Source organism: Amblyomma maculatum, chromosome 6, assembly GCF_055883805.1.
Source record: "Amblyomma maculatum isolate TAMU_Amacu chromosome 6, ASM5588380v1, whole genome shotgun sequence".
Taxonomy (NCBI): Eukaryota; Metazoa; Arthropoda; class Arachnida; order Ixodida; family Ixodidae; genus Amblyomma; species Amblyomma maculatum.
In genome coordinates this window covers 103,799,779-104,052,032 of record NC_139349.1, presented here as the reverse complement: position 1 = coordinate 104,052,032, position 252,254 = coordinate 103,799,779, and the positions used below count along the sequence as shown (strand labels likewise).

General features: G+C 46.1%; 1 protein-coding gene, 1 long non-coding RNA gene and 1 pseudogene across 2 annotated transcripts; 1 reads left to right on the top strand and 2 right to left on the bottom strand.

The window, feature by feature from the left end:
- Nucleotides 1-76,624: 76,624 nt before the first annotated feature.
- LOC146186474 (aurora kinase A-B pseudogene) lies at nucleotides 76,625-77,510 on the bottom strand (annotated as a pseudogene).
- Nucleotides 77,511-85,449: 7,939 nt separating this feature from the next.
- Nucleotides 85,450-208,952, bottom strand: LOC146186473 (uncharacterized). The gene is made up of 6 exons (XR_014708112.1): nucleotides 208,621-208,952; nucleotides 202,526-202,700; nucleotides 176,479-176,674; nucleotides 145,945-145,991; nucleotides 121,551-121,634; nucleotides 85,450-86,863 (listed from the first exon to the last, which is right to left on the bottom strand). It is a non-coding gene; the product is annotated as an uncharacterized LOC146186473 (long non-coding RNA).
- LOC146186472 (uncharacterized) lies at nucleotides 206,349-233,892 on the top strand. The gene is made up of 4 exons (XM_084607215.1): nucleotides 206,349-206,516; nucleotides 210,133-210,181; nucleotides 217,571-217,807; nucleotides 233,793-233,892. The coding sequence occupies exons 2-4, from the start codon at nucleotides 210,153-210,155 to the stop codon at nucleotides 233,833-233,835; spliced, it is 309 nt and encodes a 102-aa protein (XP_084463341.1). The 5' UTR covers nucleotides 206,349-206,516; nucleotides 210,133-210,152; the 3' UTR covers nucleotides 233,836-233,892.
- The last annotated feature ends 18,362 nt before the right edge of the window (nucleotides 233,893-252,254 follow it).

The following is a 252,254-nucleotide window of genomic DNA, read 5'->3' as shown; positions in this document are numbered from 1 at the left end:
CGTTCCAGAGGAGTTGTTCTCACTCGGATACTGACGAAGGTGGAGAAGTGAAATCTACAGATATGTTGTTTTTGGTTAAAGGTACGTGAAATGTTAAACGGTACTTCGTGAGAGGTCTAATGGTGTGAATTGAAGGAACCTCGTGTCACATAAAATCAGAATAGGGGTACATGCTTAGGCAGATTAAGTTCAGGACCATGATACCTTTATTTGCAGTCTTTTTGTGTAATGCCAAAATGGCACTGCTACCTTGGCGTTTCCTGTATACCTCGTAGTCTTTCTGAAGCCCAGTTTTCAAGGCAACGACATCATGAGTCGTATAGGAAGCGGAGACTATATCTCTCAGCAATATCTTCAGGCGAATTAAATCGTTTGGTTAAAGATTAACGGATTTTCACAAAATGGTGTTTCATGACACCGCATTTCACAACTAATTGATTATGAATATAAGGCGATGTTGCGGTCGACATACCGAGCCTCGAAGAGGATCATACAACTCTTCACAGCATGCATGGTTCACCATTGAACCATGAACCATGTGCGGGTCATATCACTTTAGCTATACATGAAAAAATTAACCACATTAAGTGGTTCTTGCGGGAATGAATAAAGAAAATGTGCTTTCGAGCTCGGATGCGTCTTTTGCTCTGCGCAGGAGTGGAAACAGTGAAAATCAATTCTTCAATTTGTGTCTTCTATACTACAGACACATACGTGCAACATTGGAACATAGTCGCCGTGCTATGAACTCCATATAAGCCCACACGCACTGCCTGAACTCGTGCAGCGTTCAACGGCAGCAGCAGGCAGCAGCAGCATGCACATCATCGGTCAGCTGCGCTTCGTCGTCACCACGTGGTGCTGGAATAACCTACGGCTGGCGCGCCATTTCCGCTTCGGAAACCTCGCACGGTTGTTGCGGAAGTGAGCACTTCCAGAGGCGCCGCTGTTTATGGTTTTCGGAAATGACATGGTGTGGATGGAGGCGGCCGCAGCGGCGATTGAGGGTGAAAAGAACCGCTTTTTGGTCCTCGCGGCCGGCTAGCCCCCGCCGCAAGTTCCGGGAAGCGAAACGCGTCAGTGAGTCCAGCAGCATTTCGGCCCAGGGCGGCAGCAACGCGCCGCCGTGCCTATAGGCCCTATATACAGCGGCCGTTCGGCCCTCCTCCTCTATTATATATGTCCACTTCGAAAGAGAAACACAGCAACAACAGCCGAGCTCGACAGCCTGAGCTCTAGCGCATATGTATACGCACGGCGGGGAGCTTGGTCAAGCGTGCGGAGCTTCCGAAACTGAGCAGTCATTGTAGTTTTCGACTTCCCTACAGGAGCTCGAAAGCCCAGCCTTCAACGGAACGAGCGACAAAACAAACACTCTATACACTCCCCCCTCACCCACTCTTCGCTCATTCCGTACGCGAGCATTCATAACCTCTCACCGTCGTACTTGACCACTTCTAGGTGTGTACTTGCGTTTCATTACCAGCCCTGAAGTTGCTGCACAAGAGATCAGCCGCACGTTGCTGCTCGTTTTGTACTGTTACACAGATGGACTAGAGCGCGGCATATCCGGACATTGCATGCGTGTCCATGCGTATATATGTAATTAAAAAATGTTGCACACCGTTCTGGAAACTCGACTTGTATTTGTTTTGATGCGTTCGCTCGGCCAACGTGAGTGCGTGCACCGGCATGAGCGCCGCCCCTGTCTCCAGCGTCCGCTCCCGAGCTTGCGTGGTTGAAGGCAGTTTGCTGTATACCCGTTTATTTCAAGTGTTACATGGTTTCGCCCGTTGCCATGGACGGGCTACCCTCGTCTACACGCCTACTTTCGTTGTTGTCCGCGCTAGATGCGTGTGACCGATTTGGCGGTTTCTGACGGTTTGTCTCTCTAAGCCGCGCGGTGCGCTCTTATATGTCTCGACTCATTTGTCTGCCTCTCACTCTGGTGGGCGATGTTGCGTTGAAAATTATACTTGTCTTACGCTCAGGAAATACTTCACGCCTGCTAGAAAGTGTACTGTGCTTCTGAGGTCTGTTCGACAGATGTTAGGGCGGTTTTGTAGGTCCTTTCATTTTCCCTTTTTTTTTTTTTTATGGCGAGGGGAGGGGGAGGGGGGGGGGGGGGGGGGAGTCTTTATAAACAGCTTGGTGACTCAAAAATTTGTCAAAAGGGCCATACTAAAGGACGCTGCAAAGAAAAAGCTTGTTTACGGGGTTCAACGTCACAAAGCGACTCAGGCTGTTCAGGCTATGGGATACGCTGTAGTGGAGGGCTCCGGAATTTCAGACCACCTGGGGTTCTTTAACGCTCACTGCGATCTGATATAGCACACGAACGCTTTGCTTTTCACCTCCATCGAAAAGCGGCTGCCGCGGCCGGGATTGGGTCCCGCACTTTAGGGCAAGGCAGTCGACCGCCCTAAAGACTGCACCACCGAAGCGGGGCACTAAAGAAGTGAAACATTTGAAATGAAATTGCCACATGCAATCCTCTCTGTACAGTCAGTCGCGTAACTTGAGAGAAATTTTTGAACCTCTATTGCATTCTTACTTTTTTTTTTCTTTTTACCATATTGTGTTCACCGGTTTTGCCTCTTTTGACTGCGTTTGTCTGTACTAATAATATTGTTCATATGTTTATACATGCATCTAATAGGAGGTCCTGATAGAGCCTTGAGCTCTGGGATCTCCTGTATGATTTATGAGTAAACAAAATTTCTTTCTTCTTTCTTTCTTAAACCAGTTCCAGTTCGAGTTTTATCTCCAATTAAAACGCACTGATTTTGCCTACGTGTGGTTCTCGGCACATGCCATCACCGCACTCGTTAATACACTGCTAGTGCAATGAAACAATCAGTTCAGTGTGTCCTACATCAGAAATTTTTTTAACTGGCTATCTTGTGGATGACCTCGGAGACTGCGCTGAGTCTGAGGGTTGAAGCACATTCGCAACGCATTTGATTCGAAGCTTAGCAAGGTTCGATTAAGCGATGTGGGCATACCTGCAGGGTCCCAGGAATGGATCAGCGGATTCAATGTCCTCCTTTTTTCTTTTTTTCTGAATATCTGTGCTGTACAGAACACATTTCAACTTCATGCAAATGAAGTGAAGGTGATCGTCGCCACCGGAGTCAACATCGAACGACGCTCACTAGAGAAGAAGCAGAAAGCAGGTCATACACAGGTGTGCGTCGATGGACATGGCCTGCACTAATCTTAATTATTAATTCCTTCCTGAACCGGCTGTGAACTCAAGGCGACTGCCAACTGACATGAAGTCCGTGGCGAAACCATCGCTGGTGGTAATCCTATGCCCTCGTTCTGTAAAATAAGGGGAAAGTCTGCGTTCTTGAATAAAATCTCTCTCTCTCTCTCTCGGTAGATTGTTTTTTTTTTTTTTTTATTTAAGTTATATATGAATGATATGTCCGTACAGAAAATCATAGGAAAGGATCGGATTGCTCTTTCGCCACAAATTGTACTGCATGCATAGTTCGCTTTATTCATTATTGACTCTTTCAGGCAGATCCTTTATGCGCTCCAGTGCTATGAGAAATCCGTGATAAACAAGCCTAATTCGTTCAAGCGTCAGTCTGTGCAAAAACGCCGAGTGCCTTGGTGGTGTGCGTTGAACACGCCAAAGTAAATTTACCAACAAGCTAAATAGCCACTTGCAAGAATCACCAGTCCTAGCAGCAAAATATCTGTTAATGTTCTATGCCCTATCTATAAATAGTGCTTTGTTACTGTTGGGGTGACATCCGTGTCTCATCGTGTCTTTCACTTGGTCCTGTTTCTATATAATGTGTTGCGTTATACTTCGCGATTACAATCTTTAAAGGCGCGCTGTTTTCGTTGAGATTCTTGTCAATCGTGACAATCGGGGTCAGTTAAACTGACGCTGCCCATGAGCATAAAACATGCGAAACAGGTGAGACTCTACATTAAAAGCCGTTCCTTTTCAACCGCACTTACGATGGCCGAGAGTTCTTTTCTTTTTTTTTTTTTTCAATTGCACTTATCATTTGGAAGGTCTTACCAGTCAGTCGTTGTCCACCACTATACATTGCAAGTGTCTCTCCCAGCCTGCCCCTAAACCATTAGAGCACCCTTGTGTCTGCATCATTTTCCTTGCAAGTATCGAGCCCGGAGGCCGGTCCGAGCGATGGCCCTGCGAGTTTGGCTCGATGTGTGCGCGTAAAGGAGGTTTGGGAGAGCGCAGGACACAGCATTGTGTAGCCCGTATGGAGCTTTTTGTTTCCTTCAGTCGGACGCGAGCGGTGATACTTTTTCCTTGGGGTGCACAGCCAAAACTTCCTCGACCAGGACTTTCCTCCTGTCAGCGTGCGAGGCCTCCTGATGCGTGGGAGGAGACTGTCTGGATCCTTGAGCACTGGTGACGTTGTGAGCATGCACGCCCCCACAATTGTGCAAGCATTCCTGGAGGTAACGCCGAGAACGTGCGTGTGTGCGTGCGTCACTTGTGATCCAGGCAGCACTCATCATCGGCCCAACGCTGGTAGTATGTTGGCAAAACTGGCCGAACATAGGATCAGTATATTTCCAACATATTTCCAACATATTTTCAATATTGGACCTATAATATTCGCTGCCTGAGCGAAGGCAAATACTCTGTGCGCGAACATTTGAGCTGAACTAGTTTTACTTATATATCATTGAGCATGAGCACCTCTATCATGGGCGCCACGAACATGACTGAGCTAGTAAACATGTACAGGCTTTAGCAAAAGTTTATAGAGTGACACTGCTTGGCTTTGAGCCGCATTGCATGACTCGTAAAGTATTTTGAGGGCTTCCAATTGCCTAAAAGTATGATTTCCTACCCTGTACTGTCTAAAAGGTAGGACATCCACGAATGCTAAAGGAGCACCACTAAATATTCCGAACAAAACCCTTCGGGAATATACACTTTGGACAAATACTGTAAAAAAATAAATAAATACATAAATAAAGTTTAGGTTATAAGGTTGTACATGTGTATAGTCTGAACGATTTTCTTTCATTTAATGGTACAGTTGTGATAATTAGAATAAAGGAGATGTACATATTATTAGAAACGAGTAGTTACCTAACAAGGTTTCAAGGTACTCTCATTGTCCCGGGTTCGTAACAATGCCGGTCACTCAAGACTCGAACAACACGTTTTCTTCTCCTCCCATTTTTTTTTTTTTTTTTTTTTTTTTGCACCTGGCTACTTTTTATGACATTGTCTTTCAAGAATGTAGCTTATAATTCTCTAGCGAGATCTGCGCTGCCGTGGTGCACGGTGACGTGTTGAGGGCGCTCGACTACTGTGCCCAAGGATGCGGGATCAAATCCCGGTGGCGTCGCTCTTCGATGGAGGCGGAAAGCGAAAAAGGCGCCCGTGTGCTGTGCGATTTTAGTGCACGTTAAAGAACCCCAGGTGGTCGAGATTTCGGGAGTTCTCCACTACGGCGTCTTTCATAGCCCGGGGCACTTTGGGACGTTAAACCCCACAAACCACAAGCCAACCATTCTAGCGACATCTATACACGTGCTTTCTGAAATATGGATTACGAGGGAAGGATAGCGCGTATATGGTGGAATCGTCAGCCTCGCAAGGGAAAACTCTTTGGGGCACGGTCGAATCATGACAACCAATTAGAAGTGGTCACGCCACAACATTGCGCCAACGTGCTGATTAATTACAAGAGGTTCGGGATAGACTGTCGACATCGAAATGTGGCTAACACATCTTCAAAAAATGCTTACTAAATACGCGTACACATTCCTCGGTGGCTTGATTTAATGTGACATTACTGCTGATGATGATATTTTGAAGAGAGCTAAATACAAAGGCATGAATGCCACTCAATGACCGTGATGAAGTTAAGGATAAAATGCCTTTTTCTCGAAGTATTTCCCCGCCAAAAAAAAAATGTGAATTACTTTACATGTTAGGAAAACCTTATTGGCGCGTGATGGTGCGCATGTTTTCTAGGCTTATGTACGAGAGCTCAGAAAACAAAACAAAACATCAGTTAGTCTTATTCCGATTAGTTGCTTAGAAAACAACTAAATCCAAGACTCCTTTCTTTCTTCCTTTCTTTCTTTCTTTCTTTCTTTCTTTCTTTCTTTCTTTCTTTCTTTCTTTCTTTCTTTCTTTCTTTCTTTCTTTCTTTCTTTCTTTCTTTCTTTCTTTCTTTCTTTCTTTCTTTCTTTCTTTTGTTAGCTTGGAAAGGAAGCAAGAAAGTAACTGCATGAATCTTTGAGGATGTAGACTCCACCCCATCCACTTCACCGTGGTGATCGCGCTTTCCCTTTTTGTCTTTATGTCACGTGTACGGGTCATTTTATTCCAGGACCGGGAAATATATGTTCCTGTTTAAATCTAACTTTATTAGCAAGAAACGCGTCTCTTGCTATACGAACAATAAGTACAATAGTTGTTTATTAGCGTCGTTGTAACATTCATTATTAGGCCACAAACACTGAATAACTTTTTTTTTTCTTTCTGCCTGTATCGTCTATATGCTGCTCAAACAAATGGCGAACTGGTTTCTAACCGTAGTCATATAGTAGCGATGGCTTCAGGGAGAATACGGGCATTTTTCCTGGGATCACAAAAATTGAACAGCTCATTATGCATCAAAACTCATTTCGCGAGAGGTCATCCCTCCGACAGACCCGCAGCGCTCATCTACGAATCGAGCTGTTCGGGTTCGATCCTCGCCACACAGACCGCATTTTTTTATGGGGACAAAACGCAAGCTCCTGAGGATTGTACGTGGTCAGTGCACGTTAACCGCAGGTGGTCAAAATTTACCGGAGCACTTCGCTACGCTATCCCTTATAACCTGATTCGCTTAAGGACGTCAAAACCTCATAAATTAAACAGCGCACCACTCTTTAAGCAGAACTTTTCAGTTACATATATGTAAAGTAATAGCGTAGGCGAAACGATTGTTGATGACACCCCATCGGAAAGCAGCTCCAACCGCATGCATGCATTATACTTCATCGCCGCGAGCATATTGTTACCGTACAACAGTAATCCATCACCAATAATTTATAGTGCACGGTGTGAGCTCTATTCCAATGAATCATACGCTCGCGGTCAGCGTTGATGCATGGGGCTCTGCTTTACGCCGACCATGCGAAGCCGGCTCTCGACCGAGGGCGAAAGCCAGTGTGTCAAAGGCTCTACTCGTTCAAGGTCCTCCCTTCCGCGCTTTCCCAAGGAGCCCGCTTGCGTTCCTTCCTTCGGTCAGCCAGTCCTGATTTGCCTTTTTTTTTTTTTTTTTTTTTCCTAGTTTTACTCGGCGTCCATGCCACGAATGAGGTAGCGAGCGACCTTCACCAGCTGCGCGCACGGGCAGCATGCAGCTCGCAACCGCCTTTAGACAAGCGCGGGTCTGAGGGCTGCATACAGGGGCGTTCGTGCACTCTCCAGTTCGGCCACACTTGGGGCACAACACGCGCTGCACACCAGCCGTTACGAACAAAACGGGACGGCTGCCTGACCCAGTGGCGGAACCGCTGGATTTCTCTGCGCGTTGCACAGCGCATGCTGCCGCTGCAGGCGCGTTTCAGGAAGGGTGAGGAGAAAGACAGGGAGGGCATGACGAGCACGTGCTCCCATGCACGGCGCTGCTGCAGCAACGATCGCGCGCGGAGAAAGTGTGGCGCTTGTGCTCGAACCCGGTAATTTCATTGCCGTTGCATGTTGGACGACGACGTCGACGACGCGGCGAAGGAGCCCGCACACCGCTGTTGCATGTTACCGAGGGGCGCCGCGAGCGCAGTTGTTGTTTCTTTTTCTTCTTGGCTGTTGCCGCCGACGCGGTCGGATCGGCGGTGGTCAGGCGGCTATCGCTTCATTAGCATACGCGTACACTTGATTGCGTAACGTGAACTTCATGACTTCCTTGTGCCAGATTTTTTTTTTTTTTTTTTTTTCCTTTGCGCGCCGAAGAGCATTGAGGATGCATGCTTCTCTCTCCCGTTCCGAAGCCGTGCCGCGAGATGACGGAGTGTATACAAGCGGAGATATTACGACAGGAGCTGTGTAAGTTAACTCATTGGGCATAAATCAGAGGTTGTGACGGAAATACTATTTAGGCAGAAAGATTTATGGAATGAGCGTGTTGAAGAAGTGTAAATATCTTTGCCTTGCGGGAGGGCTCGTGAGCCTCAATTTGCGGAGTCGACAGGACACGAAATATAGGGAAACCTCTGTCGTTTATGCATATAACGCAGACATTTCACCGGCACGCACGGATTTTCCGCGACGCATGCACTTGTTAACAACCTTACCTTCGGTGCGTCGCCTTTTTATTTTGCTGACCTCAAGCTTGTACGCTTTTGTTCTCGTTTTCATATTTTATATAAGAATTTTTCGCGATTTATCGAACATTTTTTTTTTTTTCGTTTCGTAATTTGACTGTTCATGAACGATAGTGTCAGATCTTGGCTTCCAGTGCTCAATTTCGTGAAATAATATCGTTATTTACATATCTTTTAAGAAGATGGGTACAATGAATAAGAATTCTCTCCAAACAAAATTGTTAAATAATAAAGTTCTGCAGAGCATAAAAAAGGCTACAATCCGTCATTGAAATGGCTTACTTTTGACATTCTTGAAACGTAAACTTGACGGTGGACCCATCCACCACGGTTAGCTGTTCTTTCTCACTGTCGTCTTATGTATAAATAAATTAGCCCCAGTAAAAGGGAGGATTGTACTAAATGATGTCGTATACGGTATGGTATGGTATGGTATGGTATGGTATGGTATGGTATGGTATGGTATGGTATGGTATGGTATGGTATGGTATGGCATGATATGGTATGGTATTTTATGGCATGGCATGGCATGGTATGGTATGGTATGGTATGGTATGGTATGGTATGGTATGGTATGGTATGGTATGGTATGGTATGGTATAGGTATGGTATGGTATGGTATTGCATGGTATGGTAAGGTATGATATGGCATGGCATGACATGGTATGGTATGGTATGGTATGGTATGTCATGGTATGGTATGGTATGGTATGATATATGATATATGGTAACGTTCCCTATGGTATCGGTATGCATTAGAGCTAGTATACTACGATTCACTATGGTTGTTGTTGTTGTGTCTCTAGGAAAAAGGAAAAGAAAATGCACGGGCCTGCTACTGGCTCTGTAGCTGAGCCACCTCTGCTGCCACGTGCAGACAGAAGAGAAAATCGAGAAGAAAGAAAAGGAAGAGGGAAAGAAAGACGCGCGCCGCAACAAGAGCCGTCGTCCACCACCAAAACGGTGGCGAGTGCAATGACGGCCTACAACAGATAAAAATCCTGTGGCAGGCTAGTCCCCGCCGCAAGCGGCGGTGACCTACCTGTCCCAGCCCCATCAGGGGAGTACGTTTAACGCACCCTGCCTATAATATAGGACATGGGGAACAGCTTAGTAGAGGGGTCAGCTTTATTTTCAACTACACGCAATGCCCAACGTTTGTTTACATTTCATAATGTGTTTCGCAAGGACATTTTGCTTCAGAATGCTCAGTCTTTATCATTGCCTTGCAAATCAAGTTCATCTGTGTTACCCATATCCAAAGCATAAAAAAACAAAAAGGCCCTGGCGTTGTTGCAACTGCATGGATGGATGGATTTAAGAGCGCCCCTTTTGAAACAGGGGTAGCAGCTGCTATAATGCTCGTTTTTTTCTTCTTCATATATCTTGAATATTGTTTAAGACCGGTTAACTATAACGTCATTCCATTTATTTAAACTCAACGTTCGCGGCCGCGCTCCCAATAGGGGGGTCCAATGCGCATTTCTATACGCACTCAAGAGCGGCCCCAAGAAAGGCTGGGCAGTGCGTCGCACGTTTGCGACTTGGCTTGATCACACATCTTTGTTGTCAAGCGAATATTAAACGCCCTTCCATCATGTCGTTTACTCGCATCTGCGATAATCAGTGACCCGAATCACGGATAGTACTTCATTATCGCACCACTGCTATTGATCACGTGTAACCGCCATAACTACTAGTAATTTTCTATCTATTAGTTTGGCTATTATGACAAAATTACTGGTCCAGCTCAAAAAAGAGAAAAAAGAACACTGACGCAGGTTCACTATATATAACACTGTTTAGTATTATAATAATATTTTGTTCATAAAACAGTTTTTGTTACTCTTAAAAGCACTTCAAGTACGTGGTTCTCACTGCTCATTTGGCCATGAAAGCAACGCAAATTGTTTAGAGTAAATATCATAAGGCTTTTTTACCAAGAAAAGTATCTGTAGGGATTCTTGAAGTTTATATTCGAGAGCAAAGACGAAGGCCACTGTTTATGGTCACAGCACAAATACAGCATGTCATTCGATCATCTGCAGAACAGGGCACAAAACAGAATGAGCATCAATATTAAAATAACACCCATTTTGAATCCTTGATGACATGCGCCCGCTAAGAATGAAGTAGGTTTTCGTCTGCCGATAGCACCCTGCATTGAGCCATGAACGCGCCAGTGAGGTTCAGGCCTGAAAATCAAAAGAAAAGGAGAAGCCGCACGCCCGTGTACACTTCTATAAAATGCACGTTACGCATCGATAACGCGAACAGATAAGTTTTCCCTCAGCGATCGAAGGGGCGCCGAATGCGAAACAAATAGACGCGATGGCAGCCCGCTGCATAGTGTGCTCGTGTGTGTCTTTACCCCACAGCCAACAGAGTTTGAAAAGAAGGAAGCAAGAGATGAAAACATGACAAAGACGGAACAAAGAGCGCGCGGGCAAGCGAGCGGCGCACCAAAACCGAATTGCAAAGAAATTATATCTCAATGGCAGCCGGTGCTGCTTGAGCAGCAGCGGTCCTCTTTATGATTTATAGACTCGGCCCGAATGAGGAATGAGGGACGCGCTCGATCCCCATAATCCCTTTATTCGCTTTTTGTCTCCCCATCGTGAGCGCGCGCGGGCTCCCTGCTCCCCTTTCGGCGGCGGCGGCGGCGCTCCGTCCTCCCGATTTGAGGATATCTCTCCCTGGCCGTCCGCCGCACGCCAACTCCTCCCCCGCGCTCAGGGAAAAGCGCGGGGCTGCTGCTGCGATCGTCGGCGCCATCCTTTCCCCCTATTTTTCCCCCATCGGGAAGCGACGACGGGCTCGTCTGATCCCCTCACGTGTGCACTGCCTTCCCTATTTCCCCCGCTGTTCCTTTCTTTGCCTCAGTTCCTTCATCCACTTTTCTCGTTTTTCTGCTCTGTTTTCTTGCGATTACGCCAGAGATTCAGCTTGAAACTGCTCACGTTTTTATACACCGTCTGGATGTATAGGAAAATGTTATGTGCGTTTCTGCTTATAGCCTTTCGAACATCCCTCTGGGAGAATGGGTTTAGCTGCTGTCAGTTTCCATGACGGAGACATATATGCTATAGAGCGACGCAACTTATAGGGCGTGAATTTCGACTCTTGTTAGTCTCCGCGTTCATGTATCCCAAGTTCCACTTATGCCTTGAACGTTTGTTCGATTTTGGCTCTTCAGTTTATGCTAGAAGTGTATAAACACCGTGAGTAATGTGCGGCCCTCTTAATGAAGTTAGTAACCACCGAAAACACCTTCCTTTTTTCTTCACATCGCTTTTTCCCGCCTGCATGCTATATCAACAAATTTCGGTTGAAAAAAAATGTATATTAGCATGCTCGCGCTTTTATTCCATTGGCAGCAAAAACACTTCGCCTATTGAAGCAATATATTGTTATCCAAATAACGCTATAATATAGCTAACTAATGAAGCATGAAATCACGAAGTGTTCCTTTTTTCTCGAAGGAGTTGAAATTTTGTAGTTTAAGAAAGGTTAGGTTTGGCAACGTAAACAAAATATCAACCTTTCGTGCACCCACCCTGACATTTCTCCCTGCCGCTCACATCTTTGATTTCCTCTATACCGCTTCCTCACTATCCCTTTATTTCCGCCGCCCCAGTTCAGCTGCTTCAGATATCAGATAGCAGATACCGCGGGGCTGGCAAATATATTTTCCTTCCTTTTGTATATATATAGTAAAATAATCACATACTACTACTTTCGCACACAAGTCGCTCGGAAAAGTTGCCAACACACTGAAGCGAGCGTGCACTGTGGCACTTCGCCAACGGTCACGTGATCTATATATGCAATGATTTGCTCTGAGGGTACAATAAATAAATAAAAATAAATACGTATGCACTCATATGTGTCTAGAGCGCAGCACGTTCTCTTCGCAGCTTCCGTGAATGCGCCAGATATCGATGGTGAAGCTAACTTCAGGGTCGCACAATCGAAAGTGAATTAACAGCTTGCATGGCAAAATAACCGAAGTGGCGCCACGTGTCCGCAAAGCTTCGCACTAAAGCTGAGAGCTACAGTACTATTGCCAGTTTCACATTGTCGTCATTTAACAGATTATGTGCTGAACATTCGATGAAACGTTTCCTCGTATGCACAAATTGCATACGCCGGAAGTTGCTTTAGTCATGCATGGCTGTAAGGACAGTTACACAGCCTCCGCAAGATGTATCTGGCCGCCTGGCTCCCTTCCGGGTCACGTGTACACAGTGAGCTGTCGTATAGTTTCACTCAAAGGTGAGAAAGGCAAACTATTCGCGTCTGGCCCCTCATCTACCTCTCATGCGCGCATTGTTGGATTACGGGCCGCACAGTAACTGATAAATATGAAAAAAAAAAAAAGAGCTCTATGCGATGCGAATGTTCATGATGTATACATGTTCATGTATGGATGTTCAGGTATACTGTGCATCAAGCTTATCGAAACGTTGCCGAAGCCGGGTGGAGACGGGGTGCCAGCTCGTGAGCAAAGCAATTTATTTCTTGTATTCTTGACAGCGATTGGCCAAACGCACGCACCAAAGCATTTAAACATGGCATTTAAGTAACGCACAGCTTTCTTTGAGTTTCTCTCTGTTAGCTACGCGGCGTTTTTTTTTTTTTTTTTTTTTTTTTCTACTCGTACATTCATTTCAAAGAAGGGTTTTCCTTGACTGCTTGTCGAGAATCCAAGATGAAGGCGCGCTTCTTAGCCACTTCTCAAGTTTCGAGATACTCGATTCTCAGGTCGGCTGCTCGCAAGTTAGAGCACCAAAGCACCAAAGGTGTGATCGTTCACACCAGCTTCCGACCCCTCTGTCTCGTGTAGTCGCGGGCCGCATTTCGAAAAGTTCTCACGAAAGGACCATAAGCAAAGAACCTCCCCCCCCCCCCCCTCCCCTCCCGCTCCCCCCTTTTTTTCCAAACTAAAAAAAATCAAGATGACGTCGCTTCGTACTTGACCGACGAGGTCGAAAATCGCAACGTCCACACGCTCTTTTACAGAGTATCCGAACAGCTGCCGCCTTTCCATCTTCACGCCGTCTTTCCTTGGCGCTCTCTTCCCGCATCTTTATTTTTGCCGCGAATTCTGAGCCGGGACGCATATCTTCCCTTAATCGATAGAGCCACAAAGTTTAAAACAAGCCATCCTCCGCTCGATCGAGGCCTGCAGAGTCCAGGAAAAATAAAGACGCGAACGCTTCTTTCCGAGCAATTGCACGCCGTTCCGGTTACTTCTCGCGCGGTTACTTCTCAGCGCTATAGGTCCTCGCGAAAGAACGTGCATGCACAGAGTCGCCCAGCCGAAGTGGGTGCATCCCGCATCCTCGCGCGCGCGCGCTAAACGCGAGCTCTGAGGAAAGAGGGAGCAGCGGTCGGAAGCGCACCGATTAAAGAATCACCTGCCCTATAAGCCTTATGGGAGCCTTGCGGAATGCATCTAGACAGGCCGTTATGATGGACGAGTTGCGTAGGGACGATCCGTCAAGGGCAGTGACACGCGAGTGCGCGACTCTGCGCTGCCGGTTGCGTTCGCTGCCTCGCACGACTGATTGGAGCGGGGATAGAAAGGGGAGATGCGAGCGGCGGTTGCGTCTCTATCAGGACGCGGTTGCAGAGACACCGCTATGTTGTTGCGCAGCCGGGGATGGGAACTGGTTTCGTTCTGTGAGGATTAGCGTAGCAAAACAGTCCTCGGCGGCGGATTGCGGATACTCTGCGGGCAACAGTCGCGGCCATCGTTTTCCATCTTGGAGACAGCCTGAACAATTACTGTTTTTTAATGGGAGCGATAATTCAGTGCCCTGGATAGCGGAGATTCGTATCGACCCTTACGTCTCTCTCACCATCTCCCCCCGCCGTGATGCTCTTCTTTTTCGACAGATTAAACGGAAGCCCCGCTCAATCTAATGGGGAAAGGGTCGCGTTCATTCACAGAAGGCGAGACAGGAGCTTTCCTCCTCTCTCTGCGTTGGAAGGCGACGATCAAGGACAGTCGAAGCACATTGCGTGGTCATTTTTCAAACCGCGTTATATGTGGGTTTTTTTTTACGCGCCTTTATAAGGCGGCGTGGTGCTGACCGGTTATTTTGGGAACTAAACTGCACCTGAAATACACTCCGGAGGTGTTAAAACACACATTCGTTCTTCAGTGCTCGCATTTCTGTATGTTCTAATAATAATAGGTTCACGGGAAAAGAAAGGCGCGGTATCTGCCGCACTTGTTCAGTGGACACCTGAACCGCGCCGTAAGGGAAGTGGTGAGGGGTGACAGTTCCTGGCCCTACGGGGCTGGGACGGTATAGGTCAACACCGCATGCGGCGGGGGCTAGCCAGTCACCGAAAGTTATCTGTTGTAGGCCGTCATTGCACCCGCCACTGCTGCGGTGGTTGACGACGGCTGTTGTTTTGGCGCGCGTCTTTCTCTCTCTCTTCTTTTTCCTTTCTTCTCTATTTTCTCTTCTGTCCACGGTGCTGTGCGATGTCAGCGCACGTTAAAGATCCCCAGGTGGTCGAAATTACTCCGTAGCCCTCCACTACGGCTCCTCTTTCTCTCTTTCCACTTTCACTCCCATCTTCCTCCCTTCCCTTACGGCGCGGTTGCGGTGCCCACAGAAATCAAGTGAGACAGTTACCGCGCCTTTCCCTTCCTATAAGTAAATCATCTGTCCACGCGAGACAGCGGAGGCGGCTTAGCTACAGAGCCATGCAGTAGCAGGCCCGTGTATTTTCTTTTCCTTCTTCCTACAGCCAGAACAACAACAACAGGGAAGAGAGGAATCTGGGTGTGAAAGTGGAAAGAGGGAAATAGGTGCCATAGTGGAGGTCTGCGGAGTAATTTCGACCATCTGGCCCACCCTCCTCCCTTCCCTTACGGCGCGGTTCGGGTGTCCACAGAGCAAGTGTGACAGTTACTGCGCCTTTCCCTTCCTGTGAACCAATTTAACTTAACTTTTTATATTTAACGTGCACTGATATCGCACTGCACACGGACGCCACTATCGAAACGCAGCCGCCGACGGTCTAGATCGAACCGAACTCCGGCACAGTAGTTGGGCATCTTAAACACTCTACCACCGCGGCGGGGTATACTGTGTGTTTCAAGAGCATATATGTGAAGTATACAAAACATTAGAGGAGCCTTGTGTGGGCATCTTACCATCCCGCGGTGCTTGCAAGCCGATCAATTTTTCAGACGTTATTTTCAGTCGAAGATGAGAGGCTTACTGTGTTCTCTCGCACAATGAAAAGACCAGTGACCGCGGCTGAGGGCGATGAGACCCATGGACAGCTCTTGGCCAGTGAATATAAATAACGAGGAGAGTTATTGGATATATATGTTGGGCTCAATGGGTCTCCGAAACCGTCTCTCTAAAGCATAAAGATCACAAAGAAAGACCGAACTATTCAACACCCAAAGTATTCCGAGGCTTCTCGGAATGCTGGCTATATGGGAACCTAGTTGAGAAGTGCGCTGTCATGCGAATTCTTAATTATTTTTTCTTTTCTTTCTTTTGTGGTCTAAGTTGACCAGCTGATGAAGGCTGTAGTATATATAAGCAAGGCTGTAGAAGTTAGGCTGCAGAAGGCAGTAGAAGATAGTATATATAAACAAGGCTTGCTTACACGACCATCGAAAGTGGTAATTATATATTTCATCGTATACAACCTTTATTGTGAAGGAGATACCTAATAGATTTTAAGCCAAGCTAGTTCAGTCGTAAGGAAGGAAGGAAGGAAGGAAGGAAGGAAGGAAGGAAGGAAGGAAGGAAGGAAGGAAGGAAGGAAGGAAGGAAGGAAGGAAGGAAGGAAGGAAGGAAGGAAGGAAGGAAGGAAGGAAGGAAGGAAGGAAGGAAGGAAGGAAGGAAGGAAGGAAGGAAGGAAGGAAGGAAGGAAGGAAGGAAGGAAGGAAGGAAGGAAGGAAGGAAGGAAGGAAGGAAGGAAGGAAGGAAGGAAGGAAGGAAGGAAGGAAGGAAGGAAGGAAGGAAGGAAGGAAGGAAGGAAGGAAGGAAGGAAGGAAGGAAGGAAGGAAGGAAGGAAGGAAGGAAGGAAGGAAGGAAGGAAGGAAGGAAGGAAGGAAGGAAGGAAGGAAGGAAGGAAGGAAGGAAGGAAGGAAGGAAGGAAGGAAGGAAGGAAGGAAGGAAGGAAGGAAGGAAGGAAGGAAGGAAGGAAGGAAGGAAGGAAGGAAGGAAGGAAGGAAGGAAGGAAGGAAGGAAGGAAGGAAGGAAGGAAGGAAGGAAGGAAGGAAGGAAGGAAGGAAGGAAGGAAGGAAGGAAGGAAGGAAGGAAGGAAGGAAGGAAGGAAGGAAGGAAGGAAGGAAGGAAGGAAGGAAGGAAGGAAGGAAGGAAGGAAGGAAGGAAGGAAGGAAGGAAGGAAGGAAGGAAGGACTTTATTTAGCTCTATGTTATTTTTCGGCGGTTTTGGGGCGTCTTCAAAGGTGTTTCCTTGTTGCATCCCCAGGTGTCTACTCCACCTCGTCCACCTCAAACCAATGGTCGGTTGCCCCCAGTCCAGAGCTCCGCTCGCTATATACCAGACCTTGTTCGTCTTCGCAGCGGTCCCTGACAGCAGTCTCCCATTGCTCCGCACTAAGGTTTTCTTATTTTGGGGACCACGTCTAATGTTTTGACAGGTCCATGTGATGTGATAGTGTGCGGTTTTTGTCGCATCATGGACATGTGTCCGCATATATCGTAGGGTGCATTTTGTTTAATATGTGTAGGCTTGTGTACGAACCTGTCAGTTATTGTCTCCAAATGACAGCATCCTCTCTGTTGAGAGAAATGTGCGGCGGGGTATATCGCATTCTTCTGCATCTATAGTTTTCTAGTATGCCCAAGTATTCCTTGGGTGCTAGCGAAAGTTCCGTATAGTCTCGTCGGATGCTCGGAAAGTAGCGTATGTTTGAGTTATCCTATAGGCCCCTTGGTTCCCTGCCACCCTCATGTGACCCGGTGCCCACATAGTTTTGTGGGTGGTCTTGTTGTTTTCTTCTTCGTGGTTTGGTTGATTGAACGTCCGTTATTGAATAGGAAGGCTCATGACCATGTTTCGAGGTAAAGGGGAGTAGGCAGAATCTTCATTGTTTGCACAGGTCGTCACTCAAATAATATTGCTTTGACCAGACCACTAAGGGAGCATGCTTGGCAAATATTCATTTTTCGTAGTTTTTAATTTTGTCGCTCACTTCGAGGAGTATACAGAGCGCGTGACAACCTATCCTGTCATTCATGTAATTTCGGCAGGCTGTTTGAGAGTCCGTGAGTATTGTCAGCGACCGGCCGGTTCTATGGCCCTCTGCCACCGCTAGATGAACGGTTACTTTATCGGCCTCTGCTACTATACAGTGGCGCATAGACTTGCTAATCTCATCGCGTAGAGACGAATCGGCTACTGTGGCCTCTGCAATTTTGGTGTCTCCTCCTCTCGTGGACGCGTCTCCATACACGGTCGTGTCTTGAGGAGGTCTTGAGGAGGGTATGTCTTCTTAAAGAATTCGGCCCTTGCTTATCTCTTCTACCCCGGTGGAGGTTGGGGTCCATGTTTCCCGGGATTGGCGCGTACCTTCAGGGACTTGTGAAGTTCGTTGAGGATCGTTTCCGTCCTCGTCCTTTCACGCATCTGCTCGCGGTATCAGAGTACTCTGTAAGAGCGCTCTTCCAGTCGTTGTCTGCAGCGACCTGAGTTTTGGCGACTCAATCTGAGCCTCACGTAGTTCCTCGAAGGTGTTTTGCAATCCAAGGGCCATCAGCTTTTCTGTAGACGTGTTGTGCGGTAGTCGGAGCACTTATATGCTTTGCGTACAACAGGGCACCCACTTGTTGCATTTCGCTCTTGTAGAGACACTGGTAGGGCAGGCTGTACATTCGGCTAACTACCAGGTTTCTGATTAGTTTTAGTGCGACCTGTTCGCACATGCCATGCCGCCTGTGAGTGATGCGAGTGAACATGCGTGCGACTTATAGCGTTCTTGCTTTCAGCAGGGTAAAAGTGTCGTTGGTTGGATTGAACCCACATGCCCAATACTATTATTGTTGTCTTTTCCGGTATCGGAGAGTCTACATCGACCCCCCCCCCCCCCCTCATAAAAAAAATATAACTCCCTAGACGTCAAAAAAATTCCAAACATAAGGCCCACAAGGCAAGCAACGGTTCTGCTAACTGATCGCATATTCAGAGAGGTGCACCGGTGATAATACGTGTTGAATATGCGCGTTTATCTCTCTGCTGATCACATGGACGATCCTTCTCGTCAGCCATATCAACCATACACGTTATAGTGTACAGCGCAAGTCGCTTCTATGTTACACACCTTCCGCTGTACTTTTCTGTTTATCGGCTTTCGGAGACGCATGTGAAATTCCATATACGCGATGTATGAATAAGGAACTGGCCTGCGGCAAGAATACTAATCATCGCTACGGTATAGGAAGGCGCTGTCCAAGGACGCAGCGTTTCGTTGTGGGCCGGTGTCTTCGAAGTGGGACAAGACTCTCCGCTTCATGCGGCGCGCGCCGGCACACCTTGATTAATTGAGCACAGGTACCCGCGCTTCCATCTTTCCAGGCCTGGAGTGTACCTAGCTGGGCTTGCACATCTCGCATCTCTGCAGTTAACAGGATATCTTGTGTTGCAACGGCTTCTATGCTTTTTTTTTTTTTTTTTCTGTATAGTGCAAAGTCTACACTTCACTAATCTGGCGGACGCAAAACTCAAGAAACAATGGTGCACGGTAACAAGCAGGTGACTTTCCTGTTCCTCTCACTGGCCACAGAGTTCGCCGCTAGAATATACTGAATTAATTGCAAAAAGACGCAACCTTTGGGCCGTAACCTGGTTGTATGCGTTTCTATCGTTTTCTTTTTTTTTTTTTTAACAGAAAAAAAGGTTCTGCTGCGTAGCACACAACTTTGTCTATTGCACACCGGGCTGACTTTTTGGCCACACAGTGTGGTCGTGAAGTAGGTGAAGAACATTATATCGCCCTGATAAGAACATATATCTTTCATGAATTGCTGAGAGCACCGATATGCACGACTTAGAAGCGACCTCATCTTTTAATTACATGAGCAAAACTTTACCTGGGAGGCCGCCTGTAAAGAGCTGTGAGAATTTTGCGCGGTCCGCAAGCATCAGATACTTCCCGCGGTTAAAAACAAGGATTGTTGTGCCTTAAGATTTTGTCATGTGCGGTTTCCCGCTATATAGAGGGACGAGCAGGATGGCGGCATATGCCTCAGGCAGACCTTGACGCACATCTAATTACGGACTAATTTAAAGAAGCTATTGCAATGTGTATTTAAACCTGAGGATCCGTCACCTGACAAGTTCTTGCGTACACATTCGAACCGTAGAAGCAATTACACCAATTTCAGCCACCTACATCAGTCACAGTGCTGGGGCTGCTGTTTCCTGTGTATATAATATGGTTTTTGTGGCAATATACGAAGGAAACAGGGACACTTAAGCTCTGCCTTTTATAGAGGTATGAGGGGATAGCAACAATATGACTCCCTTCTGTGGCTCCATGTACTTGCGCTTACTCGTTTACGTCTATGTATCGCCTAATTACCAATTCTTAATTTGCGCCCCCTGAAGTCAAAGGCACTTAAGCCTATTTACATATTATTTTTATGAATGCGAAAGCTATTGACACTTAATCCATTAGTCACATAAGCGTTATACACCCTAATCCAGCTCAATCCACCCTAACCCAACATATCACCCTTAATCGGGCACAATCAGCCCTAATTCAAATTTATCTACCCTAATCGAACGTAATCAATCAAATATCAATCTTAATCAAATATAATCCGTTGTAATCCAAAGTAAATACCCTAATGTAACTTATTCGGCCATAATCGAACCAATCGCCCTTAATCAAGCGTGATCCCTTTTAATGCAAATCAATCTACCCTAATCTAATTTATTCCAGCCTCCTCTCATCCGCGGATCCTTGTTGCGGTTCCTCGTTCACGCATACACAGTCTCTGCTCACTTAATTACCAAATGCCTAACTTGTGCCCCTAAAGTTGACATTTAGGACTATACTGCGTGCTATGGTACTTTACGTGCTATGGGGTCAAGTGGATGCAGATAGCACAGAACCGGGTTAATTGGAGAAATATGGGAGAGGCCTTCGCCCTGCAATGGGTATAGTCAGGCTGGTGATGACTATGATGACGCCGTGCTATGCATACGAAAGAAATTCACCCTTAATCAAAATTAACAACCTTTAATGAACCATGAATAATCTTATTCTAGATTAATTCACACTGATAAATGAGCTTAATCAGTGTAATCTGTCTTATACCAATTAATCCCAGCTAACCCGACTTATTGCATACTAATCCACTGTAATCGCCCTTAATCAAGCATAATCCGTCATATACCAAATTAATCCAACCTAACCTATTTTATTTTACCCTAATCCAACGTAATCACCCTTAATCAAGCACAATTCGTCCACACCAAATTAATCCCCCGAATCACCGCAAATCGCCCTAAACCAACTTAATCACCCTAAATCCCACGTATCCCAGTCTCTACAATTTAAGCCACCCTAGTCTAATTTAATTCAACACCATGAGGCTTAATCAAACGTAATTAACCATAATTCCCTCTTCATCTATTGAAATCTAACCTTATCTGTCCTAATCATCCTTAACTGACCTGTAATGCAACTTCATCCGCATTTAAACCAACTTATCACGTTGCTTCTGTGCGCGACATACGACGCTAGGGCCGCATACGCACCATGAAGGCCTGCAGTCGGCTTCACCGACTGAAGGAGATGTATATGCTTCGCGTAAAACAAAACAAAACGAAAACAAACAGTAGAGATTTAGCTATAGTGAAAAGCCCGTCCTGGAAAACCGGCTCGACAGTTCGACTTTCATCGCGAGCCCTCTTCGTTTTTATCCTTTAGCTTTAAATCGCTTTTGATGAACGGTTTGAACCATCGTTTTATATACAGTTTATATTTATATCCATAACGCTGGTTTCAACCCCGATCCGCTGATCGCTTCAGACGACCAGTTGCATCCTAACGGATGATTCCTGTCAGGTGAATGATTAACCTCAGTATATTGTAATTATTAAAATGGGCTAATAGTAGTAACAATGCAGTTCGTCCCTGAAAGGATTAGATTTTCATCTAAAAGGACAAAATTTTTAAAATGCGGAATGAAAGGTAAACAATAATATAGAGTGGAACATTGAGATAGATGGTCGAACATCTTGCCAAAAGGCAGCAGAAGCAAAGAAAGAAAGAAAGTAAAAGCGAAAGAAATAAAGAAAGAAAGAAAGAAAGAAGAAAGAAAGTTGCGTCTTTTTGCAAGAAAGAAAGAAAGAAAGAAAGAAAGAAAGATTATTTTCGTGACAAATGAGCAACTGAACGACAGATTCTTTTTGAGCAATGCTTCAATCAGCATGGTAAATGTTTCGGAATACAAATCTTACCCCAAGCAGGCATACTGTAATTCCTGTCATCACTGGATTCGTGGTTCTTAACTGGCTATCTTTTAGTTTTATCACGACAAAGAAAGTGAAAGGGCTATATTATATAGGTTTTCGTGCCTGAAAACTCTGAGACTACACCTATACAACTTGAGCTTCAGTGAGTAATAATAGGTGGCATTCGTGTCCTAAGATTTTGCTTGCGCATCTAAGTCGGTGCTGGTACACAGTGCCGATCAAGAAATAACTGAGGGAAGAGTTCGGAAGCAAGCCGTTTCCTTGTGCTGGTGGTGTCGCAAAAGCATGTGTTGAGCCTGAGGTATGCGCACGCTACAGCTATCAATACGGTACAAAGGAGCCTACTGCGCATCTAGCTTAAGTGCCGTACTCCTCAGCGTTTTTGTTTTTTGTTCAATGCCGAACTTTATGTTTACTTTGTAACCTTATGGTTATACGCATGGTTGAATGCGAATTAGATACCCCCCCCCCCCCCCCCCCACACACACACACACACTTGCCGGATCCCCCTGAACAATATAGCAAACTTGAATATTTCTTGACCAGATTCGCAAAGTTTCAGTTTCTTGCCTCTATGAAACGATTAAACCGAAACAACAGTAAACATCGACGGGGCTGCGCTTAGTTGTGTTTTTATTTTAAACTCACTATAGTGACTATACACACAGCCAACAACACTATATGCACGAGCCGGTGTGCAAGAAACTGTTTCTACGCTTTGGCTGATCTGACTTAATTTTCACTGAAAAGATGTTCCTTTTACTACGAGACGTAACCCTGCATAATAGGGCGGCCACTTTGTTCTTCAAAACCCTCTGAAATATTCCTGTAAGCCTGAACGCAAAAACCATTCCGGAATGGAATTTGTTGCAGAAGTTGAAGAACGTTCCTTTCGATCCTCTTCTCTATTTCTTCCTTACACAAGCACACGCACATAAAAAAGGAGTTTAATAGGCAAAAAATGGACAGATGTCAAGGGTATCTTGTAAAGTGGGAGTGTGTGAGGCAGGCAAATACGAAATGAATACGCGGTTTTCGCGGCCATATTCGAAGCCTCCAGAAAGACACTGAGTTCGCGAAAGTCGCCTTTCTCCGATCAAAGCCCTCTCTTCCCACCTTTCGGTCAATAACTTCAGAACTGAGCGATTACTCTAAAACGAATAATGCAAGAAAAGAAAAAAAAAAAGACTTCCCAGTCGTATATTTTTAACACTGAAATACGAACTCCGACAAAAAAATAAAAAAAAAATCTAAGCCACCACTCATTCCTGAAATGTCAGCCACTTATCTTGAGCCTGACTACACGCACGAAGGAACTTATCGCCCGAAAACTTCCCGAGAAAAAGGAGCACTCTCGGCGACAACATTAATAAGCGTCGTACCGAACGGCGCCCAACTCACTGCCTTTCTCTGCAAGCGCACTAATTCAGGCAGCAAACGGGTGCGGAACAAAGCGGCAGAACTCTTTAAGCAGTACAAGCAGGCTAGAAGAAAGAAGACGAGGATAATAAAAAAAAAAAAAAATGTGAGCCTCGAAACCTCAGTCTGAGCAGCCAGCGTCTCTCAAGCGAGAACAACAAGACAGAAGAGAGACAAGACAAGGGAAGCCCCCACACATAGAATGGGACTTTCTCTCTTTCGAGCTCTGCAAAGCCAAGAGCTCCGGGTCTTGCTTGTCTCGTAGCGGTGGCGGCGGCGGCGGCGCGAAGGAGTCTGAATCGTGAGACGGCTCCACTCATCGCCGGGCAATATGTCTCCCGTCCAAGACGACGCGAGAGAAACTTCTCACTCACTCGCGCGTGCATCGCCAAATACTCGTAGCAGCACCAGCAGCTTGCGAGCTAAAGCAAAGGCAAAAAGTGCAAAACCAAAAAACAACAGAAACAAAAAACGCGGAAAAACAAAGCTGTAGAGCTAGGCAGTCCTTCTAGCTGTGGCGGCAGCAGCGGCGGTTGAAGAAGCAGCGGAACTCTCGCGTCGGCTTGGCGCGGCGGTGAGGTTCTTCCGCCTTGGGGCGCAACAAAAGAAAACAGCCTCGCGCCCGCGGAGGGTCCGGGATGAGGAGGGATGCAGCGGGGCGCGCAGAGGGACGAGAGATGCTGGAGGAGGGTAGCGAACGGGGCGAGATTTATACCCCAAGGAAGCGCAAAGATGTAACGCCGTAATCTGTGGACCGCATAACAAGAAGCTACTTAACAACAAGTGCTCCTCCTCGTCTGCACCCCCCCCCCCCCCCCCCTCCTCAAGCTACCGGGCTCTGCACCCTTACCCTCCACGCTGTCGCATACAAGCTCGGGGTCGTGTTACAGGGTCGATTTTTCTGGGGAGGTCCTAAATAAAAGCCTGCTGCCCCCCCCCCCCCCCCCCCCCCTCCCCTGGCGCGCCATGGCTTCGTTTGGTATCCCACTCCCCTTCGCCTTTCTTACTGATTTCGGTTTCGCATTTGTATCTTTTGTCTTCCTCGTTCTTTCGTCTCATTTCCTCTCTGGACTATCGCCTGTTTTGCTTCTTTTTTTTTTTTTCTCTGTGTCTTTTCGTTAGCCGAGTCGACGCCTAGATCGCTCGTTGTGTAGTAGTACCTCCCTCGTTTGGCGGTGCCTAAAAAAAAAAAAAACACGCGAGCAGATACTGACGCGACCGAGCGAACGAGTGCGGAAGATAATAGAAAAAGAATGAGAGAGAAGAAAAAAAAGGGAAAGAAAATCAACTAGGCGAGAGAGGAGTCGGCGTCGGAGCAAGATACGCGCTCCGCTCTAGCGAGGCTGGCGGGAGAAGGCGGAAATATTAATGAAGACATCGCTCACTCCAGTTTCCGAGGCCTCCCAGCCCCTAGTTCGTGTGATAGGTGAACAGAGTGTACGATGCTCCGCAAGCCGATGCCTGTCCTCGAGGTGCCTGTTCGGTGTACCGTCGGTTGCACCAGGCCCGAAGCGGAAAGCCCCGCTGTCCGCGATGCGACCGAGACCGACCGGAACTTGTTTGAAACACTGTATACAGATACGCCGCGCACGAGTTTTGTTTTTTTTTTTAATATTCGGTAGCGTCGTTCGCCCAACAACCGAGGAAGATTGCGCTCTCTCGCAGCGTGTTAAGTAAATGCCACATTATTGTGCGGTATGCCTTTTTTTTGTTCTCGCACTGTTTTCCTTGCATATTAGGCTGGAACTGGAGCGCCACATTAAGACTAGCAGCTTCTGTGGGTTTATGTAGCCGGTTAGGGCGTCCGCCTCGGCTGCGGGAGGTGGTTCGTTCGAAACCCGCCGTCGGACACCCATCGGTAAAAATGGGTACAAGCGTCCCACGGTCCTGGCGCCCGACTCTCACAGGGGTGTGCGCTTGGAAAAGGCTCCGCAAACCCCGCTGCGCTCCTTCTGGGGCAAAATAGTTTCAAACACTTCAGCCTGTAAATGTGGTTCGTGTTACCGTGTTTCACGGGGTTCAAAACTGAAAACGAGTCGTGTCCTGCACACGGGAAAACTCAGAAAAGCCTTGAAGTTTCAAGTGCGAAACGCTCTAAGCCAGCGTGTCGAAAGACGTATAGGTTCACTGGCATTGATGAACTTCACCTCTCAGAGATCACTGCAGTCCCTGGCAAGTCCGCAAAATTAGGTACAAGCGTCCCGGGCGCCGGGCCGGGGGCGCTTGTATCCAATTTTACCGGTGGGTGCCCGGCGGCGGGTTTCCATTAAGGCTAGCAGCTTCTGTGGGTTTATGTCCAAGTATCGAATTAGTTACGAAAGGCACCACGCCTCTTCCATTCTTTACACGTCTTTATACGGATGTGTCCGTAGCAATGCTCCATTTGCGGTGTTCTCTTCTTATTTAATACGGGGAGCAGACATGGCAGACCGGATATAGAGTGCATTTACTTCTCTGCACGAACGCTTTTGCGCGATTCGAACGCCTAGCTGGCTGTGAGGTAGTTATTTTGTTCATTATGAGAACCACGCAAAAGGAACAAATGACCAAGGAAAGGGAAGACGACATGGGTGTTGCTCTGATCACCTCCAACGTGTGAGTGCTGCTAGATCTTTTTTTTTTTTTTTTTTTTTTTTTGCTTGGCCGTTTTTGGACAAGGCCACATTGATGATTCAAGGCATGGTTTAATTTGTCGGGTGCCTCTGGCTACACTGTTGATACTGATCCAGAATATATATAGTTACGTTTATTTTATGCTGTAACTTTCAACAACACTAACTTCGTCAACCCGCTCTTCTCTTTCGCTTGTTCGTTTGGCTTGATGAATGCTTACTTTTTCGGAAACTATGCAGACTAATATCAACCGCATAAAACAGAAAGAGAGAGAGACAGAGAGCGCAAGAAAGAAATTATGTTTCAGTTGGCTACCCACCGCTACAGCAGAGGGACAGGATGTAGAAGGGAAAGAGGAAAGGGATGAGGGCCAAAATCACAATCTGTTACACAGGCATGCATGACGCCCACAGGTAATGAAACAGTATTCGTGAGTCTTGAACACTACCGACTGCTTTGGAGACAGCCTGAGGAACTTCCATTCCGTCACAGGGCGAGGATCGAAGTGATGCATATGACAACACTCAGCTTTTTGTTATGTCTTTCGTCGCTAAAAATATATGGCGTTCGAAGTGTACATTTTCGATTGTCTCCTCACATATATACACATGTGTAACAGACGGTTGTTTATAAAGAGGTGATATTATGAACAAGGAATTAACGACTTGCAACGGACAAACTTTCTTGCCGCCCCGTGACCCCTTGCGGCTACTCGTGCGCGGGTCTGCTCGCCTAACTTCGGACAAGTTGACGATATATTTATATATATATCAGTCAAACCAGTTATGTTTTCCAATTCGTCAAAATTGATGTGAGGGTTTTCATTCTCCTTCCTACAGTTACCGACTTCTAACTTCGCCCATCACGCACACAGTGGTGACAAAGACGGACAGGGCGAGCATGAACTTTCAAACACAGATCGAATACCAGCTGCTGACACAAGTGCGATCTGACGCCTCCTTCGCGCTCACGTAGAGTTCAGTTCCTATTCATTCACTGTGTCTGAGCCCCTTAGAACGCTGCACATTTCTGTAGAGCGAAATAGCTGGGTTTCTGTCCTGCTTGTGGACAATCCCGCACGTATAATAAAGGGAATGAAAAAAGAAATGATGACGACGCGCCGAACCTTACAGAGGACATGATTTCAAACCTCTTTGACAAGCTTCCTATGAGAATACGGATAATAACTGTATACGTATTACCGCCTGTTAAATTGAATGCTGCCGAGACAAGCGCAGGTACGTGACCGCGATAATCTCTTCATGGTTGGTTTCCCTGGCTTGGTAGCCAGTCATTGTGATGGGCTTTGCTATCCGCTTTTATCTCAGGTGGCGGAGTTCCACAACGCTGCAGGGTTTACTATATATCTTGACACACGAGTTGAATCAGGAAGTCCTGATGTTTCTGAAGGGATAATCCTTATCAGCCAGTGAAGCTGCTCGGAAGACATCACCGATTTTTCGAAGGGCAGCGGGTATTGATTGGTGCGAGCTCTGGTCTATATTTTGTGTGCGTATCATCGTTTCGTGATTATCGTTTTTATTTTTTTGCCCAATTCGACAGCACTGAGATTAAACAGCTGCGAGAAAAACGTTAATGATATCCCTGGAATCCTCGAAGTCACAAGAATAGGCGATAAAGGTTACTCGTATATAATTCGTCAAACTTGATTTTTCATTCAGTAAATACCACGAATTTGGTACAACTCCCAGGTAGTGGCGTTAAGCCTATAGGCGCTTATATGGCTCCAATGAGCAGTCATCTCTTTCTTAAACGACATGCATGATAGCGGCATATTGTAGTGTTTAAAGCCATGCGCCACATGGTGGCTAACTTTATCTCGGAAACCTGATAAAATTTTAATGTAATGTATATTTGTTATAAGGTGGCCGCTAGCATTTTTGCTTTATTCCTCTGCTTTATTCCTGAGATAGTTCCACTCTTACTAATGATACTGTGGCATCCTACAGTATGCTGGATGCCTAACGCTACCCTCATTATTGTTATAACTGATGCCGTCAGGCACGGTCATATTGAGTGATGAAATAGATATGCAGACGTCAAATTAGGAAACAAATTACTAAACGGAGGGTATGTGTGTCAGGGAGAGGGGGAAAAAGACAACTAAGGAAGGTGTTCTGCCCTTTTGGGCCACTAGTTAAGTGGGAAAGATGCCTTGTGGCTCGTTGTATGTGGTGCTGCGCGCGACCCTATGTCGAAAAATGAGAAGACGGGAGCCGGAAGGGGGGGGGGGGGGGGGGGGAGTGCTACTGGACCCGTCATCACCCCATCAATCCACATTGCTTCCATTCAGTATACCGCTCTGATCGCGCGTTGACTACGAGAAACAGTGTTAGAGAAGAAATAGACACAGGCAAGGTCTACGCATTTGTCCTAATGAGAGCAGCCTGTTTAGCGGGGAGGCCACAACAAATGAAGACCGCGCATAATTCCGCCCCTTGTCGGTGTCGTACGCCGGGCTCCACTCCGACTAATGAGGGGAATCGGACAGAGAGTTCGCGTGGGCCGGCGGTTGCGGCGGAATGACGTCTCCTTGCGCAGCTATAGCTACGCTGTAGCACCGCTCACGCATGCACGCCTACACGTGCGTTCCACGTAGGGGTCAACGCGCCCCCTGTCGGACACCGGTGCCGAATTCACAAACAGAGAGCCGCCCGCGCCTCTCTTTTAGCGAGATGGACAAGGGTGTGGGTGCACCCTGTTTTGACATCCATACATGCGCAACCGGACCTCATTAGAGGGTCAGACCGGGAATTCCTGGTCTATACCTATATGCGCGCTGCCTGCCATTTTGACAGCGTGGTTTCGCCTTCCCTAAATTGTGTGCAGGGAGCAGCGCAGCAAAGGTGAGACATGGTAGGGAGGAGGCTGTCAGGAAGGAAACAGCAGATGTCTCACTCAGTGAGCATGAGCATGCATGCGTATATAAGGAGGTTTTTGAAAGTGTGAGGAGAATAAAGTGTGGAGAGAGAAAGAACAGCAGGTTCGTTCTCCCTAGAACGAAGGAATCGCGCCACCATGATTTTTGCAGTTTCGGCCTATCACGCACAATGACATCAGGGAGAGCTTTGCGGCTTTCTTTGGTTGGTTCGGAACTCGCAGTTGCATTACAGCGTGCATAGTTTCACCTTTGGCCCGCCCTCTTTGCACCGTGGAACACTTGATACAGTATGTGATCGGTGACAAAACTTCAACGTGATACATTTCCACGGACTCCTGGGGTTGGTGCCTTCAACCGAAACTTTCCGCTTATGGGCCACCGTTATAAAAATTTGTGTGAAAGATTTTTGTTGTATTTCTTGCAATCTACTCGGTGTACTGAGAACTTAGTGCATATCTCTAATTGCGAAGGCTGAACGCTATAACCACCGGGCAGCAGGAGGATATAACTGTCATGCATGTGTTTTGAAGCCGTATACAATGTTTCCGTGTTAAAAACCTCGCATATCCATATCCTTTCACGTACACCATGCAGGGAGTTTTCATGTTTCCAAAGACGGATCCATACTCTCAGAATGTAGCTCGCCTGCATCACGGCCGGTCTCCTGCATAAAGCGTTCAGTCTTGAGATGAAGGGAGGGTCACAGACGCGTCAGCATGCTCTGCGTCAGGAACTCCGGTCCCTTCGTCTGGGCCCAGCGTCTGCAGAGCAACGAGCTCGAAGCCATGCAGTCAGCTTTCCTATTGTTCGTTTGTGCCTCCATGTTCGTCTTCAGTTCATTTCGGACGAGGGTTCCCAGTGGGGGCATACAACGTACAGAGGCGTCGCTTCGGGGATGGCTTGATCTCTGCGGCGCCTGCGTCCCGAGTGAGTGCTGCACAAAAGAGCGCGCGCTTCAGCAGTGTGCACCGACGATGGCGGTTGCCGGACGAGCTGCAGAACCAACGAGCCCCTAAAGTGCGTCCTTCATTAGTAGCTCGCCTCGAACGCAAGAGAAAGAGAACTTGAAAAGGGCAGCACCGCGAGATGGAAAAGGCGAGGGGCGGAAGAGGAGGATGGGAGGTGGCGAAGCGGCAACGTCTCACCGTTTCCCGCTGGCTGGAAAAGAACAGTGTGTGGTGCTGTTCTTTTGTGCCTGAGGATGAGGAGAAGGATGGGGCACAGAAGAGGAGGAAGGAGGTGACGGGAATGTAGAGAAAGGAGAGGGAGAGGTTTGACTCTCCGGCCACAGCGCTCGCGGTGCCTATGCAAATGAAGGGAATCAGTTAAGCTTCGAACCTTGCGATTGTCATTAGGCCGTGTTGCCGGATATGAATATGTATAAAGCGCGCCGGGCCGGCTCGCGCGTGTGCCGGCTTCGGAGGCGAGTCTGCTGGGCCGCAACAGCAGCAGCAGCAGCGCTCCACACCAGCAGCGTGCAATGTCTGGTGCCCGGTCCCTGGAGGCAGCGGTTGTTCTCGGACGGCTGGGGGCAGGTCCCGACAGGGACCCGGACTCCATGCGTACGGTGGGGCATGCCTCCCCAAAAAACTATGCGGTATGCATGCAGAGTTAGAGCTGCATGAGTGCCGTGAGTTTTGCTTTGTTCGAGTCATGCTTGGGACTTTGGGTTCCAGGCGGCGGGGGTACTACGAGTAAAAGTACATACCCCATGCAGCCCACGCGCGATGCAAAGGGGATCGAGTGTGCATATTTTTCCCTCTGCGGGATACCGTCAGGCGCGCTGTTTCTAGAAAAAGGTACACTGCCTGGCTCAAACAGAACGTTGTGCTTAACTATAACTGGAGTCAACAGCGCATTTGCTGTCATCGCAGCATGCACATAAATGGGGCCGATAAATGGTAACGTAGCGTAACTCTCAGAAGAAGACTGCGTTATCTAAAAAATGGTGATGGGACCCGTAATTTGCGAAAATTTCAAACATTGAGAGCACTGAAGAAAAACAGGCACGGTGCAATTTTTGAATACAGAACTTTATTTTCCATCCCGTTTCCAGTGCATAACGATCGAAGCGTGCGAAACCTGGCACAGTATATGCTGTATATTACTGCCCTTGTGTACCTTGATGATATGAACTATATATGACTGCACGAACTTTACCTCCTACGCCTAAAGAATCTTGTAAAGTGTAACATAACTAGCGGAATAGGGATGCTTAAAGTCATGACGGAAGCTTCAAATTTGTCGTGATTTGTATGTGTATGGTTTCCTTCGACTTTCTGGCTGTGTTACCGTTAAATTTAGTGTCGTGTTTGTCCATATATTTAGCGTCTGAATATTCAATTTCTACAAAGTGTTTAGGTTAGTGTGACTAAATGCATTATTACTGGACTGGCGACCACGCCAGCACTAACGCGGAAGTTTTATATAGCCAAATATGCTCACCCCTCTTTTCAACCAATTTCTAGTATCCGTTGTTCCTATTAAGCTTGGGACAGCTGCGTGCTGCACTTAATGCAGCCACCAACGATTTTAACGACATTTATTTAGGTCGTGCACGAGATTTTATATAAGTTGTCAGGATTGTTGGTTTCATAAATAAGTTTTTATCTAATGATCCCGTCTAAATGCGGTGGACCCTTCTATTTCTCTTCTTTCATGTTCCTCTTCATTTTTTTTTTTTTCTGTTTCAGTAAACATCACCCCCCCTCCAAGCGTTCCAACTTACAGCCGCCCAAAACCAAGAGTAGTGCGTCCTCTATACACGCCACTGTCGCTACCGACCTACCTCTTCCACATAAATATATACCAGCACAACAAATCAGAGGTTCCGGCCGAGATGACCTCACTCGCAGATCGGCGGAATCACTTATGAGTCGACTCACTCGGGCTCACTCATGCTCACATGCAGATAATGATTTGAGTCATGAGCGAATACGGACTCGCATTCAGATCTTGCCGTGAGTGAGTACGGACACGAATTCGCATCATGATCTCAGTCCTGAGCCTGGACTCAGGTTGGTATGATGATATATCTGTGTTTTCATCACGATCGAATGTGAGCCATTCTTTGCTCATTTGCTGACAGTGGAAGGGAGGAAAGATTTTTGGCTGCGAGGAAGAACTCTTGAGAGCGCGGTGGATTAGGATCCCTGTCTATAACGGAAATAGAGAATTCTGGGGAACGTCTTGCTGCGCGTGGTCTCCGACATATTTTCTTCATTTTTCAGCGATTAATGATGCCACAGGTATACAACTTAAGGCTGAGAGAGGCCTGATATTAAAGTATGGTATTAAACTTTGTGCTTGATAACAAAGTAAAAATCACTCGTCCTGCGCTTCACTCGCATCATGAAAAGCGATCCAAACTGCTTGAAGGAAAAAAAAAAGTAGGCTCTCTATCTAAAGATAGCTGCCTTGGTGAAGGCTATCTGTGTCAGTGTGAGTCCAAATGAGTGAGTCCGGTATAGTGAGTGCACCGAGGGTAGTCATGAGGCGAGGGAGTCGCGGGTCAAAGTAAGTGAGTGAGCCCGGGTGAGTCGCGAGCCGAAGTGAGTCTTGAATCGCTGCAAGTGATTGATTACTACGGCAAGTCATGAGTTAAAGGGAGCCCAGTTGTGAGTCTAAATGCTGAGTTTACGAGTTCGGCGAGACCGAACACAGGTTATTCTAAGTTTGAGTTATCCCACAGACTGACTAAATCTTTCATAGAGAGCCTATTGATCAAACGTGATTTTGATGGGGTATGCCCTCACTATACGATGAATTTACCCCTTCTTGAAGTACTACCTTCAAGGCGCAAGGGTATTACAACAAGGGGAAGAAGATGGCTATACGACAACAAAGAAAACCGAAAGAGGTCTGAGGGGGAGCCTCACGTCGCACGCCAACGTTTCGACAAAATGAGTAGTCTTGGCCCACACGAAGACAAGTCCTCTTGTCGAAATGTTGGCTTGCAGACTGAGGCTGTCCCACGTCATCTTTTGTTCTGTTGTCTTTAAAACCTGCGAGTATTAGCGCACCATCAACACCACATTTACCCCGGGTGACAATGCCGAAGTTGCGTACCGAATTTCAGTCATCTAATATATGGGCGAAGTGCCCATCTCTTATTCTGGTCAATAAAAGCATGCTTAATGACTATTGGCAGAAGCTCACTTTTCACCTAACTTCTGACTCATAATCGGAAGTCCTGGGCAATTTGTCGGAAAGAGCTCTGGAATGTATTTTTCTATTTCAGACCCTGTATAACATCACAAAAAACAATCCATGTATTTGCAAATCTTCCTTCGCCAGGCTTTTAGATTTATGCAGTTAACTTTCAAAAACGCACCTCACGATTTCGTATATTTTTATGGCAGTCTCATTTATTTGTTTCGAGCGAAGAGAAAATTTCAGGAGCAAACTTTTGCTATCTATCAATTGCTTATGCCACTAATATCAATATGGCCATAAAAGTTATCTTACAACGTTTGGCAGTGCTCTCAGAATCATCTTCAAAAATGCAGCCCATCGGTTTCGTTTTTATGGCAACTTTAATTACTCGTTGCAAGCGCAAGAAAAAAAAAATCTAAACATTTTTTGACCGCTCAAATGAAGCTTAGACCATTTTTGGCACAGCAGTATCTTACAATATCTCAAAGCTTCCTCGGGTCCAAGAATCCTGGACATCACGCTGCATCTATAAAGTACACCACCGGAACACCTTTCCCCGCAACACTTCTAAAAAACAGCCTGAGAGATTACGGTCTCGTGGAGCGCTTAAAGGTCAACTCCGGTGGTTTTTTCATCATTTTGCGTTTTTGGTTGAATTACATTCCTCGGTACGCCCTGACTCCAACACGAAAAACCGTTTTTCGAAATTCCAATTACAAGTATTTTTAAAAAGGAAAAACAGCAAATCGAAACCGAAACTATTTTCACAGCCAGAAATGAAGTCCCAGTTGACGAATTAGTGACGTCACACTCAGTATTAGAAAAACACTCGTACGTGCGTTGGATGGTGAAAATAAAGTATGGAAATCATGACGCACTGCATAAAATGTCTGAGGTAATTCAATATAAGCCTCACAATTTCATAATTACGTGGGAAGTGGACAGTAACGCCGGTATACTGTTTGTGACGTCTGAAACTCAGTGTTGTCCGCAGAACTATAGTCTCAACTTAGGCCATGAAAACGGCATATTTTATAGTCGTGTTGCGCATGAACAGATTATTGTACAGCGCCCAAATTTTGTAGAATGCGTCAGGACGGAAAGGAGAACCTACAGTAAAATTTTTAGAAGAATATTCGAATGTCAAAAAACCTCCGGAGTTGCCCTTTAAAGCCACCTCTCGCTCTTAGGAATGTGCGTGCGGTTTTAAATGCCCAGGCTGCGCGTAATAGCATGCTACAACAAGAGGAAGCGCGCAGCGTGCGTCAATGTGGCGCCTGGCATATACAACAAAAGACACCACGGTATGCCACCCTTATAATAAAGTGCATCTCGACACGGGAGCGACGCGTGGCCACCCCTGCGCGCCTGTACAAGCGTCGGCATGAACGCGCGTGGACAACGCCGTCAAAGAAAAAAGGAAGCGACGGCGACTTGCCCCCGTAATAAGTCGGCTGATTATACACTGCGCGCGTGCCATATACGTTGGGCGGCCATTAACGACACCTTTGTCATTCGCGCTGCCAGGTCTGGGTAAGCGCTAAGTGCGCTTTGTATGCGGCTATTCTCATGTGCGAAAAAAAATATATATACGAGAGAGAATGGAAGAGGTAAAGTGTTTCCAGCAACTTTGTAGGAACACCGGTCGCGTCAGAGAATGTGTCTTTTGCTTTGTGCTTCGAGCGGATGTTTTGGTCTCTGAGCGGAGAAAATGAGTGCGCCGACACTTTGAAGAGCAAGAAAAAAAATTATCTGTAATTTAGCAGTAAAGCAGCTGCGCATTTTTGTCGCTTTCGCCTTCTATGCACCTACCTCAGCTCTCAAAGGTACACGTGTTTGCTGAGAGTTGGACGGTTGCGATTTAAGAAAGATACACGAGTGAATTTGTATAATACTTAATACTTAAAAGAATAGAGACATCAGATTTCAATTGTGTGTCCTTCCTTTATAACGATGGGGAGATGCGCTGCTCATTGGCAAACGTCTAAAACCATGCGGTTTGCTACAATAAAATGCAAAGTAAGTGATTTATTACAATTTTTTTCTCTCTGTTACTGTTTCAGCCTTGGTTTACACATACGAACAATGGCTGTACAAATATATGGGCAGTCTGAGCATTAAAGTCACTTGAGAAGTAGAAACCTCAGTATGGTCGGATATTTCGTTTTATTTCACACCAAACCTTGCGCAAGCTTGCCCAGAGTACGATGTCAAAACATGAAGAGGCAGCGATTATATTGCGGTGTTTTGATGATCCATGCGCGGGAACTTAAATCGTATACATCGAATGCACGTCCGGCTCTTGAAACGAATAAATCGAACCGAACTCTGTGGGACATTTTTGTTATAATTTATTTATTTTGTGTACCAGGGGAATTCCATTTCCTGACCCATGCAGATTGTCTTATACACAAAATTCTAAAGAAAGATATTGTGTGCAAGATATTTGGTGCTCATATCCCTTTTGTACATTACACGATATATAAACACTACATAAAGTATATTGCTTGAAACCGTTTTGACCCCATGCTTTTGTGGAAAAAAAAAAAAAAAAGGTTAAACATTGGTGAAATACTTTCATACAAAGATCTCAGATGTGATATGTAGCGACACCTGTATTTTCTATGCATAAGAAAGGTGTAATAAACTCCATTTAATTTCGGTTTTCAATACTCCAGAGCACTTAGTGGCTAGAAGGTTTGATTTGGTTTATCGGGTTGAATGTCCCAAAGCGACTCAGGCTACGAAAGACTCCGTACTGGAGGGCTCTCGAAATTCCGACCACCTGGGGTTCTTTAACGTGCACTGACATCGCACAGCACACGGGCGCCTTGCTTTTCGCCTCCATCAAAAAGCGGCCGCCGAGGCCGGGATTCGATCTTGCAACCTTGGGCGCCGTATAGTCGAGCGCCCTAACCACTGCACCCCACTCCGACGGTGCAGTGGCCGCTAGGAGGGAACTATAGTGCTTCTATCTCTGACCTTATTAATTGGCAGCTGATTTTTTTTTTTTTTTCATAAAGCTGACGCTTAACTGTATTGGATAACATTTAACTGTAGAGATATGTTTACAAGTGTACTCGTTTGCATATAATTCACATATCTTTTCGATGGAGGTGGAAAGCAAGGCGCCCGTGTGTTGTGCGATGTCAGTGCACGTTAAAGAACCCCAGGTGGTCGGAATTTCCGGAGTCCTCCACTGCGGCGTCTCTCATTGTCAGAGTCGCTTTGAGACGTTAAACCCTACAAAACCAAAACCAAACATATCTAATTTTCCTCAATACTGCACTGCTACCACAGAGCCTCAGAAGCCACCTTGATATCCCAAAAAGCCGCGTTCAAAAAATTGTAGGGTTTGCGAGACTGCGTTGCAGTTGAACACGCGGTGTGCTGGCTTTTTCGCAATAGCTAAGACGTTTTTTTTCCCGGACGTGGCTGTAAAAGAACTAGAGGGTAACGGGAAAAACTGCTTATTCTAAGGGCCTTATGAGATCTCATAAGATGCTTTCTCGATGAACGCGTGACAAGGATGTAATGAGACCTCCAGGAGGTAACGCGATGGTCTGTGACGACCGCCTTTAAAAGAAGACACAAGAACTTCGGGTGATGAGTTTGACAACATAAATTGGAGGCAACAATAGAGCAAAGGATGCCTTTGCTCGAGGAGAAAAATGAATCGCAACACTTCTTGAAGCAGAAGAGGGGCAGGCTGGGCCCTCCTTCGCCTATTCTCAGTTTCTTTGTAAGAAATAGGCCAGAATTCAACATGTCTTCATCGCACTGGAACAATGCAGTATTCTGGAATGTGCTGCAACGTACACTTAAGACCTTATCTAACACCGCATAGTATAATATTTTTGCCGGTGGTGGAAGCAGTAATTCCATATACGATACGATATTCATTCTTGGCTTGCAAGCATTGTGATGTAGTGCAAAGGATATCCGCCATTCAGGTCCCGGTATTCGATCTGTATATCAATAATTTCTGGAGAGAGGGGCGAAAATCCACGATATGATGACCTAGACTGCAGCGAAGAAACTGTAGTCCTCTTTGGAAAACTAAAACAAATAAAGAAATTAGAGTATTCACTGTACGTGCACCTAACAGTGGTGCGGTTTTGTGAAGTGCATGTGTATATTATATTATATTATATTATATTATATTATATTATATTATATTATATTATATTATATTATATTATATTATATTATATTATATTATATTATATTATATTATATTATATTATATTATATTATATTATATTATATTACACTATATTATATTATATTATATTATATTATACTGAACTACACTGTTTAATGTTGAGTAGCTTTGTTTTGTATTGCAGTATGCTTTGTTATATTTATTGTATCGTCTCGCTTCTCAGGCAATAAAGATTTTAAAATGTGGAGCAATGGCTATAGGTCATTTTGTACTCACTTCCCACGAGGAATTCCTGAATTCGAATCTGGTCTGCGGTGAGCATTTATATTTTTTTTTTCGCTCGACTTCGCCAGATGCAAGCCACAACATTCCTGGTTGCATTTAACCATGTTATAGTGAACTAGAATATATAGTGAAGCGGACAGGGACCTCAATGTATCTCCCCAAAACGGAACCCATTTCGAGTTAATTTCAAGAGAGTGCAGTCGGAGCTCCGCCAAAAACATGGAGCGCCAGGGCACTTGATCAGCTGCCGTTTTGCTCTCAAGACGCTCTCGGGGCACTTAATGCGTAGCTAAAAACAAATATTTCGTAGTTTTATGCGTCAGGCCTACAGCTCAACACAAGTTAAGTTACCGAGTCTATTTGCACACGAACTCCGAAATGCCATACCAACACGAGTACACGAATTCAAGGGTGACCGACAGCAGCGCCGCCGCTTCGCGTCCCATTTTCGAGGACAACTGCCCCATGGGAAATCTCTTCCGTCCGCTGCACTGTAGATACTAGTTCACTGTATCAATGTGAAGTAGTGCGTATCGCATTAAAATTCTGGCTCACGTTTTCTGAAATACCCTGTATATAACACATAAAGCCGAAATTATCGGCAGCCGAATCCAGCATCCAGTGTTGCCTGGATGTCGTACACATATATAGATTGCATGTTGCTGAATTGTGCTATTTCAAGCAGCTCTTCTTTCCTTTTTTTTTTTTTTTTTTTTTCCAGCGTGCTGCATTTCTCGTATCCCTGTGACAAGAATAATTCCCTTTCATCATTCCTGCAGTGGCTGCTGGCGGCTTGCTTCGACTTTCTTGGCTGGCCAAAAGTTTTGCCACTCGCACTGCAGACTTGTGCGGCTATGACTCATCCCAAGTTGGGAATGTATAAGATGAAAAATAAAAAGGAAAAATCAGCAACAGCGCCACCGCCCGCCCCCCAGGCACGACTGAAAGGGGCGTTGCGTTTCCCCAGGCATCGCAGGCAACAGCAGCGCGCGATTTGAATATTCAGATCAGCGCCGCCTTTTCCCCGTAGCCAGAATGCAGGCAGCAGCGAACAGCAGAGCTGCGGACCCTGCAGGCTGGCTGAATAGTGATGAGTGACAGAAGAAGAGTTAATGGAGGGGACGAGCGCGCCTGTTTGCTTTTGTGACGAAACTCCAGAAGGCCTCCACCACCACCATGAGCAGCCATCACCGTCGTCCCATAAATGCGCACGCGCCGAAGTCAGGGAGAACGAGTCGAAGTGGAAGGGAGAGCGACGCCACCACGTCGTCAAACTGCCGCCGCCGAGAGATAAATGGTGAAGACCGGGTTGTGAACAACACCGCGAGCCACGTGCGGCCTCTGGTATTGACGGAATAAAGAAATCTTTGATCACTTTAGTCTTAAATAGAATGCTATTTTTACTGACGTCTTCTGCGCTGTGCATTATTCTTATCGATTAATCGGGCTGAATCGCCCACAGGCTCAAACGAACTTCCAAATATTTCGCTTTCTCGAGCACAAGACTGAAGTTTCCTATAAAGTGGATGGGATAGCTTGAGTGTTTTATGACCGCCTGTCCTATGCCCTATGCCTGTAATCAGAGCCACCATCTAGAGAACTGTACCACTCCAAGCTCTCAACCTGCGCCTTTGTTTCTAAGCGAATTGATGCTGTGTGAGTGCATTCTACCGCATTACAAAAAAGGGTCACAAATAAAAAAAATGAAAATGCGACGTCATCGTTTTGAATCCTCTGTCGTGAAAAGTGGGTATAAAGAAAACTAAGGTATAAGGATAAACTGCAGGTAACGAGCCTCGGATATAATCAAATGTTCAAAAATTTAATATAAAAATGAACTTCCCGGATATAACGATACAATTTCATATAACGAAGTTCCGGGATGTAATGCAAGACCCTGATATATAACTCGATAACGACCTCTGAATTTCGCATGCATAATCTACCTGCTGATCTAAAGATGTCATAAGTACAATCCTAACTCATACGTCGTCTCATAAATTGCAATCATCACCGGTGATGTCATCTTCTAATACAGTTTAATACAGCCGGTCTAATGCATGTCCACGTTAAGACGTTAAGACTAGCAATCTACTGTCCATAAGGTCACCTATTGCCAGACCATCATGGTCTACTTACTATCCAAACCATATATGATCACAGAAAGCACGCTCTAGAGAGAGCCTATGCGCATGGATCATGTTCTTGGCGCAACGGACACGGGATGTTTTGGTTACCACGTAGCATGCCGACGTTGATAAGAACGCAGTGTAATCAACTATGCAGATGTAACAGGAAACTGCCAGGCCTGTGGCCGAACCCAAGGAGTACCAGTGCAAGAAGTGCCAGGGCAAGGAGTGCCAGTGCAAGGAGTGCCAGCTAACTGCCGCCCTTCATTTGCTCCGGGTACTCGACACTATCCGCGCCATCCGAAGAGCGCATGCGCGAACTGGGGCGCCTCTCTAACAACCTACTGAGTTTTCGTTACATTGCCGTTCTGTAAATTTTTGTTCAAATATAAAAATCAGTAAACCCATATGCACTTCATTTTCAGCTGCACTGTGAAAAATAAATGCCTACAATATACACATTCCAATATGTATTCATGCAACCACATTTAACCTAAATGGCTATTCATACTGGTACGAATGTACACTTGGAAAATTCCCAGAAAGCCATTAAATCATGCTCTACTTTTTCTGGAGCCAGTTCAAATAGCGTGCCAGAAGAGCAAATGAGAAAATCTGTCAACGTGCACTCTAGGATCACGAACTAACATTCTATTCGGAAGAAAACATTACAAAACAGCGTAATCTGAACAATGAAAATTAAGCTGACGCTTATACCGGATGTGTCCGTTAAATTCAAAATAAAAAGATAGCTCAAAAGTGAAAAATTAACTGTATAGCTATTGGTGAAGCACGGGAGGGTGTTTTTTTTAGAGGGTCCTATTTTTTTAAATAGCGAAGTTTTTCGAATTTATTTTAGCCCTGAGCCTTTATCGGGTGCTACTCGAGTCGTTGAGTAGTTGTTTCGATTACATCACTAACTAAGAAATTGAATTTATTTATTTATACCTCAGATGCCCCTGTTGGGGCATTACATGAGGGGTGGTGGGCCGTTGCATTATGTCGATGATTATTCAGCAAGCTCGCGTCCTCAATTTTATAGTCGAGGGGAAAAAAAAAAAAGTCTTAAACATTGTACGCGAGTTACAAGACCAACAGATGTCAGAATGATAGTTGGCTTCACACCGTAACACAGCGGCAGCGCACGCGTTCGGCGTACGTTGATTCTTCCGCCTCTGCGCTTTGAGGCTGGAATGCGAGCGAAACGACGACGCGCATTGGGTAGCGGTCGACACAGCGACTGTCACCGAGGCCATATTCGCGGCGAAATTGACAACGAATAGCAGCACGCCCGTATCAAGGCAAAAGCCTTTAATGAATCATGCTCGCGGCCACGATCGTGTCCGTCCGTCCGTTCGTAACGCTTTTTGTTATGTGAGACCTGGGCATGGTCTTACTGATTGGTTTCCGATTGAGAAAGGAGTGAGACAAGGCTGCATATTGTCGCCCTGCCTATTTAGCCTATATGCTGAGTGCATCATGAGGAAGGCCTGTCTGGACGAGTCTTCAGCTGGAGTGAAGATTGCTGGAAAACGTATCAACAACCTTAGATATGCGGATGATACCACTTTAATGGCAGAAAGTGAAGTGGAACTCAAGAGACTTCTGATGCGCGTACAAGAAGAGAATGAGAAGTTTGGGCTTAAACTGAACAATAAAAATACAAAGATCATGGCATCTTGCCCTATCAAATCCTGGAGCATCAAGGGACAAGAAGTGGAAGCTGTGACAGATTTTCTCTTCTTGGGCTCCAAGATTACCCTGGAAGGAGACTGCAGCCATGAAATTAGGAGACGCCTGCTTCTGGGAAAGAGAGCCATGGCTAGCCTTGACCACTTAGTAAAGAGCAGAAACATTACACTGCCAACCAAGATCCCTATAACTCGCGCTATAATCTTTCCAGTTGTGATGTATGGATGCGAGAGTTAGACTGTGAAGAAGGCTGACCGCCGAAGAATTGGCGCGTTTGAATTGTGGTGCTAGCGGAGACTCTTAGGAATTCCTTGGACTGCTAGAAGATCGAATCAGTTGATATTGTCGACCATAAACCCTGACTGCTCATTGGAGGGTCAAATTCTAAAGTTAAAGCTCAGCTACTTTGGTCATCTGATGAGAAGAGAGGAGTCGCTGGAGAAAGGTTTGATGTTGGGAAGGGTTGAGGATCACCGAAGCGGGATAGGCAGCGAACGCGATGGTTAGATGGCATCCTCGAAGCGCTGCAGATGAAGTTATGTGATGTTAGGAAGATAGTGAGAGACCGGAAAGCATGGCGTGATATGGTCCATACGGTCACGAAGAGTCGGACACGAGTGAACGACTGAACTGAACTGAATAAAGGTAGGAGAAAACGAATAATTGCATCAGGTAGATGAGGAAAAAATGAACCTAGAAGCCAAGTTTGATGATTGTAGAATAATTAGTTAATAATTTATAGCCAAAAATGGCAAAATTGCGACGAAATAGTGCGGACATCGATTATAGCCACGGGAACGGTGTGGCATCACATCCACCGGAAGTCACCTCAGGCCATGTCTAATAACCGGAACTGACGTACTGATGACGTCATCAGGTGATTCATGCATTTACGAAGAACAGACGCGTGCGCTGGAGTCCATATTAAGCTGACTTTTCTATTCAGCTGTTTTCCGATCAGGATTCGTACCGCTTCTGGTGCGATCCATGCCCTTTGCGTAAATATCTTGCTGTCCAGTGGCTCGAACTGCTTTTTGAGTGCTTCTGCTTTCTTTTGCCTCCTTTCCTCGTTGTATATGGGGTGGATGTGTGGAGGAAGAGGGGAGATGGTTAGCTTATCTCGGTAAATCTGCGGGACGCTCGACTTTTGTTGCATCCCACTGTCTCTCTGCAGGCTAACGGTCTGAAAAGTATTGTTGAGGGAGCGATAATCACTACAGTGGCGCTAGCCCTTCGCATTTCTACGGTGTCGTGTACAAGGGCGTCCATTGACTAGGTGAAGGTCAGATAATGCCGAGCTCCATAGCACGTGCTCGAACTCATTGCGGGCGATGTGGCATTGGTTTGGACGAAGGGGTGTACCGGTGTAAGTGGGCCAGTGGCAATACGAAATGTGATGGTGCCCTCGTGCTTGACGGGCAGTAAGAAGTTGGAGGAACGATCAAAAAAGTGTATTCACACAAGAGAATCTCAATGCCTACTTGTGTGATGGTATAGTCGCAGGTAGATCTCGAAGAGAAAGGCCCTGAACAGAGAGGTTCGTCTCGATGTCCTCGAGACACTTGCTGTGCATGCTCACCATGCAGAAGATTGCAATGGCACATGCAGGAAATCAGCTCCAAGGATCGGGTAGCGCATATCTGCGACGAGGAACCCCTTCGGAATACACGTTGGATGCCCAAGTACAGTGTGAAAGCATGCATGCTCTCCGCACGTGGCGGTGGAGGTGATGTTTGTGGCTTGATGGGCCAGGACGACAAGAGGTGATGTAATGCTGCGAGAAGGTTCACCTCTACTCTGGTGTCTACAGAAACGGAGTCTCGAGTTGTGGTCGCAAATGAAAAATCAGCGGCTGGTCTCTGTGGGGACCATTTGCCGCTTCTGATGGTGTCCGGGGAGGTTCACTAAAGGGCCGAGATGATTATTATAAATAGCTTCTATTGATACAAAAGTGAGAGGGCAGAGCTTGCCTATAAGGGCCATACTGGACTATACGTGACATACACCGTCGCGCTGCTTCGCCGAAGATTCGGTGGTAGCAGCGCTCGCTGTGAGCGAGGTAACTTTGGCGACGGGAAGGCAAGTGAAAGTATCAAGTCGACAGTGAGGTGATATGGTCGGATAGACATGTAATCTGGGCGTTGAACTCATCCCGGTGGATCTGCAGCTCCAATCGGGAAGGAATATGGGATGGCGGAGTGAGGAGGGTGTGAGACTGCGCCCAAGAACACCGTATAACGGGACATATCCATGATGGAGTCCACGAGCTTGGCGAGCTTTTCCAATTCAACCCATTGGCGGGCACGAGCACCATTCGGAACAACGACGGCAACCGTTGAAGGAACAGTTCATGCAGGAAGGCTTCATCGAAGGTAGGAGCCTTGGGGAGCTGCTAGAGCTGCCGTAACAATTGTGTAAGTTCGCGGTCCTCCAGCTTTTCGGGGATATAAGCGCAGGCGGCAATCTCAGATGGTAGCGACGCAGCGACGTGATGAAACTACTTAATCTTGGAGGTGATGCGCACAATAGTGAACGGGCTGATCACTTGGGCGAGCCAGATCTGAGGACCACCCGTCAATAACTGGAGAAGGCAACGGGACAGCGCAGAGACGGCGCTGGAAAGACCGTCACCGGACATGGGGGAGGCGTCGTCGGCTGGTCATAGTGCATGCGAGTGTTCGAGCTGACATCAGGGTCGCCAGTTTGTCACATCACCGAGAATGATGCCGGCAGCCAGCACGAGGATGGCAATGGATTATTTATTGGTTGAAGTGCCATGGAATGATCTGATGTCTTGAGCCAGCCAAAATTGAACAGCGCGAGACACCGGCGCAACGCGGGGGCCTAATTCGGCTGCACATCGGTGTCATCATCAATGACTGGTGCTGCTCGCCGCTGGGGGAGACCGTTGTGACTCTGCAGGTATCCGGTGGCGCTGGGGATCGAACCTGCACATTCATAATGCGAGGCACCCGCCAGGTCAGGATATATCTTGTGCCAATTGTAAAATGCGTATGCACCCGGCGGCACTGGAAATCGAACCGGACTCTCCCGGATGCGGGGCATCTATCTGATTGGGCAGGATAAATTTAGTAGCCATCGGAAAACAGGTGGGCACTAGGTGGCGCAGGGGATCCAACAGGTGGCGCAGGGGATCCAAGAAATGCAAGAAAGCAAACTGGTTATCTGAAGAGGCTTTGCAAATAGCTGAGGAAAGGAGGATGGCAATTAGTTATGGGGGAAAGAGAAAGATACAAGGTTCTCAATGCGGATTTTCAGAAAATAGCAAGGAGAGATAAGAATGGCTTCCTGAACATACAGTGCCAAGCAGTTGAGGACAACCGCCAATTAAGGAACACAAGAGCTATGTATAAGACAATCAAAGATATCAAAGGAAGCTTCTGTGCTAAGCTGGGCGTGATAAAGGACAAACGAGGCAAGGACCTCACTGAAGCCTCAGAGATAAAGAAGAGGTGGCAGGAATACACAGAAGAGCTGTACAAGAAGGACCCGAATGTGCAAACCCAACATAAGACGGTTGTGATTACTAATCTCGAGCCGGGCATCCTGAAGAGTGAAGTTGAATGGGTCTTAGCCAGCCTTGCTAAGAACAAAGCTAGCGGAATTGATGGCATTCCAGCTGAGTTGCTTCAAAACCTCAACCATGACGCTGTTAACATTCTGCATACATTATGTCAGAAGATTTGGACAACCCTGCAGTGGCCACAGGATTGGAGGAGGTCAGTTTACATCCCCATTCCAAAGAAAGGCAGTGCCAAAGATTGTTCCAACTACCGCACGATCGCGCTTATTTCGCATGCTAGCAAGGTGATGTTGAAAGTCCTCCAAGGTAGGCTGCAGCAGTATGTGGATCGGGAGCTTCCGGACGTGCAAGCTGGGTTTCGCAAGGGCAGAGGAACTAGAGACCAAATTTCCAACCTTCGCTGGATCATAGAAAAAGCAAGAGAGTTCCAGAAACCCATCTACTTCTGCTTTATTGATTATGCGAAAGCGTTTGACTGCGTAGATCACAGCAGATTGTGGCAAGCTCTCCAAGAGATGGGAGTTCCAATTCACCTCATCTGTCTCCTCAGGAACCTGTATGAAGGGCAAGAGGCCACAGTTAGAACTGGGCATGGTCTTACTGGTTGGTTTTCGATTGAGAAAGGAGTGAGGCAAGGCTGCATACTGTCGCCCTGCCTATTTAACCTATATGCAGAATGCATCATGAGAAAGGCCGGTCTGGACGAGTCTTCAGCTGGAGTGAAGATTGCTGGAAAACGTATCAACAATCTTAGATATGCGGATGATACGTACCACTTTAATTGCAGAAAGTGAAGTGGAACTCAAGAGACTTCTGATGCGCGTACAAGAAGAGAGTGAGAAGTTTGGGCTTAAACTGAACATTAAAAAGACAAAGATCATGGCGTCTTGCCCTATCAAGTCCTGGAGCATCAAGGGACAAGAAGTGGAAGCTGTGACAGATTTTCTCTTCTTGGGCTCCAAGATTACCTCGGAAGGAGACTGCAGCCATGAAATTAGGAGACGCCTGCTTCTGGGAAAGAGAGCAATGGTTAGCCTTGAACGCCTAGTAAAGAGCAGAGACATTAGTCTGCCAACCAAGATCCGTATAACTCGTGCTATGGTCTTTCCAGTTGTGATGTATGGATGCGAGAGTTGGACTGTGAAAAAGGCTGACCGCCGAAGAATTGACGCGTTTGAATTGTGGTGCTGGCGAAGACTCTTGAGAATTCCTTGGACTGCCAGAAGATCAAATCAGTCGATATTGTCGACCATAAACCCTAACTGCTCATTGGAGGGTCTAATTCTAAAATTAAAGCTCAGCTACTTTGGTCATCTGATGAGAAGAGAGGAGTCGCTGGAGAAAGATTTGATGTTGGGAAAGGTTGAGGGTCGCCGGAGAAGGGGGAGGCAGCGAACGCGATGGTTAGATGGCATCCTCGAGGCACTGCAGATGAAGTTATGTGATGTTAGGAAGATAGTGAGAGACTGGAAAGTGTGGCGTGACATGGTCCATAGGGTCACGAAGAGTCGGACACGACTGAACGACTGAACTGAACTGAAGTGAAGCCTGAGCGTCTGATTAAACACAGAGACCTTTACGTGCCCTGCAGGCGAGGGGTTGTTTATAAAATTCCACTTTCATCTGGAAAGCACTACGTCGGCAAGACTGGCTGATGTTAAACGTATGTCTTCTGGAGCACTATAAAAAAGTTGACAGCATTGCTGCAGACTGCCATCTAGCTGCGCACTGCAGAAGATGTGATGCGGAACCAACTTGCCATCCCGTTTGAAAAGACAATCATAATGTATCGAGATCGTAACGAGCTGACAAGGGAGATAACAGAAGCACTGGAGATAGCTCAGACAGGGGATAAATGTGTCAACACTGCACTGTACTGCCAAGCAAGGAGCTTGAATTCTTGGCGTAGCACGTGGCTGTCTGACAGTAATTGTGTGTTTTCTCATTCATTGCTGATCCCGAAGTGTATATATGTGAGCATTTCTGCAATAAACGCTCATCTGAAAGTTATTGCTTGTCCTGTCTTGTCGTCGTCCCCGTTTTTGTTCCCGCGCTATGCTCTTTGATTTACAATGAGTGGCCTATACTGAAATCAGATGAGAGCTCATGAGTTGTATAGCTTAGTCTGCAATATTTCTTTGTTTTCTGAAGTTTATTAATTAATAAAACTCATTAGCTAATTTTTTAATTGCTGGTTTCAGCAACAAAGAGTATTAACGGAGCGTGGTTTCAGCAACAAATCTCTCCAGCGAAAAGCGATTTTGTTCTCCAGGATGAATCTTGGGCTGCTGAAGGGGTACAGCTGCATGTGGCACACTTTTTATTGTGCGACTTATCATTTAAGGCCAGTGGGAAAACTAGTTTATATAAACAGTAGCTTGGTGCAAATATTTCAGTCTGCTATTTCAAAGCAATTATTGGCACTTCTTTCTTTGAACCAAAATTCGAAGAGGAAATTGGTCTTTCCTAATGATTGTAATCAATAAAGTCAGCGCAACAAATAAAATACTGCAGGTTATGTATACCACTACCCTAAAAGCCTTAAGTTATTCTTAATGAGCTTGGTCTTATTTAGCAGGTCTATCCAGCAATTTACACCTAACAGGCATCATTTTAATAATTAGTAATGTGCATTGTGACAAGCTGGCTGTCTGTTGCATAATTTTAGGATATGAGGAATGTTTCAAATGGGCATTTTTGAGAGGCAGTTTTGAGTCTGGCGTGGTGCAGTGATTACGACGCTCGACTATGCGCAAGAATGCGGGATCGAATCCGAGTCTAGGCGGCCGCTTTTATTCAGAGGCGAAAAGCAAGGCGCCCATGGGCTGTGCGATGTTTAGTGCACTATAAATAACCCCAGGGGGTCGAAATTTCTGCAGTCCTCCACTATGGTGTCTCATAGCCTGAGTCGCTTTGGAACATCAAGCCCCACAGACCAAACCAAACCAGTTTTGAGTCTGAGTAGGAATTGCTGATGTGCTGTTTCAATTTATTGTGTATTAGTAGGTCAGTTTGATATAAGCAACACATTCTCTTTGAAGCAATTTTGACATTCTTTTGTGACTGTGACAGTCTCTTATGATAGCTATTGCTAATATCCTTTTATAGTGCTTCAGGAAGATCTAACATCTGTTTCATTTAGTTGCCATAGAGTGGACAGTTGACCAGTTTTAACTATGGCTCCGACAAGTATTCAATACATATGCGGGATCTTAATGGACAAATAATGAGCACAATTGCTAGAAGCAGCCAAGGCAGAAGGCTAGGCAGTGTATGAGCTGGTACTTCCATTCTTCTCTGCCAAAAAAACCTCTTTTAGTTGTGATATTTATTGCACATGTCTGGTTAAATTATTGTTGTAAAGCAACTTCCATAGACATATCCTGATAGCTCTTGTATGCTATTCCTTGTATCAGTTGTCATCATTATTGCTAAAGGTGCTGAAAGACACACCAGGCTCTACAAGCCTTCAATACCTCAACCTCCTATAAAGGTTTCAAGTTCAACACACTCAACTCTGATGTAAATACACTGTCTCATATGAATGTGTGATAAGTTATAACCAAAACAGAACAAAAGTAGCTGCTTTCTTTTTGAGTATTTTTCTCATCTTTAGTCAATCTCCTTTTCACAACTTGTGATGCGGGCAATTGCTTTTTTGTTTAGAAAGTTGAATGCTTGAACTGAATAATGAGAAATAAAGTCGCATCTTCTTAGCCACACTTGTGTTCAGTTTGTTTTTTCGGAAACCATGCATGACCACTGCATGAGTACTTCCATCTTATGTAATCCAGTGTTCAGGTTAGTGGTTATAGCAACAAAGCAGAGGAGGTTGTTAAATGTGCAGTATTTTTTTACTGTTACAGCCTTCTGTAGGCGTTGCATATTGCTAAAAGTAGTGGCTGTTACTGTTTACAGAGTTAGTATATGTTGATATAGGTAGCTGCTATTACTACCTCTAAGGTAGTGTATTTTGCTAAAGGTAGTTCCTCTTACTACCTCCTATAGGTAGTAGATTTTGCTGAAGGTGGATACCCTTACTACCTGCAGTGGTAGAGTACTAGTAAAGGTAGTTGTTCTCACTACCTTCTATAGGTAGTAAATTTTGCTAAAGGTAGCTACTCTCACTACCTGCAGTGGTAGTGAATACTAGTAAAGGTAGTTGCTCTTACTACCTTCTATAGGTAGTAAAGTTTACTAAATGTAGTTGCTGGTACTACATCTAGAAGTAGTAAAATTTGCTGGAGGTAGTTCTGATTACTACCTTCTAGAGGTAGTATATGCTACTACCTAGCAGATACTAACCTGCACTTACTAACTAGTTAGTAACATATGTGACAAGCAGTTACTACCCTAAAAGTTAGTAACCACAACTACCTTTTTTTTAAGAGTGCACGTCAGGATAAGTTTCGTTTGCTCATTGTATACTAGTGGGTACAGACATGAACTGGGGACAGAACTCGGCACACCCCTTAAATCGAGGTGCTCGCCAGGCCAGTATAAACCTCGCACCCATTGGAAAATTCTTGGATATATACCCGGATTCCCTGGATCGAGCCCATCATCTCCAGAATGCGACGCAGATGTTCAACCACAATGCCAGCGCTTCGGTAGCTTCGAGTGCCTGTTCAAAAGCTAACGGTGACGCGATTTGAAAGCGCCATCACCATTTCCAAGTCATGATGCGTCTGGGAAGCTGAAAGCGGCCAGCACAGGAGATGGTTTGTATACTTACAATATTTGAGAAAACCGGCGGTAACCGGCAACCATCCGGCTGGGACAGTCGAATCCACCACCTCTCGAACCCGAGGCCGGTGTGAACAAAATAGGAAAACATTGCCCACTGTCTATGTACAAAAACTAAAAGATACGAATAGAGTTCCACGTGACATCACAGCTAGAAACTTTTCAATTCATCAAAGGTAATGTGAAGATCTATCAGTCTCCTTCGAGCTATTCCCTTCGATTGTTCAATATCCCGTACCACACGCGCAACTGGGAAGTGCTGTCGCCTCCGCGAAGGAATGCGCTTTTCGATTCGAATAGCTCATTCATTCGCGAAGGCGGCATCGTTCTTACAACCTCGACTTGTGGGTTCGGCGCGCGTACGCGAAGATGTGCTTATGTCCGATTGTGTGAATCATGTACGCTGCGCCCGGGAGTTGACACGACGAAGAATGTTGGTATATTCCGAGGCGCAACACACGGAGACGCGCCCCAAACCGTCTCGTTTACACCGCTATATAGCTTTGTGCAGCTGTAATAAATGAGAGGCTTCAAACCCCTTACGGCGCAGCATCATACTTCACGCGCTGATAGGAGACAAGCCTGCCTCCGATGTTGCTACAAGGCGGAAAGGGGCTTCTCCTCGACGATGCGAGCTCAATGCACAGAGTCTGCATCTTCTTCGCCGAACCTACAGCAGCGCAAACCAATGCGAGTTATATATGTATCCGTCAATTTGAAAAGCAACCAAGTTGTCGACTGAGACGGCTGCTTTTCGACGACATACAAATGCAGGCGTCGACGCACCGAGTTTCAGGAGCACTGCAAACGTCATTACTTCGTCTTTTTCTTCTTTGATGACGTGGTCCATAGCCGCTTCAAAGACTTTATTATTTAAAAATGAAGTAACTTTGAGCCGAAACTGAACCCCTTCCTTTACTTTTCTGTAGTACAGAAAAAAAAAAAAATCTGATTCCATCCGCTGGTGTTCATCGGCGCATTTTGAAGAATTGGTAAGTGCATATTGGTGTGACTGGTTCATTACGATCACTGTTCCTTTAAGGTAAACACTTCACAGAAGATTGGAGAGTACCGACGTAAAGCATTGGTCCCGTGCTATGCAGAGGCAGTGTGCTTGCCCCCATTGGACACGCAAGGTATAGGTAAAGTATATGCTCACATGCTGAAGCTTGCCTCTTTGCTTATAACTATTTGTGATTTTTAGCTCACGGTACTTGCCAAAAAAGTTGAGCCTTTATGGGGTGCGCTTCTCAGACACCTCAGTTGGAGTTCTGAGGGTCGAAATGGTCGATTAATGTCTTCCAGCAACAATTTCCCCGTTCTTTAGGTAGTAGGGGTGTATTGATGTACGCTCATACAGATCTGCGCCCCGCCGCAGACTTATACAGTGGTTAGGGCGCTCGACTATACTGTTCCCAAGGATGCGGGATCCGATCCCGGCCTCGGCGGCCGCTTTGCGATGTCAGTGCACGTTTAAGAACCCCAGGTGGTCGGAAATTCCGAAGCCCTATACGGCGTCTCTCATAACCAGAGTCGCCTTGGGACGTTATACCTCTAAAACCAAACTCTACTGAACTACGACGATCTGGGAATTCAAAAGAAGTTCGTCACAGGTCGGCTTCTTTTTCCGGCCGGAGTCTGTATACAGTTGGAGCAGCCAAAAACGGCCCCGTTGATTAAGTGGGTGCAGACGCGATTATACGCGACGCAGGCTGATGGCGATGGGGAAGGCTGCAGTCGATGGTTCGCCAGCATGGCCAACTGATGTTTCAGGACTCCTGAATGTGACGTTGGTGCGAGTCATTTATTCACACATTCGCTTAAACGCAGCAGGCCTTATACTGCATATTTTTTACCTCTCTGTGAGCACACCTAGCTATTTGCACGTGTGGCGAGGAGTATGTTAAATGACTAATAGCCTATTTGTGTACTTGCTGGAACAAGTGGTCATGACACGTCCCGTCCTCCTTTCCGCTATCCTCACTTTCCTCCGGCAGAAACTGAAATTGCTTTACACCTGCGTCAGCACGAATGGGAAATCAAATCCCGCTTCGACCGTCGTCTTCAATGTTTTCTGTCGACGTTACTGGTTCTTTTGCAGCAAGTGGCGCGTTTGGCTCGCACACTTGTGGCCATCAGTATTGTTCCGAACTCTCCCCTCGACGACACGGAAAAGGGGGGATGCCGATCTTGGTGGTGCAGAGCGTGTACAAGACGATGAGAAGAGCAGACCGAATCTTACAGACCTGTGGTGCTGGCGGGCGGGCTGTCTCTCCAAGAGGGGAAGGCGAAGAAGGTCATCGAATGTTTGGTAGAAGGGGGGGGGGGGGGGGGGGGGGGGGCGAGCCAGTCCCAGCGGCGGCGACGCGTCCGCCATCGTCGACCATCTCGGTTTCTGCCGCGCGGCGACCGATGCAAGCCGCGTCGAAAACAATGACCACCTTTTCGCGGAGTTCCAGGCGGGCTCCCAATGGCTAAATCGTGATTTTTCTTTCTTCCGCGTTATTGTAGGCTCCCCCTCCGCCGTCGCCACACGAAGCAGCAACAACAACATCAAGAGGAAACAAGTTAGGCCCGAAAAAAGAATAAGAACGCACACCGGCGGCGCCGAAAGCTGGCCCTTGGGGATGGACGAACCGAAAAAAAAAAAAAGGGCCAAAAGCAAGACACAAGAAGCAGAGCGGCTGCAGTGTGTCTGTGTGTGCGCGCGTGGAGGCGGTCGGACGACGGCTGAGTTAGGTAGAAGGAACGCGGCGGCGTAGCGCGTGTTGTGCCGGCACAGGGCTGCATGGGTCCCTCGCCAGCAGGAAACGGCGCACGGCGTGGGACATTTGGCTTAATGTCTTTCTGAAGGAAGGCGAAGGACGGGAAGAAAGGCTTGCAGCGCGGTGTGTGTGCGCGTAGAACTTGCATCCCCCCAGCCGCCCCCCTCCCCCAACCGTCGACTCCAGCCTCCCCTTCGCGGCGCCGTCTTCGGCTTCTGGCGCGTCGGAAGGTGGGACGAGGGCGGCCAACGTCGCTCCCCCACACCCCCCTTCTGACTGTCGACGCCGGTGCACACGCGGCGTGCTCTGCCGGCCCTTCGCTGGCTCGCCGACGTGCGCACACGGCGCTACAGAAAAAAAAAAAAGAAAAAAAAAGGGGCCCCTGGCGTCCGCCCATGCAGGTCCCCGAGAGTGTACGTGCATGTGGCAGCTCTTGCCCGCCTGATACGAGGCGGTCGAACCAGGACCACCGCTTGTGTGTGTGTGTGTGTGTGTGTGTGTGTGTGTGTGTGTGTGTGTGTGTGTGTGTGTGTGTGTGTGTGTGTGTGTGTGTGTGTGTGTGTGTGTGTGTGTGTGTGTGTGTGTGTGTGTGTGTGTGTGTGTGTGTGTGTGTGTGTGTGTGTGTGTGTGTGTGTGTGTGTGTGTGTGTGCGCCTTGCGAGCGCGTCTGTGTGTGATCTGTCGGCTGGCTTGGTCAGCCAGGAGGATGTTCCTGAGTTCTAGTGCAGCTCTACCATAACTGAAGAGGCAGGACGCGGCAGGCGATAGACCCAATACGCCTTTGGGACGGAGAAGAGAGGGGCATAAGGACAGGGTTCGATGCGAACTCCGTCCGAGAGGTGTGCTGGGGAATGGAGCGGCGCTATATTATTTGCTGCCTTAATTTCGTCCTCGGCGTAACCTTTGATGTTCCCCTTTTTGCAGGATATATGGCTGGCTATGGAGGAGAGCCGGTCGGTTGCAAGCGACGCCGCCAAGCGGCAGGCCATTGGATTCGACACCGCTACGGTCCGAATTTCAGCTGTTTGTTCTTAGTACTTTCCTGGCTGGTGTGCGTTCGGAAGCCGTGTTTGAGGACGATCAGCAGCACGAGCCGCCGATAAAACCACTATGTTGGATGAGAGCGGGATTCTATGCTCCATTAGCTCGCAGAGGCGACTGTAACCTCCAGTCTGCAACATGCCGGACTAGGAGTAACCAGCTCTCATTTCATATGAGCGATCGTGCAGCCTTAACATAGAATCTCTCCGATCAGAGTGTTTTGTCGATGTAATTTTATAGATAAGTACAATCTTGCGCTTGCGTGCTGCAGTTGCTCCATTCGATAAAAGCCGGAAGTCCAGCTTATATGCTCACGTTAGGCGGACTAAAAGGAGAACGACGAAATAGAGCGAACGTTTTAGTTTCTTGTATTGTGGTTTGTGGTTATGCATACAGCTGCGTTCACAAGTGGCATTCTTGAACTCTCGTGGTCAAGGTCGAAGTTATCATCCGCGCTGAAAAATTCACAAAGTGTGTTATAGAAACATTGTCAATGTGGAAGTTTTTTATTAAAAAGCATCCTGGAACCGAGCGTCGCCATCGCCACGAGTACCCATGAAAATAACCCAATAGTCATCGCTCATCTGCTGCCGAATCTCCAGACAATACAGGGACAAATCATATATACACTCATTCCAGCTGGGGCCAGATGAGAGCGTTGTGTGTTTTCTCTGCGAGTCCCCTCCTCGCATCGTGATATGCTACTCTTGACTCTTTGTTTGTCTGCATACCATAACTTCGCAACCGTTCAAGGCGGCTTGCACTTGCAGGAGGGGTGTTTCAAACGATAAATGCGCGACAAACTACTAAACATGAAGTGGAATAAAGCGTTTGTTTTCGCCCAGGAAGAGAACGTCTGTCGAATACCCCGCATTATCGCGTAAAGGTCACAAATATCAAAATACAAGCGGAACGTTTTCCAGACTGCATAATTTTTATCCAGGTGATGAAACCAACAGACATTAAATTCACATGTTTGGAATGTTCTCTTTCCTAGGATCGCATCACTTTGCGACATATATGAAGCGGTGATGGACATGCCTCCGTAGGCGCATGAACCATATATGTGCCTGCCGCTGAAAGCAGGACAAGTATTGACGATGCCGGCGGCTCACTGCATTTGCGATGTCATTGGTGAAACTGAAGCATGTGCATTTTCGATGCTCTTTTATTATAGAAAACAGCCAAAAGTGATGTGCATGGTGTTGATTCCTGATGTGGCGGAGGCGAAGCTTAATGGCATCAATCATTCTTTTTACGACGGCATGCGAAGAATATTGCTGCGGGATGTGAAAAGCATTGCTGCCTGGTGGAGACCTACAGCCTCCTCCCCTTCTGGCTATAACACGGGCACCGCATGCTTCCGACTTGGCCACGCAATAAAACTATCTGGCACGTCATGCAAAGCACCAGCTCCACGCGTCCTTCCGCGCATGTACCGCTTTGCTTCCAATTCGCCTGAAGACATGGAAGCAGTGTTGTTTTGAAAGCAGTGACCGTGTTATAGCTAGAAGTGGATGACACTGTACATGCGCCGAAATGTTTTACCTTTTAAAACTTCGTATTACAGCATATTACAAACTTTTATTCTATTCTATCGTCGAATGAAATGTCACAGCTCTATAGGCAAAGGTTATTGCAAACCCTTCATTATAGGACATGATGTTGCGGTAAGAAAACCCAATCAATCCAATCCGTGAATGGATACAGAATATTTTCCACTACCTATAAATGTCCCGACTATCACACAGTGGCGTTTAGATTCAGATAAAGAACACGTTCTTGGTAAAATTTCACTCAGTGCACGTGGCGAAGGAGTCATTCAGAAGTGCAAACGCAGCAAGAGCCATTTTATTTGAAGAATAAAAAACTCGTGTTAATGACATTCTAGTGGAAATCATGAAGAAATGGGCATGGGCAGGGCATATATAGTGCGAAGAGAGGATAACCGATGGCCAATAGAGGTAAAAAAAATTGGATTCCAAGGAGGGAAGCGTAGCAGGGGAAAGCAGAAAGTGAGTTGCACAGATGACGTTAAGAAATTCGCAGGAGTCAAGTGGATGCAGCTATCACAGGGCCAAGTTAGTTGGAGTAATATTGGAGAGACCTTCGCCCTGCAGTCGGTATAATCCGGTAGATGATGATGATGATTTATAGTCCTCCATTACACACTTTTTAGCTGCTATATACACTTTCGACAATAAAGTCTTTTACTTCTACTCAATAAAGTATTTTACTACTACTACTACACTTTCGAGAGATCAGACCTATGTAATTTATTGAAAATGCTCGTCGTCACTATCTAACATCAAAGAATGACCGAGTCTGCATGATCTCAGAGCAGACCTGTCGTATGCTAAAGTGGACAAATGAGTACTGCGAACCGAACCCCGAGCACAAAGGCGCGTCTCCTGAAGCGTCAGTCAACATCATCGGCTCGTTTCTCCACTGACCTCAAAATCATTTTTGCTGCAGCATGGCGCGCGGCTTGATATTTGAGCACGCTCTAGTAAGAGCAGCTCGTGGGCAGAAGAAGGCATGCAGTCCCGGGAATACGGTTACGAGGAAGATACGCAACGTTTTCCTGCCGTCCGAAAACGAGCAACGAACGACAAACACGCAGCCAAACACAAAAGATGCAAGACACGCCGCACAGCTCTGCGCATACTACTCCTCAAGGGGGGAGGTATAAATAAACGAAGGAAATGCGAACTCGAACCGAGAATAATCGTGAGCTGGACCCACGGCGTATTTTTTTTCTCTTGTCTCGTTTCAGCTCGCCGTCATCGTGACTGAAGCTCGAAATGCCTGAGTTCTTTCCCCTCCGCCACACGAAGGCATCGCTCCACCAGGCCCTATGCTGGACGCGTTGACGGAAAAGGCATGCGTTGGCCACACGGGCTCCTTCGAGCAGATATATACTCGCTGGCATCCCCGGCGTCTCTCTGGACGCCCGTTGTCTGTTGCGTGGTTAGGTTTTACTTCGCTGCTGTTGGCCTCAGAGTACGAAAAGGGACAAGCAGACAGGAACTCAATCTTTTGCGCGGAGTAAGTGGCCGGCCACGAAAATTTATAGCATTTTGTCGTTAAACGCCACGTAACAGCTGAAGCCATCAACCCGCAATCGTTTGTTGTATAGTTGCAAAGTCAACTTCTTGCCGGGCTGGCATCGTACAGTTCATGCATTCAGGTGAACGTCGCTGTATATTTCTTTTTTATTTTTTTGAGAAGACCGTTGGAACAATCGAAAATTGCTAAATTTTCTTCTAAATACAGACCAAGGTTTCAGCAGACAGCCAATGCAAAGCCACCAGATCCCTGACGCGAAGCGGGCAAGCGAAAGTGTCGAGCAGGAAGAAAAATATGTGAATATGTAATGCTAAGGGGATTCTGATAAGTGCAAGACAGAAAGGGAGGATATAAGATTACGCGAGTAGCTTTTGTATGCAGTGAGCATTGTATATAGCTTCACACCGCGATAATGTATACTGACGAACGCAACAGTGTTCGTAACGGTGCTCGAGGATTCAGAAGAAAATCACGCTAAAAGATAGATGTTAGCACTAACATTTCTATGATGTGCGTGTTGTTTAGAAATGGGAGAATGCACAACAAAACAAATAAAGAAAAACATGACCCTCAAACCAGGAGCGATAACTTGGCGCAATGTGAGCGTCGATCATAAATGCACGCTGAGAACCATGCAGTACGTAATTGGCCACGAAGTAGATATAGTTTGATCAGCCCAAAACCTTGTAGACTATTATATTGTTACGAAGCGGCAAGCTGATGAAGACAGGAGACAGAACATGACCGATGACGATGGCAGATGACGTTTAATGAATATTCGCGGGCCTAGCGCGAGCGCTCCTGCCCGCGCCACTGCCCGCTTCTTCTTCCTTGTCGTCCGTAACATGACCCGGGGCCACCGAGCGATCGTCCCGATCGTGGACGAGGAAGTTTAGCGATGTTAATGATTTTATGGCATGATGATGGGCGTGTCTGGATGCTTGAAGAAGAAGAGGAAGAAGAATAGAACGGCTTGCCGGTACGATGTCTGATGCGTGGGTGATCCGCCTCCCTTGGAGCTGTCAGCCATCCGTCACCAGAGGCCATGGGACCGATGGCTCGAGGTCACGTCGGGCAGCTTGGACGGGGGTTGCGTGTTCGTGTCCATCGGTTCCTTCGGGTCATTCGGGTCTTTTGGGTCTTTCGGGTCCTTCGTCTTGGTTCTGATTGGTATGTCTGTTCTCCTTGTCTTCAGGTCCGGGCTGGGGGCTGGGCGGTGGTAGTTGTTCAGGTCTGGGCTTGAAGGGCTGGGGCGAAGCTGCTCGGCGATGTCTCTGGGCCCTCGGTGATGGTCCCGGCTTGAAGATGGCTTCGATGCTCCAAGGCGAGGATGGGGATGCCGTACGCCGCACCTCCAACCAAATGTTACGAAGCGGCAAGTTGATGAAGACAGGAGACAGAACATGACCGATGACGATGGCAGATGACGTTTAATGAATATTCGCGGGCCTAGCGCGAGCGCTCCTGCCCGCGCCACTGCCCGCTTCTTCTTCCTTGTCGTCCGTTACAATATATTATGCACTGTGGTCAAGCAGAAGTGTGTATCCATTAAACCCACTATAGTAAATCCTGGGCGAACTTGTTACACAGTACGAATGAGCTGGAATCCCATGTACTGCATGGTGCATTGAGCCGCAAACTTCACCACCGAGTGTTATGAGATCCGCTAGCTGGTCGTATACCATACTGCTCTCCATTCAAACAAGTAGCTAGTCGATCTTCACTATGCCACTATGCGAATATTAGAGATTGTCCTCCCCTTCCTGTTCCAGTTAAACCTCTAGCCACAACCTCAAATAAGTATTGTCGCGAACTCTTGTAATCTTCGTTTGCCTCTGCTAGCAAATTCTGGCATGCGGCCTTATCAACTTTTGCCTGTATATACTGTACAAAAATATCCTACGTGCTTTGTTTGTTTATCCTCGGTCTGTCTGAGACACGGCTTTATCGTTTTCCTTTTCGCGAAGCTGGGCCGAGATATATCTGGAATGACTGAGGGCGTCTCCTTCCACACTGTTCCAGGTTGGTCGTGCGTCACATTTCGCGTATTTATCCGGAAGATTCTTCGTCGATTTAAAACTGAGCGCTGCCGATTATGCAAAAAAAAAAAAAAAAAAAATCTAAGCTGATGGCGAACAGTCTTAATCTTGGTTCACGTGTTACAATTCCAATTAGTTTCATTCGGTATCATATACACGACAGCCCTGCACGTATACCAGCAGCACAAAGCTGGAATGAGCGTACAGAAGTGCATGGGATCTGTGTTTCCGATCCCACCATAATTATTTGGCGCGAGGCAAAAAATAAATAGACAGACAGGCAGCCTATGGCATTTAGCCAAATAAAAATAGATATGCTTTCAAACCCCTGTAACACATATCATTTGTCACACATTTTTAATAATATAATGTCGTGTTAAGAAATAAGTAGACTGCATTTACCATACGTTTTACCATTCTCTGAGGGCTTCCGCCGTCACCCTAGCGCACCATCACTCACATCATGTTAACCAACCGAAATCTCTGCATTTACACCGAGCATCCACCACCTTTGCCGACCTCAAATCATTCTTCAGCCAGCCAACCAGAGAGGGAGAACAACCTGCCATATAAAGCTGCACTATATGCGCCATGACTATCTCCTTCAAGCCATAAACCAAAGAACTGATTACTTAACCAAATTAGAATGGCGAACATGGGCTATATTTGGAATATGCTCATACTTGAAGTAACTCAAACAGCTGCGATGCAGTGCCGTGTTTACCAGTTTTTCTGTCCAACGATGTTTTTCGCGCTGGTTATGTCAAGTGTGATTGCTTAAGACTTACGTACATCGCCACCTCATGCCCCATCACTATGCCCTTTGAGCGCCTTTGCGGTACACATAAATAATGAACAGCGGATCTAGGTTCTACGCATTTTAGAAAGATATATGATTTACATTTGCTCACCTCAGCATTTGTGTAACCGCTTTTTAAACTAATAGCGCTGAAAAAAAACAAGGAAAATTTTACAATTCTAATAAAATTTTCATTATAATAAAGTACGTGAGGAAATATAAAATTGCTCATGGGGAAAAAAAAATATCGCTTGCGGCTTTTAATCAAGCCGCTGCATTGCCGCAGCACTGCAGGTTGCTCTTGCGATGCATGAAAATTGGCATGCGGCCTTTTTGCGACGAGGGATTTGCCGGTGGGGAGTAATCGTGCTACAACTTAATTGGTATGCACCTATTTCCCCCACTGGGTAGCCCGTTTTCCCTCAAGAACCGCTTGACACTGCGGTTGCATGTGGAACAATATTGAGAATGCCCATGCACTGACTCATGTGGCGGCAAATCATATGACCACAGGGATAAGCGGATCGTATAGGGCATTTTTCTATTTTCAAAGTTGAACATAAGGCCAGAACCTCAGAGAAAAAAATCGGACCAATCGATCGCATTTCTTTTTTTCAAACGTGCATATATCACTTCAGAAACAAAGGACGAAAATTCGTTATAGGGGCACTTAAATGGGGATGGGGGGCTAAAGGGTCAACTTTTGAACCTTTGCACTAATTTCGATAAACTTTTCAGGGATGTCTTATCTTCCTCTTATCTTCCGTCGTCGATATTCGCCCTGTTGTTTCTAAAAAGCACAAGTTTGAGTTTACGTTACGTCATTTCAGAGTTTCAGACAGATGATGATCCAAACTGTCGATTCGTCAGTTTTTCCAAAGAGCACGGAGGCTCTGTGAGTATATATATCCGTGACATCTTTGGATGGCCTATCGTATACGTGCCGTCAGTCACAGTTTGAGTTTTGATTTCCTGGTTATTGCTCTAAAATGCTTTTATGCGGTATATTGAACACTATACTATTTGTACACGAGAGAGAGAATGCGATTTCAATATCGATTCATAACATTAAAAAATAAAACAAGCGAAGCCCAGTTTTTTACACGTGGAAGGGGGAAAAAAGGGAGAAGAAGGAAAGGATGAGAGGAGTAGGTAGGCAGTTTTGCACGGTTCTGTTACAGTGGTGGTATACACAAGGATGCGCATTATGCGACGTACTGAACAGACGCACAAAGCGCGGCTAACTCAGTCTGGCTAGAGGTTGTCCAATGCAGAATTTTTTGGCGTATCTTCGACCTCCTAGCAGAACGGAAAAAGATGGTCAGCTATTTTGGTTTAAATATCTTAAAGCGCATGGACCCATGGAGCCAGCACCACAAAAACGTCTCGAGTGTTTGAGGAATGCATGGCCTTAAAATTACGGGCCTTAATATGAATACGAACTAGGCCTCCTGTATCTGGCTTCTTTCTCGAATAATCTGGTGATTTTGCTTAAGACGAGAACAAATTCAACGCTAAAGCATATTCATGAAAAATATCGATATCAGACCGCATGCGAAAATGCGTGCTGAAAAATAGGATGTCAACGTCATCTTCTTGTGTACATATTCTTCATCATCGGTCATCTTGACTTGAGAAGGAAATGATAGAAAATGAGAAAATCCCGCACCTCCACCACTTGTGAGACAGAAGCACAGAGATGACCGATATGATTATGAAGTATACATGTACACAAGAAGACGACGTTCACTTATACATTGCTTGCAATATATGTTCTTGCCAAAGCAGACATTTCGTATTTGTGCGCAGCGGAAGTTTACTTGTGAAATCTCTCGCATCCTACTTCCACCTTAAAAATATGTCATTGGTGCTGTAATGACGACCTATGGAAGCAAATCGGCCTAGGTAAGCATGTAATATTTGGATTTGGTGCTTTCAGACTGAGTGTTATTCTAGATCTGACATAACTTTGCCCAAGCAAAGCCATTTTTGCTTTATTAATTCGAGCTCTGTTTATGAAGATAATGCTTAAAGTGATCACGATGCGAACTGTGCAGTTTAACCTTTAGCACTCTATAGTGCAAGCCAAAGCATTATAATATAGTATACGTGCGAGATCAGTCGATCAAAGCCCCGGTGAACAAAACGAGGGACCGCATTCAAATTTCGACTTCTGGAAGATATTACTTTACGAAAATGATGATGATCGATTAGATGAATCAAAGCAAGCATTACTGCTACTCATGGCTCAGCGAATAGCGAATTTTTGGTTCAGCATCATCATCTGTACTATGCATGGGACAGAAAGCTTCAATCTCGCTTGAGCTGTGTACTGCAGCGCTTTTTGAAGCTAATAGCTCTGCAGATTGCACACGCACTGACCTATGTGGCGGCTTGCATGGCTGCACTGCATGTGCGGCGTCACCAACACAGGCATAAATATGAATATAGATAGATTTCACTAAACGCTTTAATGTACATATACCAGGTGCGCATCCTTGCTTCTCCAGCGACGGTGTTTCTTTATCGTTGCCTTTTTGCATTCAGGTCCTCCAGTGATCTGTTCACACCCGGCATAGTTGATGTCAAAGTCGCGCTGCAAAAGGAATAAATGAAACCACGCTAGAGGTATCAACAGGTATTATGAGGTTGAAGTGAAAAAGAAGGCTCAAGTACATTAGCCCCATTTTGACCCTCACACTCTGTAAGATTTGGCTCATTTTCTATCTGTAATAGGTTTTGCGTGCAGCTTTTCTCCGCGTATACAGAGCCGTTTCGTTATCATAGCTTGACCAAAGGAAAGCTAAATGGCTTCGCTAGTCAACACAGTATAATTTGACATCGTTTCGGTTTGTGGATTAGGCTGATTAAAAAAAAAAACTAAATTTACGTCATGTTTCCGAAAGCAAAGAATGTCAGCACTGAGGACTCCCCGTATAATTAGACCATGGTTTAAATTGCAACTATCTATTACTCATCTCATTTCTAAATGGCGTACTCGAAGTTGAGGGGCGACGGATTTTGGATCTTAATTTCAATCCTGTGTTACATGAAGCGCAAAACGATTGGTGCTGTGTGTATTATGATAAACTCTCCGAAGGAGGTTGATTTCCTCTCTACGAATGTAGCCGTAAAGACACCACAAACCAGTTGCTTCTCGTTTACATGAGACGTGTCGCTTGCATCAGCACTTGATGCACCCATGTTAGGGCTGCAAAAAATAAAATAAAAATAAAATAAAAATAAAATAAGAAGTGTCTTGAAATCATTGAAAAGTGAGGAAATGCATTGTGATCGAAGTTAATTTACGAACGCATTTCACTATTTTTGTTAACCAGTGATGTGGCATGCAATGCATGCACTCAGTTGCCCTTAGACGCTTTCAAAATGCTCGCGAGCCGTCTAATTTTTCTTCACCCTCGTGTAACTATCATCAAGTCTTTTATATCTTGATAACACACGTCTGTAACTTCTACATTTGTACCAGTCTAATGCAGGGGTGCGAGAACAAACGATCTGGTGTCTATTTGCAAACTAGTTACCGCGCCCGCCTATACTTTGACTAATTATTGTGACTTTCGAAATCCTGATTAATTGTTCCAGTCCAGTGCCACTGATTGCAGCCCCTCCATAGGTGCCCCTCCCGCATTGCAGTTCAAATCTTTCGTTCTCAGTGGAGGGCACGGGGAGGGACACCTCAGGACGCCATTTTTGCTCTGTAAACCCGGCCAGTATTGCCGCATTCACACACGCAAGAAAAATAAAATAAAAAAAAATAAAACTCAATGTGCCGTCCATGGGAGAAGGACGCGCATGAACCCGCCTTCTACAGACCTGCATGCATGGGAAGGTCCCATGCCCGCCTCATGCAGCGGCGAGCGTGATGCTGTGTGGTGAGGGCACGTCAGGAACCAAAAACGAAGAGAATAAAAATAACAGAAAAGCCGAGGCGACGGCTGAAAAAGTGGTGCGAACCGTGACGGAGCCACAGTCGGCCCGGCGAGCTAGCTGGCTGTCCAGGCCGCAGCAGCAGCACGCGGCGACCAACCACGCTTGGAAATGAAGGCGGGGAAAAAAAGAAATCGAAAGAAAAATAAAGAAGAGAGGGAAGCAGGTGATGGATGATGACGCAATGTCGAGAGCGCGCGCTCGTGCTGCCGACTCTCTTGACTGCCTGCGGGACCGGCTGGTTGCCTGAGCCCGCCCTTCTGTGGCCTGTCCGTGCAACTTTCACACGTGCCGTGTGGGTAACGAGTGCCGAGTGTAAAAGCCTGTCCACTATACGCGAAGAGATGCGATAGCGTAAAGTGACGGTTTATTTTTAGACGGATAGAGTGTCGAAATGTGACCGTGACAGGAATAACGTCGATGCCTAAAGCCAGACATTTTGTTCAATGTGAACCGCGTGTTTAACGCACGTAAAGCCATGTGTCACCATTTCTAAAAGCGCGATGATGGTATAACACCTTCAATTGCCGACCGAGCACTGATGATTTTCGTCACGCGAGGCTTTAGGATGTGACTTCAGGCAAGCGCGCGAAAGGTGGCACCGCAAGGCATTGCAGTGATCGATTATTCCGTGTGGTGCACAATATTTGGGCATATATATCAGTGACTCGACATCGGTCATGTTTTCGTGTGTGGAAGATGGTAACCATAGCAGTGGCCGCCCTCTGTCACCGTCTCTGAACTTTAACAACACCGCAGCGCTTCCGAGTGAAGGATTAAACGAAGGTAAGTCGGCTTCTTCATGCGAGAGCCATTTGCACTCAGATAAATGAGCGAATCCCTGAACGACAGGTATAATTTCATGTTGCGGACTTCACGGTGGGTTGAAGTGCTGATTGACAAGCGTTAGGCACGCGTCGTCCGTATACCGGTGCATCGTTTTTTCTGCTGAACACCTCAAGTGATCCGCATCTTTGTTGGAATAGGAAGTTTACATGAATTGTTATGCCCACGCTGTGTAATAAGCGTGACCAGTTCGCTGCTTCCCGTTAACCCTCGTTTGTATGAGAATAGGCATCTCACACATGGCCACTTTGGCGCCTGTTCAAAACATGGTAAAGCAAAATGACCACTCTGAAAAGGGTTAATTGCATGGTGTCCATGACACGCTCCTGCTGAGGATTTTAACAGCTAATACTGTAAAAGAAGTTCTACAAAGCATGTGTCAAACTATGCTTAGAAAAACCATCATCAGCCATCCAGTCCCCCATTGCAAGATATACGAAATGACCGCTGGGTGCTTTTATAAAGGATCCCAACCCGTGAAAATATTTGGTCACCGACAAGACAGCTGATGCACCCCTGCAACCGCATCTGTCACTGGAATTTTAAGGCGAGTCTGCTAATGGCTAATACTGCCGGCACCCGTATGTCCGGTCACACTACAGCTGTCAAATAACGTCATGATGACGTCATCAGAAAAACAACAATCCTGTCTCCACCGAGAATAGAACCTCCATCCGCGAGTCTCGGATCCCCAGCCGATCGAGTGCTTTAACCAACTACGCCATGCCCGGTTTTTTCTTTTTTTTTTTCTTTATTGCATGGAAGTACTTCAAGCCCGATTTAACCTGGTCGTGAAAAGCATATCATATATACATCTGCTAGTCTACCATGCAGATGATAGTAGCGATGGCAGTGATGCTGCAATTAGTGATAATAGTCACGATGAGTAGCGATGATAATGACGGTGCATTTAGTTGATAATGATAACGAACGGGATGCACCCTGTGCAGCAGAAACGCTCAGGCTTTCGAATTTCTGCTGTGTAGACTCTCGTGGAATTTTTACAATGATTTTATTTCCTTTATACCTGACAATCCACTAGCGACAAAACATTGTGCGCGAAGATGGATATGTCACTGGCTTTTATACACTGCTCTCTTTCATGAAAGAGTACTTACTCGGTGTATCTTGTTGACAGTGCACGCGTAAGGTGAACTAACGCGAAATTTCGCGCTACTGCCACGTATTGCACTCTTTTGGTGGTATGAAAGCATGTGGCATACTATTGCGCATGTACCGTCTGTTGCAGAAGTTTGCGGCCCAACGCGCCGGGCAGAGGAGCAGTATCGCTCCCGAGAGGCGGCGCTGCGCCCGCCGGCGCTGCCTGGTGACGTAGCTATAAAGAGTGAGGAGGCTTGTTCTCTTCTCCTCATCCCGCGGTTGATATCGCACATCTTTGCTCTCAGCCGCGGAATGAGGGGAAGAGAACAAGCCTCCTCACTCTTTATAGCTGCGTCACCAGGCAGCGCCGGCGGGCGCAGCGCCGCCTCTCGGGAGCGGTACTGCTCGTCTGCCCGGCGCGTTGGGCCGCAAACTTCTGCAACAGACGGTACATACATGGTTCAGGGCAGTATTTTCGAAAATGAGTGATTGCCACGCCTGCTGCGCTGCTTTTACACACAGGCAGGTCACAGGAGGAAGAGCATTATATTCGATGCTTACCGGCTTCTTTCGTGTTAACTCAGCCAGTTTAATGAGTGGCTGCACTCACACGGGCACTAAGGTGCCTTGGGCCGCAAGGAGTCATTTGCCGGCTTTGCCGAAAAGGCGCAAATAATCCCTGGGAAGCAATTACGGAAAACGCCTGCCTAGCTGTGTACACAAACGGGCATTCATCTTTAGAAAGCGTGTGTCTGTGCACATTCCGCATTGTATGTAGACTTCAGTGTGCCCAGCGTATAGTGATGTAAATGTTGTTACGGCTGGGGGTAATGAGCCATATATAGTGAATCAAAGTAAGGAACACGAAACGAAAGCCTCGCAGTGCGTGTATATATATGATCTTCGCATGAAAACGCATTATCTAATAACGAAGTGAACTGCCTTCTTTCTTTGTAAAGAAATGCTTCTTCCGCCATGACAACTTTTTTTTTTTAATATTTAAAGCTGTGCAACTTAGAACGCTGTGGGCCAGCCTACTGACGTGCCTGATTATAATCAGTGTAAAATATGAGCAATTCTCTCCGTAGCGCATACTGCTTGGCAGGTACGGACAGCCATAAACGCACAGAACGCCAGAAAAACCAAACGGTTCTCCCTTTTTTTAACGAAGCCGTTCTCGCATGTCTCCTTGTGCTCACATTCGTCACGCGTCAAGGGCAACACTTCGTACACAATGCACAAAGACCAATTTTCCGAGTATGCGCTACAAAACAGCCCTTCCCCCTTCATCCCCTCCACTTAAGTCAATGTCCTCTCCCATTTGCGTGTATCTCTGTGGCCACATAGTTACCGCTCCGCGCGAACAAGACTGGCTTTTTAAACACGAGAGTACTTCCGCACCCAAAACGCTTCAGAAAGCGCTGCGGACAACGATGGTGGCGGCAGCTTCAGCAAGCGGGAGCAAGCACTCTCCAGTGGCGTGTCAATTGTTGATTCGCTCGTCAGGACGCGCGGCGCTGTCATTTTCCTCGCATCGCCACGCGCGTCGTCCAGGCATGCAGCCGGGCCGCACAAAACTGCGAGGCGAAGCGCTGTGAAATTGCCGGAGCCGTCTGAAAACCATCAAGGTCCGCGGCGTTCTCTTCTTCTCAGCGACCGCGCTCTCCGAGGGGCCATCCCAAAAAAAAGGCAAACAAGCGGAGCGTCACACAAAAACAGCGAGACGAGCGGCGGCCGCGGAGCAGCAGGGGTGCTGCCATTCTTGAAAGCACCGCGTGCATTCCCTTTTGTCAGCGATCCGGTCCGGTCAAAGAGAGACAAAGCCCGGTAACCTTAGACTCGGGACACGGAGAAGAACCCTTCTGGTCCCCACCCGCTGTTTCTCTTTGCCTCTTTTGGGGAGCGGTACGGTCGTCCGCCGTGGATGTCTTTACTAGGAGGCACTCGATAGCCCGCTCACTAGCGCGCGCGCGCGCGCGCTCATTGCTCACCAGGGCAATCTCGAGGTTGACATTCAAACTGAAAGCAGCGTGCACAGCATGCCTGCTAACGAAGCGGCATGTTGTGTTGTAAACAAAATAAAGAAAAAGTCGCCGGCGGCGCTCCAAGCAGCACGTGGTTCTCGCCTTTCCATTTTTCTTTTTCTGCGCCCTTCTGCAGCATCTGTAGGGTGTCCTCAGAAACGGAGATGGCTCTGGCTGTGGGGAGTATGAGTTGGGGGAGGAGGGGCAGATAGGGGGGAAATAGGAGGGGGGGGGGGGGGGGGGGGGGGCTAGCTGCGGAGCCCAAAGCTCGAGAGCTCTTTCGGGAGGATCATTTATTTTTCGACGGGACGTCCCGTCCCCTCTCCGCCTTTGGACGTTTTATGGTCCCTTTGACAATCGCGTTCGAACGGCGGCAGCCCGGCCGGCGGCCGCTCTCCAGACCACGTGCGGCCTTCAGTCTCGCCGCAGCCGCGCGCTCCGCGTCCCGTTCCGTGAAATCGGTTCGCTCCTTGCTCGAGCTCGCAGGGAGCCTGCACCCTGTGTTTCTCTGGCGACACAACGGCGCTCATCGGGGCACGCGCACACATTCGCTTTGGAGCCACGCGATGACAGCTTCCACTACAGCCGATAGGTATTTCCTCGGGCGCTACGTGTCGTTCTAGAGGCGCCATTTTCTCTTCCAGGGAGCCCGCCGTCCGAACGAGCAAGCTCGTCTATTTCGCTTTTCTTGCGCTGACCATTCTTCTTCGCTGCTGCCCCCCGCATACTCCATCAGCCGGGCGGACTCCCTTTTGTCTTGCGAAGAGCAAGCACGCGCAGCTCAAGCATCGGCTTATCTCGTGTTCTTGCTGCTGTGAAAGTCCCGGAGGAACCTAGCGAGCGTGTGCGGCTGACAGGACGCGATGTCTTGTTCAACGCGCGCGCGCGCGGCCCGCCTCAGCGTCACCGATAGCGCGCTCCCGCCCCCCGGTATACTGGCTCCGCAGTCCAGTTCCCGTTGTTGCTGGCGCCGCCACCGCTATACTGCCGCTTGTGTTGCTGCTTCTACCATAGTCAGGCGTGAGTGATCACTCGGTGGATATAGCCATCAAACCCCGGCTGTTCTGCAAAAGGTGCGTATTGGCACGGATTGCTCAGCGTATACTGCATTCCAGCATGTGGTCGCGTATTGCTACTAATTATAACGCTAGCTGGTATAAGGTTTATTTATCGGCATTACTCTTCGCTGTTTGCAAATAATTTTGTACACATTGCACAAATCAGTGGAGCAGTCTCGACATGCATGTATGTGCTTACCGGGTTTTATGGTCACTTATAATTTCGTCTCGTGCACACTGCTGTAATTACGCCATTTCCACTTTATCAGCTTCCATTTCCAGCTGCTTTTACTTTATCTTTAAAGCATTAGTGACTTTAAGCAGAAGCCTTTCTTTATGTTTGATGCGATTTATGGTACCTCAAGATGCTGTCTTGTAGACACTTTACGGACCACGTCAAGTTGTGGTGCTGGCTGCATCAAGTCTACGGGGCAGGCGTCAATTAAAAATAAATCAGAGGGGCAGGCACCTTGGTATGAGCAAAAAGGACAGTGAGAGATGGCACGATAGTCGTGTACTTTTTGCGCCCTGTTTTCTTTATTTAGTGCGAAATGAATTCTGTTGCTTGTGTTGTAAAATTGCGTGTGCCAGAAGGGATCCCAACTGAAATACTGGTTGCACGGCGTTGGAAACAATGTGGCTTCTCTGGTGTTGCGTGGAGAAACAAACATCAGCCTACATCTTGACAATGAGCGTCATCAATGCCAACGTTTTCGTGCGCTCAAATATGCGACAATGTACACAGTCTGAACTATAATGGTCGCGTCTTCTGACGGCAACCGAACGCCTGCCAGCCTTGCTCTGAATAACAGAGATTTATCATACCGGAGCCGTACCAGCGTATATTGGTGTATGCCAGTTTGCCGGAAGCCTTCTGTGCCCGTGCACATATGGTGTGTGGAAAAGTGCGTGCGTAGTAGGCATCCGGCAAACCGACATACGTGCATGCTATCGTACATGTTTGACCTTTGCTAATAGCCTCTACTGAGTAAGTCTACTACCTTGGTTACTACGCATAATAACAAGGTCACGGAATCAGTATAGGGCACATTAGCGAACTGCTCACAGTTCAAACTATCAACGTATATAGCCCCCTTCTTTTCTTTTTTGCTTCTCGTTTTCGTTCAGTCGCCCTAGTGGTCGCGGGGAAGGATTATGCGTGTTGAATTGAGCTGGCGGAAAGGTGGCAAGCAGCGGAATGCTATTCAATTCCTTATTCACTGCGTCAGGCATTGTAACGTACCTATATAATATAACGCATGTACTGTATATAAATAATGCTTTTAATATGAAATCATTCCTACACCTCTCGCCGTTAATCATCCGCAGAAAAATATGTCTTGTGTACCTTTTTCATAAAATACTATAGTATCGCAATTCATAGTCCCGTCTTCGTTGGTTTAAACCACCACCATATATTTCATCTAGCCTAAACCACCTCCAAAAAGTGAATATTCCTCATAGTAACACCGTAAGCTATTCATATTAGTTTCTTCCCCAAACTAGCAAAGATTGGAACAACTTACCTGCGTCACTTACAAGCATTACCAGCACTAATAACTTTAAAATTGCCGTCCACGGTTTTAGTTTGTAAACTAATGTAACAAATGATTTACTGCGTGTAGTAACATTGTTTGCTTACTTGCATTGTACTTTGTACTATTTTGCTCGTGCTACCATGTGAAACTCGGGACAATAACAATATAATATTTTCTTGTAAGCAGTGATTTTTCTGTTTGCCGTTTTTTTTTGTTTGTTTTTGTATTTTTATATCTGTATGCTCGATATTGTATTTTTTTATATTTGTAATATAGTTTTTTGTGTAATTTGTCATTTTTTGCCCCTACCCTCTATAATGTACTATGCACCTTGAAGGTATAATAAATAAATAAATAAATAAATAAATAAATAAATAAATAAATAAATAAATAAATAAATAAATAAATAAATAAATAAATAAATAAATAAATAAATAAATAAATAAATAAATAAATAAATAAATAAATAAATAAATAAATAAAGTAAATGTTTTGCATTCGAAGGTGCATATTACACTGTTTTATATATACCCCATATAGCGATCGTGACGTGTCACATTTGCTTTGAAATTCCCCAGAAAGGCTCCAGATTTCCCAGTCGTGCTTACTATGAGCATAAATCTTTCTTCGTAAACGAGCATGCTTCAGCTTGAAATATATCACGCATTATATTATATCGCCACGTTGAGGCTACTATCACACTATGGTTCTGAATGCTTAATGTAAACTTCTGGTTACATGACTGTACACTTCATTTCGATTGTATATTTTCCACAGCGCCCCAAGGTATCTGAAATAAATGAAAATGTATATTTCGTAAAAGAAGAACAGTTCCAGAGTGTTTGAAGTGAATCACCCCACGGACACAACACGATCTATTCCGTGGCCGACGAGCTGTCGCCATCATGGCGGCGCACGCCTGCAGAGGCTCCAAATTTCCCAGTCGTGCAGCGCTATGAGCATAAAACTTTCTCATAAACGAACATGCTTCAGTTTGAATTATATCGCTTAGCGCTTGCCAAGAAGATGTATGCGGAACATGGTTTTCGTAGCTCATCTTCGCTTAGAGCGTTTTGCATCAGGATATACTCGAGGTTCCCGAACATCCCCATTAACGCGTTACTTAGTTTCCCCCAGTGTGGTTTCACTTTCTTTTTTCTTTTTGCTACATAAACTGAAAGCGTGAGGGCACGCCGTCTGAATCGACCAGCAGCAGTGCGCGCGATGGATTAAAAAATGTAAGCAATCACGATCGAATTATTTTTTAAAGTAGTTTGTAAATTGCATGGTGCGTTGCACCATGCAATTACTACCCAACTACCCTGCAAAAAACTAATTACTTCTGCAAAAGAAGGCAATTATTTAAAATTACTTTTAAATTCAGACAACAAATTCTTGAGAGTGCTGGTTGAATGGCTTTGATCCATGGCATTGCACAGTGCAGTGAAAAGATGTCTTTCTTGGTATCGTTGTATCGCTGGCCAGTGAAAAAAAAAAAAAGTACTGCATTCTGATGAGAGTTGAGTGTTTTTTGTCTAGCGAATAGCGGTTAGCCTATTTCAGCTAGTGAATTTTTGCCAAAGGTAATGTTTACAAAAAACAAAAACGCTCTAATATCGCGCCTTTTCTACGCAAAAGCCACTTCAACAAGCTCTTCCAATGAAGAACTTTTGCAAAATTCCCTGCCGCAACGGCATCTTATTCAGGGCAAATAGATTTCGGTTCGAATAATTCGAAAGGCGGCAGCATTTCTGTTCGCTGAGCCTGCTGCAAAGCACCATATATATTTATATTTTCGAGACAGAATTATTTGTTTCAGAGCTCTTCCAGAAATTTCAGGCTTGAAATTACCTATATTGCAACTCCTAACCGGCCCCGCCGGGGTGGTGCAGTGGTAAGACGCCCGACTACTGTGCCGGAGTTCCCGGGATCGAATCCCGGCCTCGGCGGCTGCGTTTCGATGGAGGCGAAACGAAGTGGCGTCCGTGTGCTGTGCGATGTCAGTGCACGTTAAAGATCCCCAGGTGGTCGAAATTACTCCGTAGCCCTCCACTACGGCCCCCTTTCTCTCTATCCACTTTCACTCCCACCTTCATCCCTTCCCTTACGGCGCGGTTCAGGTGTCCACAGAGCAAGTGTGACAGATACTGCGCCTTTCCCTTCCTATGAACCAACCAACCAACTCCTAACCGAGTGAATCTTTATAGTCGGATACAACGCAGGTCTGCATTAATCACCACACACGTTTCCTCCGTCACAGATAGTCCGCAGTTGAATCTTTTTTGGTTATCTAAAAGCAAATCTATAAATCAGACAAAATTATCAGCTGAAGTATTTCGGTTCATTTGGCCCTCCCAAACACTATATATCAAAAACTGATTTGCTTTATTGTTCGCCGGAGCACTAATCAATACGCTCCATATTAGTTAGCACCTTAGTTAGCATATTAGTTAGTTACCCATAGTTAGCAACTGCATTTTTTTTTTACTCTGTCTTCTATCTATAGCATTCAAGGCACATTTTTCCTTATTATTAATTTTTTTTTTTGAAAAGCAGGGTGGCCAGCCTGCTTTAATGTTGGATATGACAACAGAGCTGGCTTGTGTCTTCAGCAGCAGCCGTACTTAGATTGTGGTCTGTGCACTTGCCTTGGCAGCTGCGACTTATTCCGCATTCGAATTACCAAGTTACACAGTAAACTTTACATTTTTCAATGGTTTGGAATGCAGAATTCAGCAGAAAAATACGGTAAGATGTTATGCTATGGTATACCCCAACAATATTTTTACTTCTTTTTTTTTTTTAATTTCTATCACATCACGTTTCAACTTTATTTCTATAAAGACGCCTCAAGGGTTTTATAACAAATAAGCATAAAATTGATGAAAAGCAAGGACGTCACATGTTTCTTATATCCTAGTCAAGCGTGCAAGTTAAAGTGCACTTCCGCGGAGTGCGCTTCGCAGCTTGAAAGAGACTTTACGCTACGCAGTGCTAAACGGGAAAGCGAAGTGCACTCGCATAAGAACTCATTGGTACGAAACTAGCAACTGAAAAACATGTTTTAAAAAAGAAATTGGAACCTCCAAGCGCGAAGTTCAGAGAACTGCTTCTTAAAGTAGTAAAACATTCAAAAAATGCTTAAAATTTGACACCTGGCCATGATTCGTAGACCCCGTAACGAACACCATGAACAATAACAACCGCCCCCTAACTGAAAATGGCGTAGCCGCAGTAGCGCACCACTCATAATGTGGAAGTTGCGTACGCGGTTACATCACGTTTTTGTTATTTGATATTTTGCCCGTCGCTATTATAAAACATTTCATCAAATGAAAATATGTACAAAACACGTAAAATCAACTTGTATACATATCTTATTACATAATGCATTTGTGACGAATAAATTTCTGCCGGCGAGGCTACGCGCTCAGCCCTCGAAGTCTGTTTTACGAACGCACTCCGACCTGAGTGCACACTTTGGCAAGTGAACTTATGTTACGCTGTTTAGCAGTGGTAGAGTGCACTTTTCGTAAGTGACACTCGCCGTAAGTGCACTTTATTTTGCGCGCTTGAGAGGGGTATTAGACGCTTATTCAGGCTATTTAAATTTTTCAGTTAGCGATGATCGGCATATTAATGCCGGATATATGCTGGAAAAAGCCGTTCCAATATTTAGATGCATCTGGAAAGGGAGAGGCTGAGAAAGTAACAGTTGGATTGCATGGACGTGAGCAATAGATATTTTGGCCGAGTGTGTTGTGATGAAAAGAAAGATGCGATATTGCGGAGTCAGTTTTTGGAGATGCGCGAAACACTGACGCTCTTGAATTAATCTGGCAGCTCGGACTACCTCTATATTGATCGTACATCAGGCTTGCTGCAGGTTTTAAACGCCGGATGCGTGTTGAAGGCGAAACAAAAATGGTGTTTAAGGAACTCTGTGTTTAGTTAGCGCACAATATCAAGTTAGCTGCATGTATATGCTCCCCGTTAGGTCATTGATAATGTTGCCACTTAACTTTAGAAAGATCACACGGCTTTTGTGGACTCGCTATACCGATTGTACTAAAAGGCATGGATTGTGGCGACTGGGCGCGGGAACAATCTTGCGTCGGCTTGGATTAAGCGCTTTATGAACCAATTTTCGTACCACTCTTTTATGTTATATAATGTATACAATACGTTGGGTTAGTTAAGCAGAAAAGTATTCTAATATGCTTATATGTTTGTAGTTATAACATGTCATGTTATAAAAGTGCATGCATGTTAAGCAGAAAATATAACGTTGTCCCATTTTCTTTTTATTGCGTAAAATGTTACAAAAATGCATTTATTTCTCTGATCTCCCTGTTTCAATGCCGTCGTTAGCGCCATAAATTTGGCTTAAAATGATCATGATCAATACTCAAGCACGGATAGCGCGGGCCGCATTTTGCAGTACGCAAATAAAAGAGCGCATGTTCAGCGTCAGAAATATAGGCACGAATGGCGCATAGGCCTCCCGGTAGAATTGCTTGGTGCGGTGCTATCCAGCGCAAGTTCTTCAAATGCGTGGGAGCTTTTCAAAGTGTTGTAGAGAGCAATAATTTTCATCGAACATCGAAAGTTCCATGAAACCGGTTGCTTTTTGCGCCTTTTACAATTTCAGCGCTACTATAAGTATCCGCTAATATTTTCTAAAGGCAACCTTGCGTCTCTTAGAGGACCAAAAAAAAAAAAAAAAACAGCAACGATACTCTGCTACCAAACGTATACGCTGCTGGTGCAGAGACTTAACTATTTTGCGTTTCGTCTAAGCATGCGTAAACTTCAAATCTGCTACGTCATCTTGGAGCCTTTTTCTTGTGGGTTGTTGCATAGCTTTGGGATGCTTGGGAGACGTCTCCTACACGCTTGGACAGTCCTCGATAGAACAAAGAATGAAAAAGAAAGAGAAAAGACCCGATGGTCACACAGCTGTCTTTGAGGAATCCGCGCAGCATGAGACACGGGCACCTAGCGTGAAGGTCATCCGTTCGCAGAATGCCACTGAGGGAGGTAGCGGCCAGCGAGAAAACTTCCCCATACTCTTTCCCGGAAAACCGTGCAAAAGCACGGACAAACCGCGCAAGAACGGAGGAAATCCGAGAAGGTAAAATACCAGAGCCGTATGTGGCGTGCGCGCAGAAATTGCCATGCGTTCTGCCCATATCGCTCGGATGGCGTACGCATGGAAAGGTATAACGAGATGAGCATCGAGGGCAAACCAGCCGTAACCGTATTTGCACAGGCTCCCTCTAGGAGAAGTTTTTTTTTTTTTTTTAATCCTACTTTTCACACACTTGAGAGGACTTGAAAGGCACTGCTTTTCTTTCTTCCAAGCGCCATTAAGGATTCTTACGCGCCGAATCCGTGAGTGCAGTATACTATAGTACATGCTGTAACGTTTTTATTCAAGCCCTGAAGTAAACCTGTAAGGTATTTCACGAGCAGAGGAGGAGGACGAAGAAACGGGGGACAAGGGGAAAACGAACGGTGCGATACTTGGAACTTTAGAGCAAGTGTTTGCGAAACAATGAGAAATGAAAAATTAAAAGCAAAATAAGCGATAGCCACTTCGATATCGTCTATCGCTAACGGGGCATCTGAAATGTGACTATTTATAGTTGCCAGTCTTTTCCCCGAGTGATATTCAGGGCCATAGTATAATGTGGCGGTTCCTATAGCGCCCTACAGTGTGCATGACGTCATAGGGGGTATACGTCGTATGTATAAGTGCCCATCGTGCAATGTGTTATGGCGATTTACTGCAACTTCATTCCATTCTGTGCCACTGTTTTGTGCCAGCTGCCGGTTTTTCGACAAAATCCCCTGATTTTATTATCGTTAGCCTTAGAACAAAACTAACAAATACTTACCGTGCGAGGAACTGGGAAGATTGCAGTGCTAACAGCAAAGTCCCGAAGAATTGCAGTTTATGAATTTGAGACAAAAAAAAAAAAACATATATCCGCCGCTCAGGTGCATTGTTCACTCTTTGTTCGCGATGTGGATGCTCTTCTTGCTCGTAGGCTAGAGAATTTCCTTTAGCTATATTCATCGTTACTACGATTCATTCAGAACCTATTTGTCGATAATATAATTGTTATGTCACCAACCGGTGGTCGCGAGAACATTTTAGATATACAGTTTAACCATCATCCAATCTAAAAATGCGTCAGCAAGAAAGTTTCATTTCCATGTCACCCTCAAGAAAAGTTATTGCCGTCGATGGCTTTCTGCTTACAGAATCGAACCTAAACTAGTCAAATGGGGGTGAAGTTTATTGATTCAGTACGCCTCATATGTTGACCGGACTAAATCGACACTGGTTGAAATAAATCGAATTTTCTAATTTGCAAGTGTTAAGTGCATGCAACCGTAAATATACAGAATATAGTTTATGTCCATGATTATGCATTCCTGCATGTGCGATAAATCTAGAGCTGTTCAGTATTATTCATTAGGCATTTATGCATGGGATTTTCATGTTTCAATTTGTATCCAAGAGAAAAACAAAGGCAAAAGTAAATATTTTAAAAATCACTGATACAGATGGACGGGTGCGATCGGAATAAATGCGTGCTAACAAAAATGACATTTATACAGACTTTGCGAACAGTGATTCAGTTGAAATTGTTGATGGTGCACGCTGAGAAGTATGGTCAGTTAAATTGGTTTGGTTTATGGGGTTTAACGTCCCAAAGCGGCTCAGGTTATGAGAGACGCCATATTAGTGGAGGACTCCGGAAATTAAGACAACCTGGGGTTCTTTAACGTGCACTGACATCGCACAGCACACAGGCGCCCATTACCTTTCGCCTCCATCGAAGAGCGGCCGCCACGGCTGACCAGTGAAATTGTAAAGGATGATAAATGCATAGCTGACGTCTGGAACAGTTCACGATGAGCAGAAAACCAAGCAGCGATATATATTGTTACGGGCTACCCAAGGATGGACCAGAACCTCTTCGAGCGAGACGCGATCTTCTGGGCGAAGCTGCAAGAGCTTTTGGATGATGTCCTTAGCATCAGCGCCGACATAGTCAGGGAAGTTCACCACAGCCTTCCTAATTCGGCACCAGGTCTGAATTGCTGTAGCCGACTGAAAAGGTGGATTGCCCACCAGCATCTCGTAGATGAGGATGCCCAGGCACCAGTGGTCCACCTTCTCGTCATAGCTGGACCGCGCGACTATCTCGGGCGCCAAGTAATCCGTTGTTCCACATATCGTTCGTCGCCTGATGATGGAGCATGAACGGACCATCCAAAATCGGCAATCTTGACTTCCCCGTTGCTGCCAAGCAACAAATTTTCCGGCTTTATATCCCTGTGGATGACTTTGTGACTGTGGCATAGCTTCAGAGCTTGGGTCAATTGGTAGACATAAGTTGAGGCCCTCTTGTCCGTAAATCTCCCAGCTTTGTGGAGCTCCTTGAATAAATCTCTTTCTGATGCGTATACTCCAGAATCAGGTAGATGTACTTTGTGTCATGGAACCAGTTGTAGAGAAAGAGAATGTTGGGGTGCCGCAGGTGCGACTGGATTTCAATTTCCCTTATGAGCTGCTTCTCCATGTTTGCTTTGCTTAGCTTGGACTTGGAGAGTTTCTTAAGGGCGACAATGAACTTCGTCTTCTTTTCCCGGGCAAGATACACCTCTCCGAAAGTCCCTTCACCGATATGCCGGCCAATCTCAAAATTTTCCATCGACCAAATTTTTACCCCTTCTTCAGGGCCTTCTTCTGTGCCTTTCTGGTTGCTCGTGCTCGCCTGTTGCTCTGCCATATCACTCGCTTTCACGGGTTGCTCCTTGCGAAGAGCACAGTGAATTGTAACTTTGCCGCTGAAGTAATAAGTCTGCTTGCTGCAGACAGCTGCCGCCAAGAGACCTAGAGGTCGTCGCCGAAGGGGATTCAAATAAGGCAGGGTTCCAACGTCCACTGCGAGCAGCGGCGCGTGCCATCGATTGTAGCGGCTCACCCGTTGGTAGTGGGTCAACCACTCGTCAACGTCCTCGCCTGCCGCTCCTGCGAAAGTCCGAGGCTCCCGATAGTGATGCGAATAACTGTTCGCTGCGCCCGCAGGCCGGTCTTCAGCCTGGATCACCGCGTCACCACGGGCTGCTTGCGGGTCATCGGCCGATTGCATGGCGCTGGTTTGCGGTTCGAGGCCCGCAAGACGACGACTCCGGCGAGGATCCAGTTTTGTCGGTGCTGTGTGTAGGGCCAGGGATCGTTACCCGGCTTCTCCACCACAATGTTACGCCCTTAGCGTCGCGACTGAGACGTTCTAGTCGGTTCAGTACGCTAGGTACACACGGCTAGCGGGAACGACACAAGTGCTACAAGACAAAAGGTCGAACGGGCGCGCCCACTTCTTCTTCCTCTTCCTTCTCTCTTCCTCCGTGCTCTGTTTGAGAACAAGTCCGTAACACTTAATAGGAGGTGGTGTTGGATATCCTGAGCATCTTGTATCAATTCGCGTCAGACTAGAGAATTCTTTGTGCAGTGAGATTAGCAGGATTAGAGAGAGGCAACAACGCTATATAGAGGGCTATAATGTTGCTATGTCGCTGTCTCAAACTTAGGTTTTCTGCCACTTGATATTACGTAGCTATTAAATTAGGTGATAGATATGCGCGACATTGGTGTGGAATATGCGTCTTCATGATGCGCGCGGTGCATATTTGTTATTAAACAGGTCGGGACTTCGATTAGCGGTTCATTACAGAAAATAGATTTCGGCTGTCGGCAAAAGATCGTTAAAGGATAAAGAAATTTCCTCTCATTGGATTGGTGTTACCACACGTATTCATTAATCAGGGATATCTGAGCGAATTTTCGTTAACGCGCGTCACACGACGGAGGCCGCCATATATCGCACGCCATGCTCTTCGAAGAATCTCCCTCGTCTATAGTCAACTCTAAAACACGTTTTTTTTTTTTTTTTTTTTTTTGTCTGCACGCTTTACGACGGAGATGTGTTGTGATGGGCTTTATTGCACACAAAAGACTATCCTTCGCCAAACAGCAGGGAAATGCTTTTGCAGCCTCGAGTACATGGCTGCTTCTGGATTTATCCCGAGTAACTGCGTTTTTCTTTGATTCTGAGGTTGCTTTGAGAACTGGATCAGCATACCAGCGTCGATTGTTGACCCATATATATGGGCCAGGCTGCAATCAGTTAGTGAAGGGTTTAATACTCAGAAACAATATTTAGGGCAACTCACGGCGGTTAATTATCTTATATACCTGCGCCACACGCAATAGCGTAGGTTTTAATGACATTTGCTCAGCGCCATGGAAGACGCGAATTTTAATGCAATTTGCCTATATGGCTCACTGCACCGCAATTTAATGCGTAATCTTGTTAACATTCTGCACGCAGAACACCATACATATTTATAGTGGGAAAAAACATAAAATAAAGAAACAGCAGTTGGTAACTATGGACAGTAATTAGAGGCTTAGAGTGTATATAGAGCCCCACTGACCATTAAACAGCAAATTAAGCCAGCCTTTTGATTTTCGCCTATATCGAACAAGGCGCAGGCAATAAAATACTTGTGCGTATAATTTCGTTTAGTGATGAGCTTTTTGTTTATATAAGCAACGCGATCGGTCTTAACAGCAAACAATTAACCCTTTGTCACGCGGACAAATTCTTTGCTGCGGTAACTGGGTTTTATCTGAGTGTAGAGTAACGACTGGCTATAGCCCTATATACATGGACTCTACAGCACCGGGTCGAGTAAGCGTCGAGTAAGCGAGGTCACCATTACTCGACCCGATTTGTGTCTACATGAACTCGCTTTCTAGCGAGTAAGTATCGCAGCGGCGCGTAGCGTCGAGATTTGAAGTTATTGTGCAAGTTTCTTACTCGTATTTGATTCCGTTGCCTTTTACTATCGAGAGCTTCGATTATTATTTTTTATCGTTGATGAGGGATAAAAAGCATCCAACTTTGCTGACGCTCCTCGCCGTTCCGGTTGCTTTTTGATCCCAGAGTTCGCCATAACTCGACTCCCTGACTCGACAGCGTCTACATGCTTTCAGACAAGCGGGTCAAGTGAGTTAACCTACCCCTTGCAAGCGAGTTAACGCGACCTGCTTCGCGGCTATTTTACTCGACCCGACTGCGTATACATGAACCCGACAACTGGTTTTTTACTCGACAGACTTACTCCCGACTCTGTCGAGTCCATGTATACAGGGCTTATCTGTTAGCAATTTCTTTTTTTTGTTTTGTTTTCTTAGCTGTAAGACGGGGGTCTGAAGACAATACTCAGAATCGTCGCCTTCATCTTCGTACGGTCTTGTTCATCTTTGCAATAACACACAATCAATGGGGGAACTCCTTCTGCATTATCGGTCCCAAAGACAGATTTTTCTACCGGCAGTTTTTGCAGGTACTTTCAGCTTGTGTGTTGAGACGTGAGGTCATGTCTATATGCGTCTGTGACATGTCAGCAGTGGACGGTGGTATTTTGCGCAAAATATTTCGGTATTACATTGCAGAACAGTGTCCACATTTTGTGCTTATTAGCAGCGTTTATATCGTCATCGTGAAGTATACGTATATGATCACAGCTAATCTATAGGTAAACGCTTTGTACCAAGTCGGAGAGTCGTGGCATTAGCAGACTTGAGGTAATTCTCATTTACTGCCTTATCTTGTAAGCGTGTCGGACAGGATATACTCTAGCAGAGGCATTATGACCTGTTTGACATCGACTTATGTTTGTATCTGCTGCAAATCGTGATAAAAGCGCGGAAGATACTCAGGAGAGTAATTTAAAGTGCATGCACTTAGAGCCATCTGCAGATGACGGCTTGGAATGTTAAAATGATTTCGAGTATAGTTCCGAGGAACGGCATACGATCGTTCGCATTGGAGTGCATTATGTATTTACCGGTGAGAACGAATTTGCGGCACGTTTTATGCGGGCATTCGATGAACGTACAAGGTGAGAAAAGCAAGACAAATTATCGCGGTGGAATGTTCGAGCCTAGGCGAATTGCATATAAGATAACTTTATGTACGACTGGAAACCTGTGAAAAGAGGCGCACTCTGATGACTTAGAAGATTTGATTGTTAAATATTCATAACGGAGGTGCAGCATGAAAAAGCATAGGACACTCAAACTTTTACACATTATTTCTCTTACCTTTATTGGCTCCGGTTTGTTGATCATTACTTCGCTTGTTTTTGTTACCTTTCCGAGTGTCCGTACGGAGTGAACAATAAGCTGAACATTTTTGAGAGATTAACTGTGCTTGTACTGGCTTCGTATTTTTTCTTGACATTTCTTTACTCTTGTGAACGGTTTATTTAAATGATTGCTGTAGATTGTTTCATCGCTCTGCACGTTAGCAGCATCATCTCTTAGAGGCGTTCCTTCTCTAGCTGACGGTGTTTGTAGATGTCAAAAAGAAGCCGCGCCCGCTTTACTGCACTCGAATAATACATCTCGAGAAAGAAGCAGAAAATCCACCTCCAGCCAAGTCCAGTGACGTCGGCCTACTTTCATGACGTCACATGCATGGTTAGCCCCCTCTTTGTTGATAGCGTGACATCGCAGAGGGCTCGAAAGAGCATCAGATTTATACTGTGACGTCACCACTATTTGTGGACGCTATTAACTGAAGGGTCGTCTCCTTCATGGGAGATTTGCCGCTTAGTTCTTGAGCGAAGTTTAGACTTTAGCATACACGCTTGTTGTGCTGATAGGGCGAGACTACCGCTTTCCTCTTGAAATATGCGAAGCACTTGTACAGGTCTCTTGTTAAGGATTTGTGCAGCCAGTAATTTTGGCTTCGGAAACAATTTACACTTAATCCCATTAACTAGTTGCTCTAACGAGGCACGATTGTATCCGGTGTCAAAAGTTGAAGGATCACAAATTTAGAGAAACTTAATTCATGAATATCCAGGTTGCTTCGCTTCAGATTTCAAAGGGGCGATTCGCGCAGTCATGTTCATAACTATAGGCTGCATTATTACTGGATGTGTGTGCAAACGGAGGTTAGCTTATTTTTTTATATTTCGTTATTTACGCTTTCAACTGACAGTACGCAGCGATTCTCATAAATATATATGAGAGAGACGGGTGATACTTACTACGTGAAAAATAATGTTTCTGTAGCAATTATAGTCGCTTTTCTCCGTGCTGCATCGGCGACTGGGAGAATGTTCAAAATGCGCATATGATAATTACATGAGACCATAGCATGATAACGCATATTGCTACGTACGTTACTAACTGATCACTCCGGACCCACAGCGAATTCAGTTTTACCTTTTCTCAGGACCATATGTCACTCGAATGCCAGGCCCATATATATATGGCAGCGAACGTCGAGAAAAAAACAGCACACGCTTGTTTTTCGAAATGAATCACAATTCCTTTATTTCTTCATGAACCTATAGCTTCATAGCAAATACATGTCACCCATTGCTGGACCACAAGGCACAGTCAGCAGAGGTTGCAGGCAATGATGTGTCGGTGGTATTCCTGCCTAGCAGCGTGCTTTAGGTTCATACTTACCTCTTCAGGAGAAAATTAAGTTCCATCTTCTGAGTGCATGAAAATTTTTGCTTACTTATCATAGTGCGTTTGTAGTACTGTCCCTGCTGGGGAAAAGCAACTGTCTAATTACCCAGGGCCATGTATGTAGTTTCATTTGCAATAACATAGATATCACTGAAGCGTGTTTTCCTCTCTGTTGAGGACAGATAATCATGAAACACAGTTTTCTAAACGCCAAATATATTTTAACTTTTTTTACTTGCCTTATACATAATCTCAACCATGCTCAGATGATTTCATGTTGTCTTTCGAGATTATAATTTCTTTAAGCTTGAGCACGAACGAATGCAAGTAAGTTGTTGACTACAAATCTTATTATCGGCAGGCTGATTGCAACTGATCAATTAATGAAAATGTAACGAAAACCTCGATGGAGACCTTCAGTATGTGCATATAAATTGCGCTTACTGCAGCAAAGCTACGACTTGTAATTATATATGCAGCACCTTTTTAAAAGTGCATGCAGCATTGTCTGAGATACGGCCGCTATTCAATAAAAGTGTTTCTACTGAATAAAATGTAAAACTATAGTTTCTAATTTTGGATTCAGTGCCCACTCAGCGGTAGCATCAAACGAATACGATAAGCGGGCTCACTTTATATAAAACAAGTAAAAAAAAGCTAATTTTGCGTAACACTTGCTGCCCGTTTCCTACTTTCAAAGTAATGTGATCCGAATTCATTACCCCTAGTAATTACGGTAGTTAAAGATACGGCTGATACAACTGCAGTGTAACCGCGATTTAGGGGGAAAAGTTGAACACTCGGCAAGAGAAGGATGTGAGGGCGCTTCTCCTTCATTTAATATGTAACACGAAAAGAAAAAAAAAGCTACAAAGTGAGAATAATTAATGCGCAAAATAAAAGGAGGACATTGTGCATTCCGGAGAGGAGAAAAAAAGTACCTTCCAGACATCTGAAATCTCTGTCGTCCCAATTTTGGTACCTCCTTTGTACTGTACACACAAATGCGACCAACGCGGTGTAATCATGTGGTTTAGAGGGCCCAATTCTTGCACCAATTTCTAAGAGATCGCGTTAAACGAACGTTCCTCGGTCCCACCAGCCTTGAATAGAGTCAACACGGATATCTAGTGCCTTAAAACAGTCTACATAGCTATAGTGTTCCTGTCCACGCTTGAAAAACGCGTAGGCGTTCTCTGGCAGCATATATTATGGCTGCGGTCGCGACACGGCATATATTATGACAATCGTATTATCCTCCGTCGCTTTCCTCTGTGCGGAGGTTGGGGCCACTTCTCTCTGTGGCCTAAATATAACAAAAAATTTGTATATATGATTTTACTGTTGTAATCTGTGGGAACTGTGGTGGCAAACATAGTCGTTTCGAAGATGTTACATTACACATGTTACAAACGCCAAATTCCCTGGCGAGTGTTTATGCATGTTTATGATATTATAAATAGGCTCTTTACAGTGCACGATACATAAATAGTGAGTTTAATAAGGTAATCCAATCGCTTAGAGGGACAGATAATAGCGGGGTGCGAGTACGCATGCGCACGACGCTGCAGGTGCCGCTTTCATTTTGATCATGCGCACTCGCTCCCCACTATTACCCTGCCCTAATAACCGATTGGGCCACCCGGGTATAAACTAGCTAACAAAGCATGGCTACCCCGTGAGTTGAGTTATAGAGTGGAATACCACTTGAACGAACGAAGTTATACGAAGTATTCAGTTTTAAGAAATTTATTAAATTCCCCCACCGAAGCTCCATTGAACGCTAAGCAAAAGCCCTTAGTTTTAACGAAATTAGTTATTGCTCATCTCAGTTCTATACGAACATTTTCCGCGACGTCATATTTTGTCTCTTACGTCATATTGAGCACTTCAACAAGCACAATTCGCACTTTTTGCGGCGAATTTTACGTTCAGAGCCACTTTTCATTACAGCGTGAAGAAAAGTGGCAGTCATTTAGCTTTAAATTGAATTAGCTTGTAGCCAGTCGAATCCATAGCTGGCATTGCACACTTAATTGGCTCGACAGTCATAACCAGCCATAGCGAGAGCAGCATCAACTTTACTGGCATTGAACTTCAAGAAAGGTGTACATATGCATGTTGATTAACCATAATCTGCTGAAGCAGTGAGCTGCTTGGAGAAAATGAAGGCCTTTGCTGGGCCCAGCAGAACATTCTGCCGGACAAGGTTCACGGGAGCTTGCACACAATGATTTAGTTTAAGACCACTGCAGGCCTAATTTCGAAAGGCCTGCAAGAGGTTACTGCATTATTTGCTTGCAAATGAGCGCAGTGACAAATGGTTTGCGATATGATTTGGACACCCGATGTTTCTTGAAGATCAACCTGGCACACACTTACTTCAATTCAGCGAGTTTTCATTTTAACAAACATTTTCCTCAGGTCCCTTGAAATTCGTTCAAGTGAAGTTTCACTGTATATGCTTCAGCGCAGAGTACTAGTTCATAGCTTGTACTCGTCGTTGCCTTGAGAAAGCAGATCGCTGGTTAAACGTCTAATCAACTCGATCACAGACTGTCGAAACATGGTGTGGGCGGAATGCCTTCTGAACATTTTCGACTGCGAAAATGTTTCATATCATAACTATAGGCGTAATCACACCTAATAGGACTATAGTTAACATTTTTTGCTTCCATTTATTCAGTTTCTTACAGAAAGAATTAGCACCCGATTTACTTCGTAAAACGATGTGTAGATTCATTGCTAAACTGCGTATCTTCGTTCATATATTGGTAGTTGTGCAGCGTGGGATTAAATTTGCTATGATCACTTTCAGCGATGAGGACGAAATGCGATAGCATACGCCCTTTCGACTCCGCTTAAGTAGTAATACGGTTCGCAATAAAGGCTTTAGTAATGTCCAAGAATTGCGTTGTATCAGGATTTTCGTAATTCCGACTATTTTGTGTCTCCAATCACCTCTGCGCTGCAAGATGAAATTGGAGGTTTCCCTCCCTCTCTATTTTGTCACCTGTCATTCTTGGCAGGTGGATCTGCCGTTAATTAAGCCGATACTCCATTCCCAAACAAGACATCTTTCTATAGCGATCGTACTTCGGTTTTTGCATCCATTGCTCACGTTGATGAAGACAGCATGCAATGCACAGCGCGTTACGCCACACCGGCAGTTTAGTACTCGGGATGTTGGGTTGCAGCGGTGTTCCATATAGTCACTGCCTCTTGGTGGCATGGTCACTCTAGTTACCCTTCTACTGATTGTTGTCTTGCAGTATCAATTTTATAACACCTAACTGAAGGCTTTGCTTAAAGTTCCTGGACACAGAACATTTTTTCATTCTATTAAATACCACGTTGAAACGAAAAAAGTAAAAGCGCGAAGGGGCGGAGTGAACTGTATATAATAAAGGGGCCTGCGAAGCGGATCGGTTCAGAGGAAGGTTTATTATTTATATCAAGAGAACTTCTGCCTTATATTTTTCTACTATAGAACGTAGTGTCACGGCTACAACCTTAAGCAACATCCACATGTCTTCTTTTCTTTGTTCTCGTAAAAAGTGTAGACATTACTGCATCTGTTGCCGAAGAAGGTCCCTCTATAGCAAGGGCAGACTATCACGCTGGCTGGAGCGTTCTTTTATTTCCGCTGTTTTCAAAGTGTGCCACATCTTCAGCTTCCCTGGAAACGAAATGATGTAAAAGAAAATATTACGCTGGTCTATTCGCTGACTTCACATCACAGACGGCCGTACGTTGCCTTACGCACACACGCACGCACGCATGTCACTCGCTGCCTAAAATAAACGGAGTAAGGGCGGCGCGGTATGATGTCTTGGCTGCGTCGTTTCGTATGTACCACACAAACCTCTCTAGAACCGAATTTGTAGTCTTGGGGCAAACAAATTCGGATCTACAGGGTAGATGTAGAACACTAGAGCTCAACTTGCGCTGATCCAGGTTGCCGCCGCTGATTCTGCTGATCACTACGAGTGGCAGTCGTCTTCTTGCTTCTCTTTGACACGAGACACGCTTCTTCTTCGACATCACACCCTGTACCACCCGTATACCCTCCGGTCTAACTTCGCACACCCCGTGCCTCCCCGTTCCGTGACTTTGATTCGATTTGATTAAGGGACCCGAAGAAGCGTATTGAATAGAACGGGAGGGGCGGGGTAGGGATGCAGGGCTAGGGGAGAAGAAGAAAAGGAGGGCAGGAGAATCTCGCGGACAAGAAGAGACAGCGGGCCCTATACGCGCAGTCCAATCAGTAGCAGCGCGCCTCCGAGGCTGCCGCTCGTAGGACGCGGCAACGCCCAGCGTCACTCAGGGCGATGGTAGGAGGGGGGTGGGGGCCCGCTTTCTTGTCCGAGTCGCCCACGGCAGTTTGTCTTCTCTAATTGGGCCCGGGGAACCCCTCTCTTTTCTTTTACATTTTTTTTTTTTTCTGCGCGCTTCTCTGTCCACTTGATCAGCCAGGCTAGGCTGCCGACTCCGGTCGTCCACTCTTTGTCGCGTGCATGGCTCGCACAGCTCGCACAGCTCGGATGCTCTCCCGCTGCTGTTGCTTTGGGGGTAGTGGGGTGCCTGCAAAGATTGGAACACGCAAAAAAAATAAAAATTTCGCCACAACCATTGTTGCACGCTGCGGCGGCACTCTGTGGAAGTAAAGTTCACTTTCTGGGAATGAACCTCCGTCGCCTCTTACTTTCTTTATCTTTATCGTGTCAACCAGTTTTGTCGCCTTTGCGCGAAAGGGATGACGAACTCGAACCTTCTGGGTTCCGAGTCAGTGTCGGCCATTCAATCACAGGGCTGCCTCCCTCTGTTATTCGTCTTTTGTTTTTATTTTTACTCCTTGTTCACAACTGGTCAACACCTTGAAATTGAAATTGGTAATAAGGCTTACAAGCTGTCGTAAAAGCTGCAGGTGGCGAATCTGATAACCAATGCAATCTTTCGTGCAGATAGTTGTAATTTATAACCAGAGAATTAGTTCTTCGGGTAAGAAAAGGAATAGAGAAATTTAACATAACGGAGGCGTACTGACGTAGACGTAAAGTTACGCATTCCGGTTTACCGAACACCCGCTGCGCACAAGCAGTAGGAAGGGAGGGCCCAGATGTGGCCACTGCTTGTAGGGTGTCTTAACTGCGAGCGCACCTAGGCGTCCGGTAAACAGGTGTACTACGTCTACGCTAGTAAGTCTCCGCTATGTCAAAAGCCTCTACTGCTGCCTGCGCTGGTGCGTGCCTTCGTTATACGTGCGTGTCAAAACGTGGACTGCATCATTGAATACCTGAACAAAAATAGTGGCTGCGTGCGCGACATGACACAAAGTTGTCCACCCCGTCGCTTCCCTTTACCTCTCATCACCGCAAAAAGAAAATTCCCTCTTTAAAAAAGTAATTTCATTCCCACGCTCTATATCCTATATCGTCATTCCTAACGCCGCAGAATGCATTGCGCATTTTACAGGTTTTCAGTCATTTCCCGGATACAAGATTTGCGGCTGCCTGCCACAACTTCCGTTGCTTTTGTATACAGGCGTGAACTTAAGAAGCACTCTGATTAGAGCTGTTAAGGACGAAGGACGTATTTATGGCCTACAACACGGACAAAGCACTCTTTGGAAGATAACGTTTCGCACACAAGCGTCCCTTTTACACGCTGCCTTCGAGCATAAGCAGCTCCTTTTACCAAGCAGGGGTCCCGAAACAACGAAGAAGCTTCATTGCGCGCAAGCCTTATAATAAATGAGCCAGCTGCCGTGACCACAGGTATCAGGAGATGTCGCGCGTAAGGCTCCCTTGTGCCGCTTCCATTTCAGTGCTCACATCGTGACAGGCGTCGTCTAATCAGCCGCGCTTATCTGATAAGCGGACCACCGGCGCTGAACGCGTTTGCCTCCCGAACACTTCCGTTAAGAGTGGCGAAAAAGAAGAGAAAGCCAGCAGTATCTCATTATCCACAAAAGAACACAACAAAACCACTAAACACCAAGACACGCCGGAAAGGTTCACGAAGGAGGGGGGTTACGACCTCCCCATCCGCCAAGAAATGTCAAGAAAGGACCGTGCCGAAGGGAAGGCTACAAAAAAGCGACCCGGCAACGAACGTGACTCGCATCGCTAGCACGCGAGCGCGACACTGAACGACTTGTCGACAGCTCTAGATTGGCGGACACGAAGAGCCATGGCGAGCTATCTCTCAGGGCTCTTATCCCGAGCTCTTTGGGAGGATGCACTTCGTGCGCACAACAGGACGTCCCGCGGTGTCTTTCCACACATATGGGCTGAATGCTCAGGCGATTTTGAAATCTGCGGGCGCGCCATGTGCACCTTTGCCGTCAAATAAAAGAATGAAGCGTATATTTTTGTGCTTTGTGACTAAGTGTGCCAGTAATTATTGCGTATATTTGGCCCCCACCGCATATATATGAGGCAACGGGCTTTTCTTTTTGTATTTTTTTTTTAATGCTGCACCAGGCCGCATCGATTCTGACATCGAAGCCACAAGAAGCTCAGTGGGCTGCCGTTCTAGGATTCAAAACGTTGTTTTTATCCAGTTGGTCGCCAGCGGTCCATTCGGACTGTAATGACGAGGGTAAGCCAGTTGATAGTTCTAGAAATCACGTTGGAGGGGAGAGCCCGAACGACTGTTTAGCCGGCATACCGACCTCGCAAGGGCGACAGTCCCGCATCGAAGATCGCCCTTAATCACGCGGCGACCGGCGTAAACCGAGCAAATTCCTCGCTTTGAAGAGAACAAAAGCGAAGAAAGAAAATGGGAGAATCTTGGTGAATGATTATGGAAGCCAAAGTGCACCCCCCAGGAAAACACGAGCGCGAAGTGGCGTTCGCAAGAAAAGAAGAGGTTCCGCGCGGGGTGGACGGCTGCGCCGGACGGGCGCAAGAAGAGAAGGGGATGTCTGCCGTCGACGGGCGACTATCGGGAAAGCCGGAGCCGCCATGAATCATTTCGCTGACATGGGACCGCCATCTTGGAAACCAGCCGAGAGACGGTACGTAGAGGGAGGGGGAAAAACGCCGGAGGCGGAGAAAGGGCGAGAGAACAGACAAAAAGAAGGGACGGAAACAGAGCTGGGAAGAAGCGGCGGCGGCAGCAGAAGCAGCAGCAGCGAAGCGGGGGAAGAAGCAAAAAAAGAAAAGCGAGAACGCGATCGACGCGCCAAAAAGAACAGAAAAAGCGTCAGGGCCCCAGCAAAAAAGGAGAGAAGAAAGAGCAGAAGCGAAAAGTGGGCGGAAATAGAAGGGACAGGGGTGGAGGCAAAGCGGAGAGATGTACCGGAGGGGGCGAAGGAGGAAGAGACGCTCGGGCGCGCTTCTTTTTGTGCGCGCTCGAATCGGGCTCGCGTGCGTGCGTGAGCAAGCTGTGGAAAGGGGCGTGTGTGGGGTTGTGGAGGAGAGAGGAGTGGGGTGGAGGCAGAAAAAGCCCTCCCCTTTCGTGATCGCGAAACGAAACTTGCGCAGCCGCCGAGTTCATGGAACATACGGGTGCGCCTGAGCTGACGCCGCCAAAGAGCGCCAAAAATGCCCCAGAAAACAAAGAGAAGCAAAGAAGATGAAGGGAGGGTTGAAAAGAGAAAGAGAGAGCGACAGACAAAACCAGTCCGCCTTCGGTATATGCCGCCGCCACTGCTCGCGAATTCGCCGCGTCTCGCTTTTCTTTTCGCCGTGTTTCGTGCTCGGCGATCTCGGGAGTTCTTGCTTTTGTGAAGCCGGCGCCCGGCCGTTTTTAACGTTTTTCCTTCTTGCTTTGGTTGTTTTTTATCGCTTTTCAGTTTCCCGCCGCTGGTTCGGTTCCTTTGGCTTGTTTTAGTTGTCCTCCGCCGCACCCTCACTCCCTGTACCAAACTCTACCCCCTTGAACCTTTCGGTGTTTTCCAATGGTACCCTGGATGTCTTTCATGCTTGTTCTCTTCTTTCCGGTTTTTCTGAAATTAGGATCGTGCGCGGCACGAAAAGCCAGAGAGGGACGGGGTCGGAAAAAGGGAGGATACCAAGAGGCAGGACGAAAAAATAAAAATTAAAAAGGCATCCCCCTTTTCAAAAGGAGGAACTGGTTTCCACGCCAAGTGAGCCGCTGGTGGGCGGCTAGACCGCGGGTTGAAGAGGCACATTTTTCTGACTGGGCATCACGTTCGCGCTTCCAACAGCGTGCCCGCCTGCCTACCCCGTTCTGCTGATGCGCAGTTGGGTGTGGGAGGGAGCATGCGTCTGCAGTGAAGGTGCTTGGTGGATGTGTAGGCAAAACGGCGCGGTGATGTGTTTGCTTCTTTTTTTTTTTTTTTTTTTTTTTGCCGGGGGGGGGGGGGGGGGGCGATTGGGAGGGTCATGCGTTATAGTCACCTTGCAATGGTATCTGATGACTTGCATGGCGCATGACGGATTCGAACAAGGCAGATCATTTTATCTCCCATATTGGAGAAACAGGGAGGGATTGTGATGCACGGCCCTTTTAAGAACATTGTAATTACAGGCTTGCAGGAAGGTGAAGACATCATTACATTTTTTTTAATTCTTAATGGGCGCTTTACATAGATGTCTCGGCAAATAATATTGCTATCTTTCTCGTGCACTATAGCGGAATGTGCGTGGCACCATTTACTCGACGGGCCACAATTTGAAACATTAGGTCGTTCCATGTGCGCAGCCGTCGAAATAAGGAAACATCTTTTATTTCCCACAGCGGATGGTTCCTGCTCGTCCGAGCAGGATGTTGATGATAATGAATAGTTGTCCAATGCAAGAGCACCCGGAGCATTGTATGCGTGGATTTCGGTCTACGGGAGTGCTTTCGAAGCTTGCATAGTTTCTGGCAAGTCACTGTTACGATATGAATGGAACGCATCGCAACCATGCGTTTCAAGGCGCCTCGCCACAACGATGACGCTGAAAAATCTGGCTTCTTTTGCAGTACAGACACTGACATAGCCGTGAAGAACTATGTGTTCGAAGTCATGAACTCTGATTAAGCACGCAAATGTACAAGGTGAAAGCAAGTTATTTTAAGGTAGAAATGTATGGAGGGCAAACATGCCTAGCCCGTATCGATGAAAGTTGCCGACAAGGTAACGAAGAAACGTATTCAACGTGTTTTAATGCGTATAATGACAGCTAGCATGGTACACTAAAAGCGAAAAAAAAAGTAAACAGGGATCCGAAGCCAAAGCGTTTGTAGCAGTGATGTACATTACCATTACTGCAAACGATCGAACAACACCGGATACCGACTTTTCTCCCATCTGAAGCAAAGAAATCTCAGAAGCTGGCAAGCTGCTCCCATTTTAGCTGCAACTCTTTGTGCCTGAATGTGAGAAGAAAACGACGCTCTGTTCTGTCGTTCAAGCTTCCTAAGTATAGACCAGCAAAGAGAACAGAAAGAGCTCATGTGCATGAGCGGCCTAAGATACAGGAGCGCGAAAATAAAGACAGAGGACCGCGTCCTCTCCCAGTCGCGCACGGGTGCGCCATGATGTGAATAAGAGAGAGCAATCCTTCAGTCAGTAGTGCACCGCACCACTTCAGTGCGAATCCGGAATGAAACGGAAGGGCGAAGGCAAAAGAGAAGAAACAAAGCACGCAGAAGGGTTCGCGGGCAATCCGATTGCCTTGTTCACGACACCAGCGGAAATTAAATGGTCCCTGGGTTTCGCTTTACATCGCTTTCGGGTCAACACTAAGAACGCAGAGAAAGTGCGTACGCATATAAAGTTCGAAGAGCAAACTTCAATGTATGGCGTAAAAAGAATAAATACAGAAACGCACCGGTAGAAGAAAGCTAAAAAGAATAAAGCACAAAGTCCCATACGGGACCCACGGCTCCGCCTTGCTCAACAATGCGTTCTCCTTTCTCGCTACATTTGTAAAGCGGGAGTCGGCGCTCGTTTGTCTTCATGAATTGCCTGATTTATCGCCGTATATAGGGCCACGGGAGCGGCTCGCAGCGCGCCAACCCTTTCCCATGCGAGCGCATTTTCGGGGAGGGGCTGTAGTGCCCGGTGGGTCGCGCAGAACGCTCTATCTGTAAGAGCTCTATACTCCTCAGGCTACACAGACACTGGTATCCCCATACCGAAGAAGTGGCCCATTCACGCTTGCCCTTTTATGGAACCGAAGCTCGGCCTATATAGCAAAAACAAGCGACCGAGTGAGAGTTCAGATTTATATATGTAACAAGTACTCAATCTGAGCTCGGAGATACTGCGCAAGTACACTCGAACGTTGCACCATGCACGGAACGGGAAGTGTGGCGGACGAATACGTGTTATAACCCCTCGAGTTATAACCCCCGGCACACACACACGCAGGCAGACTGGCGCGCGGCAGAGGGAAAGCATCCCCCGACTAACCTTTCTTTGCCAGGTCGCGATCCCGATTCCCCCAATCCTGCAGCGGAATAGAGCTTTCACTGAGTCTCCTGAGATTTCGCGATGCATTAGGCGCGCGTGGCTGCGTTTTTTATTCGTATAAGCAACGCTTTGTGCATGAGTGCAGATCTTACTTGAACATTCTGTCTTGATTGACATCGCAGGAAAGAATTTGCGGGGCTAGCGTTTTGATTGCGTTTTTTTTTTAAACGCCAGGAACATTTATGCATCCTCTCTAAATACATCTCTAAATAAACCTTGCACAAAGCAAGAAAAGCTGCGCGCGTTGAGACCGCTCTTCTATCAGCTCGATATTCGTACACAACTGCGTGCTGTTACTATTGCATATATATGGCCTAACGTATCGTGACCTCTAAATTCAACCTACATGTGCCTTAAGGCCCTGATGGAGCTGGGACAGGTAGGTCACCGCCGCTTGCGGCGGGTGCTAGCCTGCCACAGATTTTATCTGTTGTCGTCATTGCACCCGCCACTGCTTTGGTGGTGGACAACGGCTGTTTTTGAGGCGCGCGTCTTTCTCTCCCTCTTCTTTTTCTTTCTTCTGTACTTTCTCTCTTCTGTTTGCACGAGACAGCGGAGGTGGCTCAGCTACAGAGCCAGTAGCAGGTTCGTGCATTTCTTTTCCTTCTTCCTACAGCCACAACAACAACAGCCGCGATTGTTGTCCCAGAACAAGTCACTTACATGCGTGTGACCGTGGCCGCTCACTCAAACGAGACATCGAAAAACGAAAAAAAAAAAAAAAGAAAGAAAACGCGAAATTTAGCGTTAGTGCCAGCCTCTCCCTAACTGCGCAGCCACAACAGAGTGGCGGCATGCAGCTGGCTTCGCTTGCGCTGTGGCGAAAGCCACGCGTTCCGTTTTCCCGCGCTTCCCACACCTCCGCTGTCAAGGCGGAATCTTATTCCGGCAGTTTTATGGCACACAGTAACAATTACGAGCCCATAAATCGTCCGCGGCCGCCCGTGAGGACGTTTCACGCACGCGCGGCGACGCGAACGCTCGTTGGCTCTAATTTATGGTCGCGGCGGCGTTCCCGGCGCTCGCTCTCGCCGTTGCCTCCACCGGCGGTGACGACATGACGACGGACGCCGCCGAGACTGCGCATGGCCGCGTCTCGGACGCATACATTGTACGCACTTGTGGCCACGCGACGTGTTTTAAAGATTGAGTCACGAGTCACGACGTGGCATTGGCGTGCGAAAAGGTGTTTTGTTTTGATGCTTGGCGAGTGTTACGTTTTACGCCGGCGGGCGCTACACGTGATTATCTTTCATTACAGCTTCTCGGCACATTCTCGTCAAGCCGCCGCGGTGGACCGCCAGAAGGGACAAAAGACACTGACTTCGTCACTAAGCGGATACGTGTTTTTACGAGTACCGGTTGACATGTTTAATTCGCGCACTGCCTTGTGCATTTTATACTCGCGATGTTATGTAAATAATCAGACACTTATCATAATATTAGTCCTTGTTATCTCAATTATGTTCATTGGATGATAAGGATATCTCTCCGTATCAGCCTAAATTAACCTTGCAGCTTACCGCGTCTTATAACGTGACTGTATCTATAACAACGACAAAAACAAGGCATAATCTGCAGGACATGCATGACTGAAAAAAAAAAAAAATGTGTGCATTTATTTATTATTAAAGATGAAGATAAGTGAGCTTTTGGCATTTTTTAGTGGGAAAGCACCAGAACTATCAAAACCGTCTAGCGCCTGTATGTCGACAAAAATATGCACGTGATGTCGAATAATCAATATTGTGACGCAGCAGTTCCTTGTGCCCGCAGCGTTCAGGGTGACGTCATACCATTTCGCTTCTCATCTGCATCCACCTGCTAGTCGAGTCGAAAGGTTGTTTGCGATAGGGAATTAAAGCGACGCCATATTTATTTACAATTGCATTCATTGTTTGCCCTTAATTGAAAGTGGAGGTGCCCGCTGGGAGGTGCATGAGACTACGACTTTCCTTTCACCAAAGCCTAAACCAGCTTTAGTCGTTTAAGCCCCATTAAAACTTCCTGTTGGGCGAGTTGGTAGTTCATCTTGATCTTCAAGCCCCGCCACGGTAGCGCAGTGGTTAAGATGTATCGTTTAGTTAGTACCCGGGCTCAACTCGACCGCCAACGGTTGCGTTTCGATGGAGGCGAAACGGAGAGGAGTCAGTGTTAGTGTACGTTAAAGATCCGGAAGTGGCTGAAATTACTCCGTAGCCCTCCACTATGGTACCCTTTTCTTTCTTTCCGCTTTCACGCACACCTTTCTCCTCTCTCTTACTGGTTCAGGTGTCCACAGAGAAAGCGGGACAGATACTGCGTATTTTCGTTCCTGTAAACCAATTTACCACTATACTTTCGCACCTCTTAATCCACTCAAGCGAAGCTAAATCCAGAGCTATTTATTTTTTTAATGAAAATTTCTGTCCTCTAGCGTTGCCCGTACTCTACGAATATACATTGACGGAAGCCGCAGGAACTCCGTTCTCCATACCGCAGCGGCAAGGGGAGCGCGGATCACAGCGGCGGTGCCGGCCGCTGCAGCATCGCTTATCGGGGTCGGAGTAACGTAGTAAAAGAAATTAGTCGCACTCTTTTTCAGAGAAGAATGATTCCACCATCAAGAATGGGAGGGCTGCAGGGAGACCGGGGGTGGGAGGTGGGGGGGGGGGGGGGGGGGGGGGCTTGAAGACTCAAGAGAAAGATACACACATTACACTAGCTGCCGGGAAAGGGAAGAGCACCATTGGCGAGCGAAATAAATCGCACTCCAGAGGGGAGAAAGAATGAGGCGAGAAGGAGAGCGACAAAACGACGGCGATTTTTCATACAAATGGCCCCGCTGCGCGGGAGCGCGGCCGAAAGGGAAAGCCCTTTTCTCTCTCTTCTTGCACCGCGTGTATGGCATATCGGTCGCGCGGTCGGTCGGTCTTCGCGGTTGCCGCGGAACTGTTAACGCCGCAGAAGAGGAGAGTATGTAGCCGCGGCTCTTGAGAGTTATAAATAGGGACCGTTTAAGCAGCGCCAGGAGCCCAGGCCGCCCGGTTCGGTTTATTACGAGTGCGCGCGTGTGTAAGCGTCCCCCTCCCAGTGCTTTGCTTCGCGCGAACTCTCCCTCCGCGATATGGATATGCACGTGCTATTACGCGTGCTCACGTGATAACGGACAAAGTTTGGCCTACGCTTTACCCCCCCCCCCCCCTCCCTCCTTCCCCTTTCGTTTTCGGCGGTGCGAATGTTTACGCACGCATTCCCATACTGTACACACGAGGGTCGCCGTCTTTACGCCGTAAGACGGCGAGCGCTGATGTGAGAAACCACGTGCGTGTATTATAGATGCTTGTTTATGGCGGCGGGGAGTTCGTAATAGCGCGTCCTTTCTCGATGACTCTCCACCAGGCCGTCGTCCCGTAGAGGGCTTCCCCGCGCCGCCGCTATGCAGCAGCAAGTGTGTACATATACTATAAGCTGCCGAGACGACCTTGCCCCGCAATTCCTGGGGTAGCCCCCTTTAGCACTTCGCGCACCAGACGGGCCTGATAATGGTGCCATTAGATTTCCATTCGAGTGCAGTTAAGCCTGCGCTTGAGTGGAACTGAACGAACCGCTCGCTATCAAGACAGGAGAGGGAGCTGGCTCCGGGGAGCGAGTGAGAGAGGGTGTCGGCCTTTTTCTTACCCTCTCGCCTCGGACATTGTCGCTCGGCCGCGCCTGATGAATGAATGTATGTACTTCTCGTTGGGACGAATGTTTCGCCCAGTGCTTATGGCAGAGACGGAGGGATATGTTAACGTTTGCGTTGGAAGTGCTTTTGAATGGTTCCTGCTTGGTAGAAACGGGCAGCTTACAATGAACAACGGCGTTTTATACGAAAGCTGTTCTCAAGAGCCGTATCTTTTCCCGCGTAGTCGTTGAAGTGTTAATCTGGGTACAGCTGTATGCACTTCGCTCGGATGGACCTATAATATTTTGGCGGTACCATCTCCTCCCACCCATGGAAAGAAAAAAATACATACAGAACAAGCTTCCTTTAAAAAAAAAAAGTCACCTCGTACTCTAATAAAGCGCATCGTCCGGCAGGGACTATAGTGGGATACAATACCGGAAAAAAAGCGGCAAGGAGTCGCCTGCTGCGAATGGCGCTAACAGATTCGCCTGAAAGGTCTATACTTAATCTGCTATAGCGGAACAACGACGGACGTGGCAGGTGAAAGGAGGTTCAGCGCACACCTTAATCGGATTACCTGTCGCGTCATGAGAACTGGCCGGCAGCACATGGCTAAAGGACCCTTTTTGAGGGGCTTTCGTTGATTTTTTCTTGACTTGTATCTCACTTGTAAGAAGAATTTCGTATCTGCCCACTGATTTCAGGCCTGGACCATGAGAACAAAATAGCTTTGTACGCCAAGGCACATCCAAGTGGATTTGAGAAAGCCGTCCGTTCCGTCCGTGTCGGACAATATCTATAGAGGTATGAGCTTGTGTTGTGGCTTCCTGACGCCAACACCTGCCACACGCGAGCACGCACAGCTATAGGCCATTTGAATCATAAATGAATACCCACTGGTTAAATGCAATGCCTATCTCACGCAGCGGTTCCTGCGAACAAGCGGAAACTACTGACGTCATCGCGCATGCGCGGTGTCGTCGCTGTGGTCCGCGAACATTTCTTGGCACGGGGCGCCGCACGCACGGGGTGCGCGACCAGAAAAACGGGTGTCGCTCTCCGCGACATCGGCCACACGCGCTCTCCGCGGCAAGAGTCAGAAATGGAACCGCCGTGGTGCTATTATTAAACGCCAGCACCCGAAAGAAAGCGCGTCCGGCCGGGAGCATTTGTCTTTCTAGGCCGCCGTGTGCCGCTGCGTGAGGGGTGTAGCGCTTGTGCAGAGCGGCAAAGTGCGCTAATTGGGGGTATTAATCATTGTTCCGCACCTAGCGGGGTCTCCCCAACCTCCGCCGCTATACACCGGCAGTCGTCGCTGTTGTGTGCCTCTTATATACAGGCGGCATAGTACATTTCGCGTCGCGCCCTCCCCAAGGACGCAAGGAAACAAAGTTTGTCTGGTTTAGAGCGCGTGTTGAGCGCAGCTGGTTATGCCTCAATCGACGCAAGGAATTAGTTTGCCTCTGGACTTAAGAAGGACTCGCTCGGTGCGAACACGCATACATGAGGATCTTCATTGTTGTAATTCATTTGCAGGCTCCATTTATCCCATTCTTAACATTTTAAGAGGCTTGAGGCTTGAGTGGCGACGACGGCCAGCGTTTACACGGTTTTCGACGTTCTGTCGTACAAGATGAAACCAAAGCTCTAGAGAGACGCTCCACGCGTTCATGTAACGAAACAGCTGTTTCTTGTTTGTGATGGCCAGCGCGTGTATTGCGAGAAAAATGTCGAAAAATTACAAGGTACTTTAGCGACTAAAGCAGTGAAAGGCGAAATCATTGTCTACACAACGTCTAGAAACGTCTAAGTTGAGATCATTAATTATACAATAATTAGTAATTAACTACTCATAAATTAAATTACTTAGTCAATAATTAGTAATTGATTATTGGCATATGGCCATATAAGGCATGCCTTTGCGCATACTGTGGTGGTGCTCTGTGATTGGTCGAGACCTTATGACGTCATCCCGTCTCGACCAATCAGAGCCGCCGCAAAAGCGAGGACGCATTTTGTCCACTACAACGATGAGGCATTAAAGGCTTTCGCCTTAATATCCTTCGTCAAGAACAAAGGAACGAGTCTGATTCCCCAGTAGGAGATTTCGCAACCTTTCAGTCCTTGCAAGTCGGTTTAAAACAACATGAACAGGTATAGTGATTGCAGTTGCATTGGCCACCTGTCTTCGCTCGACGGTAAACATGAATGCACAGCGTGTTCTTATAACGCAGGTTTTGCTTGCTTTCTCTAGAATAGCAAAAAATTAAAATGCTAAAGGTTTATTGGCTGTCCATTCTGTAGTCCGCACGCCTGTTAAGGATATCTCGCAAACAAGAATAATCACTGGTTTGCTCAGCGAAAGCATAATTTCAAACTCGTTCTTACAAGGATTAATTTGCGCTCTACAAGAAGCGAGGAGAATCGGCTGCTTATGTTTCCAGACCAGAACGAGTTTTAAAAGTTAAAAGAAAACAACAAGAATGGCTCTGGCAGAGCTGTTTTTATTTATATTCATTACTTTTGATACCTTCGGTGGTAATCGTATCCGCTGCTGACCACATTGGACGGAAAGTATTTTGCATGCTGCAACATTATATAGTTCGTGCTGTACACTCTTCTCCCTTTACTGCGCACGCTGTGAACAAGCGAGTGCCCACCGAGGTAAATTCTCCTCCAAATTGTCACACCGCGCCTTTGAACGCTAAAACAAGGGTTATGGAAGAAATATGCTATCACCGGGAATACCTGACAGCCGTTAAAGTCGGTCGCAAGTGCCGAAGTATTATACGTTTGGTTCCACCCTCGCATAAGCATACTGGAACTAACACGTGTCTCCCACTAACGAAGCCGAGGCAAGCAGAGCCAAGCCCCGAAGAAAAACGCGGTCGATACCGAGTCCACACACTCGGCTGTATACTTCACGCAAGCGCATCCAAACTCAACACGGCTTCCAGCAGCGCGCAGCTCGCTTTGCAACTGGGCCGAGTCTGCGGAGCGCGCTGCGTCCGCGCCGGTCGGTCTCCTCCATTTCATCCCCCTTCCTCCCCCCGCGTCTTCGCAATGGGAGCGGTCCCCGCGAGACGTTAATTAATGGCGCCGACCGCAGTTCCCCATTTGTCTCCCATCGGCAATTCGTCTTTTGCGTGCAACGGTCTTTGGCGGCAGCAGCGGGAGTTCTCTCTTCGCCCGACCGCTGCTGCTGTACTTTGTAGCCGAGCGAGCATCGCGGCCCCCTCCCGCCGCTGAATGCCGCCGCTTTGCTGCTTGCCGCCTGCCATCGTCGGGTCTCGCGAGTCGACGTCTTGCAGCCGCGGATTCGCCTACAGGTCTGCTGCAGTCCTGAACCTATAGGCGTGCTGTTGTTCCCTTGAACTTATAGGTGCGCTGTTCACCTTAACGTCTGGTGCACTCCTATATAGAGCTTGAGTATGCTGTTGCTTGCGTCTAGATGTGGTGTTCTCATGCTGGGCCGTTTGTTCCCCTGAGCATAAACATCGACATCCTCCTCGTCCTTCCACTGTAACATTTACTGGCGACAAAACGCGAGAAAAAATTAACTCTGACGCTGTTCGAAAATTGAGATAGGCTACACAACGCCCTCTCGAGAACGCATACACGACACAAAAAGAAACAGATGCTACAATTACCCACAAAGAATAAACACGTCGCAACATTAGAAGAGCATATACAAAACAAGGGTACAAGCAGACGAGTTGTGGGCATGACGTGCGCTATGTATACATATACGAAAGCAAATCGCCCGGGACATGCTCGATACACATGAGAAAGTGCAAGTCGCCCAAAGGCCGAGATTGTTTGAGACTGACAAATTCGATTTCACCCGAGACACCAAATATATAGGGCCACGCTCCACGGCCAATATTGTGTCCTGCAACCGGGACCTCAATGCCGCTTTTATTACGATTAAGCTTGACACGCTCAGCGCACTTCAGTTGTTCTGCACTTAATAAGACACCGATGCATTTTATACGTATACCGATCGATTGTAACGATCAGGAAAGGGTAAAACATGAAATAATGACAGTTCTGGAATATGGTTGACGCCATTCGAGTAACATCAACCACGCTTTTCGCTCTATCGGTTCTATACCGTTATGAACTACTGCAGTGGTGCCTAGATATCCCCTATATCCCCCTAACCGATATGGCTACCCTATATTCTATATACATCTCATGAATCGTTTAGAAAACAGGATTACAATAAGCAATTTCAAACAAAAAACACCTTAACACGTTACCAACTTCCTAAAAAATTCTTCTTGACAACAATTTTGCATACAGATGCTTCACTGTTTTCGACATCTGTACCCAGAACAGACCAGGTGAGATAAAAAACAAACAAACAAACAAAAAAAAAAACGTACTGTGCGCAGTCCCTGCTCCGATTACCGAACGCGGAGGGGCGATTACTGTGCTAATGACGATGGTGATGATTTTATTATCTTGAATCGGGTGGGCTGCGCGTTGACGCCCGACTGTAAAGTAACAGTAAACAATAAAGGGCGCACTAAGAACAGCGAAACACTTCTCCACATGCAAACGGAAAGGGTCCTGCGCAGCTGAGCCCACATTTTGTGGAGACTCCTTTTTGTCACCCGTGCTTTTAAAACGGGCTTTGTTAGCGTCACTTGCGCCACCTCTCGGAGGAGGGCCGTTAGGTGTGCGGAAATAGAGCGCCTGAACTATAGCGTAGCACAATTCGGGACCTCTCGTGCCTCATATGGTAACAGACCTGAACTTTAATGTGATCGTAGCTGGAGTTCGCATTGTAAACGCCCTCACTGCAGTTCCGAGAGCTGCCGGGCAATCAGGGCCGCAATCACGCAAAGGAAAATAATATAAAGAAAGGTAGGAATTCTCGGTGAAGATTAATAAGGTGCACCCCAAATTCAGGGCAGTGGTATCTTTCTGCTAACTTTCTTTTCTTCTGCTTGGCTGCATTAATAAAATTAGCGACTCCAACTGATCAACTACGCATCCCATGCGGAACCCCTTACGGAAAAACCGGGAGCAAGGTTACGGCATAAGCCGAGATCCCACACACGAGAAAAGCTCTTACGAACATAAGGGGGGGGGGGGGGGGGGCAGTATTAGGACGTAATGGTGTCCGCCGCTTTGCATCGGTGCCGATTTATCACCCCCCTAACAGCGCGCCCGCGCTCGCTGGTGCTTGGTGCCAATGGATGAAACCCGAGGGTCTCGCGTTTGTGCGCATGCGCGCGCTCCCACGGCCTGCCCCGGCCCGGCGGCAGCCGTAGCGTGAATCAAGGGGGCGGGGGACGTGTACGTAGCTCGCGGGCATCGTGCAACTAGGCGCGCTGACTTCGCGGCTCTCTTCGGCGGGTCGTCTGACACCGTGCGTCTGGTACACGCTTCTGCGAAGGGTCCGAGAACAAAGAACAAAATGGAGATGCGCATTAAACACAAACAAGATATACTACACGCACACGATGGCGGCGGCTGCAGCGGCTTATCTGCGAGCGCATCGTCATTGGAGCGCCGCCGTGTAGTCGGCTCTTTGCCGAGGAGCTTCGGAAATGAGCACGCGCGCTCCGGGTATGCGCGCCGGCCTGGCCGGACGCGCGTCCTTCCTCGTTGCTATCTTGGATGCTAGGAGCGCAAGAGAGTTGGGCGGAGAATGAGAGAGAGGCAAAGGGGGGAGCTAGACAGCGCTGCAGGGGTTGAAAACAAGCCGGTTGCAGCTTCGCTGGAAGCAATGGAAAAACCGCCTGATGATCGTAACAACCGAATGTGAAAACTACTATAAACTCCTCGAGAAGGCAGCGAAGGCCGCGTAAGATTTGGTTTAGCGGGAAAACCCTAAACGACGGATCGAAAATCATTTACGAAATAATTCAGTACAGGCACACAGTTCGAAAGCAATGGGTGGCTTTGCTTGGAATAGAATTGGGAGGTGATAATGCCAGCGAATCTTAAAAACATTTGCTATAGCTAAGATGAATTGGAGTAAACAAGCTAAGAAAAAACTGGCTGGTATTCGAAGCGCTTGAACACGTTCTGTGATTGACCCTGTTTTGACAAATATATGTGCGAGTAGTGTAAAGCTTGGAGGGGTCATGTTTCATGGAATTACGCTCCGAAGGTTGCTATTACAAACTATATATAGAAGGAAACGAAGATCGAGGTTAACAAATGCAGCGATAACGAGCTAGGCCGAGCGCCCTTTACGAAGATGGTGCGTGCGACCACTTCCGCAGCTGTATATTACGTGATTTGTACTATCGACAGGGAAGACTTCGGTGCTGTTTCCATCTCCAGCATCGAAACTTGAACCGCGGCGTCAGTTTGAATAAGTAAAAATGAAACCTTTTTTTTTTTTTTTTTCTGCAAAACAATAAGAATGGGAAATGTAGAGCATGCACGCCGTGGTCAACGGTGAGTACAAGCAGCATGGCAACAAGGAAATAAAGGTCAACCAAATTAGGCGGCACAAACACTGTGCTTAGTCGGCTATCCCTTAAGTTACTCTGACCCTAGATGCTAGCATTCAAATCGATATTAAAAACAAAGTTCAGGTAAAAAAACAGATCGTTTTTTTGTTTGTATTCGTAGACAAAAGCACTTTTGGCATCAACATCTACACCACTGCTAAGATGTCATAAAAAATTGTTACGTTAATACTGATTTTCAACCCTAACAAAGGTTGCCCCTTCACGTAAGTTCTTTTTCCTTTCGCCTTGTGAGCGGAGCACGACAGGAGGAAGTTCTTGGCTCCCATCCACGAGGAGACAACTGCGACGCGCGAGCCGCGACGGCAGGGGCACATTAAAATTAGTGCATAATTAGTGGTTTGGAATTACATTCCCGACATATCAGAGACCGCACATATCACCTCTGGTCTAATGACGCTGCGGGCGCCAGTGCCTCCAATTACGAAAGAGATTTCCCGAAAGGCTGGCGAAGTGGGCTACACTGAGCCGGCCTGGTCGCAAGGAGGAAGTGGAGGACTGAACGATTAGGAAGGCGCCGAAACGTCTTATCTGCAATAATAATGCGGCAAAATTTGCGCATCGTCGCCACAGCAAGCGCCACTTTTCCTCAAAGGCTCCGGAAGGAAGAGAGAAAAAGAATCCAAATACGGAAACAAATAAAAATGCCAACATAAAGAAGCTATTTATCATAAATTTAACATAAAATATATATTTGAAACAGTTTATGAAAATTTTTATTTTTATCCGCGCACCTTACAAGATGCTTCTTAGCGGCCGTCCTTCGTATTGGTTTGCAAAGTGGTAGCCTCTGCGTAAGTCCCAGTCAAAAGTATTCAGGTTGGTTTGGTTTGTAGGGTTTTACGCCCCAAAGTGACTCAGGCTTCTAGAGACACCGCAGTGGAGGCCTCCGAAAGTTTCGACCACTTAGGATTCGTTCACCTGCACTGACATCGCACAGCACACGGGCGCCCTGCTTTTCGCCTCCCGATCGAAAAACGGCAGCCGCGATTCGGATTCGATCCCGCATCCTTGGGCACACCACTTCACCACCATGGCGGCTTTATCGCTTCTAAAATGTGTTCCGCTTTGGAAAACGAGGAGCGCTACATGACTGAGATATGAAATTCCATCGGGCTGTGCACCACCAGAGAAACTGTATACAGATGGTCCTGTCAATTGGATATTAGCCTATTTGCCCAAGTTCAGTCAGCAGCAAAAGTTTGCAGGACGTCAGCGCACGGTAAACAAAAAAAAAAAATGATGCCGTCGTGCATGACAACGTATCAGATGCCTGCATTCAGGGGACGTGCATGCTACATTCGCTGGAGTTAATAGTTAGTTATAGCATAACGCGATCAGTGCTCTCCTACCGTAATCCGCTTGCAAGGGGCGTCAATGCGTATGCATCCATCCCAACGTGAGCGCAAGATGGCGCCAGGTGCTGCGGAGCTGCGCGTACGGCTGCCGTGTTGGGACCCATTCGCGCCCGCAATTGCACAGCAACGATGCAAAAATTTGTCGCCAACAACATGCATTCGTTAAACTTTTGCTAGAATCTGCAGGTACTATTTCCCTTCTCAGTAAGACGTGACACCGATATACGGCGCCATAAGCTCTCTCGCCCTTTGCTTCGAATTTTCTGCCTATAGACTGTAGGAAGAAGGAAAAGAAAATGCACGAGCCTGCTACTGGATCTGTAGCTGAGTCACCTCCGCTGCCTCGTGCAGATAGAAGAGAATATAGAGAAGAAAGAAAAGGAAGAGGGAAAGAAAGACGCGCGCCGCAACAACAGCCGTCGTCCACCACCAGCGGTGGCGTGTGCAATGACGGCCTATAACAGATAAAAATTCGGTGCCAGGCTAGCCCCCGCCGCAAGCGGCGGTGACCACCCTGTACCAGCCCCATCAGGGGAGAGCCATCATTCCTATTCAGTTCTTTGTCGAACACTTTACCCCTTTCTAATTGATATGACTTTATAGTGCTTCCATGCTTACTGCAGCGGCACCCGATTTTTCCATCATCCCCTACCACTGCATCACAGATGCATGAATTATATAGTGAACGGTAACCATATCGCGGTCCATTCCCACAATTTGCTTGTTTTCTTTGCTTCTTTTGTTTTTACTTTCAAGGAGTCGAAGCATTCGGTTTCACACGTACTTAAGAAGTTTTTTTTTTTCTTTTTTTTTTTTTTTTAACCGGAATGCAATAGGCATCGTGGCGGCGATGTTTGCGAAACGCGGACAACTTCGCAACGCTCGGTAAACCACGCGGCAGCTGAATCGACTAAGCAGCCGACAAGTAGACCTGCGAGGAATTAGGTAACCATGCGTACGGCACGCGGAAAGAACTTGGGCAACGCGCTTCGCGCCTCTCGGCGCACAACACGGGCAGGCTATTGTTCATTGTGGAAAACGCAACTGGCACCGGATCGCCCGCTGAGGCAGTGAGACCACGCACTCAACAAAAGATATGCAGATGGAAGAAGGAAAAGGAAAAAGCCGGACAGGTTAACCAATAACAAAGGACGCGTTGCTAGTAGCCACTAGTTCTGTGGTCTGTTTGAGCTGCTGTTACATATATTCTGCGTGCTTAATTGTGTGCTTCTGACAGTTTAGCTTGTTCATGCGATAGGCTGTAAAATGTAAACGACACTACTGGCTGCCCTATAGGCCCATGCACTTTCGCAACTCGAACGAAGCTATACTTGAGTTTGCTTTGTTCACCCACTGTTACCATAGTTGCATTGGGCGCCTAATTTATAGATGACATTTCTCTGCTGGAAATTGCATACGCACAGCTCTTTTTTTTTTTCTTAACTATGGCGCACGCTACAGAACTAATAGAATTTTTTTTCGTGCCTGTGCTACCGCGTGCTTTCAAAACTTATCACTCAGTCCTGATGTGCTGAGCGCGGAATTGAAGACGATTTGCGGCCACTAACTGACAAGCGATTATCCTAATACCATGACTGCACGAGAACATAGTACTACGACAGCTTTAACTTTTTTGGACTCGTGGCACGCCCACTTATAGCAGGACCAGAATCATATGGCGAGCTCAAAGATTTGTGCCGAGGCCGAGCACACCCTTCTTACCTGTGTAACGCGTACGTACTACGTAGCGTTCGCGAGGTATTAAACCGGCTCGCGCTCACATAGCATTACGTCATAAGGAACAAATTTCTGAAAGCAGGCGTTTCGAACTCGATCGTGCAGTGTGCATCTTGACGCGTTTCTCAAGGTATACGGGGATCAGGACTTGGGAAGATATATATGACTCCGGCGTCGTCCCAAATTCCACGCTTGGACCGCGGCGCTCGATTCCACCAAAAGGCGGCAGGCTGCATGCCAGCAGGCCATATAGACCCGCCGGGCCAGTACACCTTCCAGAAGAACCGTTGAAGGTCGCGAATGATGCCCGAGGCGACCCCATCGACGGACGCATCTCGAGGGAGGTAAAGAAGCGTCGATGACCCATCGCGCAAGCTCATGGACAGGCAGGAAGGTAAGCCGGTAGGGGTGCCGAAGGAGGCTCCGGGACGTTTTAAAAAAAAATCAACCTTGCGCCAAGGGTTATACGCTGGCTCGCGCGACGCCCGACATAGCGGCGGTGGCGGCGTCCGGACACGTGTTGGAAGCTGAGGGGGGCCGCAGAGAACGGTCCACGGAGTGCAACACGGCGTGATTAATCGATTCCATTACGCCTCACGTCCAGCGGCGCTCTCCTCGCACGAGACTGCATAATGAAGCGAGTTCTCTGCTGCAGCCGTCCGAGAGGCAAGAATGCCGCCCGCTTCGATCCCGGGGGCGGCCTCGTCTCCCCGAGCCCTGCGCGTTCGTGCGACGACTCCGCTGGTCGAGGACGCAATTCTTCTCTCGTCGCATGCGCTTCGCGAAGGCTGTCCGTGAACCCAAGCACCGATGGGATCCTTCTATGCTTCACTTTTTTCTTTTTGTTTCTTCCGTGCGGCGAAGTCAGCCTGAAGACCATCTGCTCGCGTCCCGTTATCGAGGGAGACAGAGATAGAGGAGAAAAAAAAAAAAAAAAAAAGAATACAAGTTTCAGAAACGAGATGGAGGCCAGGGGAGGTCTAGAAGAGAGCTATAGAAAACCGTGAGACGAGTTCACCAACTTTTCAGGCACTTCGTCATAAGGGAAATGGGTCAACAATTAACTGCATCCCCATGCTTCTGGCTAACCACTCCGGAGATAATATCCCCTTTAGGCCACTGTAAGAGCCCATATCATATTGGATGGGAGGGCGAGGGCAATTAAGTCTCTTTGCCAGCAACAGGTTTGCCTCTGAAGCTCACACGTATCCAAAAAGGAACAAGTATCGGCTTTTGCATATAGGCATGTCGCCATTTGTGTATACGATAGCATCCTGTACTGAATCTTTGTAATGATATGAGCCAGACTACCGAAATGGCACGTAAGATTATTTTGCAGTTCGCCTACGACGTTAACTCACTTTTGAAAGAGCCAATAACGCGCAAGTTTTAGCGTTGAGTATAATTGTAGGTTTGAATGCATGCCAGGAATAGGAGTGAAATATCCAGAAGAGGGCACGCAAAGCAGATAGTACTCATCATTTAGGGCTTCGCACATTTCCCATAACAAAACGTACGTAAGAGCTGTTCGCCGTTGATGTTGTATACATTTCAGAAATAACAATCTGTGTGCGTAGCCAATCGTTCAGCGAAATTTCGAAATTGCAAAGAACAAATACCTTTGCAATAAGTCTGAAGCTTGGCTTTGGTTTGGTTTTTGAGGTTTAATTAACGTCCCAAAACGACTCAGGCTATGAGAGACGCCGTAGTGGAAGACTTCGGAAATTTCGACCCCCTGGCGTTCTTTAACGTGCACTGACATCGCACAGCACACGGGCGCCTTGCTTTTCGCCTCCAACGAAAAGCGACCGCCGAGGTCGGGATTCGATCCCGCATCCTTGGGAACAGTATATCGAGCGCCGTAACTACTGCGTCACTCCGGCGGGAAGTTTGAAACCGCTAAACTTTAAGTCAGGTACTAACTAAGACGCAATGTGCACTTTTTCAGCAGACACGCACATCCCCCATTCTCAAAATACACACACAAAAAACGAAAAGCTTACCGATGCACACAGCGCACGCAGACCACGCAGAAGAAAAGGGGATTCAAAAACTCTCAGCCGCCAACGAAATCACGAAGATCGCGAGAGCCAACAGCAGACGAGGTGGGCGGGCGATCGTTGAAACCCTCACAGACGCAAGCATGGAAGCGGTCAACCATAAAGCTGCGGCAAATAATCGAAGAAGGTGCGGCTATATACATCGAGGGCGACGCGAGGCAGTCAAGGTTTCTCTATACTATACAGAGCACGCACACACACTTGAAGATCGATTTTTTTCCATATCGACTCGTTTCTATATGAGTGGGTCGTCATAACGACGTCGCTCCGCAGAAGTCAAACACAGACGCGCCGCGACCCGACTCGACGGAACAACGAATAAAGCGAATCGGGCCCACGCTAGCAGCGTATATCCCGAAACTTCCACCATTCTAGCCGCGTCCTTCCACTCTTGCTCTCCACCCGTTCTCACTGCCCTAGTCAGACCTTTGTTTACAGGAGGATCTAAACAACGCAGGCAAGACAGGTGGCGCAACATTAACCAGAACGGTATTACGCAAAAGAATGAAAACCGTAAAAGTGCACCTACGGATATGGCACGTATTGGGCGTGACAATGTAGCCGGAGAGCGCATCGAATAATCGTAAACCGCGTGGTACGCTGTGAAAATTATTACACTACGTTTTCTTTTTCTTCATATATGCACAATTGCAGAAGACGAGTTTCTTGCATTCATTCTGCTTTCTCGAAAATAGGCGGCCACTTACAAACTCCGGCTGCGTATATGACCAACATATGCGGCGTGACATTCCTATCCGTCCTCCCCTCTTTACTCTTCCAAGCTTCTTACTGTATACAGCCAATAAACAAGCCCCAGCGGTGTAAATATCTGATAATTGAATGGCCGTCCACATTTTGACATATTTGCAACGACGAAATGTTTGCTGGGGTATAATAAGATATGCTAATTCATTCATACTAATAAGGTTAATATAATAGTCTACTGGGGTACGTGTGACCCTTTGCGCAGACAATAAAACTGCTCAATAATACAGAAACAGTCAAGTAAGCCTTTCGAGCAAATATGCAACATCTTTTCAATTCGAGTTCAACTTTTTCTTTGTTTTATTTTTGTTTCAAACTGAACAAGGGTGGAAATCTTCTCCAGCGCTGTGAAGTAAAAAACTGAATGTAAATTTAATTACCAAGAAGAAACGACCGGCCTCAATATAATTTTTCTTCCCAGGTAAAATATTTGTGTTCGACGCCGCTGCAATATCTGCACGCTTTCTGAAAAACAACACGTTCGCCCTGCTTTGTGACAAGCTAGTATCAATCAATTCGGGTGAAATCGAAGAAAGTTTGAAATTATACAACTTTGTTCTGCCGGCGATAGAAGACGCCCTTTCACGGGGACATACTTTGGCAAATGTCCCGTATTTTCAAGACACCTGTTAAGTAGATTTAGTGAAAAGTCATTACCAGATTTGAATTCACCGAAATCTATCTACAAATATAAAAGAACAGAAACCTTTGAAACCCTGTTAATCATTAAAATTAATGCATTTCAAATTTTTGACAGGCAAAAAAGGAGAGATCAATTCCGATTTTGAGCGATATCACATAGAGAGAACAGACGCAATGGCGCAGGTAACAACTACAGAAACCCAACAAGTAACGAGTTGCGAGGAACCAGTTCGGACGGTGCGTGCAATTTCTTCAGCCCCGCGCGTATTACACATATGGTCAGGCTCAAATTAGCGCTTCCCAGCGGTACGACGTCCGACTCACCGCGCGCCGTCCGCCGCCTGCCTGCCTCTTCAGCGCCGAGGGGAGGGACCTCGAACTGACCGGGGAGCTCTTCACGATTTCGTGCCACGGAGACTGCGGAGGGTTCGAACACTGAGTCGTCCGGTGTCCGGCTTTTCGTTAACGAGTGAGACGATCCCCCTCCCTTGCCCCGCTTCTTTCCCTGCTCCCTCGGCCTCTTCTTTGCCGAAAACACGGCAAGCGTGGCTCACTGGAGCCAAGGGTCTCCCGGCCCCTCCTCCCCAATAAAAAGTAAGGACGTGGGGAAGAAGAGTGGAGGGGGAAGAGGGGAGGAGACCACCACGTTTGGCCCGCGGGAGGATCGAGCGTTCCTCGTCGGCGACACACGAACGCACAAACTCGTGCGCGCGCAATCGCTTGTATATATACACACACGATGACGAGCGGGCCCCGGTAGCAGCAACAGCAGCGGCAGTGGGCAGCTGCGGTGGCCGAAACAAGCCGCGCCGTAGAGGCCCAGTCTGTCCACTGTCGCCCGCAGATCGATGCAGCCGCAGATCGGGGTCCCGATAACTTGGTCTAAAGTAGGGCCGTCCCTCGCTCGGTTACCGACCGCTGCCGACCGGTGGTCCTCCTCGCGGTCCTCGCGAAGGCTCCCCGGTCTGTGTGTGCGCGACTCGGACTCCAAAAAGCCACACGCGGGCGAGCTGTATGTAGTGCGCGTCCAGTCGATAAACACCACCCTTGCTTTCCTACGGGGTTATGTGGAGAAAAAAAAAAAAAAGGAAGCAGGCGAGGCTCTTACCGCTTTTGGTTTCTGTTTAGAATGGGACACCCGCATGCGGAAACGCGAGGGCGCAACTTCGACAGGAGACCCGACAACCGTCCATCTCGGCTCAGCATAAAAAGAAAAAAAAAAAGAAAGAAATCAAGAAAAGAAACGTGCATAACGAAGATGCTTCGCTGCGATGAATAATTTCGCACCGCCTATGTACAGCGTAGTTTGTGGCAGCAGTGATGATTGGTGGCTACAGCGCTCGGTATGGGCTAAAAAGGAAAATAACAAAAAAAGAAAAGGGACAGGCAAAATACTGAGGAACAATTAAGGTAACGCTGCCGTGTATACGGGGCGTCGATCTGTTGACGGGACGTCCCATGTTTGCCAGCCGGTGGCGACAAGCGTACGCTTTCGCTGGAAACGTCGATCAGCTACGCTTGCGGCACGAAAAAGAAAATAAAACAGCAAAAATATATCAAATATATCAAATGACTTCAAAGATGAATCGGGATTCGGAACCAAGACCTTCGGGTCGCCAGTCAGGCACGCTATCCATAGACGCTATCCATATACTATAAGCCATGTAAGCACGTTGACATCTCTTTTGAACGAAATGGGACGGAGGGAGGGAGAGAAGGAGGGAGGGGGGGGGGGTGTTGCCTAATTCAAGTATAGCAACGTAGTAATGTCGAGAAATGCGTGTGGAGAGGAACCGAGGCTATCGCAGAATCTGCATGTAAGCTGGAATCTATGTGTTTCCGCAAATTTGTCTGTATAAGGATGAAAGATGGTGGCAGCTATGGGCAAATTTGTTTAATTTGCATGCTAAGAGCTATAGCAACTGTATATGAGGAGCCGACCTGTCAAAACATCTCTAACGTGATAACGGCTCACGAGACGTGACTAGTTTGCAAGTGACAGAAAAATAAAAAAAAACACACACAAATTTCATATTTCATAAGTAACACAGCTATACGAAGACCTTGGAAATGAACGCCCACCTTATGCGTACAAGCCAGACTGTTGCAAGAGTGCTGGAGTAAAGTAAGTAATCAAGGAATAAGCAGCGTCAACGACACCTTTCAATGCCAGCTTCGCGGACGATCGCGCTGCAGATCACCGGTGTAGATCAATAAGCATTAAATCAGCGCATGCATCTGACCGAATCTCATTCTGAGTGTCGCGTTCGTTAAGCGAGGTGATGAAGGAACTCTAGTCAGTGGATGGCGTGACAGTGAATGACGCGCTAAAAAAAAAAAAAAAAAGACGGGAGGGGGTTCTCCGCACGCACATTCATTTATGAAGCTCGAATGCTCAGTTGTTCTGAACGGAGAGTGACGCAATAAAAATAAATAAATAAATAAATAAATAAATAAATAAATAAATAAATAAATAAATAAATAAATAAATAAATAAATAAATAAATAAATAATCGTACAGTTCTCCACGACAGACACCGATTGCAAAGTGGTCCGAAGGTGGTCACGTAAGCATCAGTTGCTGACGCAAAGCGCAAATTAGACGCAAAATGATCGGCCCGAGGATGGCAGCGTGGCGTCACATTGAGAGTTCCGTTACTGACTCTACAACGCCAGCGCCAGACCCTATGCATGCATAAATTACCTGCGCGGCGCAGTGATAACTGTAAAATGAATTCCAGCTCGACGCTCTCTGCGCTTTACATCATCTTCCACGCTGAAAAAATACCTCGTTCTTCTCCTTTAAACATGTTGCAACGGCGTATAGCGTTTCAACGATGACAACGGGCGTGCGCGCGCGCTCTCTGGGTGAGCGATTCCCCGGCGCCCGCACGACCATCGCGTTATACGCTCCATCGATAACTACCCATGCTCACTCACTCACTCTCTGTCTGCGTCGGCCGCGATTGCACTGGATGGGATTCGCAACAGCTTTTTCTTCCCCCGTCGTTTAGTTACGCGGTTCAAACGATCTCCAGCATCTCTTTCGAGTGGCGGAAACCACTCCCCCAAGCCCAAATTTTCTGCAGTCTATACACGCGGTTAATATTCTATTCTGGGCCGCGCGGCTCGGTTCCCGCTGGCAAACGCCTCCGTATAGCTTTTCTCTCCCTCTTTCTTCCTGGTATTTTCTTTCCTTTTTTGTCTCCTTTCACTCGTCCATTCCTAGCAGCGCGCGCAGCTCTCTTTTCGCCTCTTTGTCGCTCGATGAATAATGAATGGCTTCGCGGAGAAGACTTCCGACGAAAGCGAACGTTATGGGACACGACGGCCAGACAGCGGGCCATAAATTTATTGATCGTGGGTGTGTATCTGTCTTCCTTCTCAACGAGAAGGTACCCGGGACGAGCGGGAGAATCGCGAAGCCGTCGGAAGAGGGAAAGGAAAAGAAAAAAAAAAAAGACAAGATTATAAGCCGCGGTGGTACGCGATGGGATTCCGAGCTCAGAAGCGTGATCACAGACGCCAACTGGTGACAGGTATACGAGCTCACGGATCGGTGTAAGCACGATGGACCTCGTCTTTGATTGGACAGCAGGACGTGTTTTAAGCCGAGAACTTACATGAGAACGGTGTGCGGCTAAAGAGGTTAGCAAAATACCTCCTTGTCGCTCGACTACTTTAGTCCAGGTAGCGCCCCGTAAACAATGTGACTAATCATGCCCACATCCATTAATCTCGACACATTTCCGTCCAGCTTCGCCGCGGTGGTGCAGTGGTTAGGGCGCTTGATTACTGTGTCCAAGGATGCGGGATCGAATCCCGGCCGCGGCGGGCGCTCTTTGATGGAGGCGAAAAGCAAGGAGCCCGTGTGCTGTGCAATGTCAGTGCACGTTAAAGAGTGCACGTGATCAGTGAGTGCACGTGAAGAGTAAGTGCACGTGATCGAAATTATTCCGGAGCCTTCCACTAAGGCGGTTTTCATAGCCTGAGTCTCTGTCGGACGTTAGACCCCACAAACCAAACCAAAACAACCAGACGTCAGCCAGTTGGCGACTTCAAACCTATCAAATGTGTATCATCACCGAACCAAGGAAAAATGGACTAAAGAACACAATGGGGGGAGAATAATGTGGGAACTGGTGGCAGCTGTCTGAAAGGACGTTAGTGACAGTCTACGTTACTAATAAGGAGCTTTTGCCGCAAAGCAGTATTGCACCGTAGCAAAGCCAGCTTCGAATGCGCGAGTACAAGTGCATCAACATGACCATGTTGGTTATTTCGGTGGGGAAGTAGAACCTAACGAAACCTGAACCGAACCACACAGATGCGACGAACATTGACATACTCATTGAAATCCATACGATGCGTAATTGAATGATAATGTGTCAAAATATTCGCCCCTGTTGCAGGATAACTTCAGGCGTGTACTCTTTCAAGAGTAACTTCTACTCTTTGTTCCTCTGGAACATAACTGAACGTCGTGATTACTTTAGTTCCTTATTAGATGCTTCTTGAGGCCTCTCGATCAAGGTCACGTGAGATCACCAGCGAAGCTAAATGAGACAGGGCAGTTAAAATAAACAAAGCAAAAATAAATTTCCTCTAGAACGGCGACGCGGGCATTCATCTGTCAAGACAGGTCACTCAAGCACACCTTTTGAGGTGACGTAAACATCATGAAACAAACATGAGGGTTATGCGATAAAAAAGACGCAAGAGAAAAAAAAAAAAGAGAAACAAAAGGAAGCATCGCAGTCCCAGAACGGTAACAATAATTAGAAGAAAAAAAAATAGCGAAGCGCGAACGAGTCGCAGTTGCTGAATATGTATTTCACACATCGTCCCACACACCTGGCACCCAGACCGAGAATCGAGCAAGGTGAAAACGCTCCAGGAAAGGAGGAGCAAGAGAGGGAGGAGGTTGTTATGAAAGCCAGCGGTGCGCACTTGTGCCAGAAGGATCCCGCGCAGCCGGGGAAGAACCAAACGATGGGAAAAAAGAAAGCTGCAAAATGGCCGCAACAAGTTATGCAAAACGAAAGAAAGAAAAAAACAACACAACTATATGCAAAGGCTACGGGATGATGCACATGGCGCACAATTAACGTTCTGCCAAAAGTCAATATAGCCTCAACAAACGCAGTGCAAATTTTAGCGGACAGTCTAACAACAACGCAATAATCTGTGGAAAGTGCAGGGTGTGTGGTAATAAAAGATATGACGCGAAGTCTACTCAAACCATTCCCGTGGAAAAGAAGATTCAGGCGCGCGCTTTCGGGTATCCAGAACGTGTATAATATAGCCTACTGCGCTTGTTGGCTGCGCGCAGAAGTGGGCGAGAGATAGAGTGAGGAAGAAAGACCACACAGGATCGGACAAAAGCCCCCGCGCGCGCGAAAAACACTAGGCGCGAATTGCCGACTTCCTCTCCGCGGCGCTTCGGCAACGGCTGGCGCACGGGCGCATTGGCGCTCAACCCTGAAGCGCATCGAAGCAGCAAGGCCGCCGACGTGGCCGCCGGTTGGTGCAGCTTCCTGCCGCGGGCATGCTTCGGGGGGCGGTCCACACCTCCGGCGCCATTCGACCGCTGGCGAAGCGTTTTTAAAGCCCGGAGGAATTCTCCACGCACGTTCAACTTCTCCGCACTTCCCAGCCGCACGGACACGTTAGACACGCCAATGGAATATGTTGCACGGAGCGCTCTTAGAGTCAGCTTTATCGGTGCTCGGTCAAATGAGATGCGGGCGACTCGAAACTGTAAAAACAGGCCCCCTTCACCTTGAATTCATGGTGGCCATCGGCTCAAGGCTTGAATAAGCATGAACACTACTTTCTCTCCCCCCCCCCCCCCCCACACACACACACACGCACACACAAACCCGCGCGCGCACAGGCACATGTATACGAGCCGCTTGCGTCGTAATACACCGAGCATGTGAGTGTGCCGAAGCACAACAATCAGCCACTGAAAGTTCCACGTTACATAACCATAGAATGTTTACCTAAATATCCCTTCACTATTTCCAGTTAAATATCTGTTCGGTGATAAGTAAAGTCATGCCTCTGTGTAATACAACCTTTTGGTATGGACGAATAAAATTAGGAACATTTCTCCTTGAGACTAAACTTTTTCAATGCTTTTGCACCTCCTTGATATGAAAACTCACTGTCGGCGCAATGGACAGGGGCCATGCATTTTTGACGCCTAAATATGAACCATGGGGAGAGCAAAATCTATTGCAAAAGCTAGATCGTTAGTTTTCAACATTGTGAGCACATTACACTCGAATAATCACCGTGGTGATGATGATGATGGCACTAGAGGGACGCAATAAAAAATGGCAAATGGCTGAGTGATGGTCCTTTTCTTTGGTGGTTTTGATGTCTACAGTTCCAGTGCGCCCAGTAGACGCTCAATTACCGCTTCCTTCTTGCATGAATGGCCGAGAAGAAAACTCTCTCAGAAGCTTGTGCCACCTTCAGAAAGCCGAATTCAGCTGCTACCATCAGACTTATCGTTAATATGTAGCGACGGCTTGTAGGATACGAACAGCTACAGTACAAGTGAAGCAATTTGTCAATGTTACGCAATCAAGCATATCGTATAGATTTTAAGCATAATAGAAATTATGTCTGCCTTCAAATGAATTAATTGCGCACTTGTAGAAAAGCCGATCTAATTCCTGCCTTTTCTTTTTTTTTTTTTTCAGTACCTTTGTTTCTTTGTAATTCGTTATTACGGTCTATTCGCTGTCTGGACAGTTTCGCACGGGAACTTAAGTGCCGATATTAATGTGGCACGACAGTTTGCGGTCAGAATAAGTGAATGAAACTTAATAGTGACGATAATTGCATTATAAAAGCAGCCTGTCCAAACAGCGCCGCGGATGATGTATTGAACTGCACATGGCTGCAACGCCTTTAAAACATATGACTGCAACGCCTTTAAAACAGTTATGCACACTCACACAAAGATCGGCAGAGGAAAGTAGGAGAAATGGTACACGTGTAAAACTTTTAAAACTATACTAAAGCTGATGAAATCGATATGTAACCGCGACTCCGTAAAGAGAGAACACGGGGCTACTAAGTTCAATTGCTCAAACCCAAGTTCTGGTGTTCGTCTAGGGTTGCGCGATCTCTCTCTATTTTTTTTTTTTTTTCGGATCATGAGTCTTTGACAACGCGCACCCATACGCGGCACTTGTTCTCGGCGTCGCAAACCTAGCCTCGCTAGCGACGACGACGACGACGACGGCGACAATGAGCGCAGCTGCCGCCGCCATATCTTCTCCGTCACCCCGGGAGCGCGGCGGGCCCCCGCGCGACGGGGCGCCGATCACGTCGTGATGCCGTCCTTCGGAGGGCGAGCCGTGAACCGAGCTGAGCGGCGGCATTTTCCAAAGAGCCGCCGCTGCAACTCCTCCCACTGGCGTCCTTGGTCCGCCGCTCGTCCAGAAAGCCGAAAAAACAAAAGCTGCCGTTTCAGCGGCGAGCCAGCAGGTTGGCTCAAGGGAACCCTCAGGTGGCTGTCGACTTCGCAAGCGACGGCACCGTTGAGCGAGGCAGCCAGCACCAAGGAGCTGCTCTCAAGCCGACTGTAGGACCTCCACCCTCCCCCTACTCTCTGCCCACCCCCTTAACGCGGTTCTTTTAGCTCTGGAGCCCCGCCTTCAGCTCGCTTTACGCTCGGCACCGCATACTCGCTTCCACTGAGAAAGAAAAAAAAAAAAAAAAACAAAAAAAAATGCATCGCGGAGGCGACGGGAAAACAAGCTTTGCTTCTCCTCAGCTCGCTGAGAAAATTCGAGGAATAATTTGCGGTTACTACAGCGGCGTCGTTTCTGCAGCGGCTGTTTGCAGCGAAACTGGTGGAAAATTGAGATTTCAAATGCGCCGCGGTGTGGCAGGAGCGCGTGTATACCTACTGCGAGGGCGGATCCCCTCAAACGTGCACGGTGTGACTTGTGTGTATGGTCCAGGCGTATACAGGAAGTCAAGGTCGGAGAATAACGGAACGCGCGTGACGCGGTCCGTGATACAACGGCTGTAGTAAAAATTAACAACTCGGCGTGATTTACGAGCGAGCAATGACAGCCACATTGATTATCTGCCAAGTCGGTTAATGGGTGAGGTCGTCGCTGTATAGTATGTTTTTACAGCTGACCTGCAAATGGATTTACAATGAATGTGTTGTGAAGCGCGGGACCATGCACGGCAGCATGACATACGACGCTGACCTGCGAGCAAGATATAGTGACCGACGATATAGTTCGAACGTTTCGATAGAAATAAATATTATTGCTCAGGCCCGTTTGCCGCTTTTAAAGTATTCTGCGCGGACAGTTTGTCATGTGCTCGGTAAGAGGTTGAGCAATTTGTCACCGGCATCAAATGGAACCACGCCTTTATATAAAATCGGCCCCGTGTACTAAGGGGCACAGTCAGTTTGCACCAATATTGGCCCGTCAGAGTATTCCAGTGCGGGCATTAATCACACAGCTAGACCATACACTGGCACAATAATACAGTGCCAATATTGGGTCAATGGTGGAACTGATACAAATGTGCCACGTGCTGATCCTTACACCCTGAGTGCCAAGCGCAAGGAACCCGCATTCAACGGACGGATCGCAGCGGCTTGGTGAAGCCACGCAAGCGAATACCCGTGTTCTGCCAAAATTTTAGCCGGTCGTCCGGTTGGCACTATAGCCGCACCCTCGCAGTTCCGAAAGCGTGCCAGAATAATCGGCTTTGAACATCGCTCTGCATATGCCTTGTACAATGAAGAAAAAAATAAACAAACAAACAAACAAAGCGCCGGAGGGAGCTCGCACCCAGCAGTAGCAGCAGCACGAGCAGACACGGGTAACTTTTCCTCCCCCAAAAACGCGTTGAAACACAGCGGACCTATTTCCAAAGGGTCTTCCCCCCGCCGCCCTGCTCATCTTCTCCACACCCGAAAAACAGGCGGCAAACGAAGCCGAACCAAACTGGCTTCGGAAAAAGCGCCGCTGCCTCCATTCTTCTTCCTGAACAACAAAGCGACGGCGGCGTCATATTTTATTCCGACTCGTAGCTCTGCTGCTGCGCGCCTTTTTCTCCTCTTCCTTCTTCGCACCGGCCCGCGTGAGCGCAAGTGTGCTTCAGTGAGAAGCGCACTCCTCCCCGACTCCTCCATCTTCCACTGAAACACGCGCGTGCTTCCCGAACGCCGTCTCTCTCGCTGACGCTTTGTTTCTCGCCGAGCCGAAAACAGAGCGCGCTCCCTGTTGTCTTGTTTTCGCTCTCGGAGGGGCTTGCTCCGGCGAAGAGACGCGCCCTCCGCGCTTTTTCATTGTCACCGCCGCCGCTGAGGTGTGTGTGTGTGTGTGTGTGTGTGGAGAGCGTGTCAGTTAGGGGGCGCCGAGCATTCATCTTCATTCCGTTTCGCGTCTCCCAGTTACGTCAGCACCGGCTAGACTGCCGACGCCGCCAGAGCAGGAGGCGAGTATGCATGAGAAGGGGAAGCACGCGGTGCATGAGCGCAAGAGAGCGGTTCTAACGAGTCCATAGCGCGACCGGTCACAGTTTTACAGTTCTGACTTTTTAGAACACATCTGTATACAAATGCATGGCTCTAGGTTGAAACCTTGCTGCATGACGAATCAGCTTACATATGTCAATGCATATCCTGAACAAAGTTGATAATTGGATGAGCTGGTGCTGATTCATCTAAACAGTCGTCTTTCGACTGGCTTTAAGACACCTATATCGTGAACCGGTAATGCAGCATAAAATTCACAATGCTTGACTAAGGGACGATGGTATAGAGCAAAACGTTCTTTGTTGAATACTGAATCATCAACCGGAATAATTTCACGTGCGCTTAATTAAAGAAAAATAAAAACCAGTGCTGACCGCGTACAACATCGAGGGATAACACCTCGGCCAAGACTACATCCATCGTTGCATCATAGAGCCCATTACGCTTAAAAAACTGAACTATACCCACAAATTTGGGACAAATTCTGGGAAAAAAAGATCTTGAACATTATTTATGTTATGGTTTTATAACATAAACCATAAGCCTAACCTTATTTACGTTAGGCTTATGGTTTCTTTTTTTTTTATTTATTTCCGAAACGCGGACGTCATTAATTGTCCATGGCAGTCTTAATTCACCGTTATGAGCGCAGGAAAAGCTCTAAAAGCAAATTTTTGTCATTTTGCACGCATCAAAAGATAAGAACGTTTCCGTCAACATGATCATGTAAATGTTTCCTATGAAATTCATGTGCACAGCTGCCTGATAATTAAAAGCGACGTCCAGAAAGCCGAACGTCGTTGAGAACTACATTGCGCTAAAATAGAACTTTATTTTAGAGTGATAGCCCCCAAAGGTTCTCAAAATGTGTGGGATTTCAGTAAAGTGTCATGCGTGTCTCATTGAGCTCAGAAGTTCCAGCGAAATCACGAAACGTGCCACTCAAGCGTTTACTCCGAACGAAACACGTTCCCACTTGCCGTCGACAAAGTCCAATAGCGCCAATGACTCACAACGGCTGCACACGCAGAACATTGGCCAAGTCTCCTTTTGCCTTTAAAAACTTCAGAGCCAAAAACGTTTCCATCCCTCCTGCCCCCTTTCCCCTACAAGCTCTTGAGCGGGAGCCAAAGAAGCGTGCGCAAAAAGGCGTGCATCCTCACGGCCGGCAGGAAAACATCGAACAGCGAGCGTTCTCTCAGAGGGCACAACGCCGCCACCACCACAAACGGTTACAGACATAGCTCGCAGCTGGTGTCCGGCGCAGTCTCTTCGGAAGTCGCGGAGAGCGCGCGTTCAAGGAACCGGCTTCACGCTTCGCAGAGCACCGGCCTCGCGGACGAATCGTCCAGGAACTCGTAATCAAGCGCGGACCAGACTTTCTCCCCCGCCACCCCAGCGAGCCCGTCTGCTCTAACCCGGCGGTTGTCCACGCCGGGGTCGAAAACGGAGCGCGCGCACACCAACAGAACCGCACAGACAGCGCAGAGTGGAGCTCAGCGTTCGAGTCGACGCCCGCCGCAACGTTCGGCCGGCTCGGGAGCCAGCCAACGCGGCGGCAGGAAGGGGGGGGGGGGGGGGGGGGGGGGGACGTGTCAGAAAAGAGCTGCTCCCCCGCGGCCACCGCCGCTACATCGAGGCCCGAGGTCGAAGCCACGCCCGACCCCCGCAATCGCTCTCTTCCCGGCCAACGAACGAACCAGAGGAAGGAAGGGACGGTATACGCTACGAGGGGCACGGCGTGGGAGGAAGCCGCGCGCTCGAACGCTGCGCTCGGCCGTGCTCGAAGGGCGCGGATTTGCGGCCTGTCAGGGCCTTAACCGCCGCTAAAGGCTCCGCAATCCTTGGGCTTACGGACTTACTTCATAAGGCTAAAACCTCCACCCCGCTATCTTTTCCTCTCCAGCAGACGCATGCCGCACGCCTATATTCTCTCCCCCTCTGCCTTTGTTTCCTCCAATATGTAGAAGAAGCGGTGCGGGCGTTGTCGGCCGTGCTGTGTGAACGGGGGAACGGCACCGGCTGCTGCCAGAAAGGGAACGTGCTCCCCGCGTACCGTACCGAAGCACGGCAGCAGCGATCCTATCTGAGCGTTGCGCGCTGTCAGCGTGGGGGATCGCCGCTCCGAATGCACACAGAGTTAATTGGAACGCTCGCGTATAGGCCGCGAAGAAAGCGTATAGCTACGTCCGTTGATACTCGCTGGTGAGATTGGAAGAGAGCCTTTGCCGACCGGGAGGCATGCACGGAAACGGGCCGCGCGACGTGCGCACCGGAACCCCTTCTGCGCACAACTCTCCTCCCTTGTCCCGCGAGTCGAAAGAAGGACGCCTGTTATTATGTATACCGAAGCGCATTCATGAAGCTGTGCGTGCAGATTAGATACCTATCGTCATTGGGGCCGTTTCGAATGCCGCGTGACTGAGCACTGTATAAGGCCCTTTTCACTTTCGTAAGTTCACGCTGTGTTGCACGTCACGTGTGTGGTCGCAGGTGGTCTAACTTGAATCCAGAGGCACGCTATATATGCCACCTCGTATATATAGGTTTGCGATTATGCGATTTTTTACATGGAAGATTAACTGTGGCATGATTGAACACTCACCCCGACTTCAACTGTACGCTGCTCCCCGGAGAAGGAACGGTTCTTGACAGCTCCGGCTTGAGGGATGGGCGTTTGCTACATGGCCTGCAAAGTCAGACGGAGTTAGAATGTCAGATCATTGAATGTTATTAAAAAAAAAAAAAAAAAAAGCACTGGCAAACGCCGTCACGAAAATTTTCTCATAAGTAGACGAACCTATAACAAATGCAGAATACAGATTATGCTCTTTTCTTTGTGGTATGCTGTTTGCTTGTTGCCATAGCTATTAACAAATGTGATGTTTCAAAAGAGTACGTGTATAACACCCTTTTTGAATTATACGGCCGAAGACCCATCAGGTGTCTTTCAGTGTTTGGAGTAGTAATAAGAAGCCAAGAGACACTCCTAAGCCTCATGGAAACGGCCCTGCATTGGAAATGACTCAAAAGGACATTGCACAGAAAACACAAGAAAACCAACTGCACAGTAAGAACTCAGCTGGCAGGCAATGTGGTCAGATGAAACCACCTGCCCGTGTTCATTGCATGCGCTATAATTTTCGCTGCATAAGTGGTTCCGTGAAAGCGGATATGGGTAACAGCCTTGCTTTGGTCATTATATTCCTCAGGCGCTTTTAACACATACTGTTAAGGTGTGTACGGGAACATCCTGTAACTATAATTACCATTATAGGAGCGGAAATGAAGAGGAAATGCAACGACATGGCATTCACGCAAATAAATATGCACTGAATAGCATTATACGTCATTACATGGAGGCCAGGCTGCTCGCCAGTGAGATAAACATAATGGAGGAATAATAAGATAATGCGATGTGGGTGCATGCAATTATAGAGTTCGCTACATGGCTTGCAAAATCAGAGTTCGCATCCTCGTCGCTAACGTCATCCCCACAAATGCATTCCATCTCTGCGATATATCCCCGTCAATCAACTAGCGCCAAAGACCGAACGTTGACGCAGTATGGACAGCATTCCTCAAAGAAGTAGGTCTAAGAGGAGTTGACGAGGAACACGCAAGACTCGCAGGTGCCTTAGGGCAGTTCAGATGCAAGTCGGTGATTTGATGGAAATACATAATATGCACAGATGGATAAACCGTATAAAGCGTTACCAATCTTGAGACAAAAACTTGTGCGCATGCATCCAGGTCACAAGTAAAAAGAAAATCACCATTCCTTTGACCCGCAAAGCTCCGCACCTGAAGCGAGCGTCACCGACGCGTCTCGACTCCCGGCGCGGAGACAAGCGAAGCCCGTTTTTTGAAAGATGGTCGGCCAATCAGCTACGCTCCCCGCAGGGGAGAAGAGTTCCAAGACGGGGCCGCCGACGATGCAAGCGCGGACAAGAAAGCTCCTTTGCGCGTTTTCATATTTTCATTCTTGTCACACCCGCAACGCGGGTCACCCTCCCACCGGCAGTCTGGGATGTTCTCCGACACCGTGCCTTGAAGTGCACGATGCAGCAGTAGCAGCAGCAGCAGCCCGCACCCTGCGCAGGCCGGGCAACCGCGTCCAATGGGACCCCAAGCCGCGCGCATTGAGCGCCAGGATTAGCGGCGGTGGGTGGGTGCACCGCTCTGCCGTTGGGCTATTGATGAGAACACGTACACCCCCCTTTCCGATTTTGTCCGGTCACAAGATGACAAGGCGGATCAGTGCCGCGGGCCGGCGACGGCGATGAGAGACGAGTCGGAAAGGGGGCGCGCGCGCCTGCCTCGCCAACTTGGCCCTCGCTCAGGTCATCTGTTGTGGCGATCACTCTCAGTTCCGGTTGTAAAAGCCGAGCCAACGGACGACGCGCGCCTTAAAATGAAATAAACAAATAAAAAGGCAACTGTTGCACAAACCCGTGAGGTCTCATCGGCGTCCGCTTCATGCATCGTTTATAAAGTTGACAGAACTAACAAGAGGTAGACGCCAGGAGGAGTTCTGTTCTTCATATGATCCTATAGTTTCCTTTCTTTTTGGCATGTTCCATTTCATTAAACTGCATTCTTCCCAGTGTTCTATGCGGCAGTTATCCTTCCGTTTCACGTGAATATTGCAACCGGTTCACATTAGAAAGCATTTCTCAACTTATACAAAAGCGATTGTCTTTCGACGAAATTTTCCTATAACCAATACGCAATGATTCTTGACGAACTCGACCTTCAAGATGTCCCGCTCTTTTTTCTACAGGATTCATCCGCAAAATGGTCCACAATAAAGTCCCAGCCGAACATAGGTGCTGTGACAGATCCGCCATTGCTTCAGCCACACCCTACACGTTCAGCTGCCTCAACGAATATATTAACGGACTTTGTGACTTGTATAAGTCGCGAATATCTCGCTTCTTTTCCAAGTTGGTTCTTCAGATTTACATTAATTTTTCTACCGGCAGAAAGACGTTCCCAGGTGATCGATGGAAAAGGTGGGCCAGCGATTTCGCGCCCGATTATAACGCTTCCTTTATAACAAGATTTCCGCTACCGTATGCAGCTTCGGGAGTGTGCAGGGGGTGGGAAAGAATCTAAAGGATAAGATGGAGGAGAGCTGCAGGGGCTGCGCGAGCGGCGATATGCACGCCACAACACGAAGGCTGCGCGCAAGCAACTCGGCCATGCGTGCCGCGGGATCGGTCACGACCGCGAATGTGATTCGTGTCGCCGCTCAGTCACGCAGGCCGTTTCTTTCGTTCTATTATTTTCCGGCTCGCGGGCGGCGAGCGCGCGTTTCTTTCCGCTTTCCTCGCCACGACGCTCCATGTTACGGCACATATGTCTTGTGGCGCGGCTGCATGCCCCTCGAGTTCGGCCACGCGGAGAACTGGCGTTCATTACTATCTCTCTTTTTTTATTTATTCTTTTTTGTCACGAGCCGCACTTCCCTGCGCGCGACCGAACGGTGTGATCGCGCTGCGACGACCCGAACGCCTCGACCAACGGATGATGGGCGCCGGCGGCCAGGCGTGACACAGCCGCTGCTTCTGCAACCTGCTATGCATGCGCTTCTGCGACCGTATACGTGAGACGCTGCAGAAGCAACAGCAACAGCTAGAGCAAAAAAAAAAAAAAAAAAGTCAGTAAGTTGCTGCGGAAAGAAGAGTACAAGTTCAACGCCAGAGAACCGGGCACAGCAACAGCACAGCAAAGTATAGAGTCACTGTATTAAGTGCGGCATACGTGTACGCGCGTCACACACACACACACACACACACACACACACACACACACACACACACACACACACACACACACACACACACACACACACACACACACACACACACACGCACACACGCACACACACACGCACGCACGCACGCACGCACACGCACACGCGCACACACGCACACGCGCACGCACACACGCGCACGCGCACACGCACGCACGCACGCACACACGCACACGCACACGCGCACACGCACACACGCACACGCACACGCGCACACACACACACACGCACACGCACGCACGCACACACGCACACGCACACGCGCACACACACACACACGCACACGCACACGCACACACGCACACACGCACACACACACGCACACACATACACACACGCACACACATACACACGCACACGCACACACGCACACACGCACACACACACGCACACACATACACACACGCACACACACACACACACACACACATACACACACACACACACACACACACACACACACACACACACACACACACACACACACACACACACACACACACACACACACACACACACACACACACACACACACACACACACACACACACACACACACAGCGTCAAACAGGACGTGTATTGAGGTTTTGATGTGAGAATGTATACATTCTTCAGATTCGAATAAACGAAGTTGAGAGGAGCCACGAATCATTCTTTAAGTCAGAAACATTTTAAATCGGTGGAGGGGTTTCTCGATCAATTAATCCGATGCATTCGATTAATATATGCCGTTGCAGCATTCAGGCAGTATCGCAGTATCATATTTGCGAAGCGTAAAAATGCGCCGAAAACGAAACTGCGGCCAGCGGAAACGATCGACACCGCTAGTACGAAAATTGTTACCTTAGCAAGAAGGGCCTCATGGGACCACACATTCATTTCCCACCCAAGAAGTCGCTGATCTTTGCTTGCATGCGCCTGCGCGAATTTTTTGTAAGTCGCAAGTGCGTCGAGGGCGTCGTCCGCCCTTCCCATGTGTTCCGGCAAACTGCTGCAGCAGACCAAGGGCATTCAACACTTGACCCGCTGTCGGCAGGCGGCAAGCATCGTTTTTACCGGTTTTACAGCCATTTGATGAATTCAACTTAATATAACTCTCGTTTTACGCCCCGCAGTTTGGTAAAAGCGAGAAGTTTCTCGGCAATGCTACCGCTGGTTCGCAATAAATAGCTTTTCGAGTGCCTTCTAAAAGAAGAAAAAAAAAAAAAAAGACCGAACTAGACTTCTTCCTTCTACATTTGTCGATAAAACCGGGACAGATAGCAAATTGGATTCGTTATTTCGGGTTAGACAAAGCATTGGAATCTCGTCTGAGGGGGAATCGGGATATCTTCGTTAAACCGGTTATTTCGTAAAATCGGGTTTCGTTAAATCGAGTTTTGTAAACAAACTAGAACGTAAGCTTTTCGGCGTATTCAGGAGATAAGGCCGGTAAAATATCATATAGTGGACTAAGTGACACGCAATATCAGAGACAAAGTGCAAATAACAGCCCATTTAAGTCTTCAAGAATATAGCTAGCACTCCTTATAGGTGCACTGACGGCACGCGCTTTTGACAAGAAGGTTTAAACCCTTTTTCTATACGCCGATTAGGACTACTGCCAAGTTCCAACTTAGTTTGTACAAAGAACTTGTGTAGTACACAACCGAAACACGCTCCGCGTCGCATAAAGTAAAGGGTCGTCAGCATTTATACTTATTCATATACATTAGTCGGAAATTCTGAGCGCTAAGATGCGTAGCGAAACGTGACAACGAAATTATCGCGAAACATTAATGGAGACAAATGATGCTGCCACCAATTTTCTGGTTCACGACGGCGTTTTTCCCGGACGCCTTCCTTTTCGTCTATGCATGCTTTCTCGCCCGTCGCGAGGAAAAGCGCGGTGGTTTATCGTTCGCTCGCTGGCTACTTGGAATCTCGAGCGCTCCTTGCAAAAAGAAAGAAAGAAAAAAAAATCCTCCTTTTGCGCTGAATAGAAGACACGTTCACATACACGCGAAGAATGGAATCAATGAGACGGGTTTACTCGGCTTGTCAGCGGGAGCGCTTCGATATTATGCACACTGTATACCTGTTTCAATCTGAAAACCGGTTTTCTTCATGAAGGCAGGTTTCTAAGTGGTTGACATCTCGTAGGGTAAACAGAAAAATGAATGATAACTCGCGGAAGCTCATCCCGGGATGCCGGCCGATCAATTTCCGAGACGTTTTGCAAGCAGCGATGTAAACGGTTATGAATACATCTTCCGGCGATATTGATAGGCTGTAAAATAATCTGTCAAGTCAAATAGTGACTGTGACGCTCACTTTGCGTTTGGTGCGCACAGATTATTTGGAGACGCATTGTTCATAATGTTATAGACGTAGACGTTCACCGATCCAGAACATGTTTTGTTGTATACACTATAAATCGGCTATATAACAGCTAATAGAATGAAATATCGCCAACAGCTAAACCGTGGACCTGAAGATGATAAAAGAAGACGTCTACAGTTTGGACACTACTGGGTGACGTATATAGAATGGACAAAGCTGCGGAGGGCAGGGTTAGCTGGGGCGATAACTATATTTGATGACGGCGATGAATTTTATAGGCACGAGAACAGCTCTAGCCAATTAAACGACACGTGGAATTTTGGTCTCCACAAGGGTAGGGTCACTGTCCCCCGTTTTCCATACGTTTCATTCCACAGAAACCGAGCAACAGACCTGGGGAAAGCTCGCATATGCACTGTATAGCATCGGTTGGCAGTGGGCAGAAAGCACATGGTATCGAGTCCCGCACCACTCGCTTGCACGACGGTTGCTGACACCACTGTATATGGGCCACTATACTGCGTTCATACAACGTTATCTCATTCTTCTAGACGGCGTTAACAGTCGAACAAGCTGCATATACAAAATGACTAAGAGGTTTTGTATAACAATGAATCGATCACGCAATGTTCACTAACGAAGAAAGGAAATAAATGAAACACTATAGCTACCGAAGCTATGAAGTTCGACTATGTCAATATAAAAACGACGAAACAAGAATTTAATGCAAATCTAACTCCGTAAGTCAGTGTCATCGCCCTTAGAAGGCACCGAATAGGGCGGACTTGCTCTAAAGTACGTCCAGCCAACGCCCTGCCCCAGGCACAAGACGCACGAAACGCCAAACCGAGCAAAGAAGGAAAACAAAGCCCGTTTAAGCACTGCACTGGGCTTCGTATACAGCGCGCTTCGGGCATCAACTCAAAACTAGCTCACGCGAGAGCCATGCCCTTCGCGCAAGCAAGGCCCGTCCGAGCGCGGTACGTGGTTCATGGTTCCATTCGAGGCTGTCAGTGGAGGAGACCGGAGAACTCTAGCGCGCTCGGCAAAGGGGGCCGCTCGCCTCTCTCACAGCGGCGGCACCTGTCGCCATTTTTCTCCCTGACGGAGAGGCAGCAGCCGCGCGTAGTAACTCCTTTCTCTTTGTTTTGCTCGTGCGCGCCGGCCGGATCGTCCCCTCTCCGTTCCTTCCTGGAACGAACGGGGGGAGGTGGGGGGGGGGGGGGGGGATCCTTTAATGCGTTTTAAATCGACCTGCGTGGACCGAGAGCGCCTTCGATGCCGTCCCTCGAAGCGTGAGAGCAGTCGACAATCGCGGCGCGCACCAGCGATCCACCACTACTCGGCGGCGGTGCGACGGGGTGCGCCCACTTCCTCCCGCTAGAACCCCCATGGGCACACACACAGCAACGCGCTGCAACGCCAGCAATGATAAAGAGAGAGAGAGAGAGAGAGAGAGAGAGAGAGAGAGAGAGAGAGAGAGAGAGAGAGAGAGAGAGAGAGAGAGAGGGGTGGTCAAAAAAAGAAAGACTCGGCAGCGACAGCAGCCCAAAGGCCTTTGCCGCGAGGTAGAAAAAAAAAACAACTTTGTTACGCAGTGCGCAGCGATGAAGCTGCTATATGCTCCTTCTAGTCGGCCTATGCAACGCTTGGAGCAGAGCTGTGGCGTCAGAAGTTACCGCAAGAGCGTTGCGGAGCCCTAAACTGATTGACAGACGCACGCGAACCACCAGCGCGCGTGGTGAGAACTTGCCCTGGCAGAGGGGAAGATATATATGAGGCGATCGGCCTGTGTGTTTTTATCGTGTACACATCGCACAAGTTGATTCCGAACAACCCCGCAGGCGTTTCCCGCGCTACCGTATGAGAACCTCCGCCAGCTCGGCACTGCAGGAAAGGAGGTCAGCCCCACTTAAGACCTCTGGACTGAGTTCAGACTACAACTGCACAGTAAGAACAGAATGATATACCCTGAGACGGCAAGAGCTGTATACAACCAACAGAGGCATACAACGAACAAAGCAGAATGTGATTTCGCACGCGTACTAAAAACATTTGGAATTGTCCAGAATTAGCAGTGCTTTGCGAAGGTTTACGAGCGCCATTGTAATTTGCAGCGACTATAAATCTATGCCTATTTCGCTACACCTGATTCTCAGAATTCTGTAAACGAGTCCCCAAGCAGCGTACCACAGCTTGTTTTGTTTTTGCCGGTAATAACACGTACAGACAAAAGATGTTGTGTCACATGTTTTACATGGGACATGGCGTCCTGTGTATAACTATCAATTTATGCACCGCCGAATTCAGCTGCGCGTCTGATGACTTGCACTAAGCCAATTAACAGCAACGTCCACTTCACTGACTTGGGCAGCAGATTTGCATATACATAGTGGAAGCAAACCAAAATTCAACAGAGTGTATCTATAGTTTCTTCACATACGTGCATGTCTCCTCGAATGTGAACATGAAAACGTGTTATAGCCTTGGCGTTTCGCGTGCGGCGGAAAAAAAAAAAAAAGCTTTTTTTTAACGTCGAAAGACTCGAAGCCATTTTCACTCTTATGAAACTTCAACGGAATATGTGTTTAAAGGCTTATGCGCAAGTGTGACTTGAACCAAAGAATATTTTAAAATAGCTGTTCTGAAAGCTGTTGATATTCATCTGCCATTTCTTTTCCACCTGCGCAAGTCGATGCCAGGTAGAAGCCGTAAGAGGCGTGCATCGACTAATCCCTGTTTCGTATACGTTCAAGTGCAAAGCAACCACCGAAAGCTATAGTGTCACATAGAAATGCGCTGTCCGCACATCACTGTGCTCCCCCAGTCAACTATCTGGGTGTGGTTTTCCTAATTGACAAGTGAAAACACAGTGCCTTCCCGTGGTTAATTTTTCAACCCTATACGCACTCCGCCACGCGACAGCAGCGACGTTTTGACAAGTTAAGAGAGTGGAGCACGGTCAACCAGCAGGTATATAGAGCCCGGTGCCCAACCCTTCGAGGCTGACACATTTTAGAGTGCATGCTCCCTGCCAGCAGATCCCCGTGTTTTGCGTGAACCGACCAAAATATATCGTCGCCTCCGAGCAGCGGAGCGTAAACGGCGGTAAATCCTCAGCCGTCGCCTGGTGCCGGAACTCAAAAATGCATGAGCGACAAGATTAGAAGCACCCTGTTGGCTCCTCTCCCCTTCGCTATCCAGGCCCGTAGAGTGGAAAGTGCGCCAAACACGATCACGCGTGTTTCTGGGTGCATTTTGAAAACGTCCGATGAGGAACGGAGGAAGTGGGAGGGTGAGAAAGACATGCTAAGGGAACGCATGGATGAATTAAATAGTTTTGTCTTTCACAAGCGTGGAAATCTCGTGCGTGTAATGACGCGTTATAAACCGTTTTCGTTACGTCTCTTTAAACGATCCAGTTTTCGGGCTCCTCGACTTGCGCTGGTTAGAGAGGGCGGGAACGGTGCCAGAAGGGAACCATGCATCCGTCGTCTTGTCGGAAGGGAGGGTAAGAAAAACGACTGTGCACCACTCATGCTCTCCTCGAGACTTTCAACGAGGCGACTTGTCTCGGCTGTGCTCAGGGCAAAAATAATTGACGAACTCTTTCTGGTGCGTGAGGTACAGGTATACACCCTGTAGACAGCACCCGTTGATTGATTTTTGCAAAGTGTGCTACACCGAACTATTGCAAAGAGCTCGTTCGTTCCGGCAGTGCTGCCAGCTCTGAGTGAAGAGACGGTGTAATTGTATATGCACGTCGTGTGCACTGAGGGTTTAAGAATAGAGTGGTTAGCTTAGAGGACATGCTTAACCGAATGCCTTTCCTGACGGTTTACTCGGATTTTTTTCCCCGCCACTATGGTGATATCAGGTGTCGCCAGAAAAAAAAAAAAAAAGAAAGAAAGAAATGCTCACACTCAGTCGGCCACTAAAGGAGTGTAACGTGCAAACCCAATGTATAGTTTTCTTCTCAGTAATGTACAAGCAAATTATAAGATTGTTCTGGATGCCAAGCATAGCATCTGCAAAATCTTGAGATGCAGTGTTCACAAACCGCTGATCGCAACTCCGCTTCAACGAATGATCCCATGCACCAGCGCGCCGGTATTTTCAAGGCATTTATAAGCCCAATGAAGCCCCTGTACGCACGCGGAGGAAACATGCACGGCTCTGAACGGCCGGGCTTTCTTTTATAATGGTAACCGTTCGATTCGCTAACATGTGTAGCACACAAAAGCCAGAGTTGTCAAGCGTTTCTAGCGCGAGATTTAGCGTGCCGGATATGTAATAGCGTATACCTACTCTGGTTGGCCGGACCCCGTCCAGCGCACGCGCATTGACATCGGTGGGTGCAATCGCGACCATTGTGTCAGCGTGGGAGGACGCCGGTAAACCGGTATACGTATTCGGCTAGCTAAAACTCCAATGTTTAGTAGTGTTCCGCTGCATTAAAGTAAGGAATCTCAGCGGTCTTGAAACGAAAACGCCCGCTGGTGCCCCGGTATATTTTCGAGGTGTAACCGCAACGCTAAGATAAAGTTTGCGCCATTTCAAAACCTTTAACTACACGGGCGCCTCCGCGCTCCACTTTCACCTTGGTGACTGTGTGGTTACGAGATCGGAACACACATGCACTGCGGGGCGGCGTGCCCGCAGTGTCATCGGAAAATGCCTCTCTATGTGCTCCTCAGCATTCCTCTCCCCTCCGTCCTAAAACTTTCCTCCAACAAAACTCGCGGCCAAGCGTGCTGATAACGCTGGTCACACGAGCGTGAGGCAGCTAACTTCGCACATGCGCTTGTTCTCTCTGAAGAGAAAAAAAAGTGCTGGCTAAGGGTGCGCTCGCGAAAGAAACCGGTGGCGCCGAAAGAACCCACGGCGCAGGACCCGCGACGTCACCCTACGAGGGTGCCCAGGAAGAAGAGAGCCCCGCGGCGGCGCCGGAGACCGATGTTTCTCGGTCTGGGAGGGAGGGAGGGGTGTGTGATAAATGGCGTGCCTGCGTCACTCACGCGGCGGCCATCTTGCTACGCGCGCGCGGACCGGCCGCCGCTGCTACGAGGCATGCCCCGGCTGCTGCTCGCACAAAGGCTTCTTCCCTGCAGCTTAGAACCGCGGCAAAACCGAGGCGACGCGGCCGCCGCCTCTGCTTTTCTGCTGGGCCCTGCTCGAGTTTCTTTCTCTTTTCTTTCGCCAGGGGCGTCTCCGAGCGCATTCTTCGAGCGGGGCACGGCCAGCATGCATGCATGCATGCGTGCGTGCGGGCGTGCATGCCTGCTTGCCACCTCGGCGGCATGCAACGATGGCAAGCAGAGGTGGGCTGGGCAGAGACGCGGCGTGATCCTCGCTGCCACTTTTTGCATGTTTCGGAAGCATCGCCCCCGAAACACATTCGTCCCCTTCCTTCTCTCTATCTTGGCCCCTCCGCAAAATGCAAAATACGAAAAAAGAATATGAAAAAAAAAAAAAAAAATCAAGATTGCACTACGGTGCATACAGGTTGGCACCCTTCTCCTCGCATATCCCTCCCGCCCTCTCGCAACAATGCACGGCTATGCAGCGGCGTGCAACGTTATGCATATGTTGCCGATGATTCAATTTGCTCTGATATTTTGTTTTGTGGCGCTTCTTTGACACTGGCATATATTGTTTTCCCTTTTTTCTTACACGCAGACTTCATGCATATTTCACGTATACGTTAACTATTACTACACAAGGGAGGCGACAGAGGGATATAAGCATGAAATGCGTTATCCGCAAAATGGAGGGGGAGGCAAGGGGCAAATGAAGAACGGGGACACACACACACGCAAAAAGAAGAAAAGAAAAAAACGTGTCACAGGGGTGTCGGAAAGGGAATGAGCAGCGCTTAGCAAAACGTGCTTCTGTGCGTGTTTGTAGGTGGTCGCTCATGTCGAATTCAGAGAGCGACTTGTTCATTAAGGAGATAACAATCCCTTCCCCCTCCCCTAGCCGCCCTCTATACCCACGCGCGTGCCGAGAAGTGACGATTCTCGCGCGCACGTTTTGATAAACTGATGAACTTTCTAGCCTGCGGAAACATTGATGAATGCCTGTGGTTTCAGATAAGGGCCTCGACAACGCCGTGGCTGGGAGAGTTAAGGTCACGGGAACGAGCTTGCAAGGATTCGTTGTTGGTTGGCCTTCGGTAACGGGACTGACGCGCTCTCGTCTCTATCAACATATATTTAGTTAAATAAATCATACAACGAGCAAATTGGGCACCTAATGTCGGCTATTTAACAAAGGTATACATCAGGGTGCATGTAGTACGCGGACTGAACGGCCATAACAGCCCTTTCCCTCTGTGTGTATATTGAGCGCTTAAAGCACAAGACTGATTCGTGAGCGGTGTTTGCAGGTATAGAAATGAAGGAAAATAGTATACAGTTGCTAATGCGACATTATGTATATAGCCCCTAAAGAGAGTCATTTTAAATAACATTAACTCGTAAATAATCGCCTAGTTTGTTTAGCTTTTTTCTTGCACTATAAATTATTGCGGGATATATAAGCCACCAACGACTCCTGCTGCTGTCCACTGGCAGGCTTGAGCCATATCTACTTTGGCATCAAAGGTAGCAATATAAATATATTGCTATATGTCTGATGCTTTGGCTTTAGAAGGCGTGTGCCTCATGCAGTGTGTGCGCGATGCTTTATATAGCTTATATGCTGGTAGAATACCTTTCCAAACGGCAATCAATTCACCATCTCTGTCCTTGTCACATCTCGCCGCAGCTAGACAGCTCGGGCAGCTATGAATTTTCTCCGGGGGTGTTAACAAACGGCTTGTCAGGATAGTCACCCAGCTGACAAGTATCGGGCGTAATAATTTTACAGCCATGCATTGCACAGCTGCACTCATTGAATGTTGCGTCGCACAGGCAGAAAGGGTCGAGCCGCAGGAGGATAGGAGGCGACTGTCAAGGGGAGAGAAATAGGATGCACGCGGGCGGACCGCGTCGAGACTGGGGCCTTCTGAAACTTTCTCTCTGGTTATGTTATGCCTTTATAGTGACCACTGTCAATTACACCAAAAACATGCTTAAATTTTGTACTGCACAACCTAACGGAACTATATATACTCAATGCATATATATATGGCGTTAGCGTAAATTTCAACCACACAGTACCGGAGTATACGAGGCACCAGTGAACAACCTTACGCGTTCCGGGGTTTATTTACAGCGCCACCTCTAAAAGCTCGGCCGCGACCTACACAGCCTACGACCGCGGTAGCTTCTGGCAGCGAAGGCAGCCAAAGGGAGCTGCCGCCGACCGACTGCGTCAGCAGCCACGCCGGCGCGCAACAAACATCTCGAGAAGCGCGGAGGCTTGTGTGCGTGTGTGTAGGACGTCGCGGGGGAAAGGGGGGGGGGGGGGGGATGAATTTGCTCCAAGGCGCCACCACATCTGCAGCCGTCTCAGTCGGCCTGCCGCTCTAGCAGGGTGGAGGAATTAGAAGAGCTGGCACAGAGCACTTGATGCGGTCTCTCCTCGACAGAAACGCACTCTTGGCGGGGACCTCGAGAAAGAGAGGGGTGGTGGTGGTGGTACTGTGTGTGTGTGTGTGTGGGGGGGGGGGGGGAAGATCTGGCATTGGGTGGGTAAAAGTGGGGGAGGGAAGGGGTGGATCGCGCCGGCACCTCGCCTAGCAGGAAGACGTCAGCAGCACCGCGCCAGCAGAAGGAGCCGGTGTGGTGGCAGCGCCGCGCCAGAGGAGCCACGGCTTCGCCGCTGTAGCTGGTGCAGCTCGCTGGCGAGCTTCCTTTGTATTAATTTCTGACATCCCGCGCGCCCGGCGAACAACACCTGGCCCCCTGCGCAAACTAAGCCTCGCCGTTTTTTTTTCTTCGTCTCGCTTCTGCTGTCACGCACTTTGGAACAGGAGGCTCGTTCTCTCTCGAGAACGAGAGAGAGAGAGAGCGTGCATCAGTGCGAGTGGGTGCCTCGCCCGTGAGCCGGGGTGTGTGTAGACAGATACATGCACACACACACACACACATACGACTTCCTGCTCCGCTTCTGTGCGCGCGCGTGTGTGCTCAGTGCCTCCGCCGCTGGGGAAGAAGTGTCACGAACCCCTAGCGACTGGGCCTCTGTTCCTGCGATCTGGTTCGGCCTTTCTCGGTTGATCTAACCTAGTTTGCCCGAGCGAACGGAGCTGGCAGATATGGGGGCGGAGCGTGCAGCTAAAAAAATATAAAGGAATGAAACACTGCCGGTTGTTTTTCGCTGCTGCCGCCCGAGGTCACGTTTGAATATACTTTTGCTTCCACGCGCATTTATATAGTCGAACACGCATGCGCGTTCAAGCTAGCTTTGACACTCGCTGAAGATAGCTCGCCACAGGCTACGCACATCTGGTTTCACCAAGCGCCTCACGCGAAACGATCGTTTGTCTTCTCAAACCGTGAAATAAAGCCCGTAAACGGGCCCACACAAGCCAATATATAACGCGTGCTCCCGCTAATGATGGCTGGGGTGATGAGTTGGTGGGGTTAAAAGCGTTTACACAAGGTGGTTTCAAGTCAGCAGCACTTAAGCGTGACGTATACCTGCCGTGATAAATGCGGTGCGCGCCACCTGTAAACCCGACACTTGTGGCGCCGTGTACATGCACAGATGTCAGCATTGCCGTGTTTACTTTAGACGCATGAACAAGATGAGGCAGGAAGTGGAATCACACATCGAGACCTGCCCCGCCTCACGTGTTCACAGTATGATATATGCGTGCGACAGACAGACAAGCGACACTTACGCGTGTGGGACGTTTACAAGGCCCAAGCAAATCCCTCTTCGGGGTATCCGCGCCATAGTAAAACATAATCCTGTTGACTGCGCCAGTAAAATGACCAGCGTTATAATAGACACCTTTAGGCGACCGTGTTACGTATTGCCATCTCCGTTACCGGAGTTGCGGGATCCCTCCCACCGGCAATGCGTACCCGCTTCATTGGTCCCCACGCGTGCAGCTCGCTTTGAGGGCGCCAGATGGTGCTAGTTGCCCGTCAGCATGCCTACCGCGCCGGGACCAATCAGTGCGGAAGCACTGCCGGTGGGGGGAATTTCGCAACTCCAGTAACGCAGACAGCAACACGAAACTGCTAAAGTTCTAATAACTTTCCATGCACCGAGCCTGTTGGCTGCGCGAGCAAAATTCCGCGCGCACTATGTACAGCACCGCCAGGGGAATAGCTCGAAAGCACCCATGTTTCCTAGACACTGTCGAAATATTTCATCAGTAGGCAGGGATCTTGAGGTACGAACTTCAAAACAACCCACTGACCCATGCAATAGAGGCCATTTTAGCAATTTTATGAGTGATCGGTGCCTTGGCTATATCGCAGCTAGCTTTCTTCGTCATATGTAGGAGAGCGATCGAGCGCAATTTTTTACATATATACTTATTCTGCAAGTACACCTCTCCGTTTATTGAACGTTTGTTATCTAAAGATTTTAGGTACGGGCGTCGTGGAGTCACCACTTTTTGTCATTAGCCTGGATGCTGATGAGCAAATTAGAACCGGTAATGTATACAGGGCAGGATTAGTGGGTCACTCTCGGAGCGGCAAGATGCACTAATGAACCATGCAATTCTGGGACTTCTTTGATCGGAGAAGTATGAGAACCCCCCCCCCCCCCCCCCCCCTTTTCCAAGAAAAAAAAAAAAGCCAAAGTCCGCACCTGATAATGAAACTGCGCAAACGACTTATTCATTTTATTGCTCCTTTTTCGTCAAAGGCAACAAATGACAAATTAGGGACGCTGCTTTATGCAAGGGTAAATAAAATGGATCTTGATGCGATAACAATATCATGCGTTCATATGAGCGGCTCTTTTGTGGGTATGTGTGCGAAAAACTGAAGATGAGTAGAGAGAGGCAGTAAATTAGAAAGGTTTAACTACACATACAGCTTGTACGCATAACAACAATCATTATGCCTCATATTCCAAATATGACTGAAAGAGGCCATTAAGAACAATCTGGATGAGAATATATTATGCGTAATTTTAACGGAGAACAAGCTGCAACTGCCATTCACCAATAAACAGGAAGCGCACCGGAACACGGAATCACAGGTATAGCGAATAACATAATCACGAGAGCAATTACAAATTACTCCCGAGTTGCGGAAGGGAACGCACATCGTGAAGTGTAGCCCCGTCTTCTGAACGCGATGTTTCCAGTAAATAATCACTTTCCTGAACGCGATGCCAGCGATGCCTCCCTCCATTGCGGCTAAGTTGAATAGGGGCCTCGCTTTGTACCGCTGGCGCCACATCGTGGTAGTTTCGCAAACTTTGAGTTCCGGTGGCCGCCGCTAGGCGGAGAGAGAGGGCGTTCGCGCAAGAGGCGGAGCCTCGAGCGGGGCCATATAGCGATCGCTCGACGCGGGCCAATCGGAAGCGTATCCATCAATGTCGACGCATAGACGGCCCCCCGCTATCCATCTCCTTCAACCCCTCAACGTCCGCGTTTTCTTACGTCGCGAGTTTTGTGCTTCCCTCACCCTCCTGCGAGGTTGTTTCGAGCGGCGGACACGGCTGAGAACACGGATCTGCTGTTAACCTTGGTTGCGCTGTATCTGGCTGGAAAAGGGGGGACGAGGGAAGAACGTGAAAATATGCAAAATAAAATGTACCAGCGGTGTTGCTAAGGGGCCTTCCTTCGCCTCCGGAGGAAGGGACCTAAAAGGCAAAAGCGTGAACATCACAATCGTCACGGATCCTCATTGGTTGAGTTCTCCGAGACGACACCGCAGCATACGTCTTTTGTGTTGTGCGGAGAGATTAACGTGGGAGCAGCATAAATTTCCGCTAGGGAACAGAAGGAGGCAAACAAGTGGCGTTGATGTCGGCGCATCACTTGAAGGCGTGACAACACATTGTGTCGATTTCGAAAAAAGGACGCTGGGAGCTTCAGTGCTTCTGAAAATACTACCCTTCATTTTTTTTTTTTTTTTTCGTTCAGTCCTCAAAGGTTCATATTAAATTCGGCGGAATGAGGTGTGGCTTCTATTCAATTTTTGAATAACTTGCCTAAAGTTGCTATCGAGCCTGAAGTTGTCTTTTTAATCTATAGATGTCATTTTGTACAGGTAACAAGGTTCACAATGTTTATTTGCTACTTTGCTGTTTTGAATGCATTGTGAATTTGCTCTTAGTAATTTTATGCAGTCATTTTATCATGGTCCCGGGGGGGAGGGGAGGGGGGAGCAGCTGTTTCCAGACTATGAGAATCCTTTATATGTATTATGCGCGCTTCCCTTTTATAAATATGTGAGCATAAACATAAATATATCTGATTATGTGCCGAATGCGTTTTTGAGCACGCGAAGCACGGTTGGTAAATAAACAAGAGTCTATCATGTGAACAGCGGTTTGACTTCTTAAAATTTTATTAAAAGTTTGGCGGGAATTCACTGGGTTGCTTTCAGCACGGAAGTTACGATGAATTACTGAGTTTTCGAAAATTTAATATGGGAATCCTATGCGGAGAAAAGGTTTTTAGGAGTCGACATTGGCGCTGACCTCGGCATGAACAGTTTATTCGTGCAAGTAAATGAAATCACTGGCAGATAAAAATTATAGTGGACGTTTCGAGAGCTATATAGGTTGACTTATTATAGTTAGGCTGTCACACGAGGCATCACGTGGTCTGAGTGATGATAGCAGTGATGAAACTGCCGCCTAACTGCAGCGGTAGCCATATATGATATATTTATCACAACGCCCATGCACGGTCTCACGCAAGTTGCCCACATGCATCTGATAAACTTATACTTAAGCGACTAACAGCTAGTCGCAAAACACTTCATTTAGTCACCAGGCCGAGCTGATCTCAGCGAGAAAAAGCGAGCCAGGTATGCCAGGGGAGAACTGGGGATGAGAGAGGGGAGGGGGTAAAAAGAAGATTGGAAGGCGACAGGGCAGTAGAAACGGCAGTGTGCGTGGGTGGGCATAAAGCCCAGGGCATTTGAGGCACGAAGGATCATATATAGCGGAAACGGCCGGCACAGTCTTGATGACGTGAAACGAGAATGTTGGTCTGGAGTTTACGAAATGTATACCTGGACAAAAACAGAGACAGACGGTGGTGTGGAGCGCGGGGAACGGGTAATTCCTCCCTGTGATTTTAAGTATATATATAGAACTGCTACATCTATGACTTTCCAGATCAGACGGCCCTAGTCACACAAGAATAGGCTGGACCAGCGGATCTCTGGAGCCCGCGGTTAATTAGTTTCGCGGGATAACTGATGGCACTGCTCATTCCAGCAATCACCGAATACTCAAGTATCTATCTTAATGTGAGTAATCGAGATTTCAGATTGAAATGCGTCATGAGACGGGCCTTTGATGCTATAGAGGTGAAGGCCATTACTGTTTCTGTTTATGTTCCCATATACCGGAACTCTAGCAGATATTGTGAAGGAGTCGCTATACTTGTAGACAGCACTATAGTGACCTCGTGTCCTATCTGGCGTCCAGACGGCCAACACGAAAAACGAGTAACTTAATCCCCAAAGTGCATGCACAAAAGGTCTGTTTTGTTCCCTTTGCTGCATAGCTCCTTCGCGGCAATACCGCAGAAGGATGTCCGGAACTGTATTAGTGAGATGGGACGCCGGAACAAAAGCTCGTCTCTTCCCCATCCCTCTCTATATATAGCCTGTAGCCTATATATAGAGCCACACAAAGCTGTCCGCGAATACAACCATATTAATTCAGTTAAAACAAGAATTCGGCGTACTTTTAGTGGGTCTTTTTATGTTTTTTTATCAGCGTTATGCACGTATCCCAAACAATGTCATAGATGTGCACTTGCTTTTTGTAGCGAGAGCTACATTGGTCACCGTCTCGCCATTTTGCCGTGCCTGTCCGAAGAGCGAAGGAGAAGAGGAGGAGGAGTAGAAGCAGGAAGAAGAAGAAGAAGAGAAAAAGAAAAAGAAGGAAAAGAAGAAGCAAAAGACAGATAACTCGGTATTTGGTAGATGCGAACGACAACAGCAAGTTGCTATAGGACAGAAGGTTCGAGAGGATGTCATACCACTAGAAGTCTTCTGTACACCCGACAGAGAATGGTCAACGACGAGAGGCAAGGGGTGCTCATACATGAAGTGATTCCTCTATGACGTAAATAAAGCTGAAACCATAGTAAACTACTATGTGCAAAAGCCATGTCTTTATTTTCAAGCCAAACCTAAGCGTAGCCATGCCAATTGCTCTCGCGTAAAAGCCCAGCAAAAGTTTTTTTTTTTTTTTTCGTTTTAGAGAAGTATATTTCTATTGTTATTTTTATTGTTTCATGTGGGAAAAGAAGGCAAGGGGAAAGTAAGCGTAGCCGGGGGCGGCAGAAACTTAGGTGGGAGGATGAGGTTACGAAGTTTGCGGCGGTCAAGTGGATGCAGTAGCACACGCCTGGGTTAATTGGAGGAATATGGGACAGACCTTCGCACTGTAGTGGGTATAGTCCGGCTGATGATGATACCATTGTTAAGCGCATATCCTCGGCACCAGACGCGTATAAGGGGTTCCTAGCTCCTCTGAGTACCTCCTTAAAGAGGAATATATAGAGCAGCCAAACTAAAAGCAGCCTTCGGAGCAGCCCTGTAGAGCAGGAAAATGCGCGTTGTGGAGCAGCTACGAGGCAGAACGTGTAAATTCCGTTGCTGCTGTTCAGCACAAGTGGGATACTTTTCGGACAGTAATATGAGAATTTTGAAGCGACTTCCCGCGTAAATACGCAAGGCTTAATTGTGGTGAACCGTCGTGTCTCAAATATCTTTCGAGGTCGAGATTTTCAGCCACACAATTTAATTTTAATAGGCGGTGCGTTTGTCGCCGCTTATCAGAACGGTCCGCATGACAGTGTTCGGATATATGGAAATCTGGCCAATCAGTATTCTAAAAAACATACTATCGTCAGCGCTGCAGATTTGTCACTCGTGGATGCGAGAAGGCATGGTAAGGGGGAAGACAATCTCATTTCAGTCGTGCACCTAATATGTTTACTTAACGAAACACGTTGCGGGGCTAGTTCGTGAAGCATCGTTTCTTAATCTACGTCTCAGTCATTCATTGTGTATAAATGTATACGATTTGTGATCTGCTTCAATAAAATTAGTTTTCAGTATTTGTTGCTGTGTCCTCGTTATTTATGTAGCGCTGAATAACTTAAGAAACCCTGCATACTTATTAGGTTTCCTCGCCGAAAAGGAAGTTTCAGCATAGTCTTTACTTGCCTAAATTTGTGGCGATTGAAACCACCTTATGAAACCACCTGTGCCAGGAACGCCCCTCGCCGCCGCTGTATCAACAATGAGTGGTGGCTCGTCAAAGCGTCGGAAGAACGCAATTAGACGCTCTGGAAACCCTGAGTGCTTTCGGGGTTTCCAGGCAATGCAAGGGCGACCAATTTTACGTGCACCTCGTGACGCGTTTGGAGTGCTGTCTCCCACGCACCGATGTCAGCGAGAAATCTGCTTAGCTATATGTATACGTATTGGTCCCGCAGCATTTCAAGTTACGTGACGAGCCTATATACGCCTCGCATATTAAAGACGGGAAAACGAAACTTCGCCGTCAGATCATGACGCTTTCGAGTCATCGTTTTCGTTTTGTTTGTTATAATGTCGGCTTCCGTGAATCGATCGACAGCAAGTCCGTGCGTCCACGCGCCGCAGCAATGCCGATCTGTTATCCTATAAGAGCAGTTTCCGTACACGCTCCTTCTCGTATGATATTGGAAGAACGCATATAGTAAAGGTATGTGCTTTGCGCAGACCTCCCCCCAGAAGTGACAGGTACTTCTCCCGCAAAAAAATGCGTTGTAATACAAGTTGAGTGTATCAAGTTTACCAATGAAAGCATTTCAACGGAATATAACGCATGGTGTGACGCCTTGGCCACCGAGAGCCTTCTATATAGAGAAAAATGCTCAAAAGCACTTCATGGGTGATGGCCAAGGGGATATTGCTTTTATCGAAGGGCGCGCACTAGACAACTCCTAGAGTGCAATAAAATTTGTCGAATATTCAGAAACAAAAAAAGAAACAATCATGTGGAGGCTTCACAACAAATAAGTACTATTTTACAGAGATGGGGTCACGTGGTGTGATATGCACTAATGGCAAGATTAAACAGCAGTATGGGTCACAGTTTGTTTCCTGCGATTTTAAAAGATAAATTAAGTTCTCCTGCATTGCTGTACTCGATTATTTGGGCTATAGAACATGCGGCAGGATATCTTGGTTTCCATCATATTATCACGACACGCTCTTGTCATTTGTTGCTTATGATCGGAAACGTATTGTTGTGTGGTACGTCTCTCTTTGAAGGGATGCGCAAGGCAGTTGTAAAGAGAACCGCCGCTTGGTATTCACTCCCCACCGTTCGGCGAAAAACGTCTAATTTAATTTATTTACCAACATAGTGCTGAAAAATAAGAGAAGCATGTCGAACTATACAAGTTACTCGATGCTAGCAGGCGACTTCTATAAGACGATCCTGTACACTATATACTACTTCTGCAAATATGGCCGGATTGCTCATCTCGTTTAAAGAAAAATGCACATTGAGCCAATAACATGAGTACTAATGTTAACTAACTCTACAGCGGTGGCTCAATGGTGAGGGTGCTCAAATGCTGATACCAGGAATGCGGGTTCGATTCCGGCTTCGGCGGTCGCTTTTCCACGCGGGCCAAAAACAAGGGACCCGTGTCCAGTGCGGTGTCCGTGCATGCACGTCAAAGAACACAAGACTAGGCATTTCCGGTATCCTCCACTTAGGCCTCAGATGTTAAGTCATTGTGGACCAAACCAAACTGAAATAAGATTAAGTATAAGCTAGATTTCATACATTTAAATATCCCCAAGACATGGCGCTGGCCCTTTGTATACATACTGTGCGTTTCCGCGTCGTACGGATGTGAATATTTCTTCACAGTATGCTATTATTCCTTCTACAGTAAGCAGAAACGCATGAGAAATTGCATGAAGTGGCCAAGAAAGAAAACTGATAGCAATTCAAGATGATAACAATAATCAATATATCAAAACGTGAATAAAGATAAAATAGCGGTCTCAGGTTTCGTCACTGATTCTCGAAAAGCGAGCCGCATGAAACATTAAGAAGTATAGTCCCGTCATTTAGCACGGACTTTATTTACATTAGTAGCCATGTGACAAAAATAATATTGGTCATGTTACTTTGAAATATAGCTGCATAAATTAAATTGCTCCAGGAAAGTTTTACAGAGAGATGTTCAACGCCTTTATGTGTGTTTCAGGCTACTGACAAAGCGCCTGAGCAGTGGCTTCCCCCTCCACTCTCTTGTAAATGCCCTTTTATAAGTATACAGGAATTATGTGCTGCGGGTTCACTGCATTCCAAGTTGAATCCAAAATTTCTATCCGTGTAATATGCTTGTACGCACTTTCTTACGCAATTCGTACTATCGCTTTGCCGCGCCCTCTCCCCCCCCCCCCTTTTTTTTTTTTATTAGAACTGTCTAACCCATCACGAGAATGATGCTGGCACGTCTTTCCCTCTCTGAATGAGCGAACAGAGAAGCCTACTCAAAACCTCGAGCGAGGAGCAATCATAAAGACCAGTACAGACCTCCAATCTCCAAGGAACCCGCGTCCGAAAGGACTTCCCTCAAATTCCAGTCACTCGGGTTTGCCTTTGTGTCAGAGCGGCCCAGAAACGAATCGCGCCACTGCTGTAGCCGCCGTTCGCCACGAGAACGGCCGGCAGATAAGCAACGGAGCCAGAGAGCCGCGACGTCTATAATTACATAATCTTCGTGCACGGTGGAGTGGTTTCCGACCAGCGCACAATGAAGGCCGCCAGGGGGCCAAAAGGCGCGGAGCGCTCCTGCGCGCGATGCCTCACGAACAGCAACGCCCTCTGGCGCTCGCTCTTCTCCCGCTCGCACCGGCCCCTCCAAGCTTCGCCAGCGCGCCCTCTAAAAGAGGGGTGCACGGCGGCCAAAGAGGAGGTCGCACGCAATGAAACGTACCCCGCGCTGACGCCGAAGGCTCCGCTGCAAGGAAAGGCATCCCCGAACAGCGTGGACGAGAAAGGATAAATATATAAATGAAAGCAGGATCGAAGCACGCTGAAGGAAGGAAAAAAAAATATCAACAAACAAAAGCGTTGTAGGGGGGGGGGGGGGGGGGGGTCTTCCACACAAAAGCTTCGACGAGGAGCAGCCCAGAAGGGGGAAGAAGTTCTCTACCATATAATCAAATACATCTCCGACAGGCAGCGGCGGTCGGGCAAGCAGTGCGATGCCGGCAAAGCGGCGCGACGGCTAGGTCGGCCAGGGCTTCGGAGAGCTGGGCATAGCCAGAGGGACGAAAGAAAATTTGAGGGGGGAGGAATTGCGTGTGTGCGTCTAGGGGGGGGGGGGGGCTGCTCTGAACCCCACAATCCAATGGCGCGAGCTGGAAAGTCCCCCTTCCCTCTCCTCCCTTTCTCCCCCGGGGCCCGCTCTTTCGGAACGGCGCCGCGTCGGACAGCACACTGGCGGCGGCTTCGGTTTGGGCGCGCTCACTTGCGTGCGCGATGCGCCGGCGACCGACGCGGCGCCGCCAGCGATAGACCCTGCTTGGGGTCCGGCGCGCGCACGCACGCACACGACGTCTGGCTGGCTGTATGCGGCGGCGGCGTGTCATTGTTCTCCATTCGCCCCCGTGGCATTGTTCTTGGCCCCGCCGCCAAGCGGTGCCCGCGTGCTCTCGCTGCGGCCGCCCGTCGCAATTGACAAAAGCCGGTTCTTCTCACTTGTTTATCCTTTTTTTTTTTTTTTTCTCGTTCTATAGTCACTCTATGCGGAGTTGGGGCTTTCCTGGCCCGCGTTGGTTGGGGCAACAACGCTGAATAGAAGCTCCCACAGACAGGCTTATTACATGACACACGATTGAGAAAGTGCATCGTGGACTTGGAGAAAAAGGCCACAAGTAAACGTTTTCAGTGTGTAGCTACCGTCATAAGTGAACCTTTAAACCACCGGACTTCCTGTTTTTTGGGCTATAAATTGAGAATAGTCCACCGATTAGTGAAAAAACAAACAAGGAGAGCGAGGGCTAGCCTGCCTGATGCATCGACTTCTCTTGGCGATAGTTTTTAGTACTAAATACAGTGATAAAAGATAATACTCTTATATTTAAAATGGCAGATTAAAAATTACGAGCATACATTGAGAGCGGATACACATATAAAGTTATTAGCGTCCTGTCCAGACTGAAGATTGGCATTTGCTAATTCCATAACGCACTCAACGGGAACAGAGGTAGTTAAATAGAATAGAGATTGATGTCTGAAAGTAATGGCAAACTGATGGAGCTTTGAAGGCAGGATGATAGTGAAAGAAGTCCGAATAATTTCTGGAGGGTGCGATTATCGGTCAACGCTGGTCCACACCTACGGTGTTTTTTTAAAGCACATGTGTCAGGCCTCAGGAAACGCCAGTACAACCACAGAGTAAATAAGGAAACGTGAGCACAACCACATAGTAAATATTGCGCCCTGTTCGTGCCGTAAAGAGTATAACGCGCACACGTCCTTTAATATTCTCCACGGAATAGCCGAGATGTCTAAAGGCCGCCGACGAATAACCCTTATTGCTCCAACCTTATAGCTATCGGTTAGAGTTTGTTACGCAAAGACAGTTTGGCTAGTTGCATCTCAAAGTTTGCAAAGGACTTGGGTGCTGTGTGATAATTAGAAGAATAGTAAAAAAAAAAAAAAAGAAAAACACAGCTTTGTCCGGCAAGTAGACAAGTAAAAGGCGGCACTCTCAGGGTAAACTCACCTCTGAAGACTCGAAGACTGGAGCCGCCGGTGTGGTTATGATGGCACCTGCAAAAACAAACATAAAATCACTCTAAGGAAGCTGGCCTTAATTAAATTCTTGAGAGAGCAGACCATGCTCCGGCAAATGCTGCAGTCGCAACAGAATTATATACAACAAATTGCAATGCCTCTGAAAGGCAAGTAACGGCTGCGATTAGGGCGGACAGTGGGGCGTATTTTGTTTTCTGTCGTCCCATCAGGCATACAGTGGTTTAATAAATGTCTGAAATAGATATCTAACGTCTGAGCGCTTCGCTTCAGTGATTGACATTTTCGTGTGTAACGTAACACTTACGACATGCGCATACAATACAGGCAACAAAACCCTTGCCCCTCTGTTCAGAAACTTAGGGCTTCTCCATATGTATGTTAGGGTTTGGACATCTGCGCCATGCTTTACACGCACGTGCATGATCGATTTTATTCCCTGCCATATACGGATCAAAGCTTGGAAACTTGCACCTATAGGATGGTTCGCTATATATATATAGTATACAGAAGTGGGCGGCCCTGGACATACACATGATAAATCTGGACTAAGTAGAATCTCGATAAACGGAAATCGGTTAAACGGAACTACCGCTTAAACGGAACAAACGCCTCGCGATTGGTTGGTTTTGTATTAAGCCAATGTAAAAAAAATCTCGTTAATCGGAACTCAAATTTTGCGACCACCGCGTTAACGGAACCGAAAAACTCGAAACCACAACTAGTTGGACAAGCGCAGGGCCATCGCGGTACGCATCAATGCTCCCCTCCTTCTCCTCCCCGCGTCACCACTCCGGTTTCTGTCTCCGGCGGTTTCCGGTTTGCTCGTACACTGCCCTCCGCATCGCTCGCTCGCGTTCACGGCGGTTGTGTTCAGTTAGGCCTAAGCCCTAGAGCCCTAGAGCTTTTGTTCGGTCCGATGGCAGCGCAAAAACGACTGCACAATGCACTTGCGTTGGAAAGGAAGATGGAGATCATCAACGACTTCGAGAGTGGTGGCTTCACGAAAACGGCGCTAGCGACGAAGTACGCCGTCCCCAAAAGCAGCCTAACAAGAATTCTTCAGGAATTCTTCAGGAATCCTTTTTCACTAGCCAATAAGTGGTAATTCCCACTCTTTTGACATTTTTTTTTTTTTTAAATTTCAGTACTAGTACTACTGGAACAAAAATTCACTGCTTATTTTTCTCTAATAAAGTTTGTTCTCATAGTGTACCGTTCTCCTTATTACCTAGATTTCGCAAATTGAGATCCGCTGAGACTGCCAACTGCGCGCGCGCGCGCCAGCCGCGTAGGGTTCACGCGGAAGCGGATTGCGCAATGCTGAAACTATTCTCTCTTTAAACGAAACTCCTGATAAACGGAACATATTTTCCCGGTCCCTTGAGGTTCCGTTTATCGAGATTCTACTATATGATCTTTACTGTATTATAGGTCGGGAGATGAGTGAGCTCCATGCATGCGTGTGCGCTTGTATAGACATTTTCTGCTGTCCGACTGACTGCCGCTCTGGTGGACTCATGTTGCGCGTGGCAACTTGGAAAATGGTCATAATTTTTTGAGTCAAAGTGTACGACGAAAATGACATCGCCAATAAGGCGTTCTTGCACGGCGGTTTTAGATGCAGGGGATCCACACAAAAGGAAGAAAGGGACCACGTTTTCGGACCAAGTAGAGCCAAAATAAAGCGTTCCGTAGACATCTACATATACCTTCCTCTATACGCTCGCATCAAAGTAAATCTTCCACATATATTGTTCTAATTCGCAGATAATCGTTGTTGATTGTTTATACAATAATGTCCGACAAGGCGTGGTATAGGCACGACGTTATGCAACGATTTTTCTTTTGGTGTGTGTGTGTTCTGTTTGGTTTGTAACGCAGTGGCCGAAGTGCAGAATTTTTACTAACTTTATTTCTTTTTACTTTATTTCAGGAGGAGAGACACTGAGGCGATGTCAGCGCAAGGCCGTCAAATAAAGGAAGCGACTGTTTACTACGAATCATTGGAGATGTCCCAAGCAAAGGCAAGTATACAATGGCTGAGTATTAACGCGACCCTGAATTAACATTTCCGGCAATACGCTAATAATCCCACGCATGTGTAGAGGCGGCCTTTGCGAGACTCCGAGTCATGTTTAAGAGCTTTGCAGGACCCCATAATTTACTTTATATTTAGAGATTTCCTCTCGCAACCGATTAAGATGATCCGTAGCCACCCCTTCACGTTGACGTCGAACTGACTTTGTGAATGCGCCCTGCGCCCAAGGGCAAGCGGATGGGGCGCAGTGGGGCGCACACACGACTTGTTATCTTTATTTTTTGTTGCACGTAGACGTGTGTTGAGTTGAGGGAGCCGACATCAGCGCTGTTAGTGAAACTATAGCTTAAAATATTTTCTTTGGGGGGAATTCGTTCGTGCGAATTTTGTAGACTTAGTAATGCCTTTACATGGTCCCTTTAAGAAAAATATGGGCATGGAATAATAGCCCATTTTGGATTCTCGTTTAGGATGAGTCAATAAATAATGAATTAAAAAAACAACAAATAAGGAGTTTCCTCGCCATTAAAAACGAAGAGCTAACAGCGGAGATGCTGAAGCGGAGATGCGGAGAAACTATATGCTGAAGTAAAATAAGAGGAGCAGCAAGATCAAAACTGCGAAACAAATTGACTTGAATGCAATGAAAACTTAGTTTTTTTTTCCTCAGGGGAGGCTAAGTGACATTTTATTAAGAAAAGAAAAACGGAGCATTATTTTTTTGTGTGCTAGAGAAAAAAAAAAGCAATCTGAAAATTTCTGTTTAAGGGCGCTTCATTGGCGAGGCAGATGTGAGCCTCATAGAAGCAACTTGATGGATAACACCGTGAAGAAGAACAGAAATGTAATGCGGGTGTATTCTGGGCACGAAGGCTGCGTATTATCGGCCGAAAAAGATTGAAATTTCGCTTACTCTGGGGGAAAGAATTCTTGTGGCGCTGAAACCTCGCAACTAAGTCGCCTGGTGTATTTTTGTTAGCCAACTGAGGATACACGTCCCCTCAATTAAACCTCCAGGCGTTTCAAGTTCTTGGATAACAGACAGCGCCAAGCTGAAATTCTTTCGGCATAGCCGCATGCACTGAACTTTTGGTGCAAATAGTATGCGTATAGACAGACATATCCGGCCGAACTTCAAAGTCTATAGACAAGGACACTCAACTGTGGGCCGTCCAGCAGGCCCGGGGCGCACTCTAAAAGCACAAGCCTTACGACCTGTGCATCACACAATGGCCGAACTGGGGTATAGTGCAGAGTAGGGCATAACTCCGGGTCAACGCTTGGCTAACGTAACGACGGTTAAATATTTACCTTCGCGCGCGTCACGACATAGATTTCGCATTTGCCCGCTCATAACACGTGATTTCAATTTTCTCCCGGGTCGTTTCAGCCGCCATGAGTCTGGCGCCAGAGTGGAGACAAGATTCACAAGAGTGAGCTTATGATGGATGTTGGACGGGTCGGACAGCCCTACTTGCGGAAGGCATTTTTAGGCATTCACCGTAAAGAGCATGAGTTTTCCGAGTTTTTACAATCGAAACGTTTTTGCTGGAATGAAAGTGAAGGTCATCCCCGCCGTGAGGCATAAAAGAAACTGTAATAACAAAGCTTTTAGCTCACTTCTGTCTGAAGAACCTGAATGAATAAAAAAAAAAAAAAAAGGCTTAAATAAAGGATATTGCATCACTAATTTTAAATGCCTCACGTGGCCTCAACTGCCGCTACTGACTTCATAGCCGTTCGTTGAAACCAAAACCGAAAGCAAAGAAAAAGGTATGGGGAAACCAGGGGGTATGACGCGATAGAGGTCAGTGGGGATCTGGTTCTTCCGCCTTTAGAAATAGGTGGTGTCCAATCTGAACGAGCCGCAAAGCACGCTGGGTAATTCCGACTTCCGGGTCCATCGGCTAGACGCGAGTCTGCTGCGCTTTGCTTGAAACTCGGTATCGACAATCCTAAATTCAACTTTTCACGCGTTTTAAAAGCGCGAATAAGGTCGTAGAAAAGGTCATAATGATCTGCACACATGTTATGACCCTATTTAACGTTTCGTATTTGAAGAAAACATGGTGAAAGCTCGTTGCGAGTACAGCCATTGCAACGTGTGTCGTGCTTTCGCGCTCAAGTTTACCATGCATCATTCATTCGGCCAGATTTTGTTTGTCGTTAATGTTATCATGCAGTCGCTACATATATATCTCTAAATTATAAGAGAGTAAGAACTTGTTAAAGGTATTTCGCTAGCAGAAGCCGGTTAAATAACGGTAACACGCTGGCCTAGTCAGGCAACGAGACCAACCATCGACAGCTGATTGCACTGGACGTGGTCGTAGTAATCAGACTGCCGGCAGCCGGAGTTTAACGATACCTAGGAGCTGACTGTCGCGCAAGTTGTAGCTGCGACGGCTAGAGCTGAAAGCATGAAAATACTACGCGGACCATGTGCACTTTTTTTGTAGGTTTTACAAAGCTTTATCAGTTTATGCTGCACTGCCCGAAATAGTCAGAGCAGCTAGGGTTTCTTGTCTTGCGGTTTTGCAAGCACGGCCGGTACACCGCGTTTTTTGCTCAGCTAAAATTGTGACATGCGATTCTAACAGTGTATTGTGCTATTCCTCCAGGAGATCTAGATTTACTTACCAGTGCTTCGATACCTTAGAAGTGTGCACAATCATCGCTATTATAAGCTACATGCTCTTGACAGCTCAACTGATTTTGTTTACATATGTGCTTTTTTTTCTTCTGAAAACTGTAGGCGGTAGAATGCCAAAGAACTGCATCGTGGTTAACATCATACTGTCAGTCAACGGAAACATTAGGAGGATCACGAAATAAATAAAAATCTCTCAAGCATTTGACTTTTACTTGAGCTGCATTACGAAAATGCAACTGCATGATATGTATGAGTTGCATTTTTAGCACTGCTGTATTCATTTTGCATGCATCATACCCCAAACTGTATGTAGCCAAAACTGTACGGCCAAAAACTTCTACTAATGTTTGTTGAGGGCCTGGGTCGGCTAGTAACGTAGCTATTCCGGCAGTCAGAGAGACATCCACTTGCCGATCGCTGCAGTGCATGCGAGAAAACCCCACTCATAAACAAAATTAACCAAGCATAGTGTGTGGAACGTTTTACGCCATTCAAATACAACTGCGGAAGCTCTCCATGCTTTAAATTCCCACGCTTGATTCTCCAATACTGATTGCTGCATTATGTCGGCCAAAAAAGGGAGGTATTGAAACAAAAGCTTTGTTTTAAAGGCATCTCTTGAAACCTCCAGAAGCTTCAGAATGTGAAACTATTTCTTCCACTCAAAGCTAGGAGCCGGTAACTATATTGCTGTTCTGTACTTTGTGCTTGGGGTCTGGTTGGACAGAAAAACTAGATTGTGTACATTTTAGATGTTTCCAGTACGCACACAAGCTGTTAATGCATACATACTGAAATATGGTAATGTATTACTTTTGCCCTATATGCAATGTGTTCAAGGTAACGGAGTCAAGGCCAGGCATAAAGTCTGGTTCTTCATAATGAAAGCATCAACTGAAAGCAAGGTATCAACCCTTCGCACAGCTTTGCTATACGGGCACCATGAAAAACGGCCAGGCACAAGAAAATAGCCAAAAATAAAAGTAACTAGTCTTTATAATACAGCCAAGAAAGAGCAAATATTCTTGGAAATGGGAAACCGTTCCCGTACTATAATTACACCTCCTATTACTTTCTCCAGCAAAACTTTTGCAGCACGTTTCTTACGGCATATGTGATTAATCGGCCTCCAATCAAGGCTCATGCTGAGTAAGGAATAGTAAATTGTGACAAAATGCCTAGTACAGGCTGTAGAAATGAGCTTCAATAGACCTGCGGGCAAGTAACAGCAAGCTGTAAGAAAATGCATAGTATTGAGCACAGAAGGCTTGCCCCAGCAAGATTCATACTTATTATCCTTACAGACATAAAAGCCGCTAGTTAGGCCAGCCCCTGCCCACCTTGCAGAATTTTGCACTTGAGATAGCCAATGACCCCTAGCGTCTTGTTTTCCATCTGAAGGCCACACAGCAAATGAAAATAACACATAAACTTCACGTGTGCAGCACCTTGAATTACATCACAAGTAGCTTATGTATATAGATAGTCACTTATTTTTGGAAGGAACTTTTAGCAGCACATCGGCCATTATAAAACTGCTTTGCGGAAAAGCAAAATTTGGCTTTTTACCATGTATCCCAGCTATCAGCTTTCTATGTGCCATACAATGAAAGACAAAAATAGCTGGACAGTGTTAGTGCTGTCCTGAAGTGAAGAGTTTTATGACTCTGGACGCAGAGCAAAATACTGTTAATTTTTATCCCTGAAACAGTCTTCAACTGTTTCTCTTTCCACAGAGGACAAGAATAAACACCGCAGCACATAGTAGGTCTGCACAAGAAACTACCCACCTTGCTAGTATTTCTCCGCAATTATGTGCGTGCTCACGCTGATTGCTTGGCTAGTGAAACCATGTTTCGTCGTCTGGAGTTAAATCAGCAAATCATTGCTTGCACAACAATGTATGCACAAGAATGTATAAATCTTACAACTGCTAACGGTGACACGCTGGCTTAGTCAGGCAACGAGACCAACCGTCGACAGCTGATTGCACTGGCCGCAGTTGTAGAAACTTGCATTTAGCAGAAATGGCCGAGGAGAAAATTGCTCAGTACATATAATATATCACGCTGTACATGACGGAGGCCAAACAACACAATTTGCGAACCTTTTGTGAAGTTGTGGAACGACCTATCTTGGAAGAAGGCAGCAGAGCAGGTAACAACACAAAGCGTAAGAGACACACACACGCACACAAGGACAACGCTGCACTGACAACTATATTAACTAGAAACCGCACATCTTCTTCCTGCACTTCACGACTGCAGCCAACTTCTTCCTTGCCTTTAACATCCTGCCGGTTTGCGCAAAAATTCTAATTCCTTCTTCAACAAAACCACTGATGGCATACTGACACATTGGTCTCCCAAGTCACAGATTGCATATGCTTCATAAATCTCCCTTGCTAACTTGTCCTTCATCCTTTTCATAACCTTAATATTGTGAAGGTCAGCCGGAGATTTTTGGTCTTGCATTGTGGAAAGAAATATATTGGACAGACAGGAAGATGTCTCAATGACAGGATTAGAGAGCACGCTATGGCAATATCGGACAAGTCTGGCACTAACCTCGCTGTGAACTGTAAAGACTGCGTTGGTTGTAGAGACCAAAAATGTCCGGCTGACCTTCACAATGTTAAGGTAATGAAAAGGATGAAGGACAAGTTAGCAAGGGAGATTTATGAAGCATATGCAATCTGTGACTTGGGAGACCAATGTGTCAGCATGCCATCGGTGGTTTTGTTGAAGAAGGAAGTAGAATTTTTGCGCAAACCGGCAGGATGTTAAAAAGAAGGAAGAAGTTGGCTGTAGACGTGAAGTACAGGAAGATGTGCGGTTTCTAGTTAATATAGTTGTCAGTGCAGCGTTGTCCTTGTGTGCGTGTGTTGCCTCTTACGCTTTGTGTTGTTACCTGCTCTGCTGCCTTCTTCCAAGAGATGTGTGACCAACTAGCTCAGCGTTTGAGTGGAACGACCGCTCGCTGCTACCGTCATCATGCGAAAACAGATGTAGCGCACAGCCGAACTCGCCCGAGCAATAACTTGGTGCTCCTGAGCGAGAGAAAACAACCTACTTCTTAAAGATTTCTAGCTTTCACAGCGCTAAAACTTGCCATTGACAAAATATTAGAAATAAAGCCTCGTGTTCAACGTGCAACTCGCCGTCAACGGTCAGCCAGCGGATCGCAACGGCCAACTGTTTTTGCCGTTCACAACTCGACGGTACTCGGAACATCTTGTGTCGCGTTCTAGTTGAGTTGCCGTAGCTGGAAGCCGAGCACAGAATGGGCGCAAATATCAAGAGAATAAAGGTCGCAACCGCCCGCCTGCAAGCAAAGCCAACAGAAACCAAACCGTAAAAACGATCCGGAAGTCAAAATTCACGTGACACAGCTTGGCCGCGACGCAATGTCCGCCAAAACTTGGGCACCAACTATTGAAGCCGGCTTCGCAGGCTTCGCAGTTCGCGCTGCGAAAGCCGTTTTCAAACTTAGAACGCAGAGGTGCCATCTGTCTTGACAACGGCGTACCAGGTCTCGATTGCGTTCCGGTGATCGCCGCGTGCCTGCGCCGCAGAATTTTTTCTGCTACATTTTAGTGCGCGAGCATTAATAGGCTCATCCGCAGAAAAGCGTCCGCAGAAACTGTGTAGACGAAGTTTCTTTCTCACACCCAAAATTGGTCTGTCTTTATAACGGGAGACCTCGTCCGAATTTGACCAAAATTTGTTTCTAATCTAGTTTGACTATGACCAACCGAGTGGTGCCTTCCAAATTTAAGCGGGCTACAACTGAAATTTGGCTACAGACCACCAAATAAAATTTGACTTCGTCCGAATTTGACCAAAATTGGTGTTAAAATTAATTTGACTACGGCCAACTCAGTGGTGAGTCCGGTGACTTCCAAATTTTGGTGACCACCGCGACATGTGGCATGCCTACTCATTCTCCGCTCGTAGCACGCTGAGTGCACCCTTGTTTACGAGATATATGAATTCTGCAATATATGAAAGGTATGGGAACAGCTTTTTGGTCGAATGACTTTATACAGCATCGTGTAATAGTTTTAAACTTTTCGTACCCGCCGCCGTGGTGAATCGCTTAGGGCGCTCAACTGCTGATGTGCCCAAGTGTGCCGGATCAAATCCATGCTATGTCGGCCGCTTTCCATGAAGGCAAAGAGCTATGCGATCGTGTGTTGTGCGACGTCAGTGCACGTTAACATGGTGAAATTTCCAGAACCCTCCACTACGGCGTTCCTCATAGCCTGGGTCGCTCTGGGATGTTAAACCCCGCAAACCAAACCGAACTAAAATTTTTCGTCTGAAATTAGGAATGCTCCGATGAAAATCGCTGATCGAAACTACAGTAAGATTAGCTTCCAGTCGGGCCACATTACCTTTTATCACTACTAACATCACTGCAAGAAAGACGTGGAAAAACATGCTCATTTTAAGTTGAAAGCTTCTTTGTGAACTGCATTTTGGAGCATTATGTAGTACGCACTTTAACACAATGGTATGTTTTTCAGAAAGGCGCTGAACAAACTTATACCGTTCGTGAATACGCCTGGATGTGTCCAAAAAAGAGACATTACCAATGTTTTGAGGCTAGTATAAACGAAAAGAAATATAGAAAACTTCGTACTAGTATACAGCCTTCTTGCTGTGCGATATAAGGAGCAAGAAACCTGGTGGTTTGGCATGAAATGAGCCACACCCATCAAACGACTAATATGGCGACTCCGTGGATGTGTTCATGAAATGGCCGAAATAACCGACCACAACACTGAAAAGTTTTGTTCAGGAAACGTGATGTAGGTTTCAACGAGCAGACAATGTTTTTGACACCACAAATGCATGCAAGCATAAATCGCCGGAACTTAGAATGCAAAAAAAAATAACAGTAAATAAAAAGAACAGTGCAGGGATTAGCAGCTTCGGTAAAGATTTTTTGCAAATACCCGAAGTTTTTTTTTTTCAAGGGAGATGCATGCGGTAAGGCGTGCGGTAAGCATCCAGATAGGTGACTGCCACTGCAGGAACCCTGTCATCTACCTAGATCGGCGCCAGGTGGCAGCCTGCCACCTGCCGCCACGCCGATAGGTAGAACGAGGAGAGCGTGTGTGCACAGTTGACAACAGGTGGCAAAGTTATGAGAGAAAAAAAATTACAAGAGTAACGCTGCTGAATCAAATATTGAGCGAAAGCATTAGCTGCATGCGGGTGACCGAGCGTTCTTCTTCTCTTCTTCTTCCTCAGCCCACATATAAAGCCCCGCATTAACCAAGCCGTATGAACGTGCCTTAGTGGCCTATATGGGTAACGTGAATGTCAGGGTCCTTGCGGGTTGATTCTGACATAACCGTCCCATGTGAAACGAGAGACCCAAGTTGGCAGCTCCTGTCAACTGTAGTTTTTAACTCTGGCATTCTTACACCATCTGTCCCTTCGGCATTCTCTTGGCGCCTCGTATCCATGCTGCTTGGAGAATTTTCGCTATGGGATAGCCGCCATCCTGCTACACACGATGTCTCAGGCGCACTGTTCTGCTCAATTCTGTCTCCTTTTGCCAATCTGAAGCCAAGCTTGCGAACTGCGTGGTGGTGGTGGTGAAAACATTTATTATAATACATATAGGTATATACACTAGGTGGGATGCCTAGACAGGCACTCCATTGGCGCTTGCCGCAGCCCGGGCGCGCTGCGTTAAGACCTTTTGGGCCTCTAGGGTGCAGCAGCCGGACAGGGTCGCCTCCCAGTTCTCTCTGGTGGGGTTGGGGATAGGGGGCGAAGATGGGTTTTTCTGGCAGGCCCACACCATGTGGTAGGTGTCAGACACCTCCCCACAGTGCGAGCACAGCCCGTCGAATTGCGGATCAAAATGTTTTAGAATAGCCGGGCACAACATTGTATTGGTGAGCAGGCGCAGGAGCACACGCTCGTTAGCCTTCCCCATCCCTTTGCACGGGGTGGAAAGAGTTTGGTGCGTAGATCTGTAATATTCACATATTTATTTAAATTTGTAAACTGGGCTGAAATCAAAATCCTGGTCCGCGTCGGGTCCCGTAGGAAATGCCCGGAGAGAAAGCGCGCGGGCGGCGGCGTCGGCTGCCTCATTCCCTTGGAGACCTTGGTGACCTGGAGCCCAAACGAGAGATCGGTACGCGGGATCCGAATCTCGACTGCAATTTTGGTATATGCGGTAAGCTAGGGGAGCAGTCCACCCTTGCTGGACGTTCCGACAAGCCCCTCGCGAGTCGGTTATGATGTATTTGGAGGAGGAGTCAGAGGCTGCGAGGGCGATGGCAACCTCTTCTGCGTGTGAGATCGCCGTTTGTTATAGGCCCATACTGACCCGCTCATATTGATCTCTTTGATCAATATTGACCTTTTCGATCAATAAGCTTTCCCAATACAATCCAAATACTGGCAGTTAAACAAGGCGAAGGAAAGCTGCTTGCCATGTTTTCCAAATTCTTAAAAATCGTTTTGGATATTGCCCAGCAAAAATGAGACGGCAAGCTTAATCTAAGCGTATACGCATCAATCTCGAACTGACAGGTACAAGTGGTCACATGCTCTTGCGCTTTGTAACTTGCGTGGTTGAAAGTGGGTGAAGACGAGTATTTCCAGAGTACAGCACGATAGGCTACCCATCTTTACATGTGCAGTGAAAAGCTTCGTCAATGCATGCACTCGCAGCTTTTAGCGTGTCCCTATGTTCTTTACTGGTTGTACTGCATTTAAGCTAAAGCAGGAAATAAAGAAGAAACTCCCCGAGCGGTTTAAAGCAAACGAAGCTGACCGCTTCGCGCCGCCACGTGTTCGAATTCCGCTTTAGGCCACAAGATTAGTAAGCTTTCTTGCTTTCTCGGAGGCTGGTCTTCGACAGATGGCCATCGCTGGACTTTTATTGTTGACGTATTAATAAAGCGTTCCAGCACAAATGCATTGAAAACACGATAGAGAAGCGTGCAAAATAAGCAGTCTGCTATAGAGCACAAAAGTTTACGAAAAGAAAGTGGTGGATCCAAAGGACGAGAGATCCGGATCAAGAGTGAAACCAAAATAATAGAGACGTATCAGATTGATCCGCAGCCACCTCGAAGTAAATAACAGCGGCGAGTAATTAAGAACGGGTTGTACGACCGACGATTTAATTTACTGGGACAGGTGGCACCACCGTACGCTAAGTGGTTTTATTGAGTAAAATAAAAATAATAATAAAAGAAAGAAAAAATTTTGCCTGCCCCGGTATCTCCCATCGAAATGAGCAGAAGCACCTGAACTGGGGCGGCGGAAATAAAGGGATAGCAAGGAGACGGGAGAAATCAAAGAGGTGAGCGACAGGGAGAAAGGACAGTTTATAGGTTAAAAGGTAAAGGAGTATAATACAATATTGTACATCGGTATGCTATCGAAATACCTTGAAATGGCCCAGGTCACAGCGGTGCGCACACATCAGAAAACATCAGAACACATGATCAAGAATGCTGCCTAGGAGCAACAGCCTGGTCATTACACGACTATTTCTACTGAGTTCACAATAATAATAAAAAAAAGACGAATCACCTTGAGTAAAAATTCAAATGATTCAACTTGATTTCCGGTAGGTAAATTCCACCAAAGCGTTTAAAATGATTTTTTTTTTAAACAAGAAATTAAAAAAAAGTCTGCCATATATTCTGTACGAATCATGGTTCAGATATACTGCAACAATGTTTTTAAGCTTCCACGAAATCAAAAAGGTATGCGTAACTTTTGCTGCAACGTCTAAGTAATATTTCATCGCCACAACCACAAACGTTAAAGCAAACACTTCCTATCACCAAACTCTTGAAAGCAGCATACAAGAAGGTCCGCAAGGAGGCGCACTCCAGACAGCAATGCATGTATGAACACGTTACATCCATACAATCACCTATAGTACAAATACAAATGTTCATGCTTGTATAGTGATGATTTGTAAATATGCAGGGTCTCCGGAACGAATTATCGGTAGTCGTTATCGTTAGCAACTAAAAGCACCGTCATTTTCATCGTTACGGCAGAGAAGGAGAATTGCGATCTGTCTCTCACGAGCCCGCCATGGAGTAGCGGTTTGCGCACTCCTCCAGGGAACGGAGAAATAGCGGTTCCCGTTGAAAACAGATTTTTTGTTTATTTTATCGTTTCTACAAGGAATCTATAGGCACTTTTGAAACATGGTCGAAGCTCATAGGGTGACGCTAAAAGCATCTAGCACCACCCTTCGTTCTTTCAGCAGCATTCAGCGCATGCTTACGGACAACTCCCTAATGCTTAACTAGTAAGGTTCCCATATTATAAAATTTGGTATAAGTGATTGAAGCTCAATTATCATTTTGTTAGGGGATTATTGATACCTGACCAATGCTATGACGGTGAAGACCATGCAGTGCTGCCAATGCCAAGCTGCGATATTGAGCAATTTTCGGAGCATCAACAATAGATTTTAAAGCACCTTGAAGCGATGTTGTGAGCCATTTAGAGCAGTTTGGAGTAGCTGTGAAATATGTTTAGTAGTGATGCATTGCCTCTGAAGCACAAAACTTTAAACAAAAGTTATGGATATCTTCCGGTTGAATTTTGTGGTCATTATTTGAGCTGTTTTATAAGAACAAGCAGCAGTGCATACATTATTTATCATACCAATGATATTTAAGTATATTCATCCAACAACAATGCACAGTGAGCCCCTGTATATACAGTGATGTACTGTATTAGGAGCAACAAAATGACTGTTCTTTTGAACTAGCTTTTTGATTTCAGTTTCACAAGCAGCACGCCACCTTTTGGAATTGATTGACCATGCAAGGCACCATGCAGCTTTCGCACGCTTTGTAGCTGTTCGTTCACAGCTGCAAGCATTTTGATGTTTTCTGCAAAGCTTGTAAATGCGTCAGCCTGCAATGTCTTTAACCTCTTGTTGGTATCTGCCTTCTGTCTCTGACGATCGACATAAGTCTTGCGCGAGTTCTTTAGTGCCTTATGCAAATCTTCCGTCAAAGCGACACCATACATCTACATCCACCAACTATCAAGCTAAACTGCGATAAACTATAATGTCTTCGCGCGTGGCACAAAGTTTAGTTACATTAAACACCCGCATTTTTTTGTTTTTGCACGCGGAATATTCCCCGTAACGAAAACAAAAATTAAACGAACCCATACAATGTCACAATACGCACATTTCTTTAGCTGCTATTATACTGAGTGACGCCGCAACTGAGGGTGCTTTCAAGAAGCTACGAATTTCGGCATCCAGCCGTTTTTATGAATCACTTAAGGGCCCGAATAACGTCTTTTTATTTTCAGCGATAAACGTAGCGTTTTTAGAGAACGAAAAAAAAAAATTAAAGGCAGAGGTGGGATGACGGGTGCCACAAGTGTAGCGCCCGTCCTGTCTGCGCTTTTCTTTGCCCTGTGAAAACGGTATACGCTTTTCGTTTAGCATAATGTCTCACTAACTGGCCCCACATTATATGAATACGTTATTATATATACATATATATAGGTCTTCTTAATGGCCGAGGTTTTGCGAGCAGGAGCTAAACAAGCAGCTAGTCATGACGATCGCGGTGCAGAATAGAAATTACCCGCGCGGAAAGTGTGCACTCAGTGGACTAAGTATACTGAAAATGACTAACAGCATTAAGCTTCCGGCCGGTAACGCTTCGTTGCCACCAAGCAGCGCAAACGCAACTTTGTTTTTTTTTTTTTTTTTTTTTTTTTTTTTCGTGAAGAGGCGATGAGATTGGAGGGGCCTAACGAGACGCTTCCGCCGCTCGTAGTGGATCAGGGGTCCCGTTTATATGAGAACAAGAAGCGGAGATTACGAGGGATAAACTTGTAATACCGACAAATATTTTTATTTATCAATGATTCTCTGTTGCAAATTTCACACAGCAAGCTGAAGAGTATAGTTTGCGGTGAAATGCAAGTCTTGCTGCTGATGTATCCCTCCGCATGCCCGCATATATTAAAATGTTTAGATGTCTTCAATGCGCAGCTTTTCGCTAATAATCATTCGATTTATTTAATTGCGGTTTAAGCTGTCTTCAGTGCGTCGTTAAATGTAAGTGCGAGTATAGTCCCCCCCCCCCCCCCCCCCCCCTCCTTTTGTCTGAAACTTGTCAGCGGGACGCACATCACATGTAGCATAACGGTACACTAAAACGATCTAATTACTTGGCGTCATCCTGAGAAGTTGGTCTAGATGGTAGAGGAATTCTTTATATACGCCGAAGCTAATTCTCGTACAAGCTTAAGGAAGCGTATTGCATTGCTAAATCATGCAATTGACACCTGCATCAGCACCCCGTCAGTTACCATAACCCGCCATGAAATCGCTTTCGCTGGTGAATCTTGATATTTTCCGTCGATCTTTTCTTTTCTTTGGCGATCTGCACTGCTTTGCTTTAGGTTGTTATTTTTCTTCTGAAAGTGGAGGGGGTAATGCGCGTGTACCCTATCCCGATGAGGATCCCTGGTGCGGCATCGTTCACTTTCCAGTTTCTTGTCTTCTTTGTATCTTCCCCTTCTTGTGCTCGTAATGCCTTTTCTCCCGAATAAACCGTTAATTTGCTAATGAGTGGTTATGTCGTGTTCTCTTCTTCCTTTTCCGTTCTTCGCCTTTTTTGCGTTCATTTATCGTGCTGAATCTAATTACTGACTGGCGGTGAGGCCGCACCGATATTTGTTCCAATTTGGAGAGCGTACAATTGCTGCTGCGCCAGCTTATCATGGTTCACGGCAGCCGGGCAAGGGCCGGGCCAGTTTATTTTTGTTTCAATAAAGTCTCGCCACGCTGAAGAAAAAAATAAAAAGGGGCCCACCGATGAAGAAATGATCCGCACAGATCTTCATGGAACCTTACACAGGGTTAGTTCGTCTTCAGTCATCTCAAGAGGTGCGCTAACAAAATACGAAGAGACAGTGTACAAGACACAAGCGAAAACTAACAACTTCACTTTCATCTTGCGTTGCACTGACGGCGACAAAAAAAAAAAAAAAAAAAAAAAAAAAAAAGAAAGAAAAAAAAATTAGCAGGACATTAAAGCTTCGTCGTTAACGTTATGGCGCGATAGAAAGTGCTCAGGGACGATGCTTTACACTTCTTGACGCTTGATTATTTATTTGTTTTATATCTTTTCGCTTATAGGCGGCCTGGCGTTGACGTCACTGGTAACCTCGGATGCCGCTTTTCGAAAATTCATGCCTTCCAGTGCGCATTTAGCGCAACACGCTAGCTGTTTGTGTTCTATGCAAACTCTGTTTGCTGCTTGTGCTGTTTGTGTTCGATGCGTACCTTTAACGGGAACTCCACCATTTAAGGTATGACGCAATAGTGTTTCACACACAGGGACAATGCTTTTGCGCTTTTTTATGCTTTAGTTTTTCATTATACACCGATACTTATCAGAAAACATTGCTTTTCCATCTGAGCATTTTGAAATCCCTGTTCCGTACTTTTAGGAATGTTTCATTTTATCAAATTATTTCAATTAATTGATCAGTTACACGTTTTAAATTTTCTCAGTGAGCATTATAAGGCGTTGGTTTTTTTGACACATTTGTTTCCCTTGTTCAAATTTTAATCTTTTTTCAATTGATTGGTCAATTAGCGCTCTATATTATCTCTATTAGTATCATTCAGCATTGCCTTTTAATTGTGAGGATTCTGAGAGACTAGCCTGTGTTACGACCAAGCATCCGCATTTGCGCGCTCTATTGTTCGCCTGTGGGCATGGAAAAGTTTTGTGAATATGTGGTGATGGTCCATTGGCTCTAAGTGAGCCTGTTTCCAGGAATCCTGTTTTGTAAGCATGTTTTGCTTTGTGGACAACCTGCAAATGCCAAATTGGCCCTGTCAAGAGAACGTCTGGAAAAACACAAAGAAACGTCCCCCTGCGGGAAATAGCAGGAAGTGCTTTCTTTTGTTCACCCTTCCAGTCGAGAAGTGCTATCCTCCAGTGATGAATGCCTCCTATCCAAAGGAGACGACAGAGTGACATGTCCGCTGACGTGCAGGACAAGAGAAGAGCATGACTCATACGGCCATTAAGTGATTTCCCGGGAATGCAGGAAAGATTTGCAATTGTCGAAAAGGGACCATGTTGGGAGCCCTATGCGGCGCCACGTGCACTCGGGTTTCTGAGAAGTAAAACCCCCAGAACCAGCCTGTGGTTTCTTTGCTGAAGAATAGAAATGTACCTCCTCTCCTCGCCGTTCCCAAGCTTTTCCCGCCAACAAGTGATCACGCCCAACGAATGAATGCCGGACCAGTCAGTGCTTCAGACCATCAGTGCAGTGATGTGTTCGATTGGATGCCGATACCTGAGGGGCGTGCCCTGGATTTGGTTGGTCAGCATCTTCAGAGAGGGGCTGGACATAGGGGGTTTTTAAGGACGCTGCAGAGCACGAAATGTCGCTCTGGGCCCTGGGTAAACGGCTCATCCAGTCGCTTCTCGCTATGAACTCTTAACGTTTGCCATTTTGCTGATGTACCCTTCTTTTTCTTGTAAATATTCTTGTAAATAATCTTGTAAATAAGTTTCTCAAAGTGCCATTAAACCTGCTTGTACATATTTCACCAACTTCGAAGATTCAATCCTACTTCAACCCCGAGTCTCTGCACGCTACCAAGTGAAGGCCGGGTCGACATAGCCCCAGCGTCACGACAACTGGTGATCAGCGGTGGGATCTGAATCTACAAGCACAACGACTGGTGACCAGCGGTGGGATCTGAATCTACAAGCCACAACATCTGGTGATTGGAGGTGGATCTGAAGCTACAAGCCACAACACCTTGTGATCGGAGGTGGCATCTCAAGCAACAAGCAGGAGCAACAATCGGCCAACAAGAGGGCAGCTCGGAACATCGATCGCATGTGTGGGTGAGTGCTTGGCTTTTCTTCTGATGTGGACCAGGTTCTAGAACAGGGTTAGATTTTAGAACTGGTAAAGAGAGTGTGGAAACGCCTTTAGGTTTGGTAGTTTGCACTGTTGTTTTGGAAGTAGCCGACACTCGGAGCGATCATGGACCTACAAAAGCTGCAGAAACCGGAACTGTTGCAATTGTGTGAGGAATTGGGAATTGATACAAGTGGTTTGGCACGAAAACCTTTGATTATAAAGGCAATCACAGATTTGGGAGCCGATGATGAGGAGCTCAGTGAAGCATGGAACCTCATCGGTCAAAAAAAGGAACAGCTCAGACAGCAGAAGGAGCGGGAAAAAGAGCAGAAAGAGCGGGAAAAAGAGGAAAAGAGGCGTGAGCGTGAACTTGAGAGGGAAAAAGAGGAAAGGGAGCGCGAACGTGAGTGGGAAAAAGAGGAAAAGAAGCGTGAAAGAGAAGCAAAAAAGCTGGACCAAGAAATTGAGCTCCGGAAATTAGAACTAGAGTTGAGCAAGAGGTCGGGCAATTGTCCCCAGCTAGCGGTACCTCTTCTCAACAAGGAGGCAGATTTCAAGATGTCAAAGTACATGCAGCCATATGTGATATCAGGGGATATCGGTCTGTATCTGGCTAACTTTGAGCGAACCTGCGAAAAACTGTCCTTCCAGCGAGACACTTGGTCTCAGAGATTATTGACGGTTCTGCCCTGCGAGGCAGCGGAGGTTGTCGCGCGGCTAAGCAAGGAGGACGCGGACAACTACGAGAAGGTCAAAGCTTGCCTTCTGAGAAAGTATAGGCTTAGCGCCGAGGCGTTCAGACAACGTTTTCGGAAAGCTACTAAGTCCAGGGACGAGAGTTACCCTGAATTCCTGTACAATTTAAGAGTTAATTTGGGCGAGTGGCTAAAGAGCACAGATTCCTACAGTGATAGGGACGCTGTAGTCGAGCAAATTCTTTTGGAGCAGTTTTATAACTGCCTCCCAGAAAAAGAAAGAAATTGGTTACAGGACCGAGGCGAAATTAAGTCGGCAACTGAAGCTGCCGAACTTATTGAGGAGTATGCTTCGCGCCGACAATTCAGCAACCCAGCAGTGGATAGGCCCCGCAATCCCAAGTTCAGTATGAAAAACCGTCAGGAAAGGCACTTTGCTAGAGTTGGAAACGAAGAAATGAAGGTTTCTTCAGGCAAATTCCCTAGAAAGGACGGCAGTGAGAAAAGTGGGGAAGTGACCAACGTGCAGAACACAAAGAATAAGCTTGAGGCTAGGAAGCCGCTCACATGCTTTAGGTGTAATGAGCAGGGTCACATTGCCGTCAACTGCCGGAAAGAAAAGATTGCTTTCTCGTATGTCAGGGACTGCGATGAAAATATGCAGCTTTTAGAACCCTACCTGCATGACCTAGTAGTCAACGGGAAGCCTTGCAAGGTACTGCGCGATTCGGCCGCAACGATGGATGTTGTCCATCCGGCGTATGTATCGCCTTCCGACTATACAGGACAGTGTGCATGGATCCGACAGGTAGTTGAGGAACAGAGTGTGTGCTTGCCGATCGCGAACGTGGTCATCGAGGGCCCTTTCGGCGAATTAACAACCGAGGCTGCCGTTTCAGGAAAGCTTCCTAAGTGCTATCCGTATTTGTTCTCCAACAAATCGGACATGCTGCTGCGAAAGAGGGGCATCCTTTTCGGAGACAGAGTTGTGCAAGCCTTAACACGTTCAAAGGCGCGAGAACTAGCTACACTGCTCATTCCAGAAAAATCCACAGCGGAGGAAACGGCAGTTAAAACAATGGTAAATGCGGAAGATAGCAGGTCAGAAAACTTTGAGAGCGAGGCATCTCAGATAAGTCAACTTGAAAGTGAGCTTGATGAGACGCGGAATGAGGACGTTCTTGAGAGTAACCTCTTGCCGCCAGTGTCTAGTAATCTCACGAGACTTTTAAGTGGAACCCGAGAGGACTTAGCTATAGAGCAAGCCAATGATCCCAATATACAGGAGATAAGGGAGCGCCACCGCGCCACTAAGACAGCAAACAATATTTCTTTCGAGATGAGAAAGGGAGTGCTGTATCGCTTATTCAAGGATAAGCGCGGAGTAGAGCGGGACCAATTAGTCGTTCCCCAAAAGTACCGCGGAGACTTACTGCGACTTTCCCATGGCAGCTCGTGGTCATGTCACCTTGGAATAAAGAAAACAAAGCAGAGGCTGTTGCAAGAATACTATTGGCCTGGATGTTTTAAGGACACGGAAAATTTTGTACGGTCATGCGACACGTGCCAGCGGGTTGGAAAGGCGCAAGATAAGTGGAAAGCTCCGATGGTGTTAGTACCAATCATTACCGAGCCGTTTCACCGGTTAGTAATAGATATAGTTGGGCCACTTCCTGTGACCGAGTCAGGGTACCGTTATATCCTCACTATGTTATGCCCAGCCACAAAGTTTCCAGAGGCTGTTCCGCTGCGCGAGGTGACGTCCGAGAGTGTAGTGGATTCGCTGCTGTCAGTGTTTGCACGAGTTGGATTCCCTTCCGAGGTACAAAGTGATCAGGGTAGCGTTTTCACGAGTGTCCTCACCACCTCATTTCTCGAGCGATGCGGCATTAAGGTAGTGCATAGCTCGATCCATCATCCGCAGAGCAACAGCGTAGAAAGATGGCACTCTGTTCTCAAACGAGTCCTGAGGGGACTGTGCTATGAAAACAAGCGCGAATGGGATACCTGCCTGCCTGCAGCGCTTTTCGCTTTGCGGTCAGTGCCGCACGAATCCACTGGATTTAGCCCAGCCGAGTTGGTGTACGGAAGGTCACTGCGCTCACCTTTGCGAATGGTGCGCGAAGCCTGGGAGGGGCGCGGAGAAGACCCAACAGTAGTAGAATTCATTCTGAACCTCTTGAATCGCTTACATAACACTAAGGAACTCGTTGAGGCCAGCATGAAGTCAGCCCAGGCTCGTTCCAAGGTGTACTATGATAAGTCAGCCCGTCAAAGGACGTTTTGTATCGGGGACCAGGTGATGTTGCTGAGAAGTTCAAGGCAGAATAAGCTCGAAGTACAGTGGGAAGGACCGGCTGAAGTCGTTGCAAAGCTTTCTAACACTAACTACGCAGTGAAAATTCCCGGTAGGCGTAAAGAAGTGCGCATTTATCATTGCAATCTTATGAAGCCTTATGTGCAGAGGGAAGCCGTGGTAAATCTAACGTTAAACCTTCCCGAGGAGATGGGGGACAACTTGATTTGCCTCAGCGGAAAAGGAAGCAACGCTCAGGAGCTTCTCAAAAAGACGGAGCAGAGAGGAGAACTAAAGAAATCCCAGCTGTCCGATCTGGGCGAGATAATAACAGAGTTTGAGGCCTGCTTCGTGGACAGGCCAGGCAGAACTGATTTGACTGAGCACGATATTGAGCTGACTTCAGACGTGCCAGTGCGATCAAGGTGCTACCGATTTTCTCCAAGGCAAAGAGAAATTCTGGATAGGGAAGTAACTCGCATGCTGGAATTGGGAGTAATAAAACCCTCGGAAAGCGATTATGCTTCGCCTATGATCTTAGTAGAAGCTCCAGGTAAAGACCCTAGGCCTGTGGTAGACTACCGAAAGCTAAATTCTCTCACCAGGGATCAAGTGTATCCTATTCCGAATATTGAGGAGAGAGTAGAACAGGTCAGTAGAGCGGCATATGTGACTACGCTGGACCTTACTCGAGGATACTGGCAAGTACCGCTCACTGAACGCGCCAGCAGATACGCGGCTTTCGTCACTCCGACGGGCAGCTACCAGCCAACAATGATGAGTTTCGGGCTCAAAAATGCTCCATTTTGTTTTTCCCGACTCATGGATAGGGTTTTAAAGGGGTGTGAAACATTCGCGGTGCCTTATTTAGACGACATTGCGGTTTTTTCCGACTCATGGGCGGACCATATGGTACATCTAAGAGCTGTACTGAGCCTTTTGCGTCAAGCTGGACTAACCGTAAAGGCCGAGAAATGTTGCCTGGCAAGGGCGACCGTGGACTACTTGGGTCACAATGTAGGTCAAGGTTTCAGGAAACCCAGCGAGATTAAGATTTCTGCGGTAGCAGACTACCCGCGGCCGAGCACGAAGACGGAAATTCGAGCATTCCTGGGTCTGACTGGGTACTACAATCACTACATCCCTAACTATTCAGCTTTGGCTAGCCCTCTGACCGACGCTCTCCGCAAGACAGAACCGACAAATGTAGTCTGGGACGAACAAAAGGAAGCCTCCTTCGTAAACCTGAAGGCTGTGCTGATTAGCCGTCCGGTATTGCGAGCTCCAGACTATGGCCGAGAATTCACGGTCCAGTGTGATGCCAGTGATCGAGGGTTAGGTGCTGTTCTCTGCCAGAGAGATGACGACGGTAATGAGCACCCCGTGCTCTACTTGAGCAGAAAACTGAGTTCTAGAGAGAGGGCTTATTGCGCGTCAGAGAAGGAATGCGCTTGCATTGTATGGGCCATTCAAAAATTGCAGTGCTATCTTGGAGGGGCCAAATTCACCGTAGAGACGGACCATTGTCCCCTGGCTTGGCTGCAAACTGCGACATCGAAGAACAGTCGCCTTCTTAGGTGGAGCTTGATTTTACAGCAGTACAATTTTGAAATAAGATACAAAAAGGGGAAGTTAAATGGGAATGCGGACGCGCTTAGCCGCTCTTTCTAAGCGGTCCGAGATGTTCCTCACCATGTATCCAAATTGATAATCAGGTTTTTTTTTTTTTTCGTGCGCTTGAATATAGATGACTATGTAAAGCAGCACGTTTGGTTTTCGAGGCATACGTGGGTCCTGAACGTCTTGAGAGTGGGCTTTTCTCGAACAACAATGGCAGTTTTCTTTTGACCTGGTCTCTTCAGACGGGAGCCGAGTGCTTGCTTCGACATGTGGTTGAGTTTCAGATAGCTCAAGCAATTTGGCCTACAACAATCAAGACAACGCGACAAGCAACAGCGAGCTTCAAGCGTTCACGTGCAGGCCATTAAGTCGTCTCTTCATGCAGCAGCTGCGGCTGCTGCCCTCCGAGTCTCTTCTGGCGGGGGAGGAGGCTGTTACGACCAAGCATCCGCATTTGCGCGCTCTATTGTTCGCCTGTGGGCATGGAAAAGTTTTGTGAATATGTGGTGATGGTCCATTGGCTCTAAGTGAGCCTGTTTCCAGGAATCCTGTTTTGTAAGCATGTTTTGCTTTGTGGACAACCTGCAAATGCCAAATTGGCCCTGTCAAGAGAACGTCTGGAAAAACACAAAGAAACGTCCCCCTGCGGGAAATAGCAGGAAGTGCTTTCTTTTGTTCACCCTTCCAGTCGAGAAGTGCTATCCTCCAGTGATGAATGCCTCCTATCCAAAGGAGACGACAGAGTGACATGTCCGCTGACGTGCAGGACAAGAGAAGAGCATGACTCATACGGCCATTAAGTGATTTCCCGGGAATGCAGGAAAGATTTGCAATTGTCGAAAAGGGACCATGTTGGGAGCCCTATGCGGCGCCACGTGCACTCGGGTTTCTGAGAAGTAAAACCCCCAGAACCAGCCTGTGGTTTCTTTGCTGAAGAATAGAAATGTACCTCCTCTCCTCGCCGTTCCCAAGCTTTTCCCGCCAACAAGTGATCACGCCCAACGAATGAATGCCGGACCAGTCAGTGCTTCAGACCATCAGTGCAGTGATGTGTTCGATTGGATGCCGATACCTGAGGGGCGTGCCCTGGATTTGGTTGGTCAGCATCTTCAGAGAGGGGCTGGACATAGGGGGTTTTTAAGGACGCTGCAGAGCACGAAATGTCGCTCTGGGCCCTGGGTAAACGGCTCATCCAGTCGCTTCTCGCTATGAACTCTTAACGTTTGCCATTTTGCTGATGTACCCTTCTTTTTCTTGTAAATATTCTTGTAAATAATCTTGTAAATAAGTTTCTCAAAGTGCCATTAAACCTGCTTGTACATATTTCACCAACTTCGAAGATTCAATCCTACTTCAACCCCGAGTCTCTGCACGCTACCAAGTGAAGGCCGGGTCGACATAGCCCCAGCGTCACGACACCTGATTGACAAACTGTGACTTTCTCACCTCCTCTCATCTTCTACCCTCCTCCTTTAGTCCCCCCATTCCTCTTCCCCAGTGCAGGGTAGCTAGCCGGAAATTATTTCTGGTTAACATCCCTGCCTTCCACCCTCCTTTTCTCCTCCTCATTCTCCTGGCACCTTTGAACCCCCTTTTTCCATTTTTTTTTTCAATAAATAATCAATTAACAGACAACACATTCTAAACTAGCACATCAGCAAGCATTTTGTTTTAATTGTGAGCAACTTGATACCACTGAAGCCCCATTTTGAATTTTTCATTATTATTGAATTATTTCAATTACTCTATCGATAAAACACTATTTTTTTTTCAATTGACATCATCAAACATTGTCTTCCCACTATGATCATACCGAGATATTTGAATCCCACTTTCATTTTTGTAGTTTAATTAATCAAGTTATAAATTAATTACAATTGCATTAACACCCTGCCGCCTATCACATTCCAATCAATCATCCATCACTAGAACCACAAATTGCCATGATACGTTTTTAATGCATGCCCTCGATTATTTCGGAAACGCGGTGCCGACAACGTACTCTTACTACTATACTACAACGCCAACGGCGTTTCAACTGACGAGGTGTGTAAGCCATCGGTTATAAGTATTTTATCAGAATAGAGAGAGAGAATGAGGTGTCGCCTGAGATATGCTTCTTAAAGTATTTTTCTCGTTTAGTTTCGCTTTTGTTTTCTTGGTTTTTTATCTTATCCTCATTGATGTTCCTGAAATGAAAATGAAGTGTTGTTGCTGGTTTGCACTTGTTTTTTGGGCTCTCCCTCCGTGTTTTGTTAGCACACCTCTACACCAAGATTCCTTGAACTTTCAACGAAACTGTCGACAGTCGGGCGCCGTGGATACTAAGCAATAGGTTTCCACCCCCGCCCCCTCCTTCTCCCCCCCCCCCCCCCCCCCCTCACACTTCACGCTCTAACAATAGCTTCTTCAAATTTTGGTGTCAGGAGGATTTGGAGGAGGGTTTCGCCTGCCTTATATCCTGCTGGCCAGTCGCGAAGCCCCTAGGTGCCACCGGTGAATCTTGCTAGCACGTTCTAAATTATTCATTCATTCACTCATTCATTTGCAACAGCAATGGAAGGCATATGTACTTATTTCCACAGGGTGACAGTACATAATAGATTGAACACTTAGAAAAACAAAAACATGTATAATGAAAAGGTTAAAAAGACCTAATTGCTTCAAAAATAGAGAAACAAAAACGTCAATATGCAGCAAAATACGTATAGCAAGGGGTGAAACATATTCATTAGGTGTAACATTTTGTGAGTGATGTACATTCTTACGAAGTATGCCTCTATTGTGAAAACTATGCAAAGTTTTTCAAAGGTTGGGTAGGCGACGCCGAATCCTTATATAATAATAATTAGTTCGAGGCCTGGGAATTAACCACACATCTGGTTTTATGGGCTTTTATCGGGCTTAACGTCCCATAGTGACTCAGGCTATCAGAGACGCCACAGTGGAGACTCCGGAAATTTCAAATACCTGGTGTTCTTTAACGTGCATTGACATCGCACTGCACACGGGCACACCATGTGCTGTGCGATGTCAGTGCACGTGAAAGAACCCCCCATCTGTATGACGAGTTGGTCGTGCTGGTTCAGACTGTTCCAAGTTTCATATATTTCAATGAATGTCTTCAGCGTTTTCAAGAATTGAAATAAAATTTTTTAAAAAGTCTTTGGTTACATGTCTGCTTAACTTTAAGAAGAGTATATGCTTCAGTTTTGCTGTGTATATAAAAGGTTTTCATTAGCGCGCAATAATTTTTTTTTTTTTGCAATAATAGGAGTTTTTTATCATTCGATTTACTTGTCCAGCCCCGTGTCAAACGGTAATACTATATGTGATAGGCAAATAATTAATTATGTATTATCAGCTTTAATGATGCAGGGAAGGTGTATCTATCTCTGCTCAACAGGCCTGCAGTGTGAGTAATGCTTTGAATGATGATATTAACCTTATCTTCAAACAATAAATGGCAAGAAAAATACATACCAAGTATCTAAGTGTTAGACACCTAGAACTGTTGGAATATGTGTACCTTCATTATGAAAAATAACTACTTTCGTATTGTTGGCGTTATGTTTGAAGAAATTCTGCATTGACTGAGGGCTTAACTTGTGAACAAGTTAATTTGCTCGGGGAAATAATTTGCCAGGGTAGGAAGAAGATATAGATATATGAAGTGCCTGTCCGTGAACGTTCCTCAGGCTGTTTCCAGATTTTCTATCCCCCTCAGAAGCCATTGCCCCTCAGACCACTACTATACTTCAGTTCTACTGCTCTGCTATCTCATCACAAGACCGAGTCTCTTTTCTGGGTGTTGTCATTAACCCTGAATTAAAATTCCTTTAAATGTAGATGGAACTTGCAAGAAACTTTCGTATGGGTTAGGTGCACTAATTAAAGTTCAAAGCTAATTTCCAATCCAAAATTTATTATCCATTTACTACTGATTTGTCTACAGCCACTTACGCTATGCCGTTTCATACTTCAGCAACACCTATCATATTCATCTTTGGCCTTTAACAAAACTGCAAAAGCAAGTCATGCTCGAATGACCCGTTTACACATATTGTTCATAAATTTAGATGTTCTGCCCATCTCGGCCTTTTATTTATTACAATATCGGTATTCTATTTTTTTAACATTCTTCATTATCAGCTCTCACGAAGTATATTTCCTCCTGGCATGATCATAAGCAACAGCATCACACGCTTTGTGCTGTTTAATAAAATCCTGCTACCTAAGGTCACATCTAACTAAGGGGAGGAATACCTTCATTTTTCTTCTATACCATTTTGGAACTTTTTGAACCCAGACATCAAGCAAAATAATACACTTTCTTCGTTCATGTTCAAGAAAAATGTATTCCTTCTTAATATGTGATTTTCATGTTATTTATCCTATGTATCGCAGCATCCATGAGAGTTTTATTGTACATTATGCTGCATTATATTTTTTTGTATTTAAGTCTTTCTGTAATGCACAATATACTATGTATCTAGATATTTATTTTCTGTGTTGCTTAGTAACACAGGTTGTGCACATTTACATCATTGTTTAGTTGTTTATTGATTGTCACGGGAGGTCCCATCTGCAGTCTTGTACAATGGGCCCTGCTGCTGTATACGCTTGTAACTGTTTTGGATTCCCTATTAAACTTTCAATTCCAGCTTCAGCTAATGTCAGTATAAATTACACTCTTTGCTTTTTGTGTATATAGGCTATGTCATTTACGCACAAATTGGAGAAGTGGACCAAGAATGCTACAGCGTTCGAGAATGAACCCTGAATTCAAATTGTAGCTTGTTCGTGAGGTAGAAATAATGTGATGCCTCTTATATCATTTCTTTGAATTCTTTGAAACAATATGTTGTGATTAATAAGATCAAAAGCCCGGGTATAGTTTAAATATATATTTGTGTTCAAATCTGCAGAAAATTCCTTTTGGTCAAGAAGTGCAACTTCGTTGACAAACGTTTTTAGAAACCATATTGAGCTTTTGTGGCAATTTGGTGCTTTGAAACAAAGAAGGCTAAATGCGATGCAATAAGTTGCTCTAAATATTTGAAGAATTTCGGGAGGATGGAAACAAGATGGAAATTTCTGACGTCTAAATTATCACCCTTCTAATGCAGGCTTACAAACCTTGCAGCCTTCATACGAGAAAGAAATGTGGCTGTGGAAATTCAGAGATGATAAATATATGCCTAAATGGGAGGTACGTCTTCAATCACATGCTTAATTCATATCATATATGTAAATCATCAGTACTGCAGCTGAATGTACTAATAATAGGTTCCTGAAATATTAATAAAAAATCTACTGTGTTGTACAGCTGTAAACAAATTGTGCATTGGTTGAAAGGCAGAAGACTCTCTAGCGACTCTGATGCCTGCACAGGGGTTCTGTTGGTGAAAAAATTTTTGAACGCACTAACCATACGCTCTCCCGTATTCAGGTTACCATTTATGCAATTTTTATTCTATTCACTTACCTGTTCCTTTCTGCCTAGCAATATAATTTATTTTCCACAGTTTACCACTGTCTCCTGCACAAGAGAAAACTTGTTGCAAATAAAATGCATTCCTAGTTGTCCTTCATTTTTCAGGTAGTTTGTTATGCAGCAACTAATATACTTTGAAGTGTGAAGATTCCCTTCTCTTTATGAACCTTTCAAAAGCCTTTCCCCCTTTTTGATTTTTTGAATAAGTGTTTAGTCAGCCATGGCTTTCTAATATTCTTATAGCACTTGCTTACATCAGCAACAGATTGAATTGCATATACTATAGCAACAAATTTATCTGAAAAGGTACAAGCTGCTGTGTTTCAAAAAATGTTTTGATCCAGCATGCCTGCCTTTTTCCGATTTGAACCTCTCTAAAGGACATTTAGTGAGTGCTTGAAAGGTGACACTTGCTTTCTTCATACTACGATCATGACATACGATGTTAGCAAACATACAAATGGACAAATACAGGCACCTGTCAAATCGCTGAAAACGCAACTTCCAGTGCATATAACAGGTCATAACTGGTAAGCAAAAGGTCAAGAATAGTGTCCGATGTAGGAGTAATTCTAGTCGCTGATTGTACAGTATTAGCACATCCATTAGAAGTAAATGCTCTTTCAGAATTCATTTACTGAGAGGTGTCCAGACTCACATTGATGTTGAAGCCAGCGCCATTATTGGCAAACCACCCCTCTGCTCCCCGCTTTCTCATGAGAAAGCTATCTAAGAATATTAACTGTGACAAGATTGCCATCAGGTGCACGAGAACACACAGTAAGGCTTCTTTGGCATCTATATACAAACACTATAGAGTGGATAAATGCGCTCACTATGAAAAGTGCAGCTAACAGACAATAATGCACAGAAGGGAGGCACATACACACGCACGCCCCCCCCCCCCCCCCCACACACACACACACACAATAGGCTGATGCTTATTGGCAAATAATTATCCACATCAGCGCACCTTCTTTTTTATTTACTTCTTCCATGTACACCTAATTTCTGCTGCTTTTTATATCATCTGTGCAGACCAACTATTCCACTGTACTAAATGCGCTGTTGACTTTCATCCCTGAAATTGGTTGCGTTGCAATAGAGGCGAAAAACAACAGACAATAAGGTGAGAACTGGGGCTAGTGGTACATCCTTTTTTGCGAAGTGCTACTCCTTGCACGTTAAAGCTTCTATTAGAAGAAAATGCAAAATACCCCCCCCCCCCGGATGCTGTAATGACCTGAGAGGCATGCCCTGCATAACAGCACCTTTTTCATCCTTTCTTTTTTCACTCCCCCTTTGAGGCTTTACTTCACAACACGGTGTTGATGGCCACAGAAAGGGGTAATTACTTCCCGTTTCATTTCTCTAAAAGCAACATTTTTTTTTCCACCACAGCTTCATGGCAAGGCGCTAGGATAGAGTATCTCTGTTGATACTATAGCATGCCAACTTTGCTGTGCCTGTGGTGCCGTTTGCCCTCATACAACTTTGGAGCGAACGTTCTGCTACTGCAGGTACAGCCCAGAGTTTCACATTGCTGCGCATGTTTCACTTTCAAGCCCGTCCAAGTTCAAATCGAGCGCACTCCCCCCAAGACTAACAATGTAAGATTATGGGTAATATCACCGTTTATGAGATCAAGGATTCGACTTTCGAAAAAGGTCGCGGTTGGAGTCCCTTGGCCGTGTCGCGGTTGCCATAGCAATGTGACTCCAGGGTCCCTATTCCGAGTTTGGGTCGTTATCGAAAGTCGCTATCTCCATGACCTCGAGATTTTGATTGGTGAAAACGCCGGAACCAGAAGTGGTAGCCATTTCCTGTTCCGGGCGTTTCCACCAATCATATGACTCGAGGTCAGGGAGAAAGTGACGCTTTCGATAACGACGCAAACTCGGAATATGGATCCCGTCTTTGTCGGCCACCAAAGCGACGAGTGAGACAACGGCATGTAGTAAAACCGGTACACTTGCGCCTGGGCTCTGAACCCTTTGGTTTTATTGTGATGCAACCGTTCTTCGTGCAGCTATAAAAATAAACATATGCTAAAAAATGTTCATCGATTGTGAAATCACAGTTATTTTGCTTGTATACACAAATTACTTTTAAAATATTTACACTTAAGCTCTGCCGCGGGTATGACGCGATAGCGTTTTGCACACAGGGACCAAGGGTTCTCACTTTTTATTTTTAATTTTTCCTTTTCCAATTTTCCTCTTTTTTTATATATACACCGATACTCAGCGCTAGCAAACATTGGCTTTCAATTCTGAGCAGTCTGATGCCTTTGAACGTAGTTTTGATTTTTTTCAATTTTAATTAATTTAGCAGTTACAAACTCTTTTCCTAATTAGCAGAATCAATAATTGTCTTTTCATTGAGAGCATTTTCACACCCTTGAACCCTCTTTTCCAATTTCTCACTTTCAAATATATTAATTGACCAATTACAGACTCCACTTCCGGTTGGCATGACGTCACTTCCATTGTACGTCGACATTAGTCGTATGGCTATTTCGACCTCTGATTGATTTTACTTTTACATTTTTGGCTCTAATTAGTTAATTATCATCGGATTGGTATTTTTTTTTTCTACAGCATGCTCACAACGTCCTCGTTCGATCACAGCCGTAAGTTTTATCCTAACTCTTCTGAAAACGACTCAACGGCTACCGACACGTTCTGTACACACGGCTACGCCGACATAGCCTTAATAAACTGTTTTGTAGACGGCGACTCATATCCAGCCAAAATCGAATATCTTACCGTGGCATCGTGTATCACTTCCCGGGAGAGCAGTCGTGCTTCCCTTTTGCGGAACTTGAAATTTTCCAGTTTCTCACAGAACGCCATGAACGGACGGTGGGACACGGATCAGGGAAACCTGTCAGCAGCCACCTTTGCGCGATACACTCGATCCATCAGCCTAAAGCGTGGACGAAGCGCTGGCAAGTGGTGCAATCTGCACACAGATAAAAAAAGAGAAGAGATTAGCAAATGAGTACACGTTGACTACATAGAACGTACACACAGCCTGGTACTGAACAAATCTTTTCTATGAAACATATTAACATTTTTCAGTAATAACCATTAGTCGGAGTTTTTTCGTTTCCTTTCCGGCATGAATTTACTAGCCGACATACCGAGATGCCGTCAAACCTCAGATTTGAAAGTCGTGCTCATTGCAAGTGGTTATTCAGATGTGGGGACAACTTCCCTCCATTTCGCTTGTCTTGTTCACAAGTTAAAGCGAAAGAACAAACTTGCCTAAGGTAACGTCAGCGATATCGGCTTTCACAAATAATCGTCACAAGCTGCACTGAAAAAACAGACTGACCCAACTTCCTTTCTCTCTTCTCCCTGGCTGTGTTAATACCCTACTCCATGCCACCCTTCATCGAGTAGCCAATCTAAAATCGCCTTATCACGTCGGTCGTTTTCATTTTTTTTTTTCATCTTTCTCAACTCAAACTGTAGCCATCAGGAAGGCCAGAAACACCGAAAAAAGGCCCTAGCGCAACCTTTTGTGCCATGTTACTTCTGCATGTTGATAAGCAGAACAAGCCAAACACTCCACACAAATGATATCGGTGCCCCGAAAAACAAAAAGCCACATTTTCACAATCATCCCCTCGGTGATGCAGTGCGTCGAGGCTGCGCACTGCAGTGTCATGTTTACCTCTCAGCACAACGGTAAACGATAGTCTATAATGAACACCACTTATATGGATTTCCCTTTCCTTTAGAGCACAGATGTACAAATATTTGACTCGCTATTCACCGAATCGAAGAAGTGAGATTTGTTTGCTGTATGCATAAATAACCTCAGTGGTCACTCCAGTGCCCCCGCTGCATACACATGGTTCCTCATGGCAACGCAATTCAAATCAGTTCAATGCTGTATATTTCCTATACTGTTCTGGCCATGCTACCTTGACGAAGGCCAAGCAGCCATTGCAAGGTATAACAGCAGACACAACTGAAAACATCTACGCACAAAAAAAAAAAAGAAAAAAAGAAAACGTTTTGCCCCGTTGCAGCTGTCAGAAAACGAGACGGCCGCTTCAAAGGAACACAAAAAATTGTTTAAAAACTTCAATGACGTCGAATGTTAACATAGGGGTTACAAATGTCCAAAACTTACATACAGCCAGTTGAGAGAGAGCAAGCACAGAGTTATTATTTCTGCACATGAGGAAATACAAAGTGAAATATATTATAAGACAGCTGTATGTATAATTAGCTCAAAGAAAGTAAGTCCGGCTGCTTCTGTAAAAATAGTAGACCCTATGACTTATTGGTGTTCCTATTTATGTGGTACTATCTTATGCCCCGTTGCAGCTGTCAGAAAACGAGACGGCCGCTTCAAAGGAACACAAAAAATTGTTTAAAAACTTCAATGACGTCGAATGTTAACATAGGGGTTACAAATGTCCAAAACTTACATACAGCCAGTTGAGAGAGAGCAAGCACAGAGTTATTATTTCTGCACATGAGGAAATACAAAGTGAAATATATTATAAGACAGCTGTATGTATAATTAGCTCAAAGAAAGTAAGTCCGGCTGCTTCTGTAAAAATAGTAGACCCTATGACTTATTGGTGTTCCTATTTATGTGGTACTATCTTATGTTTAATTGGTTCCAACTTGCAGACAGACCGAAAGAAAAAAGGGACTACAGCCAAGTTTCTGTGTTGCGAGTATTTCTTGGGTGATCATTGTGCTTCAGCAGCGCGGTACCTTCTATACCGCAAAACTGAAAGATAAAAGCAAATAAAATGGAGACAAGAATCAAAATTTATGCTATGCATTCTTAATACGGTGCACGCATGTTTCGAAAGCTTGTCGTGTACGATGTAAAGATGGACAGCGTGACGATTAGCTTTGTTTTCGGGAGACAATTGTTTTCTAAGGTTTCAAGAGTGAACGATGTGCTTCTTTTTAATTAAAGGTGATCGTATAATTTTACCGCTATAATTAGTGACATTTATTAATTACGGCTTAGAACGTCACCATTTAAGCACAGTGATGCAAAATGGTTGCTTATCTCGTTTGTGAGAGCAGCCGTAGGCCAGGAAGCAATATGCTGGTATATGGTAAGCAATGCTAACAGGGGGACAAGCTGTGATCATCCCGAACATATGTTTTACTCATAAAAACAAAGAACGATCAAATGACATACGATACAAACGCTCCTATGTTTTCAAAGTAGCGTGACAGTGAGTCTGGCTTTACATCAAGTAGATTATTACAAAATGCCTTTGGCTTAAGGCAGTTCTTTGAAAAATAATGCAAAACGGAGGTTCCAGCACACCATTAGAAGGCTGTTGAATTTGCATATATTCACAGATTAAATGTAGCTTTTCAAGCACTTGCAAACTTCAGCAAAATGAAATGCGTGCACAGTCCTTTGACACGATAAAATGGCAGTTCAAGGGCTCCTTTACTGAGTAGCATATTTATTTACTTCTGTATCGCCTACATCGCCCACGGGGCATTATTATAAGTGGTCTACAAATATTGCATCTGATAAAAAAGAAGTGTCAGAGATAAAAAAACAAAACAAGAAAACACCAAACCAAGAAGATCAATAATAAAAAATAATGCATCCAGTACACAATTAAATAAAAAGTGAAAAATATAATGAAACTCACAGAAAATACACTTCAACCTGGGCTGAGGAAAAGATTGTGGGTGGGACACTGACTATACTTTCGGGCAGTCGGTTCCATTCGTTTACCGTAAAAGGTAAAAATGAATGGGCAAAAACATTCATACGGCAAGCAATCTAACATTTTTTTTTTTGATGATCCTTTCTAGCGGAAACATATATAGTGGGGCCTTCAGGTAAAATACCTGTGTCTATTCCAGTGTCCCGATTAAATAAAACGTGAAAAAATTTTAATCTCAGGAATTTTTCTCCTTTGGTACAGGGGCTGCCAACCAAGCTCGGTTTTAATGTTTGTTATGCTGGAGCCAAGGTTATTGTTGGTAACGAAACGTGCGGCGCGGTTCTTAATACGTTCTAGTTTGTTAATCAGGTTGTGCGTAAGTGGGTCCCAGACTGGGCATGCGTATTCTAGAATAGGACGTATATTAGTGATATGAATGCTTCTTTGAGGGTAAGAGGTCCAGTTTTTAAATTTCACGTAAATAAATTCACTACAGTACTAGCTTTGTTAGCCAAGTACTCTACATATTTGTTTCGTGAACAGTTGGACGAGAAGTATACGCCTAAATACTTGAAATTATCAACACTGTCAGGGGAGTTTCCATTAATGTGGTATTGGGAGGGGAAGAGCGGTCGTTTTCGCGTGAGCTGAACATAATATTTACTGATGTTGAAGCGAATTTTCCACATGTGACACCATGATGCCACATAGTTCAAAATACTTTGCAGAATGCCAACGTCACCTGAATTGCGGAAGGATCGGCAAATTACACAATAATCAGCGTACAGACGTATATGAGACGAGATTCGCTCAGTGAGATCATTAATATAAATTGAAAATAAAAGGGGCCCTAAAACCGATTCTTGTGGCACTCCCGACGTCACATGAACAGATGAGGAGGATGTACCGTTAACTATACAACACACTGTGTTGTTTTCGATAAGTAATCTTGTACCCACTGGATAACAAAGGCAGGTAAACCAAGAACAAATATTCTGTGCAATAAGAGAATATGTGGAACAACGTCAAATGCCTTTTCAAAATCCAGGAAAAAAAAAGGCCTTTATCGTAAAAGACAAAGATGTCATTTGAAAATTCGCATAATTGGGTGACGCGTGACAATTTGGACCGGAAACCGTGTTGGCATTGCGAGAAAAATTAACTGTTTTCTATGTGCTTCATTATCGCGCTATACATTATGTTTTCCAAGGATTTGCAACATACACATACACATTGTTGGCCCCGCAGAGTTCTAAAACAGGCACGCGGAAGGAAAGGTCGTATGAAAACTACCGAAAATCAGGCTGATATAGACAGATTTCTAATCTTTACATCGCAGATGTGATTCACGGACACTCTGCGCAGAGGCGGCCCGCGACGTTATCCTGCAGCTTCGTACTTGGTAGCCCCTTCAAAGTTGAACTTAGGGGAACGCAAAATTACTCCCCCTTATAAATGCCTGTATGCAGCGCAGAATACAATATCCGCCGAAACTAGAGCAATAATCCCTCGAAGGCGGCTATACAACCCGAGCTAGCTGGAGAACAGAAGCCTCTCCAGCCATATTATCAATTGCGCTCGATTACGGTTCAACTCCAATTCGCGGCAGCTTTATCTACACCAGCGACAACCAATTGCCTGTTCGAATATTCATTAAATGTACTTAAGTATTATACTCATGACCATATATATACCCCTTCATTTCATATATGCCTCTCATCTTCCGTTTGTTCCATATTCCAAACTAATCCTTGCCTTCTAAAGTTACCCTATCATTTGTCTTTCCGAATTTCTTTGACTCAATGCACGATCCGTAGTCTCACTTGTAACCTTTTGACGATGTCATAAGAAAACGAGATATTGTTTAGCAAGCTTAATTAAATTATGCGTCTCAATTTTCTTTATACTCTAGTATACTTAAAGAAAATATTTCTGGCATGCATACGGCGAATGCCTTTGAACAACTCTGTGAATAGTGTTTGCTTTTTTGCCTCATGCAAGACTTATATAGTAACTATAGCAAGACTATGCTCGATGCGCCATCTGTAGTCGTTATACGATATACGTACACCGTCTTAGTCAAAAGCAACCAGCAACGGGTTTGATTCTTAGCCATGAAGCGATTAACTATATTGGCATGTATTAAGCTATAAATGTGTTGAAATTAAGAGGGGGTGTTGTCTTCACCTTTCGAGAACTTCAGGTATTTAGAGAAGGAATATAATACGTAGGTGAACTAGACGCCTGAAAAGAAAACTTCGTTTATTAACTTGTTACTTTTAGTAAAAACGGTATGGTACGCTTCCTTCGCACAAGAGTGACGAAATACCTTGTAGACTGCTTAAGCTTTTACTAATCGAATGCTTATCCGTCATGGAAGAATGATAGGAAAATTTGTATTTGGCAAATTAGGGATAAAGTAATTTTTGGTGGAACGTGATAAATATGTGACCGATTTCCTGGCGCTTTTCAAGGAATAGAGGCCAGGAAAAAGCTTATTTCGGCTACGACCTGATCAGTGGTTGTCATTTGCATATCTCCCCGAAAATCCGTTTTCTGGCTTTCACGGAGCGCATACAAATGCGTGATAAGATGCCTATGTCCATTACTTTTCGCCTACAGTTCCATTTGACTTAATGACTGGTGCTATAATTCAAGTTCTAATATTGTAAGGCAAATCTTAAACGACTCGATATGAATACTGCTCGCATAACCGCTAATATTAATAGCAAGAGTTATGTTTAACATCTATGTCGTTTTGTCATTTGCCATTTTATTGTTCACGAACAAAGCGCACAACAGTGTTGTAAAAACAGAAATAAACAATCAAACCTTTGTTTTGTGTTTAATTTTTCTTTCAATTTTGGTAAAATGAAGGCGCTCCCTCGAACCAATCACAGGGCCAGTACTAGATCTGACATTGTTCTGACTTTGTTAAAAAGTACGTTCAATAATGTTTCGTACGGTACAGCAAGGAATACGATAGGTCTATGAATTTATAGGTCTGTGACTTCACCCTGTTAGCAGATTTATGTTGCATTAACACTATTTGTTGAGTCTGGGCAACTTGATGTTACAAGAACAGAGTTGAAAGCTTAACGAGCGCGGTATGCCCGCCATACCATCTCCAGTACGTGCCACTTTCCACTCTTCACAACTTGAAAATATGTCCTAGCTTCTTTAACTACTCTCGTTCTTTAATTATAACTAGAATTTACATAAGTTCGGCGCCACTGTTTGTGATGAAAACCGATGTTTTTTTTTTGTTCGCTATTGTGTAGGATTCGCACACAATTTCTCGATTATGTAGCAAGCGACAAAATAGCACCTATTAACATAACACCATGCAAGTGACCGGGGCCGTGTTATGTCCTCTGAAGTATCAGCCCTCATAACGCTCCCTTTAGCCGCCAACGCTTCCCCTTTTGCAACGAAGAGACGTGTCAAACGTTTTGAGCAGTGGGACTCTTCTTCTTCTTTTTTTTTTTTTTTTTAAGTTTATACCTAAAAGGCCCGTGGTATGGGACATTACATGAGGGATGGTCATTGCAGTTAACCAACAATGTCTTGATAGCGTTATTAAAATGAATGGCGTTGATATGATGCACGGCGTCCTGTCGTAGATCATTCCAGTCCCGGGATGACGTGACGAAAAAAGAGCGGGAATGAGATTGCAGTGGGGGCGAAGACGGCCTTATGGTGATTAATACGGCTTGAGAGGCGATAAGCAGGTGATATGACCGATTCCCCCAAAGATGAATGATAAAACACATGAAAGAGGCACAATTGAAAATTTTTTCGTTGCGTTTCAAGGCTGGGTAAGTTCGCTCTAGATTTTAAAGCAGACACACTAGTGAAGTATGAAAAATCACAATGAATGAAGCGGATAGCACGATTTTCTATTTCTTCTAAGGTTAAAGAGAGGTTAGACTGGTGAGAATCCCATATTGCTGAAGCGTATTCTAGTTTAAGACAGACAAAAGTTAGGTATGCTAATGACTGAATGGATGGGGTGGTAAATCGTATATTGCGCCGTGTGAAACCAAAGGTACCGATTAGCCTCGTTAGCGATGTTCATGATATGAGATTACCATGTTAGGTTTCGCATTACAGTAATACCCAAGTACTTAGAGGATGAGACGGACGGTACTTCAGAACCAAAAAGAGTGTATTTAGAAGGAGTATGCATATAGCGACGATGAAACGAAATCAAACATGTTTTCGAAATATTAGGAGACATTAACCAACGTTTGCACCAAACCTCGATTCGGTTCAGATATTGTCGAAGAATGCCAACGTCAGGACTGTTAGTGATTGGGCAGTAAATTACACAATCGTCAGCAAATAAGCGGATAGTAGAAGAAATATTGGAAGGAAGATCGTTAATGTATATGAGGAAAACCAAGGGTCCTAGGACAACAGCTTGGGGAACACCTGAAATGACCGGGCTACAAGGAGAACAATAATTATTAGCACAGACAAATTGCTCTCTGTTAGTCAAAAAGTTACAAAACCATTCCAATATTAACGGGCTAAGATTTAGACACGGTAGCTTTAGTAGCTGTCTTTTATGCGGTACTTTACCGAAAGCTTTTTCGAAATCAAGGAAGAGTGCCAGTAGGAACGTTCTGGCCAAGGTTGGAGCTTAGGTCGTTAATAAAGAGAGCCAAATTCGGAGTCAAATGAACGTCCTTTCAAAAAGCCATGCTGGTTAGTATGAAAAAAAGTTTACGGAGACAAGGAATCTGACTGTGTGCGAATAAATAATGTGTTCCGTTAGTTTCGAACAGACGCGTGTGAGGGAAATTGGGCGGTAATTTTTGCATGAAACAGGTTAGCCCTTTTTGGGCACTGGAATGATCTTATCAATTACTTTCCAATCTTATATGGGCTGCTGAAAGAGGTGGCACAATATTACACTTGCGATGTTCTTAGATAACCCAGTTATCACCTTAAAAGATTAGGGACACGTGAAATGCAAACTGAGGCGCATGGCTGGGCGCGAACCCATCTGGGCTCTAAACGTCTGACAAACGCTATGCATATGGTCCCTATACATAGCTCCTGATTTCCACCTTGAAAATATCACGCTTAATATACGTGTTTACTGCTTCTCCAGTTCACGCCACGTCACCCGCGCCATGATATGAAAACCAAAGTACAAACATACATATCCTTATCAGTTTGGTTCAAAAGCGAGACAGTTCTTAGAGTTAAACGTCTGGGGAGCCCGCTCAAGCAGGTGGTTAAAAGATGAATGTTATTGACAGGACACCTTATCTTCTCCGTTTTATTTCGACCGAAGCTTTATTTCCACCTGGACAAATATCTCCAAGCAACGTGTTTCGAATTAATTGAGCGGAGCGTGCCTCGATCCGCGCGGCGGCCCCGCCAGAGAACAAGCCACAAAATCTACAGCCGGACGAAGATACAATGAAATACGGCTTTCAGTCACTCTCCAGACGCTCCCTTTCTGGCCCTTATCGCTCCAGCGAGAGACATGCGAGAAGCGGGCGGTAAGTGTCGTCCACTTTGCTGCGTCCCAAGTTAACTTCGCAGCTAGCCTAACCTTCTCCGGATAAATGTCCCGCGACGCCGCTCCCGCTTCTTGCGTTCGAGCTTGAACCTCCGAAAAGAAAAAGGCCCGCGCTCGTAAAGTTGGAACACACCGCGACGGTCGCCATTCATTTCCATCGCTGTCATAAATAACAAAGCTCGCGAGATTCTGCCCCCGTGTCACAATTCACTCTGCTCTGCCGTCGGGCACTAGCAGTGGACTGAAAAATAGCGAGGCTAAAAACAAAGTGGCAAAATATACCGGTGAGAGACAACAAATCGATGCGGAACGCAATCTGTTCACCCTAGAAAGCCTGCTTTGGTTTCCTGCTGGTAAGAGCTTACTTAGTTTGCATCTCAACGAAGTGAAGGGTTATTCCGCCTACAGCACGCAAGTATATACTGGCTAGTTTCTCAGTGTAGCAGTCCAAAGTTCCAGGTAAATATTCTCACCTGTTTTTATCCTATGCGCTCTAAAGTATATCTCATTTTCCGTGTTGATCTGAATTTCGAGCTATAGCCTGTTCTGTTAGCACGTGGCCAGTTTTATTGCCGTTTTATGTATATGCTGTTAGACTCTACCACTAGTCTTCTGTTTTGATTGAGCGTTTGTGTCTGTAGAGTTTCTGATGTTTCTCGAGAGCGATATTTTGCACCGTTGCATTGTGGGTAACTGAAACTCAATATTCGGTGCGAGAAAACACGAGTAGCTTGGCTCCTAGTCCACGTTTCACACTTGTGCATCGCAGCGAAAACTATTTCAATTTGGTGGTTGTTAGAGAAGAGCTGTTTTTAACCAAGTGATACGTGACAACCTGCACGGCATATACGTGTACCGTTGAAAGGATTCACTACAACAAAATGAAGGATTAAGTGCGATTATCAGTATCGCTATTTCACCTCCAGAAGGAGACGGTTAGTCTGATTTAGAGCAGATTCATAAGGCAATGTTTGAAAACAGTTGAGGATTCGTCAGGAATTCGTCCGGTGAGGAAATTCCAACACATATGAAGAAAACAGCACTCATCGAGGTAACAGAGGAAAAAAAAAACATAGAAACAGTAGAGAGTTTCAGTTTACCGTGATCCGCCACCGCGCGTTCCACTGCGCATGCCCAGACCGCCTTGATGCCGATAGATGGCGCCACATACTGGATGTCGGCACATAGACATGCCGCGTCGGGACCAATCAGCTTGTAGAGGGTCACGGTGGCGGATCGCGGCTCACGGTAAGCATTAAAGAAAGCAACTGCAAACACTGCATTGACAAGTGCTGAATATGCTTGAACAGATTGTTATCTTTTTTTTTTTTTTTTGAAACGCCGCCCATTGCTGTTGAGAACGAGAGAATTTAAAAACAGGTGAATAAATGTTCTTGAAAATTCTGCTATGTACCAAATACACCGAAGAAGTTATTCTTCGCTGTTCAAAAGCACTGCTGGTTAGTGAACTCATAGAGCTGTGTTTTTGCTAACCACACCCTTCTTTCCATTGCGACCGGTAAACGAACGTTGAGCGCAGCTAGACCACGCAGACTCACAAACGGAGCCACGAAAGTCAAAATGGTGTGCCGAATTCAAGGGAAATAAAAGACAGGCTGTTCTATGCAACTCGTTCACAAACTTTCGCCAGGCGACGAAACTCACTCGAAAGAATGCGAGGAAAAAAAAAAAAAAGAAAAAAGAAAAAACAGCCCTCCGAGAACTTGACGAAGGCCAAAGCCATTCAGCAGAAGACACCCTCCTCGAGCGCTTTACAGATCCTAGCACATCGCTCACAACGCAGCAAATAGATATTACCAAAGTCACAAGCAAATGAAGGACTTGAGGAGCATGGAACCAAGCATACCCCGAATTCTAGCATAATTTTTTCGATTACTGACGCCCTAAAGTGTCGCTCACCTCGGACTTGAAGCACTCGTGCAGCCAAGCATTTCAATGGGATACGCCCAATGCGACATGGTCGTTGAGAGTTTTCCATGACCGCTTGCAAAATATTCTCGCTCTCGGTATTTCTCGTACTGTGAGCGACGCTATAGCTCATCTGGCTGCCTGAGTGATGACTTCCTGCTATCTCCAGAAAACACCATTCTCGAAACGGAAGCAAGGTCTCGGTATGCTAAAAAGCGCCCGGTACTTTCACCGATTTCTTATCGGCGCTGTTTAAAGAAATTCTTTTAATACAAACCGTTTTACCTTAGCTCCTAACCCAAGCTAGTTGTTCGCGTCGACTACTGATCCGAGGATTCCGAGTAGAGGTCATGGCAATGGGGCTGCGGTCCCGACAGTAGCTTACGCCAGAGGTGTTCAAGAAAGGAAACGAAAAAAACACAAACACGCAAAGAGCAGGCAAATAAATAGATGCAAACGGCGAATGGCAAGAAGGTGGCAATGGAAAGTTCGAGCAAATAAGACGAAGAATAACAAAAAAAAAATGCTATTAATTTCAAGGTGCTTGCACGGGCTGTTTCCCATATGGAACGTAGCCCCCGAACAGCAACTATTCACTTGGGTAGCTGCTAATGGTGCTCTGAATGCATCGACTGCTCCGATAACACGAATTCAGTAAGCAATTAGCCTAGTAGCGACACAATAACAGGGTGCCACGGTTTTGTGGCAATGAACTGATAAGGATGAAACTAGCAAATCAGACGTCACATGCTGAACTATCTGCAGGTAAGAGTGTTTACAATATCATTCAGTGTAACCGAAACCCAAACAGAAATATTTCTCCTGCAAATCGATTTTTTTTTTTTGGTTTTTGCTGCTAACTTCATTTAATGCTTCTAAATAGTAACATATGCTTTAAACCATTTGGCCCTTGGCTTCAAATAATTCTTTTCAGTCACGCCTATAATTCCCCGAACCTTACTCTACTTCAAAGCATACACTGAAAACAAAACAAAAAAGCAACCATTTTATCAGAGGCACTATATAGTGCTCGGATAAAGGAATATCCAGTGCGGTTATATCGATGTTATTAACCTTTGATACAACGCTAGTAGGGAAGCTTTTTTGGCCTTGGAAAGCGCATAGATATATTGAAAGCACACTTTGAATGTACTCAGGCTGTAGTGTAACAATGGTTCTGAAACAAAATGTGATCCTAAAAGGCATTTTGATTTCAGTAAGTAGAATCAACGTGCTTGTTTGAAAATTAAATTCGTTCTTATTAATCTGGGTTCTCACAATGATGGCCATGAGTTCTTTGAATGAAAGAACTCAATTAAGGTGAGGAGAGATGTGAAGCGCCATGAAGGAGGTAAGAGGTATACTTTAGGGAAAAGGCGAAATGCATACGCATAACAAAAAATTAGTCATTTTGAGGTATTCAGTGCATTTCCTCCCCTTCTCTACGATTGTTTTAAGAACAATGCCATGTGATTCCCATCTGTTTATCGTTTTTGTTCGTCGTTCAATAAGCCTGAATGGAGAACCGAATAAAGGATGGATTCAACAGTTCAACATGGTGCAACCGACAGGATGAAGCTTCAGGTCCCCTTAGGGCATGCACTGAAACGATGAAGTAGAGCTGTAGCCAAAACTTCGTCCTGGAGTCAAGGCAGTTAAAGGACCGGTACATTTCTATATACCTGAAACGATACACGATCCTTTCATAAGGCCCACTGCTGGTATGCAAACGCTGATTTTAACTATGCATACCAGTAGTGAGCCTTATGAAAGGATCGCGTATAGTATGTCAGTGAACGTTAAAGATACCCACGTGGTCGCGACATTACTCCGCAGCTCTCCATTACACCTCTTCCTCTCTTCTTCCCCACCAACCTTGCTGCCTTACCTCACATTTTTGCCTGCTAAACAGTACACAAACGCGGTAATTTGGTAACGTTGGGTGCGACATCTGTTACACTACCCAAAACCGGAGATAGGGCCGCCTGTCATCTTTGCTGACCTTACACGCCCAGCTCCGTCAAGTAACAGCTACACTGCCTTCGTGATATGCTTCATTCGCAAGCAACGTTTCGGAAAAGCGAAAAAAGTGCAGATCGAATAGGCGCAAAGTTTCGCTTTCGTACACAGACGGAAGCCACAGATCGAATATATTTACTATTCGTGGACTCAGTTTTCCCGCTCCTAAGGGGAATGATGCAATGGAAGCTGTTCAATTTTAAAAGAGCGAAAAAAAAAAAAAAAAAAGCGAATAGTCTTTTTTTTTTTTCTTTTACAGAACATTTATTCAACGTTCTTTAAAATCAAGAAGACCGCGTAAAAACACTAAATTTAGAAACACAAGCATGCGTATTGCTGTGCGATGTCAGTCCACGTTAAAGATCCCCAGGTGGTCGAAATTACTCCGGAGCCCTCCACTATGGCACCCCTTTCTCTCTTTCGGCTTTCACTCCCAGCTTCTGTGCCTTTCCCTTCCTATAAATAAATCAGTTAAATCAGTTATCCCTTCTCTTACGGCAAGGTTCAGGTGTCAACATAGCAAGTGTGACAGATACTGCGCCTTTCCTTTCGTGTGAATCAATTATTATTATTATTATTATTATTATTATTATTATTATTATTATTATTATTATTATTATTATTATTATTATGAGAGTGCGCTATAGGCACCGTAATATATAAACTCCCTTGCATCACGTGGTTAACTTGGGTTCGTGTCATAACCGGATGTAACACGATGAGGCAATCTCGATACTCTCGGTATATGACGGCGTTGCAGTATTCAGGCTGGAACGGTGACGGACACACAATTTCGCAAGTCTGTTTTGGTTCACATATCATTAGGTCAATATAAATACCCCAAAATAACAACGGTCGCAGTATCGTCAATAACCTGCATCACTGATAAACTGCAGTGAGCAGGTTAGTCCGCGGCAGAAAGAAAAAAAAAAGAGAAAAAGTCTGGGGTTTAATCACGCTTTCACTGATTAAGAATTGTCAAAACACTTTTCGGCATGGTTTTCCTTGGCAGTTTAGCAATAAGAGCCTGGAACACAGTTTGGGAAGTCCTGCACGGCATACAAATGGACATAAGCCGTCGGTTCGAACCTTTTATTGCCAACTAGACTTTATCTTGACCAGCAGTTGGATCTTAGCTGAAAAGCGAAATGATATTACATCGTCCTGAATGCTGCATGAAGAACGATTGCGTCACAATTTTCATACGAAAGAGGAGAAATCTATAGCGTCCCGCCAGGTCCGCTACAGTGCATGCTATAATGCCGCGCGCGAAAATAGTGCATCAGGGGCGATACGGCGGAGGGACCCTATAGTTAATCTGCGCATGGCATCGCCCCCCTCGCCACTTCGATGGCCTAACAACGCAGTTGCTATGGCAACCAGCGAGGCGCAGGCATTCTTTTTCTCACGACCATACGAGTGCTTTCGGGCATGAGAAGTCGCTTTCTAGCTAACATTATATCGCGCAAGCCTCGGTCAAGCCTTCAAAAGTTCTCTATAGCTCCCGAATTGCACTTCACGAGGTGAAACAGTGTGCAACTGTAGGTATGACAGTATATACTGCGACCGAATAGAAAGCCCGAGCATAATGACTACACAGTAAGGCTGCAGTTAAGCTCGTCGCATCCTTGCAAAAAAGAAAAAAAAAAAAAGCTTTTCTAAGCAGTTATTGTCAAATTCTTAGCTTATGTATAATTGAAACGGCGCTCAGACATACAGACATCGGGTCACAGCTACACTTTCTTTGGCTTCATAATGTACAAATTTCACACATACGTAGTGAATGCAAATACGGTGGATGCAGCCGGCCGAGTCGTTCAATTATTTCCGCATGCTAGCTGCGACAAATTACACGCGCGCGGAGCAGGAATATTCTTGCACTTACAGAGGCGCCAAAGCTCGTAATCACACAAGCCACGTGAATGCAGCTCCGCGATTACGCGTACAGCGCCACCTTGCAGGCGGTCGCTTTTCTTTAGGCGCTATATGGGGAGATTCGAGGCGCACGCCGAGATTTCGATTCTACATATGTATATGACCGGATGCGTGCAGTGCGCGTGAACTTTCAAGGATGCGGCTGTCATTGACCCTGAGCGCAGCGCTGCGAGTTACGAAAATGCTTCTTCTTCCGTGAAGCAAGCGAGAAAATACTAAGAGAACTCGGATGCCCCTCACTTGAGTTATAACTCGCCGCTGTGGCCGCAGCCGAGGAAGGAACGCCAGAGCGACATCATTACAAAGACATAAAGAGCTAAGAACAATACTGAAAATAAGAAGAAAGAAAGAACCGAATAATGCGGCGAGGCTTCACGACGTTTCCGCCACTGTAAACGCGTCTAATGCGCGCTTCCGGCGGCAAGCTGTACTCGTACTAATGCATGCATCACGAAGAACACGCCGAGCGCGCGCACGCACATGGTTGGCCGAGCGCGTCCTCAATTTTGATCGATGGGCCGGCGGCCATTGGTGCGTTGAAAGGGGGAAGAAGCAGTCGCCATCGGACGCGGATCTGAAACAAGCATGCTCTTACGTCTCCCTGGGCACTAAGTCACAGCAAGCTGCGTCTTGGGGTCGGCTTAAGATGACGCCGAACGATTAGTTGGGCATGCAGAGAAACGACCGCTTCCTCCTCTCCCCCCCTTCTCGCTCTCCTCTCTTCCTTTCCAAGCCTCGTCTCCTCGGCAGCCGTGTGTCCCGCGATATATTGCCGCGACGAGCCGCGCACTCTTCCGCTGCGTTCTGGAAGTCGGCATCCCTGCCTGTGATTAATAAGCGCTAGGCCAGGACCGACGCCGTGTCGATTTGCGTTTGTTTTGTTTACGCTTTCTCCCTTCTTCTTTGGCAATCGTTCTATCGCAGTTGTAAGTTCGTTCTGCTGGAATTTCATTTCCTCTGTATAATTTATGCAGCCGCCTGAAGAGTAATTGATTAAGCGTGCGAACTAATGCGGTATAATATAACGTAATAGCTTGAGGAGCGCCGCGAGTGTTGTTGCTAGGACGAGCGCGGCAGTTTTCTTTCCCTAAATACACGTGGATGGCTACTATTAAATGCAGGAATGAGACCCCCCCCTTTTTTTTTTTATCAAAACAGCATTCGCCGAGAGCAGTGGCTGCGAAGAAGCTTGGAATGACATAAAAAACAATATATATATATATATATATATATATATATATATATATATATATATATATATATATATATATATATATATATATATATATATATATATATATATATATATATAATTGATTTCTTTTCAATGTGTGTGCATTCAAAGAAGGGGACAGAGAACGGGCTAAGGGTGGTCTCGGCTTTTTCTAAAGAAGAAGCTTTGAAAGGGGAGAAGTAACGTTCATTTCATCCCGTATGAAATGAGCTGTGTATATTTAACCGGCCACAATTTTCGCTACCCTCTGTAAGAGTTCGCAAAAAAAAATAAATAATAATAAGTACCTCCCACTGAAATAAACTTTTATCATTTTAAATGACTGGCTGTGCCGGAGCCATTCATTATGAAAGATTTTCTTGACGAGGACTGTGCAAGTAAGGCACTGTTGGTCTGTGTGTGCTGACATTGCAAAAAAAAGAAGAAGAAAAAAAAAGAGACTTGTTTTTGTGCATACGCGCGCTACCGTTACAACAGCAAAAGTTACTTAAAGCTGGGGATCTATTTCCTCATCTCTCTTCTCGTCGGTAATTAATCAATTCCCTGCAAGGTCGGAAGCGTGTTTTTGACAAATCTTGCGCCATTCCAACCCAGCGGAGCTCCTATCGCAACGCGAGAACAGTGCGCGACATCACAGTAAATGATTTTGAAACCATGGCAATCTTTCCGGCTGTTGCTAGTCGGACGAGATAAACGAGCTGCTTATGCATGCACTATTTTCTGAAAGCTGCTGAAATTTCAACCAGAGGCGATGCATGTCGTCCAGGTCAATTTAAAAGGAAGAAAAGGGAGAGATGTAATGACTAGTTATAGGAAAGAAAGCAGAAAAGGGTGCCCAAGAGTTCCATGGTAGCTCAAGCAGATATATTCGACATCGTTCCTGCGTTGTGATAAAGTGCGTTCTGTTTCAACGTCTTGCTGGCACAAAAACCAAATCTTCAGCCAGGGAACGTCAACTCATAGGGGGGTTAGGGAGCGAGCAAACGATATAAGTAGCCGGTCACCGCGTCGTTTACGTGAGCATGATATAGGCACTTTTTTTTTTTTTTTTTAACATTTCACCGCACTTTGTTTTACGTACCTATGAGTGCAACCAAGATTGCCATTGAATGCAGAAACAAAAATGAGGGACAAGGCGGGGTGAGGTCGTCAAGATTTGTGATTTATGTCACAAATATAAAGATGGCTACTGCATAAGACGTACAGTAATTACCAAGAAGTCGCTATTAACAGTGATCAATAGTCAGTGTTTTCAGCGAAAAACTTCGCTTAACCAAAATATTGAAGAATGATCTTTGGAAAAATAAAATGTTAGTTGAAGCGAACTGTTAAAAGAAATTTTAGTTAAAAAACACCAAGCATTGATGCATGCACGTGCCTTAACTCCCGACTCGAGATTTAAACAGGATTTAAAATTGCTTTCCAACACAACTGAGGTATAGCACGCTTTTCAAAACCGTTCTGGCAACTGGAATCTCTTCCAGCGTAGGTCTCGCGTGCTAAATTACAGAAGCAAGAAAGTGGCAGTAAAGAAGCGAAAAAACAAAAGAACAAAAAACAAAACCTGATGCAAACATTGTTTTCAAGAATCTCGAACCGTCTTTTCCAGAGCCCGTAGATAACGTCGGTGCAAGAATCCGGCCCTCGCCCAAGTTTGCCGCCAATCAAAGCTGCGAGTTCTCCTGACATTGACATCCGCCATGAGAGGGTTATCCCGGCTGGTTCCGCCCATCTCGCGTGGGGCGGGGCGCGTACGGGACGCTCAGTGGACTCGAACGTAACTGGATAAAACGGAGGTGCCCCTTGATACAACAGCACTACTACCAGAGTGGTGAAAATACTCGATTGTTGTCTTAACCAATTATTATTATTTATTATCTTTTGCCTTTCGCAGAGTTTTTCTGTAAGAAGCTTCATGGCGGTTATGACCCTTACTTTGATACATTTGTCTTGCGGCATATAAAATGATTAGTTTAGTTCATGGCTTAGGAACGCCCTAAGACGCAGGCAATGACGGACGCGTAAGGAAGAGGTACGGATTATTATGATAACCTGGGTTTCTTCACGTGCATTCACATCACACGTGAAAATTAATAATAAATGTATGAGTGGATGCGAGTAGAAGTGTGAACATGAATAGTACCAAACTGCGTAACAGCGATTGTATAGTATATGGTGCGGCTGTCGATGAAGGTAATTTACAAAGCTGAGCATTTGTTGGCGTTAATGTTAACTGAAAAGTGTGGCCAGAATCTCTCCTGATGTCAGCTCTCTTCGCCCAGTCACAAGATGCAGCATGAAAAACATGTGCGGCTTTCTTTTTGACCAATGACGTGCACGCACTCTGGACAGCATTCAATCAAAATTAAACAGGAAGGTGTTTTTTTTTTTTTTCCCATAATGTTGTAGCTAACTGATGAAAAATGTCTACAAAAAACCAATACGCTTCGGCGTCAAGACCCGCCGCGGTGGTACAGTGGTTAAAATGCCCGATTACTATACCGGAGTACCCGGGTTCGATCCCGACCGCCGGTGGCTGCGCTTCGATGGAGGCGAAACAGGCGAAACGAAGAGGCGTTCCTGTGCTGTGTCAATGCACGTTAAAGATCCCCAGGTGGTCGATATTACTTCGGAGCCCTTCAATACGACACGCCTTTCTCTATTTCTGCTTTCACTCCCATCTTCATCCCTTCCCTTACGGCGCGGAGGTGTAAACAAGTGAGACAGTTACCGCGCCTTACTCTTGCTATAAATCAATCAGTTCAGGTGTCCACAGAACAAGTGTGACAGGTACTGTGCCTTTTCTCCTTTTCTGTGAACCTGTTATTGTTGGGCGTCCGACTTCAGATAACTTTGGCTAATTCTTTATTTTCACTGGAAACATCTTGTGCAATTACACAGGAAATGGTCGTCATTTCGAACTGTGGTGTAAGTCATTCCAAAAATGCCACCTTGTGCTCAACCATGGGAGTGATAAGACTCAGGAGAGTGAGGGTGATGTTTCCATTTGCATTCCAAGATTTTGGAACACAATACCGATGCCCAACCAGACACACTGCATGGCCTAGAGCGAAACTCCTTGGACGCTAAACTTTTGACGAAGAGTGTAGATCTCCTAATGCTTTCCAGCGTCGTGATAAACAGCAATATTGGTTGGTTGGTTTGTGGGGTTTAACGTCCCAAAGCAGCTTAGGCTATGAGAGACGCCGTAGTGGAGGACTCCGGAAATTTCGACCACCTGGGGTTCTCTAACGTGCACTGACATCGTATAGCACACGGACGCCTTGCTTTTCGTCCCCATCGAAAAGCTGCCGCCGAGGCCGGGATTCGATCCCACGTCCTTGGGAACAGTAGTCGAGCGCCATAAGCACTGCGCCACCCCGGCGGGAAACAGCAAGATTGAGCAGATAGGTTCCGTACACTAAATAGCCTTAACTCTGGCGTGAATGTTTTACAACTTTCTCTGAATTTTCTTGCAGTGGTTCTTTTCTTTTGTTCATTGCTCACAATGTGACACTGTTTCGCTGAACCAAACAGTTAAGTCACTTCAAGGGCACAAGTGTTTATCTGGCAGTGAAAGACAACATTTAACAATCTTGCCCCCCCCCCCCCCCCCCCTCTCCCCTCTCCCCCCTCATACTGTAGCCTTTTCTTTTTATACCGGCTGCGCTTACGTGCGAAAACAGCAACATAAGAGCGGCTCGTTGCCCCTTGCAGTCCATACCTCCGGGTCATTTTTCGCGGATCGCCGCGCGCCCGTCTGCCGACGGCGAGCAGTCGGCGCGGCGGCAGTGATTAAATTCTCCTCACGGCACTGCGGCCAATTAAGACCGCACGCAGCAACAATTAACGAAACACGACGGCGAGCCGATAAGGATCTGCCGGTCACGTGACGCGCTGCTCCGGCCCGGACGCTGTCTTCTGCCCGTGGCAAAGGCGTGTGCGGCGATAGTATATTAACGCACGCGAGTGACAAAAGAAGCGACACATAATCGCAAAAGAGACGGAAATGTCGTTATTGTCGCGCTGTTGTCCTTTCACTGAGTCCGACTGCTACGAGGCACCTGTGGCGCAATTAAAGCTCGAAACTTAGAAGCGGAAACGGCCACCCACCTGGCAATGTCGTCGGGATGCGCGTTTGTGTCCGCATCTAGAAAACGATCGAAGAAACAATAGTGGCGGCTTCGGAGTCGTAAGCCAAGAGGCGGACTTGAGCGCGACCAAATGGTAGGCCTACGAAAATTGCCTAGCGCGAAAATGTAACCGTTACGTGGCTACAATAGACAGTGCTGACACCTTGCGAGCGCGAAAGGCGACAGAGTATAAATAAGACAGAAAACCGTGTAAGATAAAAGCGAACGAAAAAAAGGCAAAACGTTTCGCGTCGCAAAACCAGCTGCTGCTACAAATGCGCGATGGACGACTGTTCATGCATAAATGAAAAGCCTCCCGGGCGAAGCTGATTCAAGTCGATCCCTCTGGGATTTCCTGTTTTTGAAAACCAAACTCCTGTTTGTATTTAGGGAGAAATTCGTTGCGGTAGCCCAAGAGAAACACTCTTCGGCTCATCGTAAAACTAGATAGAATATAGAGCTTTAAAAACAAGATACGTTCATGAAGAAAACGAAACTATAAAAAAAACGAAAAAAAAACAGAGGGAAATGATGCCATGCGTAGGTAGAAGTACCACAATCACGTGACGCTACAAAGCTGCTGAGTTTTGCAACGAGGATGTTCTTTTGACGTGCAGTGCGCACAGCGCACATCATAAGATGAACTTCGTTCAAATGCTTGCTTCCCGTAGCGGCACATATATCTCAAGCTGCGCCTTTTCACTGACGTCATAGACTTCGTCCATTTGTGAACCAACTATACAGTACTCTTTCTGAAATTATTTTTTCGGCACGGCTTAAGCTATAGCCCTAACTAATCTTTACATAAGCACCGCATAGCAGCTTAACTTGACCTGGCGAATGGATTATTTATTTATTAGAACCTCAAGGGCTCCTAGATGGGATATTACATGAGTGTTGGGCACTTGAACGGCGGTTAACAATGGTTTTTGTGAGGTGATTACAAAGATGATGAGGCTTCTACGATGGCAGTCTTGAAGTAAGCAGGGTCGGAGATTAGGGCAAGGCTGCTGGGAAGGTCATTCCAGTCGCGAGCTGTGTACACGAAAAAAGACTTCTGGAATGTAGTAGTGCGGGCGCGATGCGGGATGACGCTGTTAGAATGGCCTGTGCGGGATGTTCGACGCACCGGTTGGATGAGCTGGCTGTCACGAGGTGAACTATGAAAAAAACTTGTGATAAAGGCAGAGGCGTGAAATTTGGCGACGGGAAGCGAGAGAAGGAAGTTGAAGTTGAAGCTTTAATGCGGATATGATAGAATATATTGAGTAGTTTGATAGGATAAAGAGAGTTTAACACGGTTCTGTACAGATTCAAGAGCTGTGATAAGGTTAGTTTGATGAGGGTCAAAGATAGTGCTATCGTATTCAAGTTTAGGTCGCACAAGTGTTTTTTAAGTTAAGTTTTAAGGAAGAAGGAGCCATGCGTAGATTGCGACGAAGGTAGCCAATTGTTCGGTTAGATGCATGAGGCTGATGTTGTACTTCCATGATAAATTGCTAGTGAGGTTAATACCAAGGTATTTAAAAGAGTTTATGGAAGTAACGGCAGAATCATTATTTTTATAAGCAGGCGGAATTTTATAAGCATGCTTTTTAAGCACCCACTGCTACTGCTTTAGGAAAGAACCCACCGCATCCTGAAATGCTCTATATCATCCTACATTCTTGGCACAACTGCGTGTTTCTTCACCGTAAAGAAAGAGCTACACAGCGTTTTTGCCCTGGCTAACAAAATTTCCGTTCCGGCCAAACTCAACTATAATCCGATTTAAGCAGCCATAAGCGGGCAAGCTTTTGGGTGACGTTGCCTTCGGCAATATCTCACGATAAATTTCTTTGCGAGACGCTAACAGTTTATTACTCAAGTTTGTGGGCAGCAGCAGCACTAAAAGGTTGTTAAAGGCATCGTTTAGGAATAACAAATGGCGTTTGTTGATCAATCGATCAATAATGGGGACGGGATCCATTTTCCGCCACACTACGTTTGTTCCAGTCTATCTCAGAGCATATATAGAATATATTTTAAGAGTCTAGATAATAGAGCATATATACTCCCATGAAGAAAAAGTACAGAAACATAATGACACATGAAAACAAAACATTTGACTGGTGGTGCATTAGAAAATTACGAATCATGGCGCAGCCCTAATTTTATTTTTCGTTCTTTATTGCTTCTTTTACTACATGACAATAACGTCCTTGAAGAACATGGATACTTACACAAACTGACCGCCTACATCAAGCACTATTTTCTAGCAATCCGTAAAAATAAATACAATTTTCACGTATACGCCAGATCAAACTTCAGATGATTCTTGCCAGGAACAAAACAAGGGGCCGAAAGCTCATTTAAAGTATCACGCATGGGTTGGTGAGATAGTAAATTGACTTTAGAATACGGCTTTGAGCAAAGTAATTTGCACGGTCAGCAGTACGGTTAATCGAATAACTGTCAATATATCCGCTCAAGACGGTAGGCATAAAGAATGGTTACCGTATATAGTTAACATGACTGATGCACCGCCAACCTCCTAATATAATTTCCATCCTGTGAGTACCTAGAAATATGTAACTCCTTTGAGCCATGTAGTGTAAATTTGATACTTTTTAAAGGATACCATATTTTTTAGATGGCCGGAAATACGATAACAAGCGTGATTATCCCATTTTTTTTTTTTTTTTTTTTTTACACTCAGCAGGTATTCTTTGAACGTCTCCTTTTCACTAAAACTATAACTGTACTAAAACGCAGCAACCTTCAGAAAGTGGCTATGACGTCACAAGTATGTTTGCGATCACGCGAGACATGGAAGACCTGCAATGTGGTCGCTTCCTCTTGATTTCACTTTGTTCCAGCTATTACAACAGCCCTGCCCGAGTTCTGAGCGACAACTACGATCTGGGAGTTATTGCGTGCCTCACGTGAGTTCGTGTCATTACCACCGTTTTACTACTGAAAGCAAACTTATCGAATACTGAATTATAGATAATTTACAGGACGTGGGAAGACAGCTGAATTTTTTTTTTGCACGAATTAATATTTTAAAAAAGTTCGACAAAAATTGCGATGGAAAAATAATTATCTAGCCCTCCATTTCGCGAAGCAGACATGACAGTCCCCTTAGTTCTGTCCTTTTCCCTGAGGTCCTTAATACATCTGACACGGTAAAAGGCAAAATCTGGTACATTGCTGATGTTACATTGCTAATTTTACATTATGCATTCGTTTCTAGGCAGGGAGTCACCATAAAAGGAACTCGACATTAGGCACTAAAGAAAACAAAAACTAGTGGCTGCAGTTCCTTAAGGACATGTTTAAAAGTAAATTGTACTTATAGCGAACATCGAAGCCTTAACCGGTACCTAAACACCCCCCTCCCACCTCCCTTTTTTGTGAACTCATCTCGTTCACGCGGCAAATACAGAGCCTTACTCGCAAAAATAATCCACAGTTATGAAGGCTTTTTGTTTGCTTGGCGCTGGGCTCCTGATATTTCACGAAAAGGAGAGAGGCTCGACATTAAGAAAAACAAAATTAGGATAGTGACTCGAACGAGGACCTAAAATGATTTCCCTTTTAGCGGTTCCCTTATAAGCTCTGGTCGAGTTTTCAATATGCATTAACAATGTACAAAGCCTGAGAAAGCATACATATCCTTGGATATACAAGCCGTGTCAAAACAAAACACGCCCAAGTAGTAACACTGTAGAAGGCAATAAGGCTGACACGGTCAGCAAGAAGAACGGCCACCGGCAAGAGAAATGCCTTTCTGTTCTAAATTCCCCCAAGGTGAAAATGTTTCCTGAAGCGCTATTTTATCGCACATGCGCACAGTGTCTTGAGCGTAGAGCATTTCCCGTCGACTTATATCTAAATAATCGCGCGACCTATCTTTGTGAAAGATGTCGTCAAATAATGTAAAACTTAGGCCCTGGCAAAAATTAAGACATTTACAGGGCACGAGGTAATGCGTGTTTGCCAGTATCTTACACGTTATTTAAAAAACAACAACAGAAAACACCGAAAAGATAATGTAAATGCCTTTCCTTTCAGCCGTTTGTAAGATGAAATGCTTTCTGCCCAAAGAAAATTCTGTTCAAAACAGAGCCAGAAAATCAAAACGAAATGGTTGTTTTGGATAGTTAAGATGCTGCCGTAATAAACGAATATCCCGTTATCAGCAATAAACATCGTCCAAGACAAGCATAGAGCACCAAGATAGACACCATGCATATAAACTAGAACAAGAGGAGAAAAGCAAAGGCCCATATATCATGTGGAAGGGTGCATTTCAATCAAGAATTTAACACGCACACATCGGTACATCATGCGGAAATAAACAGAATATGAAAGCATATATGATAAAAAATTAGCTCTTCTATCAAGTCCTTCATGATATCTTGATATTGCTACTACTAATAAGGTACAACCAGTCTACCGGTAACTAACATATATATGCCTATATCAAAGAAGGAACGCTTGACAATTGATATTGATCGCAAAAATTAGACTGGTAGACTTAGCCTCGTCGGTAGTATTCCCGCATATCCAAATTATGTTTGTGTCTATGTGTCGCAAAACCTTTTCATCATGATAAAAATTTATCAGAGGCGAATATACCATAGCAAACACATTTCGTACGGTAATGCATGTATAGGGTTTTATTTACTTGTCTGCTTTGGGAAGCAAACGTTCTTTAATGGACAGTAATAAGCGTGGGGCTAATCTCTTCAACCACATATCGATAAATGTGCGAAATTTTTGCAGGGGGAAATGGCTAAGTGACATCGAGCTGCGACTACCAAAGAGCACGCTTCACATATGCATAATCCTCGCTACGAGGGGAAAAAGCACGGAGCTCCTATTTATATGCAAAGTATAGCACTTCGTGATGTTGGCTTATTTATAAAAATGGACGTGCGAGACAAAGCGTTTCACCTGCTATTATTGTTAGAGGGGCGTTCGCCCTGAACGTAAAAAAATAATTTTAAAAAATCAGAAGCTGTGTGAAACTGCAGTTTCAATCATATATAATAATTGCGCTGCTACACTGATTATCTTAGCGCCGTTCCTGAGTTCAAGCAAAAGTCTGAGCTGCGGTAAGATTTTTTCTGTGAATAGTTTAATTGTTGGCGGAATGAATGAAAACAATTTCATGATGAGATGAAAAGCGAAAGTAACCGACCCTTAGCTTAGCGTATTTTCCGGATATACGCAGAAAACGTTTTAAAATGCTCAAGCTATGCTTGAAATAGCGTTCATTGATTGCAGCGTCGCTGAAATTATGACGTTTCTAACGCATAAAAATATGTGTCCCATATAAGCATGTCCAAAACAGGGAATAGGACAGACAACAAATATATTATGGCTGTTTTGTTTACAAACACATCTGTAATATTGCCACATACGCCAATAAAAGGGATTCTGATTTATTTATTGTGAGACCTCCATGCTTCACCCCGTTTAATGTTACCCCAAAGAGCCAACTGGAATAAGCGGTAAAAAAGCGCGTGTGAAAATATCATGTGCCACACCGTCACTGCGCCAACAACTTCAGTCTCGCCAAGCGAATAAAAAGCGTGCGATGCGCTCCGAGTGACATCAAAATGGCGATTGCTTTCAAACTGTCGCTGCGCAACGACAACGACGTACTATCCCAGCAATAAAAAATGGCGATCGAGGCCATCATCACTCGTCCCCTGACAATTGAGCGGTTAGTGTCAGCTCCATGCCGGGGCGATGCCGACGGCCGACCTCGTCGCATCCTGGCCGCCCCGAAATATGTGGCCGAACACAATCGGTATTCGACTCATTGAGCGTTTCGTAAGGACCGCTTACGTCCGAACCTTGTCAGTGTTTATATCCGCGGAACTGGCTTATAACCGTGGGAGAGGAAGAGAGTGAGAGCAGCGGGGGGTGTGGGGGGAAACGAGAAGAGCCGAGGGAAAGAAACATTTTGTAGCAGACGCCGGCAAGCGCGTAGGCTTAGTGCTTGCGGTCTGGAACGCTCCGATTACGGAAACGACGTAGCAGCGGGTCGCCGTAGGAGTCTAGTGGGTTTAGGACCACCCCGCGGCAGGCCCAGCGCTTAGGCGGCGATGCAGGAAGCCATGCACGCCTCGAGAGTCGTCGTCGGTGCCCCTTCTGTGTACGCAGACCCCGCGATATCCAGCGACAACGTCGGACTTCCGGGCCTAACGGAGAGTGTTGCATTGCGGTTAGGTTCCCGAACCCGTTACCGCGGTGCGCGGGGAGGACGAAAGATCTTGTTTCGAGACACGAGCGGGCACCAGCGCGGAGCGTAAAGAAGCGGCGGGTAGATGAAAAAGCGACGTGACCGTCGCAGCCTTACCTCGGAGCGCAGCCATCTTGCGCGTCGGAGAGCGGCCCGTGCTTGGCGCTGCGGCGCCACCATCGCCTCCCCGTTTCACGCAGAATCCGGGGTGGACCAGCGTAGCCCGCGTCGCCAGAGGGCGGGGAGGAGGAGGAAGAGGGGGGCACCGCTGAAGGCGAGGAGGACCCGGCAACTTTGAGAGAGAGAGGTAGGGAACAGAGAGAAAGAATAAGCGATGAGCGCGCTCTGGGAGAATGAGAAGATGGGGGGGCTGGTGGGTCCCTTTCAGGGCGCCACCGCCACGACTGCATTCGGCGGCGCTTTACGCCGCAATGAACGCATAAAAAAGCCGGAGAAAACTGTTTGAAGCGCCTTGGTCGTGAATAAGTGGTCCGTGGGGTAAGTGAGGTGGGGGATGGAATGCTTGTCGCCAGCAGAGCCCGAGCGGCGTCACATCGTCCTGGGACTTTTTAGCGGCAAAAAGCGAAAAAAAATGCTTCGATAAGGAAGGCTTCGCGTACAGAGCCGTCTGAAGAGAACCGCGCCTCTGGAAAGAGCGCGCGAAAGCGTCAACTTGTGAATGATATGTCAGAACATGGTATTGATATGAAAAGTAGTGAAAAGTCTACAGAGCTATAAAGTTATGAAGTGAAAATAAATTCCATATGGCGGACGCAGTCGGCACAGGATGCTGCTGGTGAAGTCGCATTGTAACTTAACCCCAGTCAGAAGCTACGAAATTGAGCGGGGACCTCTAAATTTCCAAGCCATTGTAAGCCTTGCGGTCCGAATCACTGATGGGCTATCGTATTTCTTTTGTCGTGTTACTGCTAAATGTACCACCGATTTCTCTCACTACTTCTAAATTGTAGAACCACACAAAACAACGTCTTAAAAGGTTAATTACGGTTGCGTTTTCTTTTTAACGTAGCCTAAAGGTAGAAATAATGTTGATTATACACTCTAAAGGTGCCATTCCCAACATATTGTTAAGGTGATGTGCCCCTCCCCCGATGCTGCAAGGTGTGCGATGTGTTCACTCTGAACAATTTTCTATGTCAGTTTACCGAAAACATGAGTTAGAAAAGGTGGTTGTAGATGGCTAGCGTTTACGAAGTGGCCTTGTCTTCACAGTGTGCACATTTCCTCCACGGTGATTTCCGCGTACACACAAAACTAAAAAAAGAGAGTTATTGACAGTATAATAACAGTAGTAGTTGCTGGTAATAATATATTTCCACGCACAGATACAGCCTGCGAAGTTAGCTGAAGTTCCTGGCACAAGCTACAGAACGCTGCCCAGAGAGCGCGGTCGTGGCGTTCCGTCGGCGAAGCCAAAGTCAGCAATGTGAGCCAGAGCCACAAGCGGTGTAACATTCTTCTCAAACTATAAACCAGGAGCTGCAAGGTCAGCAAGAGTCCATTTGCGGTCTCCCGCGTCGCGTAATCACTAGTATACAATTACGCTCGTCAGGTACACGCTACTCCTCCTACAAACACAGCAAGACACAACAGAAGGTACACAGAGGAAAACCCACCTCTAGTCGCCAACGAGGAAGTCTCTAAACCTGTCGCCTTGCGCGCGGCATCTTGCCGAGTTTCGGCTCCTTTCTTCTTCTTTTCAATCATCTCCTAAATCCGTCCCTGACATCCACTTCTAAGAGCGTCTATGTTGTTAAGGCAGCAGATGCAACCGAGAACATGTTTATTGGCCGTATTTCTTTGGACTTCCCAAACTCCAATTAACCAATAAACGTTTCCACCACCACCGCCGCGACCACACAGCCAGGAAACGTAACCAATCTACTCTACTCAACTTCGTCTGGACGCGTCTTTCTCATGGGCTAAACGTGCCCAGAAACGTTGATTTGTAACACCGTTTGCTTTGTCGTTCACTGTCGTCGCAGTACTGCCGTTCAAAATTGTATATATCATCATTACGAACAGCCCAAATTTTATTTTTGTATGTGAATACTGATCTGTGATGTATTTGTTCGTCAGGATGTATTTTAAGTACACTTTCCTTTGTTGTTAATCACGTACAATTTCTGTTTTGGTCATTTGTCGCCGCTCATGTGAATGTCTAACGTGAATGTCTTATGTCTAATGAAACATTTTCTAAACACACATGGAAGAAGCACGGCACACGTCTATTTTGTCTTATTGTTACCTTTCCGGGCATGCGAGGCAAAGGTGCTCAGTTTATAATTCTGTTATAATTTCTTATAAAGCCAGCCTCAAGCGTCTCTAATTATGCAGCAACTGCCAAGTGAGTCCAGGGGCGTAGCCAGAGGGGGTGTTTCGATGTCAGAACACCCCCTGAAATTCTGAGAGCTGCATCCCCCCCACCATTTTTTTTTTTTGCATTTTTTTCGTCCACTTTTTTTTTCTTACAGGCGGCGTATAACACACCCCGAAAAATATTTCTGGCTACGTCACTGTGGAATCGGCTTTCTTAAAAATGAGAAAAAGGTGTCGCAGATGGTAGTACCCACTGACATACATTTTCTTTGTCGTTTACGTCGATGCATATGGAAAAAAAAAATTATTTTTCTCACAACAGCAAATGCACAGCAGGAGAACTTCATCTCAAATTACGTGGAATGCTGTCGCGTTTTTTTTTTTTTATATACGAGCAATAATTTTTTATTTAAGTGATTTATACTCATGTTAGTATTACGTATAGGCGCTCATATTAATTAAAGGGTTTCCTATAGTAATGTCTGGGAATCGAATTTTACGAAAAATTTGGGCAGGATCTTTAATCAACGTGCTTATTATAACAGTCAAATCAAGTTGTATTTATACAACTTCATTAAGTCCCAAGAGTGTACCGTTCCCAGTGCTGAAACGACAACACAGGTTACGTTAGGACTGAGTGCAACCCAATTAGTAACTCGTAACACGAGTCCCTCTGTGCGAAGCGCTGGCAGAAAATTCGGTCCCACAGCTTGTTTTGGCTCCACATTTCTTGATGAATAAAAACGAAATTGGTTAAGCCGGCGTATATTGGAGTCAAGTGCTGCAGGTTCGTGAAGCTTCATTGTCAGATTCTGCAGCCATCCAACTGAGTCTGAGTGTTATGGTATCAGGTGATTACAATTGTTTCAGTACTGAACCAACCTAAGTACAGTACCCGATTCGAAGTGACAATACTCACAATTAAATAGTATAAATCACAGTGTTGCGCAACACAGGTAAATGATAGCTCACACTAGGGACATCTCGTACTTAAGAGACCTAGAAGCTCGAACGAGCTCCGGTATAATAAGCTCCATATTACCAACGCTTTTACATTACGTTCCAGTCAACCACGAGCATTTCTTTTATGGCACATAGTGCTCAAAATGAAGGATAAATTTCATGCATGTATCAGCCGCTCGATATAACTAACATCGAACTCTATAATGGCCCCCACCAGCGATGGCAAGGCCAGCTCTGAACTCCATGCCGATATGTCACACCTCATGGCACGTCTGAAACATGCTGCCCTAATGCTGCCTCTGACGCTGCGCCCTCTCTCGTCTAAAAACTTCACCTTAATCACACCACAGCGTTCCTCCGGCCGTAACAATCTACGCTTTGCATAAACCTCGTGGTAACTGCCTCCAAAGTGTGCTGCACTTTCTAGAGTAAAACTTCTGGAGGGCTATGAAGCTGCCGAAGGTTATAACTTTTCGAACATTCCGTCATTTTCCCTTTTCGCTAGTACTGCCCAGCACAGCGGTTGGCGGCGAAAGACCCGGCGCCTTGTTCAACTCCATCCATCCCAATCCATCTTGGCCCTCCGCATTACGCGTCGCCACTGATGCTTGTCGTCGTTGTCATGCAGGGTCGCCGAAAAGAGAAACACCGCCGACACTGGACCGAACATGGAAGAGCGCGGTAGAGGGAGAAGATGCCCTCCCGGCACGAACGCAGTGCACCAGGGTCACCTGCGGAAGGATTCCTACGCCCTCCCCCCACGTAGCAGCACCGCCGGCCACTGGACGTGCGCTGCATTCTGATGGTAGGCTTGAGAGGGAATGCGGGAGGGGAGGGCGGCCGAACGTAGAAGTAGAAAGGAGCGGGAGCGTCCTCTCCCCCCCTTGTTTTTTTTTTTTTTTTTTCTTTTTGATGCAAGAGAGAGCAGGAGGCTGCTGAGGCCTTTCTTGGACGGATGGCCGTCCATCTGCCGTTGGGTTTGCTCGTATGCCTCCAAGCATCTCTCTCTCTCTCTTTCTCTCTCTCGTACACGCGTTGGCTAGTGGGCCCCCCGATGAAGATTTCGAGTTTCGCCTGTGGCTTTGAGAGTTGTCTAGATATTCGAGAGGTGATTTTCTCAAAGGATTTTTCGTTCTCCCGCTTCTTCTGTTTTCCTATACTTTAATTTTCTCCGCGTTTCCCTCTACTTTGCAGTTGCGTGTCCACTGCCTTCAGCAATAGTTAATCTGCTGCTTTGCCTATTCTTGTTGGCGCTTGGTGTGCACCTTGGTCATGGTTCTGAGTATTTTATTTCTTCGACTGGCTCTTTCATGTATAATTTGTTAGGTTTTATTTTTCGTAGATAATTATTTTTGTACACTTTCCGGACAGTGATTGGATCATTGCATAATACGAATAGTTTTCTCAAACTGCTTCATTTATTTCTGCTACACAGAGTGATGTTCGAGATATTGAATGAAAGAGCTATCACCACCAGAGCTATAGCACCGCTATACGAGAGCGGCAAAGACCCTCTTGCGTTGTGCCCGGCGCGAGTGAAGTTTCAACTGATTATTACTGCTTCCATTTTGCAGGTCTTGCGTGGGATTACTAAATGTTCGTGAACGTTTTCTATCCCTGTATATGATAAAAGGGTACGTTAACCTCTTCATAAGGGTTTTCGTTGCACGCCCCGCTGTCGCTTAGCGCTGTGGAAGTTGATACTACATACAATATTACTCCTTAGCTCTTTAATAAGTATCTCAGTATTTTTTACGGTATTGCGTTTTGACTAATTGGTATTCATACATCGCCCATAAGTGTATTTGATGCTGTGTTTTGGCGAATTGGTATTCATACATCACCCATAAATGTACTTGATGGAAGGTGCATATGCAGTCCCTCGATAATTATCAAATTTTAATCATTGTGTTGTGCCAGGCTATCGAATATAATTTCCTAGGTTTCTAGCTTTCGACATCTCGAATTCGCCTCGTGACAAATACGTCACAGAACATGGCGGCTGACGTCGCGCACATATAAACTTGATACTGACTGCTACGGCTCTCTTTTTCTTAGGTCCAGATCGCTCTTTAGAGCTCAGGCTACTCAATTTTGTAAGTTGCATCCTTGAGTACTATAAGTTTTGTTTGGTTTAGGGGTTTTAAGGTCCCAAAGCGACGAGTACTATAGGATATTCGAAGATATTCGCTTTTGCAACCTATACACGAATATTTTGTAGCAAATATTTTCCTTGGTTTACTCTATCCGAATAGCCACTGCCTGTGTCAGTATGGCTGATGTATAGCACATAACGTTCATCATCGGTTCCATCTGAAGAGGCGGGGTTGACTCGTTCAAAGCATGTATACAAAAGCTGAGAGCTACCCATTGCGGTTTAGGAATTTAACGATAGTGGCATCTTTTTTTTCCTCACAAAACATTTACGTTCGCGAGATCTGATTCAAAGTACTTTCCAGGTGCAGACAGAGTGACGAGCCATCGCCTACTTCACTTCTTGTTTTCTTCCTGCATCATTTCAATATCACGTTTGAGTAGGAGATAACGCGTCTCACCACAATACGCCCTTTACCTCAAAGTGATGGTGGAGCACGATCATAGAATACAAATCTCGTTTGCCTGGCACACTACCACGCGCTAACATCAAGCGCCTAAGAAACGTAAGCTATTCCGGCGCGCTTGACGACACCTACATTCCGATCAAACGACCCCCTCCTTTCCTTCCCACTGGCAAAGGAGATAGCACGAGGCACGCGCCAGCCAGTGAGAGAATGAAAAGCACCGCATGGCAGCGACCTCGGCGTAAATTGACGCCAACTTCGACACACGCGCCCGAAGGAAAGGAGAGAAAAAGATGAGGGAGCAAAAAAAGAGAAAACACTCTCGAAAAGGAACAAAAAGTAACTGACCTCATAGGTGGACAACATTCTTGCGGGGTAGGCCTCGTTGCCTTCTCCGGCCAGCGAGAGCCCTTGACTTGGCGTTCAGTGTAACAATAACCTCTCTCCGGTAGTGGATGGCGAGGAGTAGGGAGTAACAGTGCGGTTCCATTTGCAGGTTCGGGGCAACACGAACCGCTGTGGTTGTGGCGGCGGTGTTAGCTTCGCGTCAACTCCCCGACGAGCATGCCTCCTCCGAGTGAAATACTAAAGGCGAGTGTGCCGCTGTTCGGCGACTGCGACGGCAACGACGCGAAGGGGAGCGGAGGGCGCGCGTCGCCGCCGGTCGTGCTGCTCTCGGTTAGGGCGGAAATAAATATTTGTTCTTTTTGAGGGGGATTGCATGAGGGGGGCTGGTATTTAGCAAAACGCACAGACGAGGATGAGAGGAAGGGGATGCTGGATGGAAGAGAGAGAGAAGGAGGAGATGGAGACTGAGATGACGAATGAAAAAGAAATGTACATAAAGAATGCGGGAAACGTGGCGGCCACCACACCGGACGTGAATTACTTGCAGAAACCGTGGAAAGGAGCAGCAACAGCATGCACGCACCAAGAGGCACCCCCCCCCCCCCCCCCCTCTTCGCGAGGGAATTGTGAAAAAGAAAAAGAGAAAGGTAGTGCAAGATAAAATAAACATAAAATCTTAACAACAATAGTAAAAGGAAGTCATGAGCTGTTGAGTTTTCTTATCTTCGACCGCCGCGTGTGTGTGTAACCCTACGTAGCCTAGCAGGTTTTTGTTTCATCTTTTACTTGGTCGCGCCGTTGGCGCGGAGCTCGTCTCCACTGGACCGAGAAGCCAGAGACAGGAGAAGCAAGGTGGGGGGGGGGGGGGGGGGGGGGGGCGGCCATGTATTAAAACTGGGAACGCAGAATGGAACTAGAACGGAGCTTTTCGCGTACGCCGCGAGAACGCGTCTATATCTACGAATACATAAAAGGGGAAGCGGAAAACAAGTAAGCAGCAAGCCGGCCCCATCAGGTTATCTAGAAATTTGGTAGAACCAAGGCATTTCGTCGGCGGCCGCACCGGTGTGACGGCGGTGGAGGAGAGGAGTGCGCGAGCTCAGCGAAGGGTAGGCGTGCTTATGCGTAATTTATTTCAGCGGTGTGGTGTCGCCGGAAATATTGGTATGCATGTATTCAGACCTGCCGAGCGGCTCTCCCGATGCGCTTCCCTGATTGCGCCTACGCTCCGTCTGGGCAGAAAAAGCGAAAAAGAGGAAAAAAGAAGACAGAGAGAGAGAGAGAGACCGATAGGAAGACAAAATGAGCGAGTAAAAGAGAAAACGCTGCGCGCTCTCGTGTAGCTGAGAGGCGCAAAGCGCTGGAAAAACTGGCCCCTGCCTTTTCTGGGCAAGTTGACGAACTTGCCGCCGCGTATAGATATTACGCGCCTCTTTATTCGGGCAAACTTTGTTCGGTTTCAAACTCTGCTTGGCGTGTCTCGAGATTTACACCGTTTCTACTTCGTTGCAGTGACTACAGAGAGCAGGCTCATGACGAACTGGAAGCAAGGATTTCGCAGGTGATCGGTAATTTTTTTTTTTTTTTTTTTTTGTTCCTTCTACGCCGGTCAGTGTTGGAAAAGCAGACTCACACGTTACGACCCCTTGGTAATTTCTGTTCGCTGTCCTTGCGAGGAAATGGTGAAGGTGTAAAAACACGAAAAAGCGGCCGATTCGAAAGCTATATAGTTGTAGAAAAGAATGGTTTTAAGTCAAGCGCGAAATTAAAGGCACCCTTTTCTGTCTTGCTATATTTCTCCATTCGTAAAAAAAGGGAAAAATATAGGAAGACAGAATAAAGACAGCAATGAATGGCTTGAAAGGATGCAGAAGAAAATCCAGCGCTTCTCTGCTGGGAACTGATTGCATCTGCATGAGCCTTACCGCATGGGTTGCAACAGTAGCTGTCTCATAGTATGTATTAGAGCACTGCTTCTAGCTATAAAAAGCTGACGAGATACATCTAATGATAACATTTGGAATACGAAAATGTGACCTTATTTAGTTATATTAACAAGTCATTGATTGTAATTTTTTCTTAGCACCTTGCTACTAAGAGGATGCTATACGGACAGTAAGCATCGAGATCATCGTTCCTGACAGTACTTCTTTTTTTTTTTTTTTTTTTTCATTTTGCCCGAGACAAAAAGAGAGGCAGAAACGGCGTGCTTTCCGCAGCAGGCGTGTTGCTCTACTGCGAAGATGTGAAGCTCGTGTGAAATTGAAAAAAAAAAATAAAAAAATAAGGAAGCGTGCATTCAAGTATTTCACTTGTCCTAATGAGGGAACACACATGAACTTCGCAAGGGATCCGTCCTTCTCGTAACTTCGTGAAGGTACGACTATATTAAGCAGATGTTGAAATAGAAGAAAAATAAATGAATGCGAAATGAAATGAACATTCTTCCATATTATGCATAGCGACAACTTTCGCGCATTGCGCCGAATTTCATTCGCCCACGTATACGCGCTCGCTGCAACTCAAGTTGGACACACAAGCAGCAGCCCTCATTCCGAAAGACGAACAAGGCCGGGAATTATAATTTTCTCCTTTAAGAAAACAAAAAAAGAAACAAGAAAGAATTTAGAGTGATAGGAAAGAACCCTGCCCGCTTAGTTCACAAGCTCTTCTTATTTCCGCAAATTACTCCCCCCCTCTCCCCAGTCTACCTTTCATTTACTTTTTCTCTCACGCGTGGCACAGCAAATCGTCGTCCCCACGGCTGATATCCGGTGCGGGCAATAACGACAGAGGACTAAGTATAGAACATGCCATATAGTTCTGTCTCTCGCAAACGGATGATCATAAATCTGCCGCCCATCTTCATTAGTGCAGCAAACAATGAAAACTGGCTGCTAGCGTGACGTAGCCACGACACAGGATCTGGGTTAACGATCAGCCCCGCGGAGATGAACAACGTAGGTGATTGATTTACGCGGCAAGACGCGTGACAACCTGGTCGCCTGTCAACTCTGGGCAAGCAGCAGTAGGGCCCCTGTATTGCGAAAGGGTACAGTTAGCGTCTGTAGACAAAATATGGGTAGTATTTCGAGTTTGATGGCACGGACCATTTCTTCGGGGTTTGTTACGCATGGCGCACGCATTGGGCGTGCCTGGAAACATAGACGTTCGTGCTCGTTTGGACTGTTCGAGAATAAATAAAACAAGCATCTTTGTTTCTTTTAACCTTGCAGAAGGCGTGCGTACAAACAGTAATGAATATTTTGGTGACATTAATGAGGCAGAATTCATTTTGTGTTTTCACTGTGCATTGGAGATGGTTGAATACATTTCATTTCGTGTATTGTTCTTAATCCGGGTAAACAGAGGCCCTCTACTTTGTAGTGAGATTGTGCGAGAGGAAAAGACAACGGTAAAGTTTAATCTCAACTAGTACAGTTTTAATTACATGAATTCCTGTCATACAGAAGTGAACTGATGACACATATTGACTTTAATCCGCCAAGCTTTCTGTCCATACTGTGAGAAGAAATACTGCCAATTATAAGCCAGAAACATTATCGACCCGACGTTTATAACAAAATTTGCAGTGTGCAATTTTGTGGAAGACTTCAGGGTGACAATTCAATTTCCGATGGGGAGATAGTGCCAGCTTTTTTAGGTATGCTGAAGTGTACTGATTTGGTTATTCTTCAGAGGAAGGGGGAGGAGAAAGGTGGGGAGCTTAACGAGCAAAAGTCGGTTTACTACCCTGCACTGCGGGAAAAGCTGTGAAGGGATATAAAAAGGAAAAAAAGAAAGCAAGAGGGCAAAAGAAGACACGAGGCGAAACACGTACTGTAAAGTCACAGAAAAACAGGAAAGGAAGAATGCCTGGCAGGCCTTCACCGCAAATGATTGACATTGACACTGTCATAGAATCTTTTCCTCCGTCAGTGGGCGTGGGTCTACAGTAACTATAGTGCACGGTTCAGAAATCGTCTTTGGGAATTGTCGGGGCACTCGCAACTGATATTAGCTCTTAAAGCTTCTCTAATATTCTGTAAAAAAGGATAAAATGCCATATAGCATAAAGTAGTTCGCTTTTAATCTGGAAGCACGTGACAAGTTATGAAAAGTATACTCATATCCTTAATAGATATCTTCCTTGAGCTGCATGATGGCCGGAGCGTCAATGATGCCGATGAATGTGTCACTTGTATTGCTGTAAGGCAGCTTATGCGTTTTGCTTGCACTGAGTGAGCCAGAATGTATTCCGATTTTCGACTTAGTATCCCAATTCAGCCTGCCTTTGAATCGCTTTAGTGAACACCAGATGGGAAGTAGGCACTAAACTTGCTTTGTAAAACACTGTATTGGCAAGTTTCACAACTTCAGCCTGACCTAGACTAAAGTGTAAAACTCCTTTGTTCTTAGATTTAATTAAAGCTGAGAGTATTCGACCCTTGTACTAATAAAGTTCGCGCTTAGCTCGCTTTGCTTTTGAACGACTTGAACCACTCTGTCAGTTGAACTTTCTCCAAAATGTTTTTACGTAGATGCCACCGTGAAGAGAAAGCTCATATCACCACCGACGTTATTTTGTTACAGAGCACACTAAAAAAGCCGGCATAACATACAGTAAAAACGGCTAAAGTGTTATTTCACAGAAACAACAACAACAAAAAGAAATTCTTCATGTATTCGAGCGATCAATGTTTTACGGAACCCTACACTGTTGACAAAATACCAAAAATTGGAAATCATTATTAATATGTGGCTGACATTGTTACTAATTGCGCTTGCTCATTAGCGTACATTACCGTTAGATAGGTATACGTCAAGACGTTATCTGCAGCAAAAACCGAGCCTGGTGCGTACTAACCCACGCAAGTGTACCATGTGGAAAAATCAAGCTATATACCCTTCTTATTTCGTATGTGCCGCGAGGGAGCAGTTAGAATGCTAACGCGTGGGCACTACTTATTGATTATAGCCGAAGTATACCAAACTCTCGACAAATCACTCTGCCACTCTGTGTCATTCACCTGACCGCAAGAGACGAGGAATTCCCTGTTCACAGGTTGCTCCCTCACAAAGTCCTCCCCCACATTAGAGAACGAGGTATGCAGAGTACGGCGGTCTCGGTGCAGGAGGGCGTGAGATAAGATGTGCTTGCGAAAGGGATAAAAACGGGGACTAGAAAAGGGTAGTGGGCTAGCTGCTAAGACCCTCGCGTCCGGCTTGTCTGATTTGCACAGGAGGGGATCATCCGCTTCGGATAAGCGGTATCTTCCCCCGGCGGGTTCCTGGCCTGGTGCTGCAGCGTGTCGTCGTCGTTGGGCCGGCCAGTAGACGTCCGCGGGAGGTAGCGAGGGCTGGTCGCTGCTGCAGGGCAGCGGCTGGCTTCGGTGATAAATAGGAGGTGCACCGTTGATGACAGTGATCTCCGAAGCTTGCTGCCTCCGCGCAATTGCATTTTGCTCTCGCCTCGTGGCATTTGTGTTCACTTATACTGTGGAGAGTACGCTACGTTTTGATTGATGGCGTACCAGCGGCCGCAGCCGGCAATTCGTGATACTTCGTTTTTTTTACTTTTTTGCTATTGACTTTGATGACGACCAGCTGCCGCGTGAGTAGCTGACCTGACGAGTGCTTGCCTTTTCTTTGCTTCCAGGAGAATAAGCATGGGTTCACTCGAGCTGGTCCGTGACGACCAGTGTTACTGTCCTGTCGTGCTGCTTGATGACGGCTTCAGCTGTTTGTTACAGAGGGTGTTCGTTATACGCGCACTATAGAGAACATAACTTACTCGGCGAAGGGTTTACTATCTAATAGGAGGTCCTCGAGACGGCTTGCATGCTTCCCTTTCTTCTTATAATAAAAAAATCTACAACAACTAATTTTCTGCCAGCGAACAGCACTAGCGGGATATACCTATTATTTTTCAATAATTTTAGACTGTCCTATACCATAATGGATGTATATATAACAGTGATCGACTTTTATTGTTTTTTTTTCCCCCACTTTTCGCTACGATGCATGCGTACAATCAGAAGTAATGGGAAGAAACCCGTAATATTGTAGAGCACACTGTTAACTACTTTTTCCTTTGTAAGTTGTGATAGCCTTGAGGCATGCCATTTAATTTTCAAGTTACTTTAGACCTGTGATCGCCGATTCCAGAAATAAGCAGAACATTACTGACCTTCACATGCTGCAAAACATTGACACTAATAGGAACTGCTAGTCGCCTTTATCGGGAAAACAAATTTTTCTGAATAAATTAAGTTGGTAACATTTGCAATTTCTCAGTCCTGGAGGCACTGATACTAATATAATCGACAACATTGAATACATTTTCAAAGCCCTCAAATATAGTCCAGACTGAGCAGCGGATGATTTGGCACTTCTTTCTCAGATGCTTTGCGGCTGGATTTGTCTCAAGTGTAAAATGGTATTAATACAGCTCTACATCGCAAATATCGACAGTGGTTAAGGTGGACAAGGGGGGCTCGCGTGCAGCCGGCCTTATACACGTGGCGCAGGCATTTCATGCATGAGCAGGCAATGGCTTCACTTTCGTCGCCTCCTCGCCAAATGCGTGCAGCCTGAGTAACGATCTCACGTGGGTTGCCACGGCACGTCTGAAGAATATGTCGCATTAATTCAGTCCCGGAGCTGTCGACAGGATGTGGGTGGATATGTTCCTTCGATCAAACGTCTCGAACAGAGCGGAAACCGGCACGACGGCGCTAGCGAGTCCGTCACGCATGCGCAAGTCTTTCGGCGTTGCAAAGAGGCGTTGTCCCTATTTGCGCCAGTTGTCGGGGCGAACTGAGCCGCTTCCACTAGAAAAAAAAAAAAAAGAAAAAAAAAAAAAAAAAAAAAACAAACCGGGAGGGGAGAGTAGGGGGGGGGGGGGGGGGGGGCTGGTGATGTCAGCTTTCTAATGTCGTATTTCGGCCAAAGTAAAGAAAATATAGATATTTTCTAGAGGTCGTCGAACTTTCTTCTACTCTGTCACGGTTATTTGTTTCGGGCATATATACTTGGCCGTAAAACTTCAGGGTGCGGTAACCGGAAAGGGCCATTCGCCTAAACATGTCCCGTGAACGATTGATTTTACGTTCATGTTTGCTAATTTTCGTCGCTATTTCAACCCTGACTGATAACACGATGTATACTTGAGGGAGAAGTAGATTTTTTTTTCTTGCTTTTGTCGAAGCTCATGTCGTTACGCAGCGACCTGTCTTCGTGATTGAATATTTTCAGGTGTTTTTGAAACCATCACCACGAATCAGCTCAGATAATATGCATGCACTGAAACATATACCCATGGTCAAAATCTTCACAATACTGTAACGATTTCAGGTCTGTTACTGTACGTCGTCATGATAATTAGGCATCTACGGTTTAATGACCCAAAAGCTGTATTCCAGTTATGAGAGTGCACGCGGTAATGGAAGACTCTCGATTAATTTCAACCACTAGAGATTTCTTGAAAGCATACTAACAGCGTACAGCAAGCGCTCATGCGCCTTCGCATTTCGCTTCCATTGAAAATCGACCAACGTGCTGGAACTCAGCAGCCGAATGCTATATATCCACTATATGCTACTGCAGAGCAAACTCAGCATAAAGACATACGGAGCCAAATTCTGGGTGCATGAATGACGTAGTAAGTCATAAAGGAAACACAAAGAAAATTAAACTGCTTCGCCGAAGTGCTGCAGGTCCCACGTACTTATGTCAGTCGGCGTACAGTAGTAATAAATTGATGTAATAAATCTGCTTGATTTATGTCATTATTTTGCTGAAGGCTGCATAAACCGCTCATTCTCGAGAGAAGCCGTACAGCTGCCTCCTTCCATAACTGATTTTTTTTTATTAGAGTTGTGTTTGTAGCTTCGAGGCATAAAAAAGAGGGTCACAGTATTCTTCCGTATATTCAAACCCTGGTAGGCGGCAGATCGTTGTTGCCACCTTACACGTGGAGGTCGCCTCAGACGCACGATGGACGGTTTTCACCTTCATAGCTCTTCAAATGTTTTTGTAGAAAAAATACAGCATCAAAAACTTTTTTTTTTCTGGAATTAATTGTAGGCTTCTTACCACAGGTATGTGCACTATAGTTTCAAGATAATGTAAGAATAAATAAATTACACCACCCATGCGATTAATTTCAGATGACCGTAAAGGCAGCTACGTTAAAAAGGGATAAATTTTATTCCAGGAACCCCTTCCTACCCATATTTCGATGCTCAAAATTCTATTCTATCAAAAAAAGGCATTTTTGCAGTATTGACTGTCTATAAATATATTTTTTTCTAATTCATGACGTTGGCTGTGATATTATGAAATTTTTAGTTCATTTCATGCAGCTTTTTCTTGGAAATATATATATCGTTATTGAGATAGGCATTTATTGAGCGGTGTTCCGCATAACAAAAAATATTAAGGCTTTCTTTTATCTGCTCAAGCCTAACTTTTCTCAGGTTTAGTGAGAACACAGTGCACTGCATATATATTTATGTAAATTAGTTAATGCAAAATATTTTTCTGGAATATTCACATGGTGTGCAATTTTTTTGTTTTTCTGTTCGTTCTGTGCTTGGCTAAAGTCGCAGCCCATTGAGCACTTTCGCATAAATTTAGTATACTAATTCCTGAGCTGATGCCTGAGGAAATATTTTCTTTGTATTTATCACATTAAGACCCGCTGTTTAATTTTGTACTTTTTTATTTTATGATTTTTTATGATTTTATACTTATTTCTTCGTTTCATTTACAGTGATGAGTTTTTTTTTTTTTGCTTTATCGCTTCCCAACCTTTTTAACTGTCAATACGTCGTGTTTTAGGTTAAGCGTACATATCAAGTTTCGAACAATGCCACTCCAGATCGCAGACGGTTTGGTTAGCTCACATTTGTTGTTTGACATTCATGTTTATTATTGCTCTCACCAGGTGTCGATCCCTGCGACTGTTGCGGACAAGGCTGTCTTGTGGCTGCAACGTGAACAGAACCTCGAGGTCGCCATTTCTCGTAGGGTTGCAGTGGCGAAAGAAAAGAGCAGAAAATTCGGCTGTCGGAAAAATGAGGGGAGGGCCGCTCGCAAAGAGGACGTCCATTCGGTCGCACCGACTGCTTTCCATCACCGTCGGCAACAGCGCGACTGGACAGGGCGGCGCCGCGCCCCAGAGGTAAATACCTACTCCGTCATGCCTGTCTAAGGCAAGGCACGTTGCGTGGCCTCAGCCAATCCCTTTGGACAGCTTAGGCGCACATATGTTTAAGAATCAACGACCGATTGGCTGCTCCGAAACTACCCACAATGCCGAACGGAAACCGTCCTTCTGTTTCGCTTCTTGCTTTGGGGCTATGTGTCGTGTCATTTGTGCATTGAATGTTTCTTCGCGTTCATACTGCATTTTTATTCCCGCTTATGAACATTGTTATTTCGAAAGGATATTTCGAGGCGATTTGGAAAAGTGAAGAGCAATGAACCGTCCTTTATTGCACCAAATAAGAAAGCGAGCCATAACGGAAATCAGGGAGAGATTTGTCTTGTTTGCACGCAAGAGAAGTTCATTTCTGACGTCTAAATATACCATGTTTTGCCAAACCTTATGCTTCCATCTATAGGAAAGTTCAAATTAAACTAACTGATTTTTCTGAGGTTATTCGGGATGGCTTTATGGACTAGAATCTGTAATGTGGAACATGGAGCCATTCCATGAGCCGCTTTGCTAGAACCATATACTTCTGCAATTTGAAGTAACATGTGAAATGAAGGAAAGGAAAAATGTGGCTAAATGCACAAAGAGCTTCATTCAAGCCAAAAATTAACAGCTTGAAGGGGGTATACAAAAACAACATGCCGAAAGCCAGGGAAAATGATGACCTGGAATTGTGTTGATACAGTTGAGACATTTAGGAGCATTGTTATGATGGCTAACAAGAGATATAGGTGCCCTTGTATGCTTGAGTGTGCGTGCGTATACTCCACTTTTTTTGCGTCGGGGCGGTGCTGGGGCCATAATATTGCTCATTGCGATTCCGCTCCACAGAAACAGTTACGAAGATCAGCCATTGTTTTGTTGAAATTGCTCACATGCTTCCTCCTTGCGTATACACCGTACAGGCTATCAGCAGTGCAGTGTAGTGCAGCATGTGATGATTAATGTTGAAGATACCATCAAAGGCCCAAAACTCTTTGTAAGCCCTTGGAATAACAGCAGCATCGGAAATGTCATAAGCAGAAATAAAGATGTCTGGCCATGGAAAAGAAAAATCATACTGGGGCCCAGGGTATACCTAACCAGCGAGTTTTCAACCAACTTCATCTACTCTTCAACATGATTCTGAATGAACACACATCTGAAGCCATAGGGTGTTGCTCTATAACCTACATAGATAAGCAGAATAACTACACTATTACGTGTGTGATGTATGTATCTTAACGAGCCATGGCTTCTTTAATGTAAGGGTACCTTAGCCGAGCTGTACATACTATTCTGACATTTGACTAGGCCATTAGAACAATTTACATCAGCAATATAAGGTTACAAATAATGCACAGTGCTGGTAAAATGTTACAAAAGCAACCTAGTGAACATTTATGCAGTATTGGCTAACATTTACGGCGCCCATGAAGGTGCAAAAGCTCCCAGGGCTGAGGACGGCGACTCCTCCCCCCTTTCCAGGCACTTTGAGCCTCGTGGGTGTTGCAAAAGCCTCGATACGAGGCTTAGAAGACCCTCCGACATGCCAACTTTTGACCAACTCTGCACATGAGAAGTATGCACTATGAACGATATGAAATTTGGGATTGAGGGAATATGTGGTAAATTATTGTGTTTGCCCCCGAATTCTCTGAATCCAGGCAATTTTACTTAGCAACGACATGCATCAAATAAGCTATGAGGGTGACTGACTCGATTCGAAGAGTAGGCAAGCATATATATAGCAGTGGGCGACAGGAAGTTAAATGGACGGATGTAATTATAATTTCAGGGATATGTGAGAGGCCTTTGCCCTATCCTAGGTACAGCCTGACTGATCTCGACGGCCCCTGAAGAGCGACCTTGCTATTCCTTTGGTCTAACTTTACAAACGAGCTTTCAATACGATATCACGTCACGAGTCTTCAGTATAAATGTGTCTTCCATGTGTCTCTCAGATTGTAAGAATAGACCGCTAAGCGTTGTGTGCTTTTATGTCGATTGACTTGTGTATATGATTGTGTGAGAGCCTTTCATGAAGTTAATTTTGGTACATGAAATCGATCGGTCAAAGAGTCTGATTAGTTTATTTATGGTTAGGCATCTCCTCGTAAATATAGGTATCAAAAACTAAAGAGAAGCTTCGAAGTTGACTAAATTAATTTTCATTTGATAGTGTGATCGCAACTGTTCCAAACACACATACATTCTTGACAAATTATGCCTCTCGTTGCTAATGAGTCCATGATGGCAAATGTGCCTATTTAAAAATAATTTACGGTTTTTGGGTTTAATTAGGGACTTTACATCTCAGTTAACAAAAAAAATTACAAGGGTTCAACGCTGCTGAACCAAGTGTGGAGCGAAAGCTTTGGCTGCGGGCGACCGAGCGTTGCATCGAACACAACCAGCGTTCCTTTGAACGCATCAAATTTCAACGGCGTTTTAGGTGGTAGTGGTAAAGGCGTTTATTGCATCTAAATATGGGGACACTTAAGCTCTGCCTTTAAGCGTAGGCTACCAGCCCAAACATAAAGCCCCGCTTTAACCAAACCGTATGAGCGTGCCTTAGTGGCCTTAGGGGTAACATGAATATGAGGGTCCTGGCAGGCTGATTCTGACATAACCGTCCTATGTGAAACGAGAGACCCAAGTTGGCAGCTTCTGCCACGGTGCCACGGTAACACAGTGCCATGCCGATGGCCTGAAAACATACGGTAGTGTAGCTTTCGCTACAGTAAGTTGCCATAAAGACAACGCTGGTCCATCGTGCGTAGTGGATATGCAGAAAGCAACAACTGCCAAGTATATGGGCGCAAGATATACAAATAAAGGCTGAGTAGACTGGGACACTTAAAGGCTGCAGTTTTACTCATAATTGGTCTTTAATGTTGTCATATGCTGCATAATTATCAACATTTTCGGTAAGAAAAGTAAACGTTCGCAAGCAGCTCAATATTTCCGCATTCTTGTTTTGTTTATGATCGCCTTGGAAACTGCACTCAGAATTCGAAACACGAATCCATATAAGAGGAAAATGCTTTCAAATCCTGCTCTCTTAGGGTTCACGTACTACTAAAAGCATACCCGCACACAATAAGCCTATCGAGACCGGCGAAATATATGAATGATATTCGGGAGCAATATCATCGCACAATGGAGTATCTCTCTTATGTCGGTGGTCTTTAGCCAAAGCGACTATCCCATTAAAATGATATAAACTCCTCAGCACATGGAACCCCAAAATTGCCGAGTGGTCGAGCGTGCTTGCCAGGTGACAATGCCCTCTATGCAAGCGACTGGGAATTATGCTGGAATTGTAGCAATTGTAACCGGAATTATAATCATAATAAAAAGTTTGAAACTGCATGATGTCCTCGAGGTATATTACTTTAGTACGATACTTGCATTCTTTGCACATACGTATACTAGTGGCTAGTAAGAAACAATGCTACTCAGCAGCAGAGAAAATGCCGAGTGATGTGCTAGCATGAAAGTTCCAGGGTCTAATATCTCAAGCTAAGCTGCGCACCCTTAACTTTAGGGCCAGGGATCACATGCTGAGTGGTGTGTGCTGGCACCAGGTTTTATAGGTGAGGCATGATAATCTGAGTGGCCTCCTTCCTCCGCAGTTTTCATGGGCGAGATGTCACAGGCTGAGTGGCGTACTAACATCAATGTTTTCATGGGCCAGGCATTACATGCTGAGTTGTCTCCGCCACCAAATTTTCCTGGGCCAGACATATGTTGAGTGGTGTGCTAGCAGCAAAATTTTCTTTGGTCAGAGATCTCATGCTGAAACTTCTCCTTCCACGAGTTTTCATGGGCCAGATAACATGTGCTGAGTGGTGTGCTAGCACTAGTTTTCCGGGCCATATATCACAATCTGAGTAGTGTACCAGAAACAAATATTTTTGTGGGCCGAATTGATTGCACTGAGTAGTGTGCAAAAACAAGTTTTTATGGGCACTACATGCTGAATGATAGCTAGCCCCAACATTTGTGTGCGCCAGATGTCACATGGCGAATATTGTGCTAGCACCAGATTTTCTTGGGCAAAAATTCCCATCATGAGGGGTGTGCAATCGATCACCAATATTTTCGTCGGCCAGATACTATAGGATTTGTAGTGTACAAGCACAAATGTTTTCGCGCGCCAAATGTGACATTCGGAGTGGTGTGCTAGCGCAAACATTTTATGGGGCTGAGACCACATGGTGAGTGCTATGGTACACCAAAGGTGTTGTGGGCCGGATATAAAATGCTGATTGGTGTGGTCGACCAGTTTTCTTGGGCCAGACATCAAGGGCTCAGTGGTGTGTCAGGACAAAAGTTTTCATGTGTCAAAGAATATATCCTCACTGGTGAGCTAATACCAACGCTTCAGTGGGTCAGATTTCACATGGCGAGTCGAGTACTAGCCCCAAAGTTTTCGTGAACCATGCACAATTTGGTGAGTGGTGCGCTAGCAACAGCTTTCGTGGGACAGATATATTCCATAAAGAGTGGTGCGCTAGCACGAGAGGCTGTGGATGTAGTGCAACATGCGGAGTTGTGCGATAACATGCAACCTTATGTGACAAGAGATAACATGTTGACTGGTGTGCTAGCACCAGTTTTCATGGGCCAGAAATTACATGGAATGGTGTTCAAGCATCAAAGGCTTTGTGCGCCAGATACCACATGCTGATTGGTGCACTAGCACCAAGGATTTGGTGGGTGGACTATATATATCACATGCGGAGTGGTGTAATAGCACCAAAGCATTCGTCGGCCCGATATCACACGCTGAGTGGTATGTAAGCATCGGGATTTTTATGGCTCAGATATCACATGTTGAGGGTGCTTCAGCACCAAAACGTTGGTAGGCCAGAGATGACATGCGGAGTTGTGTGCTGACAGCAAATTTTGCATGGGCCAGATATCACATACTGAGCATTGCACTGGCACCAAAGCTATCGTGGGCCAGAGATCACTTGTGGATCGTGTGTTGGCACCAAAGTTTATGCGGGCCAGATACCATAATTGGTGGGGTTGCACCAAAGCGTTCATGGGGCAGATACCACATATGTGTGGTGCATTAGGACCAATGTTTTTTTGGGCCAAATATTATGTTGTGTGTTGTGCTTGTCCCAACGTTTTATGAACGAGATAACTCATGCCGATGTTTGAGCTAGAACTCAGATTTTAGTGGGCGAAATATGTGCTGAATGCTGGAAAGAACCAAATTTTCAAGAAGGTATATGCTGAGTAGTGTACGAGCAACGGTTTTCGTTAACCAGATATGTGGTCAGCACTGTGCTAGCATCAGTCTTGATCGGCCGATACCATATGCTGAGTGGAGGGCTAGCCACAAAGCTTTCGTGAAGAAATGTCACATGCTCAGTGGGTTGCTAGCACTAAAATGTTTTAGGAGCAGATATCACACACTGAGAGAGGTGGTAACACAAATGTTTATGGTCCAGTGAGCATATGCCGAGTGTTGTGATAGAACCTAGAAAAGTTCTGTGCCAGATGCCATTTTCTGAAAATTGTCTTAGCACTAATGTTTTCGTAGACCAGGTATCACGTGCTGAGTGATGTGCTAGCAGCAAAGCACTCATGTACCACAGCCACATGCTGAGCGCATTGCACCAATGTTCTCGTGGGTGAGGCATATATGCGGACTGGCGGGCTGACACCGAAGCTTCCGTGGGCCAGAAATTACACGCGGATATGCTAGCAGCAAATATTTTGTGAGCCAAATGTCACTTGCCGAGTGGTTTTCTACCACCAATTTTTAGAGGAAAATATATCACGTTCTGAGTGAGGTGTGGGAACCAAAATTATCATGGGCCAGATCTTAAATACCGAGAGGTGTACAATCACCAACGGTTTTCTTTTGGCCAGACAATATATGTCTAGCAGTGTATACAAGTACAATGTGTTCTTGCGGAAAATGACACATTCTGAGTGACGTGCTGTACTGTACTGATTCGCTGTGATGTGCTGATTCGAACTGTACTGAAAAATTGCATTCATAGCTTTTATGTCGTGCATTTCATAAAAGTTTAGACGTAATATTTTTTCCAGAAAAAATTCTAGTGGAAGCCTGTTCCCTGTGCAGTTACAAATATAGTATTTGTTTTCCGGCTAACGCCATAATTAGAAGAATGTGGTTAGCCGACTGCATCGTGGTGGACTGAGGCCTTAGATGCTTGTGTTCTTGCCGCCAAGCAGAGCCGGCACGCGGGGCCCAGCGGTTTTGGGAAGGGTTGTGCATAAGTTAGTGCGTCCAACAGCCCCCTGATGGCACTGCTTGATGAGAATCAAATGCCGCAGAGACGTACAGGGGGTCAATGCAGAGCGTGGGAAGAGCGGCTAGGGGTACAGCAGTGTGCGTGATCCCTATACTGCGAGTTCGCCTTCCATTTCTTCTTTGTTCATATATCTCTGTGTGTCTGTTAAAGGCTCAGCAGCTTCGCGGTACGCACTCAGTGCTCAAAAGTTAACCATCTCGTGAGCACCTACTTACCATTGCCTCCTTCATTTTTAAAGAAAGGCAATCTGGAAATGTGGTGGACGCTGAGGGGCCGGGGCAATTGTATAGGGAACTCAGGCGGTACTACAAGCCGAGCTGTTTCAGGGCCTGTACTACCGTCTGAGCGAGCGCCGTCACCCCAGTATTACAGTGGTCTCAATATTTGATGTTTTCTTGAGTATCGAAGTATCTTCAAAAAACACGATACTTTAAAAATGTATTTTCCATACCGATACTTTAATACTTTCATTTTCAGCACACGATGCGTAATACCGATACACAAAATGTATCCAAAGATAATATCGAAGACGCATATATCTTTGATACTGCCCATGTCTGGCCGATGCCATATGCTGAGTGGAGGGTTAACGAAAAAACGTTTGTGAAGAAATGTCACATGCTGAGTGGGTTGCCAGCACTGAAATATTTGTGGAGTAGATATCACGCACTGAGAGATCTAAAAATTTTATGGTCCAGAGAAGATATACAGAGTGTTGTTGTGCTAGAAACCAAAACTTTTTGTTGTCCAAATGCCACTTTCTGATAATTGTCATAGTACCAATGTTTTCGTGGGCCCGTGCTGAGTTATTTGCGAGCAGCAAAGCTCTCGTGTACCACAGACATATGCTGAGGGCATTGCTAGCACCACTGTGTTCGTTGGCGTGGATTCACTGGTGGGCTGGCACTAAAGCTTCCGTGGGACCGAAAATTGCACGCGGAGTGATGCGTTCTTGTGGGCCATATGTCACTTGCTCAGTGGTGTTATACCACCAATTTTTCGAGGTAATATATCAAGTTCTGAGTGAGGCGCGGGCACTAAAAGTATCATGGCCAGATCTTAAATACTGAGAGGTGTACAATCACCAATCGTTTTTTTTGGCCAGGCACTATAGGCTTAGCAGAGTACAAGTACAATGTTTTCTTGCGGAAAATGTCACATTATGAGTGATGTGCTAGTGCAAACGGTTTGTGAGCCTGAGATCACATGCTTAGTTGTGTGCTACACCAAATATTTCGTGGGCCAGATATAAAATGCTGAGTTGTGCGCTCCACAAGTTTCATTCGTCCAGACATCACGTGCTTAGTGGTATGCCAGCCGAAAGGTTTTTCATGGTCCAGAAAAAAACTTTTAGAGGGCACTTTGGACCACTAAAGTGCGATGAGGCGAAAGCCATTATAGCGCGGTGGATCGTAACCCTCCACACCTCTATCTCCCTCTCTTCTTTCACTCCTACATTCCTCCTTTCCTTTACGGCGTGGTACGTGAGTCCGCGGAGAATTGTGACAGATACTGCGCCTTTACTATACTGTAAATCAATTTGAAATGCTGCTGATGCCTGCTCTACTAATGCCTCCTATGACATCTTGGTCTGCTTCTGTTTGCTGTGTTGTGCGGCGTTTGAGGAAGCGGTAAATGAAAGGCGCCACACGGACACCTGGATTGGACGCTCGGTGGAGTCAGCTTCATCTATGCATGAATTGCCTGGAGACGTCATGGCCAGTCGTGATAGTGCATGGCGCACCCGTTGTCAAACACAATCAGCATTCCATTGAATGCATCAAAGTTCCCCGGCGAGCTGTAATTCGTTTACAGGAAATTAAAGGTGCAGTATCTGTCCCTCGCTGAATCCCGCTGTCCTCACGATAAACAAGGGGAATTATGATCAACGCTTTGTGATCCGGAGCGTGGCGCAGTTGGTAAACCGCTCGGCTGGGGATTCAAGGGATGGAGGTTCGAGTCTAGGTGGAGACAAGGTTTATTTATTTATTTTTAACTATCTCCCTCGAAAGTCTGACACCCTCTGCCGACAGCTCGTACTGGCAACGATGAGACATTAAAGGCTTTCGCCTTAATATCCTCAGTGGTGAGCTAGCACCAACGTTTTTGTATGCAAGATTTGATAGCGAGTTTTCGTAAACCAAAGACAACTTGGTGTGCGTGGTATGCTAGCAACAACTTTCGTGGGACAGATGTTCTATAAAATGGTGAGCTAGCACCAGTGTTTTTGTGGGCGTGATGTAACATGCGGAGTGTAGCGCTAGCTCGAAAGCTTATGTGGTAAAAGAGCACATGAGAGGTGTGCCAGCACCACAGTTTTTGTGGGCCAGATATTACATGGAGTGGTGTGCTAGCACCAAATACATTGTGGGCCTGATTCCACATACTCATTGGTGCACAAGCATCAAAGCTTTGGTGAACTTAATCAGATGCAGAGTGGTGTGATGCTGCAACGTTTTAGTATGTTCGATAAAGCACACAGAGTGTTATGTTAGCATCAAAAATTTCATGGCCCAGGTATCACAGCTGAGTGGTGCTCTAGACCTAAATTTACGTGGGCAAGATATTACATACTGAGTATTGCGCAGACAATAAAGTTATTGTGGGCCAGATATCTTGTGGAGTGGTGAGCTAGCACCAAAGTTTATATGGGCCATATATCACATAATTGGTAAGGTCACACTGAAGCTTTCATGGGGCAGATATCACATGTTTTGTGTGCTAGGACCAGTGTATTATTGGGCCAGATAGTGCATGTTGTGTGTTGTGCTAGCCCCAAAATGTTTGTGGACGAGACCCAAATTTTAGTGGTCGAGATGTCATGTGCGGTACGCTGTGCCAGAACCAGATTTTCACGATGAAGATATATGCTGGGTATAGTGCGATCGTCGGTTTTCTTTAGCCAGATATATACTGAGCTCTTTGCTAGCACCAAAAGCTTCATGGGCCAGATGTCATTTGCTGAGCGATGGGCTAGCAACAAAGCTTTAATGAGCGAAATATCACACGCTGAGCGGGCTGCCAGCACTGAAATTGTTGTGGCCCATATATCATATAATTTGAGATGTGGGGGCATAATAATTTTCATGGTCGAAATATTATATCATGTGTGTGTGCCATTTTTGTGTGCCAAATGCGACGTTTTGAAAGGTGTTCAAGCAGCAATGTTTTCGTGGACCATGTTTAACGCAATGAGTGCTTTGCTAACACCAATGTGTTCATGGGCGAGGCATCATGTGCGGAGTGGGGGGAGCACTAAAGCTTCAGTGAATCAAATATTACACGGGGAGTGGTGTTATAGCACCAATCTTTGTGGGCCAGATATATCATGTTGTGCACAACCACCAAATTTTTCGTGGGTGGTATATCACGTGCTGAGTAGTGGCCAGAACAAATATTTTCATGGGCCAGATCTTATATTCTGAGCGGTACATAGCCCCAGTGCTTTCGTTAGCCAGCGATAACATGTGTTGTGCGATAGCAACAAATATTTGTGGCTCAGATATCCTACGCGGACAAATGCGCTTATACCAAAACCCTTTTGGACCAGACATTGCATGCTTGTTGGTGTACGAACACAAAAGTGTACGTGGGCCAGATATCGCATGCTGCGTGGTGGTGTCATCGCGCCAAAGTTTCGCAGGCCAAAGATCACATTTGTAGTGTTGTGCGAACTCAAAGGTTTTCGTGGGCCAGATATTGCATACTGAGTGCTGTGCTAGCCGTAAAAGTTTCGTGGACCGGATATCATAAACGGACGTTTGTGCTAAAATCCAAATTTTAGTTGGCAAGACATCACGAACTGAATGCTGTGCTACAACGTAAGGTTTCATGAACAAGATATATGCTGAGTGAGTAGTATTCCAGCGCCAGCTTTCGTTGCCAGATGTTTATGCTTAGTGGTGGTCTTGCACGAAAGTTTTCATTGGCCAGCTACCATATGCTTAAGGGTAAGCTCGTGCCGAATCTTTCGGGGGCGGAATCACATGTTGAGGGGGATTGCCATCGCTGAATATTTTGTGCACCGAATATCACATACTGGGTGATGTTCTGGTAAAAAAAATAATGGCCCGAAGAATATGTGCATTGTGGTGTGCTAGCAGCAAAGTTGTTTGTGCCTGATACCACTTTCTTAATGGTGCTCTAGCACGAATATTTTCGTGACCAGGTGTCGCATGCTGAGTGACCTGTTAGTGCAAATATATGTGGGACCATGCTCAGTGATGTGATAACAGTAAAATTTCGTGGGCCAGCGAAACACGCTTAGCGGTTTGCTCGCACCAATATTTACATGGGCGAGGCATCACACGATAATTGGTGGGCTAGAACCAAAGCTTCCGTTAGTCAGGAATTACATATGTAGTGGTAGGTTAACAGGAATGTTTTTGTGGACCAAGATATTAAATGCTGAGTGGCGGGGCACACCACAGCTTTCGTGGGCAAGAGATCCCATTCGGAGTGTTGCGCTACCACCAAGGTTTTCTTGAGCCAGATATCACATGCTGAGTGATGCACTAGCGTATGTTTAATGGGCCAGATGCTACATGCTGTGGGGTGCGAGATATCACATGGGGCAGTAAGGTTCTACGACCGGAATTTTAGCGGACCAGATATCACGTGCTGATCGGTATGCTAGCCCCAAATGTTCGGCGTGCAGATATCCTATGCTGAGTGGTGTGCTGTAGGAAAAATGTTTTTGTCAGACGTATATTGTATCTTGAGTGTCGTGCTAGCCGAAAGTTTTCATAGATCAGATATCACATGCTGAGGCCTGTGCTTGAACCCAAATATTAGTGTACGAGGTATCACATGCTTGATATTGACTAGAAGCAGATTACGCGAGGAAAATATATGCCGAGTGATGTGGTAGCACCAGTTTTCGCGGGCTAGATATCACATGATGTGTGGTGTGTTAGCATAAGGTTTTGCGGTCTTATTTCACATGTTGTGTGGTGAGCTAGCACCATTCAGGTATCAAGATGCGGAGTGGTGTGGTACCGAAATTATAGTGGATCAAGCACATGCTGAGCTGTGTGCTAACCCCAGTTTTCATGTCCACCCCACTAATGCTGAATAATTTGCGAAGAGTGTTTTCATGGGTGAGATGTTGCATTTAAGGGTTGATATAGCCCCAAAGTTTTCGTGGAGAAGATATCACGTGGTGAGCTTTGTGCTGGAACCTAAATATTAGTGGGTGAGTTGTCATATGTGCTGAATGCTGTTCTAAAAGCAGATTTTATGACGAATATATATGCTAAGTAGTTTGCTAGAACCGTTTTCATGTGTCAAGTGTATGCTCAGAAAGGTGCTAGCCAAAGTGTTTTCATGGGCCAGATGCCACATGCTGAGCGGTAGGCTAGAGCCAAATTGTTCGTGGGCGAGATGTCACATGCTGAGGGATTCGCCAGCACTGATATTTTTGTGAGCCAGATATCACCTATTGGATTTTGTTCAGTCACCAAAATTTCCATGTTTCTGAGATCACATGCTGAGTGGTGTGCTAGCACAACTTTTCGTGAGACAGATGTCAATTTCTTAGTGGTGTTGGAGCAATGTTTTCGTGGGCCAGGTATCACATGCCGAGTGAAGTGCCAGCACCAACATTTTCTTGGGCCAGTATCACATGTTGAGCGATTTGCTAGCACCGATGTTTTCGTGTGTGCGGCATCACGTACTGAGTGATGGGCTAGTACCAAAGCCTCCATGAAACAGATATTGCATGCAGAGTGGTGTGCTGTAACAAAGCGTTTGTGGGCCAGATATGAAATGCTGAGTTGTGCACAACCACCAAAGTTTTCATGGGCCAGACATCACATCCTGACCGGTGCTCTAGCATCAAAGCTTTGGTGGGCAGATCACATGTGAAGAGTTGTGGTAGCGCCAATGTTGTCATGGGTGTGACATCGCATGTTGAGTGGTGCTTCTAAAACAATTTCCTGGGCCATATATCACATTCTAAGTGGTGCATTAACACCAAAACTTTCTTGGGCCACAGATCACATGCCAAGTTATGAGTTAGCAGGAAAGTTTACGTGGGCCAGATACTTCATGCTGAGTATTGGTCTGGCACCAAATCTTTCGTTGGCCAGAGCGCATGTGGAGTGGTGTGCTAGCACCGAAGTTAACGTAGACCAGATCACTTGATAAGTGGTGGAGTCGCATCATATCTTTTGTGAGCCAACAATTACGTGCGGGATATGCTAGCACCAAAGTTTTTGTGGGCAAAATATGACATGATGCACTAGCAGGAGTTTTCATGAGCCATATATTACATGCGCGGTGGTACGCTAGCACCAGACCAGATATTACATGCGGAATGGTGTACTGGGGCCTAAATTTTAGGTCTGCCAGATATAACACGCTTAACAGTATGCTATCCTCAAAGTTTTGTGTCTGGGTATCATGTGCTGAGGGGTTTCCTAGAACTAATGTCTTCGTGGGAGAGATATTGCATGTTCAGCATTGTGCTAGCCTCTAACGTTTCGTGGACCAGATATCACATGCTAGGTTTGTGCTAGGACGGCAATATTAGTGGGGGAGATATAATGCGCTGAATGATTTACTAAAATCTGTTTTAATGGGGTAGATATCATATGTTGAGCGGTGTGCTAGTGCCGGTTTTCGTGGGCCACATACATGTTCAAATGCCAGATACCATGTATATACGAGGCATTCCTCGTCTACACTCTAGGCTGATCGCGAGTGCGTGGCTTTTTGTGAAGAGGAAACCGAAGTTCTTATGGTGAGCTATAGACCATACCTCACTTCTGCCGTTCTGTGGTCTTCGGCGACTATTGTCAATACTTTATTCCATGACATCTGGTGGAGGTGCTGAGTGACGCAAACCATCATCCGGACTCTTCGAACCAGCCGAAATTCCAGCCCTCAGATATCTCCTATCAAGATTGCGCCGACCCATAAGGGTATTCGCGCCTCTTAATTTCATTGTAATGTGAGGACACCATCTCCTCGAGCACCACCTTCGGTGACCACACAAATTTCGTCATAATGGTGGTTGATAGGTTGATAGCTCTGCGCCGTCCTTTGTGTTGCAGCAGCAGCGGGAGATACCGAGGTTCCAAGGCTCTGCAGGCAAAGACCTGGAAGACTGACTACAAAAAATTGAGCGCGTAGACCAGTGCAATCGCCAGGGGGACGAGCAGAGGCTGTAGAGTGCATTTTTTCACTGGCCAGTGTAGCCTGCACATGATTTGAAAATCACGAGACAACTATAACAAGGAGTTCCTTCAAAGACCAGTTTCTTCAATCTTTCACCACCGACCTTCTAAGGCGAGGAAGGGGCCAAACTGCTTCTGCAGGCACCAGTTCAGCTACTTAACAAGACCTTCCTCGTTTACTTCAAGGGTATGACAATTATTTCGTTGGGCTGATCCCAGCATATAGGAGAACAATTTTGTTACCTGATGAGGGGAATTAAAGAACAGATGTGATGTCACTCAAGACCATCGGGGAATTTAGGCCACAACCGCAAAGAAGATGCATGAGATGCGATCTGAGCACGGGCGGCCGTCTATCCGGATGGCTGCCGCCATCGTTGATACTGGTAGCCCTGACGCGCTCCACGAAACCATACGAGCTGTCATACACGAGATGTTGCAAAAACTCTTTTCAATGGTACCACAGCTCCAAGGGTCCTCCCTTTCGCAGATGAATCGGGAAGATGTCAACAAGGCAATTGCTGCTGACAACAATGCTGCAGATAACAGGTCGCAGGGAGTGCAATAATGCAAATGTTGCGGTAAGCATGGTCATAATACAAAGGCTTGTCGACTGATCAAGCGCAAAGTGTGCACGGCCAGGACATTTAGCTCGAATGTGTTTGGCAAATGAGACAAGCAGGACGCTAGCACTAACAGCACAGACGCCAGAAACCGAAGAGAGTGATAGTAGCGCGTCCCAAATCTGGTCCTTGACCACCACGCGCTCTCTCATACCCCCCATCAGAAAATCGTTTGCATGGAATGGCATCTAAATAATGATGGCTATTGATGCCGGCTCCCCTGTTTGCGTCATTCCCAAAAGAATTTACCAATTGCACTCCCATCGATGGCCGCAGCTGCAAAAGTCGGAAGTGCAGCTTTCATGCTATCTCGGAAAGTTGCCACACCTCGGTACACTGACCATGCCAGCTTCGAGTGCAGTCTGGTGGTTTTAAACTGCAATGGCCCCAGTCTTTGCGGTCGGGACCAGCTGAAAAAATTGATAGACGAACGCATTCAGGTGCTGATCATGTATTCGAAGCCTTCCGTGTAAAAGCAAGCCTGGGAGGACGTGCCGATGCTGCTCCAGCAAAACTCCGACCTGTTCACTGAAGGCGCTGGTCTCATGAAAGGTCCGCCGGCCCGACTGCACATCAAGGCCGGAGCAGACCTAAAGTTCTTTAAGGCAAGAAAAAATCCTTTTTGCACTTCGTGATAAGTGTCTAAAGAGTTTGACAGATTAGTCTCAGCTGGCATAATATCTTCAGTTCCTCATTCTGAGTGGGCAACGCCCATCGTGCCAGTCTCGAAGAAGGACGGAACAGTGTGCATTTGCGGGGACTTTAAGATTACACTAAACCCTGTGTGCCAGGTTGAGCAGTACCCCTTGCCTGTCATAGACGACATTTTTGTAAATCTATGTGGACGAAAAAAATTCAGTACTTTAGACCTTCGCGATGCTTACAATTAGGTTGAGCTAGATGAAGACTCGCAGAAATTAGCAGTGATAAACACACACAAGAGGCTCTTTTTCTACAGCAGGTTAACGTTTGGCATCGCAACAGCGCTGGCGATATTCCAACGGAAGATTTAATCGGTGCTGCAAGGACTAAAAGGGACTCAGGCGTATCTAGACGATGTCCTGATAGCTGAGAGCCGCGATGCTGATAACGCAAACCTGCAAGCGGTGCTACAGCGTTTCTGCGAGGACGGTATCAAACTTCGTTCCGACAAGTGCAGGTTTGATGTACAATCATTGACGTATCTTGGCCATCGTATTGATGCTGAAGGACTGCACCCACTCGAGAAGCACGTGGATGCAATCAGGCTAGCCCTTGTACCGCGACATGTTGCGGAGTTGCGATCCTTTGTGAGAATGGTTACATTTGACGACAAGTTTTTGTCAAATCTTTCGCTATGCTTGCACCCCTGTACAGCTTTCTTGAAAAAGGTGCAAAATGGGTTTGGCACGAAAAAGAAGGCGCGGCCTTTAAAAAGGCCAAGGATTCTTTGTTTTCAGCCCCAGTGCTAACGTACTTTAATCCGCAGCTGGAGTTGATGTTGGAATGCGATGCTTCACCTTACGGTGTCGGTGCTGCCTTTTTCCACCGAATAAATGGTGGAGACAAGCCAATTGGCTTCCGATCACGGACGCTCACCTCAGCTGGGAGAAACTACTCCCAAATTGAGCGAGAGGCTTTAGCCCTGGTGTATGGCGTGACATGGTTTCGCGACCACCTGTTGGGACGTGAGTTCACGCTTGTAACGGACCACCGCCCCTTGTTAGGTCTACTCCGACAGGATCGTCAAACTTCTGTCATGGCTGCCGCCCGAATTCAGCGCTGGGCGCTTTTGCTAGGGGCATACAAGTACAAGCTCATTGGTAAACCTGGCAAACAGATGCTAATTTCTGACGCTCTAAGCCGTTTGTGCCAATCGCTGCAGGAGCCGCAAGCGGAAACAGATCTGTCGGAAATGGTGCTTATAATCGACGAATGGGACCAACCAGCGGTTTCCCACCAAGAGATTCAAGCACTCGCAGCAGCTGACGGGTTTTTGCAAGAGATACGCAGGTACGTCCTATACAAAAATGGTCTATGTACTTCAATGGAAAAGTTTATGGTCAGCTATGTCTATCTATGGACTTTTATAGTCGGCAATAAAGTGCCATTGAAATATTTATAGGCAGCTATAAAAAATTCTATACCACTTTGTCTATAGCTTCTGGACCATACAAAATCTCTTTAGCTAATTATAGAAAACCATATGTCCATGAAGCTATAGACTATTAGTCATACAGTTATCTTTAGCTGTCTATAGAAATTTGAATGGCTCTTAAGCTACAGACTGCAAGCCATAGAATCAGTTTTAGCAAGCTATAGAAAAGTTTATGCTCCTGGAGCTATAGATTATTAGTCATTCAGTTATATTTGGCTGTCCATATAGCCATATAAACTGATAGCCATATAACATGCTTTAGCGGGCTATAGAAAAGCATGCTCCTGAAGCTATAGACTAGTAGTCATACAGTTATCTTTAGCCGTCTATAGAAATGTCAATGCTTCTAAAGCTACAGACTGCAAGTCATATAACCTGTTTTAGCTGGCTATAGAATATTGTATATACCAAAGTATATATCAGTAGGTGTACACCCTTATATGAAAGCACATATATCGTCGGTTCGAATCCCTCGTGCGACTTGTACACTAGCTTGATTAAAAGTTGTGTGTTGTATGCAACGAGAAACCGTATGTCATCAACTACAGTGCTGTACGACAAATGGATTACGCCATAATCTTGGTATTGCTACGAAGATGACGAAGCGGGCAGTGGCGCGGGGCGGAGGGCTCGCGCTAGGCCCTCTGGCCATTAAAGCATATTTCATCCTCATGTCATCACGTCGTTCTGTTGTGTCGCCGTGTTACATCGCTTGTCATGCCACCACGTAACATTTGGTTGGAGGTGTGGTTCATCCCCATCCTCGCCTTGCACCTTCGAAGCCAACCATACGGTGGATCCATCGGCCGAGAGCCCGTGGAGATCGCCGCCCAGCTTTGCCCCAGCCCTTTGGGCTCAGACTCGACCAGCCGCTCTCCCCAGCCCCGTCCCCAGCCCTGACCACAACACACGACGACCATGAAGAGCCCAAAGCCGACCCGACCAACCCCACGACGAAGCGACCTCACGACCACTCGAACGAAGACAGCACCCCCGCCCAAGCCGTTCGGCGTGTCCATGAGCCTTGGCCTTCGGTAAATGGTGAAGATTGGACCTGATGCTCCGGGGCAAGCATTCATTACATCTTCGCATTCATTGTGGTGTCCAGCGTTTCATGTCCCAATCCTGTGCCTGTGTTCATCGTCACGTCATGCATTGGATTTCTAGCAATCGACCGGGACGATCGCTCGGTGGCCCCGGGTAATGCTACGAAGATGACGAAGCGGGCAGTGGTGCGGGGCGGAGGGCTCGCGCTAGGCCCGCTGGCCATTAAAGCATATTGTCACGTGCCTAGCGCCGCGCGACAGCCGTGTTTGGTGCCGACGATGACGAAGCGGTTGTTGGCACAAGCGGCGCGCTGGTGCTGGACTCTGTGATTGGAACTACAAGCCGACCTTATTCTCGGGTCCTCGGCTACGTGTACCTTCACGGCTCCCTGTGACTTGAGTCGTGACAGTATTTCATCGTCATGTCATCACGTCGTTCTGTTGTGTCGCCGTGTTACATCGCTTGTCATGTCACCACGTAAGAGTATAACTCGTGGGAGCACTGTGGTCGCATGGAAGTACGCCTACAGTGAGTACCTCTGACCCATGATGGTTTTAGTCGTGGGGACTGCTGGCCAATTTTCAGTTATTTATTCATCGAATTGAAAATAAGTCCGAAGATATAGAGCATGACACACATGCACATACACACTTGCGCATGCACAAACGCACGCACGCGCATACACACACGCGCGCGCGCGCGCGAATTTTCTATAGCTGACCATAGAAAATAGACCAAAAACTTACATTAGGACACCAGAATTAGTCCATAGGTTACAGACTTCTATAGCAGGCTATAGCTTTTTGGGACAAATATCTATAGCCGACGATACACGGGAGTTTCTATAGCTGGCCATAAACGTTTCTATGCGACCATAGAAAATGCTAAAGACTGCAGTACACAGGGAGCCATAAGTCTATAAAATAGGTTAAAGACTTCTATAGAATAGACTATAGAAAAATCTAAAGACTACCATAGGAACGGCTATAGCTTTTTGGGCCAAGTATCTGTAGCCAACCATACAAAGAATTTTCTATAGCGCGACCATAAAAATTTATGCCTGACCATAAAAAAATGCTATAGACTACAGTAAATAGGGAGCCATAAGTCCATAGAGCAGGTTAAAGACTTCTATAGAACAGACTAGAGAAACCTAAAGACAGCCATAGAAGCGGCTATAGATATTTGGGCCAAATTTCTATAGCAGACCATACAAAGGATTTTCTATAGCTGACGATAGGAAATTTTTGTATGGGGTGACTAACGGATGGCCCTCCGTCGTAGAAGGTGACAGCAGGGAAGTGGCGGAATTCCGGAAAAGGAGACATGAGTTGTCTGTGAAAAAGGGACTGTTGGACTGGGGGCATCGTGTGGTGATACCAAGTGCGGCGCGTGAGAAACTGTTGATACTACACGAGTCTCATCAGGTGCGTTTACCATGAAGACAAGGGCGAGGGCGAAGTTTTGGTGGCCCGGTTTAGATCAAGATATTTGTAAATTGGTCTCGGATTGTCGAAGCTGTGTGCAGGCTTCGTCTATGTCACCTAGGAATCCTGTCAGCTGGCCGATTTCGAGAGAGAGGTGGTCACGGCTGCATGCCGACTATGCAGGGCTTATTGGAAACAAGATGGTGTTGGTAATTGTCGATGCACACAGCAATTGGATAAAAGCCATTCCAGTATCTCGAGCAACCGCTAAAGCCACTGCTTATTGCTTGAGAACCTTGTTTAGCAGGTTTGGTTTGCCCCGCACCATAGTTACCGACAACGGTACACCCTTTACTGGGTTAATGTTAGTGGTATTCCTACGGAAAAATGGAATCGAACATATTCGTACCCCGCCTTATCCCCCCCTACCCCCCCCCCCCCCCCCCCCAGAGCAATGGTCTTGCAGAACGGGCCGTAAGAACAGTCAAGGAGGGCTTGAAGGAAATGCCGGGCGTGGAGTTGACAACTGAAACTTCGCCACTAGCTTCAGGCTCTACTCCGTCCAAACTTCTTCTCGGATACCGTTTGTGTACAAAATTAGATATGTGTTTTCTCCCAGGAACTACAAAATGCCCAAGAATCCAGAGACTGATTCCGCCAGTTGGTACTTCACCCCGGGAGACGCCGTCTATGTGCGCAACTACGGCGTAGGAGAAGAGTGGACACCAGGCAAAGTGAAATCGACGAGTGGTACCTGTCTAGTCACTGTGGCTACTGAGGACGGAGTCGTTCGACTTCATGTCGACCAGATCCGAAAACGCTCATCAGACACCGACGGAAGCAGAGAAGTATCAGGTCCTGCAGAATCTCCTCCTACGACCTTACGGGCCCCGACAGACGAGGCTCACGACCTTCCCGAAGGGACTGTTCCTGATCTACGCCGGTCTACAAGAACCAGAAAGCCAGTGGAGCGCTACGGCTATTAGGGGAAGGAAATGCTGCAGATAACCAGCGCATGCGTCGATGGTCCCTTATTTCCTTCTTCCCCTCCTATATTTTCTTCTCTATATATTTCCGAGCCGGAAATAAAGCGTCGTCTTTTCGCTCTGCGAATCTGCCTGGTTATCATCGCGTAGCTGCCTGCCTGTGGCTGGTAGAACGCAACAACAACCAAGCGCTGACTCCATCCGACCTTCTCCACAAATACAACCAAAGGCTAACCTACGCCGCAGTCGCTCGTCGCGCCTGTCCATCTCCAAGTCAGCACCGAAAGGCGCTTCATAATTCATCCAGTATATCCTATTTGACCTCGTCAGGTGCGTCTACTAAAAAGCGACGTCCGGCGCACCCGCGATCATCGCACACTATGCTGCTCCTGTGACGAGGCTGCTCATTTGTACCGCACCTGCTTTTACAGACAAATGGGTATTCCCGAATTTAGTGCCGATACGCGAAAACCGCAATGTGGTGAACTACCTCTTTGATGTGAACGTAACTGAAGCGTCCGGAATGCCCTACGACCATTCTCGGCCGCCCTCATCCCGCCATTACTCCTCTCAGACACGTCCAAATGCCAGCGTGAAGCGGGCCCGCTCGCCTAACCCCCGTAGGGAAAAATAAATGTGGAAACCTTTGGGGGAAGGCTGTGCAAGACACCGGTACAAGACACTGCGAAACTTTGAAGTTGTTGTGGAGAACAAAAAGATCTTTCATGTCGAACGGAGCCTTGCTGTCGTCAAAAGAGTTGTTCTCATCGAAAACGGCAAATCAGATGTCCTACTGACGACGTTTGGCGGTAAGCACCAGCATGTAAACATTGGGACATTAGTGGCTTACATTTTCGGTACCGGAACCATGGAAGCATGCAAACATTATCCTCATTCACAAGAAAGGGGACTCTAAGGACCTTAAAAATTACAGACCAATCAGCTTACTGTCTGTTACGTATAAGGTATTTACTAAGGTAATCGCTAATAGAATCAGGACAACCTTAGACTGCAATCAAGCAAAGGATCAAGCAGGGTTTCGGAAACGGTACTCTACTATCGATCATATCCATACCATCAATCAGGTGATAGAAAAATGCTCGGAATATAACCTGCCCCTATACATAGCATTCATTGATTACGAAAAAGCATTTGACTCAGTTGAAACCTCGGCGGTGATGCAGACATTGCGAAATCAGGGGGTAGACGAGCCGTACATGAAAGTGCTGGAAGATATATATAGTGGCTGCACAGCAACCATAGTTCTGCATAAAGAAAGTAACAAAATTCCCATAAAGAAAGGTGTTAGGCAAGGAGACACAATCTCCCCAGCACTATTCACAGCTTGTTTAGAGGAAGTATTCAGAGACTTGGAATGGGAGCAGTTAGGGATAAGGGTAGATGGAGAATACCTCAGTAATCTGCGATTTGCTGATGACATTGCTTTGCTAAGCAACTCGGGGGATGAACTGCAAATAATGATTGATGACCTAGACAGAAAAAGTAGAAAGGTAGGCTTGAAAATCAATATGCAGAAGACTAAGGTAATGTTCAACAGCCTCGGGAAGGAACAGCAGTTTACATTAGGTAGCGAATTACTGGAAGTAGTAGGCGAATATGTCTACTTAGGGCAGGTAGTAACCGCAGATCCGGACCATGAAAAGGAAATAACAAGAAGAATAAGATTGGGATGGAGCGCATTTGGCAAGCACTCGCAGATTATGACTAGCAGCTTACCGGTATCGCTCAAGAGGAAAGTATACAACAGTTGCATCTTGCCTGTACTCACCTATGGGGCTGAAACGTGGAGGCTAACCAAGAGAGTTCTACTTAAGTTGAGGACAACCCAGAGGGCTATGGAACGAAAAATGGTAGGGGTAACATTAAGAGATAGAAAGCGTGCAGAGTGGGTCAGAAAAATAACTCAAGTTACCGACATTCTAGTGGAAATTAAGAAGAAGAAATGGACATGGGCAGGACATGTAGTGCGAAGAGAGGATAACCGATGGTCGCTGAGGGTAACAAACTGGATTCCAAGGGAAGGAAAGCGTAGCAGGGGGCGGCAGAAAGTTAGGTGGGCGGATGAGATTAAGAAGTTCGCAGGGGTCAAGTGGATGCAGCTAGCACAGAACCGGGTTAAGTGGAGAAATATGGGAGAGGCCTTCGCCCTGCAGTGGGTATAAGGCTGATGATGATGATGATGAACACATTCCAAACACCCCTGGTCTTACGACAGAGTCATCTACTGATCCGAAAAGGCCTGTTACGGATTCTGAGTTTGACATTAATCCCGCGCTTTCTCAACTGCAGCATGACAAGTGAACGACCTCCACCAAGCAGCGCTTACCGGCGACCTTTTCTATAGAATCCTTCATGTGTTGTCAGAACCTAACTCGGCAAGCACCGCTTTATTACGGATGACACTATGCCTCCCATTAGACAGTCAGTTTGAGAGCCCGCTGCGATCACCCACAAAATGAGAGATAATTTGCGATGATGTCATCTAGCCGTCGCGGAGCTCATGGGTTGCATCTGTCGTTCTCGTAAAGAAAAGCGATGGTACACTGAGGGCTTAAGTGGATTACCGCCGACAAAATAAAATTGATAAAAGAGATATCTACCTTCTGCCACGAATCGACGGTGCTCTGGATCGCTTCTGCTCAGCGAAATATTTCTCTTCAATGGACCTGAAATCGAAATACTGGAAAATAGAGGTAGGTGAAAGGGACCGAGAAAAAAACAGCGTGTACCCGGTGGTGATCTACGGGTTCATGGATATGCCCTTTGGGTCGTGCTCTGTGCCAGCAGTTCTTGCCGATCTCGAGTGGCAGACATGTCTGCCACTCGAGATCGGCAAGGACTGCTGGCACAGAGCACGACCCAAAGGGACATGTCTGCCACTTGCAATCTGCAAGGACGTTGCAAGAACAACATTTCGGTCTTTGCCCCAATGTTCGAGGAGAACCTTCGGCGCCTAAAATAGTTCTGCAAGCCATAACATCATCTGGGCTTACCTTACAAATCGAGAAATGACTTTTGCTTGCATCGAGCTCAAGTTCTTGGGGCATGTCGTAAACCAGTATGGTGTCCTGCCGGGTCCCGAGAACCGGCAGCTATTGCCAACTTCACTCCGCCCCAAGACCAGAAAGCGATTATACGATTTTTGGCTTATGTACCTACTACCATCGCTTCGTCAAAAAGCTTGCCGAGCCATGACGCATCTTACTAAGAAAGATTCGCCTTTCACTTGCGACGCACAACACATTTAAACAATCCAAGAGCTTGAGCGCCACCTAAGTACCTCATATCCTGGCTCACGTCGACGAAAACGCGAACACGATGCTTCCCACCGATGCAAGCAACATAGGGTTGGGGGCCATCCTAGTTAAAATCCAGGGTGGCAAGGAACGTGGAATCTCTTATACCAGTCATCTGTCTAAAAGCTGAATCGAACTATTCTGCCACAGAAAAACAATGTCTAGCCAATGTACGACATTGAAATTCTGGCCGTCAGCCCCCCATGTAAGATGGAGTCTTTGATAGCAGGCATTCGAGATAACTGTGACCAGTGCTTAACGTATGGCTTCATCAAAAGGGGGCCTTTAACAGGTGAAAAGGAAAAGAACGGGAGAGAGAAAGAAAGCGGCTGGTATCCTGCTTCGCACATTATACAAAAGGGAGAAATAATTATTCAGTGCCTTGGGTTTTAGAAAATATGTCAATGGTTCTCATTGAAACTAACTGTGAAATTGCGGAAATAATAAAGAAGAAATGTTCTGAAGACCACTTAAAAATAAAATAAAATAAGTTGTGACTTAGCTCTGGTTAACCCTAGTTGATTTGCGAAAGCAACGACGGAACTTCTTTTGCCTGCTACATTATTCGCCTATCGTGCCCTATCAGTGTAAGTTGCTACATTATTGGGGACACTAAAGCTCATCCTTTAAGGGTATGACGCGAGAGCGTAAGCTACCAGCGCAAAAGTCACGCTTCAACCAAGCCGTATGGACGTGCCTGCGTATCGTAGGGATAACGAGAATGCAAACGGTTCTGGAAGGCTGATTCTGATATCACCTCCCCCCCCCCCCCCCCCATATCAAAGGAGCGACCAGAATTGGCAGCTCCTGCCCGTGACATAGCGGTAACGTGAACTCAAATGTCATGGCAGGCTACCTTTAGGAGACCGTAACTATACGCCTCTTCACGGCGTAGCTGCAGCCACCAGAGGTCTCGCTTTGGCAGTATTGCTCTCGCAATAATATGGAAGCCTAATTCGTAGTCACTCAGTCCTTATACATTCGGGAACGGTTGGTCTCAGACCCCTCTTAAAAACGGGGGGTGGTCTCAGACCCTCCGAGACCGCCCTGACTTTGAGGTTTGAGGCCTGACTGTGACGTAAAAGAATGGTCATCAGCATTCAGACGTGATTGCTTCTCGCGTGCCTCTGTTGCTGATGACGCCATAATCATAAATGCTATCAGTGCAGAGTGTCTCACCGAACGACATTTTGCAGACTCTAAACTTAGTCACATCATGGACTCTCTAAGCGGAGGATGCATATCTTACCCGAAAGCTTTCAAGCATGCCTGACATCATTATTTATCCGTGAGAGTGTTCTGATGAAGAAAACGTCTTCCGCCAGTCATACGCCGCACCTGATTGTTGTGCCTATGAGTCTATGTGATGAAATTCTACAAGCTTGTCATGATGAACCAACTTCAGGGCATTTGGGAGTCATCCTAACACTTGCAAGAACCCGGGAAAAGTACTACTGGCGCGTCTTAACGCGGACGTTTCACACTATGTCGAAAGTTCGAAACGTTTCGTGGCTGTCAGGGTCGCAAAGTACCGCCGGCAAAACCCACTATGTTCTTGAAGCCTATAGACCTGCAATCGAGGCCCTTCCAACAGATTTGCATTTACATGCTGAGATCATTCGCGCTCCGGTAACGGGTGGGTCATCGTTGCTACGGATTACCTTAAAGGACACGCAGGAACCACTAAACGGTACATCCCTAGAGATTGCACTTTTACATCCAGCCCATTGTTCTGCATCATGGTGCTCCGGAGATTCTGATCACCGACCATTCACACCTGAATTGCTGAAGCAGTTTGCTTCACTGTCATACCAAACATAGGAAGACACGTTGATGTTGACGTCTTTCTACACATCGCCGAAGAAGCCCGTTAGCTGGCTAGGGTGTGGATAAAGAACTAAAATTGCCGAGATGACCAAAGCTACAATCTCCAAAGCCGTAATGCCCTGTACGCAACAGGAGAGCATGTGTGGGTCTAGTTTCTTATACGCCGATGAGACCTCAGCGAGAAACCCCTCTGCTAGTGCTTTGGACCGTAAAATGTGCTAAGACCAGTTGGGGACCACCACACGAGGTCGTTCCTGATGGCTTTCTAAAGTCCCGACGCTCCACGTTTCCTGAGGTGGTCTGCCTGAACGTCTATTACGAAATATAGATTCGAGCTTTTGTGTGTGCGGCGCGCAACTACTTTCAACCATACTCCTACAGCATTGGGGTGGTGCTTATTTTATTCTCACCCGTTTTTACGCTAGGGCCAATGACACGGCGCATACCTTGTCTTCACTTGGCACTGATCGCGAGCGCGTGCCTTGTCAGGGCGAGAAAATCGAAGTTCTGACATTGAGCCGCTGGCTATCCGAGCTCGCTGGCCCTCTGTCGTCCTCGATGACATTTGTAATGACCCCCCCCCCCCCCCCCTTTCGTGATAACATTCTCAGGCTAGCGCCAATGCATTCTTGGGTGGGTTGTCACATGCTGAGTAGTGAGCTAGCACCAATATTTTTGCGGGCCAGATATATGATGAGTGGTGTGCAAGCACCTATGTTTTCATCATCCAGATATCACACGCTGAACGATGTGCTGGCATCAAAATTTTCATGAGTCAGAGATCACATGCCTAGCGTGCTATCCCCAAAGTTTCATGTGCCAGGTACCACTTTCTGATTGGTGTTTTAGCATGAATTGTTTCGTAGGCCAGGTACCGCATGCTGAGTGATGTACTAGCATTAACGCTTTCTTGGGCCAGGCATCACATACTGAATGCTTTCGTCGGCCCGAATCACATGCTGAGTGGTTTGCTAGCTTTAATGTTTTCGTGGGTGTGGTATCACATGCTGAGTGATGTGCTAACATTATATTTTTTGCGGGCAAAATATCACGCGCTGTGTGGTGTGCTAGCACCAAAGCTTTCAGGCCAGACTGAGATCACAGGCTCAGTGGTGTGCTAGTACCAAGTTTCCTGGGCTATATGTCACATGCTGAGTTGCATGCTAGCTCTGAAATTTTCGTGAGCCCAACATCACATTCTGAGTGCTGTGCTAGCACCAAAATTTACGTGACACATAGATCACGTTTTTAGTGGTTTGATATCTCCGACTTTTGTGGGCCAAATATTACATGCTGAGTGGTGTGCTAGTACCAGTTTTCATGAGTAAGGCATCACAAGTTGAGTGGTATGCTAGAACCAGTGTTTCCTTGAGCCAGATGCCACATGAAAATGGTGTGCTAACAGCAGTTTTCGTGACACCAATATCATATGTTGAATGATTTGCTAACACCAAAATTTTCGTGGGCAGATATCGCATAGTGAGTACTGAGTAGTGTGCTGGCGTCAAAACCTTATAGTGGAACAGAGATCGCGTGTTGAATGGTGCCAGATCCAAAGTTTTCGTGGGCCAGAGATCTTATGCTGAGTGGTGTGCTAGTTTTTTTTGTGAGACAGACATCACGTGCCGAGTGCTTATAGCACCAAAAGTATTCCTGTGCCAGAGAGAGAGAGAGAGAGAGAGAGAGAGAGAGAGAGAAAACTTTATTTGTCAGCGATTGGTATTTGTCTTGGGCTGCATTCAGCTGCTCTAGGCGGCCGGCAGTCCAAGTCTGTCAGCGACCTCTTGCGCTCTTACCGAGGCCCGGGACTGGACGTCTGGGTCCCGGCTGGCGAGAACAGCTTCCCAGTGTTCCAGCGAGGGAGATGGTACTAGATCTGCCGGAGGCGGATCCTCCGCGCAGTCCCAGATTATATGGTATAAGGTGGCAGGCTCGCCGCACAGTTGGCAGTACGGATTTACTACATCGGGAAAGATCTTGGAATAAGTGCCAGAGATCTCATGTTGAATGACGGGCTAGTACCAATGTTTCCATGATACCACATACCGGGTTGTTTGCTAGGGCCAGGGTGTACATGGACCTGGTGTCACATGCTGATTGATGTGCCAGGAGCAGTTTTTTGGTGCAGATATCACTTGCTGATTGTTGTGCTGACACCAAAGTTTTCAAAGGTGTCACATGCTATGTGGCGCGTTGGCACAAAATTTTTCGTTGTTTAGATATTAATGGTTAGTAATTTGTTACCACTGAGAGTTTTGCTGATCATATATAACATGCTGAGTAATGTGTTGGCACCAACGTTTCTGCAGGCTATCAGAAAAATATTTAAATATACAGGCTTGGAAACTTGCTGTTATATTTAGGCTGAGCAAGACTAATTATAATATATGATTATATCACATGCGTGGACACACGTGTTATTGGCAAAAATGGGTAAGAACATAAATGCATGTAAGAAAGTTTGGAATGAATTCGGTTGGAAAGAATATATGTCAGTCTGCGCTGTGAGATTAAATGCGCTAAATAACCGAGCAAGCGAACTGATTAAAAGAGGTCGCCCCCCATATTATCGAAAGATGCAATGAGGTCGCGGTTAATGCTATTTCATGGATACACCTGGTAGCCGTCTGTGATATCATTCTAAAGAATTAACAGGGAGGTCATTAAATGTGGGGGTGATATTGGCCGGAAAACTTCCCTTGAGGCAGATTTGGCGCTACATTTGTGTGTGGTTTGGTTTATCAGGTTTAACGTCCTAAAGCGACTCAGGCTATGAGACGCCGTAGTGGAAGGCATTCAATATTCCGAACACCTGGTGTTTTTTAACCTGAGCTGGCACGCCTTGCTTTTCGCCGCCATCGGAATACGGCCGTTGCGGCTGGGATTCCATCCCACATCCTTGGGCGCAGTAGCCGAGCACCCTAACCACTGCACCACCATGAAGGGACTTTTCTGTACGTGTGTCCAAAGATAGTGCATCTCTCCCGTTTGATTTGGACTGCATTTTACTGAAAGCATCATTATGGACTTCCTAGAAAAGGGGAAACCGTTCTTTCGCAATTAAAAGAATTGATGGCAATTCTGAGCAGAAAGAGGCACGGAGAAAAATTTATGGAGTGAACTACTGGTGGTACCGTGAAACTTTTCGGTCTTAATAAGCAGCTTTATATGTAGTTCAAACCGTTCAGGGGACGCTAACCACATCAAGCCAACCATTTAGCTTTTCAATGTAGCATTGTGCGCATAAGCACTAGCGCCACGCTATTGAACTATGCTCTAACCGGTCGGATAGCCCAATATTAAAGCTCGCTAATGTAGTGAAGAACGCTAAACATAACTTGAGCTACAACAGATACGGCAGTCAAGTTTCGAACCCGTAAGCTGCATGTGTAAACTTTGAAGTGTGGAACCTGTGTGATATCCCAACTGGAGTGGTGAAGAGCTCCTCTGCACTGCACTAGTATGCATGCAGTATACGTGTATACAGGCTGTACAGCTATGATGTATGAAAGTTTTCAAGTAGTGAAAGCGTGCTTACAAATTTGAATGACATGAATCAGTTTAAAGCATTATAATGTACAGCCTAGCATTTTTTCGTCCCAACTGCTTTAATCATTAGTCGAGGTTAACGAACTAATTAGACTTTCAAATGGCTTCACACGATCGAGTGTAATGGAAATGGTTTCAAGCGCCACAGAACTGTCAGGCCAATGTTGTTTGACGTGGTGGACAGAGTATAGCTGCGATTCTTCTGCAAAAGAGAGAACACCCGAAATTCAGAAGTAATAGCGATAGCGTACTCTGTGCGCCAGAATGTTATTCAACATAGTTTATTTTATCGTTTTGAACTAGTTTGTACCAAATATTTTTAACATTACAGTTTACCCTCCCCTTTGGTATTATGAGCGTTGCTATACATTTGCCCTTCTTGCTAGTGATGTTTTAGTGCCCAGTTTTGTATATTTACACATGCAAGGCAGGTATTTTAACATCATGTCTGTTAATTCTAGTTGTATTAGAAGAGAATCTGCCAAGAAGTAGGACTACCGTGGTCGAGTTTATTAAATCGTAGCCGAAGGATTCGGTAAGAGGGCTCTGGCTGAATGCCAAAGGCATTGGTTTTCCCACCACTTCATCGAAAAATATGAAGGTGAACAACACTAGGCAAAACAGTAGGAGCTATATTCAGAATCTACGGTGAAACTTGGCTGCAGCATGCACTGCATGTGTTTATGTATATTACTTAATACTTTCCTTGCCTAAAAACAGTTCGCGGCCTACTGAGCATTGTTTCATTTAGTCCGAAGCTGCCATTTTCAAATAAAGACAAGGAAAAATCTGATGGTGCTAAAATGAATTCTGGAGTGTTGCTGAGTTGCAGGGAAGTGTTCATTTCGATTTGTTAACATATAAATACGGTCTGTCAGCCATTGATGAACTGAATTCGCAAATTTTAGTGCTCGTCCTAGTTTGGGCCCAGTGTGAATGTGTGAATGCGTTTTTTATCTTTTGTCGTTCTCTGAGCGATACAAATTGTTACTTCAATGCCGTTTTTGTGCAGCGGAACTTCCAGCTTCCTTTAGAATTGCTTGTCCTGGTGTACCTATATGAAAGCACTCACGCCTTGCGTCTTGCTTACCTCAATGCATGCCTAGTGATCATTCTTTCTTAACTAAAGGAGGCATTCGCCATCTGATGACCTGATTTACTAGGAGTGCATAATGGAACTCGACTACCAAAGGTACATTTAAATGAAACTAGGCTATTCAATAAAAACATGTAACACGTTCTATACAAATGTAATATTTGTTCACTGTGCTCTTTGCATTTGTTAAAGAAGTTGCCTGGAGCTACTGGTTGTGTACTTTTGTATTTACCAGAGAAGGCAAATATTTAGCATGCCAGTAGTGCATGCAGGCATGACACCGCACTTATGCATCCAAGTAATGGTTGGTAATGTCTCTTTCGTGTTGCATTAGTTTAACTTGGGTCCATGCTTTATTATACTACGGTTTTCTCTGGGCAAGCTACTATGGCTTACTAGTTTGTTTGCTCACCTTTAAGATATAACACGCAAAGGTTCAAGATTGAATAGTACAGTGTTTCATAAAAAGTCAGCATTGACCTACGCTAAATAATTTTTTTAATATTTTCAGCATTTTTTGACACAACCATCAGAAAATGGAAGGAATGCCCTGCCAAGTGGAAAGAAGCACCGCAGAATTTTTTATAAAGGTTTGCATCCTTCTCAGTAATGCCATATAGGTGCTGTGAGTTTTCGTTGAATAAAAGAATAAACAGAATATAACTACTGATACCGCTCTTTCTCTTTTTGAAAGTGTGTTGGAGTTGGACGTTACTTTATTTTGGAAACAAGATCAACCAGACTGATGCCTATGGCTTTTGTTCCTAAATACCATTTATCGGAACAGGCGCAAGTTGCATACATTCTTCATCGTATGTTATCCTAGTACACTGGGAACGGTCCACCAGTGCTCAGATGCTGAAATCTTTGGACCAGAAGTAACAGGCGCTTCTCTATACTTTCGTCGAACGTTTACCGTTGTTTTGATTTTGTTGACGTGTAATCGATCTGCCAAGAGCTTTGTTTGTGTATCGCTAACAGCTAAAACTGTACACGGCGCACGCCAGCCAATCAGTCAGCGTGCTGGGGCACTTTCGGTATGGGACCAATAAATATCTGTTGCTAATCAGTCACTGAACGTGTCGGTCTCGTTCCACTCTCAGGGAGCATATGGTTTGGGGCCGAATAATGTGGCGGACAACTAAATTCAATTTATGTAGCGAGTAGAGCTGTGCGTTATCGCCACATCTTTTTCGGAACCTGGAAAAATGTGTTGCAACACCCAGGAAGCCATCACATTGCTTCACCTCACTGGCCATAAAGACATCGACGTTTATAGCACCATCGACCTGACTGCGGAATAACGACTACAACAAGCCAGTACAAGCATTCGAGGCCTACTGCTATCCAGAAAGCAATAAAACAATCAAGCGCTAATTGTTTTGACAGGACATTAACAGGCCTTCGCGATTGTTGATACTGAGTGAGTTAGTGCGAGGCCAACAGTGGCCGCAAGGTAGCTATGATTACCACCTAGACAGCTACAGCTTCTTCAAGCATCCTCACCAGCATTGGGTGGAAAAGATCCTGTGGAATGCCCCGCTCCCCCACCTAGAGATTAGCGAGAGTGGTTTGAGCTGAGGATTCAAAAAGTGTACATACGTGTCGCCCAGGCAACAAGAAGAACAGAACCAGCGGTTCCACTTCCATTAGCAGAAGCAGTTGCAGAACACCGTTATATACTGCCTGTAACTGGGTGCCCAGCATCCAGCGTTGCAGACCCCGTTCCAGTGGTCATCAATAATTACAAAGCGTTCCTATTGACTGGGCTACCAGGATTAAGATGTTTTGTCCAGCGTACCACTCGCCGGCTCTTGTGGAGAACAACTAGTTTGGTTTGTAAGGTTTAACGTCCCAAAGCGACTAAGGCTATGAGAGACGCCGTAGTGGAGGGTTACGGAAATGTTGACCACCTGGGGTTATTTAAAGTGCACTCACATCGCACAGCACACGGGCGTCTTGCTTTTCGACTCCACCGAAAAGCGGCCGCAGGAGCCGGGATTCGATCTCGCAACTCTGGGCACAATAGTCGAGCGCCCTAACCACTGCATCACCACGGCGGCGGTGGAGAACATATACTGTGCTTCTCAATGTTTAAAGAGGATGCATCAGTCACAGATAAAACTACGACGCACGCCAGCATGTCTGACAACGTGTTCGGGCATTACTGGTACACGGCGAACAAACATCAGTCGCTCCTCAGTCAGAGAACGTTTCAGTTTCGTTATATAGAGTTTGTAATTCACGTCAGAATGATTATCCGAGTGAACGTATTTAAGGCGCCCTCGATCCCTTGTCCATTTGAACTGAAGTTTGGTACGTCGTTTCTTGCGGTTATATTCAATGGGTGTCACTCAATCTTCTGGGCAAATGGGCACTTGTCAAGGTATATACTTTAAGTCAAATGCCACGTATGCGCCTTGATGCGCCTTTATTGTTGCTTCTTTTCACAGTGTTTACGAGGTATCTTTAGTGAGAAAGTAATCGGCGAAGTGTAAAAGGTGTAAGCTGGCAGAAAAGTGACTTCCTTTTGATTCTATAATGACCGTCAAATAAAAATATAGCTTTGTAGCTGTCGATTGATATCTTTGGAGAGCTGGGCTAATCATTTAACGCGAATAAATGATAAAAAATCCCGAGGCACCACTACAGTTCTTTTTTTTTGCGTTTTGTCATGATGATAATCGTCGCCTAATACTTAATACAGTGTGCTACAACTTTATATGAATCGCTTTGAAAAATTCTCCCGCCTCAACCGGAGGCGCATTTGCAATGGAACCGCACACAAAAGTTTGCACGTTGTTGAACCTTTTGTTCGTAGTAAGTTTGACAATGGTGCTACGCGGTGTGGCCGCGCATGATGAGAAAACAGAACCGTCTGCGACGATAATGAGGGTGCAAAATACGCCAATGCAGTTTCCGCAAAAGCCATGTGGCGCCATCTGAAGTCGCCGGAAGAACGCGTGACAACTCTAAAACGCCGAGGCAAACGTGGCACGTTTGCGTATTGATGCTAAATGGCGTTGCTGCCTTTCGTCGCAAAATTAGTGTTGGCGACATTCACTCCTTCAATTTCGTCACCTATAGTTTCCGCTTTGCATCATGCGTGGCGATACCAGGCAAACGCTACTCCAAAACTTTACGCAACAAAAGGGTCAACGACGTGCAAGGGCAGTTTCACAGCAAACGAATCATGTTCAGGCGGAAGAATCTCAAAAGGTTTCCAATAAAGATGCAGAACACAATATGTTCAGTGACAGTGTATATCGCTGCTACACACAGGTAGGAGTGAACATCAGCTTAGGTGATACCTTAATCGATTTGAATGACGTTACGTGATTCCCGAAGCTAATAGAATAAAAAAATCAAAAGACATCACAAGACATTATTTTTACAAATATATATGTATATATGTATACTTCAGCAGTGATTGCCATCCGGAGTAATGCCACAGGACTGAAAGATGAGCAAGGTGATCGACTTCAGCACCAAAAAAGTTTTGGGCCCCATTTTTCATGCAATAGTTATCGTCCCATATTACGTACTAGCATTTGTTCAAAACTAATGGAGGGCATTGTTTACTCCCATATGGCAAACTTCCTGATATTAGTAAATTTATTCCATCCAAATCAACATAGCTTCCGGAATACTTGTCACGTGACGCACAACTGGCTATATTCATCAATGACATAAGTTCTAGTTTAGACAATAATGTACCAGTGGATGCATTATTTCTAGATAAAAAAAATCGTTCGATAAAGTTCTCAACAAGCTGGTTTTGCACAAACTTTCATGTATAAATATTGAACTCCTCACTCTTGATTGGATGCCATGCTTCCTCTAACCAGTAACAGTTTTTATATGCTAATCAACACTGTCTGTTTTGATCTCAGTTACTCCCAGTGTACCACAAGGTACAGTACTCGGCCTTTTGCTTTTTAATTTACATCAATGACTTGCCGGCTCGTATCAAATCTAACAATCGATTATTTGCCGATGACTGCATTATTTACAACATATCACTAACAGCAGCGATATCCTTATATTGCAGCCAGACAAACTACATTAAATCATGGTACAACAAATGGCTGATTTCCTTAAATGTTGACATTATTAACAAAACTTCGCTAATTAAATTTCACGGCTGGCAGTCTCATACATATTTCCAGAAAATAGCACATTTCCTGTTTCAAAATTTCCGCGATCACCTCTTAAAACACCAGGTACAACTATTTCTCATTCCCTTAGCTGGTTACCCGGCTCACATTTCCAATATTAGAGAGATCTAAATTAGGGGGCCCTTACCGTTTAGGGGGATAGGGTAATAGAGGACGGCAATGCGCGCGCGCGGAGTTCTGCGATGGATAGGCGAGAGGGGCGTCAATCTGGGTATGCGCACTCGCGCCACGCTATTACCATATTCCCCTATGCGATAGGGTCCCCCTGTTCTAAATTTCTCTATTACCTTATCCCTCTAACCGGTTGGGTCCCCAAGGAAGTTATTAAAAAAAAAAAAGACTGCTGGAGTGGGTGTCGTCAGCATACATGGCAAAATTACTTTTGAAAAGGAATTAAATTACATTACTAATTACTTTGCTGAAAATCGGAGAAAAGTAATTAAATTATATTAATCATTACTGCTCCCCAAAAGTAATGAAATTACATTACAAATACTTCTACTAAGTAATTCAATTACTTTGAAATTACTTTCTAGTTTCCATAAATGCAAAAACTAAGTAAAGCTATTAAAGAAAACAACTTGTTCTCCAGAGTATTCTAGTTGACTATAGTTCTGCTCAATTCTGTCTCCTTTTGCCTATCCGTTACGCTGGCTTCGGATTACAGCACGTCGTTCTTGCTTTTGCGCACTCTACTTTGCTGTCTATTGAAAGAGGGATGGCGCACTTTAGTAAAAGTAATTTCGAGAGGAATTAATTACT

Bases quoted from the DNA above. Each gene is read 5' to 3' on its own strand.
- LOC146186472 (XM_084607215.1), top strand. From the start codon at position 210,153: ATGACGAACTGGAAGCAAGGATTTCGCAG. The intron at 210,182-217,570 runs GTGATCGGTAAT...TGCTCTCACCAG, and splicing joins TGGAAGCAAGGATTTCGCAG to GTGTCGATCCCTGCGACTGT. The intron at 217,808-233,792 runs GTAAATACCTAC...CAATCGCTGCAG, and splicing joins GGCGGCGCCGCGCCCCAGAG to GAGCCGCAAGCGGAAACAGA.